Source organism: Aquarana catesbeiana, linkage group LG13, assembly GCF_042186555.1.
Source record: "Aquarana catesbeiana isolate 2022-GZ linkage group LG13, ASM4218655v1, whole genome shotgun sequence".
In the NCBI taxonomy this organism is placed as follows: domain Eukaryota; kingdom Metazoa; phylum Chordata; class Amphibia; order Anura; family Ranidae; genus Aquarana; species Aquarana catesbeiana.
In genome coordinates, this window is record NC_133336.1 from 230,250,640 (window position 1) to 230,480,409 (window position 229,770).

A 229,770-nucleotide genomic window follows, 5' to 3' on the forward strand; every position below is an offset into this window, starting at 1 on the left:
TTTAATAGGGTTTGCTCTTCAGGTCAGAACTTGACTTCTGTTCAGGAGTTTTGGTGTGAACCGAACAAGGGGGTGTTCAGGCCAACTCTACCAGGTATAAGGCCAGGATTGTCCATCCTAAAATGTATTATGAGTTTTGTTTAGACTATTTAGACAAATAAGCCAGAAATGATATCTGATTCGCTAAAGTTATTACACGTACTTAGTTCTCATGACATTGGTTTTTAACTCTTGTAAAATGTCTATAAATAACACTCAGGAAGTGAGAAGACGGTCAAAACATTTGATTCTCAGAAAGACCGTCACAACTTTCAGGTACCAGCTACCATGTTTGTCTTCCTTACCATTGTGTTCCTGTGTAAGTAGAAAGATTTTTATTCTTTATATTATCTGAGTATTGGTTGAGTATTGGTTGAGTGTCTTTTCTTTGAGATTATGTGGAATACACAAATCATCTAATTTCTATGAACCAGGTGGATGCTCTACATAAGACACACTTATTATGTTTGCATCTGTTGACTAGTGCTGCTTTATAAGTAGCGATTGAAAGCTCTGTTCGTGGTCTTGTCACACAGGCTGGAAGGCTTCCATTCACAGAGGTATGTGTCCTCATTCTTCTGCTGAGTTTTCCTTGTCTCATGTCATTAAAACATTGTATAAAGATATATCCCCTTACCTAGTAGATCCCAGCCTTGTATCTCCACCCCTCAGCTTATACAGTATTTGAGGGGTGGGGGTCTGATCCCTCCATAAGGGTGAGAATGAGGGTGCCTGGATTAGGGAAAGGAGAATACATAATTCAAAGTCTGATAGCTGTTTGATTGGAACCTAACAAGGGTGAAGAGGAAGTCATTGATAAAAAAAGAGCTTCATAAAAGAAGGTTACGATGGAAGCATGGATGGATCTGAAGGGTAAATTAACGTCCAATCACTGTTATAAGGGGGCTTATGGGGTGAATATGAGGGCAGTTGATGCCTACCCTATTGTGGAGTGGCTACATAAGGTCTGATTGCTTAATCCAACCTCACCAAACCATGCTTTAGTTTTTCTATGTGTATTTGTGAAGAAAGAGTGACAGTTCCAATGTTCTTTTGACTTCGGGATCATAACAATATTCTTGTTAGAATTGTATACATTTTCACTAAAATTGGAAGAGAACAAAATGACTGAAACACATAATGACATGTACTGTACATAATATTTTCTAAATAGTGCATTTTTTATTTTCAACTTTAAACATGGAAAAATCTGGTGAGTACAGAACTTAAACCGATAACATAAATATCACTAATAATATAAAAAAATGTCCATGTGAGCCTAAAGTTTTCCATGTGAAGAAATCTGGGTCATTGATTACCATTTTCTAGAAGGCTTTTCAAAATCAGCGTAGGTTAACCAAAATTTGCACACAATTGAAATTAAACTTTTGTTTGAATATATCACAGAAATATTTGTTGGAAAGGTCCAAATTTTTTAAAGTTCAAATTTTATAGAATTTCTAAGGAATTAGATTTTTGAATGCATTGAAGTCAATGGGAAATCTAGACAAGCAAGACATCCAAATGATGTGGGAAGATGGGCACAGTTGTGAGGATCATTGCAACATATACGGCCAGGCTTAGACTAGTAGTAGAACTAATATTATAAAGTGTTTTTTTATGATGGACACAATTTTGTTTCCTTATTTACCAAGACATCGTCCTGTGGCTTGTGTCTTTGTTTTTGGTCCTGTTGGTCCTGTTGGTCCTGTCAGTAAACTGTGGTACTTCTAGACAATTTTTACTTATCCATAGGTGAGAGCTTTAGCTATAACTAGAAGAAGCCTTTCTGTTGCTTGTGTCTCTTTATTTAGGTTTGAAGATGTTTAATGCCAAGGTGACTGTCTCCAGGCAAAGACAAGAAAAAGCCTTTTTTTCTGGCAACATTTTTTTGGGGGATACAACTAGTACTGCTTGATAAAAAACAATCATTATTACATACATAGACCAGGGTGGTGTTTGCTTAAAATTGAACCACATTGTGGTGGGTGGGAATTGGCCATAATGTGCAAGAGGCTTCTAAGGCAGTATAATCTGCATACTACTGAGGCAGCCCCCCCTCCATGGATTTGAGGTCTGTGATCTCCCTCTTTGCTCCTTCACCATAGCAGATATCTTCACCTGGTTATCCCTAAGGTTCAGCCATCTTGGTAAGCTGACTGGGATGATGTAACTCCCAGTCATGTGCATATGAGTTAAGCCAACTGGTTCAGCAGGAACTGGATGAATTTTGATCTATCTATGGGCAGGCTGGTTGTCAGAAGTTGATCTATCGATCAACCAGCCTCTCAGGTTTTTTTTCATTTGATCACTGCTGGCAGCTATAGCATGTGTGGCTCATCATACAATCAGAAGAAAATTGCAAAAATAATCTTATATGAAAGAAAAGACATGTATCACTACCCCCACAGGAGCGCTGTAATTTAACTGGTTCTTTCGCAAGTGCATAAGCAGCCAGACACACAGCAACAGTTCATTCATACCGGTTCATTACAACAGTCTAGGAATGTCTTTTTGTGAGTAAGGTGATATGAGATACTCCAGAAACACTGAATGATAGCTGGAGGACACTTCACTTTGCTAAGCCTCTCTGAATAGTCTTATTGCAGGAGCAAAGAAAGATCTCAGTTAGAGCTACCACTGCACTTTCACCAAAAGGAATGCAGCATACAGTCACTAAGACTCTGAGCTTAGATCAGTACTCATAGTGTGAAAGGATCACCAGATGCCTCCTTCCTGCCTCCACCGGACACTCTACAGTGAGGGAGAGGTTAATTGTCACAATGCCACCAGACAGCTAGACCTTTTCAACTTCCATCCAGCACTCTTCAGTGAGCTCTTCAGACCAGATCCTTAGGTGAAGTCCCTTGATTAGCTCTAGAAAATGCAGCAAAATTCCAGCAATCTGCTCAAAGGGGCAGAGACAATAGGGCTCAGGACTCCTCCTGCAGGACTAGACCCAAGACTGGAACCAGGACTAGAACCAGGACTAGAACCAGGACTAGAACTAGGGCTTAGAAAAGGGCTGCTCCAGGCCCTCCAACTATTCGACCACCTAATAAATATTCAGACTGCTCATTTGACTTTCCATTCCACTATTATTATAGAATCCTCCGGAATACAGGGATAAACAATCAAACCTGCAGCCTTTGAAACACAGAACAGCCCCAAACAAAAAAAAAACTTCTCCACAGGTTACAGAGGAGACAAAAATAAATACAGTTCCCTAATATCAGATCCTAGCAGCATCAATGTGGTCCATTTACTAAAACTGGAGAGTGCAAAATCTGGTGCAAATGCATAGAAATCAATTAACTTCCAGTTTTTTTTTTGTCAAAGCTTTATTGAAGAAGCTGAAGTTAGAAACTGATTGGCTACTATGCACAGCTGCACCAGATTTTGCACTCTCCAGTTTTAATAAATCAACCCCACAGAGTCTGTTTTACCATAAAAGCCTTCCTTCTAGAAATTTGTGTTTAAAACTAGATATGTGTGATTCAGTTCGTAACAAATAGAAATTTTCATACAAATTTCTTAGCATTCGTACATTCGGATCAATTCGAACATCCGAATAGCTGAAAGAACCAAAATGCGAAAATTACGAAATTACGAATAGGCAAAATAACGAACACGCAAAAATACGATCTTACGAACGCACAAACTTATGAAAATACGAAACTCCGAAACAGTAAAAGAAAGAAAATGACATATATAATGAATGATTTACATTTCATATTTTCAATCCTTTGTCTGTTCATTATTTCTTATGTTTGTATTTTCATTTGTGTGTTCGTAATTTCGTTTCTTCGTCTGTTTGTAATTTTGTTTGTTCATGTTCTCAAATTGTTCTTTTGAATGGACAGTGTAAGTGTATCTTAATATGTATGTTCGTAATTTCGTATGTTTGTAATTTCGTGCTCTCGAATCGTTCTTTCGAATGGGCAGTGTATTAGTGAGTGATGTATCTTACTTAATATCTTTAGCCAATCAGCTTACCTTTTGTGTCTGAGTCACACTGCATTCCTGAATCTTTTTAGATTCAGTTGAGGAGGAGACTGAGTCCGGTCTCGTGGACTAGAGTAAGTAAGTACAGGACTTATTAGAAAAGCAAGCATATGATTATTATTCTTTATTTCCTACGAAAGCACGAATCAACGAAAAAGGCAATCTCACAAAAGTAACAATTACTAAATTACGAGTAGTGAACCAAATAAACGAAAATTATTATCTAACCGAATAATTTCGTATCAAAGAAAATATATCTGTTACGAAAATACGAGTCCGAATTTGAAACCTCGCGTCTTACGAAATTACAAATCGCTACAAATCAATGGAAATGTAAAGAAACAAAACAAAACAATTTTTTTTGTTGTGCACATGTCTATTTAAAATCCTTTCCACTTTAAGAGAAAGGGAGTTGTCAGCTTTCAGATATGTGTGAACAAGACCAAAATAGACCAGAAAAAGGCAACAATGTTAATGATCCGTCCAGTGTTTATAATGTTATATTTCGATATAATTCCTCTATAATTTTATAAAGGAAGTAACATAATAAAGTAAATCTGAAGCCATAACCTTTTTTTTTGGATAGGTAGGGAAGGGTTTAAATTTCTATCTTTTTCCTGCCGTCTGAGTCTCATTGGAGAGAGTTTTCTCCTTGTCCCGTAGACATAACAGGAAGTGAGAGGAAATCTCCCACAGTAGGGGAATTCTTGTTTAGATGGTTGTCACCAGAACGTAGCCTTATTAAAAAAAAATCCTCTCTTTCCTCTCAAAATTTTAGGTATCCCCTCACTTGATATCTCAGTGGTTTCAAAATTACACCGGGCACCTACAACCCCTCCAAAAAAAAAACACCATCACAAACACACACACACATGGAAACATAAAGGTATCTATTGGGGGCACGTACACTCGAAAATGTAAATTGCACTACAATCATTACATATCGCCATGCACACTGGGGTGAGATAAATATTTTCCGGCACATTATTCATGCTTAGAGTGAATAGGTAAAGTAAGGAACGAATCCCTTTAAGGCCAAAAAAATCCAAACATTTTCAATATTTGTGCTAAACATCTACTTTAGTTGGATCAACCAAATGTAAAATAATATAAATTTTCTCCAACAACGTAAGATGTTAAACACACAGAATTACTAAAATTGCCCAAAACACTTCAATCCCTGTGTCCATACTATAACAATACAACTTTCATGCTGAAAAAAATAGATTTTTTAAATTTTTTTAGAATGAAAATGAAAACAATGGAAGTTAAAAAAACACATAAAGTTCTGTGCAATTCTTGTGTTACTCCCAAACAAACGGTGCTCCACCATTTGCAGTATTAGAGATCACCAGATCCCTATGGCCATAAAGACCAATACAGCCAATCATGCCCATGGGATCAAATAGGATAAATACCCCAAAAAAACTAATTATAAAATGATTGTGCAGTACATTTATTAAAAACATTTCATTTAAAAACACATCCAGTATAATGCGCTTACATTTAAAAGTGCCCAGACCAGCATCAGCTCGATCGGCCTGTATGCATCCACAGTCAACTCAACCGGCCCAATCATCCTCTATGTGTGTAAAGAAACCGCTCCGCCGTCCTCTCCAGAGACTCGTCATGTGTTCAACCGGATGTGACGTCACCTCCTAACCCAGAGCAGGCTGATTTTCCAGCAGTGGCGGCCCATCCATACAGGGTACAGGGGTTCTGCCCCCCCAATCCATGTGTCCAGCCTCTAATCTACATGCAGGGCGCCGGATGAATGGATTCCAATCGGGGATTTATTTTTTATTTTTTATTTTTTTTAAATTACATGATTAGAGCCTGAGGCTCTAATTGGCTTAAAAAAACGATGGGCTCGGTGCAGAGCACTGTGCCCCGAGCCCACCCAGTTGTGTGATATTTGCAAATTAATATTCATTATTGTCTTCCTGATTCACCTTCCGGCTAATCAGAAAATGAGTCCTGAGACCCATCATCCAATTGGCCGAGAGGAGAAGCGAGCCTATTGGCCGCCTATTAGGAGGAGGAGGAGACGCAGTGGAAGTCACTGCCTGCACCCAGAGGAAGCGCTTCCCGTGACCTAGATGGGGTAAGTGCGGGGCTGGGTGACTGACCGGGGGGTGAATGTGAGTGCATGGTTTGCGCGGCCCTCCCAAAAAAAAATATACTACTTCCCAGCACAGTGGCAGGTGGTAGTATATTAAAGTTAACCCTCAAGGTTTTTTACCTTAATGCCTTCTATGCATGAACTTAAAAAACCTTCAGCATGCAGCAGCCCCCCTCCCCTCTCCCACCAGACTTACAATACTTACTCTATCCCGATATAGCGATGTACATGAGAGCAGCTGCTCTCCCAGGTCTCTCCCTCCTCATTGGCTGAGCCATTGGCTCTTGTTACTGTCAGTCATAGCCAATGGGCCAATGAGGAGAGAGTGGGGGTAGGGTAGAGCTGCGCTACGTGTGTGAATGGACACAGAACAGCGGCTTGGGAACGGGCCTGCTTGGATGCCCCCATAGCAAGCTGCTTGCTATGGGGCACTTGGCAGGAGGGAGGGGTGCCTGGGAGGGACCTGAGAAGAGGAGGATCTGGGCTGCTCTGTGCAAAACAATTACACAGAGCAAGTAAGTATAACATGTTTGTTATTTTAGAAAAATCTGCCTTTAATATCACTTTAACCTCCCTGGCGAAATGATCATTTTTGATAATTTTCAATGATCAGATTTTTGATGCTCAAAGCGGTACAATTCTTTTGCATAGAAATTTGGTGTTTTATATTGTAGGCCTGTAATTCTTATGAATAACAAGGGGGTGTTCAGCCCAACTCTACTGGGTACAAGGCCAGCATTGTCCACCCTAAAATGTATTATAAGTTTTGTTTAGACTATCATATCAAATAAGCCAGAAATGACATCTGATTGGCTATAGTTATTACACTTACTTCGTTCTCACGACATTGGTTTTTAACTCTTGTAAAATGTCTATAAATAACACTCAGGAAGTGAGAAGATGGTCAAAACTTCTGATTCTCAGAAAGACCGTCACAACTTTCAGGTACCAGCTACCATGTCTGTCTTCCTTGCCATTGTGTTCCTGTGTAAGTAGAATGGTTTTTATTCTTTATATTATCTGAGTATTGGTTGAGTGTCTTTTCTTTGAGATTATGTGGAATACACAAATCATCTAATTTCTATGAACCAGTTGGATGCTCTACATAAGATACACTTATTATGTTTGCATCTGTTGACTAGTGCTGCTTTATAAGTAATGATTGTAAGCTCTGTTCGTGGTCTTGTCACACAGGCTGGAAGGCTCCCATTCACAGGGGTATGTGTCCTCATTCTTCTGCTGAGTATTCCTTGTCTCATGTCATTAAAACATTGTAAAAAGATATATCACCTTACCTAGTAGATCCCAGCCTTGTATTTCCACCCCTCAGCTTATACAGTATTTGAAGGGTGGGGGTCTGATCCCTCCTTAAGGGTGAGAATGAGGGTGCCTGGTTTTGGGACAAGGAGAATACATAATTCAAAGTCTGATTGCTGTTTGATTTGAACTGAACAAGGATGAAGAGGAAGTCGATGATAAAAAAAGAGCTTCATAAAAGGGATGGTGGTGGGTTGGATGGTGGATGCATAAGGCATAAAAGATGAGTCTTGGTAAGAAGGTTATGATGGAAGTATGGAAAGATCTGAAGGGTAAATTAACATGTCCAATCACTGTTATAAGGGGGCTTATGGTGTGAATATAAGGGCAGTTAAAGCCTACACTATTGTGGAGTGGCTACGTAAGGTCTGATTGCCTAATCCAACCTCACCAAACTATACTTTAGTTTTTCCATGTGTATTTGTGAAGAAAGAGTGACAGTTCCAATGTTCCTTTGACTTGAGAAAATCAGGATCATAAAAATATTCTTGTTAGAATTGTATACATTTTCACTGAAATTGGAAGAGAACAAAATGACTGAAACACATGATGACATGTACTGTACAAATTATTTTCTAAAATAGTGCATTTTTTATTTTCAGCTTTAAACATGGGAAAATCTGGTGAGTACAGAACTAAAACCGATACCATAAATATCACTAATAATATAAAAAATATCCATGTGAGCCTAAAGTTTTCCATGTGAAGAAGTCTGGGTCAGTGATTACCTTTTTCTAGAAAGCTTTTTAAAATCAGCGCGGGTTAACCAAAATTTGCACACAATTGAAATTAAACTTTTGTTTGAATATATCATAGAAATGCTTGTTGGAAAGGTCCATAGTACTGAGATTTTATTTTGGGTTGAACTTAAATACAGCTACATTTTTAAAAGTACAAATTTGATAGAATTTCTAAGGAATTAGATTTTTGAATGCATTGAAGTCAATGGGAAATCTAGACAACAAGACATCCAAATGATGTGGGAAGATGGGCATAGTTGTGGGGGATCATTGCAACATATAAGGCCAGGCTCAGACTAGTAGTAGAACTAATTTTATTAAGTGTTTTTTTACGATGGACTCAATTTTGTTTCCTTATTTACCAAGACATCGTCCTGTGGCTTGTGTCTTTGTTGTTGATCCTGTTGGTCCTGTCAGTAAACTGTGGTACTACTAGACAATTTTTACTTATCCATAGGTGAGAGCTTTAGCTATAACTATAAGAAGCCTTTCTGTGTGTCTGTCTCCAGTCAAAGACAAGAAAAAGCCTTTTTTCTGGCAACATTTTTTTGGGGGATACAACTAGTACTGCTTGATAAAAAAACAATCATTATTACATACATAGACCAGGGTGGTGTTTGCTTAAAGTTGAACCACATTGTGGTGGGTGGGAATTGGCCATAATGTGCAAGAGGCTTCTTTGGCAGTATGATCGGCATACTACCGAGGCAGCCCCCCCCCCCCCATCGATTTGAGGTCTGTGATCTCCCACCTTCACCATAACAGATATCTTTACCTGGTTATCCCTAAGGTTCAGCCATCTTGGTAAGCTGACTGGGATGATGTAACTCCCAGTCATGTGCATATGAGTTAAGACAACTGGTTCAGCAGGAACTGGATGAATTTTGATCTATCTATGGGCAGGCTGGTTGTCAGAAGTTGATCTATCGATCAACTAGCCTCTCAGGTTTTCTTTTCATTTGATCACTGCTGGCAGCTATAGCATGTGTGGCTCATCATACAATCAGAAGACAATTGCAAAAAAAATCTTATATGAAAGAAAAGACATGTAGCACTACCCCCACAGGAGCCGCTGTAATTTAACTGGTTCTTTTCCAATTGCAGAAGAAGCCAGACACACAGCAACAGATAATTTACACTGGCTCAATAAACAGTCTAGGGATGTCTTTTTGTGAGTAAGGTGATATGAGATACTCCAGAAACACTGAATGATAGCAGGAGGACACTTCCCTTTGCTAAGCCTCTCTGAATAGTCTAATTGCAGGAGCAAAAAAAGATCTCAGTTAGAGCTACCACTGCACTTTCACTAAAAGGAATGCAGCATACAGTCACTAAGACTCTGAGCTTAGAGCAGTACTCATAGTGTGAAAAGATCACCAAATGCCTCCTTCCTGCCTCCACAGGACACTCTACAGTGAGGGAGATGTTAATTGTCACAATGCCACCGGACAGCTAGATCCTTTAAACTTCCACCCAGCACTCTTTTCAAAATCAGCACGGGTTAACCAAAATTTGCACACAATTGAAATTAAACTTTTGTTTGAATATATCATAGAAATGCTTGTTGGAAAGGTCCATAGTACTGAGATCAGCTCTCCAGACCAGATCCTTAGGTGGAGTCCCTTGATTAGCTCTAGAAAATGCAGCAAAATTCCAGCAATCTGCTCAAAGGGGCAGAGCCCCTCAGGCTCAGGACTCCTCCTGCAGGACTAGACCCAGGACTAGAACCAGGACTAGACCCAGGACTAGAACTAGGGCTTAGAAAAGGGCTGCTCCAGGCCCTCCAACTATTTGTTCACTCTTCAGCCACCTAATAAATATTCAGACTGCTCATTTAACTTTCCATTTCACTATGATTCTAGAATCCTCCGGAATACAGGGATAAACAATCAAACCTGCAGCCTTTGAAACACAGAACAGCCCCAAACAATCAATAACTTCTCCAAAGAATACAGAGGAGCCCAAAATAACTACATTTCCCTAACATCCGATCCTAGCAACCTCAATGTGGTTTATTTACTAAAACTGGAGAGTGAAAAATCTGGTTCAGCTCTGCATAGAAACCAATCAACTTCCAGGTTTTTTTTTTTTTGTCAAAGCTTTATTGAAGAAGCTGAAGTTAGAAGCTGATTGGCTACTATGCACAACTGCAGCAGATTTTGCACTCTCCAGTTTTAATAAATCAACCCCACGAAGTATTTCCTACCATAAAAGCCTTAAAAATTTGTGTTTAAAACACTTTATTTCCACTTTAAGAGAAAGGGAGTTGTCAGCTTTCAGATATGTGTGAACAAGACCAAAATAGACCAGAAAAAGGCAACAATGTTAATGATCCATCCAGTGTTTATAATGATATATTTAATTTTTTCCTCTAGAGTTTTATAAATCTGAAGCCATAACCTTCTTTTTGGATAGGTAGGGAAGCATTTAAATCTCTTCTTCTTTTTCCTGCCGTCTGAGTCTCATTGGAGAGAGTTTTCTCCTTGTCCCGTAGACATAACAGGAAATGAGAGGAAACCTCCCCCAGTAGGGGAATTCTTGTTTAGATGGTTGTCACCAGAAAGTAGCCTTATTTAAAAAAAATCCTCTCTTTCCTCTCAAAATTTTAGGTACAGGGGGTCCCCTAGTTACAAACATCCGACTTACAAACGACTCCTACTTACAAACGGAGGGAGACAACAGGAAGTGAGAGGAAATCTACCCCTAGGAAGGGAAATTCACTCCTGTAAGAGCTATTATGGGGAAAAGGTACCTCCACTGATGCTTTATCACCAAGGCTTGTTTCCACAACAACCCAAAATTTTCAAAATCCAATTGTCATTGGGAGAGAAAGTGAGGTGAAATCTTATAAACAGGGGCACACACAGCAAAACAAATGTTACAGGGGTGATAACCCTTCCCTATGCTATCCAAAAAGCTTAAAAATAGTTTTTTTGGCTGGAGCTACACTTAAAAAATGTACCTGTTCCGACTTACAAACAGATTCAACTTAAGAACAAACCTACAGTCCCTAACTTGTTTGTAACCCGGGGACCCCCTGTATCCCCTCACTTGCTATCTCAGTGACAATGGTTTCAAAATGACACCGGGCACCTACAACCCCTCCAAAAAAAAAAACCCCACCACAAACACACACATGCAAACATAAAGGTATCTATTGGGGGCACCTACACATGGAAATGTAAATTGCACTACAATCATTACATATCGCCATGCACACTGGGATGAGATCAATATTTTTCGGCACATTATTCATGGTTACAGTGAATAGGTAAAGTAAAGAAAAAATCCCTATAAGGCCAAAAAATCCTAACATTTCAATATTTGTGCTGAACATCTACTTTAGATGAATCAACCAAATGTAAAAAAATATACATTTTCTCCAACAACGTGAAATGTTAAACACACATTATTACAAAAAATGCCCAAAACACTTTGTGTTTGTGTTATAACAATACAATATAACAATATAACAATGTCCATTTTTTTAAAAGACAGGGAAAGTTAACCCTCAAGGTTTTTTTACTTTAATGCCTTCTATGCATGAACTCAAAAAACCATCAGCATGCAACAGCCCCCCTCCCCTCCTCCACCAGACCTACAATACTTACTCTATCCCGATCCAGCGATGTACATGAGAGCAGCTGCTCTCCCAGGTCTCTTCCGCCATTGGCTCCTGGTACAGTCAGTCATAGTCAATGGGCCAATGAGGAGAGAGTGGGGTTAGGGTAGAGCTGCGCTACAGGTGTGAATGGACACAGAACAGCGGCTTGGGAATGGGCCTGCTTGGATGCCCCCATAGGAAGCTGCTTGCTATGGGGCACTTGGCAGATGGGAGGGGCCAGGGGTGCCTGTGAGGGACCTGAGAAGAGGAGGATCGGGGCTGTTCTGTGCAAAACCATTACACAGAGCAAGTAAGTATAACATGTTTCTTATTTTTAAAAAAATCTGTCTTTAATATCACTTTAAGGGGAGTAGTTTTCATTGTTTAAGATAAAGATTTACCAACGTGTGGGAAAATCTCTGTGCCCAGGACTATAAACATTCCCATTTCTATAGAGAATGTTTTTTTTCTCATACAAGATGTGTTCACCTCTCTGTGTTTTGCTGCACACTGTGCTCTCTATGTGTTCTGTGTGATCTCTTTTCTTCTATAGGAGGGGCCATCAAACCTGTGGTGACCTTCACACCCAACTGGCGGAATATACTAGGAGGTGACGATGTGATTCTAACATGTGATGTGCCGTCTACTGTACCAGAGGAGCCCCGGACCTATCACTGGTACAAAGATAAGAGACCAATACCTGGAGATCAACAGAGACTTCATATCACCAAATCCTTAGTAGGATGGGACAGAGGAGATTACCAGTGTCAGACCATCGGTGGTGATATCAGTGATCCCGTCTTCCTAGATGTTACATATAGTGAGTCATCCATCTCATCTCCATCATTACAGATTGTTGGGTGTGAATAGAACAACCTAAAGTATCATTTTATTACATTTCAGATGATCTCATCCTGCAGAGACCTCCATTTGATATATATGAAGGAGACCCCCTGACACTGAGATGTCATCATCATCAGAGATTGTATAATGCAAAAAACACAAAATTCTACAAGGATGATCAGGAGATAAAATCATCAGAATCTGACTCCACATTCCATATTCCTAATATAATGATGAGTCAGTCTGGACTGTACAAATGTACTAAACAAATACAACGTTATAATCGTAGAACTAGATATGAGATGAGTTTAGGTGTATCCTTTATCTCTGTGAAAGGTAAATGAATGTCCTATTTAAACTGTATTCTTAGAAATATTAGTAGATCCAGAGGAAGGTGAACTCCCATAAAAAATATGATCTTTGAAGTGACTTTGTTGCAGAAATAAAAAGAAGAAAAGTGATTGTAAAGACTAAAGATTTGCATTCTCTGCATTAAGGTAAAAGAACGTTCCCTTCTGTGCTTCCCCCAAACACTTACCTGTCACCTCTCTCTATCCAGCACTGACCCCACCAGCAGTCTGCCCTCCTCTCTTCCTCCAATCACAGGACACAGAGACAGCCATTGGCTCCTGTTGCAGCCAATCAAATTCTGTGAGGAGGGAGTGGGTGTGTGTCTATGGACAGTGGGGGTGTAATCACATGAACCCCTCCATAGCACACAGCTTGTTATGGGGGTACTCAGAAGGGAGGAGGAGCCGAGAGCGCCAGCAGGGGACCCCAGAAGAGGAGGAAAGAGATTATTACAGATCAGGTAAGTATAACATGTTTATTATTTCATACAAAAATGAAGCTTTGGAATCACTTTAATTATCACCCATATCACCCCCCATTTCTTGAATCTTCACCCCCTCCATGTGTTATTCTTCCATCCACTGGCCCGGATTTACATCTCAGTAGCCTATATGCAGAGAATTCTGAAGTGCCCCCCAAAAAAAACAAAAAAAAAAAACTAATCAACACGCTCACCCCAAACATAAATTCCTTCTGCAAGTTAAAATGCTCCCTAAACAAAAATGCAAAAATCCCCCAATCCAAATCCCCCCTCCTAGTACAAATCCACTTCTTCAAATCCCCCCTCCTAGAGTAAACTCCCCCTCCCCAAATCTCCACTACTAGTGTAAATTCTTCCCACAAATCCCCCTCCTAGTGTAAGTTCTCTCCCCAAATCTCCCCTCCTAGCACAAATCCTCCCCCCAAAATACCCCCTACTACAACCCCCAAATCCCCCTCCTGGTTTAAAATCTTCCCCCAAATTCCCCTCCTAGCTCAAATCCTCTCCCCAAATCCCCCCTACTAGCACGAATCCACTCCCCAAAATCCTGCCCTACTAGCACAAATCCACTCCTTTAAATCCCCCCTCCTGACACAAATCCACTGCTTCAAATCCCCCCTCCTAGCACAAATCTTCTGCCCCCAAATCCTCACCCCTAACACAAATACTCTCCCACAAATCCCCCCTCCTAGCACAAATCCTCTCCCTCCAAAATCCTCCCCCCAGCACAAATCCTTTCTCCCAAATCTGCCCTCCTAGCACAAACACTCTCCCACAAATCCCCCCTCCTAACACAAATCCTCTCCCACAAACCCCCCCTCCTAGCACAAATCCTCTCCCCCCAAAATCCTCCCCCCTAGCACAAATCCTTTCTCCCAAATCCCCCCTCCTAGCACATACCCACTCCCACAAATCCCCCCTCCTAACACAAATCCTCTCCCACAAATCCCCCCCTCCTAGCACAAATCCTCTTCTTCAAATCCCCCCTCCTAACACAAATACTCTCCCAAAAATCCCCCCTCCTAGTACAAATCGTCTCCCCCAAATCCCCCCTCTGAGCACAAATCCTCTTCCCCAAATCCCCCCTCCTAGAACAAATCCTCTCCCACAAATCCCCCCTCCTAGCACAAATCATCTTCCCCAAATGCCCCCTCTTGCACAAATCCTCTCCTTTAAATCTCCCTCCTAACACAAAGCCGCTCCTTCAAATTCCTCCTCCTAGCACCAATCTTCTGCCCCAAATCCTCCCCCTAGCACAAATCCTCTTCCACAAATCCCCCCTCCTAGCACAAATCCTCTCCCTCCAAAATCCTCCACCCCAGCACAAATCCTTTCTCCCAAATGCTCCCTCCCAGCACAAATCCTCTCCCACAAATACCCCCTCCTAGCACAAATCATCTCCCTCCAAAATCCTCCCCCCTAGCACAGATCCTCTTGCCCAAATCCCCCCTCCTAGCACATACCCTCTCCCACAAATCCCCCCTCCTAACACAAATCCTCTCCCACAAATCCCCCCTCCTAGCACAAATCCTCTTCTTCAAATACCCCCTCCTAACACAAATCCTCTCCCTCAAATCCCTCCTCTTAGCACAAATCCTCTCCCCCAAATCCCCCCTCCTAAACTCCATCTCTCCAAATCTCAACTACTAGTGTAAATCCTTCCCACAAATCCCCCTCCTAGTGTAAGTTCTCTCCCCAAATCTCCCCTCCTAGCACAAATCCTCCCCCCAAAATACCCCCCTACTACAACCCCCCAAACCCCCCTCCTGGTTTAAAATCTTCCCCCAAATTCCCCTCCTAGCTCAAATCGTCTCCCCCAAATTCCCCCTCTTAGTGTAAACCCATTCCAAATCCCCCTCCTAGCATGAATCCTCTCCCACAAATCCCCTCTCCTAGCACAAATCCTCTCCCCAAATCCCCCCTACTAGCACAAATCCACTCACCAAAATCCCACCCTACTAGCACAAATTCACTCCTTTAAATCCCCCCTCCTAGCACAAATCTTCTGCCCCAAATCCTCACCCCTAACACAAATACTCTCCCACAAATCCCCCCTCCTAGCACAAATCCTCCCCCCCAAAATCCTCCCCCCTAGCACAAATCCTTTCTCCCAAATCCCCCCTCCCAGCACAAATCCTCTCCCACAATTCCCCCCTCCTAGCACAAATTCTCTCCCTCCAAAATCCTCCCCCCTAGCACAAATCCCTTCTCCCAAATCCACCCTCCTGGCACAAACCCTCTCCCACAAATCCCCCCTCCTAACACAAATCCTCTCCCACAAATCCCCCCTCCTAACACAAATCCTCTCCCTCCAAAATCCTCCCCCTAGCACAAATCCTTTCTCCCAAATCCACCCTCCTGGCACAAACCCTCTCCCACAAATCCCCCCTCCTAACACAAATCCTCTCCCACAAATCCCCCCTCCTAACACAAATCCTCTCCCTCCAAAATCCTCCCCCCTAGCACAAATCCTTTCTTCCAAATTCCCCATCCTAGCACATACCCTCTCCCACAAATCCCCCCTCCTAACACAAATCCTCTCCCACAAATCCCCCCTCCTAGCACAAATCCTCTTTTTCAAATCTCCCCTCCTAGTACAAATCCTCTCCCCCAAATCCCCCCTCTGAGCACAAATCCTCTTCCGCAAATCCCCCCTCCTAGTACATATCCTATCCCCCAAATCCCCCCTCCCAGCACAAATCCTCTCCCACAAATCCCCCCTCCTAGCATAAATCATCTCCCTCCAAAATCCTCCCCCTAGTACAAATCCTTTCTCCCAAATCTGCCCTCCTAGCACAAACCCTCTCCCACAAATCCCCCCTCCTAACACAACTCCTCTCCCACAAATCCCCCCTCCTAGCATAAATCCTCTCCCTCCAACATCCTCCCCCCTAGCACAAATCCTTTCTCCCAAATCCCCCCTCGTGGCACATACCCTCTCCCACAAATCCCCCCTCCTAGCACAAATCCTCTTCTTCAAATCCCCCCTCCTAACACAAATCCTCTCCTAAAAATCCCCCCTCCTAGTACAAATCCTCTTCTTCAAATCCCCCCTCCTAACACAAATCCTCTCCTAAAAATCCCCCCTACTAGTACAAATCCTCTCCCCCAAATCCCCCCTCTGAGTACAAATCCTCTTCCCCAAATGCCCCTCCTAGCACAAATCCTCCCCTTTAAATCTCCCTCCTAACACAAATCCGTTCCTTCAAATCCCCCTCCTAAACCCAATCTTCTGCCCCAAATCCTCCCCCTAGCACAAATCCTCTCCCACAAATCCCCCCTCCTAGCACAAATGCTCTCCCTCCAAAATCCTCACCCCTAGCACAAATCCTTTCTCCCAAATCCGCCCTCCTAGCACAAATCCTCTCCCACAAATCCCCCCTCCTAGCACAAATCCTCTCCCTCCAAAATCCTCCACCCCAGCACAAATCCTTTCTCCCAAACCCTCCCTCCCAGCACAAATCCTCTCCCACAAATCCCCCCTCCTAGCACAAATCCTCTTCTTCAAATCCCCCCTCCTAGTACAAATCTTCTCCCCCAAATCCCCCCTCTGAGCACAAATCCTCTTCCCCAAATCCCCCTCCTAGCACAAATCCTCTCCTTTAAATCTCCCTCCTAACACAAATCCGCTCCTTCAAATCCCCCTCCTAACACCAATCTTCTGCCCCAAATCCTTCCCCTAGCACAAATCCTCTCCCACAAATCCCCCCTCCTAGCACAAATCCTCTCCCTCCAAAATCCTCCCCCCTAGCACAAATCCTTTCTCCCAAATCCGCCCACCTAGCACAAATCCTCTCCCTCCAAAATCCTCCACCCCAGCACAAATCCTTTCTCCCAAACCCTCCCTCCCAGCACAAATCCTCTCCCACAAATCCCCCCTCCTAGCACAAATCCTCTCCCACAAATCCCCCTCCTAGCACAAATCCAGTCTTTCAAATCCTCCCCCCTAGCACAAATCCTTTCTCCCTCCAAAATCCTAAAATCATCGCCCTAGCCCAAATCCTTTCTCCCAAATCCCCCCTCCTAGCACAAATCCTCTCCCACAAAGCCCCCTCCTAGCACAAATCCTCTCCCTAAAATCACCCCTCCTAGCACAAATCCTCTTCTTCAAATCCCCCTTCCTATCACAAATCCTCTCCCACAAATCCCCCTCCTAGCAAAAATCCTCTCCCTCAAATCCCCCCTCCTAGCACAAAACCTCTCCCCCAATTCCCCCCTCTGAGCACAAATCCTCTTCCCTAAATCCCCCCTCCTAGCACAAATTCTCTTCCCCAAATCCTCCTCCTAGCACAAATCCTCTCCCCAAAATCCCCCCTCCTAGCATAAATCCTTTCCCCCAAATCGCCCCTCCTAGCACAAATCCTCTACCAGAAATCCCCCCTCTTAGCACAAATCCTCTTCCCCAAATCCCCTCTCCTAGTGTAAACTCCCCCTCCCCAAATATCCACTACTAGTGTAAATCCTTCCTACAAATCCCCCTCCTAGTGTAAGTTCTCTCCCCAAATCTCCCCTCCTAGCACAAATCCTCTCGCCAAAATACCCCCCTAGTATAACCCCCCAAATCCCCCTCCTGGTGTAAGTTCTTCCCCAAATTCCCCTTCTAGCTCAAATCGTCTCCCCCAAATCCCCTCTCTTAGTGTAAACCCCCTCCAAATTCCCCTGCTAGTACAAATCCTCTCCCACAAATCCCCACACCTAGCACAAATCCCCTTAAATCTGTCCTCTTAGCACAACCCCCTCCAAATTGCCCTTCCCAGCACAAATCCCTGGTCCCCAATTCTCCCCTCCTAGCACAAATCTTCCCCAATTTTGCCCCCTAATACATACGCCCCCCCATTCCTCCTCATAGCACAAATCCCCCCATTACCCTTCCCTTCCCAGCCCTAACAGCCCCCATCCAATCTTACAGGACTAGTAAGGAGTTGGAAGGCTCTCTGTGCCCCCCAGGCCGCCCCCCCATAAACATTGTACCCACACCCGATACAAGTCCAGACAGGAAAAGTGTCAGTGAGGAGAGAGCTGGGATAACAGCGCTCCTCCATACAGCAGATAACACAGGATCCTCCTAGATTGGATGGTACACGGCTTGATTCCCCGCCCCCTACCTCCTCCAATGACTGCTCCTCTCCCAAAAATGTGTGTAGGGGCGGGGAATCAAGCCATGTACTGTAAGATCTAAGAGGATCTGTGTAATCCACTGTATAGAGGAGCGATCCACTGATAGGAGCGGGGGAGCACAGAAAGTCCGCACCTCCCCCTAGCTCTCTCTTCGCTGACAATTCTCCTGTCCGGACTTTCAGTGGGCATGGGTACAATGTTCATTGGGGTGGCCTGGGGGGGCACAACTGAAATCTGGGGGGGCTCAGACCACCTCAGCACCAGGGCCGTCTTTTCACATTGGCACGCTGGGCAGTTGCCCGGGGGACCCACTTGCCTGGGGGGCCCCCACCTGCCGAGCGTCCCCAAAAAGCCACTGGTCTTGTATTTCTCATGCCCCGAGTGTAAACATCCAGTGATTGGTGGGCAAGCTGGGGGCTTGCGGCCGCAGTGACAGTGGAGCTGTCAAATCTAAGCACTGATGTCTCCAAATTTCTGTCCAGACACACTGTGGAGGAAGCTCTGCCCCCGACTCCTGGCTACAAGTTGCAAATGTAAGGTAAGAGCGGGGCTGGGACAAACACTAGACAGGTTTCGTGGAGGCAGAGTTTACATGTGAGAAAAAGGGGGGGGTCACATGGTAGCCAGTCTAGAGCACATTGGGCTGTGCTTCCTATAACACCTCCAGTCCCTTCGGCAGCACAAGAGATTGCAGATCCCTTTAGAGCTGCCCTGTGATTTCACTCACTGAGTTCTCCTCCTGGCTCCTGCTGGCTGCATTCACTAAAGAAAGAAATGCGCCCCCTCAATCTTGGCTCAGCCACACCCCCTCCCCCATGTGTAGCAGAGAATGCCAGGGGCGAGGGGTCTACACAGAAGTTCAGCAGGTCAGTTTACTGTGCTGTATGTGTGTATGAGTGTGTATGGATTTGTATGGGTCTGCATGTGAGTGTGTGTGTATGAGTGTGTATATTAGGGATGAGCTGAACACCCCCCGGTTCGGTTCGCACCAGAACCTGCGACTGAAAGTTCGCACGAACGTTAGAACCCCATTGATGCCTATGGGACTCGAACGTTCGAAATCAAAAGTGCTTATTTTAAAGGCTAACTTTCCGGGTCCTGCCCCAGGGGACATTTATCAATGCAAAAAAAACTTTTAAAAATGGTTGTTTTTTCGGGAGCAGTGATTTTAATGATGCTTAAAGTAAAAAAAAGTGAAATATTTCTTTAAATATCTCACCTGGGGGGTGTCTATAGTATGCCGGTAAAGTGGCACGTGTTTCCCGTGCTTAGAACAGTCCCTGCACAAAATGATATTTTTAAAGGAAAAAAGTCAATTAAAACTGCTTGCGGCTTTAATGTAATGTCGGGTCCCGGCTATATGGATGAAAATCAGTGAGACAAATGGCATGGGTACCCTCCAGTCCATTACCAGGCCCTTTGGGTCCTGTATGGATATTAAGGGGAACCCTGCACCCAAATTAAAAAAAGGAAAGTCGTGGGGCCCCCAGGCCCTATATACTCTGAACAGCAGTATACAGGCGGTGCAAACAAGACAGGGACTGTAGGTTTTTTGTTAAGTAGAATCTGTAATTTTGAACAGGTACATTTTTAAAGTGTAGCTCCAGCCAAAAAATCTGTTTTTAAGCTTTTTGGAAAACATAGGGAAAGGTTATCACCCCTGTGACATTTGTTTTGCTGTCTGTGCTCCTCTTCAGAAGATTTCACCTCACTTTTTGTCCCAATGACAAATGTTTTTTGAAAATTTGGCAGTTTTAGTGAAACAAGGATTGGTGATAAAGCATCAGTGGAAAGGAGAAAAGTTTTTCCCATATTAACTCTTACAGGAGAGCATTTCCCTTCCTATGGGGTAGATTTCATCTCACTTCCTGTTGTCTCCTTCCGTTTGCAAGTAGGAGTCGTTTGTAAGTTGGATGTTTAAAAGTAGGGGCCTGCCCTATATACTCAGCAGAAATTTGGGCCTTAGGTGTTGATGTGGCCTCAACACTGTAAGCCCTCACAAGGTCCTGCTGTGAAATATTAGATCAAGAATTGTAATTACATGCCCCTGTTGAACAGGGCCAGAAAAATTAGGCCTTTGGTGATGATGGTGGTGGCTAGGGATGAGCCGAACACCCCCCGGTTCGGTTCGCACCAGAACCTGCGAACGGACCGAAAGTTCGCACGAACGTTAGAACCCCATTGACGTCTATGGGACTCGAACGTTCGAAATCAAAAGTGCTCATTTTAAAGGCTAATTTGCATGGTATTGTCCTAAAAAGGGTTTGGGGACCCGGGTCCTACCCCAGGGGACATGTATCAATGCAAAAAAAACTTTTAAAAACGGCCGTTTTTTCGGGAGCAGTGATTTTAATGATGCTTAAAGTAAAAAAAAAAAAAAGTGAAATATTCCTTTAAATATCGTACCTGAGGGGTGTCTATAGTATGCCTGTAAAGTGACGCGTGTTTCCCGTGTTTAGAACAGTCCCTGCACCAAATGTCATTTTTAAAGGAAAAAATCTCATTTAAAACTGCTTGCGGGTTTAATGTAATGTCAGGTCCTGGCAATATGGATGAAAATCAGTGAGACAAACGGCATGGGTACCCCCCAGTCCATTACCAAGCCCTTTGGGTCTTGTATGGATATTAAGGGGAACCCCGCACCCAAATTAAAATAAGGAAAGGTGTGGGGCCACCAGGCCCTATATACTCTGAACAGCAGTATACAGGCGGTGCAAACAAGACAGGGACTGTAGGTTTGTTGTTAAGTAGAATCTCTTTGTAATTTTGAACGGGTACATTTTTAACGTGTTTAGCTCCAGCCAAAAAATCTTTTTTAAGCTTTTTGGAAAACATAGGGAAGGGTTATCACCCCTGTGACATTTGTTTTGCTGTCTTTCCTCCTCTTCAGAAGATTTCACCTCACTTTTTGTCCCAATGGATTGGAAAGCATCAGTGGAAAGGAGAAATGTTTTTCCCATATTAACTCTTACAGGAGAGAATTTCCCTTCCTAGGGGTAGATTTATTCTCACTTCCTGTTGTCTCCTTCCGTTTGCAAGTAGGAGTCGTTTGTAAGTTAGTTGTTTGAAAGTAGGGTCCTGCCCTATATACTCAGCAGAAATTTGGGCCTTAGGTGTTGCTGTGGCCACAACACTGTAAGCCCTCACAGGGCTCTGCTGTGAAATATTAGATCAAGAATTGTAATTACATGCCCCTGTTGAACAGGAGCTGAAAAATTAGGCCTTAGGCACTGGTGCTGGTGCCACAACACTGCAACCCCTCACAGACACTCTAGTTGGAATGCAGGAACGAGCCCTGCTGCAAAGTATTGCATCAAAAATTGTAATTACACGCCCCTGTTAAACAGGGGCAGAAAAAATGGGCCTTAGGCACTGGTGCTGGTGCCACAACACTGCAACCCCTCACAGACACTCTAGTTGGAATGCAGGAACGAGCCCTGCTGCAAAGTATTACATCAAAAATCGTAATTACACGCCCCTGTTAAACAGGGGCTGAAAAATTGTGCCTTAGGCACTGGTGGTGGCGCCCAGAACCAAAAATGCTCTTACAAGCTATCAGCGTGATGATTGAGGAGGAAGAGGATAATTACTCAGGAATAGTCACTCAGCATCAGCATAGGCAGTCTTTGAAGGGATCTGAGATTTCAAAAAAAATTATTCAGTTACATCAGCATCAGGTGCTTGGTAGCTGGTGGTGATCCAAGACTCATTCATTTTTATGAAGGTCAGTCGATCAACCGAGTCAGTGGACAGACGCACCCTGTGATCGGTTACCACGCCTCCAGCAGCACTGAATGTGCGTTCCGAAAGAACGCTGGATGCAGGACAGGCCAGTAGCTCAATTGCATACTGTGCAAGCTCTGGCCAGTGATCCATCCTCAAGACCCAGTAACCCAGAGGATTTTCGGTGGGAAAGGTGTCCAAGTCTGATCTTGCCCCTAGGTATTCCTGCACCATGTAAAACAGACGCTGGCGATGGTTGCTGGAACCGATCATACCTTGGGGCTGCGGACCAAAAAATTGTCTGAACGCATCGGTCAGACGGCCACCTTCTCCACCGCTCCTTCTTTGACTGACCGAAGCCTCAGCAACAAGTTGTCCAGAAACAGGAGTTTGTAACCTCCCAGTCTCTGGGAACGCATTGCACAGACCTTTCTGCAAGGCCTCCCGAAGATGTTTCATCCTCTGCTCCCTCTGCGATGGCAAGATAAGGTCCGCAACCTTACCCTTGTAACGTGGATCAAGGAGGGTTGCCAGCCAGTATTGGTCCTTCTCCTTGATACCACGAATACGAGGATCCTTACGCAGGCTTTGCAGGATCAGGGAGGCCATGCAGCGTAGGTTTGCTGAGGCATTCGGTCCGGAGTCCTCTGGGTCACTAAGGACGACATGGTCCGCAGCCACCTCCTCCCAGCCACGTACAAGTCCATGTGTTTCTTGGGACTGATCCCTTAAAGACTGCTGCTGATGCTGAGTGCCAGGCTCCACCTCCATACTGACACAATCTTCCTCCTCCTCCTCCTCCTCTTCCTCCTCGTCCTCTTCCTGTGTGATCGGCGGGCACGCAGGAACACTGTCTGGATAAAGGGGGCCTTGAGAGCTAAGGAAGTCCTCCTCTTCCTGCCTCTGTTCTGCCTCAAGTGCCCTGTCCATTATTCCACGCAGCGTGTGCTCCAACAGGTGGACAAGGGGGACAGTGTCACTGATGCATGCACTGTCACTGCTCACCATCCTCGTGGCCTCCTCAAATGGTGACAGGACAGTGCATGCATCCCTGATCATGGCCCACTGGCGTGGGGAAAAAAAAACAAGCTCCCCTGACCCTGTCCTGGTGCCATAGTTGCACAGGTACTCATTGATGGCCCTCTGCTGCGTGTGCAGCCGCTGCAGCATGGCCAACGTTGAGTTCCACCTGGTGGGCATGTCACAGATTAGGCGGTTCTTGGGCAGGTTAAACTCCTTTTGGAGGTCCGTCAGCCGAGCACTGGCATAATATGACCGGCGGAAATGCACACAGACTTTCCTGGCCTGCCTCAGGACATCCTGTAAGCCCGGGTACCTGCCCAAGAACCGCTGCACCACCAAGTTAAGGACATGAGCCAAACAGGGCACATGGGTCATTTGTCCCTGTCGGAGGGCAGAGAGGAGGTTGGTGCCATTGTCGCAAACCACCATTCCTGCCTTAAGTTGGCGTGGCGTCAACCACCTCTGAACCTGCCCCTGCAGAGCTGACAGAACCTCTGCCCCAGTATGGCTCCTGTCCCCCAAGCACACCAGCTCAAGCACCGCATGGCATCTTTTGGCCTGCGTACTTGCGTAGCCCCTTGAACGACTACGGAGCACCGCTGGTTCCAAGGAAGAGGCCATGGAGGAAGAAGAAGAGGAGGGGGTGGAGGAGAGAGGTGTGTCACAATCATTAGCATTTTGGAGGCGTGGTGGCGGAACAACCTCCAACACTACTGCACCTTGTCCTGCATCCTTCCCAGCTGCCAGCAGAGTCACCCAATGCGCCGTGAAACTTAGGTAACGTCCCTGTCCATGCCTGCTGGACCATGAGTCAGCGGTAATATGCACCTTACCGCTGACCGCCCTGTCCAGCGAGGCATGGACATTGCCTTCCACATGCTGGTAGAGAGCCGGAATCGCCTTCCGTGAGAAAAAGTGGCGTTTGGGTACCTGCCACTGAGGAACTGCACATTCCACAAACTCACGGAAGGGGGCAGAGTCTACCAACTGAAAAGGCAGCAGTTGAAGTGCTAGCAATTTTGCCAAGCTAGCATTCAACCGCTTGGCATGTGGATGGCTGGGAGCAAACTTCTTTCGGCGGTGCAGCAGCTGGGGCAGGGAAATTTGCCTGGTACAATCTGACGTCGGTGTACCAAAATCAGATTGCCCACAAGTACGTGGCTGTGACACACCTAATTCTACACCTTCATTCCTCTCAGTGCAGGTCTCAGAGAGGACTGAAGGTCTAGTGGGGTTGGAAATCTCAGCTGATGAGGAGCAAGCAGAGGTCCTCTTTGTTCTTTGGTGTGGGTCTTTTAGATACGCTTGCCAACGAACTGCATGGCAGGTCAACATATGTCTGGTCAAGCATGTGGTACCCAAGCGGGAGATGTTTTGGCCACGCGAGATACGCTTGAGACATATGTTGCAAATAGCAGCGGTGCGATCTGATGCACTCGTCTCAAAAAAGGCCCACACCAAAGAACTTTTTGAATAACGCGCAGAGACTGCAGCGCCCTGCACATTTGGAGCTTTGGGGTGTGATGCAGTCAATGTGCTGCCCTTAGGCTGGCCCCTGGAGGGCATCCTGCCTCGTTGGTGATGTGCCGCCTCCTCCTCCTCCTCCTCCTCCTCTCTCCTATCAGGCACCCACGTTGAGTCAGTGACCTCATCATCCCCTCCCTCCTCATCACTGGAGCAAACCTGGCAGTATGCTGCAGCAGGGGGAGCATGACTGCCAGATTGCTGTCCTTCTTGGGCACCCCCTCTGTCCGTGCTCGTGTTACTGCCTTCATCGAGCTCAGTATCATCATCAGAGCCTTCCAAACGCTGGGCATCCTCCTGGAGCATGTACCCAACACTGTGGTCAAACAGTTCGAGGGACTCCTCAGGAGGACATGGTGGGGCTAGGGAAGGAGTCACTGATGACATTGAGCCGAGGGAAGAGGCCGCTGCTTTGCCAGACAAAGTACCCTGGGCATGGGTGAGAGAGGATGAGGAGGATGAGGACGGCTTGGTCATCCACTCGACCAAGTCTTCCGCATGTTGCGGCTCAACATGGCCAGCTGCCGAAAAAAAGGCCAAGCGTGTCCCATGGCCACGTGCTGATGAGGATGCACCGTCTCCACGACCAGCACTAGACACAGAGCCTGCTTGCCCTCTCTTATTGGCTTGTGACTGTCTGCCTCTCCTTCTTGGCCTTCCAGACATACTAATGGCCTGTAGCTGCACTAAGCTGGGATATATATATATATATACATATATATATATATATATATATATATATATATATATATATATATATATATATATATATGTACTGATACTGCAGCTAGCAAAATCAACTGCCTGCCTGTAGTATGAGAACACCACCAACCTTCTACAGGTAGCTTTAGCTGAACACTGTGAGGTGGACGCACCCCACTAACTTGTAGGTTTAGCAGAACACTGTGAGCAAGACGCACTGCACTAACTGTAAATAGTCTAGCTGCCTGACTGTGGTACTAATAGGATCAAAAGAACACCAGCAATTTTCTTTAAAATACTGTAACAAGACAAGCCTGCCTGTCAGTAAGAAGATAACAGGAACGGATCTAGCTGAACACTGTGAGCAGGACGCACCCCACTAGCTTGTAGGTTTAGCTGAACACTGTGAGGTGGACGCACCCCACTAACTTGTAGGTTTAGCTGAACACTGTGAGCAGGACGCACCCCACTAACTTGTAGGTTTAGCAGAACACTGTGAGCAGGACGCACTGCACTAACTGTAAATAGTCTAGCTGCCTGACTGTGGTACTAATAGGATCAAAAGAACACCAGCAATTTTCTTTAAAATACTGTAACAAGACAAGCCTGCCTGTCAGTAAGAAGATAACAGGAACGGATCTAGCTGAACACTGTGAGCAGGACGCACCCCACTAGCTTGTAGGTTTAGCTGAACACTGTGAGGTGGACGCACCCCACTAACTTGTAGGTTTAGCTGAACACTGTGAGCAGGACGCACCCCACTAACTTGTAGGTTTAGCAGAACACTGTGAGCAGGACGCACTGCACTAACTGTAAATAGTCTAGCTGCCTGACTGTGGTACTAATAGGATCAAAAGAACATCAGTAATTTTCTTTAAAATACTGTAACAAGACAAGCCTGCCTGTCAGTAAGAAGATAACAGGAACGGATCTAGCTGAACACTGTGAGCAGGACGCACCCCACTAGCTTGTAGGTTTAGCTGAACACTGTGAGGTGGACGCACCCCACTAACTTGTAGGTTTAGCTGAACACTGTGAGCAGGACGCACCCCACTAACTTGTAGGTTTAGCAGAACACTGTGAGCAGGACGCACTGCACTAACTGTAAATAGTCTAGCTGCCTGACTGTGGTACTAATAGGATCAAAAGAACACCAGCAATTTTCTTCAGGTAGCTGTATTTACTGTAACAAGACAAGCCTGCCTGTCAGTAAGAAGATAACAGAAACGGATCTAGCTGAACACTGTGAGCAGGACGCACCACACTAGCTTGTAGGTTTAGCTGAACACTGTGAGGTGGACGCACCCCACTAACTTGTAGGTTTAGCTGAACACTGTGAGCAGGACGCACCCCACTAACTTGTAGGTTTAGCAGAACACTGTGAGCAGGATGCACTGCACTAACTGTAAATAGTCTAGCTGCCTGACTGTGGTACTAATAGGATCAAAAGAACACCAGCAATTTTCTTCAGGTAGCTGTATTTACTGTAACAAGACAAGCCTGCCTGTCAGTAAGAAGATAACAGAAATGGATCTAGCTGAACACTGTGAGCAGGATGCACCCCACTAGCTTGTAGGTTTAGCTGAACACTGTGAGGTGGACGCACCCCACTAACTTGTAGGTTTAGCTGAACACTGTGAGCAGGACGCACCCCACTAACTTGTAGGTTTAGCAGAACACTGTGGGCAGGACGCACTGCACTAACTGTAAATAGTCTAGCTGCCTGACTGTGGTACTAATAGGATCAAAAGAACACCAGTAATTTTCTTTAAAATACTGTAACAAGACAAGCCTGCCTGTCAGTAAGAAGATAACAGGAACGAATCTAGCTGAACACTGTGAGCAGGACGCACTGCACTAAATGTAAATAGTCTAGCTGCCTGACTGTGGCACTAATAGGATCAAAAGAACACCAGTAATTTTCTTCAAAATACTGTAACAAGACAAGCCTGCCTGTCAGTAGGAATATAACAGGAACGGATCTAGCTGAACACTGTGAGCAGGACGCACTGCACTAAATGTAAATAGTCTAGAAGATAACAGGAACGGATCTAGCTAAACTGAATACAGTGTATATATATATATATGCAACACCTGGGATGCATATATATACACAATACACTTTAAGTGCAGCTAACTGACTGACTGTCCTGCCTAATCTAGCTAACTCAAATGAAATGACACTGTCTCTCTCTCTCTCTAAGCACACCGGAACACACTGCACAGGGCCGCCGTGCAGGCGGCCTTATATAGTGTGGGGCGTGTACTAAATCCCCTGAGCCATAATTGGCCAAAGCCTCCTTGGCTTTGGCCAATTATGGCTCTCTGTTAAGGCGGCGCTGTGATTGGCCAAGCATGCGGGTCATAGTGCATGCTTGGCCAATCATCAGCAAGCAATGCACTGCGATGCCGCAGTGAATTATGGGCCGTGACGCGCCACACGAATTTGGCGCGAACGGCCCATATCGTTCGCAATTCGACTAACGATCGAACAGCCGATGTTCGAGTCGAACATGGGTTCGACTCGAACACGAAGCTCATCCCTAGTGGTGGCGCTGGTGCCACAACACTGTAAGTCCTCACAGTTAATCTTGGTGGGCGCAGAAACGGGCCCTGCTGTGAAATATTCAATCAAGAATTGTAATTGCATGCCTCTGTTGAACAGGGGCTGAAATATTGGGCCTTAGGCACTGGTGCTGGTGCCACAACACTGCAACCCCTCACAGATACTATAGTTGGAACGCAGGAACGAGCCCTGCTGCAAAGTATGGCAACAAAAATTGTAATTACATGCCCCTGTTAAACAGGGGCTGAAAAATTGGGCCTTAGGCACTGGTGGCGGCGCTCAGAACCAAAAATGTTCTTACAAGCTATCAGCATGATCATTGAGGAGGAAGAGGATAATTACTCAGGATAGTCACTCAGCATCAGCATAGGCCGTCTTTGAAGGGATCTGAGATTTCAAAAAAAATTATTCGGTTACATCAGCATCAGATGCTTGGTAGCTGGTGGTGATCCAAGACTGATTCATTTTTATGAAGGTCAGTCGATCGATCGAGTCGGTGCACAGACGCACCCTGTGATTGGTTACAAAGCCTCCAGCAGCACTGAATGTGCGTTCCGAAACAACGCTGGATGCAGGACAGGCCAGTAGCTCAATTGCATACTGTGCAAGCTCTGGCCAATGATCCATCCTCAAGACCCAGTAACCCAGAGGATTTTCGGTGGGAAAGGTGTGCAAGTCAGATCTTGCCTCTAGGTATTCCTGCACCATGTAAACCAGACGCTGGTGATGGTTGCTGGAACCGATCATACCTTGGGGCTGCGGACTAAAAAATTGTCTGAACACATCAGTCAGACGGCCACCTTCTCCACCGCTCCTTCTTTGACTGACCGCAGCCTCAGCAACACGTTGTCTAGAAACAGGAGTTTGTAACCTCCCAGTCTCTGGAAATGTGTTGCACAGACCTTTCTGCAAGGTCTTCCGAAGATGTTTCATCCTCTGCTCCCTCTGCGATGGCAAGATAAGGACCGCAACCTTACCCTTGTAACGTGCATCAAGGAGGGTTGCCAGCCAGTATTGGTCCCTCTCCTTGATACCACGAATACGAGGATCCTTACGCAGGCTTTGCAGGATCAGGGAGGCCATGCAGCGTAGGTTTGCTGAGGCATTCGGTCCGGAGTCCTCTGGGTCACTAAGGATGACATGGTCCGCAGCCACTTCTTCCCAGCCACGTACAAGTCCATGTGTTTCTTGGGACTGATCCCTTAAAGACTGCTGCTGATGCTGAGTGTCAGGCTCCACCTCCATACTGACACAATCCTCCTCCTCCTCCTCTTCCTGTGTGATCGGTGGGCACGCAGGAACACTGTCTGGATAAAGGGGGCCTTGAGAGCTAAGGAAGTCCTCCTCTTCCTGCCTCTGTTTTGCCTTAAGTGCCCTGTCCATTATTCCATGCAGCGTGTGCTCCAACAGGTGGACAAGGGGGACAGTGTCACTGATGCATGCACTGTCACTGCTCACCATCCTCGTGGCCTCCTCAAATGGTGACAGGACAGTGCATGCATCCCTGATCTTGGCCCACATGCGTGGGGAAAAAAAACAGGCTCCCCTGACCCTGTCCTGGTGCCATAGTCGCACAGGTACTCATTGATGGCCCTCTGCTGCGTGTGCAGCCGCTGCAGCATGGCCAATGTTGAGTTCCACCTGGTGGGCATGTCACAGATTAGGCGGTTCTTGGGCACTTTAAACTCCTTTTGGAGGTCTGCCAGCCGAGCACTGGCATTATATGACCGGCGGAAATGCACACAGACTTTCCTGGCCTGCCTCAGGACATCCTGTAAGCCCGGGTACCTGCCCAAGAATCGCTGAACCACCAAGTTAAGGACGTGAGCCAAACAGGGCACATGGGTCAGTTGTCCCTGTCGGAGGGCGGAGAGGAGGTTGGTGCCATTGTCGCAAAACCACTATTCCTGCCTTAAGTTGGCGTGGCGTCAACCACCTCTGAACCTGCTCCTGCAGAACTGACAGAACCTCTGCCCCAGTGTGGCTCCTGTCCCCCAAGCACACAAGCTCAAGCAGCGCATGGCATCTTTTGGCATGCGTACTTGCGTAGCCCCTTGAACGCCTACGGAGCACCGAGGACAAAGCACAGGAAGAGGCCATGGAGGAAGAAGAAGAGGAGAAGGTGGAGGAGAGAGGTGTGTCACAATCATTAGTAGTGGCATTTTGGAGGCGTGGTGGTGGAACAACCTCCAACACTACTGCACCTTGTCCTGCATCCTTCCCAGCTGCCAGCAGAGTCACCCAATGTGCGATGAAACTTAGGTAACGTCCCTGTCCATGCCTGCTGGACCATGAGTCAGCGGTAATATGCACCTTACCACTGACCGCACTGTCCAGCGAGGCATGGACATTGCCTTCCACATGCCGGTAGAGAGCCGGAATCTCCTTCCGTGAGAAAAAGTGGCATTTGGTTACCTGCCACTGAGGAACCGCACATTCCACAAACTCACGGAAGGGGGCAGAGTCTACCAACTAAAAAGGTAGCAGTTGAAGTGCTAGCAAATTTGCCAAGCTAGCATTCAACCGCTGGGCATGTGGATGGCTGGGAGCAAACTTCTTTCGGCGGTGCAGTAGCTGGGGCAGGGAAATTTGCCTGGTACAATCTGACGTCGGTGTACCGAAAGCAGATTGCCCACAAGTACTTGGCTGTGACACACCTAATTCTACACCTTCATTCCTCTCAGTGCAGGTCTCAGAGAGGACTGAAGGTATAGTGGGGTTGGAGATCTCAGCTTATGAGGAGCAAGGAGAGGTCCTCTTTGTTCTTTAGTGTGGGTCTTTTAGATACGCTTGCCAACGAACTGCATGGCAGGTCAACATATGTCTGGTCAAGCATGTGGTGCCCAAGCGGGAGATATTTTGGCCACGAGAGATACGCTTGAGACATATGTTGCAAATAGCAGCGGTGCGATCTGATGCACTCGTCTCAAAAAAGGCCCACACCAAAGAACTTTTGGAATAACGTGCAGAGACAGCAGCACCCTGCACATGCGGAGCTTTGCAGTGTGATGCAGTCAGTGTGCTGCCCTTAGGCTGGCCCCTGGAGGGCATCCTGCCTCGTTGTTGATGTTTTGGACCGAACAGAACCGCTCGGTACTCTTGTTTCTGTCCCCCTGGCCAAATTAACCTTCGATGTAAAAATGTGCACATTCAACCACAAATCACTGACACGGACATGTTCAGTAAGTTTGGTACTTCTGTCGTTTACTTCCTGGGCTCAAGATGATATACCGAGAGCCGGATATTTCATTATCAAATCAAATATCAAATAACACAAGCGTGTACAAACCACAAATTATACATATTCATTATTGTGACGAAATGTAAGCTTTGCTGGGTTATATCTGTATAAGGAGATAGCAGACTATCATAGCTATTTATGGTGTCTTATTTTCAGTTCCTGTTTCTCTTGCATAGGCCTGAAAATAGGTGCAATCTTCTTCTCAGGTTTGTTCTTTAACTCTTGCAGTTCTGTTCCACATGAAGGGAGAAGCTGGCAGACATCTAATTTGAGCATGATTAAGGCTAGTAGCTGGTTATAAGAAAATAAGCACTTATATCTATGCGATTATATTAGAAATAGGCATTTCACAATAACACTCATAATCACATTCCATTACAGTCCCCCCTTGAAATGCGTATTTCCTTAAAACTGTCTCTTACACTGGAGAACAACCTGTCATTTTTACCCGGCTCATTTCACTGACTGCAACTCTTTTAAGCTGTATGTAGAGAAAGGGCTGTGACTAGCTCACCACCCCCCTCGATACAGCTGGTGAAATGCCGCCAGGTGCTATCTGTCCTTATAGCCCTACGGTGTTGCATCTCGGGGAAGGGTGACTGTAACAGAGCGTAATGTGTAACTTTCATCATAGGTTTCGTCAAGCCTTACATAGACATCGTCGTCATTTGGGATCTCTTGGTTCACAAATGTGGGGATATTTTGGTCAACAGCTTTTTCTACACACTTCTTAATACAGGGGAAGACACAGCAGATTATGGCAGCTATTGTCAGGACGGCTATCCCTATCTGGGACAGTAGTCCCTGCCATCCTCCTTTTATCCAGGTAAAATACTGGTCCCATGGGTTGGTGAGCCCTGAATTCTGTTTTAATTCTTTGGACAGATTCTCTAGTTTCTGGATGGCTAAAGTCACTTTCCCATTTGGGCAGGTGTTGTCTGGGATGTAAGTGCAGCATGTACTTGTCTCAGGGATCATCTTGCATACGCCCCCCTTTTCAGCTAGGAGCATGTCTAAGACCATACGGTTTTGGAAAGTCATGTGTGATGCTGCCTCTAACTGTTCAGCTAGACCTTGGAGTGCGTCCCTGGTGTAATTGACAAATCTTTGCTGGTTGTAGTAGATGTCATTAATCCAGTCTACATTCTTGTTTACAGTGATAATGGGAATCAGTGACTTGAAACCTGCTGCTACTTGGTCTCTTGCTTTGAATTCATCTGGGACCCCCCTTGGGACCCCTATGGCGTCTATGTATACATGGTGGTCAAAGCTTCCTGCTGGGGCACTCCTACATTTCCTGTTTGATTTGTGTGCATCACTGGCTTCCGGCTCTGGGGTTTGTGGGAGAATATGCAGGGGCATTATGGCTTTAGCTAGTGCACATTCTCCTGTCCACTGTCCTGTCATTCTACTTCTAACTTTCATGTCCCCACAAATCCAGTACACATCTCCTAGAGACTGGACTTGATTCTGCACTAGGTCTGCAGACACCTCACTATAAGACTCGCAGTAACCCTCAGTGAAGTTCCCAAGGGGTTTTCCCACCCCATGGTACTTCCCATAACATGTATAATTGCCAGGATATATGGTAATACCTTCTGTTGGTTTAGGGGTTTTAGTGACTATGGGGTACTCCTTTTTTCAATGCTCGCATAGGGAGTGGTTTGTAGCTGTGTTTGTAAACAAACTAAGGACACAGGTCTCATGTTCTGGGGGTATGTTAAGGGGGACTGTTCCTAGATGTGGTTTACCCCCCCCACACACACACACACGTAGCTATTAGTCTTGTTATGTTTCCCTGCATTGTACCTCATCCATTTGAGCCATAAGTTGACATCTGAAAAACCGCACTCAGCAGCCATGGTGTCCTCAATGGTAGGGTCTGCTATGGCTACCATGTCTCCTAATGTTTGCATGTGACGCTTTAGGGGGTTCGAATTGGATGTAGATTGGGGAACTGTCCACTCTGGGTTATTGAACATGTCTTTCAGTTGAAAAGGTTTCCTAAAGCTGGGATACCCATTTGCCCACCACAGACCCAATACATAGGTCCCACTGTCCCCTGGGCTGGGATTCTCAATGGTTAGTCTAAACTCTTTTGTGAAGTATTGATCTGTGTGCTTGTTGATTGTCATTCTGTCTAGGGGTGATTTCCCATTCTTGTATTTCTTATTTTGGGCGATTTCAGGCTTATACCCCCAGTTTGTGTCCCCAGTGTTCCAACCCACTGCTCCCCAGTAATCACAGTTGTCGCCCCAGTAGTCGTTGGTAAAACATACATACATAGTCATGGGACCTACTGTTCCTTCATAGGATCGGATTCTGTATTCTGTACCTGGAAGTATTTTACTATAGGGGGATATAACGTGGCAAAATGTGTGTTGGATGAGTTGTACCAGAACTGAGTTATACCATTTTTCTGTTTGATGGCCACCTCTTGGGCCTGAGCAAAGATTATAATAAAAAGGATAAGCAGGATCATGGCTTGGTCTTCTCAGCCTCTTCCACGGGCACAGGACTTGCGGTGAGAGGCGTGTATTCATGAGTTCCTTCCGGCCACTTTTACTGATGTGGTGGTTGTCAGAAGGACTTGGAAAGGACCATCATATCTGGGTTCAAGGGTGTGTTTACTCACAAACTTCTTTATCAGGACCCAATCACCAGGGACCAACTTGTGCGATCCTGTGTCTAACTCAGGATCTGGAATGGAAGAAAACACTTGCACATGGATACGGGTTAATTCTCGAGATAAAGCAGTCACATAATCAGTTAATACATCAGATTGCAGTTGCAACTGTTGTGAAAAATAACAACCCAGTCTGGTGGCTGAACCAAACAATATCTCACAGGGTGACAAACCATGATTTCCCCTTGGGGTGTACCTGACACTGAACAAGGCAATGGGTAGGCTGTCTGGACAATTCCATTACAGTGATGTGCCTCCTCCTCCTCCTCCTCTCTCCTATCAGGCACCCATGTTGAGTCAGTGACCTCATCATCCCCTCCCTCCTCATCACTGGAGCAAACCTGGCAGTATGCTGCAGCAGGGGGAGCATGACTGCCAGATTGCTGTCCTTCTTGGGCACCCCCTCTGTCCATGCTCACGTTACTGCCTTCATCTAGCTCAGTATCATCATCAGAGCCTTCTAAACGCTGGGCATCCTCCTGGAGCATGTACCCAACACTGTGGTCAAACAGTTCGAGGGACTCCTCAGGAGGACATGGTGGGGCTAGGGAAGGAGTCACTGATGCCATTGAGCCGAGGGAAGAGGCCGCGTTGGCAGCTGCTTTGCCAGACAAAGTACCCTGAGCATGGGCGAGAGAGGATGAGGAGGATGAGTCATCCACTCGACCAAGTCTTCCGCATGTTGCGGCTCAACACAGCCATCTGCTGAAAAAACCCACGGCCACGTGCTGATGAGGATGCACCGTCTCCATGACCAGCACTGTTGCCTCTAGACACAGAGACTGCTTGCCCTCTTTTATTGGCTTGTGACTGTCTGCCTCTCCTTGTTGGCCTTCCAGACATACTAATGGCCTGTAGCTGCACTAATCTGGGATTATATATATAGATATATATATATCGTGACATTGGGGATTGTTCAGCTCAAGTGGAGATGCGTTTTGGTGCAGGGAGTCCACATCAGATAGGCATTTATAGTTAAGGGCCTGGTAGCCCACGTTTATTAAAGGGAAAAACAAAACAAAAGTTCATCCAGGTATCCCATGCAGGGGTTCCAAGCTTCAATTAAATACACAAAATCCAAATGAAAATGCTAGCCCACCTGGCTACTCTTCAGCAGTAATGCTGCTATAGGTACAGGCCCTTCAAATGAGCTGCTTGGATGCACACAGTCTTAGGCTCCTTGGCCGCACACAGCTGCAACGCACACATCTTCTGGCTCCTTGGACACACACAGCTTTGAAGCCCTTCAACGCACACAGCTTCTGGCTCCCTGGACGCACACAGCTTTGAAGCCCTTCAACGCACACAGCTTCTGGCTCCCTGGATGCACACAGCTTCTAGCCCTTCAATGCACACAGCATCTATTCTCACACAGAGACACTTACTAGCAGCCACTGCTCCAACTTCACCTTCCTCCACTCTCCTCTCACCAGCCCCTCATTATTTGGGCTGTGTGCACCTGGGCACACACTCTGCTGGCTGTCCACAAGACCCGGACACAGGGTTGGAAATCCCGTCCCACCCAAGACTCTGAAGGATCTCCAAATTACAGAGCCCCATAAGGCACTAGCAAAACCTGGAGAAAACTGCCAGAGCAGTTTTCTCCATTTCAAATTTACACTCTGTAGCTCTGCACTCAGCCAATATGCAGACTCTGTGTCCACTTTAACCCCATTTTCATAGGGACAGAGCCTTGCTCTGCCACAATATATATATATATATATATATATATATATATATATATATATATATATACTGATACTGCAGCTAGCAAAATCAACTGCCTGCCTGTAGTATGAGAACACCACCAACCTTCGACATGTAGCTTTAGCTGAACACTGTGCAGAGGTCGCACTACACTAACTTGTAGCTTATTTAGCTGCCTGTGGTAGTGATAGGATCAGGAAAACACCACCAACCTTCTACAGGTAGCTTTAGTAGAACACTGTGCAGAGGTTGCACTACACTAACTTGTAGCTTATTTAGCTGCCTGCGGTATTGATAGGATCAGGAAAACACCACCAACCTTCTACAGGTAGCTTTAGCTGAACACTGTGCAGAGGTCGCAAAATACTAACTTGTAGCTTATTTAGCTGCCTGCGGTAGTGATAGGATCAGGAAAACACCACCAACCTTCTACAGGTAGCTTTAGCTGAACACTGTGCAGAGGTCGCAAAAAACTAACTTGTAGCTTATTTAGCTGTCTGCGGTAGTGATAGGATCAGGAAAACACCACCAACCTTCTACAGGTAGCTTTAGCTGAACACTGTGCAGAGGTCGCACTACACTAACTTGTAGCTTTAGCTGAACACTGTGAGGAGGACGCACTACACTAACTTGTAGCTTTAGCTGAACACTGTGCAGAGGTTGCACTACACTAACTTGTAGCTTTAGCTGAACACTGTGAGGAGGACGCACTACACTAACTTGTAGCTTTAGCTGAACACTATGCAGAGGTCGCACTACACTAACTTGTAGTTTTAGATGAACACTGTGAGGAGGACGCACTACACTAACTTGTAGCTTTAGCTGAACACTGTGCACTACACTACACTAACTTGTAGCTTTAGCTGAACACTGTTCAGAGAATGCACTACACTAACTTGTAGCTTTAACTGAACACTGTGCACTACACTAACATGTAGCTTTAGCTGAACACTGTGAGGAGGACGCACTACACTAACTTGTAGCTTTAGCTGAACACTGTGAGGAGGACACACTACACTAACTTGCAGCTTTAGCTGAACACTGTGCAGAGGTCGCACTACACTAACTTTAGTTTTAGATGAACACTGTGAGGAGGACGCACTACACTAACTTGTAGCTTTAGCTGAACACTGTGCACTACACTACACTATCTTGTAGCTTTAGCTGAACACTGTTCAGAGGATGCACTACACTATTTTGTAGCTTTAGCTGAACACTATGCACTACACTAACATGTAGCTTTAGCTGAACACTGTGAGGAGGACGCACTATACTAACTTGTAGCTTTAGCTGAACACTGTGCAGAGGTCGCACTACACTAACTTGTAGTTTTAGCTGAACACTGTGAGGAGGACGCACTACACTAACTTGTAGCTTTAGCTGAACACTGTTCAGAGGACGCACTACACTAACTTGTAGCTTTAGCTGAACACTGTACACTACACTAACTTGTAGCTTTAGTTGAACACTGTGAGGAGGACACACTACACTAACTTGTAGCTTTAGCTGAACACTGTGCAGAGGTCACACTGAACTAACTTGTAGCTTTAACTGAACACTGTTCAGAGGACACACTACACTAACTGTAAATAGTCTAGCTGCCTGACTGTGGTACTAATAGGATCAAAAGAACACCAGCAATTTTCTTCAGGTAGCTGTAAATACTGTAACAACACAAGCCTGCCTGTCAGTAGCAAGATAAAAGGAACGGATCTAGCTAAACTGAATACAGTGTATATATATATATATATATATATATATATATATATATATATATATATATACACAAAACACTGGGGATGCATATATATATACACAATACACTGTAAGTGCAGCTAACTGACTGACTGACTGTCCTGCCTAATCCATCTAACTTAAATCAAATGACACTGTCTGTCTCTCTCTCTCTCTATCTATGAACACTGGAACACAGGGCCGCTGTGCAGGCGGTCTTACATAGTGTGGAGCGTGTACTAAATCCCCTGAGCCATAATTGGCCAAAGCCTCCTTTGGCATTGGCCAATTACGGCTGTCTGTTCAGACGGCGCTGTGATTGGCCAAGCATGCGGGTCATAGTGCATGCTTGGCCAATCATCAGCCAGCAATGCACTGCGATGCCGCAGTGAATTATGGGCCATGACGCGCCACACGAATTTGGCGCTAACTGCCTATATCGTTCGCAATTTGGTGAGCGGGCGAACAGACGATGTCCGAGTCGAACATGGGTTCGACTTGAACAGGAAGCTCATCCATAGTGTATATGATGTGCTGTATCCCACAATGAAGCTTGTTGATTAGCTTGTTGATTAGCTGCTCAGTCTGAGGCTGTGGAACTCTGTGTAAGTGGAACTGGTCTAAGTGGTGAGTTAAAAACCAGAGTTAGAGTGAACAAGTCTTGCTTTTTGTTTGCTGGGTTGCATTTTTGGGGCTTTTCTTTTTAGTTTTTCAATCACCTTTTTCTGTCACTTTTTAAATAGCTTTTTTTTTTCTCTGGTTCCTTCAGGCTATCAATTACAGGGGGTGGTTAATTGCTCACAGGTGCCTATATAACTGTGTGTAGGACTCATTCTGAGCCTGCTCAGTCTGAGTCTGTGGAACTCTGTGTAAGTGGAACTGGTCTAAGTGGTTAGTTAAAAACCAGAGTTAGAGTGAACAAGTCTTGCTTTTTGTTTGCTGGGTTGCATTTTTGGAGCTTTTCCTTTTAGTTTTTCAATCACCTTTTTCTGTCACTTTTTAAATAGCTTTTTTTTTCTCTGGTTCCTTCAGGCTATCAATTAAGGGGGGTGGTTAATTGCTCACAGGTGCCTATATAACTGTGTGTAGGACTCATTCTGAGCCTGCTCAGTCTGAGGCTGTAGAACTCTGTGTAAGTGGAACTGGTCTAAGTGGTGAGTTAAAAACCAGAGATAGAGTGAACAAGTCTTGCTTTTTGTTTGCTGGGTTGCATTTTTGGGGCTTTTCCTTTTAGTTTTTCAATCACCTTTTTCTGTCACTTTTTAAATAGCTTTTTTTTTTTTCTCTGGTTCCTTCAGGCTATCAATTAGGGGGGTGCTTAATTGCTCACAGGTGCCTATATAACTGTGTGTAGGACTCATTCTGAACCTGCTCAGTCTGAGGCTGTGGAACTCTGTGTAAGTGGAACTGGTCTAAGTGGTGAGTTAAAAACCAGAGTTATGCCCCGTACACACGGTCGGATTTTCCGATGGAAAATATCCGATCAGAGAGTGTTGTCGGAAATTCCAGCCGTGTGTGGGCTCCATCGGACATTTTCCATCGGATTTTCCGACACACAAAGTTGGAGAGCAGGAGATAAAATTTTCCGACAACAAAATCCGATCGCGTCAATTCCGACCGTGTGTGGCCTGTTCCGACGCACAAAGTGCCACGCATGCTCAGAAGAAATTCCGACACGGGACAGCTCGTTCTGGTAAACTTAGCGTTCGCAATGGATACAGCACTTTCATCACGCTGCAATGTTAAAAATGGTTTAATACAGCGCACTCTCTTCTTCTTTATAATGTGACAAGAATTAAGTAGTTTTTCTGCTCATATTCACACACACTTCTCACAAACTTTTATTTGTGTTTTTTTTTAGTGGGATTCCCTCAATATATTGTTATTAGTTGTCACATCTGACAGTTTTATATTTTTTAATTTTTTTTTTTTGGATTTTAAGCCTTTTTTTTTCTTTAATGTTTGGATTTTTTCCAAGGCTGATCTTTGTTCAATGTTATTTTTATTTTTACTCCAGAATATTTTTGTTTGTGTTTTGTGTGTCAAGTTACCCCAACACCATTGATATCTTTTATTATTTAATCTCCAGGACATTGTTTGGTGTTGGTGTCCCTTGTTTATTTCACATTGTATATTTGAAATGTACCTGAATCCTCACAAACCAACTGTCCTTTTTGAAGTAAAACACATAGGAGAGTATAATTCAAAACAAAAATCCTTTATTAAGGGATCAGAACCAAACTGAGAGGAAGGCAACACTGGATCAACATGAGAAATTAGCGAAGCCTGGGACCCCCACGGCAGACATCAATTCTTCAACATCAAAATTGGTGGTCTGAGGAGTCCATATGTAAGGGAGGGCAGTCTGGTCCAGAATTCGCAGAGATCAGTATAGCAGCAGATGACATGTGTGTCCCCAGGCTGTGGTACCACAAGAGGCTGCATTTTTTGGCCGACCAGACTGGATCCAGGGTCCTCACTTTCTGGTCTTCGTTTCAAGCTTCATTCCGGGCTGTGGCTGTGCAGTTGGAGATGTGGCAGGAGGAGGAGTAGGACCTGGAGGAGGACTGTGAGGACCTGGAGGAGAAGGAGGAGGAGGAGGAGGACCTGCAGGAGGAGGAGGAGGACCATCGCAAAGGTGTGTCTGAGCTGTCATTTGGCCCCTCATACCTTTGTTAAGAGCCTCCAATATGAGCGCCTCACACAAGACTTGTTGGCCCTCCTCCATCCTCTGCATTTTATAGGCAATGACGGCAGTAATGTCCTCCTCCACGGTCTGTCATGCTCCCAGGACCTCTGTAGCCCTCCAAAAGAGTCCTCTGGTAGCCTCCTCTAGGGCACTCCTCCTACTGCCACTTTCTCTTTTCAGGGGGGGTGGAGGGACCTGCAGATCAGCCAGACGGCTCGGCCCGGCCACCTCCTGGCTGAGACTTCCCTGTGTATGAAAAAGGGACATGGTTTTAGTTGTTGCTTAATCAATCACAATCCTAAATTAGTACTCCCAACTAACATCTAGTTAACATCATTGATTGGACAAGCAGAAATATTTAGAGGAATGCTATACCTGGCTCAATCTGGGCTCCTCCACATGTGGCCTGGAAGGCCCAGGTTGGGCGTCAGAAGCCTCAGCCGGGGGGGAAGGAAGCGTGGAAGGAAGACTGGAGAGTGATGACCTGGGTTCAGTCTGGCCTGCCAGAAAATGCAGCCTGTCGTAGTACAACATCCTGGGGACATAGATGTCATCTGCTGCTCCGGATCTCTGTGAATCCAGGACTTTCTTGCGCTCCCTTAGATATGTGCTCCTCAGGCCACCAATGAAAATCTTTAAATAGGTGATGTCTGCCGTGGGGATCACCTGCTTCACAATTTCACACAATTGCACCAGTGCTGCCTTCCTCTTTGCTTGGTTCTTGAAATGGGGGTGTTTAATCTCCCACAGACAGGGCAGCTCCCTTAAGATATCCATGAATACTGACATGAAGTCATTGTCTTTCATTAAGATATCCATGTTCACTGCAAGACACAACACAAGACAAAGCCTAATGTCAGACAAAACTCTCCTAATCTTGTTACAATATAGGCCTCAATGTAGAAGCAGTATAGGCACAAGTTTGTCTCTTACCTTCGTTCTTACGATCGGCGCGTCCAATGCTCCTTCCTCCGCTCACAGATCGTACGTAATACGCACGCGTGTTACGCTTTATACACACTGCGCATGCGTGTAACTCCGCCCGCCCCTGACGTACTTTCTAGTCTATTCCCTGCCCCTTTTCGTTCGGCGCAGTGGGTGAAGAGCATGATGGCGGAGTTAGAGCAGGTGTGTGCTAATTATAGCAACGAGGAGGAGGAGGAGGAAAGCCCGGATCCGGACACGTCCCGATCCAGGAGGAGACGTTTTAAGGCCACAAATATGTCCTTTGGGGAGATGTTGGAGATGGTCGACATCATGAGGAAGTCCGACTATGACGGGAAGTATGGGCCTTACCCCAACCCCAACATCAGAAAGGCCAAGATCATGGCGAAAGTGATTAAAAGCCTTCGCAGGAATTTCGGGGTACGAAGATCGAAAGATCAGCTCAGGAAGCGGTGGTCGGACCTGAAGTTAAGAGAGCCAGAGCAGTACCGAAAGATCCGGAGAGTGCTGCAAAAAAGTAAGTAGTTGTGCTATGTTCCTATTCTTTCTGTCTTTATTGCGTTCGTGCTGCTACATATGCTTTTATTAATTGTAACGTTTAAAAGGGCATCTTTAATGTTCATGGGCCTATTATTCGTTCGTATCAAACATTTTTCTTTCGGCCTCTAAAACACCATTGTTTAGGTCATATGTATTTTCCCACATTTTTTTGGGGCCTACTTGGATGCCAAATATTTGTTTGTGTAGATGGGTTTGTCACTAGAATGAAATGCAAACTAGATTGTGTGTAAGGAGAGGACACTGAGCAGCTGTTTTCACATCTGGACACTGGAGCACTAGTGTGGGACCCCAGAACACCATTTTTATTAGGGGTCACACAGGTGCTCCAGTGTATACTATAGGGGGGTCTCCATCTGTGAAGCTTGTACTAAACAGGTAAAGTATTGCAGCTTGACAAAGGGCAATAAAAAATATACATCTTGGAACTCGGCTAAAATAGACAATTGTATCCCACTTCCAAGCAATGTTTCCTATTTCTAGTTCTGCCATCAAATATCTGTGTGCTAATTATACCATTTGTGTTTTACATAGGGGAGAAAAGACTCGGAGGACACCCCTCATCCGAGGAGACCAGAGACCCCCCACCTCTGGAAGAAGGTGAAATACCCCAAACCCAAGAAGAGCAGGAGGAAGAAGAAGATGTGGTGGAGATTGGCACCACAACAGGTGATTGTCTGCGACCACAGGCTTAGGTTAAAGAGATGGATGGTGGCAGATTTTTGAGACCTGTTTTTTTTTTATTTCTCTCTTTTTAGGTGATCGTGATGTGAGGGATAGAGAACGTTTCACATCAGAAAGTGCCCAGATCCTGATCGGGGAGATCATGGGGTGTAATGCCGAACTGCAAAACATCCAGCAAAAAATCAATGATGTTATTAAAAAAAATAATAACATCATTGATGTTTTGGGGCGAATTTAAAACCCCACAAAATCACTTTTTGGATTGTGGTCCAATCTTTTAAATTTTTTTGCAATGTTTTGAAAAGCCAAATTTGGAGGATGCACACAGTGTGCCAACATGTGCTATCTGCCATCACGGGAGATCAATGGACGCTTTTTGGGGGTGCAACCCCTTCCTCAATTATAAAGTCGTGTTGAGGAAGGGCTTGCTCCCCCAAAACACGTCCCTTGATCCCTTCTGATGGCAGATAGCACATGTTGACATTCGTAAATTGGTGTGCATCTTCCAAATTTGGCTTTTCCAGGGGTGATTTCCCCCCATCTGAACGCTATATCAAACCCAGTTCCTAAATACTGATGTCTAATATAGCCTTCAGGTTTTACCTAATGTGAACTTTGTAAGTTCAAGTTTTTTGGCTTTCTTGTTGGTTTTAACCAGGCCTGTTTTATCTGAAATGGACATTTCTATTTTTGATAATGCTACTGCAAAAATTGTTATACAACAAACATGTTGGTTTGTTTTAAAAACCTTTGGTAAATGCACATGTGATTGTGCAGGTATAAAAAAGTTGCTTACTCAAGAATGTGTGGATTATTGTGTCAGCACTACAATACAACACTTTTGGGGTGATGTAATTGTTGTTTTCTGAGAAAATGGGGGTTATTTCCTAAGGGCAAATCCTCTTTGCACTACAAGTGCAGGTTCCGTGCAGTTGCAAGTGCACTTGTAGTGATATGTGTTTTTGCATTTAGGAAATAACAGCCAACAGTGCTTTGTATAATAAGGTTACACAATCACGACATTTTCTGGACTCAACACATTTCTGTCAGGGTCAGCTAAAACAAACACAAGCAGTAAATGTCCACAAAGAATTTCTTTTTTTGTTTTATTATAAAAAGGCTTCACATATTGTCTGGCATATTGATAGCCCCCCTACCCGCAAAGAACTCCAGGTAGCGTAACTGGACATCACGGGCACTCAGGGAGGGCAAGCCAGGACGGCCACTTTCAAGCGCCGTCAGTGTGGTTTGATGTAGGATTCTGGCCTCAGGCCCAACTGAGCCAGCATAGTTGGCCGAATGTTTCCTTAAAAAGTTATGGAGAACACAGAACGCCAGTATAATATGGTTCAGGTTATACTCCGCCATATGGATGGGTGTCAGAAATAGTCAGAACCGGCTGGCCAGGATTCCAAATGTGTTCTCCACCACTCTTTGGCTCTGGCCAGCCGGTAATTAAAAACCCTCTGTTCCGGGGTGAGGGTCCTCATTGGGAATGGCCACATCAGGTGGTCCCCCAGCCCAAACGCTTCATCAGCAACGAACACAAATGGGAGTCCTTCCACATTGTCCTCTGGAGCTGGCAAGTCCAAGCTGCCATTCTGGAGACGCCTGTAGAACTCCGTCTGGGCGATGACTCCACCATCGAACATCCGGCCATTCTTCCCCACGTCCACATACAAGAAGTCGTAATTAGCCGACACCACCGCCAACATCACTATACTATTAAACCCCTTGTAATTATAATAGTACGACCCCGAGTTGGGTGGTGGAACGATGTGGATGTGTTTCCCATCAATTGCCCCTCCGCAGTTAGGAAAGTCCCACCGCTCGGCAAAGTGGGAGGCCACAGTCTGCCATTCCTGTGGCGTGGAAGGAAACTGTTGAGGAAAAAACAATAAGTATTACTATTTTTACTCTGAAACATGGCAAGCAGATTAGACACAAACATTATGGGGCAACCTCCAGATAGCATTTATTAAGGGGAATTTAAAAACACCAAAGTATAAGGTACACCTATCATATTCCCCTCCCCCCCTCTCATGGGCCATTTGTAACATTATAGGGGGTGTGTGGAAATCTTGGACAGGTAACCCTCTTCACTTCATTGAGAGATGAATGCCTAAATAATGGGTATTACTTTGAACAGACCCTCCTTAGTTACACTATTGGCAGACCACTGGACAGGTAAGAAGTGTCATAATACAAAGATATAAATACACACTGTACACATTTGAGGACATTTGGACATTCTGCTATTACTATCAAGATAATAATAGGATACCAAAAATGTAAACAGTACCATTGGAAGTATACAGGCAGGCCCTTGCACTACATGCTTTGGGGAATTCATCCATAAATCTGAGCACTAAAGAGGTTGGTATAGTGTGTATGGGTTTGGCAAAGTCAGCAGATAGATGATTGAGGATAGAGAATTGGGATCAGCTGACTTAGCAGTTGGGGGAGGGAGGGTTACTAAAAATTATTTGGGGACACCACAAAAAAAACCTCTGCCACTTTGCCTGAATTTAAAGCTAAAATAACATTTCCAAACATTTTAGGGGGTGTTTGGGGTAAAGCACTACTATGGAGCTGATAAAATACATTGTTAAGTGACTACATGAGGTGAATATAGGGCAGGAGACACCATGCTGGGGAGGTTAGTGAAGGGCAAATATGTATGAAGGACATAAAATAATAATGACATAAAAATCCAGCATGCATGAGAACAAAGGGGACATTCACAGCATACTACAAGCATGGTAATTAGGGAATGAGGAAAGAAATACAATATATTAGCAAACATTCAATACAATAAAATGTGATATTAAAGGATAAAAATCTTACCTTCATATACTCCTTCTGCAGGACCTGTATGATGGCAGAACAGGTCTCTGGGATGATGATACCCAGAGCCTGGGGGGAGATGCCTGTCGAGAACTTGAGGTCCTGCAGGCTTCTCCCTGTGGCCAAATACCGCAGGGTAGCGACCAGCCTCTGCTCCGGAGTGATGGCTTGCCTCATGCAGGTATCCTGCCTGCTGATATAGGGGGTCAGCGAAGCCAACAAACGGTGAAACACGGGGTCCGTCATTCTGAGAAAGTTCCTGAAATCATCAGGATTATTCTCACGGATCTCACGGAGCAAAGGCATATGACAGAACTGGTCACGCTGAAGCAACCAATTCTTGGTCCATGAACTCCTCCCCACCCTGTTCATGGACTGGACTTGTGTCAAGGTCAGGACCCCAACACCAAGCCCCCACACAGCACGAACTCTACGAGGAGTACGCATACGAAACATGGCTAGAAAATGGTCGGCTGCTCAGAACGAAGTAACAGAACGCACTGAAGAACAGCAAGGCCTGTGAAGAGCGAACTGAAAAACAGTAACGAACGAACAAGAATACAATGACTACCTAAAGTCACGCGGAACTTGCTTGCACGCACTGAAGAGCAGATACAAACCCACAAGCACAAACTGAACGGCAGAAAACGATCTGAAAGCCACGAGTCTGAAAAAGCATGAATCGTCTCTCACCAAACTTTTACTAACACGAGATTAGCAAAAGGAGCCCAAAGGGTGCCGCGCTTGGTTCTGAACTGGCCTTTTCTAGTCTCGTCGTACGTGGTGTACGTGACCGCGTGGTTGGCGATCGGAAATTCCGACAACTTTGTGCGACCGTGTGTAGACAAAATAAGTTTGAGCCAACATTCGTCGGAAAAAATCCTAGGATTTTGTTGTCAGAATGTCCGAACAAAGTCCGACCGTGTGTACGCCCTATTAGAGTGAACAAGTCTTGCTTTTTGTTTGCTAGGTTGCATTTTTGGGGCTTTTCCTTTTAGTTTTTCAATCACCTTTTTCTGTCACTTTTTAAATAGCTTTTTTTTTTTCTCTGGTTCCTTCAGGCTATCAATTAAGGGGGGTGGTTAATTGCTCACAGGTGCCTATATAACTGTGTGTAGGACTCATTCTGAGCCTGCTCAGTCTGAGGCTGTGGAACTCTGTGTAAGTGGAACTGGTCTAAGTGGTGAGTTAAAAATCAGAGTTAGAGTGAACAAGTCTTGCTTTTTGTTTGCTGGGTTGCATTTCTGGGGCTTTTCCTTTTAGTTTTTCAATCACCTTTTTCTCTCACTTTTTAAATAGCTTTTTTATTTTTTCTCTGGTTCCATCGGGCTATCAATTAAGGGGGGTGGTTAATTGCTCACAGGTGCCTATATAACTGTGTGTAGGACTCATTCTGAGCCTGCTCAGTCTGAGGCTGTGGAACTCTGTGTAAGTGGAACTGGTCTAAGTGGTGAGTTAAAAACCAGAGTTAGAGTGAACAAGTCTTGCTTTTTGTTTGCTGGGTTGCATTTTTGGGGCTTTTCCTTTTAGTTTTTAAATCACCTTTTTCTGTCACTTTTTAAATAGCTTTTTTTTTTCTCTGGTTTCTTCAGGCTATCAATTAGGGGGGTGGTTAATTGCTCACAGGTGCCTATATAACTGTGTGTAGGACTCATTCTGAGCCTGCTCAGTCTGAGGCTGTGGAACTCTATGTAAGTGGAACTGGTCTAAGTGGTGAGTTAAAAACCAGAGTTAGAGTGAACAAGTCTTGCTTTTTGTTTGCTGGGTTGCATTTTTGGAGCTTTTCCTTTTAGTTTTTCAATCACCTTTTTCTGTCACTTTTTAAATAGCTTATTTTTTTTTCTCTGGTTCCTTCAGGCTATCAATTAAGGGGGGTGGTTAATTGCTCACACGTGCCTATATAACTGTGTGTAGGACTCATTCTGAGCCTGCTCAGTCTGAGGCTGTGGAACTCTGTGTAAGTGGAACTGGTCTAAGTGGTGAGTTAAAAACCAGAGTTAGAGTGAGCAAGTCTTGCTTTTTTTTTGCTGGGTTGCATTTTTGGGGCTTTTCCTTTTAGTTTTTCAATCACCTTTTTCTGTCACTTTTTAAATAGGTTTTTTTTTTCTCTGGTTCCTTCAGGCTATCAATTAAGGGGGGTGGTTAATTGCTCACAGGTGCCTATATAACTGTGTGTAGGACTCATTCTGAGCCTGCTCAGTCTGAGGCTGTGGAACTCTGTGTAAGTGGAACTGGTCTAAGTGGTGAGTTAAAAACCAGAGTAATGCCCCGTACACACGGTCGGATTTTCCGATGGACAATGTCCGATCGGAGCGTGTTGTCGGAAATTCCGACCGTGTGTGGGCGCCATCGGACATTTTCCATCGGATTTTCCGACACACAAAGTTGGAGAGCAGGAGATAAAATTTTCCGACAACAAAATCCGATCGCGTCAATTCCGACCGTGTGTGGCCTGTTCCGACGCACAAAGTGCCACGCATGCTCAGAAGAAATTCCGACACGGGACAGCTCGTTCTGGTAAACTTAGCGTTCGCAATGGATACAGCACTTTCATCACGCTGCAATGTTAAAAATGGTTTAATACAGCGCACTCTCTTCTTCTTTATAATGTGACAAGAATTAAGTAGTTTTGCTGCTCATATTCACACACACTTCTCACAAACTTTTATTTGTGTTTTTTTAGTGGGATTCCCTCAATATATTGTTATTAGTTGTCACATCTGACAGTTTTATATTTTTTAATTTTTTTTTTTTTTGGATTTTAAGCCTTTTTTTTCTTTAATGTTTGTATTTTTTCCAAGGCTGATCTTTGTTCAATGTTATTTTTATTTTTACTCCAGAATATTTTTTGGTGTGTTTTGTGTGTCAAGTTACCCCAACACCATTAATATCTTTTATTATTTAATCTCAAGGAGATTGTTTGTTGTTGGTGTCCCTTGTTCATTTCACATTGTATATTTGAAATGTACCTGAATCCTCACAAACCAACTGTCATTTTTAAAGTAAAACACATAGGAGAGTATAATTCAAAACAAAAATCCCTTATTAAGGGATCAGAACCAAACAAAGAGGAAGGCAACACTGGATGAACATGAGAAATTAGTGAAGCCTGGGACCCCCATGGCAGACATCAATTCTTCAACATCAAAATTGGTGGCCTGAGGAGTCCATATGTAAGGGAGGGCAGTCTGGTCCGGGATTCACAGAGACTCGGATAGCAGCAGATGACATCTGTGTCCCCAGGCTGTGGTACCACAAGAGGCTGCATCTTTTGGCTGACCAGACTGAACCCAGGGCAATCACTGTCTGGTCTTCCTTCCACGCTTCCTTCCAGGCTGTGGCTGTGCAGTTGGAGATGTGGCAGGAGGAGGAGTAGGACCTGGAGGAGGAGGAGGACTGGGGGGACCTGGAGGAGAGGGAGGAGGAGGAGGAGGACCTGCAGGAGGAGGAGGAGGACCATCCCAAAGATGTGTGTGAGGTGTAATTTGGCCCCTCATACCTTTCTCTAGAGCCTCTGATATGAGGGCCTCACACATGGCTTTTTGGCCCTCCTCCATCCTCTGCATTTTATATGCTATGAAGGCAGCAATGTTCTCCTCCATGGTGTGGGGTGCTCCCAGGACCTCTGTAGCCCTCCAAAAGAATGCTATAGCCGCCTCCTCTAGGGTACTCCTCCTACTGCCACTTTCTGTTTTCAGGGTGGAGGGACCTTGATATCAGCCAGCCGGCTCGGCCCGGCCACCTCCTGGCTGAGACTTCCCTGTGTATGAAAAAGGGACATGGTTTTAGTTTTTGCATCATTAATCACAATCCTAAATTAGTACTCCCAACTAACATCTAGTTAACATCATTGATTGGACAAGCAGAAATATTTAGAGGAATGCTATACCTGGCTCAATCTGGGCTCCTCTACATATGGCCTGGAAGGCCCAGGTTGGGCGTCAGAAGCCTCAGCCAGGGGGGAAGGAAGCGTGGAAGGAAGACTGGAGAGGGATGGCCTGGGTTCAGTCTGGCCTGCCAGAAAGTGCAGCCTGTCGTAGTACAATATCCTGGGGACATAGATGTCATCTGCTGCTCCGGATCTCTGTGAATCCAGGACTTTCTTGCGCTCCCTTAGATATGTGCTCCTCAGGCCACCAATGAAAATCTTTAAATAAGTGATGTCTGCCGTGGGGATCACCTGCTTCACAATTTCACACAATTGCTCCAGTGCTGCCTTCCTCTTTGCTTGGTTCTTGAAAAGGGGGTGGGTAATCTCCCACAGACAGGGCAGCTCACTTAGCATATCTATGAATACTGACATGAAGTCAGTATCTTTCATTAAGATATCCATGTTCACTGCAAGACACAACACAAGACAAAGCCTAATGTCAGACAAAACTCTCCTAATCTTGTTACAATATAGGCCTCAATGTAGAAGCAGTATAGGCACAAGTTTGTCTCTTACCTTCGTTCTTACGATCGGCGCGTCCAATGCTCCTTCCTCCGCTCACAGATCGTATGTAATACGCACACGTGTTACGCTTTATACACACTGCGCATTCGTGTAACTCCGCCCGCCCCTGACGTTCTTTCTAGTCTATTCCCTGCCCCTTTTCGTTCGGCGCAGTGGGGGAAGAGCATGATGGCGGAGTTACAGCAGGTGCGTGCTAATTCTAGCAACGAGGAGGAGGAGGAGGAAAGCCCGGATCCAGGCACGTCCCGATCCAGAAGGAGACGTTTTAAGGCCACAAATATGTCGTTCGGGGAGATGTTGGAGATGGTCGACATCATGAAGAAGTCCGACTATGACGGAAAATATGGGCCTTACCCCAACCCCAATATCCGAAAGGCCAAAATCATGGCGAAAGTGGTCAGGAGTCTTGAGAGGAATTTCAGGGTACGAAGATCTAAAGATCAGCTCAGGAAGCGGTGGTCGGACCTGAAGTTGAGAGAGCCAGAGCAGTACCGAAAGATCCGGAGAGTGCTGCAAAAAAGTAAGTAGTTGTGCTGTGTTCCTATTCTTTCTGTCTTTATTACGTTCGTTCTGCTCCATATGCTTTTATTAATTGTAATGTTTAAAAAGGTCAACTTTATTGTTCATGGGCCCATTATTCGTTTGTATCAAACATTTTTCTTTCGGCCTCTAGAACACCATTGTTTAGGCCATATGCATTTTCACACATTTTTGGGGTCCTACTTGGATGCCAAATATTTGTTTGTGTAGATGGGTTTGTTACTAGAATGAAATGCCAACTAGATTGTGTGTAAGGAGAGGACACTGAGCAGCTGTTTTCACATCTGGACACTGGAGCACTAGTGTGGGACACAAGAACACCATTTTTATTAGGGGGGGCACACAGGTGCTCCGGTGTATACTATAGGGGGGGCTACATCTGTGAAGCTTGTACCAAACAGGTAAAGTATTGCAGCTTGACAAAGGGCAATAAAAAATATACATCTTGGAACTCGGCTAAAATAGACAATTGTATCCCACTTCCAAGCAATGTTTCCTATTTCTAGTTCTGCCATCAAATATCTGTGTGCTAATTATACCATTTTTGTTTTACATAGGGGAGAAAAGACTCGGACACCCCTCATCCCAGGAGACCAGAGACCCCCCACCTCTGGAAGAAGGGGAAATACCAACCCAAGAAGCTGAGCAGGAGGAAGAAGAAGATGTGGTGGAGATTGGCACCACAACAGGTGAGTGTCTGCGACCACAGGCTCAGGTAAAAGAGATGGATGGTGGCAGATTTTTGAGACTTTTTTTTTGTTCTTTATCTCTTTTTAGGTGATCGTGATGTAAGGGAGAGAGAACGTTTCACATCTGAAAGTGCCCAGATACTGATCGGGGAGATCATGGGGTGTAATCTCCAATTGCAAAACATCCAGCAACAAATCAGTGATGTTATTAAAAAAAATAATAACATCATTGATGTTTTGGGGCGAATTTAAACCCCACAAAATCACCTGTTTTATCGTGGTCCAATCTTACCAAAATTTTTTCTATGTTTAGAAAAGCCAAATTTGGAGGATGCACACAGTGTGCCAACATGTGCTATCTGCCATCACGGGAGATCAATGGACGCGTTTTGGGGGTGCAACCCCTTCCTCAATTATAAAGTAGCATTGAGGAATGGCTTGCTACCCCAAAACACGTCCCTTGATCCCCCCTGATGGCAGATAGCACATGTTGACATTCGTAAATTGTTGTGCATCTTCCAAATTTGGCTTTTCCAGGGGTGATTTCCCCCCATCTGAACGCTATATCAAACCCAGTTCCTAAATACTGATGTCTGATATAGCCTTCAGGTTTTACCTAATGTGAACTTTGTAAGTTCAAGTTTTCTGGCTTTCTTGTTGGTTTTACACAGGCCTGTTTTATCTGAAATGGATATTTCGATTTTTGATAATGCTACTGCAAACATTGTTATACAACAAACATGTTGGTTTGTTTTAAAAACCTTTCGTAAATGCACATGTGATTGTGCAGGTATAAAAAAGTGCCTTACTCAAGAATGTGTGGATTATTGTCTCAACACTACAACACTTTTGGGGTGATGTAATTGCTGTTTTATGGAAAAATGGGGGTTATTTCCTAAGGGCAAATACACTTTGCACTACAAGTGCAGGTTCAGTGCAGTTGCAAGTGCACTTGTAGTGAAATGTGTTTTTCCATTTAGGAAGTACCAGCCAACACTGTTTTTTATAAGGTTACCCAATCACAACATTTTCTGCACTCAACACATTTCTGTCAGGGTCAGCTAAAACAAACACAAGCAGTAAATGTCCACCAAGAATTTCTTTTGGTTGTTTTTTATTTGAAAAAGGTGTCACAGATTGTCTGGCATATTGATAGCCCCCCTACCCGCAAAGAACTCCAGGTATCGTAACCGGACATCACGGGCATTCAGGGAGGGCAAGCCAGGACGGCCACTTTCAAGCGCTGTCAGTGTTGATGGATTTGGGATTCCGGCCTCAGGCCCAACTGAGCCAGCATAGTTGGCTGAATGTTTTCTTAAAAAATTATGGAGAACACAGCAGGCAAGTATTATATGGTTCAGTTTATACTCCGCCATATGGATGGGTGTTCTCCACCACTCTTCGGGCTCTGGCCAGCCGGTAATTAAAAACCCTCTGTTCCGGGGTGAGGGTCCTCATCGGGAATGGCCGCATCAGGTGGTCCCCCAGTGCAAATGCTTCATCAGCAACGAACACAAATGGGAGACCTTCAACATTGTCCTCTGGAGGTGGCAAGTCCAAGCTGCCATTCTGGAGACGCCTGTAGAACTCCGTCTGGGTGATCACTCCACCATCGGACATCCGGCCATTCTTCCCCACGTCCACATACAAGAACTCGTAATTAGCCGACACCACCGCCAACATCACTATACTATTAAACCCCTTGTAATTATAATAGTACGACCCCGAGTTGGGTGGTGGGACGATGTGGACGTGTTTCCCATCAATTGCCCCTCTGCAGTTAGGAAAGTCCCACCGCTGGGCAAAGTGGGAGGCCACAGTCTGCCATTCCTGTGGCGTTGAAGGAAACTGTTGAGGAAAAAAAAATAAAAATTACTATTTTTTCAAAGATACATGGCAAGCAGATTATACACAAATTATGGGGCAACCTCCAGATAGCATTTACTAAGGGGAATTTAACAACAACAAAGTATAAGGTACACCTATCATATTCCCCCTCCCCCCCTCTCATGGGCCATTTCTAACATTATAGTGGGGGGAACTCTTCACTTCATTGAGAGATGAATGCCTAAATACAGGGTATTACTTGGAACAGCCCCTCCTTAGTTACACTATTGGCAGACAACTGGACAGGTAAGAAGTGTCATAATACAAAGATATAAATACACACTGTACACATTTGAGCACATTTGAACATTCTGCTATTACCTATCAAGATAATAATAGGATACAAAAACTTTAAACAGTACCATTGGAAAGTATACAGGCAGGCCCTTGCACTACATGCTTTGGGGAATTCCTCCATAAATCTGACCAGTAAAGAGGTGGGTATAGTGTGTATGGGTTTGGCAAAGTCGGCAGATAGATGATTGAGGATAGAGAATTGGGATCAGCTGACTTAGCAGTTGGGGGAGGGAGGGTTACAAAAAATTTGGGGACACCACAAAAAAAGCCTCTGGCACTCTGCCTGAATTTAAAGCTAAAATAACATTTCCAAACATTTTAGGGGGTGTTTGGGGTAAAGCACTACTATAGAGCTGATAAAATACATTGTTAAGTGACTACATGAGGTGAATATAGGGCAGGAGACACCATGCTGGAGAGGTTATTGAAGGGCAAATATGTATGAAGGACCTAAAATAATAATTACATAAAAATCCAGCATGCATGAGGACAAAGGGGACATTCACAGCATAATACAATCATGGTAATTAGGGAATGAGGGAATAAATACAATATATTAGCAAACATTCAATACAATAAAATGTGATATTAAAGCATAAAAATCTTACCTTCATATACTCCTTCTGCAGGACCTGTACGATGGCAGAACAGGTCTCTGGGATAATGATCCCCAGAGCCTGGGGGGAGATGCCTGTCGAGAACTTTAAGTCCTGCAGACTTCTCCCTGTGGCCAAATACCGCAGGGTAGCGACCAACCTCTGCTCCGGAGTGATGGCTTGCCTCATGCAGGTATCCTGCCTGCTGATATAGGGGGTCAGCGAAGCCAACAAACGGTGAAACACGGGGTCCGTCATCCTGAGAAAGTTCCTGAAATCATCAGGATTATTCTCACGGATCTCACGGAGCAAAGGCATATGACAGAACTGGTCACGCTGAAGCAACCAATTCTTGGTCCATGAACTCCTCCCCACCCTGTTCATGGACTGGACTTGTGTCAAGGTCAGGACCCCAACACCAAGCCCCCGCACAGCACGAACTCTACGAGGAGTACGCATACGAAACATGGCTAGAAAACGGTCGGCTGCTCAGAACGAAGTAACAGAACGCACTGAAGAACAGCAAGGCCTGTGAAGAGCGACCTGAAAACCAGTAACGAACGAACAAGATTACAATGACACGTGGAACTTGCTTGTACGCACTGAAGAGCAGATACAAACCCACAAGCACAAACTGAACGGCAGAAAACTATCTGAAAGCCACGAGTCTGAAAAAGCGCGAATCGTCTCTCACCAAACTTTTACTAACACGAGATTAGCAAAAGGAGCCCAAAGGGTGCCGCGCTTGGTTCTGAACTGGCCTTTTCTAGTCTCGTCGTACGTGGTGTACATGACCGCGTGGTTGTCGATCGGAAATTCCGACAACTTTGTGCGACCGTGTGTAGGCAAAACAAGTTTGAGCCAACATCCGTCAGAAAAAATCCTAGGATTTTGTTGTCGGAATGTCCGAACAAAGTCCGACCATGTGTACGGGGCATTAGAGTGAACAAGTCTTGCTTTTTGTTTGCTGGGTTGCATTTTTGGGGCTTTTCCTTTTAGTTTTTCAATCACCTTTTTCTGTCACTTTTTAAATAGCTTTTTTTTTCCTCTGGTTCCTTCAGGCTATCAATTAAGGGGGTGGTTAATTGCTCACAGGTGCCTATATAACTGTGTGTAGGACTCATTCTGAGCCTGCTCAGTCTGAGGCTGTGGAACTCTGTGTAAGTGGAACTGGTCTAAGTGGTGAGTTAAAAACCAGTGTTAGAGTGAACAAGTCTTGCTTTTTGTTTGCTGGGTTGCATTTTTGGGGCTTTTCCTTTTAGTTTTTCAATCACCTTTTTCTGTCACTTTTTAAATAGCTTATTTTTTTTTTCTCTGGTTCCATCGGGCTATCAATTAAGGGGGGTGGTTAATTGCTCACAGGTGCCTATATAACTGTGTGTAGGACTCATTCTGAGCCTGCTCAGTCTGAGGCTGTGGAACTCTGTGTAAGTGGAACTGGTCTAAGTGGTGAGTTAAAAACCAGAGTTAGAGTGAACAAGTCTTGCTTTTTGTTTGCTGGGTTGCATTTTTGGGGCTTTTCCTTTTAGTTTTTCAATCACCTTTTTCTGTCACTTTTTAAATAGCTTTTTTTTTTCACTGGTTCCTTCAGGCTATCAATTAAGGGGGGTGGTTAATTGCTCACAGGTGCCTATATAACTGTGTGTAGGACTCATTCTGAGCTTGCTCAGTCTGAGGCTGTGAAACTCTGTGTAAGTGGAACTGGTCTAAGTGGTGAGTTAAAAACCAGAGTTAGAGTGAACAAGTCTTGCTTTTTGTTTGCTGGGTTGCATTTTTGGGGCTTTTCCTTTTAGTTTTTCAATCACCTTTTTCTGTCACTTTTTAAATAGCTTATTTTTTTTTCTCTGGTTCCATCGGGCTATCAATTAAGGGGGGTGGTTAATTGCTCACAGGTGCCTATATAACTGTGTGTAGGACTCATTCTGAGCCTGCTCAGTCTGAGGCTGTGGAACTCTGTGTAAGTGGAACTGGTCTAAGTGGTGAGTTAAAAACCAGAGTTAGAGTGAACAAGTCTTGCTTTTTGTTTGCTGGGTTGCATTTTTGGGGCTTTTCCTTTTAGTTTTTCAATCACCTTTTTCTGTCACTTTTTAAATAGCTTTTTTTTTTCACTGGTTCCTTCAGGCTATCAATTACGGGGGGTGGTTAATTGCTCACAGGTGCCTATATAACTGTGTGTAGGACTCATTCTGAGCTTGCTCAGTCTGAGGCTGTGGAACTCTGTATAAGTGGAACTGGTCTAAGTGGTGAGTTAAAAACCAGAGTTTAAAACAGGAGGTTATAACAGGGGTCATAGTACCTGTGTAGTGTGAGTACCTGAGTGTTTTCTGAGTAGTGTGTGTGGATCATTAGTACTTGTGTATTGTGTACTGTATACTTGAGTATTGCGAGTGCACGTAGGTCTGTGACTGTTTTGCGATTGCACGTAGCTCTGTGAGTACCTGGGTATTGTCTTGTTGTGTACCTGTGTATTGTCTTGAGTATTAGTGCCAGGAAGCTAGCTGTTAAGTAATTTGGACAGGGTAAAATCCCCAAATCCTCACTAAATTTAATAGGTACGATGCCCGGCGGGTGTGGAGAGGCGACTCTTTGTACATCTTGCTGCATGTATGCGTTCCTTAATCATTACATCGAGGGCGAATACTGCTGTGCAAAATGTAAGCACATTGTTTCCCTGGAAGCCCAGGTTCTGAATCTGGGGAAGCAACTGTCAGCACTGAGAAGTCCCTCCATACTAAAGGAGAGCCAGGAACGTACACGGCAGGTGCCGGCAGGGGCCAGCACAGAGGCGGGTGGAGACAAAGATTATCAACAATACAGACCTGATCACGGATGTGGAAATACGGGGCAATTTAGGTAACAGCGATCACAGGTCAGTTAGTTTCAGTATAAATCACACAAATAGGAAACATAAAGGGAACACAAAGACACTGAATTTCAAAAGAGCCAACTTCCCTAAACTACAAACCTTGCTAAAAGGCATAAATTGGGATAAAATATTAGGAACAAAGAATACGGAGGAGAGATGGGTTTGCATTAAGAGCATATTAAATAAGGGCATTAGCCAATGTATCCCATTGGGTAATAAATTTAAAAGAGCGAACAAAAATCCTGGATGCTTAACTCCAATGTAAAAATGCATATAAAAGCAAAGGAGAAGGCCTTCAAAAAATACAAGGTTGAGGGATCATCCTCAGCATTCAGACTTTATAAAGAATGCAACAAGAAATGTAAGGGTGCAATTAGGACGGCTAAGATAGAACATGAAAGACACACAGCGGAGGAGAGCAAAAAAAATCCCAAGAAATTCTTTAAGTATGTAAACAGTAAAAAAGGGAGGACAGACCATATTGGCCCCATAAAGAATGAGGAAGGACATCTGGTTACAAAGGATGGTGAGATGGCGAAACTATTGAATTTATTCTTCTCAGTCTTCACGAGTGAATCGGAGGGGTTCAGTAACCAAAACTGCAGTGTTTATCCTCATGACACAAAACAGGAAGCACCTGCATGGTTAACAGAGGACAGAATTAAAATTAGACTTGAGAAACCTAACATTAATAAATCACCGGGACCAGATGGCTTGCATCCAAGGGTACTTAGGGAACTCAGTCAAGTGATTGCCAGACCGTTGTTCCTAATTTTTACAGACAGTCTACTGACTGGAATGGTACCGGCTGATTGGAGAAAAGCCAATGTAGCACCAATATTTAAAAAGGGCCCAAAATACATCCCTGGGAATTACAGACCAGTTAGCCTAACATCAATAGTATGTAAACTCTTGGAGGGGATGATAAAAGACTATACAAGATTTTAGTAATAAGAACGGTATCATTAGCAGTAATCAGCATGGATTCATGAAGAATCGTTCTTGCTAAACCAATCTATTAACCTTCTATGAGGAAGTGAGTTGCCATCTAGATAAAGGAAGGCCCGTAGACGTGGTGTATCTGGATTTTGCAAAAGCATTTGACACAGTTCCCCATAAACGTTACTGTACAAAATAAGGTCCGTTGGCATGGACCATAGGGTGAGTACATGGATTGAAAACTGGCTACAAGGGCGAGTTCAGAGGGTGGTGATAAATGGGGAGTACTCAGAATGGTCAGGGGTGGGTAGTGGGCTTCCCCAGGGTTCTGTACTGGGACCAATCCTATTTAATTTGTTTAAAAACGACCTGGAGGATGGGATAAACAGTTCAATCTCTGTATTTGCAGACGATACTAAGCTAAGCAGGGCAATAACTTCTCCGCAGGATGTGGAAACCTTGCAAAAAGACCTGAACAAATTAATGGGGTGGCAAATGAGGTTCAATGTAGAAAAATGTAAAATAATGCATTTGGGTGGCAAAAATATGAATGCAATCTATACACTGGGGGGAGAACCTCTGGGGGAATCTAGGATGGAAAAGGACCTGAGGGTCCTAGTAGATGATAGGCTCAGCAATGGCATGCAATGCCAAGCTGCTGCTAACAAAGCAAACAGAATATTGGCATGCATTAAAAGAGGGATCAACGCAAGAGATAAAATGATAATTCTCCCACTCTACAAGGCTCTGGTCCGGCCGCACCTGGAGTATGCTGTCCAGTTCTGGGCACCAGTCCTCAGGAAGGATGTACTGGAAATGGAGCGAGTACAAAGAAGGGCAACAAAGCTAATAAAGAGTCTGGAGGATCTTAGTTGTGAGGAAAGGTTGTGAGCACTGAACTTATTCTCTCTAGAGAAGAGACGCTTGAGAGGGGATATGATTTCAATTTACAAATACTGTACTGGTGACCCCACACTAGGGATAAAACTTTTTCACAGAAGAGAGTTTAATAAGACTCGTGGCCACTCATTACAATTAGAAGAAAAGAGGTTTAACCTTAAACTACGTAGAGGGTTCTTTACTGTAAGAACGGCAATGATGTGGAATTCCCTTCCACAGGCGGTGGTCTCAGCGGGGAGCATTGATAGCTTCAAGAAACTATTAGATAATCACCTGAATGACCACAACATACAGGGATATACAATGTAATACTGACACATAATCACACACATAGGTTGGACTTGATGGACTTGTGTCTTTTTTCAACCTCACCTACTATGTAACTATGTAACTATGATTTACTTCCTGCTTCTTCCATAAGTCTAATCTATGTTTGCATTCCTAGGCTGCATATACTGTGCTCTGCAGAGAAGTTATGTTAACTCTTCACTTGCTGCCACTTAACTGCTCTGCGGCCACTACCCTCCAATCAATTCTTAGCCTGCTCATACCTAAGCATAGTGAGGAGTGACTGTATGTAAACAATTTTTGAGCATAAGTTTTTTATATTACCAGCCTATTAACCAATGGTCACGTGTATTTTTTGAACAATTAATTTAGGTAGGTACAGTCACTATCTTTTGAACTATACGTAGGCATGCCATTATTAATTTCTCTTCTTGCAGCTGGTGCTCTGGGTGCTTTTCTTTGATTTATGTGACAGGAGAGGGATCAGTGTATGTGTCAGGAGAGGGATCAGTGTAGGTGTCAGGAGAGGGATCAGTGTATGTGTCAGGAGAGGGATCAGTGTATGTGTCAGGGGAGGGATCAGTGTATGTGTCAGGGGGATCAGTGTATGCGTCAGGAGAGGGATCAGTGTATGTGTCAGGAGAGGGATCAGTGTATGTATCAGGGGGGATCAGTGTAGGTGTCAGGAGAGGGATCAGTGTATGTGTCAGGGGGGATCAGTATAGGTGTCAGGAGAGGGATCAGTGTATGTGTCAGGAGAGGGATCAGTGTATGTGTCAGGGGGGATCAGTGTAGGTGTCAGGAGAGGGATCAGTGTATAAGTCAGGAGAGAGATCAGTGTATGCGTCAGGAGAGGGATCAGTGTATGTGTCAGGAGAGGGATCAGTATATGTGTCAGGAGAGGGATCAGTGTATGTGTCAAGAGAGGGATCAGTGTATGTGTCAGGGGGATCAGTGTATGTGTCAGGAGAGGGATCAGTGTATGTGTCAGGGGGGATCAGTGTATGTGTCAGGAGTGGGATCAGTGTATGTGTCAGGTTAGGGATCAGTGTAGGTGTCTGGAGAGGGATCAGTATATGTGTCAGGAGAGGGATCGGTGTAGGTGTAAGGGGGGATCAGTGTATGTGTCAGGAGAGAGATCAGTGTATGTGTCAGGAGTGGGATCAGTGTATGTGTCAGGAGAGGGATCAGTGTATGTGTCAGGAGAGGGATCAGTGTATGTGTCAGGGGGATCAGTGTAGGTGTCAGGAGAGGGATCAGTGTATATGTCAGGAGAGAGATCAGTGTATGCGTCAGGAGAGGGATCAGTGTATGTGTCAGGAGAGGGATCAGTGTATGTGTCAGGAGAGGGATCAGTGTATGTGTCAGGAGAGGGCTCACTGTATGTGTCGGGGGGATCAGTGTATGTGTCAGGAGAGGGATCAGTGTATGTGTCAGGGAGGATCAGTGTATGTGTCAGGAGTGGGATCAGTGTAGGTGTCAGGTTAGGGATCAGTGTAGGTGTCTGGAGAGGGATCAGTGTATGTGTCAGGAGAGGGATCAGTGTATGTGTCAGGAGAGGGATCAGTGTATGTTTTAGGAGAGGGCTCACTGTATGTGTCGGGGGGATCAGTGTATGTGTCAGGAGAGGGATCAGTGTATGTGTCAGGGGGAATCAGTGTATGTGTCAGGAGTGGGATCAGTGTAGGTGTCAGGAGAGGGATCAGTGTAGGTGTCAGGAGAGGGATCAGTGTAGGTGTCTGGAGAGGGATCAGTGTATGTATCAGGAGAGGGATCGCTGTAGGTGTCAGGGGGGATCAGTGTATGTGTCAGGAGAGGGATCAGTGTATGTGTCAGGAGAGGGGTCAGTGTATGTGTCAGGAGAGGGATCAGTGTAGGTGTCAGGAGAGGGATCAGTGTATGTGTCAGGGGGATCAGTGTAGGTGTCAGGAGAGGGATCAGTGTATGCGTCAGGGGGGATAAGTGTAGGTGTCAGGAGAGGGATCAGTGTATGCGTCAGGGGGGATCAGTGTAAGTGTCAGGAGTGGGATCAGTGTAGGTGTCAGGAGAGGGATCAGTGTATGTGTCAGGAGAGGGATCAGTGTATGTGTCAGGGGGATCAGTGTAGGTGTCAGGTGAGGGATCAGTGTATGTGTCAGGAGAGGGATCAGTGTATGCATCAGGAGAGGGATCAGTGTAGGTGTCAGGAGAGGGATCAGTTTATGTGTCAGGGGGATCAGTGTAGGTGTCAGGAGAGGGATCAGTGTATGTGTCAGGGGGATCAGTGTAGGTGTCAGGAGAGGGATCAGTGTACGTGTCAGGGGGGATCAGTGTAGGTGTCAGGGGGATCAGTGTATGTGTGAGGAGAGGGATCAGTGTATGTGTCAGGAGAGGGATCAGTGTATGTGTCAGGAGAGGGATCAGTGTATGTGTCAGGAGAGGGATCAGTGTATGTGTCAGGAGAGGGATCACTGTATGTGTCGGGGGGATCAGTGTAGGTGTCAGGGGGATCAGTGTATGTGTGAGGAGAGGGATCAGTGTAGGTGTCAGGAGAGGGGTCAGTGTAGATGTCAGGAGAGGGATCAGTGTATGCGACAGGGGGATAAGTGTATGTGTCAGGAGAGGGATCAGTGTATGTGTCAGGAGAGGGATCAGTGTATGCATCAGGAGAGGGATCAGTGTAGGTGTCAGGAGAGGGATCAGTGCATGTGTCAGAAGAGGGATCAGTGTATGTGTCAGGGGAATTAGTGTAGGTGTCAGGTGAGGGATCAGTGTATGTGTCAGGAGAGGGATCAGTGTATGCATCAGGAGAGGGATCAGTGTAGGTGTCAGAAGAGGGATCAGTGTATGTGTCAGGGGTGATCAGTGTAGGTGTCAGGAGAGGGATCAGTGTATGTGTCAGGGGGATCAGTGTAGGTGTCAGGTGAGGGATCAGTGTATGTGTCAGGAGAGGGATCAGTGTATGTGTCAGGGGTGATCAGTGTAGGTGTCAGGAGAGGGATCAGTGTATGTGTCAGGAGAGGGATCAGTGTATGTGTCAGGGGGGATAAGTGTAGGTTTCAGGAGAGGGATCAGTGTATGTGTCAGGAGAGGGATCAGTGTATGCGTCAGGAGAGCGATCAGTGTAGGTGTCAGGAGAGGGATCAGTGTGTGTGGCAGGAGAGGGATCAGTGTGTGTCGGGGGGATCAGTGTAGGTGTCAGGAGAGGGATCAGTGTATGTGTCAGGAGAGGGATCAGTGTATGTGTCAGGAGAGGGATCAGTGTATGTGTCAGGGGGATCAGTGTAGGTGTCAGGAGAGGGATCAGTGTATGTGTCAGGAGAGGGATCAGTGTATGTTTTAGGAGAGGGCTCACTGTATGTGTCGGGGGGATCAGTGTATGTGTCAGGAGAGGGATCAGTGTATGTGTCAGGGGGGATCAGCGTATGTGTCAGGAGTGGGATCAGTGTAGGTGTCAGGAGAGGGATCAGTGTAGGTGTCTGGAGAGGGATCAGTGTATGTGTCAGGAGAGGGATCGGTGTAGGTGTCAGGGGGGATCAGTGTATGTGTCAGGAGAGGGATCAGTGAATGTGTCAGGAGAGGGATCAGTGTAGGTGTCAGGAGAGGGATCAGTGTATGTGTAAGGGGGATCAGTGTAGGTGTCAGGAGAGGGATCAGTGTATGCATCAGGGGGGATAAGTGTAGATGTCAGGAGAGGGATCAGTGTATGCGTCAGGGGGGAGCAGTGTAAGTGTCAGGAGAGGGATCAGTGTAGGTGTCAGGAGAGGGATCAGTGTATGTGTCAGGAGAGGGATCAGTATATGTGTCAGGGGGATCAGTGTAGGTGTCAGGTGAGGGATCAGTGTATGTGTCAGGAGAGGGATCAGTGTATGCATCAGGAGAGGGATCAGTGTAGGTGTCAGGAGAGGGATCAGTGTATGTGTTAGGGGGATCAGTGTAGGTGTCAGGAGAGGGATCAGTGTATGTGTCAGGGGAGGGATCAGTGTATGCATCAGGAGAGGGATCAGTGTAGGTGTCAGGAGAGGGATCAGTGTATGTGTTAGGGGGATCAGTGTAGGTGTCAGGAGAGGGATCAGTGTATGTGTCAGGGGGATCAGTGTAGGTGTCAGGAGAGGGATCAGTGTACGTGTCAGGGGGGATCAGTGTAGGTGTCAGGGGGATCAGTGTATGTGTGAGGAGAGGGATCAGTGTATGTGTCAGGAGAGGGATCAGTGTATGTGTCAGGAGAGGGATCAGTGTATGTGTCAGGAGAGGGATCAGTGTATGTTTTAGGAGAGGGATCACTGTATGTGTCGGGGGGATCAGTGTAGGTGTCAGGGGGATCAGTGTATGTGTGAGGAGAGGGATCAGTGTAGGTGTCAGGAGAGGGGTCAGTGTAGATGTCAGGAGAGGGATCAGTGTATGCGTCAGGGGGATAAGTGTATGTGTCAGGAGAGGGATCAGTGTATGGGTCAGGGGGATCAGTGTAGGTGTCAGGAGAGGGATCAGTGTATGTGTCAGGAGAGGGATCAGTGTATGTGTCAGGGGGATCAGTGTAGGTGTCAGGTGAGGGATCAGTGTATGTGTCAGGAGAGGGATCAGTGTATGCATCAGGAGGGGGATCAGTGTAGGTGTCAGGAGAGGGATCAGTGTATGTGTCAGGGGGGATCAGTGTAGGTGTCAGGAGAGGGATCAGTGTAGGTGTCAGGAGAGGGATCAGTGTATGTGTCAGGAGAGGGGTCAGTGTATGTGTCAGGAGAGGGATCAGTGTATGCGTCAGGAGAGGGATCAGTGTATGTGTCAGGGGGATCATGGTAGGTGTCAGGAGAGGGATCAGTGTATGTGTCAGGGGGATCAGTGTAGGTTTCAGGAGAGGGATCAGTGTATGTGTCAGGAGAGGGATAAGTGTATGCGTCAGGAGAGGGATCAGTGTAGGTGTCAGGAGAGGGATCAGTGTGTGTGTCAGGAGAGGGATCAGTGTGTGTCGGGGTGATCAGTGTAGGTGTCAGGAGAGGGATCAGTGTATGTGTCAGGAGAGGGATCAGTGTATGTGTCAGGAGAGGGATCAGTGTATGTGTCAGGGGGATCAGTGTAGGTGTCAAGAGAGGGATCAGTGTATGTGTCAGGGGGTATCAGTGTAGGTGTCAGGAGAGGGATCAGTGTAGGTGTCAGGAGAGGGATCAGTGTAGGTGTCAGGAGAGGGATCAGTGTATGTGTCATGAGAGGGGTCAGTGTATGTGCCAGGAGAGGGATCAGTGTAGGTGTCAGGAGAGGGATCAGTGTATGTGTCAGGGGGATCAGTGTAGGTGTCAGGAGAGGGATCAGTGTATGTGTCAGGGGGATCAGTGTAGGTGTCAGGAGAGGGATCAGTGTAGGTGTCAGGGGGGATCAGTGTAGGTGTCAGGGGGATCAGTGTATGTGTGAGGAGAGGGATCAGTGTATGTGTGAGGAGAGGGATCAGTGTATGTGTCAGGAGAGGGATCAGTGTATGTGTCAGGAGAGGGATCAGTGTATGTTTTAGGAGAGGGATCACTGTATGTGTCGGGGGGATCAGTGTAGGTGTCAGGGGGATCAGTGTAGGTGTGAGGAGAGGGATCAGTGTAGGTGTCAGGAGAGGGGTCAGTGTAGATGTCAGGAGAGGGATCAGTGTATGCGTCAGGGGGATAAGTGTATGTCTCAGGAGAGGGATCAGTGTATGGGTCAGGGGGGATCAGTGTAGGTGTCAGGAGAGGGATCTGTGTCTGTGTCAGGAGAGGGATCAGTGTATGTGTCAGGGGCATCAGTGTAGGTGTCAGGTGAGGGATCATTGTATGTGTCAGGAGAGGGATCAGTGTATGCATCAGGAGAGGGATCAGTGTAGGTGTCAGGAGAGGGATCAGTGTATGTGTCAGGGGTGATCAGTGTAGGTGTCAGGAGAGGGATCAGTGTATGTGTCAGGAGAGGGATCAGTGTATGTGTCAGGGGGATCAGTGTAGGTGTCAGGTGAGGGATCAGTGTATGTGTCAGGAGAGGGATCAGTGTATGTGTCAGGGGTGATCAGTGTAGGTGTCAGGAGAGGGATCAGTGTATGTGTCAGGAGAGGGATCAGTGTATGTGTCAGGAGAGGGATCAGTGTATGTGTCAGGGGGGATCAGTGTAGGTTTCAGGAGAGGGATCAGTGTATGTGTCAGGAGAGGGATTAGTGTATGCGTCGGGAGAGGGATCAGTGTAGGTGTCAGGAGAGGGATCAGTGTGTGTGTCAGGAGAGGGATCAGTGTGTGTCGTGGGATCAGTGTAGGTGTCAGGTGTCAGGAGAGGGATCAGTGTATGCTTCAGGAGAGGGATCAGTGTATGCGTCAGGAGAGGGATCAGTGTACGTGTCAGGAGAGGGATCAGTGTATGTGTCAGGTGAGGGATCAGTGTATGTGTCAGGTGAGGGATCAGTGTAGGTGTCAGGAGAGGGATCAGTGTATGCGTCAGGAGAGCGATCAGTGTATGTGTCAGGGGGGATCAGTGTAGGTGTCAGGAGAGGGATCAGTGTAAGTGTCAGGAGAGGGATCAGTGTATGTGTCAGGAGAGGGATTAGTGTATGTGTCAGGAGAGGGATCAGTGTATGTGTCAGGAGAGGGATCAGTGTATGTGTCAGGAGAGGGATCAGTGTATGTGTCAGGGGGGATCAGTGTAGGTGTCAGGAGAGGGATCAGTGTAGGTATCAGGGGGGATCAGTGTAGGTGTCAGGAGAGGGATCAGTGTAGGTGTCAGGAGAGGGATCACTGTATGTGTCAGGAGAGGGATCAGTGTATGCGTCAGGAGAGCGATCAGTGTATGTGTCATGAGAGGGATCAGTGTATGTGTCAGGAGAGGGATCAGTGTATGCATCAGGAGAGGGATCAGTGCATGTGTCAGGAGAGGGATCAGTGTATGTGTCAGGAGAGGGATCAGTGTAGGTGTCAGGAGAGGGATCAGTGTATGTGTCAATAGAGGGATCAGTGTATGCTTCAGGAGAGGGATCAGTGTATGCATCAGGAGAGGGATATGTGTCAGGAGAGGGATCAGTGTATGTGTCAGGAGAGGGATCAGTGTATGTGTCAGGGGGGATCAGTGTAGGTTTCAGGAGAGGGATCAGTGTATGTGTCAGGAGAGGGATTAGTGTATGCGTCGGGAGAGGGATCAGTGTAGGTGTCAGGAGAGGGATCAGTGTGTGTGTCAGGAGAGGGATCAGTGTGTGTCGTGGGATCAGTGTAGGTGTCAGGAGAGGGATCAGTGTATGTGTCAGGAGAGGAATCGGTGTAGGTGTCAGGAGAGGGATCAGTGTATGTGTCAGGAGAGGGATCAGTGTATGTGTCGGGGGGGATCAGTGTAGGTGTCAGGAGAGGGATCAGTGTATGTGTCAGGAGAGGGATCAGTGTATGTGTCAGGGGGGATTAGTGTAGGTGTCAGGAGAAGGATAAGTGTATGTGTCAGGAGTGGGATCAGTGTATGCGTCAGGAGAGGGATCAGTGTAAGTGTCAAGAGAGGGATCAGTGTATGTGTCAGGAGAGGGATCAGTGTATGCATCAGGAGAGGGATCAGTGCATGTGTCAGGAGAGGGATCAGTGTATGTGTCAGGAGAGGGATCAGTGTAGGTGTCAGGAGAGGGATCAGTGTATGTGTCAGGGGAGGGATCAGTGTATGCATCAGGAGAGGGATCAGTGCATGTGTCAGGAGAGGGATCAGTGTATGTGTCAGGAGAGGGATCAGTGTAGGTGTCAGGAGAGAGATCAGTGTATGTGTCAGGAGAGGGATCAGTGTATGCTTCAGGAGAGGGATCAGTGTATGCGTCAGGAGAGGGATCAGTGTACGTGTCAGGAGAGGGATCAGTGTATGTGTCAGGTGAGGGATCAGTGTAGGTGTCAGGAGAGGGATCAGTGTATGCGTCAGGAGAGCGATCAGTGTATGTGTCAGGGGGGATCAGTGTAGGTGTCAGGAGAGGGATCAGTGTAGGTGTCAGGAGAGGGATCAGTGTATGTGTCAGGAGAGGGATTAGTGTATGTGTCAGGAGAGGGATCAGTGTATGTGTCAGGAGAGGGATCAGTGTATGTGTCAGGAGAGGGATCAGTGTATGTGTCAGGGGGGATCAGTGTAGGTGTCAGGAGAGGGATCAGTGTAGGTATCAGGGGGGATCAGTGTAGGTGTCAGGAGAGGGATCAGTGTATGTGTCAGGAGAGGGATCAGTGCATGTGTCAGGAGAGGGATCAGTGTATGTGTCAGGAGAGGGATCAGTGTAGGTGTCAGGAGAGGGATCAGTGTATGTGTCAATAGAGGGATCAGTGTATGCTTCAGGAGAGGGATCAGTGTATGCATCAGGAGAGGGATCAGTGTATGTGTCAGGAGAGGGTTCAGTGTATGTGTCAGGAGAGGGATCAGTGTATGCGTCAGGAGAGCGATCAGTGTATGTGTCAGGGGGGATCAGTGTAGGTGTCAGGAGAGGGATCAGTGTAGGTGTCAGGAGAGGGATTAGTGTATGTGTCAGGAGAGGGATTAGTGTATGTGTCAGGAGAGGGATCAGTGTAGGTGTCAGGAGAGGGATCAGTGTAGGTGGCAGGAGTAGACATGTGCATTGCGTTTCATTCCGAATTGAAATTCGGACAAATTTTTCATTATTCGGAAATGCGAATGCATCCGAATTTCCAAATTACAAAAGTAATGAATTTAAACGAATACCAAAAAAAAAAGCGAACAAATTTGAATCGAATTCGAAAACAAATTCGAATCGAATTCGAAAACATAGTCAAATCGAATTCGAAAACATATTTGAATCGAATTCGAAAACATAACCGAATTTGAAAACAAATTCGAATCAAATTTGAAAACAATAGTAATCGATTTTCTAAAAAATACAATAAAATAGAATATAAAATCATAAAGCAATAGAATACATATATATAATATTTTTTTAATTTTTTTTTATTGTTTTTCTATGCTTTTCTTTTCTATTATTTTCTATACTCTAATAGTCTTTTCTTTTCAAGTTCAAATTCATTCTATACGAATGTACATACGAATGTTACAGTATTTACAGCTACCTGAAGAAAATTGCTGATGTTCTTTTGATCCTATTAGTACCACAGTCAGGCAGATAGACTATTTACAGTTAGTGTAGTGCGTCCTCCTCACAGTGTTCAGCTAAAGCTACAAGTTAGTTTAGTGTGACCTCTGCACAGTGTTCAGCTAAAGATACAAGTTAGTGTAGTGCGTCCTCCTCACAGTGTTCAGCTAAAGCTACAAGTTAGTGTAGTGCGTCCCCTGAACAGTGTTCAGCTAAACCTACAAGTTAGTGTAGTGTGTCCCCCTCACAGTGTTCAGCTAATGCTACAAGTTAGTGTAGTCCGTCCTCCTCACAGTGTTCAGCTAAAGCTACAAGTTAGTTTAGTGTGACCTCTGCACAGTGTTCAGCTAAAGCTGCAAGTTAGTGTAGTGCATCCTCTGAACAGTGTTCAGCTAAAGCTACAAGTTAGTGTAGTGCACAGTGTTCAGCTAAAGCTACAAGTTAGTGTAGTGCGTCCTCCTCACAGTGTTCAGCTAAAGCTACAAGTTAGTGTAGTGCGTCGTCTGAACAGTGTTCAGCTAAAGCTACAAGTTAGTGTAGTGCATCCTCTGAACATTGTTCAACTAAAACTACAAGTTAGTGTAGTGCGTCCTCCTCACAGTGATCAGCTAAAGCTACAAGTTAGTGTAGTGCATCCTCCTCACAGTGTTTAGCTAAAGCTACAAATTAGTGTAGTGCGTCCTCCTCACGGTGTTCAGCTAAAGCTACAAGTTAGTTTAGTGTGACCTCTGCACAGTGTTCAGCTAAAGCTACAAGTTAGTGTAGTGCGTCCTCCTCACAGTGTTCAGCTAAAGCTACAAGTTAATGTAGTTCGTCCTCCTCACAGTGTTCAGCTAAAGCTACAAGTTAGTTTAGTGTGACCTCTGCACAGTGTTCAGCTAAAGCTACAAGTTAGTGTAGTGCGTCCTCCTCACAGTGTTCAGCTAAAGCTACAAGTTAGTGTAGTGCGTCCTCTGAACAGTGTTTTTTTTAAATCAAATAGTTTTTATTCGTTTTCCAGATTATACATTATACATCATAAATAGTGTAAAAAACCACACCTTTATAACAATCGTTACCCCATAACACACCCAGACTCATCATAGGCATATTATCTTAACCATACTTTATGCTTTACCCCCCCCCCCACCCCCTTGCCACTCCCCACCCCTATCACCCTGTTACCCACCCTCCACCCCACACATTTGTTTCTATTAATCTAGCCATATCTACAACTTGGCAGATCTTGTTACCCAATTAGAAGATCAGTACTTAATACTTATAACCACATGCGTCTAATCCCTCATTCTTATAATCCTACCCTCAGTAAGGTTTCATATTTCATTGCTCATTCCCTGGCACCATAAGCCCCATATCCTTAAGAATTTCCTGTAGCTTCCCCTTCTAGTATAAATTGTCCTTTCTGTTCTTACTACTGAGTTCATTGTTCTGACCCAATCTTCGGGAGTAGGAGGCACCACTGATTACCATGTTTTCGCAATCAGTTTCCTCGCCTGGTATAAACATCGTACAATTGCAATGTCTATGTGCCTGTCCCCTATATTCTTACTGATTAGCCCCAGCACTCAGGATTTGGCCTCATATTCTAATCTTATCCCAAACCTAGCTTCTATAATGTTTAGGATCTCAGTCCAATACCTGACTAGTTTCGGGCATCTCCACATTATATGTATAAGATCACCTGTCTTTAGACATCTGGGGCATTTGTCGTCTGATCTTCGATCGAATCTGTACAGCCTCTTGGGGGTGTAATAGGCTCTATGCACCAATAAGAGGTGCGAAGCCCGCTGCGACGGAGAGAGGGACACCAGAGGACCAAGCTCCAAGATTCTCTCCCACTGATTGTCCCTCAGCTTCCCCACATCGGCCCCCCATCCTTCCCTTGCGCGTGAAAGTGGGACTAAACTCGTTGCCCTGGCCATTAATTGATCATAAATTCCTGATATTAGGCCCTTAAGGCTAGATATCCATACCACCTTGGTAAGCAGCGGCGCACTACACCATTCCAACGCCTTAGTCTTAAATTGTTTATCTAATGCATGCCTAGTTTGGAGATAACAATAAAATGTTTCTTTGGGAATTCCAAACTCCCGTCTCAAGTCCGAAAAGGACTTTAAGATATTGCCATCAAATATTTGAGCCAGCCTAATTATTCCCGACCTTTCCCACAACCTATTTGTTCCTATAGATTGTAGTTCTTGCAACTGCCCATTCTGCCATATAGGTGAAAACTCCGTAAGACCCCTATATCCCATCTCAGCCTTCACTAACTGCCAGACTTTTATAACCAATTTATATGTTGGAAGTGCGCATCTTAGAGACCCGGCTTCCAGTGCACCTGCTAAGGATTTATGCGGTTTACCTGATAACATAATTTTTACACTGGTATTCACCTCTCCCCCATGTTCGCACCCCCCCAGATGTTGCAACTGAGCCGCCAGGAAGTACCTATATGGATGAGGAACCGCCAATCCCCCCTCCCTGTTAGGGCGCTGCAGGGTTTGAAGACTAATCCTGCCCTGGCCCTTCCTCCATATTTACTCGCGAAAAAGAGAATTTATTTTTACCAACCAGTCCCTCCCAATCCAAACCGGTGAGTTATGTAGTATATACAATAATTGTGGCATCCAAATCATCTTAATCAAATTTACCCGGCCTGCTACAGACAGGGGGAGTCGACACCAGATGTCTTTCTTCCTTTTAAACTTTTCTAGTAGCGGAGCTAGATTATCTCTAATATAATGGGTTGGGTTGTTGGCTTAGACTCTACCCAAATACTTAAACTTCTCCACCACCCTGAAACAGGGTATATACTGAGGGAGAGAACCAGTAGTTGAGTCAACCGGGAGAAGAGTAGATTTCTCCCAGTTGACTATTAACCCCGATACCCTCCCAAAACCTTCCACCAACTACATTGCCTTTACTAGTGATGGCCCCATGTCACCCAAAAATAACAAAACGTCGTCGGCAATAACGCTATTCTTTCCTCACCCCCTTTTCTTTTATAACTCTGCAGACCTGGTGAGTTTCTTACTACCACTGCAAAAGGCTCCATTGCTAGGGCGGACAGCAGGGGCGATAGTGGACACCCCTGCCTAGTCCCCATCTCAAGGGAGATCCGTTCCGAATATGCGTTGTTTATTTTTAATCTAGCGCTGGGGAGCTGATATAATATTTTGAGCCACTTATTGAACACCTCACAGTGTTTAGTTAAAGCTACAAGATAGTTTAGTGTGACCTCTGCACAGTGTTCAGCTAAAGCTACAAGTTAGTGTAGTGCGTCCTCCTCACAGTGTTCAGCTAAAGCTACAAGTTAGTGTAGTGCGTCCTCTGAACAGTGTTCAGCTAAAGCTACAAGTTAGTTTAGTGTGACCTCTGCACAGTGTTCAGCTAAAGCTACAAGTTAGTGTAGTGCGTCCTCACAGTGTTCAGCTAAAGCTACAAGTTAGTTTAGTGTGACCTCTGCACAGTGTTCAGCTAAAGCTACAAGTTAGTGTAGTGCATCCTTTGAACAGTGTTCAGCTAAAGCTACAAGTTAGTGTAGTGCGTCCTCTGAACAGTGTTCAGCTAAAGCTACAAGTTAGTGTAGTGCGACCTCTGCACAGTGTTCAGCTAAAGATACCTGTAGAAGGTTGGTGGTGTTTATCCGATCCTATCACTACCGCAGGCAGCTAAATTATTTACACGTTAGTGTAGTGCGACCTTTGCATAGTGTTCAGCTAAAGCTACCTGTAGAAGGTCGGTGGTGTTCTCATACTACAGGCAGGCAGTTGATTTTGCTAGCTGCAGTATCAGTATATATATATATATATATATATATATATATATATCCCAGCTTACTGCAGCTACAGGCCATTAGTATGTCTGGAAGGCCAACAAGGAGAAGCAGACAGTCACAAGCCAATAAAAGAGGGCAAGCAGGCTCTGTGTCGGGCAACAGTGCTGGTCGTGGAGATGGTGCATCCCCATCAGCACGTGGCCATGGAACACAATTGGCCTTTTTTTCGGCAGCTGGCCGCGTTGAGCCGCAACATGCGGAAGACTTGGTCGAGTGGATGACCAAGCCGTCCTCATCCTCCTCATCCTCTCTCACCAATGCTCAGGGTACTTTGTCTGGCAAAGCAGCTGCCTCTTCCCTCGGCTCAATGGCATCAGTGACTCCTTCCCTAGCCCCACCATGTCCTCCTGAGGAGTCCCTCGAACTGTTTGACCACAGTGTTGGGTACATGCTCCAGGAGGATGCCCAGCATTTTGAAGGCTCTGATGATGATACTGAGCTAGATGAAGGCAGTAACGTGAGCACGGACAGAGGGGGTGCCCAAGAAGGACAGCAATCTGGCAGTCATGCTCCCCCTGCTGCAGTATACTGCCAGGTTTGCTCCAGTGAAGAGGAGGGAGGGGATGATGAGGTCGCTGACTCAACGTGGGTGCCTGATAGGTGAGAGGAGGAGGAGGCACATCACCAACGAGGCAGGATGCCCTCCAGGGGCCAGCCTAAGGGCAGCACACTGATTGCATCACACCACAAAGCTCTGCATGTGCAGGGCGCTGCTGTCTCTGCGCGTTATTCTAAAAGTTCTTTGGTGTGGGCCTTTTTTGAGACGAGTGCATCAGATCGCACCGCTGCTATTTGCAACATATGTCTCAAGCGTATCTCGCGTGGCCAAAACATCTCCCGCTTGGGCACCACATGCTTGACCAGACATATGTTGACCTGCCATGCAGTTCGTTGGCAAGTGTATCTAAAAGACCCACACCAAAGAACAAAGAGGACCTCTCCTTGCTCCTCATCAGCTGAGATCTCCAAACCCATTATACCTTCAGTCCTCTTTGAGACCTGCACTGAGAGGAATGAAGGTGTAGAATTAGGTGTGTCACAGCCAAGTACTTGCGGGCAATCTGCTTTCGGTACACCGACGTCAGATTGTACCAGGCAAATTTCCCTGCCCCAGCTGCTGCACCGCCAAAAGAAGTTCGCTCCCAGCCATCCACATGCCCAGCGGATGAATGCTAGCTTGACAAAATTGCTAGCACTTCAACTGCTACCTTTTCAGTTGGTAGACTCTGCCCCCTTCCGTGAGTTTGTGGAATGTGTGGTTTCTCAGTGGCAGGTACCCAAATGCCACTTTTTCTCACGGAAGGCGATTCCGGCTCTCTACCGGCATGTGGAAGGCAATGTCTTGGTCTTGCTGGACAGGGCGGTCAGAGGTAAGGTGCATATTACCACTGACTCATGGTCCAGCAGGCATGGACAGGGACGTTACCTAAGTTTCACGGCGCATTGGGTCACTCTGCTGGCAGCTGGGAAGGATGCAGGACAAGGTGCAGTAGTGTTGGAGGTTGTTCCGCCACCACGCCTCCAAAATGCCACTACTAATGATTGTGACACACCTCTCTCCTCCACCCCCTCATCTTCTTCTTAATCCATGGCCTCTTCCTGTGCTTTGTCCTCGGAACCAGCGGTGCTACATAAGCATTCAAGGGGCTACGCAAGTATGCAGGCCAAAGGATGCCATGAGGTGCTTGAGCTGGTGTGCTTGGGGGACAGGAGCCACACTGGGGCAGAGGTTCTGTAAGCTCTGCAGGGGCAGATTCAGAGGTGATTGACGCCACGCCAACTTAAGGCAGGAATGGTGGTTTGCGACAATGGCACCAACCTCCTCTCCGCCCTCCGACAGGGACAACTGACCCTTGTGCCCTGTTTGGCTCACATCCTTAACTTGGTGGTGCAGCGGTTCTTGGGCAAGTACCTGAGCTTACAGGATGTCCTGAGGCAGGCCAGGAAAGTCTGTGTGCATTTCCGCTGGTCATATAATGCCAGTGCTCGGCTGGCTGTCCTCCAAAAGGAATTTAACCTGCCCAAGAACCGCCTAATCAGTGACGTGCCCACCAGGTGGAACTCAACATTGGTCATGCTGCAGCGGCTGCACACGCAGCAGAGGGCCATCAATGAGTACCTGTGCGACTATGGCACCAGGACATGGTCAGGGGAGCTTGTTTTTTTTCCCCACGCCCGTGGGCCACGATCAGGGATGCATGCACTGTCCTGTCACCATTTGAGGAGGCCACGAGGATGGTGAGCAGTGACAGTGCATGCATCAGTGACACTGCCCCCCTTGTCCACCTGTTGGAGCACACTCTGCCTGGAATAATGGACAGGGCACTTGAGGCAGAACAGAGGCAGGAAAAGGAGGACTTCCTTAGCTCTCAAGGCCCCCTTTATCCAGACAGTGTTCCTGCGTGCCTGCCGATCACACAGGAAGAGGAGGAGGAGGAGGAGGAGGATTGTGTCAATATGGAGGTGGAGCCTGGCACTCAGCATCAGCAGCAGCCTTTAAGGGATCAGTCCCAAGAAACACATGGACTTGTACGTGGCTGGGAGGAGGTGGCTTCAGACCATGTCGTCCTTAGTGACCCAGAGGACTCTGGACCGAATGCCTCAGCAAACCTACGCTGCATGGCCTCCCTGATCCTGCAAAGCCTGCGGAAGGATCCTCGTATTCATGGTATCAAGGAGAAGGACCAATACTGGCTGGCAACCCTCCTTGATCCACATTACAAGGGTAAGGTTGCGGACCTTATCTTGCCATCGCAGAGGATGAAACATCTTTGGGAGGCCTTGCAGGAAGGTCTGTGCAAAGCGTTCCCAGAGACTGGGAGGTTACAAACTCCTCTTTTTGGACAACGTGTTGTTGAGGCTTCGGTCAGTCAAAGAAGGAGCGGTGGGGAAGGTGGCTGTCTGACCGATGCGTTCAGACAATTTTTTAGTCCACAGCCCCAAGGTATGATGGGTTCCAGCAACCATCGCCAGCGTCTTTTTTACATGGTGCAGGAATACCTAGGGGCAAGATCTGACTTGGACACCTTTCCCACCGAAAATCCTCTGGGTTACTGCGTCTTGAGAATGGAGCACTGGCCAGAGCTTGCACAGTATGCAATTGAGCTACTGGTCTGTCCTGCATGCAGCGTTATTTCGGAACGCACATTCAGTGCTGCTGGAGGCTTTGTAACCGATCACAGGGTGCGTCTGTCCACTGACTCGGTCGATCGACTGACCTTCATAAAAATGAATCAGTCTTGGATCACCACCAGCTACCAAGCACCTGATGCTGATGTAACTGAATATTTTTTTTTGAAATCTCAGATCCCTTCAAAGACTGCATATGCTGATGCTGAGTGACTATCCTGTTATGCTAAGTAATTATCCTCTTCCTCCTCAATGATCATGCTGATAGCTTGTAAGAACATTTTTAGTTCTGGGTGCTGCCACCAGTGCCTAAGGCCCAATTTTTAAGCTCCTGTTTAACAGGGGCATGTAATTACAATTTTTGATGCAATTCTTTGCAGCAGGACTAGTTTCTGCGCTCCAACTAGAGTATCTGTGAGGGGTTGCAGTGTTGTGGCACCAGCACCAGTGCCTAAGGCCCAATTTTTTAGCCCCTGTTTAACAGGGGCATATAATGACAAATTTTTATGCAATTCTTTGCAACAGGGCTAGTTCCTGCGCTCCAACTAGAGTATCTGTGAGGGGTTGCAGTGTTGTGGCAGCAGCACCAGTGACTAAGGCCCAATTTTTCAGCCCCTGTTTAACAGGGGCGTGTAATTACAATTTTTGATGCAATACTTTGCAGCAGGGCTCGTTCCTGCGTTCCAACTAGAGTATCTGTGAGGGGTTGCAGTGTTGTGGCACCATCACCAGTGCCTAAGGCCCAATTTTTCTGCCCCTGTTCAACAGGGGCATGTAATTACAATTCTTGATATAATATTTCACAGCAGGGCCCGTTCCAGCGCCCATCAAGAGTAACTGTGAGGACTTACAGTGTTGTGCCACCAGCACCACCACCCAAGGCCCAATTTTTCTGGCCCTGTTCAACAGGGGCATGTAATTACAATTCTTGATCGTATATTTCACAGCAGGCCCGTTTCTGCGCCCACTAAGATTAACTGTGAGGACTTACAGTGTTGTGGCACCAGCACCTCCACCACCATCACCACCAAAGGCCCAATTTTCAGCCCCTGTTCAACAGGGTCATGTAATTACAATTCTTGATATAATATTTCACAGCAGGGCCTGTTCCAGTGCCCACCAAGAGTAACTGTGAGGACTTACAGTGTTGTGGCACCAGCACATAAATTCTGGACTTTGAAAGTCTGTAGAGAAGAGAATATTGCAGATAAACAGGTACAACTTGTGTAGGAGGATTTGTTTCATCTCTGTGTATCACCTGAGACCAGTCCCTTCACTGGGTATATGGAAGGGTTTACAACTACTTTAATATTTTATATAGGGGGACTGGACTCCCCTGCAGCACTGGAGCTCTGAGCCCAGTTATCATTCAGTAGATTGACCAATTGAAGTTTGTATATTTGTGTTGGCTTCCTCCCGTGTCTCGGTTTACCACTCACCATCCAGATATACATACAGATAGAATAAATGACTTGTGACAAAGCTGACCATACCGGGTTCTCTATTGACGTGTATTATTGTAGTGGATACAACAGGTCAATTTATGCCTCATTTCCACTGAGCGGATCGGTTTGGTTCGGTACGGTACGCTATTTTGGGTGTTTCCATTATGAAAGAGGCCCATACAACCGAACCGTACCGCTCCATTCAGGGGCCTGCTTCAGGTGTGGGGCCATAGAAAATGGAACGGTTCGGTTAGGGCGGAGCTACGACACATTCCACTGATCGGCTGACAGAAAACCCTCTGCTGTGCTATGCTGAGGCATTTTTTCTAAACCCTGTATGGCCCCTTGTGGTCCCACTTGCAGTGGAAACGCTCACCAGAATAGACCGGACCATTCTAGGCCATTCAAACTGCATCGATCCGCTCAGTGGAAATGAGGCATATGTCAAACATGGATAGAAATTGTTTTACATCCATTGCACAGCATTGTGCGATTATCAACATTTAGAGAATAAATAATGTATTCCCATAATTTATCATTTCTAACAATTTCCTCTTCCAGAGCTCTTCTCTCCTCCAGAAATAAAAGTGACCCCGTCCAGGATAATAGAAGGAGATGAGATGATGGTGAGATGTGACACCAGACTGGATCCACTCAGAGGCGGCACAGAGCTGCACTTTGCCTTCTACAGAGATGGACGGACTGTGCGGGGATACAATGTATCTGATACATACAGAGTGCAGTCAGCTCACCTGGAGGATTCTGGGAATTATACCTGTGAAGTGAGGACGACATCTGACACTGTGAGGAAGATGAGTGATGGGCTCTATATCCAGATACATGGTGAGGATGTAAACCTAAAAGAATGGCTTTGTTCCAATGATACTTTAGCCTTATATACACTTTTCATTTCTTTATTCTCTGACAGTCACATGATGAGGAAATAGAACTCAAACTGACCAATCATTGTCATCCTTTCCTCTTCCAGAGATCTCCGCCCCGGAAATAAAAGTGACCCCGTCCAGGGTAATAGAAGGAGGTGAGATGACGGTGAGATGTGACACCAGACTGGATCCGCTCAGAGGCGGCACAGAGCTGCACTTTGCCTTCTACAGAGATGGGCGGTCTGTGCAGGGTTACGATGTATCTGATACATACAGAGTGCGGTCATCTCAGCTGGAGGATTCTGGGAATTATACCTGTGAAGTGAAGACGACATCTGACACTGTGAGGAAGATGAGTGATGGGCTCTATATCCAGATATATGGTGAGGATATGATATGAAGTCAGTATTAGTTATGTCCAATTGTAGATTACTTTTAGACATTCATACTGTTTTGGGTGCAATATCCAGATATATAATAGGCACGTAGGCAGGTGCCAATTGTATTTGTAGCACCCTGGTTGTAGGTAGGGTTGCTAACAAATTTAGTTTGCTAGGTAGTAACTAGGGATGAGCCATCCTTATCATTCTCTGTCACCCAGGCTCACAGTAGTTTGCCTTCCAATGCAGCTGCCAAAGCAGCCTATTCCATTGGCTCCATGTCAACAGTCACTCCTTCCGTAGCCCCACCATTATGCACAAAGGAGTCCCCAGAATTATTCAACCACAGTGTCGGGTACATGCTGCTGGAGGATGCGCAGCAGTTTGAAGGCTACAATGATGGTTCCCAGGTTGAGGAAGGGAGTAACGTGAGCCTAGAGAGAGGGGATGCCCAAGAAGGACAATAAACTGGCAGCCATGTTCCCCCAGCTGCAGCATACTGCCAAGTTTGCTCCAGTGACGAGGAGGGGGGGATGATGAGGTCACGGACTGTACTTGAGTGCCTGAGAGAAGAAAGGAGGAGGAAGGGCACAAATCCAATGAGGCAGGATGTCCTCTAGGGGGCAGCTTAACCTCCCTGGTGGTTTTCCCGAGTGTGGCTCGGGGTTAAATTTCAGTACCATTAGCGGTAACCCTGAGCCACACTCTGGATTGCATTGCAGGATCCTGGTGTGGTATACTTACCCTGTCCCCAGGATCCTGTGATGTCCCCCTGATGTCTCCGTGGGCTCTGTCCTTCACCCGAAGCCTCTGTGTGCAGGGCTCCATTCCCTGCGAGTGTCGCAGCAAATTAAAAAAATGTAAAAATCATAATACATACAGTATACTGTAATCTTACAGATTACATTACTGTATGAAATTATTTCACATCTCTTGTGTCCCTAGTGCTTTGTCCAATGCCCTGCATGCAGTTTTATATTATAAATACTGTTTTCTGCCTGGAAACTGGAGATTGTCCATAGCAACCAAAAAGTGTCCCTTTACATCAAAAGTGGTTTTAGACCAGCTAGAAAACAGCAAAAGCAAACTAGAAAACTTGCAGAATTGAGCGATAGTGAATCGTGGGGAAAGTCATTTATTTATTATTATATTATTATTTTTTATAATTATTTATATTTATTTATTATATTATAATTTATGGTTTTGTGTTTCAAACTTATCATACCCGGGATATCTACTAGACTCTTGTTTGGACAGATTTAAGTGTGTTATTGCTAAGAATTACAGGCCTACAATATAAAATGCCAAACTTCTAAGCAAAATAATTGTACAGCTTTCAGCACCTAAAATCCAACATAATCATACCGCCAGGGGGGTTAAGGGCAGCCACCCTACTGCATCACACCGCAGAGCTCCACAGGTGCAGGGCACTGCTGACTCCCCGCTGATTTTGAAAAGTTCCTTGGTGTGGGCCTTTTTTGACATGTGTGCAGCATATCGCACTATTGCTGTTTGCAACCTATGTCTGAAGCAGATTAAGCGTGGCCAGAACAGCAGCCGCTTGGGCACCACATGCTTGAACAGACATATGATGACCTGCCATGCAGTCCGTTGGCAGCAGCACTTGAAAGACCCACATCAAAGAAAAAGGCGGACTTCTCCTTGCTCCTCATCTGGGATCTCCAACCCCACTATACCTCCAGTCCTCTCAAAAACCTGCACTGGAATGGAATAAAGGTATAGCAATAGGTGTTCCATGTACTTGCAGCCAATCTGCTATCAGTACACCACCCTCTGATTTTAGCAGGCAAATTTCCCTACCCCAGTTGCTAAACCGTAAAAAGAAATTTGGTCCCAGTCATCCACATGCTCAGCGTCTGAATGCTAGCTTGGCCAAATTGCTAGCATTGCAACTGCTGCCTTTTCAGCTGGTTGACTCTGCCCCCATTCGTGAATTTTTGGAATGTGCTGTACCTCAGTGGCAGGTTCCAAAACACCATTTCTTTTCACCGAAGGCCATTCCAGCTCTGTACCGGCATGTGGAAGGCAATGTTTTGGCATCATTGGACAGGGGCGGTCAGCAGTAAGGTGCTTATTATCGCTGACTCATGGTCTAGCAGGCATGGGCAGGGATGTTACCTTTCCTTCACGGCACACTGGGTAGCTCTGCTGGCAGCTGGGAAGGATGCAGGACAGGGTTCAGTATTGTTGGAGCATGTTCCACCACCACGCCTCCAAAAAGCTAGTGGGGATTCTGCCACAGCTCTCTCCTCCACCCCCTCCTCTTCTTATTCCTCTATGGCCTCTTCTGCAGATTTTTCCTTTGAACCAGTGGTGCTCCGTAAGCATTCAAGGGCCTACGCAAGCACTCAGGCAAAAAGATGCCATGCGATGCTTGAGTTGGTCTGCTTAGGGGACAGAAGCCACACTGGGGCAGAGATTCTGTCAGCTCTGCAGGGGTAGGCTCAGAGGTGGTTGATGCCATGCCAGCTTCAGCCAAGAATGGTTGTATGCAACAATGGCACCAACCTTCTCTCCACCCTCCAACAGGGACACTTGTCCCATGTCCATGCTTGGCACATGTCCTGACTCCAGCGGTTCTTGAGCAGGTACCCAGGCTTACAGGATCTCCTGAGGCAGGCCAGAAAATTCTGTGGTCATTTACACCAGTCATACAATGCCAGTGCTAGGCTGGCTGACATTCAAAGGGAATGCAACCTGCTCACCAACCACCTCATGTGTGACATGCCCAGCAGCGAAATTGCATGCATCAGTGATACTGTCCCTCTTGTCTTCCTGTTGGAGCACACGCTTCATGGAATAATGGACAGGGCACTTGAGGCAGAACAGCGGGAGGAGGTCTTCCTTACCTCTCAAGGCCCCCTTTATCCAGATAGTATTCCTGTGGGCCCGCCAAACACACAAGAAGAAGAGGAGGAGGATTGTGTCAGCATGGATGTGGAGGATAACACTCAGCAGCAGTCTTCAAGGGATGGTTTTCAGTCCCCAGAAACCCAAGGAGTTGTACGTGACTGGGAGGAGGTTGTTGCGAATAATGTGATGCTTAGTGACCCAGAGGATTCAGAATCGAATGCCTCTGCAAACTTATGCTGCATGGCGTCCCTGATTCTGCAAAGCTTGTGAAAGGACCCTAGAACTTGTGGTATCAAGGAGAGGGATCATTACTGGCTGGCAACCCTTCTTGATCCATGTTATAAGGGTAAGGTTGCAGAACTCATTCTGCCTTCTTCAGGAGGCCTTGAAGAAAGGCTTGTGCAACACATTTTCACACCCTGGGAGGTTACAATTTGCTGGTGCTGGACAACATGTTTCTGAGGCTTCGTTCAGTCAAAGGAAGAGCGGTGGAGAAGGTGGCCGGCTAACCGATGCCTTTAGACAATTTTTCAGTCCTCAGCACCAAGGTCTGATTGGTTCAAGCAACCATCGCCAGCTTCTGCATTACATGGTGCAGGAATATCTAAGGGCAAGAGCAGACTTGGAGACCTTTCCAACAGAGCATCCACTGGGTTACTGGGTCTTGAGGATGGACCACTGGCCAGAACTTGCTCAATATGCAATTGAGATACTGGCCTGTCCTGCATCCAGCGTTCTTTCTGAATGCATATTCAGTGCTGCTGGAGGGTTTGTAACGGATCATAGAGTGTGCCTGTCCACAGACTCCGTTGATAGGCTCACATTCATAAAAATGAATCAGTCTTGGATCAGCAGCTATCAAGCACCTGATGCTGATGTAACTGATTGATTTTTATATGGATGTGGGATTCCTTGAAGACTGCCTATGCTGAGTGACTATCCTATTACCCCTCAATCTTGATGATGCTAGCTTCCAACAATATTTTTGGTTTAGGGCACCACCACCATTGCCTAAGGCCCAATTTTTCTGTCCCTGTTTAACAGGGGCATGTAATTACAATTTTTCATCTAATATTTCAAAGCAGGGCCCATTCCTGCTCCCAACAAGAGTATCTGTGAGGGGTTACAGTGTTGTGGCACCATCATCACCAAAGGCTCAATTTTTCTCCCCCTGCCCCAGCAGCAGAAAAAAAGGACAAGTGTGCCCCACGGCCATCTGCAGAGGATGCACCATGTTCACGACCAGCACTGTTGACTGTAGACACAGAGGCTGCTTGCCCTCTTTTAGTGGTCTGTGAGCGTCTGTCTCTCCTTGGTGGCCTTCCGGACATGATGTATATTTTGTTTTGCAACACCACACTACACTGTACTGTGTACTGTGTACACCACCAGAAAAGTAGTAGCAACTGCACTACGGCTGCACTGTATTGTGTACTGTGTACACCACCAGAAGTGTAGTAGCAACTGCAATACAGCTGCACTGCATTGTGTACTGTGTACACCACCAGAAAAGTAGTAGCAACTGCACTACGGCTGCACTGTATTGTGTAATGTGTACACCACCAGAAGTGTAGTAGAAACAGTAGAAACAGTACACCACGGAATGCACTGTAGATATAGGCTACACTGGATGCAGTATACTGTATATATATATATATATATATATATATATATATATATATATATATATATATATATACACACACATGTATGTATATATATATATATATATATATATATATATATACACACACATGTATGTATATATATATATAAATACACCGCCTGAAGTACCGTATTTATCGGTGTATAACACGCACTTTTTTCCCCTTAAAATCAGGGGAAAATTGTGGGTGCGTGTTATACGCCGATCCCCGCCGATCTCCGCTGTTTGTGAGGGCTGACGAGCCGAGTGTACTGTGTACTCGGCTAGGCTCGGCTCTGCTCGCAGTCATGCCCAGTCCTGCCTCCTATCCTTTACGTCCCGCCATTGGACCGGTGTTGTGTCCATCATAGGAGCTGGGCCAAGGGGCGGGACGGGGGCGTGATTGCAAGCTGAGCGGAGTAGCCGAGTACACAGTACACTCAGCTCGGCCTAGGTCGGCGGCGAGAGGCAGAGGTGGTAAATTTAAAGCCCAAACATGCTGCAATTTTGGGGAAGGCTGCAAATGGACACTGCAAGGCTGCAGATGGACACTGGGGAAGGCTGCAGATGGACACTGCAAGGCAGCAGATGGACACTGGGGAAGGCTCCAGATGGAAAGTGTGCAAAGCTGCATATGGAAAGTGTGCAAAGCTGCAGATGGAAAGTGTGCAAGGCTGCATTGATGGGCATTTAAAATGTAAGTTTTTTTCCTTAAACTTCCCTCCTAAAAGTTTTTTCCTTAAACTCCCCTCCTAAACTTGGGGTGCGTGTTATACATCCGCTCGTGCTATACGCAGATAAATACAGTATATTAGAAACAGTACACCACGGAATGAACTGTAGATATAGGCTACACTGGATGCAGAGTATATATATATATATATATATATATATATATATATATATATATATATATATATACAGTGGGGATGGAAAGTATTCAGACCTCACTCTTTGTTATATTGCAGCCATTTGCTAAAATCATTTAGGTTCATTTTTTCCTCATTAATGTACACACAGCAACCAATATTGACAGAAAAACACAGAATTGTTGACATTTTTACAGATTTATTAAAGAAAAACCGAAATATTACATGGTCCTAAGTATTCAGACCCTTTGCTGTGACACTCCATATATTTAACTCAGGTGCTGTCCATTTCTTCTGATCATCCTTGAGATGGTTCTACACCTTCATTTGAGTCCAGCTGTGTTTGATTATACTGATTGGACTTGATTAGGAAAGCCACACACCTGTCTATATAAGATCTTACAGCTCACAGTGCATGTCAGAGCAAATGAGAATCATGAGGTCAAAGGAACTGCCTGAAGACCTCAGAGACAGAATTGTGGCAAGGCACAGATCTGGCCAAGGTTACAAAAAATTTCTGCTGCACTTAAGGTTCCTAAGAGCACAGTGGCCTCCTTAATCCTTAAATGGAAGGCATTTGGGACGACGAGAACCCTTCCTAGAGCTGGCCGTCCGGCCAAACTGAGCTATCGGGGGAGAAGAGCCTCGGTGAGAGAGGTAAAGAAGAACCCAAAGATCACTGTAGCTGAGCTCCAGAGATGCAGTCGGGAGATGGGAGAAAGTTGAAGAAAGTCAACTATCACTGCAGCCCTCCACCAGTCAGGGCTTTATGGCAGAGTGGCTCGACGGGAAGCCTCCCCTCAGTGCAAGACACATGAAAGCCCGCATGGAGTTTGCTAAAAAACACCTGAAGGACTCCAAGATGGTGAAAAAAGAGATTCTCTGGTCTGATGAGACCAAGATAGAACTTTTTGGCCTTAATTCTAAGCGGTATATGTGGTGGCAGGCTCTGCTCATCACCTGTCCAATACAGTCCCAACAGTGAAGCATGGTGGTGGCAGCATCATGCTGTGTGGGTGTTTTCAACAAGATAATGACCCTAAGCACACAGCTAAAATAACGAAGGAGTGGCTTCACAACAACTCCCTGACTGTTCTTGAATGGCCCAGCCAGAGCCCTGACTTAAACCCAATTGAGTATCTCTGGAGAGACCTAAAAATGGCTGTCCACCAACGTTTACCATCCAACCTGACAGAACTGGAGAGGATCTGCAAGGAGGAATGGCAGAGGATCCCCAAATCCAGGTGTGAAAAACTTGTTGCATCTTTCCCAAAAAGACTCATTGCTGTATTAGATCAAAAGGGTGCTTCTACTAAATACTGAGCAAAGGGTCTGAATACTTAGGACCATGTGATATTTCAGTTTTTCTTTTTAAATAAATCTGCAAAAATGTCAACAATTCTGTGTTTTTCTGTCAATATGGGGTGCTGTGTGTACATTAAACGGTTCAAGACCGGCTCCTGTACATGTACGTCGGCAGAATGCCACGGCTGCGCAAAGTAACGTACCTGTATGTTACTTTGAATTTGCCACCGTGTGCGCGCGCGTCGGGTCGCGGGTCCCGCAGACTCGATTGCCGTGGGGATACCAGCGATCGCCTCACAGAGAGAGCGAACGGGGAGATGCTGATGTAAACAGCATCTCCCCGTTCTGCCTAGTGACAAGTGTCACTGATTACTGCTCCCTGTCATCGGGAGCAGTGATGAGCGTAGTGACACACACAGCCCAACCCCCCTACAGTTAGAAACACGCCCCTAGTACTGATTTAACCCCTCCCCGCCCCCTAGTGGTTAACCCCTTTACTGCCAGTGCCATTTATACAGGAATCAATGCATTTTTATAGCACTGATTGCTGTATAAATGACAATGGTCCCAAAAATGTGTCAAAAATGTCCGACATGTCCGCCATAACGTCACAGTCACAATAAAAATTGCTGATCGCCGCCATTACTAGTAAAAAAAAAAATTATTATTAAAAATGCCATAAAACTATCCCCTATTTTGTAAAAGCTATAACTTTTGTGCATACAAATCAATAAACGCTTATTGCGATTTTTTTTAATGAAAAATATGTAGAAGAATACGGATCGGCCTAAACTGAGGAAAAAAAATGTTTTTTTTTATATATTTTTTGGGGATAATTATTATAGCAAAATGTAAAAAATAATGCGTTTTTTTTCAAAATTGTCGCTCTTATTTTGTTTATGGGGCAAAAAATAAAAATCGCAGAGATGATCAAATACCACCAAAAGAAAGCTCTATTTGTGGGAAAAAAAGGACGTCAATTTTGTTTTGGAGCCACGTCGCATGACCGCGCAATTGTCAGTTAAAGCGACTCAGTGCCGAATCGCAAAAAGTGCTCTGGTCAGGAAGGGGGTAAATCCTTCCGGGGCTGAAGCGGTTAATGAGGATAAAATATGAACTTAAATGATTTTAGCAAATGGCTGCAATATAACAATGAGTGAAAAATTTAAGGGGGTCTGGATATTTTCTGTCCCCACTGTATATATACTAGCCTGTTTATGTATATTAATACACCACCTGAAGTATATTAGAAATAGTACACAACGGAATGAACTGTAGATTTAGGCTACACTGGATCACTGGATGCAGAGTATATGTATATATATATATATATATATATATTAGACTGACTGTATATATGATATCAAATACACTGCTACTGAATAACCTGCCTGCTTAATCTGAATCAAGCTATCTCTCCGTCCACACCAATAACACTACACAGGGCCATCCTGTAAGCAATCTTATACCCTGTTTCCCCAAAAATAAGACCTAGCGTGATTGTCGGTGATGGCTGCAATATAAGCCCTACCCCCCCCAAATAAGCCCTAGTTAAAGTCCTTGTAGGTCTTATTTTCAGGGTAGGGCTTATTTTCGGGGAAACAGGGTAGGGCTTATTTGGGGGGGAGGGCTTATATTGCAGCCATCACAGACAATCACGCTAGGTCTTATTTTTGGGGAAACAGGGTATAGCGTGGGGTGTGGACTTAGCCCCTCTGAGCCATGATTGGCCAAAGGCACCCTGCCTTTGGCCAATCATGGCTCTCTGAGCAGAGGGCACTGGGATTGGCCAAAGCATGCAGGTCAGGTGCATGCTTTGGCCAATCATCAAACAGCAATGCACTGCGATCTCGCAGTGCATTATGGGGCGTTCCGCATTTACCGCAAACGCCCCATAATGTTCGTTCTTCGGCGAAGGGGCGAACACCTGATGTTCGAGTCGAACTTGTGTATACAGCGGGTTAGCTGTGGAAGAGCTCAGGGGATCCAGTGACAACTGAGATCTTGAAGTTTAGTGAGAGACCGGGAGCTCAATGAGTGAAGATCTACAGTAGGATACTGTGAGATGTGAGAGAAGATCTGTAATGGGTTACTGTGAGTTATGTGTACAGATCTCTATTGACTGTTGAAAGTTCAGTTGCCATAGGAGACTGCAGTTCTACAAATACAGTTGCTGCTTCCAGCTTAAAAGCCCTCCACCTGTATGGCTGGCTGCCTATTATTTTTCCCTCAGAGTCTGCCAATTGATATTGGATCTACCTAAGGGTGTTCTGGCCCTTACCCTGTCTCCACCAGTTCTGTTTAAGAGACCATAAATCTCTTTTTCTTGCATTCAAAAAGTGACTGGTGCCCATGTTTCCAACTTGGATTACACCCACCATGCCTAATAACCCACACTTATAACCCACAGCAGATAACACAGGACCCTCTTAGATTGGACGGTACACGGCTTGATTCCCCGCCCCCTACCTCCTGCAATGACTGCTCCTCTCCCAGAAATGTGTGTAGGGGGCAGGGAATCAAGCCGTGTACTGTGTGATCTTTGAGGATCTATGTAATCTTCTGTATGGAGGAGCGATCCACTGACAGGAGCGGGGGAGCACAGAAAGTCTCCCTGGGGGGGGCACAATTGAAATCTGGGGGGCTCAGCCCACCCCGGCACCCCCTAGATCCGGCCATGTACAGAGGGGTGCCCCTCTAGGAAAGGCACTTGTAGGCACATGTCTATATTGCCTAATGGGAAATCAAGCCCAATTTACCACACTACAGTACCTTACTACATAGAAACATTTGTTTAAATATGATTTTCTTTAGTGCTGACCATAAAAAAGACAATTCAGTATGTAAAAAAATACATTTGTTTTAATTTCCTTAGTCTATCCTCATAATCATGGTCCTTCCTACTCCTTATTAGTTATTTCATTTGTTAATTTATTTATTTATTTATTTATTTTCAAGTCCAAAACAATGTCAGTGCTGATGTGATCATTACATGGCTTTATTTATCAGAAAACCTCTGCTGATAGATGGCGTTGTATTTATACACTAAAAGTGCACCTAGAAAGAGATACAATCCTTCTAAGCTTTTTTTTATTTTTTTTGTAATAAAAATGATTGTTTACATGAAAATATTAAAGGTGATTCTCTAACCCTCATGAGCCATTTATAGCTGTTTTTTTCTCAAACCAAAAAATAAATAAATAAATATTTATTACCGTTGGCTCCCACTGCTATCAATCAAAGTCAAAGCTGTTTTTTTCTCAAACCTCGTCCCCCCACCCCCCCAAAAAATAAAAATAATGAATAAAATAAAAAACAACCTTAAAGGGGTTGTAAAGTCTAAAGTCATTCCTTGCATTAAGGTAAAAAATGTTTAGGTGTCAGCACCCCCCCACAGCCCCCCTTTACTTTCCTGAGCCCTCATTCGATCCAGCACTGTGCATGTCTGCAGATCTTTTCCCCCTCTCTTCAGAGTCTCGCTGACTTTGCTGGGGCACCGTTGGCTCCCACTGCTGTCAATCAAAGCCAGCCGAGTCCCTCTGTCTGTATCAAAGGACTCAGGTGTGATCACACACGAGTGCTCCCATGGGAAGCGGCTTCTCATGGGGGCACTGACCAGAGAGGAGGGATAAGGAGCGCCGGGGGGACCCGGAAAGAGGAGGTTCTCGCCCCCCGCTCTGTGTGATTCCATTGAACAGAGTAGGTAAGTTTAGACGTGTTTGTTATCTAAGGCTGGGTTCACACCTCCAATGGATGCGGCTCGCTGTAGGGGGTCCGGTGCATCCCTGGTCCCTGTTTCAGAGACGAATCAGGGACAAATTTTTGCCTGAATTCGGTCATGAAACGGAGCCAAAGACACACAGCATTCCTGTGCAAGCCGCTCCGCAGCCACAACAGAGATATGTGAACTGGCTCCATAGAGAGACGGTCACAATCTCCTGTCATGCAAATTGGATGTGAGGAAACGCACATCCAATTCACATAGGTGTGGACACAGCCTTAAAAAAACAAAAAATGTACCTTTACAGACCTTTTAATCACCACCTTCCTCATTCATTTCGAAATGTCCTAAATTTTATCAAAATTTCAGTGAAGCAAAAACTCTCAGCTTCACTCGTTCCTACATGTGTGTTTTAGAAGCTGCACGGTGCAGTTGTGTGCTGCAATTCTGTCTCTGACCTACAGAGGTCTCCGAATCCTTCTCTATCATTGGTGAAAGCACATCCAGCATTTGGTCGGGTCTTCTTGTATGAGCAGAAAACCCAAATACTCTCAGATCTGCCAATATCCAATGTGTGATGATCCATGCTGAGTGACAGCCTCAGCTCTGTTCCTATGTGAAGGGGGTGTGTCCCTTCCCTCCAATCAGCTCTCAGAGCTCTCCTCACTGATGTATCTTCAGCTTCCCCCCCCTTTTTTTGATAGCTCTACAAGCTTTATAAATTCTGGACTTTGAATGTCTGTAGAGAAGAAAAGATTGCAGATAAACAGGTACAACTTATGTAGGAGGATTTGTTTCATCTCTTTGTATCACCTGAGACCAGTCCCTTCACTGGGTATATGGAAGGGTTTACAACCACTTTAATACTTTATACAGGGGGGACTCCCTTGCAGCACTGGAGCTCTGAGCCCAGTTATCATTCAGTAGATTGACCGATTGAAGCTTCTATGTTGGCTTCCTCCCGTGTCTCGGTTTACCACTCACCATCCAGATATACATACAGATAGAATAAATGACTTGTGACAAAGCTGTCCTTGCTGGGTTCTCTATTGACGTGTATTATTGTAGTGGATACAACAGGTCAACTTAGTCAAACATGGATAGAAATTGTTTTACATCCATTGCACAGCATTGTGTGATTATCAACATTTAGATAATAAATAATGTATTCTCATAATTTATCACTTCTAACAATTTCCTCTTCCAGAGCTCTTCTCTCCTCCAGAAATAAAAGTGACCCCGTCCAGGGTAATAGAAGGAGATGAGATGACGGTGAGATGTGACACCAGACTGGATCCTCTCAGAGGCGGCACAGAGCTGCACTTTGCCTTCTACAGAGATGGACGGACTGTGCGGGGATACAATGTATCTGATACATACAGAGTGTGGTCATCTCAGCTGGAGGATTCTGGGAATTATACCTGTGAAGTGAGGACGAGGTCTGACACTGTGAGGAAGATGAGTGATGAGATCTATATACAGATATATGGTGAGTGTATGATATGAAGTATTAGTTATCTCCAATTGTAGATTACTTTTAGACATTCATACTGTTTTGGGCGCAATATCCAGATATATAATAGGCATGTAGGCATATGCCAATTGTATTTGCTAACAAATTTAGTTTGCTAGGTAAAAACTAGCCTGGCTAATTGTTAGAAATTTCCACTGACTTTTCTCTAACTCTGAAATTGATGCGCCTCTCTCTTGTATCATCAAACTCACATTTTTGAGAGGAGCTTTTGAGCAGAAAAGTGCCCAAAAACACACATTGAAGCACGAAAAAGCTCAAAGAAGCTTGAAAACGCATAAAAAAAGGAAAAATGAGCTGAGGGGAGGGTTTGTAAGAAAAAAAACACTTATGCTCAAAAAAACCTCAAAAAAGCTCAAAGAAGCTCAATAAACACTCGCATAAGAGCACAAGCTTCTTCAAGCTGGGAAAGAAATTTAAGCTCAACTGCCTTTAAAAGACTTTTTTCTGATCTGCAGTGTGCATGAGCCCTAAAGGTGGCATTTGAGTTTTGGACACTTTCTACCAAATCAACCATTGGTTTGTTACATTTTACAGATCATCTTATGTGTTAAGGTTATTACAATGTATATTTTTTGCATTAAAGGTTAACTCCACTTTGGCATAAAAGAAAAAAAAAAATATAGCAAATAGAAAAAAGATATAGTGTATACAATTGCTACACAAGCCATATTGCAATATAATGTTTCTAGAAGTCCCCTTTCCTTTATAATCTGCAGAGCTGTAATATTCTGTAAAGTTAATGCATCATGTTTCTTACAGATATAAAATTACCAGTTATCGCTGCAGCCATAATTGGGAGTCTTGTGGTCATTGTTTTCTCCGCTGTTCTTATCTGGAAATGTAAAACAAGAAAAAGGTTTTCACATCAAGACCCTCATCAAGCAATACCTACAGCAGGTACCGTATTTATCGTTGTATAACACGCGCCGGCGTATAACATGCACCCCAAGTTTAGGAGGGCATTTTAAGGAAAAAAACTTACATTTAAATGCCCATCAATGCAGCCTTATCAGTGTCCATCTGCAGCCTTGTCCATCATTGCAGAGTGATCAGTGTCCATTTGCAGCCATGCCCAATGCCGTTTGCAGCCTTGCCCATTGTCATATGCAGCCTTGCCCAGGGCAGCCTTGCCCATTGTCATATGCAGCCTTTCCCAGTGCAGCCTTGCCCCGTGCTGTGTGCCTTTTGCAGTTGCCCATTGTCATATGTAGCCTTGCCCAGTGAAGCCTTGCCCAGTGCTGTTTGCCATATTTAATTGCTTAAATTTGCCACCAAGATAGAGCCTGTGTACTCGGCTCGTCACGCCGCCCTGCCTCCCTGCTGTCTCAGAGGATGAGGAGTGAGCGCTGTGTACTCGGCTCCACTCCGCTCTCAGTCCCGCCCAGTCCCGCCATTGGTCGTAGTGTTAAGTCCATCATAGGAGCTGGGCGGGACTGAGAGCGGAGCCGAGCACTCGGCTCGGTCTTTTTCGGCAGCACTCGCTCCTCATCCTCTCAGAGACAGCAGGGAGGCAGGACGGCGTGACTGCGAGTGGAGCCGAGCACTCGGCTCGTTCTTTTTTGGCGGCGTTCGGTCTTTTTCGGTGGCGCTCATTTTTTTCCGGCGGCGCTCGGTCTTTTTCAGTGGCGCTCGCTCTTTTTTGGCACACAGACAGTGGGGATCAGTGTATAACACGCACCCATGATTTTCCCCTCATTTTAAGGGGAAAAAAGTGCGTGTTATAAGCCGATAAATACTAATTAGAATTAATTTATAGTGCAGTATTTTTTTTTTTTTACTAATTAGAACCTTTCAAAATGAACTGAAGGTTCAGGCACCATCACATTTCTACAAGTGGCCTTATTCAATAAAGAGATCCTTGGTCATTTTTAAGCAAAGTTCACCTAATAATAAGACCTCTTTGTTGAAAAAAGGCATTATCCCATCCCAACCAATAAGAATATCTTGGTACTGGTTGGATTTGCACAGTTAATTTTAGTTGGTTACCATGGGCTTACTGCATTGAGAATACAAACATTTTATTTAATTCTTTAAAAAAGTCTAGTTGACGAATACAATAAAGTATATAAAAAATAAAATAATAAAATATAGATTAGGCAGGACAATGCAAAACTCAATTATAATGATTAGAGTGCATTTGCTCAAGGAACCAATCCCATGACACTTATCATCAGTGCAGAAGGATCATTATAATTAAAGATATCAACTGATTGTCATTGTTAATTTAATTTCGGATATTGCCCTTTGCCTTGTGAAATAGGCAAAGCAGGTATAAATATTCAATATGCTTTGCCTGTATATTTGTTTGCTGCACATATATCTTGTTTTGAGTTTAGTATTAACTTTGTCTAAGTAATTATATTGATTGACCAAATGCCTGTCTTTATTTAAACTCTGTTGCTATTTATTGGGGGGCTCCTTGGGGGCTCATCCGGGATGCGCACTTTACCGATCTGGTATTGTGTGTGTATATTTATTGATTTTCTCATTAAAACTTCTATTGAAAATATGTATACATACACTAAAACTTTTTTTTTATATATATGAAATAGAGAATATCAATAAGCAATAGTCAGAAAAACTTCAGTCAGGGTGTTTTTTACCCAAATTACTACAAATCAGAATGTAATTTTAAAAAATTGTACACAGCCATGGAAAGTTTCATTTTATTTTTAAATCTTGATGGTCCTGTGACAAAAAGCTGTGTTACATATTGTAAATGTATAATTTGAAGGACATAAGCACATTGAACAGGGAAAGATTACTTTGATTACATTGTAATGTCTATTTAATAACTATGAACTCACCTGCATGTGATTTTTTCTCCAGAAAATAACACGGACCCCGATCTACAAGATGTCTGCTACACCTACCTAGATATAAGTCAGCTTTCCAAAGGTTAGTTGTCATAGTAGGTGACTGTATTTGTCAAAACTTTCAAATCAAATAGAAAAAGTATGCTTCTAAAGAAAAGAGGGTACATTTCAAAATTAGTTATATCCTCTATTTATAACTGAATTAACAATTTCCCGACTGGCGCACGCCGATGTACGTTGGCAGAATGGCACAGCTGGGCAAATGGGCGTACAGGTACGTCCCTTTGAATTTGCTGCCATACCATTGCGTGTGCGACGCCGGCGGCGCGTGCACGCACCGGCCGGGAGCTCCATTAGTCGGGTTGTGGGTCCCGCGGACTCGATCGCCACGGCGTCACCCGCGATCGTCTCACGGAGAGGATGAACGGGGAGATGCTGATGTAAACAAGCATCTCCCCGTTCTGCCTAGTGACAGTGTCACTGATCTCTGCTCCTGTGATCGGGAGCAGAGATCAGTGACATGCCACAGCTAGCCCATCCCCCCTACAGTTAGAAACATTCCCCAGGACTGACTTAACCCCTCCCCTCCCCCTAGTGATTAACCTCTTCACTGCAAGTGTCATTTACACAGGAATCAGTGCATTTTTATAGCACCGATTGCTGTATAAATGACAATGGTCCCAAAAATGTGTCAAAAATTTCCGACATGTCCGCCATAATGTCGCAGTCAGGATAAAAAATGCTGATCGCCGCCATTACTAGTAAAAAAAAAATTATGAATAAAAATGCCATAAAACTATCCCCTGTTTTGTAAACGCTATAACTTTTGCGCAAACCAATCAATAAACGCTTATTGTGATTTTTTTTTTTCAAAAATGTGTAGAAGAATACAGATCGGCCTGAGGAAAAACTGAGGAAAAAAAATTGTTTTATATATATTTTTGGGGGATATTTATTATAGCAAAATGTAAAAAATAATGCATTTTTTTCAAAATTGTCGCTATTATTTTGTTTATAGCGCAAAAAATAAAAATCTCAAAGGTGATCAAATACCACCAAAAGAAAGCTCTATTTGTGGGGAAAAAAGGACATCAATTTTGTGTGGGAGCAACATTGCACGGCTGCGCAATTGTCAGTTAAAGCAACGCAGTGTCGAATCGCAAAAAGTGCTCTGGTCAGGAAAGGGGTAAAATCTTCCGGGGCTGAAGCGGTTAAGGAGATTTATACCTAATGACCCATATAGGTCTTGCTGTCACCACAGAAATATTATTTTATGCTCATAAATATTAGACATGTGCATTCGTTATCGTCTGAATGCATTTTCGCCCGCATTTCTGAGATTTCCGTGTTTGTTTTTTAACAAAACGATAACGAATGCGCAGGATCCAAAATCCTAAAAATCCGAAATAAAAAATGCTTTATTTTTGTATCCATTATATTTTCTTATCGTTGCGACAAAAGTTCCATATAGATAGAAGATTTGACATGACGGTGACAATAGCGATCTGTGTCTATCGAACCTGCGGTAATACCGTTCGACATGAAGATTCGACGAAGCAGCCAAAAAACATACGATCGCCGCGAGCGGACATTTACGGTCAAATGCTCCGCCCATAGGCTATAGAAGAATTCTAATGTTGTTTGACTAGTAATAATAATGAATAATTATAATTATTACTAGTCAAACAACATTAGAATTCCACTATAGCTTGTGGACGGAGCACTCAACCGGAAATATACGATTGCGGCGTTTTACAGTTTAGCTGCTTCGTCTAATCTTCTTAGAACATTAATTCAGGTTTTCACTTTTTAACTAAACAAAATAAATAAAAAAGAATTTCGGGAGTAACTAAATATATTTATTTTTTGGACCAAACTGAAATTCCAAAATGAAATATTTCAGTGTGCAAATGTATAATAAATTGAATTAATTGAGCTTCCCTTAAAGTGGCTCAAATGATTAATCAGGACAAGAATGTGATTACCATATTCATTTTTAGTTTCATAATCCAGTGCTTCTTAACCCCCAGACTGTAGCCCAGTATGGCTTCCCTTATCAGCCAGCTGCTGATCCGTTAAGCTCTCACAGTGCCTTCCAGCTCCCAATGTGCACCCCAACCTCCCATAGTGGCCCAAAGTGTCCCCGGGCCTCCTGAGCAACCCCAACATCTACAATGCCTCCCACAGTATCCCTCCCCCATCTGCTGCCCAGCCTCTGACCCTCCATAGTGCTCTCCACCGCCAACAGTGTCTGACACTGTCCCTCAGCTCACTCCAAAAACCTCACCCCTACAGGGCCACCAAGTCTGTTGCAGAGTCCTCAAACCCCCTCCGTAACCTCCATCTTCCGCCATAGTGACCAACCTCATCCAGAGCCTTCCAGCAGTTCAATACATGTTTTGTATTCCCGTACTTTTATTGTTTGAGTATGAACTTTATTCTTTACTGTTGGGGCATGGAAGGTTTTGGAAGAATTTTCCATACCCTGATCTTAAAAAGTTTCAGAACCACTGCTCTAATCACACCATCTTTGACAACAAGAATATATAAAAGTGTTATGTTTTTCTTTGATATAGTAATTACTGTTCATTGTTTTCTCGTTCCCTTTATAGGTAAAAGAATTAAACATGTAAGTATCCAACATATTCATTGGGATATCAAAATTTAACGTGTTTCTTGGGTCGGCGCCCGCTTCCTCAGGACAAAGTGGGGATAATTATCAATAATTAGTAACAATGTACATTCATTTTTTTTGTAGAATGATGGACTAACTGAAAGCTGAGTTATTTTTAATACCTAAAACAATGAAATGATAAAACAGATTTTCTGAGGTGTAATATAAAGTACAAATATACAAGTATGCAGATTATTTAAAATAATGCTGATTTAATTTATATGATTGGATGCTTGAAGCTAACATGACTTTATTTTAGCTCACTTCACACTTGTTGTAGTGGTTGTAAAGTCAGAAGGCTTTTTTTTATCTTAATGCATTCTATGCATTAAGGTAAAAGATCTTCAGTGTGCAACTCTCCCCTTAGCCCCCTTCATACTTACTTGAGCCCCATATCTGTACAGCACTGTGCACAATAGCAGTGGCTCTCCCGGCTCTTTCCCTCCCAATTGGCAGAGATAGAGCAGCTAGATCTATTGGCTCCTGCTGCTGTCAATCACAGCCAGTGGTGTGGGGAGGGAGCAGGGGGGCAGGGCCAAGTCATGCTCTGAGGGTCTACAGATGCACAGAGTTGGCTTGGGAGCGAGCATGCATGAGTGCCCCATAGCAAGCGGCTTGCTATGGGGCACTTGGTGGGGAGAGGAGCTAGGAGAGCCAGTGGAAGACCTGAGAAGAAGAGGATCGGGGCTGCTCTGTGCAAAACAATTAAAAAGAGCAGGTGAATATGAAATGTTTGCTTCTTTTTTTTTATTTGAATGCTTAACCACTTCAGCCCCGGAAGGATTTACCCCCTTCCTGACCAGAGCACTTTTTACAATTTGGCACTGCGTCGCTTTAACTGCTAATTGCGCGGTCATGCAATGCTGTACCCAAACGAAATTTGCGTCCTTTTCTTCCCACAAATAGAGCTTTCTTTTGATGGCATTTGATCACCTCTGCCTGTTTTTATTTTTTGCGCTATACACGGTAAAAGACCAAAAATTTTGAAAAGAAATGATATTTTCTACTTTTCGTTCTAAAAAAAATCCAATAAACTCAATTTTAGTCATACATTTAGGCCAAAATGTATTCGGCCACATGTCTTTGGTAAAAAAAATGTCAATAAGCGTATATTTATTGGTTTGCGCAAAAGTTATAGCGCCTACAAACTAGGGTACGTTTTCTGGAATTTACATAGCCTTTAATTTATGACTGCCTATGTCGTTTCTTGAGGTGCTAAAATGGCAGGGCAGTACAAAACCCCCACAAATGACCCCATTTTGGAAAGTAGACACCCCAAGGAAATTGCTGAGAGGCATGTTGAGCCCACTGAATATTCATTTTTTTTGTCCCAAGTGATTGAATAATGACAAAAAAAAAAAAAAAAATTACAAAAAGTTGTCACTAAATGATATATTGCTCACACAGGCCATGGGCATATGTGGAATTGCACCCCAAAATACATTCTGCTGCTTCTCTTGCGTACGGGGATACCACATGTGTGGGACTTTTTAGGAGCCTAGCCGCGTACGGGGCCCCGAAAACCAATCACCGCCTTCAGGATTTCTAAGGGCAGGGGTGTCCAAACTAGTTGTAGTTCCTTAACAACTGGAGGGCCATAGTTTGGACACCACTGTCTAAGGGTGTACATTTTTGATTTCACTCTTCACTGCCTATCACAGTTTCGGAGGTCATGGAATGCCCAGATGGCACAAACCCCCCCAAATGACCCCATTTTGGAAAGTAGACACCCCAAGCTATTTGCTGAGAGGCATGGTGAGTATTTTGCAGCTCTCATTTGTTTTTGTAAAATGAAGAAAGACAAAAAAAAAAATTTTTTTTTTCTTTTTTTAATTTTCAAAACTTTGTGACAAAAAGTGAGGTCTGCAAAATACTCACTATACCGCTCAGCAAATAGCTTGGGGTGTCTACTTTCCAAAATGGGGTCATTTGGGGGGGTTTTGTGCCACCTGGGCATTCCATGGCCTCCGAGACTGTGATAGGCAGTGAAGAGTGAAATCAAAAATTTACGCCCTTAGAAAGCCTGAAGGCGGTGCTTGGTTTTCGGGGTCCCGTACGCGGCTAGGCTCCCAAAAAGTCTCACACATGTGGTATCCCCGTACTCAGGAGAAGCAACAGAATGTATTTTGGGGTGTAATTTCACATATTCCCATGGCATGTTTGAGCAATATATCATTTAGTGACAACTTTGTGCAAAAAAAAAAAAAAAATGTTGTCTCTTTCCCGCAACTTGTGTCACAATATAAAATATTACATGGACTCGACATGCCTCTCAGCAAATAGCTTGGGGTGTCTACTTTCCAAAATGGGGTCATTTGGGGGGGGTTGAACTGTCCTGGCATTTTATGCACAACATTTAGAAGCTTATGTCACACATCACCCACTCTTCTAACCACTTGAAGACAAAGCCCTTTCTGACACTTTTTGATTACATGAAAAAATTATTTTTTTTTGCAAGAAAATTACTTTGAACCCCCAAACATTATATATTTTTTTAAAGCAAATGCCCTACAGATTAAAATGGTGGGTGTTTCATTTTTTTTTTTCACACAGTATTTGCGCAGCGATTTTTCAAACGCATTTTTTGGGGAAAAAACACACTTTTTTACATTTTAATGCACTAAAACACACTATATTGCCCAAATGTTTCATGAAATAAAAAAGATGATCTTAGGCCGAGTACATGGATACCAAACATGACATGCTTTACAATTGCGCACAAACGTGCAGTGGCAACAAAATAAATACATTTTTAAAAGCCTTTAAAAGCCTTTACAGGTTACCACTTTAGATTTACAGAGGAGGTCTACTGCTAAAATTACTGCCCTCGATCTGACCGTCGTGGTGATACCTCACATGCATAGTGCAATTGCTGTTTTTTTTTTTTCTTTATTATTTTTTTGCTTTTTTATCCTATTTTTAAACTGTTCCTTTCATTTTTTTTTTTTTTTTATCATTTTTATTGTTATCTCAGGGAATGTAAATATCCCCTATGATAGCAATAGGTAGTGACAGGTACTCTTTTTTGAAAAAATTGGGGTCTATTAGACCCTAGATTTCTCCTCTGCCCTCAAAGCATCTGACCACACCAAGATCGGTGTGATAAAATGCTTCCCCAATTTCCCAATGGCGCTATCTAAGTCATAAAATGCTCGTAGCTTCCGGTTTCTTAGGCCATAGAGATGTTTGGAGCCACTCTGGTCTCTGATCAGCTCTATGGTCAGCTGGCTGAATCACCGGCTGCATTCTCAGGTTCCCTGTTGAGACAGGAGAGCCAGAGAAATACACGGAAGACGGTGGGGGGGGGCATTCTCTCCCACTGCTTGTAAAAGCAGTCTAGAGGCTAATTAGCCACTAGGATTGCTTTTACATGAAAGCTGACCACTGGCTGAAAAGAATGATACCAAGATGATACCTAAACCTGCAAGCATCATTCTGGTATAACCACTCAAAGTCGTGAATGGTGTACCTGAAGACAAAAAAATGGTTAACAATAATGCACAGTAAACGGTAAAGTATAAAAAATTGCATACCTGAAAAGCAAACATGATAAAACATAATAACAATAAAACATTGCAGAATATAATACAGTAAAAAAGAGCAGAACAATAGAGAGAGAGAACAATAAAACGACAACTATTATTTTTTATTTTATATTTTTGTTTGTGTTTTTTTTTTTTTTACACTTTTTTTGTAACTAACTTTTATAACTGTAACCGGTTCCAGGTTTGGGTCTCTCAAAATGCGATGGCATCTTGGGAGACCCTGTGAAAGTGTGCCTAGTCTGTGCAATGCTGTACCCTACGCTAATACTCAACTAGTGAATGGTAGCGTTCAAAACATTCACCAATGCAAAGACCAGGATTGTCAGGACAGGAGGGACAATAATAGCGGGTGTCACGCCTATATCCGCGCTTGCTGCAGACACAACATCTTTTTTGGGGGGGTTCGTTGGGTAGGGGTACTCGGGAGGACATAAAAATGCCTCTCATGCAGCCGACTGCATTTGGTTGGGGATGTGAATGGGGGAAGTACGGGCGCTGCAGAAGTGGTGGGTTCCCAATTAGGTTTGGCGAATGCAGCAGGAAGGGCATTATGGGCACGACGGGCCTGTGTTTGTCTTTTTGGTGGCAGCGGGACACTACTTGTGCTTGCCACCTCACCAGCTTGAACTGCACTTATGGGACTCGCCACGTCACCAAGTGTTACTGCAGTGCTGGTTTGACTACGACCGGGGTGTACTAGGCCGCTGGCGCTTGCCAGTTCACCAAAACGCTACCAAAAAAACTGTTAGCGATCGCAGGGATCAGGCCTGACTCTGCGAACGCTGCAGTTATGCGTTTAGTGTTTTGTAAGTGACAGTGATCGGTGGGCTGGGCTGGGCCGGGTGGAGGGGCAAAACGCAGGTGCTAGCAGGTATCTGGGCTGATCCCGCTAACACTGCGTTTTTGGGAACCCTAAACTGCTGGGGACGCTAGTATAGATCTGATCGGATCAGATATTGATCCGATCAGATACTATACCACTAAGGGAGGTGTACGCTGCGTGCGTGGGTGTTAGCGGTACTGGCGCTAATCTGATGCTGCCTGGGGCTGGTGCTTGCCAGTTCACCAAAATACTACCAAAAAAACTGTTAGCGATCGCAGGGATCAGGCCTGACTCTGCGAACGCTGCAGTAATGCGTTTAGTGTTTTGTAAGTGACAGTGATCGATGGATACTGCACTTGGGTGGGCTGGGCTGGGCCGGGTGGAGGGGCAAAACGCAGGTGCTAGCAGGTATCTGGGCTGATCCCGCTAACACTGCGTTTTTGGGAACCCTAAACTGCTGGGGACGCTAGTATAGATCTGATCGGATCAGATATTGATCCGTTCAGATACTATACTACTAAGGGAGGCGTATGCTGCGTGCGTGGGTGTTAGCGGTACTGGCGCTAATCTGACGCTGCCTGGGGCGACGCATATCACTGCCGGGCGATCAGGGGGCTAAACCTTTATTCGGTAATAAACGGCGGGTGCCCTGACACTATAAAAAATAAACGAACTAACCAGCGTCACCCGTAACAGTTATACGGTGATCAGTGGTGAAAGGGTTAACTAGGGGGCAATCAAGGGGTTAAAACATTTATTAGGTAGTATATGGGGGTCCCTGTCGCTATAAAACGCTGACGGCGAACCTAAATATTTACGTCCCTAACTAGCGTCACCAGTGACACTAATACAGCGATCAGAAAAATGATCGCTTAGCGACACTGGTGATGGGGGGTGATCAAGGGGTTAAAACTTTATTAGGGGGGGTTAGGGGGGTATCCTAGACCTAAAGGGGGCCTAACACTCACTGCCCTAACACACTAACTGTCACAAACTGACACAAATACAGTAATCAGAAAAAAAAAAAAAAACCTGCTTTGTGTCAGTTTGTGACGGGGGGGGTGATTGGGGGGGGATCGGGGGGCGATCGGGGGGGGGGGGATCGGGGTGTAATGTGTGCCTGGCATGTTCTACTGTGTGTGTGTTTGTGTAACTCACAGTACAGTCTTCTCTCCTCGGCCCGGAACGGAAAATACCGAGCCGAGGAGAGATGACATCATTTCCTCTGCCTCTGTGTACAATACAGAGGCAGGGAAATGATCCCATTGGCTGGGAGCGATCGCGAGGGGGGGGCCACGAATGGATGGCCTCCCCCTCACCACCGATCGCCGGGGGAGATTTGCCGACCGCCGCAGGCACCGGGGGGGGGGTCCGATTGGACCCCCCACCCGCGGGCAGGCAAGGACGTACAGGTAAGCCCTTTTGCCTGCCCGTGCCGCTCTGTCGACGTACATCGTCGTGCGGCGGTCGGCAACTGGTTAAAATCACTGAAGGATGTCTAAACCTAAGGAAATGTTTTTTATTTATTTAGGCTTAGCAGTCCTTATGTATGGTGACTGCCTTTTTTATTTCCTTTTTCCAAGCTACTGTAAGCACAATTTTTTTAAGTACAGGAAATGATTTGTTGATCCTGCCAGAAAGGCAGTGTCCCTGTAACTTGGAAAGAAGGTTATTTAAAGGGGAGCAAAAAAAATATATATATGTAGGAAGACCAGTCTAGTGGCCTGAATTTATATGAAGTGCCCGGGGGGGTATTTAACCAGCCCGCTCGCCTGTGGTATTTGTTGGTTTCCTGTGCGCGGTACTACGTCACTAGGCCGACTATTCGAAACTCAGCGTCCGTGAGTTCTCGTGTTCGTGAGTTCCCGTATTTGCAAAAGTTCAGTGTTTGAGAATTTCGAGGTCCTCGTTACCGATTCGTATTTTCGTCTGGCTCGGCTGTCGCAGGTAGGGTTTCGGCTAACGTTTTTTATTTTCACACATTGTTAAATATCATGTCACTAAACCGTGATATCAAACTTACGAATCACTCGCAAATTCACAACGTAACCGTAATGCATACCACTTGTACCGTCGTCATGTTAGCCATTTCGTTATTTGTACCCCACTGCAACGCAGACGTCATTTCATTCAGGCATGTCTAAAACTGGTTACCATGCTTCACAAGGCAAGTCGTTGTCATTCGCAAAAATACCGACTCATGTCAGTACGATACAAATTCATTTCACAAACATTTCAGAACATTTCAAAACATTTCAAAGCATTTCTAACCATTTCGAATCATTTCATTCATTTCAGTCACGTATCGCGCTCCGTTTCAAATCCAGTCGCATCTACAGATGCACCGATTCGCCCCGGTGTACCCCAGTTTCTTACGGCCCCATTTCATTACATGCTCCAGAGTCAGATTCATTGTCAGTCGCAGGTTACAGCTCACCGATTCATGTCTCTGTCATGGCCATCATTTCACTATCACGCATCACCCTCCAATACGAATCCAGTCGCATTAGAAAAAAAAAATGCACCGATTCGTCTCGGCGTGCCCCAGGTATTGGCCACATTTCGGTACATGCTCCAGAGTCCGATTCGTAGTCAGTCGCAACAGCGGCATGATCAATTCGTGCCTCTGTCATGACAATCAAATCGTTTCACTGTCACATACCGCACTCTGATTCGAATCCAGTTGCTTCTATGATGCACCAGTTTGTTACGGTGTGCCCCAGTTGCTTTGCCCTTATTTCAGTACATGCTCCAGAGTCCGGATCGTTGTTAGTCGCAGATGCCGGGCGACTAATCCACATCTCTGTCATGGGAATTAATTACCATTCATTTCACTCCCACATATTGTGCCTCCGTTTTGAATTCAGTCGCATCCGAGATGCACCGATTCATTATGGTGCGTACCAGCCTTATCCAAGAAACCTGCACCAGAGCTCGGTTCATTGTCAGTCACAGTCGCGGCACAATCAAATCGCGCCTTTGTCAGGGCAAAACATTTTTTCATTCATTTCATTGTTACGTACTGCGCTCCGATTCAAATCCAGTTGCATACAAGATGCGCTGATTCGTTCCGGTGTGCACCAATGTTTTTCTGTTGCCTCAATTTCAATACATGCTCCAGAGCCCGGTTCGCTGTCAGTCGCAGCCTCTGCCGAGTCAGGCCTCTGTCATGGCAAGATGTTTTTACTCATTTCATGATCAAGGCAAACATTTCATTAATTTTGTTAATGACACACCGCACTCAGATTTCGAATCTTGGGCATTCGCAAGGTATCGATTCATTCCGGTAGACCACAACAGTCTCGGCCTCGTTTCATGCTAGGCCCCACAGTTCGATTCATAGCTGGTCGCAGTCGCGGCATACCGATTCATGCCACCATCAAGGCATTCACATTTCACTTATTTATTTCGTCCCATACTCCTGTCATTTAAACTCACCATACAATACAGCTAGGAAAGGCGAGCTCTTCAAGCTCCTCTTCCCCCCACCAGGCGCAGCAGGGCCCAGCACCCAGCAGGTGTCCCTCCAGTCAATATCTTTGGCCATCTCACAACTCCACACCATGGTGTCATCCTTGTCTACCTCAGTCACGGATGTACAAACCAGAGTGGCACTCCTGGAGGCCCGCCCGGCCACTGCCATTCCTGACCCGACCGCAGTCCAGGTTTTGACACCCCTTCCCACAGGTACCACAGGTTGGAGCCCCATTGTCTACCCCTCCCATTTGGTTCCAGCCAGCATCAGGAAGGACATCCTGGACGGCAGGGACGTCAACCTTGCCTCTCTCCTCATTTCCATCCACGATCTGGCGGAAAATAAAGCCTATACCTGGGGTGACGTGTCAGTGGTCCTTAAGGCGAAAGACCCCAGGCTCAACCGGAAATAATCTGTCCCAGAATTCACATTGGCTTTCGGCATGCTGAGGAATGTCCTATGTTCAGCCGCTCCCAGTAGGAGAGAAGAGCTGGACTTATACCTCCATACTGTAGTAGACCTGGGCTACAAGTATGGAGGATTTTCTTTTTATATCACCATTCTTTTTCTGCAAAGGCAGCAGCCAGGCTCACACAATTTAAGACAACCACAAATTGGAGCCTCATGGATACAGAGCTGTTCTGTCGCCACTTTGCCGGCTTGCACTCACCTCTATGCGTGATTTGCCAGTCCTCCACCCACACTGCCACCTGGTGCGCCAATGCGACAATCAGATGCCCCTTCGAATTCCCCTCTACCTCCGGTACAGTTCAGGGCCAGTCGGCCCCTGCACAAACGCCTCAGGTGGACAAATTTGGACGCCCAGTCCGAACCGTGGAAGGAGCAGCGATCTGCAACAACTATAATTACGGATCCTGCAACTTCAGTCAGTGTCACCTGCTCCACATCTGTACCCTATGCCAGAGGGCGCATCGAAGGAATTTGTGCGAAGTCAAACAACAGAAGAGGGAATGACTAAGCCGAGTCAACGTCCTGTGGCTAGGGTTCTACCTCACTTAACACCCCACTCCCTCCCTGGCCACCTACCTTATCCAGGGATTCACAGCAGGGTTTCACACTGGCTTCATTTCTCTGCCCCATACTACCTACGAATGCAGGAATCTCTGCTCAGCAGCCACTGACGAGCAGGCCATAGACCACCTCTTACAGGCAGAAATAGACCGAGATTTCATTATAGGTCCCTTCACTCAGCCCCCTTTCAGTACTTGGTGAGTCAGCCCTATTGGGCTTTTCAAGGGCAAGTTCTCTAATAAATTACGTCTGGTGTACGACCTGTCTGCACCTCATTCTTCCCACACCCCCAGTCTCAATTCCTTAATCCCCTCCGAAGAGTTCTCCCTAAAATATTCCTCCGTGGATATGGCAATCCAAGCGATCATCAAAGCAGGTACAGGCACCTGGCTTTCCAAAGCCGACATCTCGGACGCTTTCAAACTCCTACCCATCCACCCGTCCCTTTGGTGCTGGCATGGTATTAAGTGGAAGGATGCATACTACTTTGCCACCAAATTAACTTTTGGTTTGAAGAGTAGCCCTTGGCTCTTTGACACGTTCGCTCAGTCCCTCACCTGGATACTATTGCATAAAGCTCAGTGTCAAGAGGTTATCCATTACCTGGACGACTTCTTACTAATGGAACCACCCGACATGCCCCCAGGAGACCTCAACAAACTGAGAGTTGTATTCGGAAATCTCAACGTTCCCATCGCCGAACATAAAGTCGACGGCCCAGTACACACCATCACCTGAGTTTAGACACCTGCACCATGCAGGCCAGCCTCCCCCTCGACAAACTAACCCGCATCAGAGCAGTCCTCTGAGAATTCACTCACACTGGGGGGTGTACCCAGAAGCAGCTGCAATCTCTTTTAGGAATGCTTAATTTCGCCATGCGAATCATTCCACAGGGTCGCACCTTTGTGTCACGTCTGCTCGTATTCCTTTCACAAACACAGGACCCTGATCAGATCCTCAAACTAGATACTGCAGCATTAGCTGACCTATCCATATGGGAGGAATTCCTTTCCGCCTGGAATGGTATATCCCTATTCATACCTATGGTCTCGTCCCTTTCACCCCAGGTAGTGACAGACGCTGCAGCCTCCACAGGCTTTACGTCAATTTTTGGCCACCAATGGTTTTCAGGACCCTGGCCTTCACAGATACTGTTAATACCTGGCTTTACTTGAACATCATCTCTCTTCGAACTCTACCCGATAGTGGCAGCCGTACAGCTCTGGAGTTATCGTTGGACAGGGCAAACCATGGTCTTCACCACCGAAATCAGGCCACGGCAGATATTATCAACAAAGGCAGGTCCAAATCCCTCGCAGTCATGTCCTTCCTGCGCAGACTGGTACAACTGTCGTTACAACATCAGTTTAATATCCACTGTTCATTTTTTGCAGGAAAGTACTACATAGCAGCAGACACACTGTTGCGCTTTAAGTATACTTCCTTTTTTAAACAGGTGCCCGGGGCCGATCCAGTGTTAGCCCCTATCCCTGTCTGGTCTCAGCTGACCCTGGACTAGTACAACATCTACAAGGAGTGATCCAGCTCATCAACTACTCATTGTACCATAAAACACTCACTCAAAGCCTACCAGACCACTTGGAGTGCGTTCAATAAATTCCTGGCACATTGCTCCAAAGGTACAACGGATGTCAAGCACGTACTGGCCTTCATTTCATATTGCCATACTCAGCTGACCTTATCCTATAACACTATTCGGCTATACCTAGCCGGCATAAACATTTCTTGACTCTACAAAACCCCGCAAAGTCTTCCCTATTCACATCCTACACTATCCGAGCCATCCTACAAGGTATCCAGAAACACCAACCGGTGGTCAGTGCCAAACGCTTACCCATAACGGGGACCATCTTTAGGGGTATGTCGACTATCCTAACTACTTCTCCGTTCGGTCCTCTCCCCAGTATGGTCCTACAAGCAGCCATATACTTGGCCTACTACGGGTTCTCGGGACCTGGCGAATTCACCTGTAGCAACACCGTAGGCCAAGTGCTACGCAGACGGCACTTGGTCCGCTACCAAGACCACTTCATCCTCCACCTTGCGGTTTCTAAGACCCAGCAGGCAGGCTCTGGAGTGGACATTCACCTTTACAGAACCAATAATAGCTGGTGTCCAGTCACCGTACTCAATAGTCTTCTCTCACTCCTGCCTGAACAACTGGACTCCAGTCCCCTTTTATCGTTCACAGTCAAACCCATAAGTGCCTGTCAGTTTGTGAAACACATAAGGATTCTACTCCACAACCTTCACCTTAATCCCAGCCAGTACTCTGGCCACTCCTTCCACATTGGAGCAGCCTTGGAGGCATCCCGCCATGGGGTCCCGAACCACGTCATTAAAAGACTCGGCAGGTGGAAGTCAGCCTGCTTCACCTGTTACATCCCCAATCCTCAAGTAAAGATGGCACAGGCATTTACTAACTTAGCTCAATAAACAACTGAAAACCAATAAAATACTATACCCCTACCTGAATGTTTTTACCCCCTTATTTTGGTATACCGTCCATCAGACTAAGGCACACTTTCAGGTCCATTTCATGTGGTAAGTCCACACTCCCAGGTCCATTATATGTGGTAAGTCTTATCTTAAACTATAAATGTTACCCGTGTCCATATCGGCCATAGGGCTTCAACCATAAGTAGGAAGGCCAGTATGGTGGCCTGAATTTATGGGAGGAGCCCAGGGTATTTAACCAGCCCACTCACCTGTGGTATTTGTCGGTTTCCTGTGCGCGATACCCACCCTTCCATCCCCTTTTCAGGGCATTTCTCAAATATTCATTTCTCTTCACAGAATATTAAATTTCTATAGTCTAGGGTATGCCCCCTTATTTTGGTATACCGTCCATCAGACCAAGGCACACTTTCAGGTCCATTTCATGTGGTAAGTCCACAGTCCCAGGTCCATTATATGTGGTAAGTCTTATCTTAAACTATAAATGTTACCCGTGTCCATATCGGCCATAGGGCTTCAACCATAAATATATATATATATATATATGTAGATATAGCCAAAACACTGTATATATATTTTATTTTTTAAATTTTTTTCATCAATAAAAGAATGGTAGAAAATCCGCAATAAGAAAAAAGTATGCCTTTGTTGAAGGTTTACATAAATATATGCACTCACCGACCACTTTATTAGGTACACCTTGCATTGCTTTAATCAGGTAGACATTGGGATATCAAAATTCAACGCGTTTCTCGGGTCGGCGCCTGCTTCCTCAGGACAAAGTGAGGGATAATTATCAAAAATTAGTAACAATATACAGCCACAGTTTTATACAATTTAAAATCAAGACAACATCCCTGGTGATAGATATATCCAACCATCAGTATACAACCACAGAGGAGGGGCCTCATCATCCAGCCAGGAAAGGGCATACTGATTTTAAATGGCCTAATTTATCACTCTCGATTGCATCTATAAAGATGGCTCCTCAGATAACAAACACCAACCAAATACCAAACGTCAATCAATGTAGCTAACCACTTCAATGGCTGTCATCCAGGAGACCCCTAGCATTTCCCACAGCATGGGAAAAATGATGAGATCCAATGTGGATTGGATATCAGGGCAGTGCTCTGGGCTCTGAGGCTTTCACCAGATCCTGAGACGAGCAGACAAAAATGATGATGGAAAACTGTCCTTTGAAGAATTCAAGGCTTACTTTGCTGATGGAATCCTAAGTGCAGAGGAGCTGAGCGTGCTTTTCCGCACCATCGACACCCACAAAACCGAGAGCCCTCCCTTTCTTTTTTCCCATGATGACTACACTATGCTGAGAGCTGAACCTCCTTGGGGATCCATCCATTTCCATCACAGTCCTTGACGTCCTTCCAGTCTTTACCCTCATCCCTGGGAGTTCCAGACTAGCAGGATCTCAATGCCCATCTAGACCCTCTGTAACGGGGGGTCATGGGGTTCTGGTAAGCGGCCAGGCTCCCTCTTTTGGTGGTGGACCCACACATTTATGACCTTACATACTCTGAATCACCTGGGACTGTCTATCATCTTTTGGGTTTCCTCCCATATGGACCTTCATGACCTACTCCCTGGTTTACATTCATCACACATGGACTCATTTTGAAGTTTGATTGCACTGTTTGTGTTATATTACCGCACTGCTCACCAGAGGGGCTTATGTATTTCCTTATACTTTCTTACATTGTGCGTGGTACAGTTTGGTACAACATTTAATTCATGTATATATTGTACTTTCTTTGGTGTGGCACACTTTAGCCACATATTCACTAGTTTGCTAAGCGCGAGTCAATATTTTTTCTCTTTCTATTTTTTATTCAGTCTGTTCGTCATATGATTCTTATGATGTTTTATATGTGTTATATATGTTTGAGTTTCTGCATTTGCATCCCTAAATGTGGAGGGGGGGGGTTGTCTGCAAACCAATTTTTTCACAGTAATTGTTGCATACATGTATATATATATCCCTGTAATGGACATTTTTATGTGATGTATGACTAAGCACTAAAGAAAAGTGAAACGCGTTAGTGGATGATGCTGTTCCCCTCTATTTGTGTTTTTGGACTTGCTGAAATAAAGGTGATTTTATTGGATGTGCAGCCAACTAGAATTCTTTTTGCTCAAAAGATAACATCCCTGGTTATAGATATATGCAACCATTCAGTATTTTACCACAGAGGAGGGGCCTCATCATCCAGCCTAGAAAGAGCAAACAGATTTTAAAGCGAAGTTCCGCCCACCGCTGGAAAAATTAAAAGCCAGCAGCTACACATACTACAGCTGCTGACTTTTAATAATCAGACACTTACCTGTCCTGGAGTCCAGCGATGTCGGCACCGCAGCTGATGTTTCCATCAGTTGCTGGGTGCTGCCGGTGTCTTATCGAATTCAGTCCCCTATCATATAGTGTCCTCCCTGTACTGCGCAGGCGCAGTACGGAGGACAAAAGAGACGCCGAAAGTCTCCGAAGTTCAACAGCTGATCGTCAGCTGTACACGGCGCCTGCGCATTTATTCTTACCCTATGTCCAGGATCATTCCCTACTATCCAAGTGGACATAGAGTTAGAATAAATATTTGCCGAGCGCAGCGAGGCCGTGCCCGAAGCGTGGCAAGCGAAGTGAGCCCGCGAGGGGCCCTCTTACACTGCCATCGCTAACAGGTGCCCGAGCGCCGTGTACAGCTGATGGTCAGCTGATCAACTTCGGGCATTTTCGGCATCTCCTGCTCCTCCGTACTGCGCAGGCGCTGCGCCTGCGCAGTACGAGGCGGACACTATCTGATACGAGGACACTATATGGCAGAACACCGGCGCCATTGCAGGTAAGGGAACCCGGCAGTGTAGCCTTAAGGCTTCACGCCGGGAACTATACTGCGCATGCGCGAGGTTCCGCTCCTCTCTCCTACTTGCCCGGCTGCAGGGAAAGGAGAAGGAGGGAGCCGAGCTGTGACGTCAAGGGCTGTGGCTCCCAGAAGTGGGGACGGCTCCACCCTCCCCCCCACCGAAAGGTGCCAAATGTGGCACTGGAGGGGGGAGGAGACAAATGAGCGGAAGTTCCACTTTTGGGGGGAACTCCGGTTGAAATGGCCATATTTAACTCTCCTGATTGCATCTATAAAGATGGCTCCTCAGATAACAAATGTCAACAAAGGCACCAAATCATTGTGCACCGGGGAAGTCATCCTAAAATGTATATAACTGTGGCTGTATATTATTGCAGCCATGGGATAATTACACCCCCCCATTTTTTATATTACAAATGAAAGTATTTTATTTTATAAAGATTTGTTACATACTGGTACCTCAAAACTCTTTATTTTTCTCTGTTTATTGTATAGGATTATTGTATATTTTGTCCTTGTAATTTCCTTTGAATTTACTCAAACCATTTTATTACCTTTCCAGTTCTGTTCTATAAACCCCATTGAGCCTTTAATAGACATTGTAAAAAAAAAAAAAAAAAAATATATATATATATATATATATATATATATATATATATATATATATAAAATAAATAGATCGATAGATAGATAAAAATATACTAGCTGATGATAGAACTGTAAAAACATGATAGCAGTGCTCCTAAAGCACTGATCCAGTTATATTATGTGTTTTGATTAATTCCAGGAGGATCTGACTGTTACATACGCTACTGTGAATAATGTGAATATCTAAGAAAGGATACCAGACCCGGAATGGATGATACCAAACTCTGCACATTTCATTGATGATATTGGTAATTCCAGTGGGCACTTCCTAAAGACCAACAATGATCAAAAAGAAGAAATAATACCGCTAAAAACTATGACTGTGTCAGCTAACTATATTAACACTCTTTAATCACTTGACCACTGGGCACTTAAACCCCCTTCCTAACCAGACCAATTTTCAGCTTTCAGTGCTCTCAATTTTGAATGACAATTACTCAGTCATACAACACTGAACCTTTATGAAATTTTTGTCCTTTTTTTCACACAAATAGAGCTTTCTTTTGGTGGTATTTAATCACCATTGGGTTTTTTATTTTTTGCGCTATAAAAGAAAAAAGACTGAAAATTCTGTAAAAAAATGAATTTTTCTTCGTTTCTGTTATAAAATTGAGCAAATTAGTAATTTTTCTTCATAAATTTTGGCCAAAATTTATACTGCTACATAACTTTGGTAAAAATAAGTACAAATTGGTGTATATTTTTTGGTCTTTGTGAAAGTTATAAAGTCCACAAGCTATGGTGCCAATATCTGAAAATTGATCACACCTGAAGTACTGATGGCCTTTCTAATTTCTTGAGACCCTAACATGCCAGAAAAGTACAAACATCCCCCAAATGCCCCCTTTTTTGGAAATAAGACATTCCAAGGTATTTAGAAAGAGGCATGGTGAGTTTTTTGAAGTTGTCATTTTTTCCCACAATTCTTTGCAATATCAAGATGTTTTTTTTCACAAAATTGTCATATTAGCAGGTTATTTCTCACACACAGCATATGCATACCACAAATTATACTCAATACACTCAAACCCCAAAACACATTCTGCTATTACTCCCGATTATGGTGATACCACATGTGTGAGACTTTTACACAGCGTGGCCACATACAGAGACCCAACATGCAGGGAGCACCTTCAGGCGTTCTGGAGCACCCAGGCCAATTCTGACATTTCTCTCCTACATGTAAAAATCATCATTTATTTGCTAGAAAATTACATAGAACCCCAAAACATTATATATGTTTTTTTAGCAAAGACCCTATAGAATTCACTGGCGGTCGTTGCAGGTATTTTATCTTGCACGGTATTTGCGCAGCAATTTTACGAACGCGTTTTTAAAAAAAAAAAAAAACAGTTTTGTGCTTTAAAAAGAAAAAGCAGTAAAGTTAGCCCAATGTTTTTGCTTAATGTGAAAGATGAAGTTACGCCAAGTAAATAGATACCTAACATGTCACCTTTCAAAATTGCACACACTCGTGAAATAGCGGCAAACTTCGCTACTTAAAAATCCCCATAGGCAACGCTTTAACATTTTTTACTGGTTACATGTTTTGAGTTACAGAGAAGGTCTAGGGCCAAAATTATTGCTCTCGCTCTAACGTTTGCAGTGATACCTCACATGTGTGGTTTGAACACAGTTTTCATATGTGGGCGGGACTTACGTATGCGTTCGCTTCTGCATGCGAGCACACGGGGACAGGGGCTCTTTAATTTTTTTTTTCTTATTGTTCATTTTACTTTATTTATTTTAGTTTGACACTTTTTTTCCCAAAAATACATTTTTTATCACTTTTATTCCTATTACAAGGAATGTAAACATCCCTTGTAATAGGAATATGGCATGACAGGTCCTCTTTACAGTGAGATATGGGGTCAATAAGACCCCACATCTAACCTCTAGGCTGGGAAGCCTGAAATAATAAAAAAAAAAAACGATCCTGGCTTTGATTGTAGCAGTGAGTCGGTAGAAGCACCGTAGGGTTGCGGGGGGTGAGTCCTCTCTCACCTCCCGTAAGAATGATCAAGCAGCAGAACAGCCGCTATGATCATTTTTATGGTGTAGGGAATCGCCAGCTGAAAAAGCTGATATCTGAATGATGCCTGTAGCTGCAGGGTATGGCAGGATATTGCAGAGTATTGCAGGGTATTGCAGGGTATTGCAGGGTATTGCAGAGTATTGCAGAGTATGGCAGGGTATTGCAGGGTATTGCAGAGTATTGCAGGGTATGGCAGGGTATTGCAGAGTATTGCAGAATATGGTAGGGTGTGGCAGGGTATTGCAGATTATGGCAGAGTATTGAAGGGTATTGCAGAGTATTGCAGGGTATGGCAGGGTATTGCAGGGTATGGCAGGGTATTGCAGAGTATCGCAGAGCAGAGTATTGCAGAGTATGGCAGAGTATGGCATGGTATTGCAGAGTATGGCAGAGTATTGCAGGGTATTGCAGAGTATTGCAGGGTATTGCAGAGCATTGCAGAGTATTGCAGGGTATTGCTGAGCATGGAGGGATGGCTGAGCATGGATGGATGGATGTGCCTGCAATTGTCACAGAGCAGTGCTGTGGGCACAACACATCCAGCCCACAGCGCTGCTGCCGTCCGATCCCTCCCCCTCTCCTCTCACACTGTACCGATCGGTACACAGAGGGGAGAGAGGAACCGGCTTCATGACATGACACTGGTTTGTTTACAAGTGATCGTCCGTCATTTGACGGAGCGATCACGTGGTAAACAGCCGCGTGATCCATGATGCGCCGGGTCCCCTGGACCCAGCAGTCACGGATGTTCTCGGGTGCGCACCCCAGGGGGCACGCGAGAGCGGGATTCTGGGAGGACGTCACTGTATGCCCTCCCAGAGTTATGCAACTGCCCTGTAGGTGTCATTCGGCTATGGGCCAGTTGGCAAGCAGTTAAGGACCGGACCTATTTTTCGGGCTCGGTGTTTACAAGTTAAGGTTTTTTCCCTAACACCCTAGAGAATAAAATGGCGGACGTTGCAATACTTTCTGTCACAACGTTTTTGCGCAGCATTTTTACAGGCGCACTTTTTTAAAAAAATACACTTTTTTGAATTAAAAAATAAGGCAACAGTAAAGTTAGCCCAATTTGTTTTTATATTGTAAAAGATAATGTTACGCCAAGTAAATTGATACCCAACATGTCACGCTTCAAAATTGCACCCGCTTGTGTGGTTTGAACACCATTTTCATATGCAGACACGACTTACGTATGCGTTCGCTCCTGCGCGCAAGCTCGTGGGACGGGGCGCTTTCAATTTTTTTTTTCTTATTTATTTAACTTTTTATTTTTATACTGTCCTTTCAAAAAAAAAAAGAGTCACTTTTATTCCTATTTACAAGGAATGCAAACATCTTGTAATAGAAATAAAGCATGACAGAACCTCTTAAATGTGAGATCTGGGGTCAAAAAGACCTCAGGTCTCACATTTACACTTAAATGCAATAAAATAAATAAATACATTTTTTCCCCCCTTTAAGACCATTGGGTGGAAGTGACGCTTGATGACGCTTCCACCATCCAATGGTATGGAGCCGAGTGGGGGCCATCTTTCTTTCTCTTGGCTCCAGGCTTTTGAGGGTAGAGGACGCGATGGTCGCCGCCGCTACCGACGGCTCCGGTAAGCAGTGGAGATGACCGGAGCGCGGAAGGAGGGGGGCCCCTCTCCCGCCCCTGATAAAAGTGATCTCGCTGCGAATCTGCCACAGAGACCACTTTTATCTCAAAGCGGATCTCCCACTGTTGAAGAGGATACTGGGGTTATTGCAGCTAGCTGCTGCTATAACAACGGTATTCCACTTCAAACAGCCGACGTACAACAACGGCGGGTGGTCCACAAGTGGTTACGTTTCTATCTAATGCATGCAGGGATTAATGTAATTGGAAAGCAAGCAACAAATGATTTGGGGCAGTACAGGCCACACAAGGAGTAAACTCTTTATGTAATATAAAATCATACAATTTATTAAATATATATATACACTAGAAGAGAATGCTGGTAAAGTGAGTCTTCATATGCCAACGTGTTTCGCCAGACTCTGCTTCATTGGGGCTTATGAAGACATCACAGCACTTATCTAAGTATGACACTATTCCTTTGGTTAAATAGTTGATACATATTGCTACAATGATATGAATGCATATACCCACTTGTAGGTCTACTTAATGATCTTATTGTCTCTTCTTTCCCTTTTTTCTTCTTTCCTTTTTACTAGAGACTGAGGACTCCTGATTTATCTTCCTGATGTGTACTGGGATGCCCTTATACACACATGCCCTATATATATTGGGGTATTAGTAAAATAGACAATGTCCCCATGCAACACATCTTGATGGGACAAATTATATATCCAACTTATTTTAATATCTGGTGATCCATGGCAGAAGTGTGGTTGGTAGGGTCCCTATGATGTTCCAGATTCTGCCCAGGGAGTGATGGCGCTGGTGTTTCTCTGTGCCTGAGGTGGGTCCCACACAGTGAATACATAAATACATAGAATATTGATATATACAGTATGAATACTATATACATTTTATTGTTTTCTCTTAGATGAGTGCTGTAATGTCTTTATAAGCGCTGATAAAGCAGAGTCTGGTGAAACGCGTTGGCATATGAAGGCTCACTTTACCAGCATTCTCTTCTAGTGTATGAATATACACAGTGAAATGTATCAGCACTAGTATTGCTTTTAATTGCAAAAAAAATATGTATTGTATGATTTTTTTTTTAAGATTTGTTATTTAATAAATTGTATGATTTTATATTACAAATAGTTTACTCCTTGCATGGCCTGTACAGTCCAAAATTGTTCTTTGCTTGCTTTCCGAGTATACAACCCAGATGACGGCCATGAGTGGCACTTACTTTGTTGGGTTTATGTAATTGTGTGACATATCTTCCCCTGTATGTGTGTGGCACCTCCTTGCAGTTTGGTGTGGGAGCAGAACATTCAGGACCTAAGTGCAATGTAAACCATTCTACTGGCAGCGTAACCCTTTAACGGGAACAATTTATGGGCAACCGCGTGTATGAGGACTTTCCTAAGTTTAAGGTATAGGCAGCACCACTAGGGAAACAGCACAGCCAGGCCACCGTGCAGCCAAATGTAAAGAATAATCAGTTGAAAGTATAAATAAAAATAATCAATAATTTTCTGTAATAAAGTAATACCTCAACTGTATTCTGCAAATTGATTCAGTTAACTGAGTTCTTTTTCAAAGAAGAAGTTGCCTTGTGTCATTTGTTTGAAATGGGGAGAAGGACATTACAGAGATGTGTAGACATAGCTATATTCAAAAGAACAGGGAAACAGTCAAAACCATGTTTATTCCTCTGGGTTAAGAAGTAAAAGCGTGAATGGTAAAATCATTTTAATGGTGTGAGAAGAGTGTAACAAGAAGGAGAAGCAGCCAACTGGCAGAGGAAGTGGTGACGGTGGCTGGTGATGGAGGTTCTGGCAGTGATGGTAGCTTAATACTTCATACACCTCACTTAGTTAAAGGGTTTCCATGTTGGAGCCTGCTGTGGAACAGAACCCTCCTAGCAACCAGGTGGGGCGGGGACGTCATTGGACGTCTAATGATGAAACACGTAGGACGTGGCCTAAATCTTCATCTCCCAGGGAACATAGGATTTTTCTGACGTTTCAACTGAGTCCTTTATCTGCTTTATGTATGTATGTGAGTACTGCTCTGTTTTTTCTTACAATAAAAACTTTTTATACGGTTTTACGCTATGGGCATCCCTTCTCTTCTATGTTATATACCAAACCGATCCTGAGAGTGCCAGGAACTGCTGCACAGTGGCATAGACTGTGACTGCCTGATACCCCTGCAGGGGTGAATAAAGCTGGTGAGTGTTTGCACATTCGGAGCACGGGATTTAAATCACTGTCACCAATGAAAATAAGCATTAGAGGATCACATTGAACACACCTGTTTATCAAGAAAATTAAGTGATCAGCACCACTGGGCACTTTAAAAGGACTATATATTACTGCTCCAAGCAGCACTGGTCAATTACCCCGTACCTTCTCCCCGCCCCACCTGCAACTTGCCCCCCCCTCCCCCCCTCCCTAATAATTTTGCTTCACGTTTTTTTCACGCTTTAATCTCATTTTTATTTTTATTGGTTTATGTATGCCATGGATACTAGGCATCATAGTGGAACATACCATTTTTGCATATGATAGAAATATTTACACCTTTGAAAATTGTGTCACCACATTTTTGTTTTGTTTTTTTACTTACTTTATACCTTTGCGGTCACCTGTCTGTTTGTAATTTATTTTTGAAGATATAGACTTATATATACATATATATAATTCTCTAGGAGGCATTACAGAGCCACTATATATACCATATATACACATCTCGTCTCTCACTAAAACAGCGCCACATCCACATTTTTAATTTTCTCACACCCAGCTTTCTCCACTTTGGTGGCGATCGCATCTGTGGAGGCAGCAGTTTTAAACCTAGTTTTCATCTATCTATTGCGCGGGTTTACCACTGCTTTTTTATTTCCTTACTTCAACCTAAGTCCCTTTGGATGGATAGAGGCCCTGGCTGGGTTTTGAGCCACAAGCGATATTGACCTTCTGTAATAGGAGGTCAACACAAGCTGGTAAGCAAGCATTGTGTAAGGTGAAAGCATTCACTAAGGTCCACGTACCCTTTCTTGTGACGGACGGTGTATTTATTTCTGAAGAACTGTTTTATCACATTTGGACTTTCTCTTTTCTCCTTTCTTTCATTTTTTTTTGCAATTTTCTTGCTTTCTTTTTTTGGTTTAGTGCAACTCTATAATGGAAAATATCCAGTCAAAGTGAGCCCTAACCCTTTAACTGTCAATGACAGCAATTGCTGAACTTATTCCTGCATCAAAAATTGGCTCCTTGTTTGCCTCTATATTTTAAGAAAATAAAGCAATTTAGACTGACAATATGTGATCAAATGTACCAAAAATGTAAAAAACGCCTGAACATCACCATCCCCAAAAATACCCTCTAAATACATGTTCAGGAAAATTCAGGTTTCACTTAAGAAACAAAATGAACATAATTGACAGTCTTTGCTTAGCAAATTTTAGGAAAATGCGTAACTTTGCTAAAAAACTATGTTTGCAAAAGTAACTCAACTCATCCCTACCAGCTGGGGTGTTAAAAAATGTGATTGCATAAATGTGAAGTTAGTAAATGTAGTCAGGCGGTTTGGCTTAGTTGACAGCGGAGCGTTTTTTTTTCTTTATCGGGATCGGTGGTGGTGGTGGGCGGTGGAACTGACAACATTTTTTTTTACATTTTTCTGTGGCCTGCAATGGTATTGTATTGTTGGGAATTTAACCACTTCAGCCCCGGAAGGATTTACCCCCTTCCTGACCAGAGCACTTTTTACAAATTGGCACTGCGTCGCTTTAACTGCTAATTGCGCGGTCATGCAATGCTGTAACCAAACGAAATTTGCGTCCTTTTCTTCCCACAAATAGAGCTTTCTTTTGATGGTATTTGATCACCTCTGCCGTTTTTATTTTTTGCGCTATACACGGAAAAAGACCGAAAATTTTGAAAAAAAATGATATTTTCTACTTTTTGTTCTAAAAAAAATCCAATAAACTCAATTTTAGTCATACATTTAGGCCAAAATGTATTTGGCCACATGTCTTTGGTAAAAAAAATGTCAATAAGTGTATATTTATTGGTTTGCGCAAAAGTTATAGCGCCTACAATCTAGGGTACATTTTCTGGAATTTACACAGCCTTTAATTTATGACTGCCTATGTCGTTTCTTGAGGTGCTAAAATGGCAGGGCAGTACAAAACCCCCACAAATGACCCCATTTTGGAAAGTAGACACCCCAAGGAAATTGCTGATAGGCATGTTGAGCCCATTGAATATTCATTTTTTTTGTCCCAAGTGATTGAATAATGACAAAAAAAAAAAAAAAAAAATTACAAAAAGTTGTCACTAAATGATATATTGCTCACACAGGCCATGGGCATATGTGGAATTGCACCCCAAAATACATTTAGCTGCTTCTCCTGAGTACGGGGATACCACATGTGTGGGACTTTTTGGGAGCCTAGCCGCATACGGGGCCCCGAAAACCAATCACCGCCTTCAGGATTTCTAAGGGCGTACATTTTTGATTTTACTCCTCACTACCTATCACAGTTTTGAAGGCCATAAAATGCCCAGATGGCACAAACCCCCCCAAATGACCCCATTTTGGAAAGTAGACACCCCAAGCTATTTGCTGAGAGGCATGTTGAGTCCATGGAATATTTTATATTTTGACACAAGTTGCGGGAAAGTGACAATTTATTTATTTATTTTTTTTTTTTTGCACAAAGTTGTCACTAAATGATATATTGCTCACACAGGTCATGGGCATATGTGGAATTGCACCCCAAAATACATTCTGCTGCTTCTCCTGAGTATGGGGATACCACATGTGTGGGACTTTTTAGGAGCCTAGCCGCGTACGGGACCCCGAAAACCAATCACCGCCTTCAGGATTTCTAAGGGTGTACATTTTTGATTTCACTCTTCACTGCCTATCACAGTTTCGGAGGTCATGGAATGCCCAGGTGGCACAAACCCCCCCCAAATGACCCCATTTTGGAAAGTAGACACCCCAAGCTATTTGCTGAGAGGCATGGTGAGTATTTTGCAGCTCTCATTTGTTTTTGAAAATGAAGAAAGACAAAAAAAAAAATTTTTTTTTTCTTTTTTTAATTTTCAAAACTTTGTGACAAAAAGTGAGGTCTGCAAAATACTCACTATACCGCTCAGCAAATAGCTTTGGGTGTCTACTTTCCAAAATGGGGTCATTTGGGGGGGGTTTGTGCCACCTGGGCATTCCATGGCCTCCGAGACTGTGATAGGCAGTGAAGAGTGAAATCAAAAATTTACGCCCTTAGAAAGCCTGAAGGCGGTGCTTGGTTTTCGGGGTCCCATAAGCGGCTAGGCTCCCAAAAAGTCTCACACATGTGGTATCCCCGTACTCAGGAGAAGCAGCAGAATGTATTTTGGGGTGTAATTTCACATATTCCCATGGCATGTTTGAGCAATATATAATTTAGTGACAACTTTGTGCAAAAAAAAAAAAAAAAAAAAAAAAATTTGTCTCTTTCCCGCAACTTGTGTCACAATATAAAATATTCCATGGACTCGACATGCCTCTCAGCAAATAGCTTGGGGTGTCTACTTTCCAAAATGGGGTCATTTGGGGGGGGTTTGAACTGTCCTGGCATTTTATGCACAACATTTAGAAGCTTATGTCACACATCACCCACTCTTCTAACCACTTGAAGACAATGCCCTTTCTGACACTTTTTGATTACATGAAAAAATTATTTTTTTTTGCAAGAAAATTACTTTGAACCCCCACACATTATATATTTTTTTAAAGCAAATGCCCTACAGATTAAAATGGTGGGTGTTTAATTTTTTTTTTTCACACAGTATTTGCGCAGCGATTTTTCAAACGCATTTTTTGGGGAAAAAACACACTTTTTTACATTTTAATGCACTAAAACACACTATATTGCCCAAATGTTTGATGAAATAAAAAAGATGATCTTAGGCCGAGTACATGGATACCAAACATGACATGCTTTACAATTGCGCACAAACGTGCAGTGGCAACAAAATAAATACATTTTTAAAAGCCTTTAAAAGCCTTTACAGGTTACCACTTTAGATTTACAGAGGAGGTCTACTGCTAAAATTACTGCCCTCGATCTAACCGTCGCGGTGATACCTCACATGCATGGTGCAATTGCTGTTTACATTTGACGCCAGACCGACGCTTGCGTTCGCCTTAGCGCGAGAGCAGGGGGGACAGGGGTGCTTTTTTTTTTTTTTTTTTTTTTTTCTTTATTATTTTTTTGCTTTTTTATCTTATTTTAAAACTGTTCCTTTCATTTTTTTTTTTTTTAATCATTTTTACTGTTATCTCAGGGAATGTAAATATCCCCTATGATAGCAATAGGTAGTGACAGGTACTCTTTTTTGAAAAAATTGGGGTCTATTAGACCCTAGATTTCTCCTCTGCCCTCAAAGCATCTGACCACACCAAGGTCGGTGTGATAAAATGCTTCCCCAATTTCCCAATGGCGCTATTTACATCCGGCGAAATCTAAGTCATAAAATGCTCGTAGCTTCCGGTTTCTTAGGCCATAGAGATGTTTGGAGCCACTCTGGTCTCTGATCAGCTCTATGGTCAGCTGGCTGAATCACCGGCTGCATTCTCAGGTTCCCTGTTGAGACAGGAGAGCCAGAGAAAAACACGGAAGACGATGGGGGGGGGGGCATTCTCTCCCACTGCTTGTAAAAGCAGTCTAGAGGCTAATTAGCCGCTAGGATTGCTTTTACATGAAAGCCGACCGCTGGCTGAAAAGAATGATACCAAGATGATACCTAAACCTGCAAGCATCATTTTGGTATAACCACTCAAAGTCGTGAATGCTGTACCTGAAGACAAAAATATGGCTAACAATAAAGCACAGTAAATGGTAAAGTATAAAAAATTGCATACCTGAAAAGCAAACATGATAAAACATAATAACAATAAAACATTGCAGAATAGAATACAGTAAAAAAGAGCAGAACAATAGAGAGAATAGAGAGAGAGAGAATAGAGAGAGAACAATAAAACGACAACTATTACTTTTTATTTTATATTTTTGTTTGTGTTTTTTTTTTTTTTTACACTTTTTTTGTAACTGTAACTTTTATAACTGTAACCGGTTCCAGGTTCGGGTCTCTCAAAATGCGATGGCATCTTGGGAGACCCTGTGAAAGTGTGTCCTAGTCTGTGCAATGCTGTACCCTACGCTAATACTCAGCTAGTGAATGGTAGCATTCAAAACATTCACCAATGCAAAGACCAGGATTGTCAGGACAGGAGGGACAATAATAGCGGGTGTCACGCCTAAATCCGCGCTTACTGCAGACACGACATCTTTTTTGGGGGAGTTCGTTGGGTAGGGGTACTAGGGGGAGGACATAAAGAAAATGCCTCTCATGCAGCCGACTGCATTTGGTTGGGGATGTGAATGGGGGAAGTATGGGCGCTGCAGAAGCGGTGGGTTCCCAATTAGGATTGGCGAATGCAGCAGGAAGGGCATTATGGGCACGACGGGCCTGTGTTTGTCTTCTTTGTGGCAGCGGGACACTACTTGTGCTTGCCACCTCACCAGCTTGAACTGCACTTATGGGACTCGCCACGTCACCAAGTGTTACTGCAGTGCTGGTTTGACTATGACCGGGGTGTACTAGGCCACTGGCGCTTGCCAGTTCACCAAAACGCTACCAAAAAAACTGTTAACGATCGCAGGGATCAGGCCTGACTCTGCGAACGCTGCAGTTATGCGTTTAGTGTTTTGTAAGTGACAGTGATCGATCGATACTGCACTTGGGTGGGCTGGGCTGGGCCGGGCGGAGGGGCAAAACGCAGGTGCTAGCAGGTATCTGGGCTGATCCCACTAACACTGCGTTTTTGGGAACCCTAAACTGCTGGGGATGCCAGTATAGATCTGATCGGATCAGATCAGATATTGATCAGTTCAGATACTATACCACTAAGGGAGGTGTACGGTGCGTGCGTGGGTGTTAGCGCTACTGGCACTAACCTGACGCTGCCTGGGGCTGGTGCTTGCCAGTTCACCAAAACGCTACCAAAAAAACTGTTAGCGATCGCAGGGATCAGGCCTGACTCTGCGAACGCTGCAGTTATGCGTTTAGTGTTTTGTAAGTGACAGTGATCGATCGATACTGCACTTGGGTGGGCTGGGCTGGGCCGGGCGGAGGGGCAAAACGCAGGTGCTAGCAGGTATCTGGGCTGATCCCGCTAACACTGCGTTTTTAGGAATCCTAAACTGTTGGGGACGCTAGTATAGATCTGATCGGATCAGATATTGATGCGTTCAGATACTATACCACTAAGGGAGGTGTACGGTGCGTGCGTGGGTGTTAGCGCTACTGGCACTAACCTGACGCTGCCTGGGGCTGGTGCTTGCCATTTCACCAAAACGCTACCAAAAAAACTGTTAGCGATCACAGGGATCAGGCCTGACTCTGCGAACGCTGCAGTTATGCGTTTAGTGTTTTGTAAGTGACCGTGATCGATCGATACTGCACTTGGGTGGGCTGGGCCGAGCCGGGCGGAGGGGCAAAACGCAGGTGCTAGCAGGTATCTGGGCTGATCCCGCTAACACTGTGTTTTTGGGAACCCTAAACTGCTGGGGACGCTAGTATAGATCTGATCAGATCAGATATTGATCCGTACAGATACTATACCACTAAGGGAGGCGTATGCTGTGTGCGTGGGTGTTAGCGTTACTGGCGCTAATCTGACGCTGCCTGGGGCGACGCATATCACCGCCGGGCGATCAGGGGGCTAAATCTTTATTCGGCGGGTGCCCTGACACTATAAAAAATAAACAAACTAACCAGCGTCACCCGTAACGGTTATACAGTGATCAGTGGTGAAAGGGTTAACTAGGGGGCAATCAAGGGGTTAAAACATTTATTAGGTAGTATATGGGGGTCCCTGTCGCTATAAAACGCTGACGGCGAACCTAAATATTTACCTCACTAACTAGCGTCACCAGCGACACTAATACAGCGATCAGAAAAATGATCGCTTAGCGACACTGGTGACGGGGGGTGATCAAGGGGTTAAAACTTTATTAGGGGGGGTTAGGGGGGTACCCTAGACCTACAGGGGGGTAATACTAACTGTCCTAACACTGTAAATGTCACAAACTGACACCAATACAGTAATCAGAAAAAAAAAAAAAAAAAACCTGCTGGTGTCAGTTTGTGACAGGGGGGAGGGGGGTGATTGGGGGGGGATCGGGGGGCGATCGGGGGGGGGATCGGGGTGTTTTGTGTGCCTGGCATGTTCTACTGTGTGTGTGTGTGTTGTGCACTCACATTGCAGTCTTCTCTCCTCGGCCCGGAACGGAAAATACCGAGCCGAGGAGAGATGACATCATTTCCTCTGCCTCTGTGTACAATACACAGGCAGGGAAATGATCCCATTGGCTGAGAGCGATCGCGAGGGGGGGGCCACGAATGGATGGCCTCCCCCTCACCTCCGATCGCCGGGGGAGATTTGCCGACCGCCGCTGGCACCGGGGGGGGTCTGATCGGACCCCCCACCCGCGGGCAGGCAAGGACGTACATGTAAGTCCTTTTGCCTGCCCGTGCCATTCTGCCGACGTATATAGTCGTGCGGCGGTCGGCAAGTGGTTAAATGTCATTTCATGCATTTTCTTTTCTTTAGAAATTTCATTTTTGCTTCACCAGGTTCTATACACGGTAAAGATGCGCCACTTTACAAGCAGACTAAGGGGACCCCCAGGAACTATATTTAAAGGAATTTTTTGTTTTATTGTTGCACTTTAAGCATAATTAAAATAATTTCTTCTGATTAAAATTTGCATTGATACATGTCCCCCAGGGCAGTACCCGGGCCCCCACACCCTTTTTATGGCCTATTACATGCATATAAGCTTTAAAAATGGGGACTTTTGATTTTTCAAGCTCGGGTCCCATAGACTAATAGGGTTTGCTGTTCAGGTCACGTTTTCTGTTCGTGAGTTTTGGTGTGAATCGAACAAGGGGGTGTTCAGCCCAACTCTACCGGGTACAAGGCCAGCATTGTCCACCCTAAAATGTATTATGAGTTTGGTTTAGACTATCATATCAAATAAGCCAGAAATTACATCTGATTGGCTATACAGGCATACCCCACTTTTAAGTACACAATGGGGTTTATTTACTAAAGCTAAAAAGTGCAAAATCAGGCTTACTTCTGTATAGAAACCAATGAGCTTCTAACCACAGCTTGTTCAATTAAGCTTTGGTAATAAAACCTGGAAGTTCATTGGTTTCTATGCAGAAGTGAACCTGATTTTGCACTTTCTCGCTTTAGTAAATAAACCCCATTGTGTACTTAAAAGTGGGGTATGCCTGTAGTTAATACACATACTTCATTCTCACGACATTGGTTTTTAACTCTTATAAAATGTCTATAAATAACACTCAGGAAGTGAGAAGACAGTCAAAACATCTGATTCTCAGAAAGACCGTCACAACTTTCAGGTAACAGCTACCATGTCTGTCTTCCTCCCCATTGTGTTCCTGTGTAAGTAGAACGTTTTTTATTCTCTATATTATCTGAGTATTGGTTGAGTGTCTTTTCTTTGAGATTATGTGCAATACAAAAATCATCTAATTTCTATGAACCAGTTGGATGCTCTTCAAAAGATATACTTATTATGTTTGTATCTGTTGACTAGTGTTGCTTTATAAGTAGTGATTGTAAGCTCTGTTCGTGGTCTTTGAAAAAATGAGAAATCAGTCAGCGCAAAAACAATACCCTAACCCGAAATAGGAGCAGCTGAACACTAAAAGTAAACATATAAAACCTTTTACAAATACTATAAAAATAACACTGCAGCACTATGAATAAAATCAGCAGACTTATGCCGCGTACACACGGTCGGACTTTTCGTCTACAAAAGTCCGACGGACGCAGACGGACTAAAGCTGGCTGACAATCCGATCGTGTGTGGGCTTCCCCGGACTTTCAGCGGACTTTCAGCGGACTTTTCCAGCCTCAAATCTGATGGACTTTAAATTTGAAACATGCTTCAAATCTTTACGTCGTAACTACGCCGGACCCAGAAATCCGCTCGTCTGTGTGCTAGTCCGACGGACAAAAACCCAACTCTAGGGCAGCTATTGGCTACTGGCTATCAACTTCCTTATTTTAGTCCGGTGTACGTCATCACGTACGAATCCGTTGGACTTTTGTGTGATCGTACGTAGGCAAGTTCGTTCGTAAGAAAGTCTGCCGCAAGTCCGCCAAAAGTCCGCCAAAAGTCTGATAAAAGTCCGTCGAAAGTCTGTCGGACAGGCTGTCGGACTTTTGTAGCCGAAAAGTCCGACCGTGTGTACGCGGCATAACACATTGCTCATGGCATATAATGAAAGTCCCCTTAAAATGGATAGTAAAGAGTAAACAGAAAGTAGTCTCCTCTACGGTGGTGAAGGTACTCTCAAATATTCATATGGTGCAACGAAAATCCGCTGACGGGAGTATCCCAGGACGTCACTGCAGCCACCTTATTTACAGAGGTCTTAATGAGACTGTACCATTTAATTATTCATCCCAGCACTAGGGTCATAATGCTTTTTATGTGAGTACCTGTTTTTAAAATAAAATATCGTTTTAGCCATACAGAGTTCACTATATATTTTTTTACTTTTCATGTTACCATGGCTAAAATATAAGAGCAACAGAGTACGGTTCTTCAAACTGATGTGACAACCTACCTCATTGATCTACCCATTCAAGCCTCCATTCATGACCACTGTGAGTGGTGAAAGCCGACCCATCTGTTAGTTCAGGGGTCCATTGATTGAGGTGAGCGGTTTGGCTTACTGGTGGTGGAATCACGGATTTTCATTGCACCATATGAATATTTGAGAGCACCTTCACCACCGTAGAGGAGACTACTTTCTGTTTACTCTTTACTATCCATTTTTAAGGGGACTTTCATTATATATGCCATGAGCAATGTGTTAGTCTGCTGATTTTATTCATAGCACTGCACTGTTATTTTTATACTGTTCATGGTCTTGTCACACAGGCTGGAAGGCTCCCATTCATAGGGGTATATGTCCTCATTCTTCTGCTGAGTATTCCTTGTCTCATGTCATTAAAACATTGTATAAAGATATATCCCCTTTCCTAGTAGATCCCAGCCTTGTATCTCCACCCCTCAGCTTATACAGCTTTTGAGGGGTGGGGGTCTGATCCCTCCATAAGGGTGAGAATGAGGGCGACTAGTTTAGGGACAAGGAGAATACATAATTCAAAGTCTGATTGCTGTTTGATTTGAACTGAACAAGGGTGAAGAGGAAGTTGATGATTAAAAATGGGCTTCATAAAAGTGATGGTGGTGGGTTGGATGGTGGATGCATAAGGCATAAAAGACGAGTCTTGGTAAGAAGGTTATGATGGAAGCATGGAAGGATCTGAAGGGTAAATTAACATGTCCAATCACTGTTATAAGGGGTCTTATGGGGTGAATATGAGGGCAGTTGATGCCTACACTATTGTGGAGTGGCTACATAAGGTCTGATTGCCTAATCCAACCTCACCAAACCATGCTTTAGTTTTTCCATGTGTATTTGTGAAGAAAGAATGACAGTTCCAATGTTCTTTTGACTTGAGAAAATCGGGATCATAACAATATTATTAGAATTGTATACATTTTCACTGAAATTGGAAGAGAACAAAATGACTGAAACACATAATGACATGTACTGTACAAAATATTTTCTAAAATAGTGCATTTTTTTATTTTCAGCTTTAAACATGGGAAAATCTGGTGAGTACAGAACTAAAACCGATACCATACATATCACTAATAATATTAAAAATAATATTAAAAGTATCTATGTGAGCCTAAAGTTTTCCGGTATTACATACATAGACCAGGGTGGTGTTTGCTTAAAGTTGAACCACATTGTGGTGAGTGGGAATTGGCCATAATGTGTAAGAGGCTTCTTTGGCAGTATGATTGGCATACTACCGAGGCAGCCCCCCCCATTGATTTGAGGTCTGTGATCTCCCTCTTTGCTCCTTCCCCATAGCAGATATCTTCACCTGGTTATCCTTAAGGTTCAGCCATCTTGGTAAGCTGCCTGGGATGATGTAACTCCCAGTCATGTGCATATGAGTTAAGCCAACTGGTTCAGCAGGAACTGGATGAATTTTGATCTATCTATGGGCAGGCTGGTTGTCAGAAGTAGATCTATCGATCAACCAGCCTCTCAGGTTTTTTTTCATTTGATCACTGCCAGCAGCTATAGCATGTGTGGCTCATCGTACAATCAGAAGAAAATTGCAAAAATAATTTTATATGAAAGAAAAGACATGTAGCACTACCCTCACAGGAGCCGCTGTAATTTAACTGGTTCTTTCCCAAGCGCATAAGCAGCCAGACACACAGCAACAGTTCATTCACACCGGTTCATTACAACAGTCTAGGGATGTCCTTTTGTGAGTAAGGTGATATGAGATACTCCATAAACAGTGAATGATAGCAGGAGGACACTTCACTTTGCTAAGCCTGTCTGAAGTCTTATTGCAGGAGCAAAAAAAGATCTCAGTTAGAGCTACCACTGCACTTTCACCAAAAGGAATGCAGCATACAGTCACTAAGACTCTGAGCTTAGATCAGTACTTTTAGTGTGAAAGGATCACCAGATGCTTCCTTCCTGCCTCCACCGGACACTCTACAGTGAGGGAGAGGTTAAGTATCACAATGCCACAGGACAGCTAGACCCTTTCAACTTCCATCCAGCACTCTTCAGTGAGCTCTCCAGACCAGATCCTTAGGTGGAGTCCCTTGATTAGCTCTAGAAAATGCAGCAAATTTCCAGCAATCTGCTCAAAGGGGCAGAGCTCCTCAGGCTCAGGTCTCCTCCTGCAGGACTGGACCCAGGACTAGAACCAGGACTAGAACCAGGGCTTAGAAAAGGGCTGCTCCAGGCCCTCCAACTATTTGTGCACTCTTCTACCACTTAATAAATATTCAGACTGCTCATTTGACTTTCCATTCCACTATGATTCTAGAATCCTCCGGAATACAGGGATAAACAATCAAACCCAGGGCCGGTGCTACCACTAGGCGGACTAGGCAGCCGCCTAGGGCGCACTGCCGCCTAGGGCGCCCGGCCGGTGGTTATCCTACTCCTGCACTGTCCACAGAGCTTGCACTATACACCAGGCAGCCGCTCTGAGCCTCTGACATGTGTGAAGCAGCTCGCCGCCCCCCCCCCCCGGTCTCCGCACTAACACATCATGTGTGTCCACACTGTCCAGAACACCTCCCCCACGCTCTCCGCTCTGACAAGTTTCCAGCGGCCATCCCACCCCCCAGCCCGCTCTCCGCTCTGCGCTCTGACGTTCTGAGTGACATGTGTCCAGCAGCACCAGCTCCCCCACCCCACGCTCTCCACTCGCCGCTCTGACGTGTGTGCCCAACGACCCCCCCCCCCCCGAAGACGCTCTCTCACACTGGAGTGGAGCGGAGGAAATCATGTGACAGTCACATAGCGTGGTGTCTGGCAGCGGCTCTCCGGGCTTGGGGACAGGTGGAGCCTGGAAGAGGCACAGACAGAAGCAGGTACAGGCGTACAGAAGAATTTTAGAGCAAGGAACAGGCAGCAAGCAAACAGGTTAACATCCTCAGATACAAGTTTGCTGAGCCCAAGACCATCACCTGGTGTGTAGTGAGTAAACTACTGTTGCTGTCTTAGATAATAATGAGATTGTATTGACAATGACATGCAATTTGCAAATGTTATGTGTGTATTTATGTTCACTGATCTGCTAAAATGCCAAGTATGTACAGAGCCCCGCCCCCCCGTAAGGCTGCATTGAATGGCAGTGGTGAAGCGGCATTGATGGGCACAGCTGAGACCGTATTTGATGGGCACAGGTGAGACTATTTGATGGGCACAGGTAAGACTATTTGATGGGCACAGGTGAGACTATTTGATAAGCACAGGTGAACAGCTTTAATGGGCACAGGTGGGGCTGCGTTTGATGGGCACAGGTGAAGCGGCATTAATGGGCACAGTCGAGTGAGGCTGCATTTGATGGGCGCTGGTGGGGCTGCCTGCATTTCATGAGCATAGGTGAGGCTGCATTTGATGGGGACAGGAGAGGCTGCATTTGATTTGTGCTGGTGAAACTGCCTGAATTTGATAGGTACAGGTGAGGCTGCATTAATTGGCACTGGTGAAGCGGCATTGATGTGCACTGGTGAGGCTGCATTTGATGGACATCCCTTACAGTCACACACAGACACCGAAAACACACAATGCATCCCTTACACACACAAAAACCTCTGGTCTGGTCCCCTCATTAAAAAGGTGGTGTGTACATGGGCAGGGCAATGGGGGTGGAGTCGGGGGTAGAGCCAGGGAGGCGGCAAAATGGGGTTTCGCCTAGGGTGTCAAAAATGCTTGCACCAGCCCTGATCAAACCTGCAGCCTTTGAAACACAGAACAGCCCCAAACAATCAATAACTTCTCCGCAGATTACAGAAGAGCCAATAATAACTACATTTCCCTAACATCCGATCCTAGCAACCTCAATGTGGTTAATTTACTAAAACTGGAGAGTGCAAAATCTGGTGCAACTCTGCATAGAAACTAATCAACTTCCAGGTTTTTTTGTTAAAGCTTTATTGAAGAAGCTGAAGTTAGAAGCTGATTGGCTACTATGTACAGCTGCACCAGATTGTGCACTCTCCAGTTTTAATAAATCAGCCCCACAGAGTCTGTTTTACCATAAAAGCGTTCCTTCTAGAAATTTGTGTTTAAAACTAGACATGTGCGATTCGGTTTGTAACGAATAGATTTTTGTGCAAATTTGTTAGTATTCGTACATTCAGATCAATTCAAACATCCGAATAGCTGAAGGAACCCAAATACGAAAATTACAAAATTACGAGTTGAAAAACTTCCGAAAATACGAAACTCCGAAACTGTAAAAGAAAGAAAATGACATCTATAACAAACGATTTACATTTCATATTTTCAATCCTTTGTCTGTTCATAATTTCTTATGTTCGTATTTTCATTCGTGTGTTCGTAATTTCTTTTCTCTATCTGTTCGTAATTTCATTTGTTTGTGTTCTCGAATCGTTCTTTTGAATGAACAGTGTATTAATGAGTGATGTATCTTACTTAACCACCTCAATACTGGGCACTTTCACCCCCTTCCTTCCCAGACCAATTTTCAGCTTTCAGTGCTCTCTCACTTTGAATGACAATTACTCAGTCATGCTACACTGTACCCAAATGAAATTTTTATCATTTTGTTCACACAAATAGAGCTTTCTTTTGGTGGTATTTATTCACCACTTCATTTTTTATTTTTTGTGATATAAGCGAAAAAAGAGCGAATATTTTGAAAAAAAAACAAAATTTTCTACTTTCTCTTTTAAAAGAAACCAAAAAAATTTAATTTTGTCGAAAATTTAGGCAAAAATGTATTCTACCACATGTCTTTGGTAAAAAAAATCCTGATAATTGTATGATCATTGGTTTGTGTGAAAGTTATAGAGTCTACAAGCCATGCTACGCATTATTGAAAATGTATCAATCCTAATGCACTGATGGCCTAATGCACTGATCTCATTTCTTGAGGCCCTAAAATGTCAGGACAGTACAATAACCCCCCAAAAGACCCCTTTTTGGAAAGAAGACAGTCTGAGGTATTTAGTAAGAGGCATAGTGAATTTTTTGAATTTTTTCCCCACAATGCTTTGGAAAATTAAGAAATATAGATTTTTTTTTTTTCTTCACTAAATTGTCATATTTACAAGTTATTTCTCACACACGGTGCAGGCATAATTGCAATTACACCCCAAAATACATTCTGCTATTCGTCCTGAGTATGGCGATACCCCATGTGTGAGACTTTTCCACAGCCTGGCCACATACAGAGGCCCAACATCCATATAGCACCATCAGGCGTTCTAAAGGCATAAATTACACATTTCATTTTCTGAGTACCTATCACATTTTTGAAGGCCCTGGAGCACCAGGACAATGGAATTACCCACAAAATGACCCCATTTTGGAAAGAAAACAACACAATGTATATTCTATGAGGCATACTGAGTCTTTTGAACATGTCATTTCTTCCCACAAGTTTTTGGAAAATGTGGAAAGAAAATGAAAACCTATTTTTTTCTCACAAAGTTGTCAATTTAGAAGATCTTTCTAACACATAGCATGTACATAGCCAAAATGACACCCCAAAATACATTCTGCTATTCGTCCTGAGAATGGCGATACCCCATGTGTGAGACTTTTCCACAGCCTGGCCACATACAGAGACCCAACATCCATATAGCACCATCAGGCGTTCTAAAGGCATAAATTACACATTTCATTTCCTGAGTACCTATCACATTTTTGAAGGCCCTGGAGCATCAGGACAATGGAATTACCCACAAAATGACCCCATTTTGGAAAGAAAACAACCCAATGTATATTCTATGAGGCATACTGAGTCTTTTGAACATGTCATTTCTTTCCACAAGTTTTTGGAAATAGTGGAAAGAAAATGAAAACCTATTTTTTTCTCACAAAGTTGTCAATTTAGAAGATCTTTCTAACAGATAGCATGTACATAGCCAAAATGACACCCCAAAATACATTCTGCTATTCGTCCTGAGTATGGTGATACCCCATGTGTGAGACTTTTCCACAGCCTGGCCACATACAGAGGCCCAACATCCATATAGCACCATCAGGCGTTCTAAAGGCATAAATTACACATTTCATTTCCTGAGTACCTATCACATTTTTGAAGGCCCTGGAGCACCAGGACAATGGAATTACCCACAAAATGACCCCATTTTGGAAAGAAAACAACCCAATGTATATTCTATGAGGCATAATGAGTCTTTTTAACATGTAATTTCTTTCCACAAGTTTTTGGAAAATGTGGAAAGAAAATGAAAACCTATTTTTTTTCTCACAAAGTTGTCAATTTAGAAGATCTTTCTTACACATAGCATGTACATAGCCAAAATGACATCCCAAAATACATTCTGCCACTCGTCCTGAGTATGGCGATACCCCATGTGTGAGATTTTTCCACTACCTGGCCACATACAGAGGCCCAACATGCAAGTAGCACCTCCAGGCTTCTAACACATAGCATGTACACACCAAGAATTACACCCCAAAATACATTCTGCTGAGCAAAAGGTAAAAAAAAAAAGCTCACCTGTGGTTTTAGCAGGCAGGAATACTGTTCCAGAGCAGCCAAAGCATTTGTCCAGACAGCCAAAGGAAATGTCCAGGAATTGTCCAGGCAGCAGACAGATATGGAAAAGTATGAACATGGTTCAGTACAGTCCAAGGTTTAGCAGGCAGTTCAGGTAACAGGCATAGGCATGGCCAGTCCAGGTGGTAGGCAAAGGCATGGCAAGGTCATGTGGCAGGCAAATGCATGGCAAGGTCATGTGGCAGGCAAAAGGCATGGCCAGTTCAGGTGGCAGCAGGCAGCACTTTGTACATTGGGCCTTGGTCAGGTAAGACCTGAGGACAGGGGTAGAGGCTTCTTCCCACCCAAATCTCTACGAAGCCTCCGAGTCTCCAGACCCTAATCCGAGAAAACTAAAAACCCGGAGAAAAATGTTTTCTCCACTCGGAAAACCTTTTCTGGAGCCCCTCACATATGTGAGACCCCTGTGCTGTACAGTGGCAGGGCAAATGATCAGTTCAGGAGGCAGGCAAAAATCATGGTCATTTAACAGTCCGGGTCAATTCACGTTGAAGGCAGAAAGATGTTTGGCAGAGGCATAGTCGTTAACAGTCCGGGTCAATTTACGTTGAAGGCAGAAACATGTTTGGCAGAGGCATAGTCGTTAACAGTCCGGGTCATTCACAGAAATGGCAGATAGTGGAAAAAAATCACCTTCACTGTACTAATAGTGTAGTGAAGTATGATAGCTCCGATAGCATGTTCCAATACAGAGCCCTGGCTCGGAGGGACATTCGGGACAGTAGTATCGGGTGTCACGGCGAATTCCTCTACTTGCACATACACGACATTTTTTTTGGGGTTTGCGACCTGTTTGGGTAAGAGGGAGGATTTCGGGAAAGTGCCTGTCATGGAGTCTGGCTAACGCATCGGAGCGAATTAGTTGAGGGGCTTGGCCTTGGGGATAGAGAAGGGCTGTGAAAACTTCTTCTTGGAATTTTAGATAGGGTAGGGAACTTTGGGTGCACTTAGAAAAAATGATATAGGAATTAAATAGGGCAAGTTGCATCAAATAAATGGCGACTTTCTTGTACCAAAATAGTGATCTCCTGGTGGCCAAGTAGGGCTGCATCATCTGGTCGTTCATATCCACCCATGTATAGGTTGTACTCATGCACACATTTTGGCTTCTGTATGGGGCCTCCTCTTCTCTGAAGTTCCACCAAGGTGTCGTCATGTATTGTTGAAAGGATGTAGACATCTCTTTTTTTATCTCTCCACTTCACCGCTAGTACTTCTTCAGTTCGCATACTGGCCATTTCACCCTTCCTTAATTTCTTGGTGACCAATCTTTGTGGGAAGCCTTTGCGGTTGGTCCGTGCTGTCCCACAGGCCACAGTGTTCTTCAGGTACAAATGGCGGAAAAGTGGGAGACTAGTGTAGAAATTGTCTACGTAAAGGTGGTAACCTTTCCCAAGTAATGGTTGGATCAGCTGCCAGACAATTTTGCCACTTGTTCCCATGTAGGTAGGGCATCCAGGGGGGTTTAGCTGTCTGTCTTTTCCCTCATAAATCATAAAATCATATGTGTAACCCGTGGCCCTGTCACACACCTTATAAAATTTTACCTCACGTCTGGCTCTTTTACTGGGGAGGTATTGTTTTATTCCCAGTCTTCCGGTGAAGTGCACCAGGGATTCATCCACACATATGTTTCTATCAGGGGTAAACATCTCCTTGAAGCTGGCGCAAAAAAAATTGATTAGGGGCCGAATTTTGAATAACTTATCGTAACTGGGATGATTTCGAGGGAGGCATTGGGCATTGTTATTGAAGTGTAAAAATCTCATGATCATCTCATAACGGGTTCTGGGCATAAATGACGAATAGATCGGCATGTGGTGGATAGGTTGGGTAGACCAGTGGGAATGGAGTTCATTTTTTTTTGTCAGCCCCATGTTGAGGGTTAGGCCAAGGAAAATTTTAAATTCTTCTACGGTGAGGGGTTTCCAAACAAAAGGACGGGCATATGAGGAACTGGGATTGTTGGCTATGTGTTGGCTGGCGTATAGATTACATTGCTCCACAATGTAGGTTAGGAGTTCATTGGTAAAAAATAAATGAAAATAATAAAGTGGGGTTACATTTTCCGTCTGCATCTGAGGGCCTGGCTGGGCTGTGAAAAGGGGTATTACAGGTTCTACTGATGTATCGGGCAGCCATGTTGGATACAGTAGAACATCTGGGAGGCTAGTATGGGCACTGCCTCGTTGATGGGATCCGTTGCTAGCATCTGGCCTATCTTCTAGGAAGGTTGCAGAAGTGCTGGTGGATGCCCGCCTATCCCGAAGTGCTGCGCTGCTGGTGGATGCCTGCTGGTGGATGCCCTGGAGTGCTGCGCTACTGGTGGATGCCTGCATGTCATCCTGGAGTGCTGGGCTGCTGGTGGATGCCTGCATATCATCCTGGAGTGCTGCGCTGCTGGTGGATGCCTGCTGGTGGATGCCCTGGAGTGCTGCGCTGCTGGTGAATGCCTCCTCCTGCTCATTTCTCCTGATTCTCCTTGTTAGGATTGTATCTTCCTCTGTTTCCAACTCGGAGCCACTGCTTTCCACTGGCTCATAGTCACTATCCGAGTCTGACGGAGAGAATTCCCCGCTACTCTCGTCCGACATACTCTGGAGTATTTGGAGAGCCTCCTCTGCGCTGTAAGACCTTTTTGTCATGTTGGCGGGCAGATGTGTCAGATGGCAGGCGGCAGATGTGCCAGATGGTGGGCGGCTGTGCCAGATGGTGGGTGGCAGATGTGCCTGATCGTGGGCAGATGGCGGCTGGCAGATGTGCCTGATGATGGTGGGCGGCTGATGTGTCAGCTGTTGACGGGCTGATGTGTCAGCTGATGATGGGCTGATGTGTCAGCTGATGACGGTGTCAGATGGCGGGCGACAGATGTGCCTGATGGCGGGCGGCAGATGTGCCTGATGACTGGCGGGCAGATGTGCCTGATGACTGGCGGGAAGATGTGCCTGATGACTGGCGGGCAGATGTGCCTGATGGCAGGCGGGCAGTTGTGCCTGATGGCAGGCGGGCAGATGTGCCTGATGGCAGGCGGGCAGATGTGCCTGATGACTGGCGGGCAGATGTGCCTGATGGCAGGCAGGCAGATGTGCCTGATGATGGTGGGCAGCTGATGTGTCAGCTGTTGACGGGCTGATGTGTCAGCTGATGACGGGCTGATGTGTTAGCTGTTGACAGTGTCAGATGTGCCTGATGGCGGGCGGCAGATGTGCCTGATGACTGGCGGGCAGATGTGCCTGATGACTGGCGGGCAGATGTGCCTGACTGGCGGGCAGATGTGCCTGATGGCAGGCGGGCAGATGTGCCTGATGGCAGGCGGGCAGATGTGCCTGATGGCGGGCAGATGTGCCTGATGGCAGGCGGGCAGATGTGCCTGATGACGACGGGCTGATGTGCCGGCTGTTGGCGGACAGATGTGCCCGCTGTTGGCGGACAGATGTGCCAGTTGTTGACGGGCAGATGTTCACTGACAGGTGTTTTCACTGTTTGGGGACACTGTGTTTTGGGGACACTGTGTTTTGGGGACACTAGCTGGGTGATCAGTGGGTAAACAGCAGACAAACAGCTTTATTACTCACTGATCTCCTGGCTGCAGCACAGATCTCTCTTCCTCTCCTCACTGACAGGCTCTGTGTGAGGAGAGGAAGAGATGAGAGCAGTTACTACGCTCTCTATTTACATTACATGACGACTGTGATTGGACACAGTCGTCATGTGATCAGGAGGGCCAATCACAGGGCCCTCCTGTGTTGTGCTGTCTCTGGGGGACACAGGCAGATCGGGATCGCGCCGCTGCGCGGGCACGTGGCGGCGCGATCTCCTGTCATCTGCCACCCCCTCCCCCTTGTTTACTATACGATGGCTGTGATTACACACAGCCATCGTGCGGATCAGGAGGGCAAATCACATTGCCCTCCTGCCGCTCTGAGATGCGGCGTGTCCGAGTGACACGCGCGCATCGGGATTGCGCGGCTGCACGGGTGCGCGGCTGCGCGGGAGCGCGCCCGCGTGATCCCGCTCCTTCTGAAGGACGTTCGGGAACGTCCAGTCAGAAGGAGGGAGCTCCCACCCGGCCGTATATGTGCAGTGGCCGGGTGGGAAGTGGTTAATATTTTTAGCTAATCATCTTACCTTTTGTGTCTGAGTCACACTGCATTCCTGAATCTTTTTAGATTCAGTTGAGAAGGAGACTGAGTCTGGTCTCGTGGACTGGAGTAAGTACAGGACTTATTAGAAAAGCAAGCATAGGATTATTATTCTTTATTTCCTACGAAAGCAAAAATCAACGAAAAAGGCAATCTCACAAAAGTAACAATTACTAAATTACGAGTAGTGTACCAAATAAATGAAAATTATTATCTAACAAAATTACGAATTTCGAATCAAAGAAAATTAGACGGAATTACGAATATTTTTGTATCAAAGAAAATATATCTGTTACGAAAATATGAACTAGTCCGAATATGAAACCTTGTGTCTTACGAAATTACGAATCATTAGACTAATGGAATTACAAATATTTTGTATCAACGAAAATATATCTGTTACGAAAATATGAACTAGTCCGAATATGAAACCTTGTGTCTTACGAAATTATGAATCATTAGACTAATGGAATTACAAATATTTTGTATCAACGAAAATATATTTGTTACGAAAATACGAACAAGTCCGAATATGAAAACTCGCGCCTTACGAAATTACGATTCGTTACAAATCAATGGAAATGTAAAAAAACTAAACAAAACAAATTTTTTTTGTTGTGCACATGTCTATTTAAAATACTTTATTTCCACTTTAAGAGAAAGGAAGTTATCAGCTTTCAGATATGTGTGAACAAGACAAAAATAGACCAGAAAAAGGCAATGTTAATGATCCATCCAGTGTTTATAATGATATATTTCAATATAATTCCTCTAGAATTTTATAAAGGAAGTAACATAATAAAGTAAAGCTGAAGCTATAACCTTTTTTTTTTTTTGGATAGGTAGGGAATGGTTTAAATTTCTACCTTTTTCCTGCTGTCTGAGTCTTATTGGAGAGATTTTTCTCCTTGTCCCGTAGGCATAACAGAAAGTGAGAGGAAATCTCCCTCAGTAGGGGAATTCTTGTTTAGATGGTTGTCACCAGAAAGTAGCCTTATTAAAAAAAAATCCTCTCTTTCCTCTCAAAATTTTAGGTATCCCCTCACTTGCTTTCTCAGTGGTTTCAAAATTACACCGGGAACCTACAACCCCTCCAAAAAAAAAAAAACACCACCACAAACACACACATGGAAACATAAAGGTATCAATTGGGGGCACCTACACACGAAAATGTAAATTGCACTACAATCATTACATATCGCCATGCACACTGGGGTGAGATCAATATTTTTCGGCACATTATTCATGGTTACAGTGAATAGGTAAAGTAAGGAACTAATCCATTTAAGGCCAAAAAAATCCTAACATTTTCAATATTCGTGCTAAACATCTACTTTAGTTGGATCAACCAAATATAAAATATAATAAATTTTCTCCAACAACGTGAAATGTTAAACACACAGAATTACTAAAAATGTCCAAAACACTTTAATCCCTGTGTCCATGCTATAACAATACAATTTTCATGCTGAAAAAAATAGATTTTTTAAATTTTTTTAGAATGAAAATGAAAATAAGGGAAGTTAAAAAAAACACATAAAGTTCTTCTGTGCAATTCGTGTGTTACTCCAATGAGTCACTTTATCCCTTCCGCAGCAGAGTGTGTATTGGGCATGAAAAACGTTTCCACTCCCAAACAAACGGTGCTCCACCATGTGTAGTAATAGAGATCACCAGATCCCTATGGGCATAAAGACCAATACAGCCAATCATGCCCACGGGGTCAAATAGGATAAATATCCCCAAAAAAACTAATTATAAAATGATTGTGCAGTACATTTATTAAAAACATTTCCATTAAAAACACATCCAGTTTAATGCGCTTACATTTAAAAGTGCCCAGACCAGCATCAGCTTGATTGGCCTGTATGCATCCACAGTCAGCTCAACCGACCCAATAATCCTCTATGTGTGTAAAGAAACCGCTCCGCCGTTCTCTCCAAAGACTTTTTATGTGTTCATCCGGATGTGACGTCACCTCCTAACCCAGAGCAAGCTGAGTTTCCAGCAGTGGCGGCCCATCCATACAGGGTACAGGGGCGCTGCCCCAATCCCTGTGCCCAGCCCCTAATCTACATGCAGGGCGCCGGACAAATGGATTCCAATCGGGGATTTATTTTTTATTTTTTTAGAATTACATGATTAGAGACTGAGGCTCTAATTGGCTTCAAAATAGGATGGGCTCGGGTGCAGAGCACTGTGCCCCGAGCCCACCCAGTTGTGTGATATTTGCAAATTAATATTCATTATTGTCTTCCTGATTCACCTCCCGGCCTATCAGGAAAGGAGTCCTGAGACCCGTCACCCAATTGGCCAAGAGGAGAAGCGAGCCTATTGGCAGCCTATTAGGAGGAGGAGGAGACGCAGTGGAAGTCACCGCCTGCACCCAGAGGAAGTGCTGCCCGTGACCTAGATGGGGTAAGTGCAGGGCTGGATGACTGAATGGGAGTGCATGTGAGTGCATGGTTTGTCTCGCCCCCCCTCCCAAAAAAAGATACTACCAACTGCCACTGGTTCCCAGCACAGTGGCAGTTGGTAGTATATTAAAGTTAACCCTCAAGGTTTTTTACCTTAATGCCTTCTATGCATGAACTTCAAAAACCTTCAGCATGCAGCAGCCCCCCTCCCTCTCCCACCAGACTTGCAATAATTACTCTATCCCGATCCAGCAATGTACATGAGAACAGCTGCTCACCCAGGTCTCTTCCTCCTCATTGGCTGAGCCATTGGCTTTTGTTTCTGTCAGTCATAGCCAATGGGCCAATGAGGAGAGAGTGGGGGTGGGGTAGAGCTACGCTACATGTGTGAATGGACACAGAACAGCGGCTTGGGAACAGGCCTGCTTGGATGCCCCCATAGCAAGCTGCTTGCTATGGGGTACTTGGGGGGGCCAGGGGTGCCTGTAAGGGACCTGAGAAGAGGAGGATTCTTTGCTGCTCTGTGTAAAACAATTACACAGAGCAAGTAAGTATAACATGTTTGTTAATTTAGAAAAATCTGCCTTTAATATCACTTTAACCTCCCTGGCGAAATGATCATTTTTGATCATTTTCAATTATCAGATTTTTGATGCTCAAAGCGGTACAATTCTTTTGCATAGAAATTTGGCGTTTTATATTGTAGGACGGTAATTCTTATGAATAACAAGGGGGTGTTCAGCCCAACTCTACCGGGTACAAGGCCAGCATTGTCCACCTTAAAATGTATTATGAGTTTTGTTTAGACTATCATATCAAATAAGCCAGAAATTACATCTGGCTATAGTTATTACACGTACTTCATTCTCATGACATTGGTTTTTAACTCTTGTAAAATGTCTATAAATAACACTCAGGAAGTAAGAAGAAGGTCAAAACATCTGATTCTCAGAAAGACCGTCACAACTTTCAGGTACCAGCTACCATGTCTGTCTTCCTCGCCATTGTGTTGATGTGTAAGTAGAACAGTTTTTATTCTTTATATTATCTGAGTATTGGTTGAGTGTCTTTTCTTTGAGATTATGTGGAATACACAAATCATCTAATTTCTATGAACCAGCTGGATGCTCTACATAAGATACACTTATTATGTTTGCATCTGTTGACTAGTGCTGCTTTATAAGTATTGATTGTAAGCTCTGTTCGTGGTCTTGTCACACAGGCTGGAAGGCTTCCATTCACAAGGGTGTGTGTCCTCATTCTTCTGCTGAGTATTCCTTGTCTCATGTCATTAAAACATTGTATAAAGATATATCCCCTTTCCTAGTAGATCCCAGGCTTGTATCTCCACCCCTCAGCTTATACAGCTTTTGAGGGGTGGGGGTCTGATCCCTCCATAAGGGTGAGAATGAGGGTGCCTGGTTTTGGGACAAGGAGAATACATAATTCAAAGTCTGATAGCTGTTTGGTTTGAACCGAAGAGGAAGTCTATGATAAAAAAAGAGCTTCATAAAAGTGATGGTGGTGGGTTGGATGGTGAATGCATAAGGCATAAAAGACGAGTCTTGGTAAGAAGGTTATGATGGAAGTATGGAAGGATCTGAAGGGTAAATTAACATGTCCAATCACTGTTATAAGGGGTCTTATGGGGTGAATATGAGGGCAGTTGATGCCTACACTATTGTGGAGTGGCTACAAAAGGTCTGATTGCTTAATCCAACCGCACCAAACTATACTTTAGTTTTTCCATGTGTATTTGTGAAGAAAGAGTGACAGTTCCAATGTTCTTTTGACTTGAGACTTGAGAAAATGGGGATCATAACAATATTCTTGTTAGAATTGTATAAATTTTCACTGAAATTGGAAGAGAACAAAATGACTGAAACACATAATGACATGTACTGTACATAACATTTTCTAAATAGTGCATTTTTTATTTTCAGCTTTAAACATGGGAAAATCTGGTGAGTACAGAACTAAAACCGATACCATAAATATCACTAATAATATAAAAAATATCCATGTGAGCCTAAAGTTTTCCAAGCGAAGAAGGCTGGGTCATTGATTACCATTTTCTAGAAGGCTTTTCAAAATCAGCGCGGGTTAACCAAAATTTGCACACAATTGAAATTAAACTTTTGTTTGAATATATCACAAAAATGCTTGTTGGAAAGGTCCATAGTACTGAGATTTTATTTTGGGTTGAACTTAAATACAGCAAAATTTTTTTAAAGTTCAAATTTGATAGAATTTCTAAAGAGTTCGATTTTTGAATGCATTGAAGTCAATAAGAAATCTAGACAAGCAATACATCCAAATGATGTGGGAAGTAGGGATGATCCGAACACCCCCCGTTTGGGATCGCACCAGAACTTGCGAACAGACCAAAACATTGCACGAACGTTAGAACCCCATTAAAGTCTATGGGACTCGAACGTTCAAAATCAAAAGTGCTCATTTTAAATGCTAATTTGCATGGTATTGTCCTAAAAAGGGTTTTGGGACCCGGGTCCTGCTCCAAGGCACATGTATAAATGCAAAAAAAGTTTTAAAAATGGCCGTTTTTGCGGGAGCAGTGATTTTAATAATGCTTAAAGTGAAACAATAAAAGTGTAATATTCCTTTAAAATTCATACCTGGGGGGTGTCTATAGTATGTATAGACATTTCAAAGAAAAAAAAGTCATTTAAAACTACTCGCAGCTATTAATGAATTGCCGGTCCGACAATACACATAAAAGTTCATTGATAAAAACTGCATGGGATTTCCCCACAGGGGAACCCTGAACCAAAATTTAAAAAAAAACTGGCGTGGGGGTCCCCCTAAATTCCATACCAGGCCCTTCAGGTCTGGTATGAATATTAAGAGGAACCCCACGCCAAAATTTTTTTAAAAATTACGTAGGGGTCCCCCTCAAAATTCATACCAGACCCTTCAGGTCTGGTATGGATTTTAAGGGGAACCCCACGCCAAAATTAAAAAAAATAATTGGCGTGGGGTCCCCCCAAAAATTCATACCAGACCCTTATCCGAGCATGCAACCTGGCAGGCCGCAGGAAAAGAGGGGGGACGAGAGAGCGCCCCCCCCCTGAACCGTACCAGGCCACATGCCCTCAACATTGGGAGGGTGCTTTGGGGTAGCCCACCAAAGCACCTTGTCCCCATGTTGATGAGGACAAGGGCCTCATCCCCACAACCCTTGGCCGGTGGTTGTAGGGGTCTGCGTGCGGGGGGCTTATCAGAATCTGGAAGCCTCCTTTAACAAGGGGACCCCCAGATCCTGCCCCCCCGTGTGAAATGGTAAGGGGGTACAAAAGTACCCCTACCATTTCACAAAAAACTGTCAAAAATGTTAAAAATGACAAGAGACAGTTTTTGACAATTCCTTCATTTAAAGTCTTCTTTTTTCCATCTTCTATCTTCTTTCTTCTTTCTTCTATCTTTCTTCGGTTTCTTCCTCCATCTTCTTCTTCCTCCGATCCTCTGCTTCTTTCTCCGGTGTTCTCGTCCGGCATCTCCCTCCGCGGCATCTTCTTGTCTTCATCTTCTTGTTTTCATCTTCTTGTCTTCATCTTCTTTTCGGGCCGCTCCGCATCCATGATGGCATGGAGGGAGGCTCTCGCTGTGTGACGCTTCTCCTCTTCTGACGGTTCTTAAATAACGGGGGGGCAGAGCCACCCAGTGACCCCGCCCCCTCTGACGCATGGGGACTTGACAGGGACTTCCCTGTGGCATTCCCTGTGATGTCAGAGGGGGGCGGGGTCACCCTCTGCTATTTAAGAACAGTCAGAAGACGAGAAGCGTCACACAGCGGGAGTCTCCCTCCATGCCATCATGGATGCGGAGCGGCCCGAAAAGAAGATGAAGACAAGAAGATGAAGAGAAACATATGAAGAGAAAAAGAGGAAGAGAGAAGCGTCACACAGCGGGAGCCTCCCATCTAATCATGGATGCGGAGCGGCCCGTAAAGAAGATGAAGAGAAGATGAAGATAAGAAGATGAAGAGAAGAATATGCCACGGAGGGAGATGCCGGACGAGAACACCGGAGAAAGAAGCAGAGGATCGGAGGAAGAAGAAGACAGAGGAAAAAAACGAAGGAAGATCGAAGAAAAAAGATAGAAGATGGAAAAAAGAAGGCTTTAAATAAAGGAATTGTCAAAAACTGTCTCTTGTTATTTTTAACTTTTTTGACAGTTTTTTTGTGAAATGGCAGGGGTACTTTTGAACCCCCTTACCATTTCACACAGGGGGAGGGCCGGGATCTGGGTGTCCCCTTGTTAAAGGGGGCTTCCAGATTCCGATAAGCCCCCACCCGCAGACCCCTACAACCACCGGCCAAGGGTTGTGGGGATGAGACCCTTGTCCTCATCAACATGGGGACAAGGTGCTTTGGTGGGCTACCCCAAAGCACCCTCCCAATGTTGAGGGCATGTGGCCTGGTACGGTTCAGGAGGGGGGGGGCGCTCTCTCATCCCCCCCTGCCAGGTTGCGTGCTCGGATAAGGGTCTGGTATGGATTTTTGTTGGGACCCCACACCAATTTTTTTTAAATTTTGGCGCGGGGTTCCCCTTAAAAACCATACCAGACCTGAGGGGTCTCGTATGAATTTTGAGGGGGACCCCTACGTAATTTTTTTTTAAATTTTGGCACAGGGTTCCCCTTAATATCCATACCAGACCTGAAGGGCCTGGTATGGAATTTAGGGGGACCCCCACGCCAGTTTTTTTTTTAATTTTGGTTCGGGGTTCCTCTGTGGGGAAATCCCATGCAGTTTTTATCAATGAAATTTTATGTGTATTGTCGGACCGGCAATTCATTAATAGCCGCGAGTAGTTTTAAATGACTTTTTTTCCTTTGAAATGTCATTTTGCTGTCACACTGTTCTAAACACCGGAAACATGCGGCCCCTTTACAGGCATACTATAGACACCCCCCAGGTACGAAATTTAAAGGAATATTACACTTATTGTTTCACTTTAAGCATTATTAAAATCACTGCTCCCGAAAAAACGGCCATTTTTAAAACTTTTTTTGCATTGATCCATGTCCCCTGGGGCAGGACCCAGGTCCCCAAACACTTTTTATGACAATACCATGCATATAAGCCTTTAAAATTAGCACTTTTGATTTCTCCCATAGACTTTTAAAGGGTGTTCTGCGGCTTTCGAATTTGGCGCAAACACCCCAAATTGTTCGCTGTTCTGCAAACTGGCGAATAGCCGATGTTCGAGTCGAACATGAGTTCAACTCAAACTCGAAGCTCATCCCTAGTGGCAAGATGGGATCATTTCAACATGTAAGGCCAGGCTTAGACTAGTAGTGGAACTAATCTTATTAAGTGTTTTTTTACGATGGACACAATTTTGTTTCCTTATTTACCAAGACATCGTCCTGTGGCTTGTATCTTTGTTTTTGGGCCTGTTGGTCCTGTCAGTAAACTGTGGTACTTCTAGACAATTTTTACTTATCCATAGGTGAGAGCTTTAGCTATAACTATAAGAAGCCTTTCTGTGGCTTGTGTCTCTTTATTTAGGTTTGTAGATGTTTAATGCCAAGATGTCTGTCTCCAGTCAAAGACAAGAAAAAGCCTTTTTTCTGGCAACACTTTTTGGGGGATACAACTAGTACTGCTTGATAAAAAACAATCATTATTACATACATAGATCAGGGTGGTGTTTGCTTAAAGTTGAACCACATTGTGGTGAGTGGGAATTGGCCATAATGTGTAAGAGGCTTCTTTGGCAGTATGATTGGCATACTACCGAGGCAGCCCCCCCCCCATCGATTTGAGGTCTGTGATCTCTCTCTTTGCTCCTTCACCATAGCAGATATCTTCACCTGGTTATCCCTAATGTTCAGCCATCTTGGTTAGCTGCCTGGGATGATGTAACTCACAGTCATGTGCATATGAGTTAAGCCAACTGGTTCAGCAGGAACTGGAGGAATTTTGATTTATCTATGGGCAGGCTGGTTGTCAGAAGTTGATCTATCGATCAACCAGCCTCTCAGGTTTTTTTCCATTTGATCACTGCCAGCAGCTATAGCATGTGTGGCTCATCGTACAAACAGAAGAAAATTGCAAAAATAATCTTATATGAAAGAAATGACATGTAGCACTACCCCCACAGGAGCCACTGTAATTTAACTGGTTCTTTCCCAAGTGCATAAGCAGCCAGACACACAGCAACAGTTCATTCACACCGGTTCATTACAGCAGTCTAGGGAGGTCTTTTTGTGAGTAAGGTGATATGAGATACTCCAGAAACACTGAATGATAGCAGGAGTACACTTGACTTTGCTAAGCCTCTTTGAATAGTCTTATTGCAGGAGCAAACAAAGATCTCAGTTAGAGCTACCACTGCACTTTCACCAAAAGGAATGCAGCATACAGTCACTAAGACTCTGAGCTTAGATCAGTACTCATAGTGTGTCCCACAGGGGAACCCCGAACCAAAATAAAAAAAAAAAATGACGTGGGGGGTCCCCCTAAATTCCATACCAGGCCCTTCAGGTCTGGTATGGATATTAAGGGGAATCCCGGCCAAAATTAAAAGAAAAAAATGACGTGGGGGTCCCCCTAAATTCCATACCAGACCCTTCAGGTCTGGAATGGATTTTAAGGGAAACCGCGCCAAAATTTAAAAAAAAATAGCGTGGGGTCCCCCCAAAAATCCATACCAGACCCTTACCTGAGCAGGCAACCTGGCAGGCCGCAGGAAAAGAGGGGGGATGAGAGAGCGTCCCCCCTCCTGAACCGTACCAGGCCACATTCCCTCAACATTGGGAGGGTGCTTTGGGGTAGCCCCCCAAAACACCTTGTCCCCATGTTGATGAGGACAAGGGCCTCATCCCCACAACCCTGGCCGGTAGATGTGGGGGTCTGCGAGCGGGGGGCTTATCGGAATCTGGAAGCCCCCTTTAACAAGGGGACCCCCAGATCTCGGCCATCCCCCCTGTGTGAAATGGTAAGGGAGTACAAAAGTACCCCTACCATTTCACTAAAAAACTGTAAAAAAATGTTAAAAATGACAAGAGACAGTTTTTGACAATTCCTTTATTTAAATGCTTCTTCTTTCTTCTGTCTTTTTTCTTCTATCTTCTATCTTCCTTCGGTTTCTTCCTCCATCTTCTTCTTCTTCTGGTTCTTCTGGCTCTTCTGGTTCTTCCTCCGGTGTTCTCGTCCAGCATCTCCTCCGCTGTGTCTTCTTCCCTTCTTCTCCTCAGGCCGCTCCGCATCCATGTCATGGAGGGAGGCTCCTGCTCTTCTCTTCATCTTCTTATCTTCTTCATTTTCTTCTCTTCTTCATCTTCTTCTCTGGGCCGCTCCGCATCCATGGTGGCATGGAGGGAGGCTCCTTATGTGTGACGCTTCTCCTCTTCTGACGTTTTTAAATAATGGGGGGCGGGGCCACCCGGTGACCCCGCCCCCTCTGACACACGGTGACTTGACGGGACTTTCCTGTGGCATCACGGGGAATGCCACAGGGAAGTCCCGTCATGTCCCTGTGCGTCAGAGGGGGGCGGGGTCACCAGGTGGCCCCGCCCCCTGTTATTTAAGAACAGTCTGAAGAGGAGAAGCGTGACACAGCGGGAGCCTCCCTCCATGCCAACATGGATGCAGAGTGGCCCGAAAAGAAGATGAAGACAAGAAGATGAAGACAAGAAGATGAAGAGAAGAAGATGAAGAGAAGAGCGGGAGCCTCCCTCCATGCCATGGATGCGGAGCGGCCCGAGGAGAAGAAGGGAAGAAGACGCCGTGGAGGAGATGCTGGATGAGAACACCGGAGGAAGAACCACCCGGTGACCCCGCCCCCCTCTGACGCACGGTGACTTGACGGGACTTCCCTGTGACGTCACGGGGAATGCCACAGGGAAGTCCCGTCATGTTCCGTGCGTCAGAGGGGGGCGGGGTCACCGGGTGGCCCCGCCCCCCGTTATTTAAGAACTGTCAGACGAGGAGCGCCGTCACACAGTGGGAGCCTCCCTTCATGCCAGCATGGATGCGGAGTGGCCCGGAGAAGAAAATGAAGAAGAGAAGAAGAGAAGAAGAGAAGAAGATGAAGAAGAAGAGAAGAGCGGGAGCCTCCCCCCATGCCATGGGTGCGGAGCGGCCCGAGGAGAAGAAGATAGAAGACGCCGCGGAGGAGATGCTGGACGAAAACGCCGGAGGAAGAACCAGAAGAGCCAGAAGAACCAGAAGAACCAGAAGATGAACGAAGATAGAAGAAAGAAGAAGTATTTAAATAAAGGAATTGTCAAAAACTGTCTCTTGTCATTTTTAACATTTTTGACAGTTTTTTAGTGAAATGGTAGGGGTACTTCTGTACCCCCTTACCATTTCACACAGGGGGGGGGCCGGGATCTGGGGGTCCCCTTGTTAAAGGGGCTTCCAGATTCCGATAAGCCCCCCGCCCGCAGACCCCCACAACCACCGGCCAGGGTTGTGGGGATGAGGCCCTTGTCCTCATCAACATGGGGACAAGGTGTTTTGGGGGGCTACCCCAAAGCACCCTCCCAATGTTGAGGGCATGTGGCCTGGTACGGTTCAGGAGGGGGGGGGCGCACTCTCGTCCCCCCCTCTTTTCCTGCGGCCTGCCAGGTTGCGTGCTCGGATAAGGGTCTGGTATGGATTTTTGGGGGGACCCCACGCCGTTTTTTGTTTTTTTTTTGGCGCGGGGTTCCCCTTAAAATCCATACCAGACCTGAAGGGTCTGGTATGGAATTTAGGGGGAACCCCACGTCATTTTTTTTTTTTAATTTTGGCCGGGGCTCCCCTTAATATCCATACCAGACCTGAAGGGCCTGGTATGGAATTTAGGGGGACTCCCACGTCATTTTTTTTTTTAAATTTTGGTTCGGGGTTCCCCTTTGGGGAATTCCCATGCCGTTTTTATCAATGAACTTCTATGTGTATTGTCGGCAATGCAATAGCCGCGCGTAGTTTTGAATGAGTTTTTTCCTTCAAAATGTCATTTTGCTGTCAGACTGTTCTAAACACAGGAAACATGCGCCCCTTTACAGGCATACTATAGACACCCCCCAGGTACGAAATTTAAAGGGATATTACACTTTTATTGTTTGACTTTAAACATTATTAAAATCACTGCTCCTGAAAAAACGGCCGTTTTTAAAACTTTTTTTTGCATTGATCCATGTCCCCTGGGGCAGGACCCAGGTCCCCAAACACTTTTTATGACAATAACTTGCATATTAGCCTTTAAAATTAGCACTTTTGATTATTCATGTTCGTGTCCCATAGACTTTAACGGTGTTCGCGTGTTCGAACAAACTTTTTTCCTGTTTGCATGTTCTGGTGCGAACCGAACAGGGGGGTGTTCGGCTCATCCCTAATTGGCAGTCACGCAGGAACACTGTCTGGATAAGGGGGGCCTTAAGAGCTAAGGAAGTCCTACTCTTCCTGCCTCTGTTCTGCCTCAAGTGCCCTGTTCATTATTCCACGCAGTGTGTGCTCCAACAGGTGGACAAGGGGGACAGTGTCACTGATGCATGCACTGTCAGTGCTCACCATCCTCGTGGCCTCCTCAAATGGTGACAGGACAGTGCATGCATCCCTGATCATGGCCCACTGCCGTGGGGAAAAAAAAACAAGCACCCCTGACCCTGTCCTGGTGCCATAGTCACACAGGTACTCATTGATGGCCCTCTGCTGCATGTGCAGCCGCTGCAGCATGGCCAACGTTGAGTTCCACCTGGTGGGCATGTCACAGATTAGGCGGTTCTTGGGCAGGTTAAATTCCTTTTGGAGGTCTGCCAGCCGAGCACTGGCATTATATGACCGGTGGAAATGCACACAGACTTTCCTGGCCTGCCTCAGGACATCCTGTAAGCCCGGGTACCTGTCCAAGAACCGCTGCACCACCAAGTTAAGGACGTGAGCCAAACAGGGCACATGGGTCATTTGTCCCTGTTGGAGGGCGGAGAGGAGGTTGGTGCCATTGTCGCAAACCACCATTCCTGCCTTAAGTTGGTGTGGTGTCAACCACCTCTGAACCTGCCCCTGCAGATCTGACAGAACCTCTGCCCCAGTGTGGCTCCTGTCCCCCAAGCACACAAGCTCAAGCACCGCATGGCATCTTTTGGCCTGCGTACTTGCGTAGCCCCTTGAACGCCTACGGAGCACCGTTGGTTTCGAGGACAAAGCACAGGAAGAGGCCATGGAGAAAGAAGAAGAGGAGGGGTGGAGGAGAGAGGTGTGTCAGAATCACTAATAGTGGCATTTTGGAGGCATGGTGGTGGAACAACCTCCAACACTACTGCACCTTGTCTTGCATCCTTCCCAGCTGCCAGCAGAGTCACCCAATGCACCGTGATGAAACTTAGGTAACGTCCCTGTCCATACCTGCTAAACCATGAGTCAGCGGTAATATTCACCTTACCGCTGACCGCCCTGTCCATCAAGGCCAAGACATTGCCTTCCACATATCGGTAGAATCACCTTCCGTGAGAAAAAGTGGCGTTTGGGAACCTGCCACTGAGGAACCGCACATTCTACAAACTCACGGAAGGGGGCAGAGTCTACCAACTGAAAAGGTAGCAGTTGAAGTGCTAGCAATTTTGTCAAGCTAGCATTCGACCGCATGTGGATGGCTGGGAGCGTACTTCTTTCTGCGGTGCAGCAGCGGGGGCAGGGAAATTTGCCTGGTACAATCTGACGTCGGTGTACCAATAGCAGATTGCCCGCAAGTACTTGGCTGTGACACACCTAATTCTACACCTTCATTCCTCTCAGTGCAGGTCTCAGAGAGGACTGAAGGTATAGTGGGGTTGGAGATGCCAGCTGATGAGGAGTAAGGAGAGGTCCTCTTTGTTCTTTGGTGTGGGTCTTTTAGGTATGCTTGCCAACGAACTGCATGGCAGGTCAACATATGTCTGGTCAAGCATGTGGTGCCCAAGCGGGAGATGTTTTGGCCACACGAAATATGCTTGAGACATATGTTGCAATAGCATCTGATGCACTCATCTCAAAAAAGGCCCACACCAAAGAACTTTTGGAATAACACGCAGAGACAGCAGCGCCCTGCACATGCAGAGCTCTGAGGTGTGATGCAGTCAGTGTGCTGCCCTTAGACTGGCCCCCGGAGGGCACCCTGCCTCATTGGTGATGTGCCTCCTCCTCCTCCTCTCTCCAACCTCGACCCACGTTGAGTGAGTAACCACATCACCCCCTCTCTCCTCATCACTGGAGCAAACCTGGCAGTATGCTGCAGCAGGGGGAACATGACTGCCAGATTGCTGTGCTTCTTGGGCACCCCCTATGTCCGTGCTCACGTTACTGCCTTCATCTAGCTCAGTATCATCATCAGAACCTTCAAAACGCTGGGCATCCTCCTGGAGCATGTACCCAACACTGTAGTCAAACAGTTCGAGGGACTTCTCAGGAGGACATGGTGGGGCTAGGGAAGGAGTCACTGATGCCATTGAGCTGAGGGAAGAGGCCACGTTGGCAGCTGCTTTGCCAGAGAAAATACCCTGAGCCTGGGTGAGAGGATGAGGAGGATGAGGACTTGGTCATCCACTCAACCATGTCTTCCGCATGTTTCGGCTCAACACGGCCAGCTGCTGAAAAAAAGGCCAAGTGTGTCCCACAGCCATGTGCTGATGGGGATGCACCGTGTCCACGACCAGCACTGTTGCCTCTAGACACAGAGCCTGCTTGCCCTCTTTTATTGGCTTGTGACTGTCTGCCTCTCCTTGTTGGCCTTCCAGACATACTATTGGCCTGCAGTGAGCTGCACAAAACTGGGATATATAAATATATATATATATATATATATATATATATATATATATATATATATATATATATATATACCGATTATACTGCAGCTAGCACAATCAACTGCCTACCTGTAGTATTATTAGTATGATAACCCCTGCACTTGTCTTCAGGTAGCTATAATGTAGGTGCAACTGTGCAGGGTACACAGTACAGTAACTGGAAATATGTCAAGAGCCTACAAAAGCACCTGGCTGCAGGTTGCTATACTGTAGGTCAGACTGTGCAGGGTACACAGTACAGTAGCTGGAAATACTTCAATGAGCCTACACAAGCACCTGGCTGCTGGTTGCTATGCTGTAGGTCAGACTGTGCAGGGTACACAGTACAGTAGCTGAAAATACTTCAATGAGCCTACACAAGCACCTGGCTACAGGTAGCTATACTGTAGGTGAGACTGTGCGGAGTACACAGTACAGTAACTGGAAATACTTCAGTGAGCCTACACAAGCACCTGGCTGCAGGTAGCTAAACTGTAGGTGAGACTGTGCGGGGTACACAGTACAGTAACTGGAAATGCTTCAATGAGCCTACACAAGCACCTGGCTGCAGGTAGCTATACTGTAGGTGAGACTGTGCAGGGTAAACAGTACAGTAGCTGGAAATACTTCAATGAGCCTACACAAGCACCTGGCTGCTGGTTGCTATGCTGTAGGTCAGACTGTGCAAGGTACACAGAACAGTAGCTGAAAATACTTCAATGAGCCTACACAAGCACCTGGCTGCAGGTAGCTATACTGTAGGTGAGACTGTGCAGGGTAAACAGTACAGTAGCTGGAAATATTTCAATGACTCAACACAAGCACCTGGCTGCAGGTTGCTATACTGTAGGTCAGACTGTGCAGGGTACACAGTAAAGTAGCTGGAAATACTTCAATGAGCCTACACAAGCATCTGGCTACAGGTTGCTATACTGTAGGTCAGACTGTGCAGGGTACACAGTAAAGTAGCTGGAAATACTTCAATGAGCCTACATAAGCACCCGACTGCAGGTTGCTATATTGTAGGTCAGACTATGCAGGGTACACAGTAAAGTAGCTGGAAATACTTCTTTGAGCCTACACAAGCACCTAGCTGCAGGTTGCTATACTGTAGGTCAGACTGTGCAGGGTACACAGTAAAGTAGCTGGAAATACTTCAATGAGCCTACACAAGCACCTGGCTGCAGGTTGCTATACTGTAGGTCAGACTGTGCAGGGTACACAGTGAAGTAGCTGGAAATACTTCAATGAGCCTACACAAGCACCTGGCTGCAGGTTGCTATACTGTAGGTCAGACTGTGCAGGGTACACAGTACAGTAACTGGAAATATGTCAAGAGCCTACACAAGCACCTGGCTGCAGGTTGCTATACTGTAGGTCAGACTGTGCAGGGTACACAGTACAGTAGCTGGAAATACTTCAATGAGCCTACACAAGCACCTGGCTGCTGGTTGCTATGCTGTAGGTCAGACTGTGCAGGGTACACAGTACAGTAGCTGAAAATACTTCAATGAGCCTACACAAGCACCTGGCTACAGGTAGCTATACTGTAGGTGAGACTGTGTGGAGTACACAGTACAGTAACTGGAAATACTTCAGTGAGCCTACACAAGCACCTGGCTGCAGGTAGCTAAACTGTAGGTGAGACTGTGCGGGGTACACAGTACAGTAACTGGAAATGCTTCAATGAGCCTACACAAGCACCTGGCTGCAGGTAGCTATACTGTAGGTGAGACTGTGCAGGGTAAACAGTACAGTAGCTGGAAATACTTAAATGACTCAACACAAGCACCTGGCTGCAGGTTGCTATACTGTAGGTCAGACTGTGCAGGGTACACAGTACAGTAGCTGGAAATACTTCAATGAGCCTACACAAGCACCTGGCTGCTGGTTGCTATGCTGTAGGTCAGACTGTGCAAGGTACACAGAACAGTAGCTGAAAATACTTCAATGAGCCTACACAAGCACCTGGCTGCAGGTAGCTATACTGTAGGTGAGACTGTGCAGGGTAAACAGTACAGTAGCTGGAAATATTTCAATGACTCAACACAAGCACCTGGCTGCAGGTTGCTATACTGTAGGTCAGACTGTGCAGGGTACACAGTAAAGTAGCTGGAAATACTTCAATGAGCCTACACAAGCATATGGCTACAGGTTGCTATACTGTAGGTCAGACTGTGCAGGGTACACAGTAAATTAGCTGGAAATACTTCAATGAGCCTACATAAGCACCCGACTGCAGGTTGCTATACTGTAGGTCAGACTATGCAGGGTACACAGTAAAGTAGCTGGAAATACTTCTTTGAGCCTACACAAGCACCTAGCTGCAGGTTGCTATACTGTAGGTCAGACTGTGCAGGGTACACAGTAAAGTAGCTGGAAATACTTCAATGAGCCTACACAAGCACCTGGCTGCAGGTTGCTATACTGTAGGTCAGACTGTGCAGGGTACACAGTGAAGTAGCTGGAAATACTTCAATGAGCCTACACAAGCACCTGGCTGCAGGTTGCTATACTGTAGGTCAGACTGTGCAGGGTACACAGTAAAGTAGCTGGAAATATTTCAATGAGCCTACACAAGCACCTGGCTACAGGTTGCTATACTGCAGATCAGACAATGCAGGGTACACAGTAAAGTAGCTGGAAATATTTTAATAAGCCTACACAAGCACCTTACTGCAGTTTGCTATACTGTAGGTCAGACTATGCAGGGTACACAGTAAAGTAGCTGGAAATACTTCAATGAGCCTACACAAGCACCTGGTTACAGGTTGCTATACTGTAGGTCAGACTGTGCAGGGTACACAGTAAAGTAGCTGGAAATACTTAAATGAGCCTACACAAGCACGTGGCTACAGGTTGCTATACTGTAGGTCAGACTGTGCAAGGTACACAGTACAGTAGCTGGAAACACTTCAATGAGCCTACACAAGCACCTTGCTACAGGTTGCTATACTGTAGGTCAGACTGTGCAGGGTACACAGTACAGTAATTAGAAATACTGTAAAAACACCTGCCTGCCTGTCAGTATATTAGGAAGAGAAGAACAGGATCTAGCTAAACTGAATACAGTGTATATATATATATATATATATATATATATATATATATATATATATATAGATAGATATACACAATACACTGTAACTGCAGCTAACTGACTCGACCTGCCTACTCTATCTAACTTAAATCAAATGACACTGTCTGTCTCTCTCTCTCTCTCTATCTATGTTAACGCCGGAACACACTACACAGGGCCGCCGTGCAGGCGGCCTTATATAGTGTGGGGCGTGTACTAAACCCCCTGAGCCATAATTGGCCAAAGCCTTCTTGGCTTTGACCAATTACGGCTCTCTGTTCAGACGGCACTGTGATTGGCCTGGCATGCGGGTCATAGTGCATGCTTGGCCAATCATCAGCCAGCAATGCACTGCGATGCCGCAGTGAATTATGGGCCATGACGCACCACTCGAATTTGGTGCGAACAGCCCATATCGTTTGTAATTCGGTGAACTGTCGAACAGGTGATGTTTGAGTTGAACATGCGTTTGATTCGAACACGAAGCTCATCTCTAGCCATAACCTTTTTTTTTATAGGTAGGAAAGGGTTTAAATTTCTATCTTTTTCCTGCCGTCTGAGTCTCATTGGAGAGATTTTTCTCCTTGTCCCATAGACATAACAGGAAGTGAGAGGAAATCTCCCCCAGTAGGGGAATTTTTGTTTAGATGGTTGTCACCAAAAAGTAGCCTTATTAAAAAAAAATCTCAGTGGTTTCAAAATTACACCGGGCACCTACAACCCCTTCAAAAAAAAAACACCACCACAAACACACACACATGGAAACATAAAGGTATCTATTGGGGGCACCTACATACAGAAATGTAAATTGCACTACAATCATTACATATCGCCATGTACACTGGGGTGAGATCAATATTTTTCGGCACATTATTCATGTTTAGAGTGAATAGGTAAAGTAAGGATTTAATCCCTTTAAGGCCAAAAAAATCCCAACATTTTCAATATTTGTGCTAAACATCTACTTTAGTTGGATCAATCAAATGTAAAATAATATAAATTTTCTCCAACAACGTGAACTGTTAAACACACAGAATTACTAAAAATGCCCAAAACACTTCAATCTCTGTGTCCATGCTATAACGATACAATTTTCATGCTGAAAAAAATAGATTTTTTTGAAAAATGAAAATAAAAATAAGGGAAGTTAAAAAAAACACATAAAGTTCTTCTGTGCAATTCTTGTGTTACTCCCAAACAAACGGTGCTCCACCACTTGTAGTAATAGAGATCACCAGATCCCTATGGCCATAAAGACCAATACAGCCAATCATGCCCACGGGATCAAATAGGATAAATACCCCAAAAAAACTAATTATAAAATGATTGTGCAGTACATTTATTAAAAACATTTCCATTAAAAACACATGCAGTTTAATGCGCTTACATTTTAAAGTGCCCAGACCAGCATCAGCTCGATCAGCCTGTATGCATCCATAGTCAGCTCAACCAGCCCAATCATCCTCTATGTGTGCAAAGAAACCATTCCGCCGTCCTCTCCAGAGACTTTTCATGTGTTCAACCAGATGTGACGTCACCTTCTAACCCAGAGCAGGTTGAGTTTCCAGCAGTGGCGGCTCATCCATACAGGGTACAGGGGAGCTGCCCCCCCAATCCATGTGCCCAGACCCTAATCTACATGCAGGGCGCCGGACGAATGGATTCCAATCGGGGATTTATTTTTTTTTTTTTTTGGATTACATGATTAGAGCCTGAGGCTCTAATTCGCTTCAAAGATGGATGGGCTCGGGGTGCAGAGCACTGTGCCCCGAGCCTACCCAGTTGCGTAAAATTTGCAAATTAATATTCATTAATGTCTCCCTGATTCACCTTCTGGCCAATCAGGAAACGAGTCCTGAGACCCGTCACCCAATTGGCCAAGAGGAGAAGCAAGCCTATTGGCCGCCTATTAGGAGGAGGAGAGGTAGTGGAAGTCACCGCCTGCACCCAGAGGAAGTGCTGCCCGTGACCTAGATGGGGTAAGTGCGGGGCTGGATGACTGACTGGGGGTGCATGTGAGTGCATGGTTTGCGCCACCTCCCCCCCCCAAAAAAAATACTACCAACTGCCACTGGTTCCCAGCACAGTGGCAGTTGGTAGTATATTAAAGTTAACCCTCAATGTCTTTAACCTTAATGTCTTCTATGCATGAACTTAAAAAACCTTCAGCATGCAGCAGCCCCCCTCCCCTCCCCCACGAGACTTACAATACTTACTCTATCCCGATCCAGCGATGTACATGAGAGCAGCTTCTCTCCCAGGTCTCTTCCTCCTCATTGGCTGAGCCATTGGCTCTTGTTACTGTCAGTCATAGCCAATGGGCCAATGAGGAGAGAGTGGAGGTGGGGTAGAGCTACGCTACGTGTGTGAATGGACACAGAACAGTGGCTTGGGAACGGGCCTGCTTGGATGCTCCCATAGCAAGCTGCTTCCTATGGGGCACTTGGCAGGAGGGAGGGGCCAGGGGTGCCTGTGAGGGACCCGAGAAGAGGAGGATCTGGGCTGCTCTGTGCAAAACAATTACACAGAGCAAGTAAGTATAACATGTTTGTTAATTTAGAAAAATCTGCCTTTAAAATCACTTTAACCTCCTGGCGGAATGATCATTTTGGATCATTTTCAATGATCAGATTTTTGATGCTGAAAGCGGTACAATTCTTTTGCATAGAAATTTGGTGTTTTATATTGTAGGACTGTAATTCTTAGGAATAACACACTTAAATCTGTCCAAACCAGAGTCTAGTAGACATCTCAGGTATGATAAAGTTTGAAACACGAAATCATAAATTATAATATAATAAATAACTATAAATAATTATAACAAATAATAATATTATAATAATAATAAAAAATATTTAATAATGTAATCAAATCAAAAACACTGAAATTTGCCCTATTGCATAATTGTCGCTATCATTACTTTCAGTGTTTGATGATGGATCTCCCCACAAATCACTATCTCTAAATTCTGCGAGTGATTCTAATTTATTATCGCTGTTTTCTAGATGGTCTAAAACCGCTTTTGATGTAAAGGGATGGTTTTGGTTGCTATGGACAATCACCAGTTTCCAGGCAGAAAGAATAGTATTTATAATATAAAACTGCATGCAGGGCACTGGAGAAACCACTAGGGACAAAAGGGAGGTGAAATAATTCCATACAGTAATGTAATCTGTAAGATTACAGTGTACTGTATGTATAGTGTGTGTTTCACTTTTTGAATTTGGCGCCGTGCTCCGTCCCCATGCATCGCAACGCTCGTAGGGAACAGAGCCCGGCACTGTGATAGATCGAGCGGAGACACTGCGGGGAGACATCCCAGGATCCTGAGGACAAGGTAAGTAAGCTGTACCTGGATCCTGCGATGCGATCCCGAGTGTGGCTCAGGGTTACCGCTTTTGGTATTGAAAATTCACCCTGAGCCACACTTAGGGATACCGCCAGGGAGGTTAAGGGGAGAAGTTTTCATTGTTTAAAATAAAGATTTACCAACGTGTGGGAAAATCTTTGTGCCCAGGACTATAAACATTCCCATTTCTATAGAGAATGATTTTTTCTCATGCAAGATGTGTTCACCTCTCTGTGTTTTGCTGCACACTGTGCTCTCTATGTGTTCTGTGTGATCTATTTTCTTCTATAGGAGGGGCCATCAAACCTGTGGTGACCTTCACACCCAACTGGGGGAATATATTACACTATGATGATGTGACTCTAACATGTGATGTGCCGTTTACTGTACCGGAGGAGCCCCGGACCTATCAGTGGTACAAAGATAGGAGACCAATACCTGGAGATCAACAGAGACTTCATATAACATCTTCAAGAGTGGAGGACAGAGGAGATTATCAGTGTCAGACCATCGGTGGTGATATCAGTGATCCCGTCTTCCTAAATGTTACAGAAAGTGAGTCATCCATCTCATCTCCATCATTACAGATTGTTGGGTGTGAATAGAACAACCTAAAGTATCATTTTACATTACATTTCAGATTTTGTCATCCTGCAGAGACCTCCATTTGCCATATATGAAGGAGACCCCCTGACTCTGAGATGTCATAATTGGAGATTTTATAATGCAATAAACAAAAAATTCTACAAGGATGATCAGGAGGTAAAATCATCAGAATCTGACTCCACATTCCATATTCCTAATATAATGATGAGTCAGTCTGGACTGTACAAATGTACTAAAGAATTCCAACGCAAGGATAGTCCATATGTGATGGAGCGCTCAGATGAATTCTTTATCTCTGTGAAAGGTAAATGAATGTCCTATTTAAACTGTATTATTAGAAATATTAGTAGATGCAGAGGAAGGTGAACTCCCATAAAAAAATATGATCTTTGAAGTGACTCTGTTGCATAAAAAAAAAGAAGAAAAGTGATTGTAAAGACTAAAGATTTGCATTCTCTGCATTAAGGTAAAAGAACGTTCCCTTCTGTGCTTCCCCCAAACACTTACCTGTCACCTCTCTCTATCCAGCACTGACCCCACCAGCAGTCCTCTCTCCTCTCTTCCTCCAATCACAGGACACAGAGGCAGCCATTGGCTCCTGCTGCAGCCAAACAAATTCTGTGAGGAGGGAGTGGGGTGTGTGTCTATGGACAGTGGGGTGTAATCACATGAACCCCTCCATAGCACACAGCTTGTTATGGGGGTACGCAGAAGGGAGGAGGAACCGAGAGCGCCAGCAGGAGACCACAGAAGAGGAGGAAAGAGATTATTACAGATTAGGTAAGTATAACATGTTTATTATTTCATAAAGAAATGAAGCTTTGGAATCACTTTAATTATCACCCATGTCACCCCCCCATTTCTTGAATCTTCACCCAGCACTAATCAACACGCTCACCCCAAACATAAATTCCTTCTGCAAGTTAAAATGCTCCCCAAACAAAAATGCAAAAATTCCCCAGTCCAAATCCCCCCTCCTAGCACAAATTCTCTCTCACAAATGCCTCCTCTTAGCACAAACCCTCTCCCACAAATCCCCCTCCTAGTGTAAGTTCTCTCCTCAAATTCCCCACCTAGCACAAATCCTCTTCCCCAAATCCCCCCTCCTAGCACAAATCCTCTCCCCCAAATCCCCCCTCCTAGCACAAATCCTCTCCCCCAAATCCCCCCTCCTAGCACAAATCCTCTCCCACAAATCCCACCTCCTAGTACAAATCCTCTCCCACAAATCCCCCCTTCTAGCACAAATCCTCTCCCACAAATCCCCCCTCCTAGCACAAATCCTCTCCCCCAAAGCCCCCCTCCTAGTATAAACTCCCCCCCTCCCAAAATCCCTACTACTAGTGTAAATGCTTCCCACAAATCCCCCTCCTAGTGTAAGTTCTCTCCCCAAATTCCCCGCCTAGCACAAATCCTCTCCCACAAATCCCCCTCCTAGCACAAATCCTCTCCCCCAAATCCCCCCTCCTAGCACAAATCCTCTCTCCCAAATCCCCCCTCCTAGCACAAATCCTCTCCCCCAAATCCCCCTCCTAGTGTAAACTCCCCCCTCCCCAAATCCCCACTACTAGTGTAAATTCTTCCCACAAATCCCCCTCCTAGTGTACGTTCTCTCCCCAAATCCCCACTCCTAGCACAAATCCTCTCCCCAAAATACCCCCTCCTAGTATAACCCCCCCAAATCCCCCTCCTGGTGTAAGTTCTTCCCCAAATTCCCCTCCTAGCTCAAATCTTCTCCTCCAAATCCCCCCTCCTAGTGTAAACCCCCTCCAAATTCCCCTCCTAGTACAAATCCTCTCCCACAAATTCCCACACCAACACAAATCCCCTTAAATGTGTCCTCTTAGCACAACCCCCTCCAAATTACCCTTCCCAGCCCAAATCTCTGCTCCCCAATTCTCCCCTCCTAGCACAAATCTTCCCCAATTCTGCCCCCTAATACATACGCACCCCATTCCTCCTCCTAGCACAAATCCCCCCATTACTCTTCCCTTCCCAGCACTAACAGCCCCCCTCCAATCTTACAGGAGTAGTAAGGAGTTGGAAGGCTCTCTGTGCCCCCCAGGCCGCCTCCCATGAACATTGTACCCACACCCGATACAAGTCCAGACAGGAGAAGTGTCAGTGAGGAGAGAGCTGCTCCATACAGCAGATAACACAGGATCCTCTTAGATTGGATGGTACATGGCTCGATTCCCCGACCCCTACCTCCTCCAATGACTGATTATCTCCCGGAAATATGTGTAGGGGGCGGGGAATCAAGCCGTGTACTGTGTAATCTAAGAGGATCTGTGTAATCCGCTGTATGGAGGAGCGATCCACTGACAGGAGCGGGGGGAGCACCTCCCCCTAGCTCTCTCTTCGCTGACAATTCCCCTGTCCTGACTTGAAGTGGGCGTGGGTACAATGTTCATTGGGGTGGCCTGGGGGGGCACAACTGAAATTTGGGGAGCTCAGCCTATCGCAGCACCCCCTAGATCCGGCCATGTACAGAGGGGTGCCCTTCTAGGAAAAACATGTCTACAGTGCCTAATGGGAAATCCAGACCAACTTACCACACTACAGTACCTTACTACATAGAAATATTTGTTTAAATGTAAAGTATGTAAAAAAAAAATACATTTCTTTTAATTTCCTTAGTCTATCCTCATAATCATGGTCCTTCCTACTCCTTAATCCTTATTAGTTATTTAGTTTGTTAAATGATTTATTTATTTTCAAATCCAAAATGATGTCAGTACTGATGTGATCATTACATGGCTTTATTTATCAGAAAATCTCCGCTGATAGATGGCGTTGTATTTATACACTAAAAGTGCACCTGAAAAGAGATACAATCCTTCTAAGCTTTTTAAAAAAAATTTGGAAATGTTTACATGAAAATATTATAGGTGCTTTTCTAACCAGCACGAGCCGTAGCTTATAGCTGTATTTTTCTCAAACCTTACCTCCCCAAAATAAATAAATAAAATAAAATAAAAAACAACCTTAAAGGGGTTGTAAAGTCTAAAGTCATAAAATAATAACGTAAAAAATGTTTAGGTTTCAGCACCCCCCCAGCCCCCCTTTACTTACCTGAGCCCTCATTCGATCCAGCGTTGTGCACATCTGCAGATCTTTTCCCCCCTCATCTCGCTGGCTTTGCTGGGGCACCGGGAGCTGTTGGCTACCACTGCTGTCAATTAAACCCAGTGACGACGAACCGGGGGGGCAGGGGCGGGGCCGAGTGTGTGCTGCAATTATGTCTCTGACCTACAGAGGTCTCCGAATCCTTCTCTATCATTGGTGAAAGCACATCCAGCATTTGGTCGGGTCTTCTTGTATGAGCAGAAAACCCAAATACTCTCAGATCTGCCAATATCCAATGTGTGATGATCCATGCTGAGTGACAGCCTCAGCTCTGTTCCTATATGAAGGGGGTGTGTCCCTTCCCTCCAATCAGCTCTCAGAGCTCTCCTCACTGATGTATCTTCAGCCCCCCCATTTTTTTTGATAGCTTTACAAGCTTTATAAATTCTGGACTTTGAATGTCTGTAGAGAAGAGAAGACTGCAGATAAACAGGAACAACTTGTGTAGTAGGATTTGTTTCATCTCCGTGTAGACCAGTCCCTTCACTGGGTATATGGAAGGGTTTACAACCACTTTAATAATTTATACAGGGGGACTCCCTTGCAGCACTGGAGCTCTGAGCCCAGTTATCATTCAGTAGATTGACCGATTGAAGTTTGTATGATTGTGTTGGCTTCCTCCCGTGTATTATTGTAGTGGATACAACAGGTCAACTTAGTCAAACATGGATAGAAATTGTTTTACATCCATTGCACAGCATTGTGTGATCAACATTTAGAGAATTACCCTTTCATGACTAAGCCTATTTTTGAAATTTGGTGTTTACAAGTTAAAATCCGTATTTTTTGGTAGAGAAATAACTTAGAGCCCCCAAACATTATATATATTTTTTTAAACAGAGAATCTAGAGAATAAAATGGCGATTGTTGCAATATTTTCCTTGTCAAAAGAAGTTTATTGAGTATACAATGTTATAAAGATACATAAAGTAAGTTTACAAGGATCTATAAAGTAAGCTCATTGTTTTACAGTAGGGTTTATATAGGTAAATATCATGAAATTTCAAATATTAAACATTGGGTTCACGTAAACCTAAATTAAAGATATATATCATTTCCTTAGTTACTTTTGTAGGTATTTAAATGATTTATACCTACTATACATATTACAAGTAGTGTGTATATAGGTCAAATAAATTCTGATAATGAGCTTTAATCGTAAGGTGGAGAAAAGGAAAGAGAAAGAAGAAAAAGGGTTGAAAGGTAGAGGTATGGTCCACAAGGTTGTCCCGCTCGTCAGTTTATTATTCTTTTTAGTTCTCTTTGAAGCCTTAGAATGGGTGTCTCTGTAAGTCATTTAATCTGTTACCATGGCAACAGGACAGAGTCATTGAAGTTTGACAGGAACTGTTGTTTTATCCAAGGATGCCAAAGTTTTTCAAATTTTGGAATTTGATTTTGATCGATGGCTACCATCTTAGCATGGGACATTGTATTATTCATTCTGTGAATTGTTTCTGCTAGTACCAATGTAGGAGATTTCCATGCCTTGGCCACTGTTTGTTTTGCAGCCGTTATTAGTTGGATCATAAGTTTGAATTGAGAGAGTGTTAACCATTCCGGTTTTAGATTAAGTAAAGTTAAATATGGATCTGGTTGTATTATTTTTTTAAATATTTTAGATGCAATCACGAAGACTTCCTTCCAGAAGGTTTGGATTACTGGGCACGTCCACCATATGTGTAAATGTGTGCCTATTTCTGGGCATCCTCGAAAACAAAGAGCTGAGGTATTAGGTGAATATTTTGCCACTCTAGCGGGTACAAGGTACCAGCGAGTTAGGACTTTATAATTTGTCTCCAGTGCTAAGATGTTGGGTGAAGATGACTTAGATGTGAGCCATATGTTAGACCAGTCCGTGTCTTCTAAAGTTCGTCCCAGGTCCTCCTCCCACCTCTGAACGTAAGAGGGACTATTAAGATTTGCTACTCCATATAATTGATTATAAAGTGATGAAATTGTACCTTTAGCAAATGGATCTTTTGTACAGATTGATTCAAAAATGGATAATTGGGATAATGGTGTATCCCCCTTTAGGAATGGTGTATAGAAATTTTTGATTTGGAGATATCTAAATATCTCAGAGTTTGGTAGATCATATTTTTCTCTAAGCGATGGGAATGAAAGGAATGATTTAGATGATATGAAGTCACTTAGTGTCTGAATGCCTGATGTTGTCCAAGCTTTAAAAGAATTTGGGTAGATCCATGCCGGATAAAAGGCCGGATTTCTGATAAAAGAAAGGAGAGGATTGTGTGGAGATTGTAACTGATATTTGGTTTTTAGTTTATCCCAGAGAGATAAGAAGTGTTTAGTTATGGGATTATGAATTTTAAAGCGGTCTTTAGGATCAAGCCATAATAAATTTGATATTAATAGAGGGTCATTTTCTGAAGCCTCTATAAATACCCATAATGGGATTTCCTGTTTTGCATGGTATTTGGACAGACTGGCCAAATGTGCTGCTCTGTAGTAGTTAGTAAAATTAGGGTATCCCAGGCCTTCTTTATTTTTGGGAAGATGTAGTGTGTGTATAGGTATACGTGGTTTAGAAGAGCCCCATATAAACGAAGTTGCTCTTTTTTGTACTATTCTCAAAAAATAGGAAGGAATTGGAATAGGGAGGACTCTGAATAGATAAAGCAATTTGGGTAGAATAGTCATTTTGATTGCATTAATCTTCCCTATCCAGGATAAAGGAAGTTGCGACCATTGTTTTATTAGATTTGTGATCTGTCTTAATACAGGAGGATAATTGGTTGAGAATAAGTCAGAATGAGATGCTGTTAAATGAATTCCAAGATATGGGATTGATTTTTCTGCCCATGTGAATGGGAGTGCAGCCCTAGCCGGGATCAATTCCATGTTTGTGAGTGAAATATTAAGCACTAGGCATTTCTTAGGATTAATCATAAGGCCGGATAGGGCTGCAAACCCATCAAGAGCTGGTATTAAGTTAGGATCAGAGACCTGTGGTGATGATAGAAAAAGTAATATATCGTCTGCAAATATACATAATTTGTGTGTAATACCTCCTACTTCAATGCCAGTTATAGTTTGGTTTGTTCTGATGTATTGGGCCATGGGTTCGAGTATAAGGGCAAATAATAAGGGAGATAATGGGCAACCCTGTCGGGTACCTCTTTCGATATTAAAGGCTTCAGATTTGTATCCAGCATATTTTATATAGGCTTTGGGTTTATTATATAATGCTTTGATCCATGTTAAAAAGTGGGGTCCAAAACCCCATTTTTGTAATGAATATTGCATATATTGCCAGGATACTGTGTCAAATGCCCTCTTAATATCGAGAGACAGAAAACATAAAGGGATTTTCCGTTTTTTAGCAATATGTGCCAATAACACTGCCCTGCGTATATTATCGCCTGCCTGTCTATTTGGCATGAAGCCTACTTGATCTCTATGTATTAATTTTCCTATAATGCTATTGAGGCGTTTTGCTATTATTTTTGCTAATAATTTAATATCGAGGTTTAACAGAGAGATAGGCCGATAATTCACACAGGAAGTATCATCAGAAAGGGGTTTTGGGATCATACAAACAATTGCCATTAGTGTTTCTTGCCGAAAAGAATGTCCATCTAGAAGTTTGTTAAAAGTTTCAGTGAGAATGGGAGAGAGTATTTCTGAGAATGTTTTATAGTATAAAGCCGAGTAGCCGTCTGGGCCTGGTCTTTTATTAAGTTTTAGGTCTTTTATGGCGTTAGCAACTTCATCTATAGTTATAGGCTCATCCAAACTGCTTTTTTGATTTTGAGATAACTCAGGTAAGGTTATTTTTGAGAAGAAGGATTCAGCCTCTGTAGGATTAAATTCATTGTTTGTCTTGTATAAAGTTGCGAGATGTGAGTGAAATTTATGGACTATTTTAACTGGATTACAAGTGTAAACATTTTTTGATAATTTCAAACGTATTGGTTTGAAAGATTTGTTAGTTGAATTTAATGCCCGAGCCAAATATGTACCTGGTTTGTTTGTATTCATGTAGAAATTGTGTTTGGAGCGTTTGAGGGATTTATCAACTGACTCCGTGAGAAATAGATCGTATTCCAATCTAGATTTTTCCAGATGAGATTTTGTACTCTGAGATGGATTATCTTGGAATGATATGTAGGCTGCATTAAAATTGAGTTCTAGTTTTTTTGCTAGATTTTTGCGTTCCCGTTTAAATAGTGCCATTTGTCTTTGTATTGTACCACGCAAGACAGGCTTATGAGCTTCCCACAGTGTTATTGGGGAGATGTCTGTTGTATTATTAATTGATATGTATTCCTTTAAAGCTTGTTCAATGGCCATCTGATGTAGTGGGTGTTTGAGCATTATGTCCGGTAAGTACCACGTTGGGTCATGTGCTTTTGGTATGGCTGAGGCTATAGTAGTGTATACTGCATTATGGTCAGACCACGGAATCGGAATTATATCTGATGCAATAATTTCTGGTATCATTCCTATTGTTAGAAAAATATGATCTATTCTGGTGAAGGTTTGATGAGGGTGCGAGAAATAAGTGAATTTCTTTTTCATTGGGTTACTTTCTCTCCATGAATCTACCAGATTGTATTTGGAAAGAAGTTGAGAAAAAGGTAATCTAGAGGTTATTTTGGATGGTGTAAAAGGTGATTTATCTAGAAATGGGAGGAGGACCTGGTTCGAATCCCCACACATTATCACTGTTCCTATTTTGTGTGTATTAATCACTTGTAATATATGTGAGAGGAATGGTGTAGGTTGTTTGTTAGGAGCGTAGTAGGAAATCACCGTGATTGCTGTATCCATTATATAACCCATGAGTATCAGGTATCTACCTTCTGGGTCTTTAATTTCTGATGATAAGGTGAATGGTGTGGATCGGTGAAATGCAATTAGAGTTCCCCTTTGCTTGGTACAGGCAGAAGCCGTGTAAATTTGTTGATAAAAAGGAGAAATATATTTTGGAGTAGAATCTTTGGTGAAGTGTGTTTCTTGGAGGCATACTATGTGAGCCTTCTTGTTATGGAAAGTACGGAAGGCTTTGGTCCTTTTTTGAGGGACATTTATTCCCTGAACATTCAGGGAAAGTATATTCAGTGGTGCCATGGCAATAGATCAAATAGTTTTGACTTACTTTTTGTTATGCAGAGCTGACTGCGCAGATCAACCTGTGTGGACTGAAGAGATGAATAGATAGAAAAGAAACCAGTGAATTCTGGAGTAAAGAGTAAACAAAAAACATACGAGATTAGATGATACATTGTATAAATTATTTTTTGCAAGTAATCACAATTTACCTGTGAAAGAGAATAAATATCTCTCTCAGGGGAATAAGTGCCTTCGTCACACTCCCACATAATATGGTTGGGAGAATGAGGAGGGCTAATGGGGGTACACGGATCTTCCGCTTACAGGAGAGAAGTGCTATGTCAAAAGACATCAAAATGATGTTTCATTAATTGGAGTGCAGAATATAGTTTTTGTTGAAATTATTTATTCCAGGGTGGTTGTATATGGTTAGTCTTGCCCTAGGCTAAATAATTCAGTTAGAAAGGTACTGTTAATAACTTTGGTATTGATGAAGATAGTTTGAATTATTTTGGGATTTTAACCCTTTTAGAGTAAACAATTACATATTTTATTCATATGTAACTGTTTAGATATGTTAACTCATAAAATTGAGGTTGTATTGCTTCAGATTAGAATAAACAAAAACATAATTCTAGGAACTAGTTAGATAATAATATATTTGTTTTAAGAAAAGAAAGAAAAAGCTTCCATTACTTCTGGATTATTGAACATATTTGTCCTAAAAAGTAATAAATCTATTGTTATTACCTGATAATATATAACTGAACAAGAATTTCCTTATTTCACTTATATATTCTAAGGCTATATGAATCAGAAGTAATAAGAAATATAACTGGAATGTAACATGATCCCACACAGTGTGTGACTATCAGAATGCAGTTACATTCAGTTATAAATATAGGTTTTTTATAGAGAACCATCTCTTAGTATAATAAATGAAGAGATATCAGGAATTAGGATGTCAGTCCATTGAATCTTCTTGGTCCATGGATGATGTGGCATAACGGCCTCTTTTGTGAGAATGATGATTCCCATTTTGTTCTGAAATTTTCTGGGTGCTGCCTGAAGGTGAAGATGATGTCATTCTTCTGCGTGTGGGAGTGTTGCTGCTTGTGGGTTCTGTCAGATTTAATTTTAAAAGGGTTTGTTGTAGTTCATCTGCTGATCTGCTTCTGTAAATTGTACCTTGGTAGTTAAATCTGACTGAAAAGGGGAAGCCCCATTGATACATAATGTTGTGGCGTTGCAGTTCCATTAGTTGGGGTTTCATGGATCGTCTTTTAGTAATAGTAAGTTGGGATAGGTCAGCAAAAATTTGATAATTGTGTCCTTGAAAATTAAGTTCCTTTTTTTCTCTTGCAGCAATTAGTATTTGTTCTTTCGTTCTGTAATAATGAAATTTTGTGATTATATCACGTGGGGGTCCATCTTTCTTTTTGGCTGTGAGGGCTCTGTGTACTCTGTCCAGTTCTAAACGTTCAATAGGGATATCTGGCTTTAGTTCTTGTAATAGAGCAGTAATAGTAGATTGCAGGTCTGTCACAGTTTCAGGTATTCCCCTTATGCGTAAGTTTGAATGTCTGGCTCTATTTTCGTAATCTTCGAGCTTAGTTTGAAGTATTAAATTCTCTTTTTTTAATTGTTCCAATTCTGTTATATTTTCTTGGGTTGTAATTTCAATTTCATCCATTTTTATTTCTAAAGCTGCGGTGCGGTTTCCCAGCTCTCTTATTTCTTTGGTTAGGCTTTTTGTTATTTGGTCTGAGGTTTGTTTTAAAGCCTTATGAAGCATCTTTTCAAATTGTAATAATATTACTGGGGATACTGAGGAGGCTTGTGGAGAAGTTTGTGAGAGGATTTGTTCTGTATCTGACTCAAATGGAGAGTCTTGCTGTGACATTTTCTGTCTGTGAGAGCGCCCTGATGCTGTAACTTGTGAGGTGACTGGAGCTGCTTCAGCTGCAGTGAGTGCCTGTGAGCTCTTTGTGAGGTGATTTTTATTTCTGCCACGGTTTCCTCCCAGTACCATATTTCCTGCCCAAACTTTCACAGTTTGTTCCCTGGGGCAAAAGGTTTCAAATGGATACCTTTTGAGCCTGCAGGCTCCGCTTTGTCCTTCTCTTCTCTCCTCAGCGGTGTGGAGCTCTAACAATGCATGTCTGCTCTGCTAGGCTCCGCCTCCTGCCCCCCTTGTTGCAATATTTTATGTCACATGGTATTTGTGCAGCAACTTTTTGGGAAAAGGGACACTTTCATGAATTAAAAAAAAAACAAACAGTAAAGTTAGCCCAATTTTTTTGTATAATATGAAAGATGATGTTACGTTGAGTAAATAGATACCAAACATGTCACGCTTTATAATTGCACGCACTCGTGGAATGGCGACAAACTACGGTACTTAAAAATCTCCATAGGCGACGCTTTAATTTTTTTTTACGGTTACCAGGTTAGAGTTACAGAGGAGGTCTAGTGCCAGAATTATTGCTCTCGCTCTGACGATCGCGGAGATACCTCACATGTGTGATTTGAACACTGTTTACATATGCGGGCGCGACATCAGTATGCGTTTTCTTTGCTGTGCAAGCACGCGGGGACGGGGGCGCTTTAATTTTTTTTTTTCTTATTTATTTTATTTATTTTTATATTTATTAATTGTGTTTAAAAAAAAAAATTTTTGATCACTTTTATTGCTGTCACAAGGAATGTAAACATCCCTTGTGACTTTAATAGGTGGTGACAGGTACTCTTTATGGAGGGATCCCTCCTTTGCACTTCAAAGTATTCAGATCGCCAAAAATTGCGATTCTGAATACTGTGTATTTTTTTAAAACTGGCGCCATTGGCAGCCGAGTAAACGGGAAGTGACATCATGACGTTGCTTCCGTGTTTACTATTAGGAGGCCGGAACCAAGCCTTCGTTCCAGTCTGTCCCTAGCCGCCGGAGGCAGCCGATTGGCTAACGGGGCTCCCGATGGAACGGGAGGCCCGGTAAGAGCGGCGGGAGGTGGCGGGAGGGGGGCGTCCCCTCCCGCTCCTCTGGTATAACAGCCGATCGGCTTTTAGCCGCATCGGTTGTTATATCTGGATAGACTATCGCCGGCTCTAAAAAACGGTACTGGGATAATGCCTGCAGCCGCGTGCATTATCCCTGTATAACCCCGGAAAGCTGAGTACGCACATCTGCATACGCTCGGCAGGAAGGGGATAAATAATGTATTCACATAATTTATCATTTCTAACAATTTTCTCTTCCAGAGCTCTTCTCTCCTCCAGAAATAAAAGTGACCTTGTCTGGGGTAACAGAAGGAGATGCGATGACGGTGAGATGTGACACCAGACTGGATCCGCTCAGAGGCGGCACAGAGCTGCACTTTGCCTTCTACAGAGATGGACGGACTGTGTGGGGATACAATGTATCTGATACATACAGAGTGCAGTCATCTCAGCCGGAGGATTCTGGGAAATATACCTGTGAAGTGAGGACGACATCTGACACTGTGAGGAAGATGAGTGATGGGTTCTATATCCAGATAATGCAGATACACGGTGAGCTTGAAGAATTGAATAAGCCTCTGATCTAATATCACTTTATGCAGAAACATTCCTCCTGACACCCAGCCTGTATTGATAGTTTGACAACTTGCTGACTTGAGAAGATCCACAGGCTGTGTTAACTCACCAAGGCAATGCTGAAGAGAGTACATTGTAGCTTGTTCCAGACTGGCATGTACAATGGATGTTTTAGGGGATGTTTTTTTTGCTTGTGAAGAGAAATTTTGATCTAAAAGCCTCCCAATTCTCTAAGAGTTCCTTCACTTAGGAGCAGTAAAATATAAACTAATACAGCGCACAGGCAAGAAGGGAGTTCATAGCAAAGGGCTGAAACAGGGCTGTGCTTTCCATTATGGTACTTGTGGGCCAGTACCCAAGGTGGCAGAGTAGGATAAGCACAACCAAGACTCAACATTTACACATTGTGATAACTGGTTCTATTTCCTTTTTCTTTATTTCCTTCCTTCACTTTTCCTTATTCAATTTCCATAAGTATCTACCCCTCCCTTATTCTCTTTCCCTTAGTCATTCTTCCCCTCCCTTATTCTCTTTCCCTTAGTCATTCCTCCCTTCCCTTATTCTCTTTTGTTTAGTCATTCTTCTCTTCCCTTATTCTCTTTTGTTTAGTCTCTCTTCCCTTCCCTTATTCTCTTTCCCTTAGTCATTCTTCCCTTTCCTTCTTCTCTTTCACCTAGTCATTCTTACCTTCCCTTATTCTCTTTCCCTTAGTCATTCTTCCCTTCCCTTCTTCTCTTTCCCTTAGTCTTTCTTTCCTTCCCTTATTCTTTCTTCCCTTCCCTTATTCTCTTTCCCTTAGTCATTCTTCCCTTCCCTTCTTCTCTTTCGCTTAGTCATTCTTCCCTTATTCTCTTTCCCTCTGTCAGGAAAGGTCCCCTCCACTGGTAATAGTGATCATATGGCGTGCAGTACTAAGGTCCACCAGCAGGTGTCTCCTGGCAGTTTGGAGCTGTCAGAAGAACTTTTCCCTGCTGGTATTTTGTCATCTTTGGGCCGCAGTACTGGCGTCCACCAGCGGAGGGATCCTGGCAGTGTGGAGCAGGTATTACCTTCTGCAGACAGGCATCACCTGACCTTATTAGCAGCTGTAGTATAAATACCCAGCAAGTGCACACACACCTTGCTCTGGTTTTGTCCTTGAGCCCTGACCTGCATCCTGTTACCTGTTATCCTGTTATCCCGAACCTTGATTCCTGTATCCTGAACCTGTTGTACCTGATCCTGTCTATTCCTGCATCCCTGGAACCTTGTCCTGCAACCTGATCCCTTTCTCCTTGTCCCCCATCTGCTGACTAGGGATGAGCTTTGAGTTCGAGTCGAACTCATGTTCGACTCGAACATTGGGTGTTCGCAAGTTCGCCGAACAGCGAACAATTTGGGGTGTTCGCGGCAAATTCAAATGCCGCAGAACACCCTTTAATAGTCTATGGGAGAAATCAAAGTGCTAATTTTAAAGGCTTATATGCAAGTTATTGTCATAAAAAGTGTTTGGGGACCTGGGTCCTGCCCCAGGGGACATGGATCAATGCAAAAAAAAGTTTTAAAAACGGACGTTTTTTCAGGAGCAGTGATTTTAATAATGCTTAAAGTCAAACAATAAAAGTGTAATATCCCTTTAAATTTCGTACCTGGGGGGTGACTATAGTATGCCTGTAAAGGGGCGCATGTTTCCCATGTTTAGAACAGTCTGACAGCAAAATGACATTTGGAAGGAAAAAACACATTTAAAACTACCCGCGACTATTGCATTGCTGACAATACACATAGAAGTTCATTGATAAAGACGGCATGGGAATTCCCCACAGGGAAACCCCGAACCAAAATAAAAAAAAAAATGACGTGGGAGTCCCCCTAAATTCCATACCAGGCCCTTCAGGTCTGGTATGGATATTAAGACCTGAAGGGCCTTAAGCATTTAAATAAAGGAATTGTCAAAAACTGTCTCTTGTCATTTTTAACATTTTTGACAGTTTTTTAATGAAATGGTAGGGGTAAGTACCCCCTTACCATTTCACACAGGGGGGGTGGGATCTGGGGGTCCCCTTGTTAAAGGGGGCTTCCAGATTCCGATAAGCCCCCCGCCTGCAGACCCCCAAAACCACCGGCCAGGGTTGTGGGGATGAGGCCCTTGTCCCCATCAACATGGGGACATGGTGTTTTGGGGGGCTACCCCAAAGCACCCTCCCAATGTTGAGGGCATGTGGCCTGGTACGGTTCAGGAGGAGGGGGCCGCACTCTCGTCCCCCCTTCTTTTCCTGCGGCCTGCCAGGTTGCGTGCTCGGATAAGGGTCTGGTATGGATTTTTGAGGGGACCCCACCCCGTTTTTTTTTTTTTTTGGCGCGGGGTTCCACTTAAAATCCATACCAGACCTAAAGGGTCTGGTATGGAATTTAGGGGGAACCCCACGTCATTTTTTTTTTAAATTTTGGCCGGGGTTCCCCTTAATATCCATACCAGACCTGAAGGGCCTGGTATGGAATTTAGGGGGTCTCCCACGTCATTTTTTTTTTTTCATTTTGGTTCGGGGTTTCCCTGTGGGGAATTCCCATGCCGTTTTTATCAATGAACTTCTATGTGTATTGTCGGCAATGCAATAGCCGCGGGTAGTTTTAAATGTGTTTTTTCCTTCCAAATGTCATTTTGCTGTCAGACTGTTCTAAACACGGGAAACATGTGCCCCTTTACAGGCATACTATAGACACCCCCCAGGTACGAAATTTAAAGGGATATTACACTTTTATTGTTTGACTTTAAGCATTATTAAAATCACTGCTCCTGAAAAAACGGCCATTTTCAAAACTTTTTTTGCATTGATACATGTCCCCTGGAGCAGGACCCGGGTCCCCAAACACTTTTTATGACAATAACTTGCATATAAGCCTTTAAAATTAGCCCTTTGATTATTCATGTTCGTGTCCCATAGACTTTAACGGTGTTCGCGTGTTCGAGCAAACTTTTTTCCTGTTCGCATGTTCTGGTGCGAACCGAACAGGGGGGTGTTCGGCTCATCCCTACTGCTGACCTCCTGTTTATGACCCTGGCCTGGCTTGACTACGATTCTGGTATCCCCTTTTGTTATATATACTGGTTGGTTTGTTGTCACTGTTTTAGTTATTTGGTTTTCTCACTTTGTTTGCTATTAGTGGTGTATTCACATTATATGCTTTTATCTTAATAAAATCACTTACTTTCACCTAATTGTGTTTGGTTTACTCTGTCGCAGTCACACAGTTCTGGTCACATCCGGTTTATGACACCCTCAATCATTCTTCCTTTCCCTTATTCTCTTTCCCTTAGCCATTCTTCCCTTCCCCTCTTCTCTCTTTTGATTGGTGGAATCTAAAGCTGAAAATCAGTTGAGAATGCAAAGCAGACCCTGTGCTGCCTTCATTAGTACAATTCTAGCACTGGCTCTAGGAATGAGGCCCAAGTTCACCATTGTCATGGGGTTGTAGCAAATCTGTGGGATTTGTAAAGTTTGTGAGTCACAAGTCAAAACGTTTGCAGGTTCACCCCCCAAAAAGAGATGAACTATTATTTAAAAGAATAGATTACTCAGTCCTCTGTCTACAAAAGTGTGGGCTCACAATGGCAGCCATATTGTCTATTTATGTTGGAACTGTTAGAGAGAACTGACAATTCTGTGTAGGCAGAGATACTTTTTTACATGAAATATTATTATTATATTTCTTTTTGCCATTGGTACATGACCCCATGGCAGTGCCCAGCTTCCTATACCTTCTGCTTAAGAATAACTTGCTACAAAGCCCTACAAATGGCCATAACAGGATTTTCCTCTCGTTATAGTGTTTGCTTTAAAGTTTGTGAACTTCGAGCAAGATTTATGAACTGTTTGAGAACTAAACCCAAGCTAATTAGTTAATACTGAAATAATCACAATACAAGGGGTAGGGTTTGGTAAAGGGATGTCATGACAATAATGGCCTTCTTCTTCTTCATCATTCAGAAGAAACTATGGCAGGATGGTGTCCAAATAGGGCCCTGATTTTGGGGACTTGAATCTTCTCTCTTCATTGACCAACAATTATATTTAACCATTGATCCCAGGGTCAAGACATCGGGCAGAGAAATTATTGCAAAAGCTCTACATAGTAAAAATATACAGTTAAATATAACGTTGAAATACATATTTTTAATGGTTTGTCAACAAATGGATTTGTAAGTTTGGTCAGCCAGTCTTGTGATTTATGCTCCTCTTGAGCAAGTGACACACTTATCCCCCAGTTCAGTTTAATTGCTTTCCGTGTCACCTGTCCTCCTATTATTGAAATATGTTAGAACATATTGCTGGAACATAAAACAACATCATTGCTTCTGTCCAGTAAGAAGGAAGCTAATCCAGATCCTTCATATACATTCAGAATTCGTAATAGTTCAACATTTTTCTTATCTAATACTTCCATATTTCTCTCCTCAGATTACACGGTGCAGAATATAACACGACTGGTGATCTCTGTATTTATATTGTCTGCTGCTGTATGTTTTACCTACTTCCACAACAAGTGGTAGAAAAGAAGAAGAACGTCTAGGAATTTTTGGACCTCAATGAAACATCTAAGTGAACATAGAAAAGGTCTTGGCTGAATTAAAAGGAACTTCATCTTTTTAAAATAAATTTATATTCACAAAAAACTTGATCCGATTAATCTGAAAAAAATATGAGTGATTAAACTAATTGGCTTATACACTGAATACAGTAAGCAGTGGACAAGGCAGAAGTGGTCACTGAAATCACACATTGAGGAGAGTATAACAGGAAGGAAATAAAGTGTTTTTTTATTTTTATAAAAACTGAGAAAAGACCCAAAACACAAGTGTCACATTTTACTGATTATGTTTTTATTCTAACTTCTGAAAACTAAAGAAGATATGTAGTGGGTTTTGTATATGTAGCGCTGACAACTTTTGTTTCTAGTCATATGTATTGTTGTAAAGGTAATAAGTTGATATAGCGCCATCTAGTGGCTAATTACAAGGCTGCAATATGTTTATTTTTCATTATTTTGAGAAGTGACATGGAAGTGATTGATTGTTTACTTCTGGACATTAACTTTGACCTACCCACAATGCTCAAGGACCAGAGGACAACTGAACTGCATTGTGGGGAGGATATAAAAGGGCTGGGAGCGGCCATCTTAGGTTTCTTGTTCCTGGGACACGTGGCCTGCCAGCAGAGCTCTGTGGGTGTGTGTGTCCCACAGGGTTGCGGCCTACCTTGTGAAGGAGCGGAGCAGCAGGAAGGATCCTGCCATCGTATCACAGTGTGCTGTAGCAGCAGAAGTGATTGTTCCGGAGAACCGTGGAGGAGGTAACCGAGGACTCCTGGTCATTAGTAAACGGAACAGCATGACAGCAGGGTTGTGGCTCCATACGGACTGAGAACTGCTGAAATGGAGACACCTATCTGTCCGGATCCGGTGCGGTGAGAGGGTTAACACCCAGAAATTTGTTTACACTACACACATTTAGAATTGTTACAGAGTGTTGCTGGGACTGATAGTCCCACAGAACAATTGAGGTGGAAAACATTACATTTACACAGACTTCAATATCCAGGAACTGATACTAGATGTCTGTCTTCTTCAAGTAAGAACACTGAATCAATTTGCTTGATCATAATTGCCTTTGTGTATCACCTTGCTCTACGCAACACTCTAGAAGAACTCTCTGTGGATTACAAATACTGATTCATAGCTAACGAAGATTGAAGACGTCAGGACTATCTCTTCTATTGCAGCGCCCTGCATCTAGTTATAAAGGATAGTGACTTTATGGTCTAAAGCAGGGGGAGCTCCTTGGTATATATATATATTTATATTTAGGTATATCTGTGTATGTGTACAAAGACTGTCATAACTATTCACTATACTGTCACACTATGTTGGTGTGATAGTGTAGTCACTGTAATAACTTTTATATGTCATTTAATTAAAAAGAAGTTATTTTTATTATTGCAGAAGTTTGCATGCAGTGTTGTTTTTCTCCCACAGGTGGAGTTACAAGCACCCAGGTATATATATGTATATATATATATATATATATATATATATATATATATATATATATATGTATATTGTGAGTTAAAGTTGGTATTAGTGTCATTACAACACCGCACTACAGCTGTGTCAAGGGGATTGAACGAGCTAAGAGGGGTGAAGAGATCAAAGAACAGGCCCGATAATAAATCAGCACCTCCACCGTGAGTTATTGCTACATATATATTGGAGTTGATTTACTAAAACTGGAGAGTGCAAAATCTGGTGCAGTTGTGCATGGTAGCCAATTAGCTTTTAACTTTGGATTGTTCAATTAAACTATGTTGAAAAACTGGAAGTTGCTCCAGATTTTGGACTTTCTAATTTTAGTAAATCAATCTCATTGTCTTTTTTTTAAATAATGGTCAGGTAAAGTAGAATTATTATATGTTAACATTTTATGTTCTTATTTTTAGCCAGCAGATAACGTTGTAGGCTAATTGTCCTATGTTTCTCCAATCTTCTTACCACTTTCTGTAAAAATCTTGTAGCCTTGTACCTACATTATATTATGTTATGCCTGTTACTGTGTTATGTTTTTTAAGTTTCTGGCTGATGTATGAAGGGGGTAATGTAATTGTATGACATGTCTTCCCCTGTATGTGTGTGGCACCTCCCTTCTTCAGTCACTATGTATACAGGGGGAGCTGGCCTCATGGTGCAGTCCGGTGTAGGAGACAAGAATCATACAGTGAGGATCTGTGTATTATGTAAACCGTTCCACCGGCAGCATCACACTTTAATGTGACCCGTTTTTAGCCAACCAAGTGAATGGATTTTCTATATGAGCACTTTCCTAATTTTAAGGTATGGGCAGCACCAGTAGGGAAACAGCACAGCCAAATCAATATACAGACAGGTAGTGTAAAGTGAAATCATTTATGTAAAGGAATATTTTTTTTTTATTAATGTGCCACCTCAACTGTACCCTACAAATCAACCCAGTAAACTGATTTCTTGTTCAAAGCAGAAGTTGCTTTGTGTTGTTTACTTGAGGTGGGGAAAAGGGCATTAAAGTGATGTATAGTCATGCAGAGTTGTCTTTAAGGCGAGGCAAAAGGGGCAGCTGCCCTGGGTCCAGTCATTGTTGTGGGTCCGAAGCAGCTGCCCCATACTTGCCATCTCTCCTGGTTTACATTACCTTGTCTTATGAATTCCCATGCTGTGTCCTGATATCTCAGTGTGAAGTGCTGTCATTTATGCTGCCCAGCTCTGCCCTATTGCAGTGTACAGATGACTCATGTGCAGAATATGTCAGCATTAGGGATGAGCTTCGAGTTCGAGTCTAACTCATGTTCGATTCGAACATCGGCTGTTCGCCAGTTCGCCAAACAGCGAACAATTTTGGGTGTTCGCGGCAAATTCGAAAGCCACGGAACACCCTTTAAAAGTCTAAAGGAGAAATCAAAGCGCTAATTTTAAAGGCTTATATGCATGGTATTGTCATAAAAAGTGTTTGGGGACCTGGGTCCTGCCCCAGGGGACATGTATCAATGCAAAAAAAAGTTTTAAAAACGGCCATTTTTTCGGGAGCAGTGATTTTAATTAGGGTTGTCCCGATACCGATACTAGTATCGGTATCGGCACCGATACCGAGCATTTGCCCAAGTACTTGTACTCGGGCAAATGCTCCCGATGCTTCTGCCGATACCTAGAGGACAGCTGTGATCGGCGCATGGGGAAGTTAAAAGATTCTCCCCCAGCGGCTTTCACCAGCTTTAGTGACATACAGCGGTGATCGCTCACAGCTGACTGTCACTGCATCCTCCTCCATGCCCCCTCCGTTCCTCTGTGCCTCTCCGCTGTCCCCTGCATTCCTCTATCCTTATCTGTCCCCCTCCGTTCTCCCCCTCCATTCCTCTCTCCTTATCTGTCCCCTCCATTCCTCTCTCCTTATCTGTCCCCTCCGTTCCTCTCTCCTTATCTGTCCCCTCCTTTCCTCTCTTATTATCTGTCCCCTCCATTCCTCTCTCCTTATCTGTCCCGTCCGTTCTCCTCCTCAGTTCCTCTGTCCCCCTCCTCCTTCCTTTGTGTATGGATAGAGTCAGCTGACTCTGTCCATTCACATAACTGAAACATTGTAATCTCCTGTGATTACAATGTGTCAGTTTATGAATGGAGAGGAGCCGCTGTCTTCTCTCCATTCATTCTCAGTGCAGCTGATGCTGCAGAGAAAGGGACTGGGGAATCTCTATCCTCTGTCTCTTTCTCTGTCTCAAGGGGGAGATATCAGAGGTCTGTTAAGACCCCTGATATCTCACCAAAGCCCCCCAAAAGGGCTGATTAAAAAAAAACAAAAAAAAAAAACAATAAAGAATAAAAAAATATTATTGTAAAAAATAAAAATTGTAAAAAACAAAACAAAAAAAACACACACATACAACGTTCACCCCCCCCCCCCCAAAAAAATAGCAAAAAAAAAACTGTCACGTGACATTAAAAAAAAAGTATCGGTAATCGGTATCGGCGAGTACTTGAAAAAAAGTATCGGTACTTGTACTCGGTCTTAAAAAAGTGGTATCGGGACAACCCTAATTTTAATAATGCTTAAAGTGAAACAATAAAAGTGTAATATTCCTTTAAATTTCGTACCTGGGGGGTGTCTATAGTATGCCTGTAAAGGGGCGCATGTTTCCCGTGTTTAAAACAGTCTGACAGCAAAATGACATCTCAAAGGAAAAAAAGTCATTTAAAACTACTTGTGGCAATTAATGAATTGCCGGTCCCGACAATACACATAAGAGTTCATTGATAAAAACTGCATGGGATTTCCCCACAGGGGAACCCGGAACCAAAATTAAAAAAAAAAACTGCCGTGGGGGTCCCCCTAAATTCCATACCAGGCCCTTCAGAAGACGAGAAGGGTCACACAGCGGGAGCCTCCCATCCAATCATGGATGCGGAGCGGGCCGAAAAGAAGATGAAGAGCAGAAGATGAAGAGAAGATGCCGTGGAGGAAGATGCGGGACGAGAACACCGGAGAAAGAAGCAGAGGATAGGAGGAAGAAGAAGATGGAGGAAGAAACCGAAGGATGATAGAAGAAAGAAGAAAGAAGATAGAAGATGGAAAAAAGAAAACTTTAAATAAAGGAATTGTCAAAAATTGTAATTTTTAACATTTTTGACAGTTTTTTTGTGAAATGGTAGGGGTAAGTACCGCCTTACCATTTCATACGGGGGGGGTGGGATCTGGGGGTCCCCTTGTTAAAGGGGGCTTCCAGATTCCGATAAGCCCCCCGCCAGCAGACCCCCACAACCACCGGCCAGGGTTGTAGGGATGAGGCCCCTGTCCTCATCAACATGGGGACAAGGTGTTTTGGGGGGCTACCCCAAAGCACCCTCCCAATGTTGAGGGCATGTTGCCTGGTACAGTTTAGGAGGGGGGGCGCTCTTTCGTCCCCCCCTTTTTTTCCTGCGGCCTGCCAGGTTGCATGCTCGGATAAGGGTCTGGTATGGATTTTTGTGGGGACCCCACAACGTTTTTTTTTTTATTTTGGCACGGGGTTCCCCTTAAAATCCATACCAGACCTGCTGTCAGGCTGTTCTAAACATGGGAAACATGCGCCCCTTTATAGGCATACTATAGACATCCTCCAGGTACAAAATTTAAAGGGATATTACACTTTTATTGTTTGACTTTAAGCATTATTAAAATCACTGCTCCCGAAAAAACTGCCGTTTTTAAAACTTTTTTTTGCATTGATCCATGTCCCCTGGGGCAGGACTCAGGTTCCCAAACACTTTTTATGACAATAACTTGCATATAAGCCTTTAAAATTAGCACTTTTGATTATTCATGTTCGTGTCCCATAGACTTTAACGGTGTTCGTGTGTTCAAGCAAACTTTTTTCCTGTTCGCATGTTCTGGTGCAAACCGAACAGGGGGATGTTCGGCTCATCCCTAGTAAACAGTAGTGATCTGCTGTATTCTCTAGCAACCAATCAGTAAACAGTAGAGATCTGCTGTATTCTCTAGCAACCAATCAGTGAGCGGTAATGATGTGCAATAATCTCTTGAAACCAATCAGGAAGCATAAATCATGTGCTGTAACCTCTAGCAACTAATTAATGAGCCGTAATGTGTGCTGTAACCTCTAGCAACTAGTCAGTGAGCAGTAATGGTATGTTGTGCTGTAACCTCTGGCAACCAATCGCAATTGCTGCCTGATCTGCTGCAGTAAACTGATTTTGAGTCTAGCTGCTATTTATTGTATGCCTCAGAGCAGGTCGAGAGCAAAATTGCATGGGGGTGGGGCAAGGAAATGTTTGCCTAGGGCCAATCAATATTAAAGTATAACTAAAGGCAAACCTTTTTTTTAAATTTTTGGATGAAGTAGAGATAGATTAGGACAACTGTCAGTTTTTTTTGCTGTCTGTGTCCCCATTAGGGAGATTCACCATCCCTTATTGTGCTGTTTACCATTATCATTGAAAGTGAAAGTAAAAGAAAATCCCCACATGTTGGGTTGTCCCCAGAAAAGTAATAGAGGGGAAATCTTCCACTGAGGACATTAGTTCTGGTGGCCTAAGGTTCCCCAAGAAGGAGAAGCCTCCTGCTAGCAGAGGAAGTGGTGACGGTGGCTGGTGATGGAGGTTCTGGCAGTGAGGGGCAGCTTAGTACTTCATACACCTCACTTAGTAGCTCTGGAAGTGATAGAGAAGAGGAAGAACTTCTAAGAAAGTGCCAACGTCAATAAAACTTTGTGATTCTGAAAAACATACTGTTGAACTAAGGGATAAAAAGCTAGAAGTCAATATTAATATTAGCGAGACATCTGAAAAAAAAAGCAATACATAAAAGTGTAATCATTTAAATCATACACCAAATATGATGATCCATTGACAAAACATATGTGGTCTCTAAACTCACACATTTAGGATGATGTGATGTTCATGACAAAACCGAAGATGAGATCAAGATGGGTTTTGCTTATGTTTCCTAATGATGTTATGAAAATGACAGTAAAAAAATGAGAGCTGTAAATCTCGGTACTGATTGGACAGAAATACAAACCCTTTGTCAGGAAAAACATCTCCCATATACAGTATGTATCCCATCTGTGTATTCAGCCATTTACCTGGAGGTCACCTTTAATGTGCAGATCAGTACAATGTGGTAAATAGAAAAGGTGGTGGAAATGATTTCCTCCCAGGACCCGTCTCCTGAATTTCACTCATCCACTCTTGTATTAGACTTCAAGAAATTGTTCAATGAAACCAATTGCAGGTAAAGCACAGACAAATCAAGTATTTCAATTTTGTACTTGCAATGTATTTGCCTTATATAAATTATGTTTTATTTGCTTGCTTGGTGCCTTTGAATTTGCTAAAAAATGTGACTACTTCAGAAGAGCCAATAGCCTAGCTCAGCCCCCTCGCTCATTGCACAACCTAGCCCTCTCTCTTCTGGAAGTGTCAGTTACTGTCCATGCTGGCCCAGCTCCTCCAACCTTCACCTCTCTAGAAAACCTTTTATGTATCAGCTGGGAGAGGAGTGAAGGGAAATACTAGTAAGTATTTATTCTTATCAATATATCTCCCCCAAAAGGGTGCTTGTTTTTATCCCTATTGGTACATCCACCCCATAGGAGTTCCTGAAGTTTGTAACCTAAGTTTACAACTCTTTTGGTTATATCTACTCCAAATGTGGACCTGTTTCTATTCCTATCGGTACATCTACCCCAGTAATCTAAGTTTACAATTCTTATCAGTACATCTACCCAATAGAATTGCCTATAGGTTGTATCCTAAATTTACAATTCTTATTGGTACATCTACCCCAAAACAGCACCTGTTTCTATTCTTATTGGTACATCATCACCAAAAGATTGGCCGTTGGGTGTAACCTGAGTTTACAATTCTTATTGGAACATCTACCTCAAAGGAGTGCCTGATGATGTCACCTGGGTATACTTATCAGTGGAGTAGTAATGGGATCCATACCTTGCCATAATGACAACACTAGACTCCAAACAAGGTCCTTACTATCATGTAATCCAGCTAGACCAGTAAACCTGGGTACAAAACCAGCTGAACCCACCCTAAAATGTCATATGAGTTTTGTCTAGCATATCATATCAGATAAGGCAGAACTGAGATCTGATTGGCTATCATAGATTATTCCTCTTTCTACATTCTCACAACATTGGTGTTAACTGTCTGGTGAAATGTTTATAATAAAGTTCAGAAAGTGAGAAGACCGTCACAACTTCCAGGTCCCGGCTACGATGACTGCCTTTCTCGCCATCGTGTTTCCATGTAAGTAGAATGGTTTTTATTCTTCTTTTTATTCTTAGTATTTTATTATTTTATTCCAAGCATCAAAGTATCAGTGTCTTTCCTTTCAGATTGTGTAAAACATTACCATGAACCTGTTGGAAGTTCTATATAAAACACACTCATTATATCTTCAACTGTTGTGGACAGAGTATTGATGACCTCTCTTCTTTTTTCTTCTTATTCTTCAATCGTATTCACCATCCAATAGGCACTGTATGAGCTGTCTTGTTCCGTGAGAAATCCTGTGCATCATGTTAATGTTGTTAATTAGTGTCCATTCTCAGTGATGGTGGATTGCACATTACAGAAAAGAGCTACAGAAGGCATCTAAGCAGAGCATTTCTTGACGCGATATTATTACATTGATTGTAAGCTGTGTTCATGGTCTTGTCACACAGGCTTGAAGTTTCACATTAATAAGTGAAACTTATTAATAAGTAAAACATAAGTCCGAACCAGGAATGTGATTTTCAGAAGAGCTTTGTTTTAATTGCAAGAGTCAATGATGAAGATAGCTGGATGCCACCTCTAAGGAGAAAAATGCAGTCAAATTTTGGGGCAATGCTAGGGTTGGGCACCGGGGTACATGTCCTGGTTTTACTGCTGAGTGCTCCTTGTCTCATGTGATTAAAATATTGTCTTAAGTTATATCCTCTATCCAATTAAATCCCAGAATTGTATTTCCACCCGACCTATACAGCTCAGGGTGGGTAGAGGGTCTGATCACTTCTTGAGGAGGTTAAATGAAGGTGTCTAGTTTAGTAAAGGGGGATCTTAGGGTGGATGCATAGTTCAGTTCTGATGGCTGGTTGACTGGAACTGCAAAAGGAGGAATGGGATTGGTCTGGTTGCTGATTAAAATACGTTCAAAAAAGTGGTGGTGGCTGGTGGCTACATAAGGTGTAATAGAAGTGTGTCGGTAAGGTGGTGGTTTTTATGAATGCATGGAAGATCTGATGGGTTAATGAACTTGTACAATAGTTGTGTAAGGGGGTGATAGGGTGAATATCAGGACAATTGATGGCTACACGTTGGAGAAGTGGTAAAGTTAAGTCTGTTTGCTTAACTCAACCACAGCTTGTCACCTAAGAGAGAGCGTCAGTTCCGATCTTCTTCTGGTCATCTGAGAAAATTGTAAATCTAACATTTTTGTTATGAAGAAAATGTATCATTTCTAACTCAAAATGAAAGGAAGAAAAATGATTGAAATGCATTAGATATGTTTTAATGAGATGTACTGTACATAACATTTTCTAAAAAGTTCATTTTGGCTTTTCAGCTTTGAACGTGGGAAAATCTGGTGAGTACAGAGCTGACATTGAATAATATATCATAAACACATGAATACTAAAAATTTTACTCGTTTTTTTTTTTTTTTTTTATTTTGGTCTTAATGTTTTCTGAGAAAGAAGGGGTTTGGATGATTGATAATAATTCTGTTAATAGCTTTGCATTAATGCAGTGGTAGAAGACTATTCAAAAAGTGCGGGTTAGCTACATTTGCACACAAGCGAGATTAAATTGTCATTGCATTTACTTGTCTGACACAAATGCTTGCTGGAAAGACCCGTAGTGCTGAGATTTGAATTTAGGTAAAACTTAAATTGATCTGAAACTTCCAAAGTTAAAATTTGAGTTCATTTTTAGGAATATATTTTTTGAATGCATCAAAGTGAATGGGAGGCGGTTTTTGATGGTTGAACTTCGGAGAGTTTCTAAATGAACTACTATCACCCAAATGGAGGGAATACGGAAACAGTTGGGGGAGATCTTTGCAAAGTACATGACCTGATTAGACTGGCAGAAGAACTAGCCTTAAATCATTTCTTTTTTTTTTTTGATGGACAAATTTTTTTCCTTTTATAAAGATATCTCTCTGTGGCTCGTGTCTTTGTATTGGGGCCTGTTAGTTTAGTCAGAAAACTGTGGTGCCACTAGTTAATGCCTTTCAAGATGCCTTTCTGTGGCTTGTGTGGTCACATTTAGGTCTGTTGGTGTTTAATACCAATGCATCTATCTCCTGTCAAAGACAAGAAAAAAAGCCCCTTTCTGACAATAAACACATTTCAGGATTTCGACGAATTTTCACAAATTTGGATGCATCCGAATTTCCGAACTACAATAGTACCGAATTTTAACAAATTTGAAATAATGAAAAAAATATTCGGACCAAATTCAAATCATTTTTGAATTGATTTAGAATACTTTTCGAATTGCTTTGAATACTTTTTTCGAATTTGAATAGTTTTCAAATACTTTTTGAATTCGAAAAGTTTTCAAATAGTTTTCAAATTCGAAAAGTTTAGGAATTCGAATAGTTTTCAAATTTGAATTTGAAAAGTTTTCGAATTCGAATAGTTTTCCAATTTCCAAAGAGAATAAAATAGAATAGAAAATAAAGGAATAGAATAGAAAAAAAAATAATAGAATAGAAAATAAAAGAACAGAATAGACTAGAATATAATAGAAACAAATAGAATAGAATAACATAGAAAGAATATAACCATCTTCTGAAATTCAAATTTCAAATAGAATTTGAATTTGAATACATAAGAAAAGATTAGGGTAGAAAAGAATAGAATAGAATAAAAAAGAATAGAATTAGAATAGAATTAGAATAATAGAATTAAAAAGTATAGAATTAAAAAAACAATAGAATAGAATAGAATAGACAGAATAAAACCATTTTCCAAAATTCAAATAGAATCAATTTGAATTTGAATAGATTAGAAAAGAATAGATTAGAATAGAATAGAAAAAAACAGAATAGTATTGAAAAAAACAACAGACTAGAATAGAAAGTATATAACCATCTTCCAAAATTTGAATTTTGAATAGAATAAATGTGAATTTGAATAGAAAAGAATAGAATTGAAAATAAAATAATGGAATAGAAAGAATAGAATAGAATAAACAAATAAAAAAAGAGTATAATTAAAAAAACAATAGAAACAATTTGAATTTGAATAGAATAGAAAATAATAGATTAGAATAGGAAGATGGTTATATTCATTCTATTCTAATATATTATATTCTGTTGTTTTTTTCTATACTATTGTGTTATTTTCTATTCTATTCTACTCTATTCGTTTCTATTCTATTCAAATTCAAATTGATTCTATTTGAAATTTGGAAAATGGTTATATTATTTCTGTTCTATTCTTTTTTTTGATCTATTACATTCTATTCTGTTCTTTTATTTTCTATCCTATTTTGTTCTGTTTTACTGTATTATATTCTTTTATTTTCTGTTATATTCTTTTCTCTTCCATTCTATTTTTTCTATTCTATTCCTTTATTTTATATTCTATTTTATTCTCTTTGGAAATTCGAAAACTATTCAAATTCAAAAACTTTTTGAATTTGAAAACAATTCTAATTCGAAAAACGATTCTAGTTCGAAAACTTTTCAAATTCGAAAACTATTCGAAATTGGTTCGAAAACTTTTCGAATCGATCCGCATTTGAAAAATTTGAAAATGAATAAATGAAACGAATTCCGAAAACAAATTAAGTGAATGAAACAAATTTAACCAAACAAATTTATGTAAATAACGAATCGAAACAAAACAAAACAAATGTATTCATCCTGCTCATGTCTAGAGAACACATAATTGCCAAATCTATAAAAAAAAAGTTTTGATTGAAATTAAAGTCGATTTTTCCAGTGCTGATTCTGTCTGTAAGCACAAAAAAAATAATTGTAAAAAAAAAAAATGTGCAGCCAAATATGTACTGCTATAAGTACATTGTCAAGACCGTTCCAGGTAATTGGTGGCTCTGTGACATCATGTACAGCTTTAAGGCAGAACTAAAACCACCAATCTCCAGGGAGAAGTGACTTGTGAATTTGCAGTCTGGGAGGACTGTGGAGAAGTAGCCAGGTGGGTTAGTGAAAGGGGCAGCCGCAGTCAGGTGGGCTGGCAGAGCCTAAAGAGGTGTTGCTGGTATCAGTAGCCACAGAGAAGCAAGCTGTACACTGTATTTACTACACAACCCAAGGGGCCTGGGGTCAATGCAATGTCCATAATCTCCCTTGTCACTCCATTGCCACAGCTGTCATCTACACCTGGTTGTCTTCAGGTTTGGCTAACTTGGTAGGCTTACTTGGGTTGATGCTCATGTGCACAAGAGTTACTGCATCCTGGCACTGAGGCATGCCAAGAATATACACTGAGCTGAGCATGTGCGTCTCATCGTCCAATCAGAAGACAATTTCTAGCAGAACCTTATATAGAAGAAAAGACACACCGGGGGGGGAATTTACTAAAACTGGAGCACTCCAAATCTGGTGAAGCTGTGCATGGTGGACAATCAGCTACTTCAGTTAAGCTTTGACAATAAAACCTGGAAGCTGTAAATTACCATCAAAGTCTATTTTACTATAAAAAGCCTTTCTGTTAGAAACTGAGTATACAACACTTTCGTTTTAAAAAAAACTTTAAAAGAAAGAAGCTTGTCAACTTTCAGATATGTGTAAGCAATACAAAAATAAAAGTCCAAAGAATATTGATGATACATCCAGATTTTATAATGAAACGTCTAGTTTTTCATGTGGAATTTTATAATGAAAATAACATAATAAAGTAAATTGGAATTATCTTTTTTGTTTTATATAGGGCAGGGAACCCCTATCTTTTTTGTTTTGTATAGGGCAGGGAACCCCTATCTTTTTTGTTTTGTATAGGGCAGGGAACCCCTATCTTTTTTGTTTTGTATAGGGCAGGGAACCCCTATCTTTTTTGTTTTGTATAGGGCAGGGAACCCCTATCTTTTTTGTTTTGAATAGGGCAGGGAACCTTTAACTTTTTTGGTTTATACAGGGCAGGGAACCCCTATCTTTTTTGTTTTGTATAGGACAGGGAACCCCTATCTTTTTTGTTTTGTATAGGGCAGGGAACCTCTAACTTTTTTGGTTTATACAGGGCAGGGAACCCCTATCTTCTTTTGTTTTGTATAGAGCAAGGAACCCCTAACTTTTTTGTTTTGTATAGGGCAGGGAACCCCTATCTTTTTTGTTTTGTAAGCAAGGTCCATAAAGACATGGATGAGCGAGTTTGGGGTGGAGGAACTTGACTGGCCTGCACAGAGTCCCGACCTCAACCCGATAGAACACCTTTGGGATGAACTAGAGCAGAGACTGCGAGCCAGGCTGTGCTACATGTGTGAATGAACAGACAGAACATCGGCTTGGGAGCGGGTCTTCTCGGATGCATTTGGCAGGAGGGAGGGACCAAGGGTGCCTATACACAGAGCTGGTAAGTATTAAATGTTCATTATTTAAAAGAAAAAAAATCTGCCTTTAATTTCACTTTAAAGCGAGTGTTAAATATATACCGCGCTATTAGTAAAAAGTGAAAAAAATGCTCCTCTGAGCAGAAGCTGCAACACAAAAAACATGCGATAACCATGCAAAGTAAAAATGTGTAAAAAGGGGGGAATAGTCGCTCTACTTGAAATGTGAATAAATATAAATAAATATTATATATGTGCTCAGATTCTATATACAAATTATAAACATAGACAGTGAACAATAAGATTGAAAAAACTATGTCAATCACCGTGAGTAAATCAAAAACTACAATTGCAAAAAGCTTCAAATGAAAAATTCATATAGTGCAAAAATATATATAAAAAAATATATAGTATAAATAAATTACTAAACACAAAATCCACAGAAGAAAACAAAAAAACTGAGTCCAGATCCAAAGTGAAGAAAAGAAAAAACAAAAACACTGAAGATGAAAAACTGAAGGTTGAAGACTGAAGGTTGATTCCACCACCACCAGGGCGACAAGGGATAGACCTCTCCTTGGGGTACACAACAAATAATAATGGAGACCCTTACCAGATAAGATGGACCTCCTCTCAGTAGCGAGGTCATTAACGCTTGCAGATATAACCCTCTGCGGGGTCTTGGGTGAATCCAAAATGCTGGTACCTCCTAGTGTCCTCCTTGCTCCTTATGCCGATTTCCCATCCTATGTATAGAGGAACTTTCTTTGTGGTAGGAAAGCTAAACGCTCTCCCCGGCCGGAACAGAAGAATAAAAAAGGCTCCAATAATGTGTTATCCTTAAACACTGTATCGTTTATTCCATAAAAATCCAAGTACAAAGAATTTGTTTTAAAAAAAGATTGCCGGCAATAAAATACAAGCTAAAAAAGCGAACGCCTGTGCTTCTGGGGTCACGTAGAATGTGGTGACGTCAATGTGTAGCTCCACCCTGACATGTTTCATCACACATGATATTTTCAAAGGGCATGGGCGACGCACTGAACCGTCACTCTAAATATTCATGGAGAAGCAACCAAACCTTGTTCCCGTCCAGCGGTCATATTGGTGATAGTAAACCAAACCTCGCTTTAGGTTAATGACAGTGGGGAAAGTCAAATACATAACCAATAATTCTCTCCACCACCTGCCCCTTTTCCCATAGTGCCGGTTAGAGCCAGACCATAACCAGTCATAACCAGTCATAACAGGAAAAGGGGTCCGAGGCAATTAAGCAATACTTCATCTAATACTGATGTACAAGAAAAATCACATTAAAAAAACGTCATATCTCACTGAACCTCTGAGCTAGTCAGCCCACGATACAACTAAAAAAGACGATGGTAAAACACATAATAATCATTATAAATTAAATAAATTAAAAAGATATTTCCTTAGACGTGGATGTCCCCATCAAAGACATACACATATGTTATGTAAAAAGAATATGTGTTAAAATAAGGAAATAAAAATATTAAGGAAATGTTTTTAAATTTAATTAGAAGCCCAATAAGGCAAAAAGGTAAAGATTGCAAATATTATGTAAATAGACAAAGGCAAAAAGAAAACTCTGATGTTCTAGTTGGAATACAACATCAATTTTACAAGGTATATAACATTTTACCTGTATGTTTCATAACAGTCAGGGTAATAAAAAACTCACTATGTCTCCCTCTATATCATTCCCAGACGGGTCAAGAATTGTCGATAAAATCGTTGATTTCAATATTGACATTCAAGCCTAAGGGCTTGAGACATTTAACCCGATAAATCCAGCTCAAGGATAGAGAGGGTAAAAAAGGGGGAGGGGTATGCCTATATATCAAGAATAATGTACAAGTGAATGTGAGAGATGACATCACTAAGGGAGCTAGGGAGGAGGTGGAATCCTTATGGGTAGAGCTCCAAAGGGATGAGGCTAAGGGGAAAATAATACTGGGAGTATGCTATAGGCCCCCTATACTGAGGGAGGAAGTGGAGACAGATATCCTATCACAATTTGGATTAACAGCAAGGATGGAAAGTGTTATCATAATGGGGGATTTAAATTATCCAGACATAGACTGGGCGGAGGGAACCATGTATTCGTCTAAGGCTCCCCAGTTCCTAAATGTCTTGCAGGACAATTTTATGGGTCAGATGGTAGACGCACCAACTAGAAAGAAAGCATTACTGGATCTACTGATTACCAACAATACAGACCTGATCATGGATGTGGAAATACAGGGCAATTTAGGTAACAGTGATCACAGGTCAATCGGCTTCAGTATAAATCACACAAATAAGAAGCATAAGGAAATACAAAGACACTGAATTTCAAAAGAGTCAACTTCCCTAAACTACGAACCTTGCTAGAAGGCATAAAGTGAGATAAAATCTTAGGAACAAAGAACACAGAGGAGAGATGGGTTTGCTTTAAGAGCATATTAAATAATGGCATTAGCCAATGCATCCCATTGGGTAATAAATTTAAAAGAGCGACCAAAAGTCCTGGATGGCTTAACTCCAATGTAAAAATGCATATAAAAGCAAAGGAGAAGGCCTTCAAAAAAATAAAGGTTGAGGGATTATCATCAGCATTCAGACTTTATAAAGAATGCAACAAGAAATGTAAGGTGCAATAAGGACGGCTAAGGTAGAACATGAAAAACACATAGAGGAGGAGAGCAAAAAAAATCCCAAGAAACTCTTTAAGTATGTAAACAGTAAAAAAGGGAGGACAGACCATATTGGCCCCATAAAGAATGAGGAAGGACGTCTGGTTACAAAGGATGGGGAGATGGCGAAGGTACTGAATTTATTCTTCTCCTCAGTCTTCACAAGGGAATGGAGGGGCTTTAGTAACCAAAACTGCAGTGTTTATCCTCATCACACATCACATGAAGCACCTCCATGGTTAACAGAGGACAGAATTAAAATTAGACTTGAGAAAGTTAACATTAATAAATCACCGGGACCAGATGGCTTGCACCCGAGGGTACTTGGGGAACTCAGTAAAGTAATTGCCAGACCATTGTTCCTAATTTTTACTGACAGTCTACTGACTGGAATGGTACCAGCTGATTGGAGAAAAGCCAATGTAGCACCAATATTTAAAAAGGGCCCAAAATACATTCCTGGGAATTACAGACCAGTTAGCCTAACATCAATAGTATGTAAAATCTTGGAGGGGATGATAAGGGACTATATACAAGATTTTAGTAATGAGAACGGTATCATTAGCAGTAATCAGCATGGATTCATGAAGAATCCTTCTTGACAAACCAATCTACTAACCTTCTATGAGGAGGTGAGTTGCCATCTAGATAAAGGAAGGCCCGTAGACGGACGATTTTGCAAAAGCATTTGACACAGTTCCCGATAAACGTTTATTGTACAAAATAAGGTCTGTTGGCATGGACCATAGGGTGAGTACATGGATTGAAAACTGGCTACAAGGGCGAGTTCAGAGGGTGGTGATAAATGGGGAGTACTCGGAATGGTCAGGCATGGGTAGTGGGGTCCCCCAGGGTTTTGTGCTGGGACCAATCCTATTTAATTTGCTCATAAATGACCTGGAGGATGGAGTAAACAGTTCAATCTTTGTATTTGCGGATGATACTAAGCTAAGCAGGGCAATAACTTCTCCACAGGATGTGGAAACCTTGCAAAAAGATCTGAACAAATTAATGGGATGGGCAACTACATGGCAAATGAGGTTCAATGTAGAAAAATGTAAAATAATGCATTTGGGTGGCAAAAATATGAATGCAATCTATACACTGGGGGGAGAACCTCTGGGGGAATCCAGGATGGAAAAGGACTTGTAGATGATAGGCTCAGCAATGGCATGCAATACCAAGCTGCTGCTAACAAAGCAAACAGAATATTGGCATGCATTAAAAAGGGTATCAACTCCAGAGATAAAACGATAATTCTCCCGCTCTAAAAGACTCTGGTCCGGCCGCACCTAGAGTATGCTGCCCAGTTCTGGGCACCAGTCCTCAGGAAGGATGTACTGGAAATGGAGCGAGTACAAAGAAGGGCAACAAAGCTAATAAAGTGTCTGGAGGATATTAGGATTATGGGGAAAGGTTGGGAGCGCTGAACTTCTCTGGAGAAGAGACGCTTGAGAGGGGATATGATTTCAAAATACAAATACCGTACTGGTGACCCCACAATAGGAATAAAACTTTTACGCATAAGAGAGTTTAACAAGAGTCATGGCCACTCATTAAAATTAGAAAAGAGGTTTAACCTTAAACTACTAGAGGGTTCTTTACTGTAAAAGCAGCAAGGATGTGGAATTCCCTTCCACAGGCGGTGGTCTCAGCAGGGGGCATTGGTAGTTTCAAGAAACTATTAGATAAGCACCTGAATGACCACAACATACAGGGATATACAATGTAGTACTGACATATAATCACACACATAGGTTGGATTTGATGGACAGCTCCGGGGACAGACTCCCTTCCTCAGCCTGTTCCCCGAAATGCGTAAGCGGTTTTCACTACATGGCTGTAGGGTCACCCGCCTGACCAGTTGGAGCATTGTATATGACAGATAAATTCAAAAGTCACAAGTAAGCAAGTGAGTGCAAAAACGATACTAATGGTCAAGCGGCTGGCACAAAAAAGGTGAATATACAATCCTCAGACACAATACAAAGGTAAAACAGTGCAGCGCTAGGAAAACTTATAATATGTAAATGTCCAAAAATGGAAGATCAAAAAACAAAAAAATCAGTCAACAGTTAGTGAAAAAATTGCTTGTGAATAAGCTTAGTGAATCACTTCAAACCTTATCCAGATATGGAAGGCATCAGGACATGTAGTGACCCACAGTGGAACTTAACTACTTAAGGACTGTCGTTATACGTCACTACTTTGAAGTTAAATACTGGGTTTATGGCAGTAGCTAGCTGCCATAACCCCGGTATTTTTAAAAACGGCGGACTGTCCTCTTTAGGATAAAAGTGGTCTCTGCGGTGGATTCGCCGCAAGATCACTTTTATCTCCCTCTCCGCCACTTACCAGAGACGTTGGTAGCTGCGGAGCCAATCGGTTCCTCTCCCTTCACTGCCTGGATGCCAAGTGAGGGAAAGATGGCCCCAGCTCAGGTCCATAGCATTGGAGGGCGGAAGCGAAACCAAAAGTCACTTCTGCCCAATGCTCTTAAAGGGGAATTTTTTTAATTTATTTTTTTAAATTAAATTTTATTTTATTTTTCTTTCTTTTTCTTTTCTTTAGTGTAAATATAAACGCCCTGTCCCGCCGAGCTCGCACGCAGTGGCGAATGCATATGTAAGTCATGCCCGCATATGAAAATGATGATCAAACAACACATGTGAGGTATCATCGCGATCGTTAGAGCGAGAGCAATAATTCTAGCTCTAGACCTCCTCTGTAACTCAAAACTGGTAACCTGTAGAAATTTTTAAATGTTGCCTATGGAGATTTTTAAGGGTAAAAGTTTGTCGCCACTCCACGAGCGGGCGCAATTTTGAAGCGTGACATGTTGGGTATCAATTTACTCAGCGTAACATTATCTTTTACAGTATAAAAAATTGGGCTAAATTTTAATTATTATTATTATTATTTTTTAATAAAAAAAGTGCATTTTTTCCATAAAAAGTGCGCTTGTAAGACCGCTGCGCAAATACGGTGTGACATAAAGTATTGCAACGACTGCCATTTTATTCTCTAGGGTGATAGAAAATAAATATATAATGTTTGGGGGTTCTAAGTCATTTTCTAGCAAAAAAAATGATTTTAACTTGTAAACACAGACTCTGAAAAATAGGCCAGGTCCTTAAGTGGTTAAACCTCCTCTTTAAGGAAAAATAATCCACCACTCTGGATTAAAATTCTTGAACTAAAATTTCACGATGAATAACCGCCTCCGGTATACAGTGCACTCACCAGACACTGGATATAAACACGCCTTGCAGGGGTCCAAACGGTGGTGCCCGGTAGATGTGAGTATCCTCAGTCAGCATCCAGGTGGACATGGAATCAGGAGGTGAATCCATCCTCAGTACCCCTGATGGGGTGAGTTCTGTGTAAAAAAAATCTCACCGGGAGCCAAAGAGAAGCTAATATGGTGTAGTATTTATTGGATACCAATAGTAGTACATGTACAAAAATGGGCAGTAAAAACAAGCATAAAAACACGTGCAAAAAAACACCGCTCCTACCATGAGGTTGCGGCAATGGAAATGTCAGTGTGTAGGACTTTCCCTGATGCGTTTCATGCTCAAGCACATTGTCAGATCCCTTTGACACTGTTACATGACTTTAATAAATGGTTATTTATGGTAATGCACTAGGAGTTTGCTCCATCTTGTGTACATTTTTGCAATGTTTGGAAGGACCGCCCTGTCGGAGGAGGAGTGCATCGCTGAAACCATTGCCTATCACAGTCCTGTTGTTTGGGGAAATCCTGAGATTGAGTGCTGGATGGTTTTTTGTTTTGTCTGGAGTGATTTTCATTTTTGAAAATAAAGATTTACCAACGCGTGGGAAAATCTCTGTGCCCAGGACTACAAACATTCCCATTTCTATAGAAAATGTATTTTTCTCATACAAGATGTGATCACCTCTCTGTGTTTTGCTGCACACTGTGCTCTCTATGTGTTCTGTGTGATCTCTTTTCTTCTATAGGAGGGGCCATCAAACCTGTGGTGACCTTCACACCCAACTGGGGGAATATACTAGTAGGTGACGATGTGACTCTAACATGTGATGTGCCGTCTACTGTACCAGAGGAGCCCCGGACCTATCACTGGTACAAAGACAACCGACCAATACCTGAAGATCAACATAGTCTTTTTATCTTTATGTCTTCAGTAGTAGAGGACAGAGGATATTACCAGTGCCAGACCATCGGTGGTGATATCAGTGATCCCGTCTTCCTAAATATTACAGAAAGTGAGTCATCCATCTCATCTCCATCATTACAGATTGTTGGGTGTGAATAGAACAATCTAAAGTATCATTTTATTACATTTCAGATGTTGTCCTCCTGCAGAGACCTCCATCTGCCATATATGAAGGAGACCCCCTGACTCTGAGATGTCATCATGGGATATTTTATGATGAAATAAGCACAAAATTCTACAAGGATGATCAGGAGATAAAATAATCAGAATCAGACTCCATTCCATATTCCTAATATAATGATGAGTCAGTCTGGACTGTACAAATGTACTAAAGAAATAAACCATCATTTTGATTCAAATGTGATGGAGCTCTCAGATGTATTCTTTATCTCTGTGAAATGTAAATAAATGTCCTTTATAAAACTGTATCCTTAGAAATATTGGTGGCTCCAGAGGAAGGTGAACTCCACAAAAATATGATACGTCAAAAAAGGGGGGGATAGGGGGATTTTTACGGTGTCAAATATAAAGATGCACAATTGACTTACTATATATAAAACATAATTTTTATTGACATAACATAGTTAAAAGGAACATACTGTTACAGGGCAGTATGAAGTTATAAACAATTGGTGGTCAAAATTGTTTACAGGTGAGTAATAAATCGCAGCAGGTGATATTGCACACTAGCCCGACATGTTTCGCTACTTTAGCTTCCTCAGGGGATGTGCAAGAGATTTATTTTACTGAGACCACTGAGTAGATAAAGAGAAACAAAGTTGTAACAACAGTCTGAAACAATGCAATAAAATAATACATGCAGAGTGTTGATTTAAATATGAACCTAGTTGCCTAGAAAGACTGGACACTTACCCTATACATTGTTTGCACCCGTGAACCACCTGGCCGAGCCCCTGATTAGGCCCCAAAAGACTGGATCCAAGGGGGTCAGTTTGGCAAGGCCATAGAGGGCTGATAGGGGGAGACTGGGGAACAACAAAATTACCATAAAATTACATTATTGAATAGATAACTTAATATAGAGAAGCAAGGAAAAAAGAGAAGGGGGGGAATAAACGTCTCCTAAAATAAATACGTTGAATTCTCTGGTAGTTTGAGTAATCTAATTTTCTGTGAGGAGGATATGTTTGGATGATTCTGATCAAGAGCTAGGTAGAGTTAACTGCAAAGGCAGGCTAGGAAATAATGGTAAAAGGAGTTTGTTATAGTAATGTATAGAGTGTACTGGATGATGAAAAAAGAAAAAGTAGTGGAGTTTACTGTGGAGAAAGTGAGGATGATGTAGAATTATAATAAAAAACCAGCAATGGTGATTGAGCATGAGCAGTAAAGTAAGAAAATAGGTGACAGAGGGCCAACTCTCTGCACCTGAAAGTCTTAAAGCAGGAAAAGTTTTTTGCTGTAAATGAACCCAGCAAGAGAAAATGTCAATCCCAAGGATAAGGGTGGAGACACCAACAGTGAAGGGATTAAGTATAGGGACAACAGCCTCCTAATGAGGGAATAATGATACAGAGCTAAATAATATGTAGAGAGAGATTAAAGATAATGGAACCAGTTATATGGCATCTTACCATACAGAAATGGCCACAATTAGAGTGTCTCCCTCCGGCTCAGGCTAAACTGACAGCCTGATGGGCCGGTTTAGATCAACCCTCCGACGAGCCGGTGTGTGACGTCACCGGCTCGAAGTGGACGTAAAGATGCCTGCGCGCATGCGCAGGGCAGCCTTCAGACCTCTGACTACAATAACCACAGAGCTATGCGGCGGAGGGGAGGGTCCAGGTCACGTCCAAATATGATAGGAGTGCTCAGAAATCCTCCACCCAATCGCCGCAATGCTCGGACATGCAGTGATGTTAACGAGGGGGCTAAAATCCCAGATGGCCGAGGCCATCCCAGGATCTTACGAAGGCCGCCCGGCGATGCCAAGTGTGAAAATGTTCCTGCTACATGGTGGATAAGGCAAGCCCTGGGCGTCCGTATGGCCTGCCAGAGCGAGCGCCCAGGGACGGTGTATATGGGGACATGGGACAGGGACCGATTAGATTGGACGGGAGGGGAATGAGAGTGGAGATTCTAACAAGTATAGGGATACTGGGGCAGGACCACACATAGCTCCAATAAAGTAAATAAGGTGTCACATAGGCAACTAAGTCCATTTACAGAGTTTATAAAACACCAACAATTGCTCAGATATTGTGTCAAGAACAAATATATTTATTTTTCAAAAAAGAGAACGGAAAATAACATTTGGTTATCCGTTAAAGGACAAATTATTGGTGCAGACCATACATAAATGGAAAATATGAAAAATAAAAATAAAAAAATATATATAAAAAATGAAAAATAAAAAATGAAAAATAAAGAATGAAAAATGAACACACAGTAAAGGTATAAATCTGCAAATTATCCATGCATCACATACTAGCACATTAAGGTATAAATCTGCAAATTATCCAATGCATCACATACTAGCAAATTATGTGAAACTTACCTTAAAACAAAGCCTTCAAGCAGCATTGTCATCGCTGAAGGCGCTTCCACCTTCACTCGGTCTTCCTTCCGGGTTTACAGACTCCGGATGTGTGAGTGGCTGGAGCTGCGTTGACATGACTCCCGTACATGTGTGTGGGATCTGCCATTTACAGCACAGGACTCTGAAGGAACGGCATGGATATGTCACCGGCTGCATGTACAGTAAATATCTCCTAAACGGCGCACATTTAGGAGACATTTACACTACCTATAGGTAATCTTTATTATAGTCTCACCTATAGGTAAATCTTATGTATGGGAGTTTTCTCCCACTTTAATGTGGTTCTAAAGACTGAAGATATTTTGTGTTATTGCATTCTCGGCATTAAGATAAAAGAACGTTCCTTTCTGTGCTTCCCCCAAAGACTTACTGTACCTGTCACCTCTCTCTATCCAGCACTGAGCCCACCAGCAGTCCTCTCTCCTCTCTTCCTCCAATCACAGGACACAGAGGCAGCCATTGGCTCCTGCTGCAGCCAATCAAATTCTGTGAGGAGGGAGTGGGGTGTGTGTCTATGGACAGTGGGGGTGTAATCACATGAACCCCTCCACAGCTTGTTATGGGGGTACTCAGAAGGGGGGAGGAGCCGAGAGTGCCAGCAGGGCAGGAAAGAGAATATTACACAGATCAGGTAAGCATAACATGTTTATTATTTTAATAAAACAACTTTAGAATCTCTTTAATTTTCCCCCATACCTCCCCCATTTCTTGATTCTGCACTCTATTGTAGCGCAAAGCAAAATCTTCCCATCCAACATACAGTACTCCCAGGTGTGTTAGATGCCTAAATCCCTGCCATGTGTTTGGGGAGAGGAGGGAGAGGAGGTGGTGGTGACCAGTGATGGAGGTGGATTGGTGGCTGTATGGTCTACTTGTCTCAGCAGCAGGGATTCCAGTTTGGGAGAGGAGGTGGTGGTGACCAGTGACGGAGGTCCTGTCAGAGTGGTGGATGGTGGCTGTATGGTCTACTTGTCTCAGAGGCAGGGACCCCAGTTTGGGAGAGGAGATGGTGGTGACCAGTGATGGAGGTCCTGTCGGAGCGGTGGATTGGTGGCTGTATGGTCTGTGTGGACTTATCTCAGCGGCAGGGAGCCCAAGTTGGGGCCAGCTTTGTAGCAGAGCTTTCCTTTAAACTGGGCCTGGACCACGAGTGTTCAGCGTCTCCCCAATTTTTTCAGCAGTCTCCCCCCTTGCCTTGGGGCAGAACAAGAGTAAGATGTAATAGACATGGGCAATTCGTTTTGGTATGAAATTTGGACAACATTTTCCTTATTCAGAGATTTGGATGTATCCAAATTTCCGAACCCCAATAGTGACAAATTTCAATGAATCCAAAATAAATTATAATGAAACAAATTATCCAAATTTAAAAATGAATTTAAATTTGAAAATGAATTTGAATTAAAAAATTATTTGAATTTGAAATGGAAACATATTGCATTAAATACAGTATTCCTACTTATGCTGCTTTATAGAAATGGAACAGAAAAGAATAGAACAGAAGAAAAAGGAATAGAATAAGATAGAACTGAACAGAATCACACAGAATACAACATAAAACAATAGAATAGAAGAAAACGCAATGGAATAGAAAATAAAATAATAGAAAAACATCTAAAAGAATAGAATAGAAAAGAATAAAACAGAATAGAAAATAATAGAATAGAACAGAACAGAATAGAAAATAAAAGAATAGAATAGAAAAGAAAAAAGAAAAAAAAAGGAATAGCGTGGAATAGCACAGAATAGAATATAAAATAAAATAAAAGCATAGAATAGAATATATTATATTCCATTCCGTTTTAATCTATTGTATTCTTTTCGATTTCCCAATTTCTATTCTATTTTTTAATTTCTATTCTATTCTGGTTTATTCTTTTCTACTCTATTGTATTCTTTAAATTCTATTCTATTCTATTTTCTATTCTATTCTTATTCGCAGTAGGGAACCGACTGTGAAGCCAAAAGGTTTACTGATGGTTTCTCTTATGATGAATGGCAGTTGCAGTACCCGACAACCTATGCTAAAGCTGACTTTTTTTTTTTTTTCCTCAGGCGGAACTCCTCTTTATTTCACTTTTATACCTTACTGTATATATTGCAATATAAAAAAGTGTTTTACCAGGCCTGCAAAAAACACCACTCAGCGCCAGAACACCCAAACAATCCCCAGGTGCAGGTAAATAGATGAAAAAACAAAATTTAAAATTAAATAAATAATCAAAAATACATACCGTAAACAAACAGCAGTATGCAATTAAAAGATAAAATAAGATTGAAATCTACTGTGTCTGTCTAAACAGAGAGACAATCTAGTGTGCAGCAGCTGTCTCAAACTAAAGAAATAGATCTAAAAGAAAGTGTTATAAAATAATCAACATTTAGACTAAATTAACACACTAGACAGCGCTAAAGTTGAGCAAATGGAACTTGTGGCCAACAACACATATATGGACAGTCTTAGACCAAAAAAAATCCTTTTAAAAGAGAATCCCTTAGAAAGGGAAGTGATGAAAAGTTCAGGGTGTTTAATCAAATAATCTCCAGGTGATCTTAAAAAAGACACAAGACTCCACATGCACCTTCCACCGATCACTTGTGTAATCCACCCGGTGACACACACTCTCCCCCCTAGGGGGTTAAACTCACCAGAAAGGAGAGTAGTAAAGCCTTCAGAGCCAACACTCTTTAAATGCAGTATTCTGTTGTCATCATCACTAAACAAAGGGTCACAGGTTTGCAGGGCTCATAATAAACCAAAACAGAAAGAAAGGTGCACATAGCGTAATCCTGTTTATTGATTCAAACCCCTTCCACAAAGACAGACAGAGAACCCCCCTTCAATAAAAATACGTACATCAAATAAACATCAAGCAATCGATCAAACAGGCAGATAATTGTCAGTATGCACACTTCACCCAGAGCTGTCAGCGCCGCTACACAGGAAAGAATCGATACTTCCTGGTTGTGCAGGTGATCCAGGTGGAGCGCACACGTCACTTCCGGCGTCGTCTTGGCCACGCCCTGACGCGTTTCATCATATCCTTTGACTTCAACAGAGGGCGTCTCTGTTGAAGTCAAAGGATATGACGAAACGCGTCAGGGCGTGGCCAAGACGACGCCGGAAGTGACGTGTGCGCTCCACCTGGATCACCTGCACAACCAGGAAGTATCGATTCTTTCCTGTGTAGCGGCGCTGACAGCTCTGGGTGAAGTGTGCATACTGACAATTATCTGCCTGTTTGATCGATTGCTTGATGTTTATTTGATGTACGTATTTTTATTGAAGGGGGGTTCTCTGTCTGTCTTTGTGGAAGGGGTTTGAATCAATAAACAGGATTACGCTATGTACACCTTTCTTTCTGTTTTGGTTTATTATGAGCCCTGCAAACCTGTGACCCTTTGTTTAGTGATGATGACAACAGAATACTGCATTTAAAGAGTGTTGGCTCTGAAGGCTTTACTACTCTCCTTTCTGGTGAGTTTAACCCCCTAGGGGGGAGAGTGTGTGTCACCGGGTGGATTACACAAGTGATCGGTGGAAGGTGCATGTGGAGTCTTGTGTCTTTTTTAAGATCACCTGGAGATTATTTGATTAAACACCCTGAACTTTTCATCACTTCCCTTTCTAAGGGATTCTCTTTTAAAAGGATTTTTTTTGGTCTAAGACTGTCCATATATGTGTTGTTGGCCACAAGTTCCATTTGCTCAACTTTAGCGCTGTCTAGTGTGTTAATTTAGTCTAAATGTTGATTATTTTATAACACTTTCTTTTAGATATATTGCAATATGTTTCCATTTCAAAATCAAATTAATTTTCATTCCAACATAATGAATATGACGCAATTAAATTATTAACTTAACAAACAAATCCAATATTAAACAAAATAACATTTTCCGTCCTGCACATCTCTAAAGTGTAACGTGTTGAAGATCTAGTGGAGGAATATCAATGTATAATGTGATTTGTTTCCCTCATAAAATCTTTGTAGTCAGTGCCGGGACCGGTGTCACTGGCTGGTGGAAAGACGTTATCCCTCCGGTGCGTCAATACTAGCCAAATGTCAATAGCCAGAGTCCCTATGGAACGCTAATTGGAACCCTAATTGGGGCACTAATTCCACATGGAATAACCCGCAAGCTGTAGAATTATCACTCCCACAAGAACTTCATCTACATGGACTAACCCTAATTAGCGCACTAATTCCACATGGAACCCTAATTGAAGCTCTCCCAATTCAATTTCCCTTTGTGTCATGGCCGAGTCAATAATGAGTCATAAAAGAGAGGTCCATAATGTGAAGACACTGGACAGAGAAATGATTGCAAAAGCTCTTCATAAGAAAAAAGAATACAGTTAAATACAAAGTTGAAATAAATCTTTTTAACCACTTCAATACCAGGCACTTTCGCCCCTTCCTGCCCAGGACAATTTTCAGCTTTCAGCGCTATCACACTTTGAATGACAATTGCACGGTCATGTAACACTGTACCCAAACAAAATTTTTATCATTTTTCTTCCCACAAATAGAGCTTTATTTTGGTGGTATTTGATCACCACTGGGGTTTTTCTTTTTTGATAAAAAAAACTAAAAAAGACCAACATTTTTGAAAAAAAAAAGTTTTTGTCATAACATTTTGTTTTCCCCTTCACTGATGGGCACTAATGAGGCAGCACTGATGGGCACTGATGAGGCAGCACTGATGGGCACTGATGAGGTGGCACTGATGGGCATTGATGAGTTGGCACTGATACGGTGGCACTGATGGGCACTGATGAGGAGGCACTGATATGTAGAATTGATGGGCACTGATAGGCGGCACTGATATGTAGCACTGATGGGCACCAATAGGCGGCACTGATATGCAACACTGATGGGCACTGAGAAGCGGCACTGATGGGCACTGAGAGGCGGCACTGATGGGCACTGACAGGCAGCACTGATGGGCACTGACAGGCGGCTGTGATGGGCACTGACAGGCAGGTGTGATGGGCACTGACAGGCGGCACTGATTGGCACTGATAGGTGGTACTGATTACTGTGAAAAGAGGGGTTGGGGTAAGTGGCGCTCCCTATGACGGGGTATCCTGTAGGGTATGTGTACTAAACACCTAATGCCGCGTACACACGAGCGGACTTTCTATCCTACTTGGTCCGGCACACTTTCCGACGGACTTTGTCCGCCAGGTGCGCCGGACTTTAAAACGAACGGACTTGCCCACACACGCCGGGATTTTCCGGCGGGCTAAGTCCGCCCGTCTTTCCGACGGACTTTCGCCGGAGTTCCGGCGGACTTTCAGAATGAACGGACCTGCCCACACACAGACAAGTCCGTTCATTTTGAACGTGACTCAGGTGCGACGGGACTAGAAAAGGATGTCAATCTTGCCGCTTTTATCGGCGAGATTGACACCTTGCGAGCCCCGTCGCGGGGCATACCAGGCCCTTAGGTCTGGTATGGATTATAAAGGGGAACCCCGCTACGCCGAAAAAACGGCGTGGGGTCCCCCTAAAATCCATACCAGACCCCGATCCGAGCACGCAGCCTGGCCGGTCAGGAAAGGGGGTGGGGACGAGCGAGCGCCCCCCCCCCTCCTGAACCGTACCAGGCCGCATGCCCTCAACATGGGGGGTGGGTGCTTTGGGGGAGGGGGGCGCCCTGCGCCCCCCCCCCCCAAAGCACCTTGTCCCCATGTTGATGAGGACAAGGGCCTCTTCCCGACAACCCTGGCCGTTGGTTGTCGGGGTCTGCGGGCGGGGGCTTATCGGAATCTGGGAGCCCCCTTTAATAAGGGGGCCCCCAGATCCCGGCCCCCCACCCTATGTAAATGAGTATGGGGTACATGGTACCCCTACCCATTTACCTAGGAAAAAAGTGTAAGTAATAAAACACACTACACAGGTTTTTAAAATATTTTATTAAACAGCTCCGGGGGGGGGATCTTCCTCCGGCTTCGGGGGTCTTCTTCCGGCTTCGGGGGTCCCTCCGCTTCATCTTCTCCCGGCGTCCGGTTGGTTCTTCTCCGCTCTCCGGCCTCTTCTCCCGGTGTCGCAGGTCTTCGGCCGGCCCCTCCGCTCTCTTCATGTAGCTCTATTGCGAGCGGAGGTCCGGACTTCTGGGCTTCTTGGCTTCTTGGCTTCTTGGCTTCTTGGCTTCTCTTCTCTTCTCTTCTCTTCCCCCAGATGTTGACACGACGCTCTCTCTGGCTGGACTGGTCTCTGAGGGCTGCGTTGTGACTTATATAGGCGGAGACCCCGCCCCCATATGATGTCACAGTCCTTGGGCATGCTGGGACTGTGACGTTTTAGGGGGCGTGGTCGACCACGCCCCCTAAAACGTCACAGTCCCAGCATGCCCAGGGACTGTGACATCATATGGGGGCGGGGTCTCCGCCTATATAAGTCACAACGCAGCCCTCAGAGACCAGTCCAGCCGGAGAGAGCGTCGTGTCAACATCTGGGGGAAGAGAAGAGAAGAGAAGCCAAGAAGCCAAGAAGCCAAGAAGCCCAGAAGTCCGGACCTCCGCTCGCAATAGAGCTACATGAAGAGAGCGGAGGGGCCGGCCGAAGACCTGCGACACCGGGAGAAGAGGCCGGAGAGCGGAGAAGAACCAACCGGACGCCGGGAGAAGATGAAGCGGAGGGACCCCCGAAGCCGGAAGAAGACCCCCGAAGCCGGAGGAAGATCCCCCCCCCGGAGCTGTTTAATAAAATATTTTAAAAACCTGTGTAGTGTGTTTTATTACTTACACTTTTTTCCTAGGTAAATGGGTAGGGGTACCATGTACCCCATACTCATTTACATAGGGTGGGGGGCCGGGATCTGGGGGCCCCCTTATTAAAGGGGGCTCCCAGATTCCGATAAGCCCCCGCCCGCAGACCCCGACAACCAACGGCCAGGGTTGTCGGGAAGAGGCCCTTGTCCTCATCAACATGGGGACAAGGTGCTTTGGGGGGGGGGGGCGCAGGGCGCCCCCCTCCCCCAAAGCACCCACCCCCCATGTTGAGGGCATGCGGCCTGGTACGGTTCAGGAGGGGGGGGGGGCGCTCGCTCGTCCCCACCCCCTTTCCTGACCGGCCAGGCTGCGTGCTCGGATCGGGGTCTGGTATGGATTTTAGGGGGACCCCACGCCGTTTTTTCGGCGTAGCGGGGTTCCCCTTTATAATCCATACCAGACCTAAGGGCCTGGTATGCCCCGCGCTCGCCGCAATAGGAAGATTTGTTTTTCCTATTGCAGCGAGCGCGAGATGCAATACCATCCCCTCGTGTCGTATTTGGTCTGTCGGACCAGCCTACACACGAGCGGGCTTTCCGTCAGACCAGCACACACACGAGCGGACTTTCCGCCCGAAACTGAGTCCGACGGAAAGATTTCAAACATGTTTAAAATCTAGGTCCGGCGGGCTTTTGGGAAGAAGTCCGCCGGAAAAGTCCGCCGCCGCCCACACACGGGCGGATTGTCCGGCACACTCTGGTCCGCCGGACCAAGTATGCCGGAAAGTCCGACCGTGTGTACGCGGCATAAAGGAATGCTGCTACAACCATGTGAAACCTACACCTCATAAAAGAGTAAAATGAAGTAAAACAAAACAAAGCTAGTGAACACATATGTGTCTCAGTACCTGTTCAGATGAACATAGTGACATTACCATAGTGGAAAGGTGTATAAAGTGAAATAAAGGTCTAATTGCAGTGAGAGAAAATGTGACCATCAAAATCTTCCCCTGCTAACCCAGAATAGATAAACAGGACAAATTATGTAAACAATAATTGATATCTGAGCGTGTAATATTAAAGCGCTTGATAAGTGTCCACTCCAGTAAGTATAAAACGCAAATAATAAATGAAAAATCAGTGTAAAATGTGAGCAGCAGTCCTATAAAAAAGTTAAAAAAATATATATATATGTAAAAAATTTTTTTTATAGGTGAAGCTCCAGAATGGCAAAATGTTCATAAAAATCGTGACTCTTGTGCTGAAATTAATATCCGGTGACTTCTGTGATCCCCCTCAAGGGTCCCCACTCACCACCTCCTCACACTATACGTCACACATGCTCCGCCACGCACTTACGTCACACCCGGAAGTTAGAGCGAGCTTGGAACACAGCTGAGGCGCACGCCGATCGGCTGGTGTTTTTTATCCTAGCTCCCTCATTTCATGCTACCCATCCCACGTATAGTGTGAATTTTTGGCTGCCCTAGTTTGGGAGCGCATCGGCATGTTATCCTGCTGGACGTCATATGATGCTCAGTCAGGATAACAGAGCCACTTCCTAGCCGCCATTCTGCATACGTCGGGCGGGAAGTTGTTAATGGTTTGCCAACAAATGGATTTGTAAGTTTTGTGATTTATGCTCTTCTTGAGCAAGTGACACGCTTATCTCTCAGTTCAGTTTTATTGCTTCCCGTGTCACCTGTCCTCTTGTTATTGGAATAAGTTAGAATATATTACTGAAAAATAAACATCATTGCTTCTGTCCAATGAGAAGAAAGCTAATCCAGGTCCTTCATATACACTCAGAATAGTGCAAAATTGCACAAATAAAGTTTTTTTCTTATCTAAAAATCACATGACTTCCATCACTGGTTCTCTCCTCAGATTACACGGTGCAGAATATAATACGACTGGTGATCTCTAGATTTGTATTATCTGCTGCTGTATGTTTCATCTACTTCCACAACAAGTGGTAGAGAAGAAGAGGAAGAACTTTTGGGAATCTGAGGACCTCAATAAAAACATCTAAGTGAACATGGAAAAAGTGTTGGCTGAATTCAAAAGAACGTCTTTTTTTAAAATAAACTTATATTCACAAAAAACTTGATCTGATTAATTAAAATATGAGTGATTAAACTAATGGGCTTATACACTGACTACAGTAAGCTGTGGAGAAAGTGAAAGTGGTCACTGAGATCACACATTGAGGAGAGTATAACAGGAAGGAAATAAAGTGGTTTTCTTAAAATAAAACTGAGAAAAGACCCAAAATACAAATGTCACACTTTACTGATAATGTTGTTTATTCTAAGTTCTGAAAACTAAAGAAGATATGAAGTGGGTTTTGTATATATTGGGGTTGATTTACTAAAACTGGAGAGTGCAAAATCTGGTGCAGTTCTGCATGGGAGCCAACCAGCTTCTAACCTCAGATTGTTCAATTAAACTTTGTCAAAAAACTGGAAGTTGCTCCAGATTTTGAACTTTTTAGTTTTAGTAAATCAATCCCATTGTCTTTTTTAAAAAAAATAATGGTCAGGTAAAGTAGAATTATTATATATTAACATTTTATATTCCTATTCTTAGCCAGCAGATAATATTGTAGGTTAATTGTCATATGTTTCTCCAATCTTCTTACCTCTTTTTGTAGAAAGCTTGTAGGCTTGTGCTTATGCTATGCCTGTTACTGTGTTATGTTTTTTAAGTGTCTTGCTGATGCATGCAGGGGTTAATGTAATAGTATGTAAGGAAAAAAACAGGGATGGGGAGGGACCGACCTGAGTGTAGTATTAAAATGATGACTTTAATAGGATAAGATTAAAAACACTTACAAGATGATAGAAGATGCATGCTCGTCAAAGTAAAGTGCAGTCCTGGCATTCCAGTGACATCGCTTCCTGTTCCACGGTCCATGCTGGTCTGTGTCGAGCTGCTTGGTTCCTTTGCTCCTGGAGAAACACTGTAATCCATTCCAGCCAGCTGCTCAATTCTTTCCAGCTATCCGGAGCAGCGGTGGGACCTACAGAGCCATTTGGAATGCCGGGACTGCACTTTACTTTAACGAGCATGCATCTTCTATCATCTTGTAAGTGTTTTTTAATCTTATCCTGTTAAAGTCATAATTTTAATACTACACTCGGCGCCTCCCCCTCCCTGTTTTTTGCTTACATGTCTTGCAGAGTTCTGGACACAGAAGGATGGCTGCCTTCCTTTTTAACCCTTAATACCCCTTTATTTTCCAATTACCCAACCTATGGATACATCACCATCCAGCTATTACAGCCACAGACTATACCCCTAAGGATTACTCCATCTGGAGCACCAGATAAACACTGACTATAATGTAATAGTATGACGTGTCTTCCCCTGTATGTGTGTGGCACCTCCCTTCTTCAGCGGTTATATATACAGGGTGAGCCGGCCTCTTGGTGCAATCTAGTGAGGAAGACCGGAGACATACAGTGAGGATCTGTGTATTATGTAAACCGTTCTACTGGGAGCATCACACTTTAATGAGACCTGTTTTTGAGCAACCAAGTGAATGGATTTTATATATTTTCCTGATTTTAAGGTATGGGCAGCACCACTAGGGAAACAGAACAGCCAAATAAATCTATACCAAAATGCAGTGTAAAGTGAAATCATTTATGTAAAGGAATTATTCTGTAATAATGTGCCACCTCAACTGTATTCTGCAAATCGATCCAGTAAACTGAGTTCTTGTACAAAGAAGTTGCCTCATGTTTCTTACTTGAGGTGGGGAGAAGGATATTAAAGTTATGTATAGTCATGCAGGGCTGTCTTTAATGCAGGGCAAAAGTGGCAACTGCCCTGGGCCCAGTCATTGTTGTGCCCAAATCAGCTGCCCCATACTTTCCAACTGTGCTGGTTTACATTCCCTTGTCCTGTGAAGTCTTAGTCCTGTGCTGTGTCCCGATATCTCAGTGTGAAGTACTGTCACTAATGTTGTCCAGCTCTGCCCTATTGTAGTGTACAGATGACTCACGTGCAGACCGTGTCAGCATTCACATGTAAAAAACATGCATTAACCACTTCAGCCCCGGAAGGATTTACCCCCTTCCTGACCAGAGCACTTTTTACAATTTGGCACTGCGTTGCTTTAACTGCTAATTGCACGGTCATGCAATGCTGTACCCAAACGAAATTTGCGTCCTTCCCTTCCCACAAATAGAGCTTTCTTTTGGTATTTGATCACCTCTGCCGTTTTTATTTTTTGCGCTATACACGGAAAAAGACCGAAAATTTTGAAAAAAAATGATATTTTCTACTTTTTGTTCTAAAAAAAATCCAATAAACTCAATTTTAGTCATACATTTAGGCCAAAATGTATTCGGCCACATGTCTTTGGTAAAAAAAATGTCAATAAGTGTATATTTATTGGTTTGCGCAAAAGTTATAGCGCCTACAAACTAGGGTACATTTTCTGGAATTTACACAGCCTTTAATTTATGACTGCCTATGTCGTTTCTTGAGGTGCTAAAATGGCAGGGCAGTACAAAACCCCACAAATGACCCCATTTTGGAAAGTAGACAACCCAAGGAAATTGCTGAGAGGCATGTTGAGCCCATTGAATATTCATTTTTTTTGTCCCAAGTGATTGAATAATGACAAAAAAAAAAAAAAAATTACAAAAAGTTGTCACTAAATGATATATTGCTCACACAGGCCATGGGCATATGTGGAATTGCACCCCAAAATACATTTAGCTGCTTCTTCTGAGTATGGGGATACCACATGTGTGGGACTTTTTGGGAGCCTAGCCGTGTACGGGGCCCCGAAAACCAATCACTGCCTTCGGGATTTCTAAGGGCGTACATTTTTGATTTTACGCCTCACTACCTATCACAGTTTTGAAGGCCATAAAATGCCCAGATGGCATAAAACCCCCCCAAATGACCCCATTTTGGAAAGTAGACACCCCAAGCTATTTGCTGAAAGGCATGGTGAGTATTTTGCAGCTCTCATTTGTTTTTGAAAATAAAGAAAGACGAGTAAAAAAATTTTTTTTTTTCTTTTTTCAATTTTCAAAACTTTGTGACAAAAAGTGAGGTCTGCAAAATACTCACTATACCTCTCATCAAATAGCTTGGGGTGTCTACTTTCCAAAATGGGGTCATTTGGGGGGGTTTTTTGCCACCTGGGCATTCCATGGCCTCCGAAACTGTGATAGGCAGTGAAAAGTGAAATCAAAAATTTACAGCCTTAGAAAGCCTGAAGGCGGTGCTTGGTTTTCGGGGTCCCGTACGCGGCTAGGCTCCCAAAAAGTCCCACACATGTGGTATCCCCGTACTCAGGAGAAGCAACAGAATGTATTTTGGGGTGTAATTTCACATATTCCCATGGCATGTTTGAGCAATATATCATTTAGTGACAACTTTGCGCAAAAAAAATAAAAAAAATAAAAAATTGTCTCTTTCCCGCAACTTGTGTCACAATATAAAATATTCCATGGACTCGACATGCCTCTCAGCAAATAGCTTGGGGTGTCTACTTTCCAAAATGGGGTCATTTGGGGGGGTTTTGAACTGTCCTGGCATTTTATGCACAACATTTAGAAGCTTATGTCAGACATCACCCACTCTTCTAATCACTTGAAGACAAAGCCCTTTCTGACACTTTTTGATTACATAAAAAAATAACTTTTTTTGCAAGAAAATTACTTTGAACCCCCAAACATTATATATATTTTTTTAAAGCAAATGCCCTACAGATTAAAATGGTGGGTGTTTCATTTTTTTTTTTTCACACAGTATTTGCGCAGCGATTTTTCAAACGCATTTTTTGGGGAAAAAACACACTTTTCTAAATTTTAATGCACTAAAACACACTATATTGCCAAAATGTTTGATGAAATAAAAAAGATGATCTTAGGCCGAGTACATGGATACCAAACATGACATGCTTTAAAATTGCGCACAAACGTGCAGTGGCGACAAACTAAATACATTTTTAAAAGCCTTTAAAAGCCTTTACAGGTTACCACTTTAGATTTACAGAGGAGGTCTAATGCTAAAATTACTGCCCTCAATCTGACGTTTGCGGTGATACCTCACATGCATGGTGCAATTGCTGTTTACATTTGACGCCAGACCGACGCTTGCGTTCGCCTTAGCGCGAGAGCAGGGAGACAGGGGTGCTTTTTTTTTTTTTTTTTCTTTATTATTATTATTTTTTTTTATCTTATTTTTAAACTGTTCCTTTCATTTTTTTTTTTAAATCATTTTTATTGTTATCTCAGGGAATGTAAATATCCCCTATGATAGCAATAGGTAGTGACAGGTACTCTTTTTTGAAAAAATTGGGGTCTATTAGACCCTAGATCTCTCCTCTGCCCTCAAAGCATCTGACCACACCAAGATCGTTGTGATAAAATGCTTTCGCAATTTCCCAATGGCGCTGTTTACATCCGGCGAAATCTAAGTCATAAAATGCTCGTAGCTTCCGATTTCTTAGGCCATAGAGATGTTTGGAGCCACTCTGGTCTCTGATCAGCTCTATGGTCAGCTGGCTGAATCATCGGCTGCATTTTCAGGTTCCCTGTTGAGACAGGAGGGCCAGAGAAAAACACGGAAGACGTTGGGGGGGCATTCCCTCCCACGGCTTGTAAAAGCAGTCTAGAGGCTAATTAGCTGCTAGGATTGCTTTTACATGAAAGCCGACCGCTGGCTGAAAAGAATGATACCAAGATGATACCTAAACCTGCAGGCATCATTCTGGTATAACCACTCAAAGTCGTGAATGGCGTACCTGAAGACAAAAAAATGGTTAACAATAAAGCACAGTAAACGGTAAAGTATAAAAAATTGCATACCTGAAAAGCAAACATGATAAAACATAATAACAATAAAACATTGCAGAATAGAATACAGTAAAAAAGAGCAGAACAATAGAGAGAATAAAGAGAGAGAGAACAATAAAACGACAACTATTTTTTTTTATTTTATATTTTTGTATGTGTTTTTTTTTTTTTTTTTTACACTTTTTTTTGTAACTGTAACTTTTATAACTGTAACCGGTTCCAGGTTCGGGTCTCTCAAAATGCGATGGCATCTTGGGAGACCCTGTGAAAGTGTGTCCTAGTCTGTGCAGTGCTGTACCCTACGCTAATACTCAACTAGTGAATGGTAGCGTTCAAAACATTCACCAATGCAAAGACCAGGATTGTCAGGACAGGAGGGACAATAATAGCGGGTGTCACCCCTATATCCGCACTTGCTGCAGACACAACATCTTTTTTGGGGGGGGTTCGTTGGGTAGGGGTACTCGGGAGGACATAAAGAAAATGCCTCTCATGCAGCCGACTGCATTTGGTTGGGGATGTGAATGGGGGAAGTACGGCGCTGCAGAAGAGGTGGGTTCCCAATTAGGATTGGCGAATGCAGCAGGAAGGGCATTATGGGCACGACGGGCCTGTGTTTGTCTTTCTGGCGGCAGCGGGACACTACTTGTGCTTGCCACCTCACCAGCTTGAACTGCACTTATGGGACTCGCCACGTCACCAAATGTTACTGCAGTGCTGGTTTGACTACGACCGGGGTGTACTAGGCCGCTGGTGCTTGCCAGTTCACCAAAACACTACCAAAAAAACTGTTAGCGATCGCAGGGATCAGGCTTGACTCTGTGAACGCTGCAGTTATGCGTTTAGTGTTTTGTAAGTGACAGTGATCGATCGATACTGCACTTGGGTGGGCTGGGCTGGGCCGGGTGGAGGGGCAAAACGCAGGTGCTAGCAGGTATCTGGGCTGATCCCGCTAACACTGCGTTTTTGGGAACCCTAAACTGCTGGGGACGCTAGTATAGATCTGATCGGATCAGATATTGATCCGTTCAGATACTATACCACTAAGGGAGGCGTATGCTGCGTGCGTGGATGTTAGCGGTACTGGCGCTAATCTGACGCTGCCTGGGGTGACGCATATCACCGCCGGGCGATCAGGGGGCTAAACCTTTATTCGGTAATAAACGGCAGGTGCCCTGACACTATAAAAAATAAACTAACTAACCAGCGTCACCCGTAATGGTTATATGGTGATCAGTGGTGAAAGGGTTAACTAGGGGGCAATCAAGGGGTTAAAACATTTATTAGATAGTATATGGGGGTCCCTGTCACTATAAAACGCTGACGGCGAACCTAAATGTTTACCTCCCTAACTAGCGTCACCAGCGACACTAATACAGCGATCAAAAAAATTATCGCTTAGTGACACTGGTGACAGGGGGTGATCAAGGGGTTAAAACTTTATTAGGGGGGGTTAGGGGGGTACCCTAGACCTAAAGGGGGGTAATACTCACTGTCCTAACACAGTAACTGTCACAAACTGACACCATGCAGTAATCAGAAAAAAAAAAAAAAAAACCTGCTTGGTGTCAGTTTGTGACGGGGGGGTGATTGGGGGGGGATCGGGGGGCGATCGTTTGGGGGGGATCGGGGTGTAATGTGTGCCTGGCATGTTCTACTGTGTGTGTGTAGTGTGTTGTGCACTCACATTACAGTCTTCTCTCCTCGGCCCGGAACGGAAAATACCGAGCCGAGGAGAGATGACATCATTTCCTCTGCCTCTGTGTACAATACAGAGGCAGGGAAATGATCCCATTGGCTGGGAGCGATCGCGAGGGGGGGGCCACGAATGGATGGCCTCCCCCTCACCACCGATCGCCGGGGGAGATTTGCCGACCGCCGCAGGCACCGGGGGGGGGTCCGATCGGACCCCCCACCCGCGGGCAGGCAAGGACGTACAGGTAAGCCCTTTTGCCTGCCCGTGCCGCTCTGCCGACGTACATCGGCGTGCGGCGGTCGGCAACTGGTTAATATGTAAATTGCGGAGGCACTGATATGTAAATAATGGCAGTATTCATATGTATGGGACGCCCCCCTATGGTCCCATCCACCATCACCTCTGCTGAATGCTGCTTAGTGCCCACTGCCTGCAACTGTGATCATCATTAAGTCTATCATCAGCTTGTTCTGCAAAAGTTAGAAAAGTGGAGGGGGAGGGGGGGCAGGTTGGTGTATGGTGTGTAGAGTTAGGCAGAGAAGAAATTACAGTTTGGGGTGCACAGGTGAGCAAGGAGGGGGTGTACAGAGGTAAGGACGGTGGGTGCAAGGATGAGCAGTTGAGGCTTGTATAATTAAGGTGGGGGAGGGTGGAGTGCAGAGGATGGGGGACGTTTGGGGTGCAAGGGGTTAGCAGGGGGATTTAGGATACAAAGGTGTACTGATGAGGTGGATAAAGATGTACGTTGTGTGTAGGGCAGACTATTTATTCCAATGGGCTGCTCTATGCACTAAGAATGCAGAAAAAAGTCCCTGACCCTTTTTCAAAATTACACTGAACCACACAATGCCACAGCACCATGAATTTTATTGCTTGTGAAAATGCACACAAAAGCAGATGTGTGAGGGTGTCATTAACAATTAATGGCACTGCTGTGTATCTGCTAAAGGGCAGCACATTTCTGTGGTGTCAGGAAAGTGATTTTGCATGCATTCCTGAGACACACAAATGCGAACACAGGCTAAATGTCTCAGTTACATGGTGGTCAGTGTAAATCCTCCAATTACATTGAGGCTTGGTGTAGAATCCTTTCATTCACGCTAGTGGTCAGTGTGAATGTCCTCCTTACATTGGTGGCCAGTATGAATGTCCCCTTACATTGGTGGCCAGTGTGAATCCCTCCTTACATTGGTGGTCACTAGGGATGAGCCTGATGTTCAAGTCGAAATTAAGTTTGACTCAAACATCGTATGTTCGCCGAATAGCGAACAATTTGGGGTGTTCGCAGCAAATTCGTAAGCTGTGTTCATGGTATTGTCACACAGGCTGGAAGGGTCACATTAATCTAGATAAGTCAGAACCAGGAATTTGATTTTCAGAAGAGCTTTGTTTTAATTGCAAGAGTCAATGATGAAGATAGCTGGATGTCATCTCTAAGGAGAAAAATGTAGTCAAAGGTTGGGGCAATGCTAGGGTTGGGTACCGGGGTAGATGTCCTGATTCTACTGCTGAATGCTCCTTGTCTCATGAGATTAGGATATTGTCCTAAGTTATCCTCTATCCAATTAGATCTCATAATTGTATCTCCACCCAACTTAGACAGCTCAGGGTGGGTATGGGGTCTGATCACTTCACGAGGGAGTCAAATGAAGTTATCTAGTTTAGTAAAGGGGGATCTGGTGGATACATAGTTCAGTTCTGATGGCTGGTTGGAATGGCAACGGTCTGGTTACTGATTAAAATAACTTCATAAAAGTGGTGATGGGGGTGGCTGGTGGCATAATATAAGTGTCTTGGTAAGGTGGTTATGATGGATGCATAGAAGGATCTGATGGATAAATTAACTTGTCCATTCAATGTCTATGGGGGCTTATGGGGTGAATATAAGGACATTTGAAGGCTAAAGGTTGGAGGTGTGGTAACGTTAAGTCTGGTTGCTTAACCCAACCTCTCCAAACCATAGCTTGTAACATAAGTGAGAGCATCAATTTCAATTGTCTTCTGGTGATCTGAAAATGTATCATTTCTACCTCAAAATGAAAGGAAGAAAAATGATTGGAAGGCATTAGATATGCTTTAATGACATGTACTGTACATAACATTTTCTAAAAAGTTCATTTTTGATTTTCAGCTTTGAACGTGGGAAAATGTGGTGAGTACAATGAAGAATATACCACAAACACATAAATATTACAAGAAAAAAAATTACAATTTTTTTTTTTACAATTTTGGGGTTTGGATCATTGATTATAATTTTGTTAATAGCTTTGCATTAATGCAATGGTAGAAGACTATTCAAAAACAGTGCAGGCTAGCTACATTTGAACACAACCAAGATTAAATTGTCATTACATTTATTTAAATGTATCACACAAATGCTTGCTGTAAATACTCGTAGTGCTGGAATTTGAATTCGGGTCAAACTTAAATTGTTCTGAAACTTCCAAAGTTCAAATTTGAGTGAACTTTTTTGAATTTTTTTTTGAATGCATTGAATTGAATGTGAGGTGTTTTTTGACGGTTGCACTTGGCCCTTCGGAGAACTTCTAAATGAACTTCTGTCACCCAAATGGAGGGAATACGGGAACAGTCGGGGGAGATCTTTGCAAAGTACATGACCTGATTAGACCGGCAGAAGAGCCAGCCTTAAATAATTCCTTCTTTTTTTTTTTGCTGGACAAGTTTTTTTTTTTTCTTTCACAAAGATATCTCCCTGTGGCTCATGTCTTTGTATTTGGGCCTGTTAGTGTTGTTATAAAACTGTGGTGCCACTGTTGTAATGTTTAGAAGCCTTCTTGTGGCTTGTGTGGTCACATTTAGGTCTGTTGGTGTTTAATACCAATGCATCTGTCTCCTGTCAAAGACAAGAAAAAAAATGTGTCAATAAACACAATTCCTGGTAAGTATTAAGTATTTCGGGGCTACAACTTCTTCAGGTCAAAGCAGATTGATGAAAACACACATCATTGCCAAATCTATAAAAAATTAGTTTTGACTGAAATTAACCTCCCTAGCGGTATTCCTGAATGTGGCTCGGGGTTAATTTTCACTACAAAAAGCGGTAACCCCGAGCCACACTCGGGATTACATCTCAGGATCCATATACAGGTACTTACCTTGTCCCAAGGATCCTGCAATGTCCTCCCGCTATATCCTCCGGCTGTGTACTCCGCCCAATGTAATACTGTTCCGGGCTCCTTTCCCTGCGAGCGTCGCAAAGCATTGGGGGTGGAGACCGGCAGCAAATTAAAAAAAAGTACAAAATACATAACACACAGAATACACTGTAATCTGTAGATTGATTCAATTACTGTATCAAATCATTTCACCTCCCTTTTGTCTCCAGTGCTTTGTCCAATGCCCTGCCTGCACGTTTATATCATATATACTGTTCTTTGTGCATGGAAACTTGAGAATGTCCATGGCAACCAAAAAGCGTCCCTTTACGTCAAAAGTGATAGTAAATAAGAATCACTTGCAGAATTGAGCGATAGTGATCCGCTAGGAAATTTGTCATCAGAAACTGAAAGTGACGACAGAGATAATCCTGCAAATGAGCAAATTTCAGTGTTTTTGATTTAATTAAATTATTGAATACAATTTATTTTTATTATATTATTATTTTTTAAAATTATTTATAGTTATTTATTATATTATAATTTATGATTTTGTGTTTCAAACTTTATCATACTCGGGATGTTTACTAGACTCTTGTTTAGACAGAATTAAGTGAGTTATTCCTAAGAATTACAGGTCTACAATATAAAACGCCAAATTTCCATGCAAAACAATGTACTGCTTTTACATTAAAAAATCAGATATAATCAGACAGCGAGGGAGGTTAATGTAGGTTCTTCTAGTGCTGACGCTGTCTGTGAGTAAAAAAAAAAAATGTGCAGTCAAACATTCACTGCCAGAAGCACATTGTCACCAAGACCGTTCTGGGAAATTGGTGGCTCTGTGACATCACGTACAGCTTTAAAGCAGAACTAAACCCGACAATTTTACAGTTTCCTATGGCTTGATTAATAACTCTGACATTTACTAGTCTGATTATGTCAGCTCTCAGCAGAACTGTCAAGCCATCAAATGACTAGAATCAAAGCTGCATAGCTGGCAACTGCAGGTCAAACAGAAACCAACATGGCAGCTGTAAAGGATTGGAGAGTTTATTTCCTCTTTATAGCTTCCCCAAAACCTGTAATGGATTTACAATTATTCAGTGAACTGACGTTTAACCCATTATGTAAAGACCTAGCTGGTGTCAATGTAAAGTGGATCCACATTGTGGTGGTTGGGAATTGATCATAATGTGCAAGGGGCTGCTTTATCGATGTGATGTCCATAATCTCCCTTGTCATTCCATTGCCAAAGCTGTCATCTACACCTGGTTGTCTTCAGGTTTGGCTAACTTGGTAGGCTGACTTGGGTTGATGCTCATGTGCACAAGAGTTACTGCATCCGGGCACTGAGGCATGCCAAGAATATAAACTGAGCTGAGCATGTGCGTCTCATCGTCCAATCAGAAGAAAATTTCTAGCAGACCTTTATATGGAAGAAAAGACACACAGGGGGATTTACTAAAACTGGAGCACTCCAAATTTGGAGCACTTAGAATTTAGTGCAGCTGTGCATGGTAGCCAATCAGCTTCTAACTTCAGCTTGTTCATTCAACCACTTACCGACCGCACTATAGCTGAGTGACAGCTACAGCGTGGCCAGCCAGTTCTGGGAGGGCGTCATACGATGTCCTTCTGTGATCACGCTTGCCACGCGTCAACACTGCTTTTCACAGATTGAGGTAAAGGGCCAATCAGCATGCTGGAGTGAGACTCTAAACCAGGCTTGTCCAACCTTCGGCCTATGGACCACATGTGGCCCAAGACGGCTATGAATGCGGCCCAACAAAAAATTGTAAACTTAGCTAAAAGTGTTGATGTTTTTGGAATTGTTTGCAAAAATGCATTTACAGTGAGGGAACACATGCAGGCAAAGAAAAAAATTGACTGTATCCCTTTACTGAACTTTTATAAGTTTTATTTTCCCAAAGAAAAATCTCCCACTCTTCACAATCTCGCCTTATTTATGTCATCATTTTTTGGCAGCACCGATATTTGTGAGCGACTATTTTCAACGATGAAGCACATGAAGGGCAAAATTAGAACCAAAATGCCTGATGAGCACTTTGAGATTTCACTGAGAATTTCTACTCCATCCATCCAACCAGATATTGATGCGTTAGTTTACCAAAAACAAAATATCAAATATTGCACGCGTGTTATGTTCCCCTCTTACTTTTATAATAAAAAAAATACTTGCTACACGGAAGCCCTTGCTAAAGACCCCCTTAGTAAATTTAACAATTTATGGAGACCAAGGACTGATTGTCTGCCGCCAGGCTTTGAAGAACAGGTACTTCTGCCATGGTAGAAGGAACACAACCCTGTGCCCTATTCTGAACCCCATTGCGGGTAGCTCTACCTTCGGGGACTCTTCTCTCGTTCCCTATATTTCTAGAGGATTCTCAAAAGATGGGCCATGTACAGTATTTTCTCCCTACACCTGATATATACCTAACTTAACACAATATAATACATAATATAATGTATGTTACGCTAAAACAAATTATAAAATGATTGTGCAGTACGTTTATTAAAAACGTTTCCATTAAAAACACATCCAGTTTAATGCGCTTACATTTAAAAGTGCCCAGACCAGCATCAGCCCGATCAGCCTGTATGCATCCACATTCAGCTCAACCAGCCTAATCATCCTCTATGTGTGTAAAGAAACCGATCCGCCGTCCTCTCCAGAGACTCATCATGTGTTCAACTGGATGTGACGTCACCTCCTAACCCAGAGCAGGCTGAGTTTCCATCAGTGGCGGCCCATCCATACAGGGTACAGGGGCACTGCCCCCCTAATCCATGCGCCCAGCCCCTAATCTACATGCAGGGCGCTGGACGCATGGATTCCAATCAGGGTTTTTTTTTATTACATGATTAGAGCCTGAGGCTCTAATAGGCTTCTAAAAAGGATGGACTTGGGGTGCAAAGCCCTGTGCCCCGAGCCCACCCAGTTGTGTGACATTTGCAGTTTAATATTCATTATTGTCTTCCTGATTCACCTCCCGGCCAATCAGCAAATGGGTCCTCAGACCCATCACCCAATTGGCTGAGAGGAGAAGTGATCCTATTGGCCGCCTATTAGGAGGAGGATAAAGGGCAGTTAAAGTCACTGCCTGCCACCCAGAGGAAGCGCAGCCCGCTTCCTAGATGGGGTAAGTGCGGGGCTGGATGACCAACCGGCCGGGGTGGTGGCTGTGAGTGCATGGTTTGCACAGCTAGGGAACTGACCATGCTGTGCTCTCCTGTTTAGTGTAGTCAGTTTGTTAGAGGAAAGCAGAGGGACTGGTAGAATCACCTGGGATTTCACATAAAGAAAGCAATACAAAGGGAACAGGAGACTTTCTCATACAAGTACATGGTACAGCAGACACATATCGGGAATATGAAATATTAGGGTAACCTATAGACATGTGCATTCGTTTTCGTCTGAATTTCAGGTATTTTCGTTAAAGCGCAGATTCCGAAAAACGAAAGATCCGACATAAACAAATGCTTTATTTTCGTTTTCATTGCGACAACAGTTCGATATAGATAGGAGATTCGACATAACGCTAACAATAACAATTTGTGTCTATCGAACCTGTGGTCGAATGTGCCTAACCTTAACTCTAAAGTCTATCCACCATAGTAGTCCAAGATTATTCGAAAAGATTCGACATAGAGAGAGAAGATTCGACATAGAGAGAGAAGATTCGACATAAAGAGAAAAGATTCGACGTAGAGAGAAAAATTAAGTAAAATAAAAATAATGATGATGATGGTTATTATTGGCCAATTGTAACCAAAGAGGAGGGGCAGTAAAATAGCTAGAACCGCATGTACAGCCAACTTAGTTTCACTTACAATTTGCTAGCAGAGAGAGACAGACACGCTGATTAATTTCAGAAAAGTCAATCTTAGCTGGTCCGTTTGAATTCATTGTCCCTTTGTCAGAGAACCTGAACTATTTCATTTGAGCATAAGCTAAGCACAGCAGCAGAACAGTAGTGAAGCAAGCTACATCTGTGTTGTGAACTTGATAGATAGACTAGTGATACTAGTGTTGCTGCTAGTGTTGTGATAGCCTCAGAGGCTGCCCGTGTTGTGGTGGGGGGTGATTTATAGATTGAGATTCTATATACCCTATCTCCACTCCAGTCCATTTTCTGACTTGCAGTTGCTGTAAAGTTCAGAAATGTACCGTTCCAATGTAAAAGTGAAGGCTGGTAGAGGTAGTGGTCGTGGTGGCGGTCGCGGTGAACGCCTTGCTAAAAAAAGTGGCAAGGTCTCTGCTACTAGTGCCTCTGACACTTCTGCCGCCACCAACATGCCGTCCACAGCAGTGGGTGTCACCGCCAGTGCTACCAGCAAAACTAATTCCACCACCCCCAGTTCTTCTAATATTACTTTTCCTACCAACATCTGCTGCCACTTCCACTGCCAGTGCAGCGCCTCCTTCCACTTCTACAGGTGTCATGGCTGTATATTTTTATGGAATAGGCAAGAAACCTAGTAAAGTGGAGTTGCCTTTACAGTCACCACCACCAATCACACTACCAGTGCCACTGCCCAGCTCCCCAAAGGAGCAATTGAGGGAGACAGCAGCAGAGACAGAGTGTGAGACTTTTTCTTCATTGGCCCAAGAAGATGATTTAGAAAGTGATGCTCCTCTTTCCCCAAACACTGCGGATGTTTTATACAATCTTAGCCCACGGGACTTACAGCTTGACCTGGAGAAAGTGCAAGAGGGATATTCTGTGAGGAGTAGGACAGGTAGCAGTCCACTTTTTTCATCTGCTGCTAACTCCCCTTCTCCCTCTGTTATTATGGAAGAATCCTGTGATGATGATATCACTGAACTCCCAGTCCCCAGCACCCCTGCCATTAGCAGCACTAGTTCTAGTTCACCAAGTGTAACTGTAGTGGCAACAGCTTCCACCACTGGTGTGCTACCTGCTGCAGCTATATCAGCCCTAAATAGATATCCACAGGGTCAAGGGGCTGTATCCCGCCGCAGCAACATTTGGAAATACTTTCAAACATTGGAGGGCGGGTTCTTTGCCAAGTGTAAACTGTGTGGGAAGCAAGTAAGTAGGGGTAAAAAGTTAGGTCATTTAACCAATGCTGGTATGAACCTACACCTTAAAAATTACCACCACTCTACTTTACTGCGGGCAGAGGCAGAAAAAGAAGATGGTAGCGCAGGAAGCAGCATAACGGACTCTGACTGTACTGGTGGTACCTCCTCAAGCACACCACTTATGTAGCACACAGGAGGCAATAGAGAGGGTTCAATTAATACAACCCGTCCACATGCAGTAGTTCCACTGCAGACCCAATCAGGCTCCTCATCCTCCCAAGGACATCATCAGCCTACCCTTGATAGTTTTGTTGGCTTTAGTTCCAAGGGCATGTCAAAACAGCAGGCCAACAAGATCACCCGTCTCACTGGCCAATTCATTGCTGTTGGAGGAGCCTCTTTTCGCATGATTGAAGGGGAGCCGTTTAAACAGCTCATGCATGCCCTTGCTCCACGATACGTTGTTCCTGCATGAACAACTTTCAGCAGAAAGATTATTCCAGCACTATAGCACTTGTGCGTTGGATTATTGAAGGAAAAAATGGCCAAAGCCGAGGGTCGGACAATTCATTTGACAACTGATTTGTGGACAGCTCCCAGCGGTCAACACGCTTTCCTGTCTTTGACTGCACAGTGGTGGCAGGCCATTGTGCCTGTTGGTGGTGGCACTGGTGTAAAAGTTCAAACTCCATCAGGAAGCAGGTCTGCAGTGCAAGACCAGCAGGGTTATCAAGCTTTCCTGCTCCACACAGAAGTCCGTGATGACCAACACAGCTCTGCCAACATATTGCGGGCAATTAGATCAAAGTTGGCCAATTGGTTTGGAGAGCGGGCAGTCACCAATGTCTCTGTTGGGTTCATTGTGACAGACGGAGGTTCAAACATGGTTAAAGCTCTCCAAGATGGATCTTTTGACGGTGTGCGCTGTTCTGCACACATACTGCATTTAGTGGTCAAGGGTGCAATCCCAGTGGAGAAAAATAACAAGATTGCTCAAATCTTGGACCTTTGCAGAAAGATTGCAGGGCATTTCCACCGCAGTGTAGGGGCTAGTCAACTGTTGAGGGAAGAGCAAGAACAATCAGGGCTCCCCATACATCCCCTGAAACAAGATGTCAGCACCCGGTGGAACTATACCCTGGAAATGCTGGAATGCATTTTGGAGCAAAAGACAGCCATCCACAATCGGGATTGATTCCACACTGGGACGTGATGACTGGTGTATAATTGGGCAGCTCGTTTATGTCTTAAAACCCTTTGGGAATGTGACGGAAAACTTGAGTCAGAGCAATGCCAGCCTAGGACAGGTCATACCCTTGTTTACCTATCTCATAGATAAGATGGGATCGTTCCTAGAAAACAGTGAGCCTATTTGTGGCAGCCCACTTCATGCCGATGTAGCGTCTTTCATCAGAAAGCTACAAGCTAACTTATAAGATCGGCTAAATGACCGTGTCCACAAATGCCCTGAACTCATGCTGGCTTCCCTGTGTGATCCCAGGGTCAAAGGTAAACTGGCACTCAGAGACAACACCCTCTCCTACAGGAAACAAAAATTGATTGAAAGGGTCCGGAATTTGCAGCAACAGAGATGTACGACGGTTGAGGCCGGTTTGGAAGATTCACCTGCCATGTCTGCTATTCCAAGGCCTGGCACCATCACTCAAAAACAACAGAGTGGAGCATGTGCATGTTGGATAGAGGCACTTGACAATCTGGTGGATGCAGGTCAAGCAGCAGGTAATCGAGAGGAGAGCAGTGCCTCTGAAATGGTCAGGGCCTACCTATATGAAGCACCTTTGCTTCCTACAGAGGACCCTTTGATCTATTGGGATGATAAGAAAAGTTTGTGGCCTGGTCTTTGCCTGGTTGCCCAGCAACTACTATCCTGTCCTTCAACCACTGTGCAAAGTGAGAGAGTTTTCTCTATTACTGGGAATATCCTTAATCCACACCATTCACAACTAACACCCCATTTGATGGAACAAATAACTTTCCTCAAATTTAACCTCCCCAAGCTGGGTTACCCTACCCTTAACTTGTGTGACCTGAATCATTGTTACCATGTGAAGATAGATGGAACTAGAGTGACTTGAGTGTGCGTGATTGCATGAATGAATGTTGTGTGAATGGACAGTGAAGATAGATGGGACTCAGAGGAACCATCCAAATGTTGAGGAAAATCATTTTTTTTATTTTCTTACCACTTGACACAATAGCAGTTGTCTACTTGACTTTGGTGTGACCCCAAGATTTAAATAGAATTATATTGTTTTAAGCAGTCCAAATTTTTCCCTTTATTCCTTCCATCACCCTTTTTTGTAATGAATGTTGTGTAGCGTGACTAGAGTGTGCGTGATTGCATGAATGAATGTTGTGTGAATGGACAGTAGCAAGGGTTGAAGACTTGATGTGGCGCTACTGCTCACGTGTTGCTGTCTTTGTAAATACAAATAGCAACATGTGCTAATTTAACCATTTTTGTTTGATGGTCTGGAAATAAGAGACAATGATTAAAGATGACCTCAACAGCATGACAGTTCCTCTTGATGGAGAGACTGTCAACTCAAGGATCAGAATATGCTACCAACACAACATAGCACAAAGAAGCATACAGTTGGAAACGTGATTCTATGCAAGATATATTAGTTGGTCACTGCTGAGCTGCATCCAGATGCCCAGGACCCCTCCCATTTACCATCTCTGACCCTGGGGACACCAGGGCCCTCTCTGATCCTCTGCCTGTTTCATGACCATCTGCAATTGTCCAAAGTCACCAGTGTAAGTGAGTAATCTACCCTGCTGCCATGTTACTCAAGCCCTGGAAATGATGACTGCCTGTCAGGTCACCTTGAGGCTAGGTGACAGACGCACTCTGTAGGAATTGGAAGTGCACCGCTAGGTAGTGGACCCTAGGACTGACTGCTGTGGATTGAACCCTGGGAGGTTCAGGAAGCAGGTCTACTGGATCACTAACACAGATCCCACTGGGAGCTAGAGCATAGATTCCCCAGGGCGCGGAGTCTAAGAGCCAGCAGGTGTTCACCAGAGCCTCTAGTAGTGAGGATGGACTGCGCTGCAGTCTGGCTCCAGGTCGCGGCCCCCAGGGTCTCACAGCTCATGCTTACGGTAGACTACCGGAGAAGAGGAAAGAGGCAGCAGGCTGGAACAACAAGCAAGTAAGGGATAAGCCAAGGTCGGGGCCTCAAGCAGACAAGGACAACAGAGTACACGCCAAGGTTCAGGGTCACAGGCAAACAGGGATGGTCAGGGACACGCCAAAGGTCAGGGTCACGAGCAGACAGGAATAGTAGAGAACAGGCCAAAGTCGGTTAACTGGAATCAGACGTAGGAAACACAGCCAGTACACACGAAAGCTAACACACAATGGTTGATCAGCACTGCTGGCTTGCAGTGCACAGGTTAATATAGGGTTCCCTGATAGGAGCTGGGGTGGAGCCATGCTAGAGGAGAGGTTACAAAAGCAGTCAGGTGAGGGTCAGCTGGTCTCTAGAGATGAACACATGGAGACAAGCCTGTGAACCTCTGTCCGGTTAACTGTTGCCCTCATGATTGCAAGCCTGCAACCTATGTTCTGTGAACTGTTGAGGACTGTATAGAGTAACCCCTGCTGTAACTATCTGCTGTGTATTCTGGTGGAGGGAAAGCTGACGGCGTGACTGGACACAATACATGGGATTACCCTTTGCACATTGAAATAGTGTAGAGAGAAATCTCATCAATTTTCTAAGTTCAGCCTGATGGTTAAATGTAGAAAAACTACAATTATAAGGCCTCTAGTAAGTTAGTAACAATATATGGACTAGTTCATTTAGATAAACATCACACAAATCTAACAAGGAAAGCAAAACTCAAGAAAACAATTATTTCTGAACAAAATGTTTTTATTTTTAACATAAACAAAACAAACAAAAAATTAAAAAAAAAAAAATTAAAGTACATTCTCCCCCAACCTGGTGACCAGTCGCTGTAGGGACATAATAATCCCAGCCAACTGGTCACCAAGGTACGGCGTAGCCTCCAGGTGTCTCCTGAGGCTACGTTGGTACCTCTCCAGAGCCACATAGTGACGGAGCTGCCGGCGATTGTGGAGGGCCAAAGATTGACACAGCCTCCGGGTTACTGCAAATTGTCTCTCTTGGACCTCCACAGTGCGCCGCAGATAATCCGTCACATGTGGCTCTGGAGGGTGGGGGATGTGTGCCTTTTCTGGAGCGGGTGAAGGATGCACTGGGGAGGAGGCACCAACAACAATCGGTGTGTCACTGTCCAGGTGGGGGGATGTTGAAGGGTGGAGGACTGGAGAAACCACTGGGGACTCGGAAGGACAGTCAGTCCAACCAGACGCGGGCAGGTCCAGGCCTTCGTCCACAGGGTGCAGTTGCAGGATGAAGACTTCACCTGTGAAGAAAAGAAAATACATTAGATAGATAGATAATACAATACACATGGCTTCTTCACCCTAACATTATATAAAGGCAAAGATCTCCCAGCCCTTGTAGACAATCCTGTAACATCTTGAGATGTTTTCACTTCCATACCAGTTTTCCATTTTTGATATTTAGTGAGATGCACCTAATCAATTTGTGTGTAGGAGATAGTGGTGTTGTGTCAATTCGCTGCGTCATACCAAGTTTGCAGAGCTATGCAGGAAGGTGTAGTACTACTTTACTGTAGTCTGACCGGGGCGGAGCTGAGTGTCCTCCCCGGCCAGAGTACAAAGGGATTCCCCTCTACACATCGAGCAGTGTAAAGGGGAATCTCCCAAAGATTTTATCCGCTTGGTCGCACGGGCGGCTGGAGAAAATCTTAAGGTGTAAAGGTGTAAATCTTAAGGTGTAAAGTTAAAAAACAGACGTTTTTTCAGGAGCAGTGATTTTAATAATGCTTAAAGTCAAACAATAAAAGTGTAATATCCCTTTAAATTTCGTAGCTGGGGGGTGTCTATAGTATGCCTGTAAAGGGGCGCATGTTTCTTGTGTTTAGAACAGTCTGACAGCAAAATGACATTTCAAAGGAAAAAACCCATTTAAAACTACTCGCGGCTATTGCATTGCCGGTCCGACAATACACATAAAAGTTCATTGATAAAAATGGCATGGGAATTCCCCACAGGGGAACCCCGAACCAAAATTAAAAAAAAAAAATGACGTGGGGGTCCCCCTAAATTCCATACCAGGCCCTTCAGGTCTGGTATGGATATTAAGGGGAACCCTGGCCAAAATTTAAAAAAAAAATGACGTGGGGGTCCCCCTAAATTCCATACCAGACAGGTCTGGTACGGATTTTAAGGGGAACCCCCGCACCAAAAAAAAAAACGGCGTGGGGTCTCCCCAAAAATCCATACCAGACCCTTATCCAAGCACGCAACCTGGCAGGCCACAGGAAAAGAGAGGGGGACGAGAAAGCGCCCCCCCTCCTGAACCATACCAGGCCACATGCCCTCAACATTGGGAGGGTGCTTTGGGGTAGCCCCCCAAAACACCTTGTCCCCATGTTGATGAGGACAAGGGCCCCATCCCCACAACCCTGGCCGGTGGTTGTGGGGGTCTTCGGGCGGGGGCTTATCGGAATCTGGAAGCCCCCTTTAACAAGGGGACCCCCAGATCCCGGCCCTCCCCCCTGTGTGAAATGGTAAGGGGGTACTTACCCCTACCATTTCACTAAAAAACTGTCAAAAATGTTAAAAATGACAAGAGACAGTTTTTGACAATTCCTTTATTTAAATGCTTCTTCTTTCTTCTATCTTCCTTCATCTTCTTCTTCTTCTGGTTCTTCTGGTTCTTCCTCTGGCGTTCTCGTCCAGCATCTCCTCCGTGGCGTCTTCTATCTTCTTCTCCTTGGGCCGCTCCGCACCCATGGCATGGAGGGAGGCTCCCGCTCTTCTCTTCATCTTCTTCTTCATCTTCTTCTCTTCTTCTTTTCTTCTCTTCTTCTCTTCTTCATTTTCTTCTCCGGGCCGCTCCGCATCCATGCTGGCATGGAGGGAGGCTCCCGCTGTGTGACGGCGTCTCCTCGTCTGACGGTTCTTAAAAATTGGGGGGCGGGGCCACCTGGTGACCCCGCCCCCTCTGACGCACGGTGACTTGACGGGACTTCCCTGTGACGTCACAGGGAATGCCACAGGGAAGTCCCGTCATGTCCCGTGCATCAGAGGGGGGCAGGGTCACCGGGTGGCCTCGCCCCCCCGTTATTTAAGAACCATCAGAAGAGGAGACGCCGTCACACAGCGGGAGCCTCCCTCCATGCCAGCATGGATGCGGAGCGGCCCGGAGAAGAAAATGAAGAAGAGAAGAAGAAAAGAAGAAGAGAAGAAGATAAAGAGAAGAGCGGGAGCCTCCCTCCATGCCATGGGTGCGGAGCGGCCCGAGGAGAAGAAGATAGAAGATGCCGCAGAGGAGATGCTGGATGAGAATGCCAGAGGAAGAACCAGAAGAAGAAGAAGATGAAGGAAGAAAGAAGAAAGAAGAAGCATTTAAATAAAGGAATTGTCAAAAACTGTCTCTTGTCATTTTTAACATTTTTGACAGTTTTTTATTAAAATGGTAGGGATAAGTACCCCCTTACCATTTCACACGGGGGGGCCGGGATCTGGGGGTCCCCTTGTTAAAGGGGGCTTCCAGATTCCGATAAGCCCCCCGCCCGCAGACCCCCACAACCACCAGCCAGGGTTGTGGGGATGAGGCCCTTTTCCTCATCAACAAGGGGACACGGTGTTTTGGGGGGCTACCCCAAAGCACCCTCCCAATGTTGAGGGCATGTGGCCTGGTATGGTTCAGGAGGGGGGCGCACTCTCGTCCCCCCTCTTTTCCTGCAGCCTGCTAGGTTGCGTGCTCGGATAAGGGTCTGGTATGGATTTTTGGGGGGACCCCACGCCGTTTTTTTTTTTTGGCACGGGGTTCCCCTTAAAAAAAGACCCTTCAGGTCTGGTATGGAATTTAGGGGGACCCCCACGTCATTTTTTTTTTAAATTTTGGCCGGGGTTCCCCTTAATATCCATACCAGACCTGAAGGGCCTGGTATGGAATTTAGGGGGACCCCCACGTAATTTTTTTTTTTAATTTTGGTTCGGGGTTCCCCTGTGGGGAATTCCCATGCCGTTTTTATCAATGAACTTCTATGTGTATTGTCGGGCGGCAATGCAATAGCCGCGAGAAGTTTTAAATGGGTTTTTTCCTTCGAAATGTCATTTTGCTGTCAGACTGTTCTAAACACAGGAAACATGCGCCCTTTTACAGGCATACTATAGACACCCCCCAGCTACGAAATTTAAAGGGATATTACACTTTTATTGTTTGACTTTAAGCATTATTAAAATCACTGCTCCTGAAAAAACGGCCGTTTTTAAAACTTTTTTTTGCATTGATCCATGTCCCCTGGGGCAGGACCCAGGTCCCCAAACACTTTTTATGACAATAACTTGCATATAAGCCTTTAAAATTAGCACTTTTGATTTCTCCCATAGACTTTTAAAGGGTGTTCCGCGGCATTCGAATTTGCCGCGAACACCCCAAATTGTTCGCTGGTCGGCGAACTTGCGAACAGCCAATGTTCGAGTCAAACATGAGTTCGACTCGAAGCTCATCCCTAGCTATCAGCATTTCATATTTAAAATACTATATATGCCTGGAAAATACAAAAAAAGTTATGCTTACTCCCTGGATCTGCCGCGTCTGGCTGTTCTGCCGCATCCCCAGTAGCCTCTACAGGGCAGGTCTCCTCCACCTCCTGCTCAGCCTCAGTAGCTGTTGATTAATGATGGAAAAGAACATTACAATCTGCAGTGTACAACAATCTCACACATTAGTACAAGAACATTGAAACATGTATGAGATCACTCAGCAGATACCAGCAAGATTATACTAACTTAATGTGGGCGTTGCTGCCTCAGCCTCGTCCTCAGTCTCCCCCTCTGACTGGATGACACATATTTATAAAGGAGAAATGATGAACGTTAATAAACTTAAATAAATATACTGTAGTGTAAATAGATAAAATTAATTATCCATTAGCATGGCAATACAGGGCAGGTCACTAACGTTTATCTACAAGGCAGGAACATGCATTCACCATTTAGAAAAAATCATTAAAAAAAAACAAATACGAGGCACTTACCTGTCCTGGTTCCAGCGTCTCCGGCGAGTGCTAGGTGCACCGCCACTGATCAGGCACCTCAGTTCAGAGTGGCGACGTTCTGCCAGATTACGTAAGTTACGCAATCGCTTGCGTTACCTGACAGAGCGTCGCAGAGGCTCTACCTTACACTGCATGAGCGAGAAGCAATGACACTGGAATCAACAATGGAAGGCTGGACAAATGGAAAAGGAGCCACTGTATTAGTGTCACTACTACAGTACTTACTGCATGTTGATGACGTGGAGGACTGCTCCTCCGCCCTCTGCCTTCGGCGGCGCTGGGCCTGGAGACGATCTTTAAATAAAATCAAACACATCATGGTAAATGACTATGTCGCGTCGCATGCTTGACAAAAAAAATGTCCTGCACACAATGCAATGCTGACACCAACCTTGATGAGCCAGCAGCTTTTTTATCTCATCCTCCCCTACAGCTGCTAAGAGCTCCTTCTCATGGGGGAGGAGAGATACCTGCTTTCCTCTGCGCCCCGACTGCCTGCGCTTACGCGCTATGGAGCTGCAAAACAAAAAGAGAAGAGAAACAGGTTCCACAATTAAACTACAATTGTAATCTGAAAATGACATCAACACATGAAACACATGTAGAATGAACCCGTAGAATGAAACAATGCAAATGGAATTTTTGGATTAGGCACATTTTTTCATGTAGCACAAGGTTTGCACATTTATTTATTAACCAAATTTATTGTAAGAAAAACGTATGCTTTTTTGGTGCACAATAAATAATAAAAGACAGGACTGGGATTGTGCCGAGTAAATGTCCATTGTGTCCACTCCAGTCCACCTTTCTATTACGCGCTTGTGTGGGGGAACTGTGTATAGTGTAAAATTTCCTTTCTTGTTTCTTTTGCAAAGCTTTAACCCAACTAAAAATATGGCGGGTCCGCAAGCTGGTTAAGTCCAGCCACCGTAACACTTTTTTATATATATATATATATATATATATATATATATATTTAACTTTTTTATTTTTCAATAACAAAATATGTAAAACCCAGCGGTGATCTAATGCCACCAATAAAAGCTCTATATATGGCGGGAGAAGAGCATAAATTTCATTTGGGTAGTACATCGCAGGAGCGTGCAGTTTAAAGCTGCAACGCGCTAAATAGCAGAATATGGCCTGGTCAGAAAGGGGGCGTAACCTACAGGTGGTCAGGTCAAGTGGAACTTAAAAGCACTTACTGCTCAGTTTAGTGATAACTAACTAAGAACAAATAACGGGCATGGAAATATTCCTCTTAAAATGATCGTGGCGATAATATATAACATGTGCAACTGCAAACTATGTGTAGGCTAGGCACACCTATGCGCAAATTTGGTTTTTCAGAGGAGGGAGGAAAAAAAATTATTTATTTATTTATTTCTTTTTAAAAAAAAAGATTCACTTAACTTTACTGACATCACATGTGATAGCAATAATATATGTTTGAGTGTGTGTGTAAAATCAGTGGAGCTTTTATCATTGTATAAATGACAATGGTCCCGAAATGGCATCAAAAGTGTCTGATGTGTCCACCATAATGTCACAGTCACAATAAAAATCGCTGATCGCCGCCATTACTAGTAAAAAAAATTGTTATAAAAAAAAATTGGTATAAAAATGCCATAAAACTATCCCTATTTTGTGGACGCTATAACTTTTGCACAAACCAATCAATAAACGCTTATTGCAATTTTTATTACCAAAAATATGTAGAAGAATACATATCGGCCTAAACTGAGGAAAAAATGTGTTTTTTATATATTTGTTGGGGATACTTATATAGCAAAAAGTAAATAAAAACCGCAGAGGTGATCAAATACCACCAAAAGAAAGCTCTATTTGTGGGGAAAAAAAGGACGTCAATTTTGTTTGCAACGTCACACCACCGCGCAATTGTCAGTTAAAGCGTCGCAGTGCCAAATCGCACAAAGTGGCATGGTCATTTGGCAGCCATACCTCTGGGGCTGAAGTGGTTAAAATGTAAAAAAAATAAATAATCAGACACGTTACTTACCGTTTTATGTCACTGAATTTTTTGCGACAGGCAGTCGGGTCACGCCGATGGCGATATGTCTCCTCCACCTTCCTGGAGATCTCCTCCCACTTCTCCCGCTTCCACTCCGCAGTGGTTTCCCTGGAGCGGGGGGGCCACACAGCTGCATCCAGCAAGGAAGCGTTTCCCTTACGAGCACCTGGGACTCAATATGAGTCCACATAAGGTTACGCTTCCTGCTGGTTGCAGCTTGTGTCCCCCTTCTGCGCCCATTTTTGGATGCTGCATTAGAAGGCCCAGGAACGTCCTCCTCCATGCTGCTAGTGCTACTGCTTTCATGGGTTGCTGCTGGTGCTGCCATTGCC

The 229,770-nt window shown here is 44.0% G+C and overlaps 2 protein-coding genes across 2 annotated transcripts; both read left to right on the plus strand.

The window, feature by feature from the left end:
* The first annotated feature begins 7,706 nt into the window (after positions 1-7,706).
* Positions 7,707-174,576, plus strand: LOC141116697 (Fc receptor-like protein 5). Its single transcript, XM_073609089.1, has 8 exons — positions 7,707-7,755; positions 12,381-12,647; positions 12,731-13,006; positions 76,706-76,987; positions 77,133-77,411; positions 89,030-89,311; positions 168,482-168,772; positions 173,236-174,576. The coding sequence occupies exons 1-8, from the start codon at positions 7,707-7,709 to the stop codon at positions 173,325-173,327; spliced, it is 1,818 nt and encodes a 605-aa protein (XP_073465190.1). The 3' UTR covers positions 173,328-174,576.
* LOC141117545 (low affinity immunoglobulin gamma Fc region receptor III-B-like) lies at positions 90,103-157,327 on the plus strand. The gene is made up of 4 exons (XM_073610443.1): positions 90,103-90,253; positions 92,186-92,254; positions 156,701-156,964; positions 157,050-157,327. Exons 1-4 carry the CDS (start codon positions 90,103-90,105, stop codon positions 157,325-157,327), a joined length of 762 nt encoding a protein of 253 aa, XP_073466544.1.
* Positions 174,577-229,770: the final 55,194 nt, after the last annotated feature.

Bases quoted from the DNA above. Each gene is read 5' to 3' on its own strand.
- LOC141116697 (XM_073609089.1), top strand. From the start codon at position 7,707: ATGAGTCTTGGTAAGAAGGTTATGATGGAAGTATGGAAAGATCTGAAG. The intron at 7,756-12,380 runs GTAAATTAACAT...TTTCTTCTATAG, and splicing joins AGTATGGAAAGATCTGAAGG to GAGGGGCCATCAAACCTGTG. The intron at 76,988-77,132 runs GTGAGGATGTAA...TTCCTCTTCCAG, and splicing joins GCTCTATATCCAGATACATG to AGATCTCCGCCCCGGAAATA.
- LOC141117545 (XM_073610443.1), top strand. From the start codon at position 90,103: ATGTTTCTTACAGATATAAAATTACCAGTTATCGCTGCAGCCATAATT. The intron at 90,254-92,185 runs GTACCGTATTTA...TTTTTTCTCCAG, and splicing joins TCAAGCAATACCTACAGCAG to AAAATAACACGGACCCCGAT. The intron at 92,255-156,700 runs GTTAGTTGTCAT...TTTCTTCTATAG, and splicing joins TATAAGTCAGCTTTCCAAAG to GAGGGGCCATCAAACCTGTG.